The sequence below is a fragment of the Trachemys scripta genome, chromosome 2 (genome assembly GCF_013100865.1).
Source record: "Trachemys scripta elegans isolate TJP31775 chromosome 2, CAS_Tse_1.0, whole genome shotgun sequence".
Classification (NCBI taxonomy): Eukaryota; Metazoa; Chordata; order Testudines; family Emydidae; genus Trachemys; species Trachemys scripta.
The window spans coordinates 160,383,987-160,613,986 of record NC_048299.1 but is presented as its reverse complement, the minus strand read 5'-3'; the positions used below and the strand labels follow the sequence as shown (position 1 = coordinate 160,613,986).

General features: G+C 42.4%; 1 protein-coding gene across 1 annotated transcript; it reads right to left on the bottom strand.

The window, feature by feature from the left end:
* Positions 1-38,622: 38,622 nt before the first annotated feature.
* Positions 38,623-153,164, bottom strand: CDH6 (cadherin 6). The gene is made up of 12 exons (XM_034762063.1): positions 152,914-153,164; positions 99,105-99,458; positions 67,684-67,978; positions 64,939-65,058; positions 61,769-61,936; positions 60,168-60,355; positions 57,697-57,950; positions 51,451-51,587; positions 47,556-47,677; positions 46,560-46,677; positions 46,214-46,465; positions 38,623-42,092 (listed from the first exon to the last, which is right to left on the bottom strand). The coding sequence occupies exons 2-12, from the start codon at positions 99,333-99,335 to the stop codon at positions 41,602-41,604; spliced, it is 2,376 nt and encodes a 791-aa protein (XP_034617954.1). The 5' UTR covers positions 99,336-99,458; positions 152,914-153,164; the 3' UTR covers positions 38,623-41,601.
* Positions 153,165-230,000: the final 76,836 nt, after the last annotated feature.

Sequence of the window (230,000 nt, the reverse complement as noted above, 5' to 3'; positions counted from 1 at the left end):
TTGCCTCTCATTTCCATATTTGATCATGCCTGTTGTTTATGGATCGATGTTAAATATATTTCAAACCAGGAGAGAGAAAACGTTCTATAAGTCCCAAGAGTGATAAACCAATAAAGCTAAGAAATTGGCATATGAAGGAAAGTTGGTGACCTCTGTCATATGCTGCTGCATTTTGGCTTCTAAGAAGTGAAGGAAGGTCCTTAGCAACTTCAATGAGTAAACAAAATGCTAAAAAGTCTTTGAATAGGATCACACATAAAAAAAACAAACAAACTTCATATCCAGTGCTGGAATTAGACATGTACATGGTGAGTATTCCATATCTCCACTTACGGCTGCAGACTGAAACAAGGGCAGAAGGTGTTGATGGCTGAGTGGTTTATACCATTACTTTGTTTATTCCATTTCAAGAAGTGATCAGATCCATGCATTTAAAAAAATACTAAGCAGTGACTTCATCTAAAAGGGTTTTGGTGACTGCACAAGCCACTTGGGCTTCACTCATAGTTTGTGATGTCAGCAGAACTGCCCATGGAACTGTTGGCCCCTAATTCAAAATTGCATCTTATTTTCCATACACGGAGTGTATGGTGGTTAGCGACTGGGACAAGGGCAGTTATGTCTAGGGACACAAGAGTCAGTAGCCAGGTTAGAGCCAGAGTCAGGCACCAAGAATTGGAGCCCAGAGTCAGGGGCAGAGTCAAAGTCAGAACCAATGGTCAGCACCTGGTTGTCTTGTGTGAGGCAGACAGGGCTGGGAGCAAGCAGGCAAACAGAAGCTATCACAGCCTTGGGCAAATGCTTTGAGTAGCCAGTGCTGTGTTGTTGCTGCTGCTCTTAAAAGCCAATCAGGTGGCTCAAGTGGGGCCCAGCTGTGCTTGTTAGCGTGCTTGGGTGTAATGCTAACAGGCTGGCTGCAGGTCCTCATTCCTGACCATGGTACATATGACAGTAACACACACAGGAGTCATGGTTACTTTATTTCCTGGCCCCAATGACATGACACTGGGTCTGTTTCCACTGACTCCAGTAGCCACTGGGACAGTAATGTATGATGATATTTTCCGCTTCTATTATGTGTATCATCTGAGGATCCCAAAACACTTTATAAGCATTAGTTTAGTTGCATATTTAATGATATTTCTGTTAACCCTATCAAACAACTCTGATTTCACGGCAAATCTTAACACATACATTCCCATTAAAAATCATGAGCTTGACTCAGATCTGAAAGATTCCCATTTTTCCAGGGGTCCATCGACAGAGAGAGCCTGCCTGGCAAGGTCACTCACAATCCCTCCTCTGCCAGAGTTCCTGGAGCTGGCCTATCTGCCCCAGCAATTGGCACTGCTGCTTGCGAAGGTGCGGTTGCTAGCGTACATGAGGTTTGTTTGGATTCAGCATGCAGAGCCTTAGTAGCACTTTAAAGTTGCCACCAGCAAGTGGAACCCTTTAGGTAGGTCAGTGCAGGGCCGCCTGGGGGGGGGAGGGGGCAAGTGGGGCAATTTGCCCTGGGCCCCACAGGGGCCCCCACGAGAATGTCAGAGGCTCCCCCCCGCCTCTGCCTTCACCCATCCCCCGGCGCCTCAGTGTGCTGCGTCCAGGAGCGGCCCTGGACAGCGCTGCAGCGATGTGGCTCGGGTGGGGCTTGAGCTCCTCCCGCTCAGAGCCGCGTGGTAAGGGGGCGGGACTGCGAGCTGCGGCCAAGCGGTGGGAACTCAAGTCCCACTGGAGCCACGCCGCTGCAGTGCTGTCCAGGGCCGCTCCTGGACTCGGCGCACTGAGGCTTCAGAAGAGGGAGGAGGTGGGGGTAAGTGGCATGGTAAGGGGGCCGGGGATTTGGATAAGGGGCAGGGAGTCCCAGGGACAGTCAGGGGACAGGGAGCGGGCAGAGGTTCTGGGGGGTGGTGGTCAGGGGACAGGGAATGGGGGTTGGATCGTGGGCGTTCTGGGGGTCTGTCAGGACTCGGTGGGGCGGTGGATAGGGGTCAGGGCAGTCAGGGGACAGGATGCAGGGGGGGTTGTGGGGTGTGGGGTCCCGGGGTGATGGTTGTGGAGGTCTCGGGGAGGCCGTCAGGGGACAAGGAGCAGGATGGGTCCAGGATTCTGAGAGGGCAGTCAGGGGGTAGGAAGTGGGTGGGGGTCGGATAGGGGTCAGGGCCAGGCTGTTTGGGGAGGCACAGCCTTCCCTACCCTAAAGCTCATTTAGCAGTTTGAGGCTTGCAGACAGCTATTTAACACAAAGAGCCAAGCTGTTATCTTTTCCCTTAGGGGCTACCATCCCTTTCACTTCTCAAATGCCAAATTACAGTCTACATTTAATTTCAGTGCCATAGGGAGATTCATGTCAGGGGAGGGTAGCTTCATTTAAAATTAGCCATTTTAGATTAACAGTGATAGAGCCAAGAGAGCCATGGGGGAGGGATCAAATGAGAAGAGCAATATCCTACACCACCTACCTCCTTCCCATCCCTACCAAGGGAGACCCCCCTCCCCTGCATTCCCCGAGGCTCCAGAGGGGTTCTCAAACTTTTGTAATGGTGACCCCTTTTACATAGCAAACTGCTGAGTGCAACACCACCCCCCCTTATAAATTAAAAAAACTTTTTTATATATTTAACACTATTATTAATGCTGGAGGCAAAGCAGGGTTTGAGGTGGAGGCTGACAGCTCATGACCCCCAGTAATAACCTTGTGACCCCCTGAGGAGTCCCAACCCCAAGTTTGAGACCCCCTGGGTTAATTTAATTTTAGCACCCTGTGTCCATTCACATGCATGTGCTATTTTGAGCATTTCAGTTTTCACAACATAGGCTGATCCCAGATTCTGGAACAAGCTCAAATGCTCAGTTCGTGGAGTATGTACATAAGCTATACTAAAGACAAACCCACAGTAACAGTCTCCAGTTTGTGAGGGACCCCATGGAGCCAGTCTCTAGGAAACAGATAAATTCATGGAGGTTAAGTCCATTAATGGCTATTAGCCAGGATGGGTAAGGAATGGTGTCCCTGGTCTCTGTTTGTCAGAGGGTGGAAATGGATGGCAGGAGAGAGATCACTTGATCATTACCTGTTAGGTTCACTCCCTCTGGGGCACTTGGCATTGGCCACTGTCGGTAGACAGGATACTGGGCTGGATGGACCTCTGATCTGACCCAGTATGGCCGTTCTTATGTTCTAACCTAAATGAACCCAAAGTTATGGAGACAGATCTGAGTCAAGGAAGCCAGCAGAATATCAGAAACCTGGAAAAATCTCTGACTGGATGGGCTCAGGCATTTGGTCACAAGCTGAGGTGGTTAAAAAGTTTTGGATTTTTTTAAGCAGAATTTTTTTATTGTTTCTTTAAATAATCAAAACAGCAAGCAGCAAATATTTGGCCACACACTTCTGAAACCCCAAACCATGTTTAGGTTTTGGTAGACTAACTTCAGCTTTCAATTAAAAAAAATACAACAAATTTTGAAAGAAAGCAGACATTGTCCGTGATTTTTTCTGCTTTTTAAAACCCCCTAGTTTTCTATCCAAAAAAAAGTTTTGATGGAAAATATTTGTCCAACCCTTTTAATGAGCTTTAGTGCCTTTTAGCATCTTTTAGCACTAGCTGATGCTGAGAACCAGTGATACCTTGTAAAGGTGACTTGGAAAGAAGTTTTCTCAAAACTGGGTTTGTGCCGAGATGTGGAAGATTTTTAAATGTTTATTTTTCCCAGGGCCGCCCGGGGGGGTAGGGGGCAAGTGGGGCAATTTGCCCCGGGCCCCACAGGGGCCCCCACGAGAATATAGTATTCTATAGTATTGCAACTTTTTTTTATGGAAGGGGCCCCTGAAATTGCTTTGCCCCAGGCCCGCTGAATCCTCTGGGCGGCCCTGGGTCAGTGCTGCAAATGCTTCCTGCGCTTCCCTGGGCAAGAGTCTCCACACCCTCCACTAGGGCACAGTAACCTTTTTGGAAGGGGAGGGAGGGGAAGTTGCAAGTTGCACACCCCCTTGCTAGGAGGATTGAATGGAGTGACCCATTACACTGGTCTACAATTTTTGAGAAGTCGTCTGCTTCAGAGATAAAATGTGCTATTTATTATGTATTTTGATGTGCTGAATTCAAATATGACAATTAAAACAACTGATTGGCTACTGTTTCTAAGATATTTAAGTTTTGACATTTTATGTCTATGTATATTGTGTAGATAGTAGAGTTTTAATCAAAAATTGTAAACCTAGGTCTTTTCATGTGTTTATGGTTGCTTTACATGATAATATTTCACCTGTCCTGTTTATGTAACACTTCAAAAATCAGCAAAAGGGTTATATAAATAAAATTTATTATGAAACAAAAGGCAAAAAACTATTATGTACATAGTTTAGTCCTATTCAGTGTCTACTCGGCGCTTCTTGGCTTGTCTCTTGTATTCATTAAATGGAGCATCTCTTGTCACTGTCCAGCAATAGTCTGCAAGCATTGATGGGCTCCATTTGCCCTGATAGAGTTTCTCCATTGTTGCAATGTCCTGGTGAAATCGCTCGCCGTGCTCGTCGCTCACTGCTCCGCAGTTCGGTGGAAAAAAATCTAGATGAGAGTGCAAAAAATGTATCTTTAGTGACATGTTGCAACCAAGGATTTTGTATGCCTTGAGGAGGTTTTCCACCAACAACCTGTAGTTGTCTGCCTTGTTTCTGAGAAAATTTATTGCCACTAACTGGAAGACTTTCCATGCCGTCTTTTCCTTGCCACGCAGTGCATGGTCAAATGCATCATCTCGAAGAAGTTCACGAATCTGAGGACGAACAAAGACACCTTCCTTTATCTTAGCTTCACTTAACCTTGGAAATTTTCCACGGAGGTACTTGAAAGCTGCTTGTGTTTTGTCAATGGCCTTGACAAAGTTCTTCATCAGACCCAGCTTGATGTGTAAGGGTGGTAACAAAATCTTCCTTGATTCAACAAGTGGTGGATGCTGAACGCTTTTCCTCCCAGGCTCCAATGACTGTCGGAGTGGCCAATCTTTCTTGTTGTAGTGGGAATCTCTTGCACGACTATCCCATTCGCAGAGAAAACAGCAGTACTTTGTGTATCCAGTCTGCAGACCAAGCAAGAGAGCAACAACCTTCAAATCACCACAAAGCTGCCACTGATGTTGGTCATAGTTTATGCACCTCAAAAGTTGTTTCATGTTGTCATAGGTTTCCTTCATATGGACTGCATGACCAACTGGAATTGATAGCAAAACATTGCCATTATGCAGTAAAACAGCGTTAAGACTCCTCTTCGATGAATCAATGAACAGTCTCCACTCATCTGGATCGTGAACGATGTTGAGGGCTGCCATCACACCATCGATGTTATTGCAGGCTACAAGATCACCTTCCATGAAGAAGAATGGGACAAGATCCTTTTGACGGTCACGGAACATGGAAACCCTAACATCACCTGCCAGGAGATTCCACTGCTGTACTCTGGAGCCCAACTGCTCTGCCTTACTCTTGGGTAGTTCCAAATCCCTGACAAGGTCATTCAGTTCACCTTGTGTTATGAGGTGTGGTTCAGAGGAGGAGGATGGGAGAAAATGTGGGTCCTGTGACATTGATGGTTCAGGACCAGAAGTTCCAACCTCTTCGTCTTCCTCGTCTGACTCAAGTGAGAATGATTCTGGTGCATCAGGAACCGGCAGTCCTTCTCCGTGGGGTACTGGGCTTATAGCTGATGGAATCTTTGGATAATGCACAGTCCACTTTTTCTTCTTTGACACACCTTTCCCAACTGGAGGCACCATCCAGAAGTATCAATTGCTGGTATGATCTGTTGGCTCTCTCCAAATCATTGGCACTGCAAAAGGCATAGATTTCCTTTTCCTGTTCAACCACTGGCGAAGATTTGTTGCACAAGTGTTGCAACATATGTGTGGGGCCCATCTCTTGTCCTGATCTCCAATTTTGCAGCCAAAATAAAGTTGATAGGCTTTCTTAACCATAGTGGTTATACTGTGCTTTTGTGATGCAAAAGTCACTTCACCACAAACATAGCAGAAGTCATCTGCACTGTTCACACAAGTACGAGGCATCTCTGCTCACTTTGGCTAAACAGAAATGTGTCCCTTTGCAAAATCAAACACCGACAAATAAGAGAGCACGACACTGTATGATTTCTAGAGCTGATATAGGGCAATTTGTTCAGCAGAGTGATGTAAGCTTCGTTATGATTGCATCATCCATGACTTCTAGGAATAACATGATGCGATTCATATCAAGTATGACGCAATACCAGCTTCAGATTGCATTATTCTTTGTTTTGCCTAAAAAGCAAGTACTGTCCAAACCCAGTCATAGATTTATTCATAGATCCAGTCAAAGATGTATTTTAGACATTTCTGGTTTAAATTGAGATCCCGTCCCTTTATAACTCACTTATCCTCTGCCATTCCCAAGTCAAGGGTCGTATATACTGACCCAATAGCATATCTTGAAAACTAGAGCCAATCAACAATTTTAAGCATCATTTTCGTTCTCAGTGACCCAGAATTAGTAAAGTTTGACTACATTTATTTCAGAAGCATTTTGGCTGTAGAGCAGTGCTATCTGTGATATTGTGACCCACACTACCCCTAACTTTCATCTTGGTCGCTTCTCCTTGTTTGCCTGCCACCACTCAATGGTAACACGACTCTCTCAGAGTAGACGCCTTTTAAGCCCCTTGACTGAGAGCAGTATGTAGGTACCAGACTGTTTACCCTTATGACGAAGTGGGGTATTATTAACCTTATGTTGCATGTGAGTCTTACTGTCCTACACTAATACTGTGTGTACCTCAGTTTCCCAGTATATTGCACCAATGCCTAGGTGATGGGAATTCGGTGTGTGACTTTTGCTGAGGCCCTCAGGGCAGGTGAGGCTGCTCAGCTCTCTGGACATAGGTGATGGCTGATACCCTTCGTAACCTGAGAACCAGGAGGGGGATGAGACCAGGTGACACTTTGCCCAGGAAGCAGCACAAAGACCAGAGGAGGAGCTATGGCAGGTCAGAGGCGAGGCAGGGAGATCCAGGGCAGTCTGCTGTGTGGGATGGGAAGGGACAGAGACCAGGCCGTCTGGCCCAGGGTCCCCCCAAGATGGACTTTGCTGAAAGTCACTGACTTCTGTGCTAACAAGTTCTGTTCTATGCTGTGTACCTGTTGACCAATAAACCCTTCTGCTTTACAACGCTGACTGAGAGTCACATCTGACTGTGGAGTTGGGGTGCAGGGCCCTCTGGCTCCGCTACCAAGGGGAAGTGTGCAGTCTGAACAGGGATGCAGAATGCTCTGAGGTTGGACCAGGAAGGTCAAAGCCAAGGAGGTTTTTTGCCCTGGACAGCGTGCCCTGAGGGGAGTCACACTACCCCAGAGTCCTGGCTGGCTTCTTTACAGAGCAGTTCCAGAGCATTGGACCTGTGACATCGTCACAACCCTTCAGCACCTCTCCTTAGAACTTATGGGATTCTCTTCTGTTTGAGGAGGTCTGCCTGAAATTACCCACCCAACAGTAACCTGAGCAAAATCAAGATTTATTAAAAACAGACCACATGGAATGAAAAAAAAATTTGCTTCTCCCACCTGAATTTACAGTTCTCATAAGCTAAACTGCATAAGGTATTTTCAGCCTTAGTTACGGGGAAAAAAATGAATAGCTTTCATTCTTTGAAAACACTCCATTTCTCTCTCTCATTCACCCCCAGAACTCTGGGAAGCTGGTCAGTATTGTGCAGTCTAAATAGCAACTGTCCTGTCCCCATACCTGGTTGTTAACTGACCTGTCTGTCGGTTTACACATATAACATCCCACTTCTTGCTGTCTGTGTGTCTTTCAGCTATTAGCGTCCATTTAACCCATCAAGGTGAGATTTCATTAATATTTACACAAAAGACTCTTCAATCAGGAGTCCTGCTTTGGAGGAAGGCCACAGGACTGTTTCCTAATCACCTCTGGAAGTCCCCCAGCCCCAGAAATAGCTTGGAATACAAATATTTTTTTTAATTTGTTATTTTAAAATAACAAATTATTGACAGATCTTTGATCCTCTGTCACAAGTATACAATATACGTTTTAGAAAATAGATATGAGAAGTGGTTAGTTTGCATATTCAGCTCCAAAATATATTAAGAGATTAAGTTACAGGGAATATGAAACAGTAGTATCAAAGAACTCACTTATTGGGAAATATGTATATTTTCTTTGCATTGATGAAAAAACTCTGGGGACAGTGGAAAGAAATGCACAAGAAGGAAATATGTCTAAATCACAACTAAAGTGTATTTCTGTACACTAATTGTCCAAAGTCATGTTCTGATTGGCTGGGTGGGTCTTTCTGGTGCTGTCACATCAGTACACTCACATCCAACTGTGAAGGGCTCTAACCTTTTAAAATGATTATTATGTGATGTATAGAATTCCAGAAGTGGACACAGTGCTTTACAAAACACTTAAAAAGATAATATAATTGCTCTAAGATGCCTTAAATGTTGATATGCAGTGTTGTTGAAGCCGTGTCGATCCCAGGATATTAGAGGGGCAATATGGGTGAGGTAGTATCTTTTATTGGATCAACTTCTGTTGGTGAGGGAGAAAAGCCATTGTGCTACACAGAACTCTTCTTTAGCTCTGGAAAACATAAACTGAGTGTCACCGCTAAATATAATATGGAACAAATTGTTTAGCATAAGTAGTTAACACATATTTCAAGGGACCATTCAAAGTGAAGTGACCTGTTAACACTGTTAAATTCATAACTTTGCTCGACACTAAAAATCATGGATTGAATCGAGACCCTGGATTTATGACTTATTATGACGCTCTCTAACCCACTATCCACCCCACTATGCCTGCTCCCAGCTGCTTTTCCCTCTTCTTTTCCCCCCTATGACTAAAGGAGTGTTAATGGGCCACTTCATCTTGGATGGTCCCTTGAAATGTGTGTTCACCAACTGGAAGCCTCAATAGCTTACTAATAAACAATCTTTGGTTGAATCATGAAGGCGATCTGATGGCAAGGTGCTTTCACTGAAAGCTCCTCAATGATGGAATGACATTCTTGCATCAGTGTGACAATGCTTACATGTTCTGACCTTGAAATTATGGTGAAGGTCCATGTTTTCTAGTTCTCAGGGCAGGCTGGTGAATGAAGCGGGAGAGCTTTGGACTTGGGGCATCCAATGGGACCTACAAGGGCTCAGCCAATTAGATACTGATCCTAAATTGTGGACATTTCTCTTTTTTAATAAATGTCAATGTGTTAGACGATTTGATGGGCACATTTTTAAAAACTGAAATGAATAATGTCTTGTTGCTTTACTTGTTAGCCCTTAAATGGGATTTTTGTTGGAAGTTGCATACACTCATAATTTCTATTTGTTATGCCCAGCTTTAGCCTCATGAAATTTAAAACTCTGATAATATCATATAATGACAATACTGAGAATAACCTTAACTGTAGCACTGTTTGTTGTTGTTGTTATTACTATTAACACTCTGTAATAGAGATCTCAAGCATAGCTGTTAGGAAAGCTGTTGAGGCTACCAGTTACTAGAATTCATTCAGAAAGATCAAAAGGAGGGTCCTTACTCTCTTTCTTCCTAGATGAGGTAATATACTTAATGCTACAGACTGTGTTTAAACAGATGTATGTAGTTGGCTGTCGAGGTTTAGGGGTTGACTTTTAGAGGTGCTGATAAACTCCCATTGATTTTAACTGGGATTGTGTGGGTGGTTAGAATTTCTGAAAATCAGATCTTTAAAACATTTTCTACAGATTGTATAGTTGTACCCTGTAGTTCATGGTTTGACATTTTGCCTAAATAAGGAATACCTAGCCAAGGGTTTTGGTTTTTGTTCTGTTTCCTTAAGCACTGCTGAAGTCTTGGGTGTATTTAAAGATTTAGCATAGGCCTGAGAACACCATTGATATCCCACCTACACTACAAGAATGAAACATATTGTAACCAGGTTCTTCAACATAACTGAAATTTGATTGTAGGCAGGGTCATAGATCAGGAAATGGGGGGTTGTCCATGGCTGATTATCTATTTTCCTCAAGAAGAAGGTGGTCAGAGTGATCACAGGAATTGGAACACTAGGCTCTGTTAGCCGTGTTATTTCGTCCACTCGATTAGGCTGCTTTGCTGAACGTTTAGAAAGTAGCTGGCTCCAAAATGAGCTCACAATTTCTTGTTAGAATAAGAGAGAAAATTACCATAACAATATAGGCGGGTCAGGGAACCAGAACTCTCATCTGTCACTGACTCATCCCAGTATCCTTTATCCTTGCCGCTGAACTGCTCATTAAACCATCTATCATTGAAATCTAAAGCTAAAATAAAATTGAAATCTAAAATAAGTTCTCATATTTTGGGAATATAGGTTCCCTTTGATATTTAGATATCAAAACTCCCATTAAAGTTGCTAGGATTTGGTTGCATACATCAAGAGGTACATTGATCACTTTGAATTATATAGTGTGGTGGAGACTTGAAGTTTTTTGGGGTGGTTTTTAAGATCATTGTCCTGCCCTCTCTCCCTCATGTTCTTGTCTATTTTGTTTTTGAGATGGTGCATTACTTACATACTTTTCCATGTTTACTAAACTACCATGACTACCACAATAAAAGGCTATGTAAGATAATCAGTTACAGTGTCATAGCATTACTTTATCTGGTGTCTCTCGGGCACTCCCATTTGAAAACCCTGGTTCTCCATAGAAAGATGTGTGTTGATTCTCTGCATGCTCTCCTCATTCTGCCTTTCCTCTTCTTCCTTCTGATGGTCTCCTGCCTCCTTACTGTGCATTGTTCTTCCTCTCTAAGACTACTCTCAGGTGGGTACAAAGAGCCACTCTTCCTGGCCATATCTGCACCTTCTCTCATAGGCACCTGCTTGAACAGTGTAGTAAAATGCTAGCTTAAAACACTGGGAGTTTTGGGATAGAGTCATAAAATAATGCATCAGAGAGAGGCAGGCCCAGCAGCAGCAGTAACCCAGATCAACAGCACAGAGTACTGGGGAAGGTGCAGCAGAACAATTAGGTTGATCTACCTCCCAAGAAGCACCACAAGGGAGAAGGACTGAACAGCTTTAAAGGGAGGTTAAAACTAGGAAGTCCTTCTAAACCAGGGAACAGAGGTAAATATTGTCCTCGTGTTTTACTGTCTCATGCCTGGCTCCTCAGACTTACACTTCTCAAAGGCATTACCCTAGGTGTGGGGGTGAATGTTGAAAACCGTGGGTTGTTCCCTTAATGCAGACATTTCAAAAGTAATCAATTTGGAACAGGACTATCATAAAAAAGCAGGCCCCTAACCAGGCAACCTCATGAACTTCTATTCATTCCAGAAGCTCCAAACTCATAGTGAAAATGCTCAAAATTGATATGGCAGTGACAAGTGAGAAAAACAAAAGAGAAATCCTCATTTGAGGGGATTTTTAACCTGAAAGACATAGGGTGAAATCCTGGCTTGATGGATGTTGTTGACCCCAGGAAAACAGGAAGGCTGAAAGAATACTTCAAACAAGCTATGATGCCTCTCCCATTATTACATCTTACAACTTACTTTGCTAAACAGCTCTTACATTGTGACTTCCTTAAAAATTTTCTTTAATGCCGCCCACAATTATAATTCAACTGTCATAATTCAATTTCCAGAGGGATAGTTAAATTGGCAAACCAAAAACAGCCATCCTAAAAAACAGGAGCAGTTAAAAATGCTAATGTTATCCAATATCCAATTACAGAGTTCCCAGAAAAAAGCAATTAAAATTCTGGAGGATAAGAATGCATAATGACCTCATTGGACAGGTCAACCAAAATTACTTCATCAGCCTTCTGTTCCTGGGATGATAAGATTGTCAAATGTATCATGAAAACCTTTTAACTTTGTCATAATTATGAAAAATAAACTCAGTTTCATCTAAAGTACTATTTAAAACAACCACTGCTCTAGATTAAGACTTCAGAAACTTAAAACTTGAGGCTCCAAAAAACCAAGGCAAAGATCTGACATTCATTTTCCATTTGCAAAGGCCTGTCAAATTTTGGAACTAAGGTACTACTCCTGAAAATCAGTCAATGGACTACACAAATGCTTAAAGTCAAGCATGTGCTTACGTATTTTGCTGAATTGGGGCCTAAAATAACATCCAAAGGGACTGGGCTATCATCAAGTGGGTATGCATCCTGAAGCTTTTCTAAAGAGATGAATTTTTTGCTCTGTGATTGTTCTCCAAGACTATTTTTTGTTTTTGCTGTAATATTGTATTTTCTTTCATTAGGGCTTTAGCATTGCCATCTATGCTTTCAGAGTTTCCCTTTCTTTACTTAAAGTTAGCAGATTTAGAATTGGTTCTAATTCATAATGTGCAAACGCAGATAATTAATGTTAAGCACCTTGCAGTTGCAAGGCTCACTTCCAAATGAATGGGGCTGTACATTCAAAGGCATCTGACTTTTTTTTTTTTTTTTAAATGGGTGTTTTTTTTGTTGCCTGAATCCTTGTGGTGCAATTTCATGGATTCCCTGTGGGGTGCTTTATGAGATATTGTAAGGTCTTAATAGGACTTTGGACACTTTGCTAAGTGCTTTCTTCAGCCTGTGGTGTGAATTCCTGCAACTGGGTCAAGTTTATCATCTGTTTCAGCTGACAGTGCGTGTATATAACATACATAAAGGAAGGTGGGGAAGAACTATTACCTGAAACACTCAGAAAGAGGGGCTCCATCAACCCAGACCACCGAGGGATGGATTAATAGACTGCACAAAAGATATATATTAGCCACGTTCAAGTAAGTAATAAAAATACATTTTTTTCAGTCTAATATAAATATTATGATGTGCTGTTTGTTTGAGATAATTGACTAAAATATTAGGATTTGAATGGTTTGCAAAATCAGAAAATGAATCTAAAAAATAAGATACAGTGAAATAAATACTGGCTGTTACAAGTAAAAGTGAGGAAATATATTTTTTTAATGTCCCAAGGCACAAGAGAGGGAAATACTCTAGCAAAGGTATAATAGGTATCCGGAATGTAATTACTCTAGATTATTTGAATATTCCCTTGTCATAGGCATCCAAGAGAGGTTGTGGAATCCCCATCACTAGAGATTTTTAAGAGCAGGTTAGACAAACACCTGTCAGCGGGATGGTCTAGTTGACTTTGTCCTGCCTCAGTGCAGGGAACGGGACTTGATGACCTCTCGAGGTCTCTTCCAGCCTTACGTTTCTCCAATTTGCAGGCTCATTACAGCAACATCTGTTGTACCAAAGGAAAAATTCTGAGACATTTCTATTTTACCTGTGTTGATCACTTGTGGAATTGGCATTAGAATATTATTTAGTTGTATTACAATAGCTCCAGCTGAGTTTGGGCCTCATTTTGCTAGGCACTGTCACAAGGTGACAGACAATCTGATGACTGGTGTGCGTGTTTGTCTTTCAGCTTGCTGTTCCCTGTTCCTGTATTGTTTCCTGGTTCCTGTTCCCTGAACTCATTAGTCCTATTCCTGTTTCAGGCTGCGTGTGCGTGTGCATAGCGTTGGGTGTGTGCAACTACTCAGGGCCCACTCTTACTTATCTGCTTGTCAGACTGTCAAAACAGATGGAAGGGAAGGAGAAAGAGAAGCACATAAAGGGACGGTGACTTACCCAAAGTTGCAGAACAGGTCAGAGCTCAAACTGGGAACAGAACTGAGGTCTCTTCTGTCCCAACTAAGTATCTGAGTCATTACACCATGATGCTTCGTAACTAATCATTCATTCTTTTCAGCACAATTGTATCTATTTTAAATTTCACTGACTGTAGACTAGACTGTGGTTTTATACAATCCCTTCTATGTTGAATGCCTACCCAAAGGCAATTAAAAATGCAATGAGGGTATAAGCAAATGTAACCCACTGGTAGTGTGTGTGCCAGGTCCCGCTCTGTACCCAAGCTGGTACAGCCCCAATTAGAGAGCCTTGGCTTTTTAACACATATAGATGCTTGTGCTCTGGAGATTCTCTGGTTCAGTCCCAATTGTGATGACCAAAATGGTGGCTGTGAGACACACCCAGTAAAAATTCTTCTTATATATTAAAGTATTACAGCAGCACATGGAGGCCCCCATTGTGCTAGGTATTGTACATGCACATAAGAGACAGTCCGTGCCCTGAAGAGCTTACAGTCTGAGGCTCTGATCTGTGTCACACAGATTAGTCTCCTGAGGACTGAAATGCTTTAGTCTAACTGAAGTCTTTGAGCTTAATATAGCTGTAACTGGGTGAAAATTAATGGCCTGTGATAAACTGGTCAGACTTGATGATTTAAAGGGCACATCTGGCCAGGGCCGGCTCTAACTTTTTTGCTGCCCCAGGCAAAAAAGAAGAGCGCTGCCCCCCCCCCCCCCCCCCCCCCCTCCACGCCCCGCGCTAGCCCCCGCCCCCCCAGCACCGCGCCAAGCCCCCGCCCCCCTTTGAGCGCCGTGCCGCCCGAAGCCCCGCCGCACCGAGCGCCGCGCCATGGAAACAAAAAAAATCCCCTCCAGCACTGCCCCGACGAACCAATAAATAAATAAATAAATAAAAACCCGAGCACCGCCCTGCACCAAGCACATGGTTGGTGGGCTGGTGCCTGGAGCCGGCCCTGCTCAGGGCCGGCTCAAGGCACCAGGCACCCAAGCACATGCTTGGGGCGGCACCTGGTAAGGGGCAGCGGGGGGAGTGCGGCGCGGCATTCCATGGGGGGGGGGGCCCCGCGGGGGGCGGGGGGGGGGGGGTGGGGCAGGGGGCGGGGGGGGCTCGGGGGCGGCACTTTTTTTTTGCTGCTTGGGGCAGCAAAAAAGCTAGAGCCGGACCTGGCCCTGCTTCTGGCCTCTATGAAATACAGAGCCCCATTGAAGTAAATGTTGCTCTGTGCACATGCAGCAATCCTCCAGCACAGGTTACAATGCAGAGTTAGAGCCTAAATAACTATTTGCTTAATAAGCAACAGAGGGTCCTGTGGCACCTTTGAGACTAACAGAAGTATTGGGAGCATAAGCTTTCGTGGGTAAGAACCTCACTTCTTCATCTTTTTACAGATTCAGACTAACATGGCTACCCCTCTGATATTTGCTTAATGCTAGCTCACACACAGCCAAGGAATGTGCCTCAGTAAACTTGAGGGCAGGAAGTGTTGCCGAGGGCTCTGGAGCAATTTCTTCTTTGAAAAGGAGCTGGCTGGGAAATGTTTTCCTTCCTCCTGGGCAACCATCACTGATGGGCAGAAGGGGGTCTTATATTAACATAAAAAGAAGAACAGGAGTACTTGTGGCACCTTGGGCTTGGTCTACACTAAACCCCCAAATCGAACTAAGGTACGCAACTTCAGCTACGTGAATAACGTAGCTGAAGTCGACATACCTTAGTTCGAACTTACCTCCGTCCAGACCCGGCAGGCAGGCTCCCCCGTCGACTCCGCGTACTCCTCGCGGCGAGCAGGATTACCGGAGTCGACGGGGAGCACTTCTGAGTTCGATTTATCGCGTCCAGACTAGACGCGATAAATCGAACCCAGAAGTTCGATTGCCTGCCGCCGAACCAGCGCGGTAAGTATAGACAAGCCCTTAGAGACTAACAAATTTATTAGAGCATAAGCTTTCGTGGACTACAGCCCACTTCTTCGGATGCATAATGTGCACACTGACTTTTTAGCTGTAGGCAGCATGTGGTGGGAATGCACATGCTATTGTTACCGTATTTTATTTAGATTATGGTAGTGCCCAAAGGCCACAATCAGGATCAGGACCCTCATGGTTCCAAGCACTGTATAGTCCCTGTCCTTAAGAACATAAGAACCACCATACTGGGTCAGACCAATGGTCCATCTAGCCCAGTATCCTGTCTTCCGACAGTGTCCTCTGCCAGATGCTTTGAAGGGAATGAACAGAACTGGGCAGTTATTGAGTGCTCACAGTCTAAGGGCTCTGTCCTGTGAGGTGCTGCGCACCCTTTATTCCAGCGCCTGTCAGGATGAAAAATAGACAAAAGAGGGGTGGGGAACACAACCTACAAGCAAAAAGAACAGCTCAATGGCTGCCACACATCTTGTTGGTTCCATGTTGCTTTGTGATATATAACTTCATGCCTGACTGCCATGTTTTTCTTACCTGCCTGTTTTTGTTTGTATATGTTTGTTGGTGTGTATAGAAAGGTTTAGGAGGGATGGGAGCGAAAAGGCCCAGAGAGACATCTACATGAATTCTTCACCTCCTGGGCAGCTGTGCTGTTTGTGGCAGCAGAACTGGTTTGTTTGTTTCATTTAATGATAGTGACCTTTGTGTTGAATAGGTTGGCCTGTTGCAAGCTAGGATATATGGCCTTTTGGGTCTTTAGTTGCTGGGAAGGTTGAGGATATTTTTTGCAACACTGGGTCCTGAGAGAGAAGCTTTTGGTGACCCAACTGCCCTTATAACTCATTTGCCCTTTTTGATAGTCAAAAGGAAGACAAAATAGCTTTTAACTCAAACCTTAAGATTTAGGCTTTTGTTAGATATGGCTAAACTTAAAGAAAATGTTTGTAATAAATGGTTTCTTATTGCAAAGAATATTTTAAGATTTTAAAAAGCTCCACTTTTAAAAAATGTGTTAATTACTGTGCAAGCTTCGCTAAATTCTTGAGACTATTTGAGTATTTGATTAGTATTTAAAGTCTGCCTTTTGGAAATGAAACTATTCCTGTTTTCAGTAAATAAACAGTTTTTGAAAAATATTTGGATTTACTGGATATTTTTGTCTCCCATAGCTGAATTACCTCCCATAGCAAAATATCAAATGGAAAAAATGTACTCCCTTCTGCTTCTGTGAGAGAAATCAGTTTGCCTGCCTGAACTTACGACTCATTTTGCTAACATGTAAAGTGCCCAAAAATCTTGGTTTAAAAAAAAAACAAACAAGCTGTTCTGTATGGAGAAGTCCTTGAATCCACTCAGGCTTCCACACAGGCCCAGAGGCCTCCACTCTGGGATAATTTTACAGAGGATCTAGAACGAACTTTGTTTGGCTTTCAGATCCCAGATGATGGGCCTGTAAACACTCATTCACGTGCTTAACGTTAAGTATGTGAGCAGTCCCACAATGGCACTACTTTTACATGAAAAATTAGGCACATACTTAAGCATCTGCAAGATCAGGGCCATTGTCCGGAATTTAAAAGTCAAGCTGGCTTCTTTCTGGCTCAAACTTCATCTTCAGTAATAAATGCCACCCTCAATTACACCTGTGGAACCATGTTGTTTTCAATGGGTTGTGCAGGTGTAATTGAGGACATAATCTGAAGACACTGGGATTGAACAGGTGTCCCTGCAAATGGAACTTAGTTAACAGTTCTGTAAATGTGCAAGCCAGAAAAGTGTCCAATTAACTCTCCCACAGCTGTGTTGACTCTGCAGGGCTGGGAGAGTAGTAAAAAGTAGTAAAATCTTACATTTTCCCCTAAATTAAGAAGCTTCTGACTTCACACAGGGAGGGGATCTGCTGAGTAAAAAGGTGCTAATTTTACAGTCACTTTTCACAGCAGAGTTACACTTTAAGAGCCAAAACTGACGGGAACAAATCATTCGATGATTCTAAGAGCATAGCCAATATAATGAAAAATAGGTTACAATGATAAATGATGCAAGTAAGATAAAATTACTTTAGACCCAGAACTAGCTCAAACTTATGGGCCAGATCTTCAGGTGGTGTCAATTGGCATATCTCCATTGCCCTGAATGAAAGTGTTGAGTTACACCAGCTGAGGATCTGGCTCTAAAGCATTAAATATCACTGACAAGAGGTATACCCACATTTTAAAAAACAACAACAACATGGCATACATTTCATGTCTGACATCCTGGGTGACAGTATTTGGTGTTTTTTAACTCTAAGATGGTAAGGTCTTTTCGGTTGTGTGGTGTTGTTTTAAAAGCAATTGAGGAGAGATTTATATCTTAGTCTTTTAAAAACTTGTTTGCACTGACATTAAAATGTAAAAATATGCCTGTTAGATAAACCATCAGGAACTTTAGGGCTATATTGTACCCTCTGTTCCCCACTTATAGGTTTTAACAGACACAACTCAAGAAAGTCTGCTAAGTTTGCCTCAGTGTGTTCTCAGCAATTTCTCCCTGCAAGGAGGAGGTCGTCGTGGGCTCAGAGAAAATGGGGTTTGCAGAAACCAGCACAGCCCTCGATCTTTGCAATCTGGTGTCCTGGAGAGCTGAATTGTCATTGGCCACCTGGCTATACCTATGCTGTATTTTCCCCAACACTTGAGTAGAGAGGGAACATCCCAAAATTGGAAAGAATGCTGCTTGCTTTGCTGATGGCACGCCAGGAATCAGAATCTGCAGCAGAGCTCATCTACAGGCAGCCTTATCAGTGCAGCTGGCCGGCAGCAAGCTGCCTGATAGGCCACACCACCTGATAGGCTGGAGAGGCCAGTAAACTGGCTCCTAAGCCAGCAACATCCCCTTGCTGTTCAAAGCTCATGCCCACCATTGCGTCTGCTCCTGTGTTACCTTGTTCCTGCTGCTCCTGCCTTGTACCTAGTCTTGCCTCTGCCCTGCCCCACCCCTGCCTTGAATCCTTCCTTGCCTGATACCCTGCTTGCTCCAGTTCCTGCCATCCAGTTTAACCCCTAGTTCTGGCTTCTAACTACCAACTCCGGCTTGACTGGCTCCAATATCTGACTACTGACCAGCTCTGACCCTAGTCCTTGGTTCCCAATGTCTGCTCCAACCACCAGGTCTGACTCCTGCTCTGGCCGCTAGGCTAGACCGCTCTCATCCCGGCTGGCTGACATGGTACTTCTATCAGAATATGAAGGTGGCATGCTGTGCAGAGCACCTGCTGCTTGCTGGATGATTCGCTGACTTGGGGAGCTTCCAAAGGAGAGGCAGAGCTGGAAGGGAAGTGTGCTGCATTGGCTTCTGCTGCTTTAGGTAGATTTCAAGTCACATTTACTTATACTACCACACCTTCTCCCCAAGACATCACAGCGGAGGGAAGCCTGGGGACGGTGTGATAGCTTTCCAAAGACTAAATCTGAGCCTTGAAATTAGAGCACCCTGCATCTCTTTAAAAAGGCCTAATGAAGAACCAAGAAAACATATATTTAAAATGCCAAAATGTCAGGAGTTGGTCTGCAATACCAGACTCTCACTCCAGCCCATGCACGCGGGGCAAGTAATTGTCATATGTGACACACAGGCCAAAGACAGAGCTGCTCAAGGTAAGCCAGCTTTGCATTTCCTCATTTTTTATTTTACTTAATCTTTGCTATCTGGCATGAGGAATAGACACCTGAAGAGCTGAACTGACCCCTCTTCTCAAGATGTCTCAGTCAACTGCCTCGGGGTGGGGAGGTGGATATGAGGGGGGACAAGTTTTGTTAAATGAGACTATTTTCAAATATCAAAAGCTCCTTATTTAAAATGCAGTTTCAGCTTTTAACCATGTTAATCTACAGAAAATCAAAGTGAAAAAATGAGGCTTCTCTAGCTACTGATAACTTAGTGGGTGGGTCACAGGGAAGAGTACACAGAAGTTACATTGTAAGGCAAGGTCACTCACTGATCTGGGCTATTTTGGGGGTAGGCACAAGCCTGCCATCTGTCATTGACAAAATGTTAGCTAACCCAGTGATTTGGACGTTAACCAGAGAGGGGGAGACCCAGGTTCAATTCCTGCTCCTCCACACTGCTTCCTTTGTGAGTTTGGGAAACCTGCTTAGTCTCTTTGGCTCAGATCGTCAAAGGTTTTTAGGCATCTAACTCCCATTGATTTCAATGGAAGTTAGGAACATAAATACCTCTGAGGTAAAATGGGGATACTAGCACTTTCCTATCTCAGAGTGGTGTTGTAAGGATAAATACATGGCAGATTGCAAGGTGCTACAGGAGTACGGTGATGGGCACCACATAGGAACCTAAAACACAATAGAATAATGATTCATTTTGACTGGCATAATGCTGTCTGTATTAGCAATTCACTGCATTGCATATATGTGCAAAGATCCAAATTGCAGAATACACAATTCTATGGCCCAGATCCTCAGTGGTATTTAGGTGCCTAACTCCCAGGAGGACCTAGGCCTAAATTACTAAAACTTAAACAGAAATACAGGTCCTGATTCAAAGCCCATTAAAATCATCGGTAGTCTTTCTAGCAACTGGAATGGGCTTTGGATCAGGCCCACAGTCATCCTCTGAAATGAAACCGTTGGATTTGAATAAACAGCACTTTTATAAGTTGATTTACAGTTCAACAAAATATAATAGAAAATCTTCTTGATTAAAAAAAAAAATCTGATGACCAAATATATATTCTATGTATGAAACCATTCTAAATTTAATAAAACAGGGCCTTTTAAAATTAATACTCAAAGAAAAGAGCTGTTGAAAGAACAATCTTGTGTTGAATAAATGTTGTCCATTGAAGAGTTGTACAGTGACACTTGCACCTGAACAGCTGCAGGATTAGTAAATGCCAGAGCAGATTTTTCAGATGCGCAAAAGGGGCAGTTAGAACAGGTTTGAAATTCAAAGACCCTTGGGCAAATCTAACAGAAGAAGGAAGCAAGGATCAAGTGAGTCAAAGTGCTCAATGCAGAGGATATGGCCCTAAATAGAGACAAAACAACAATGTGATGAGCTGAGGAGATCATTTGACCAAACTGTAACTAGTGGGAGGTCATATAAGATAACAAAGAGGAAAAAAAGTATTAAAGTTGTTCATTATAGGAAGGAAAAATATGTTGCATGTAACAGAAATTGAAGACTATGCCGAACTGAAAGTGATGATCGGTATAGTGTGGAGCTAGATTGCAGAATAGGAGAGCCAGAGAAGTCTTTTTGATTCATTCAGTTTGATCACCTGAATTCCCCAGAACTCTTCACTCCATTGTGTTCCTCATTAACCTGTAGTCTTAAATATTTGAATTAATTGTGCCTCAATTGCCTTTGAATCTATTTCACAAGCCCATGGGCGGCTGGTGAAGCTTCCCCTGGGGGAAGCTAGCTCCCTGTCCTGCCTCTTCCACCTGTGGCCCCGCCCACACTCTACCCCTGATCCACCCCAGGTCCCTCCCCCGCTTGGTCCCCTTGCTGGTGCTCGCTCCGTCCCTTCTCCGTGAGACCCCTCTCCACCCACTGCCTCCCTCCTCTCCACCCCCTCCCCATGAGGCCCCCCTGCCACACCCTGTGTCCTTCCTCACCACCTCCTTCCCCCATGGTGATGGAGGAGAGGAGGGACGCAGTGAGCAGTAGGGACCTCTGAAGACAGGGGTGGAGTGGAGGAAAGGGAGGGACAGACTCACCAGGCAGCGGAGGGCAGTGGGGGCCTCAGGGAAGGGAAGGGGCTGAGCACAGGCAGGGCCACCATGGACCAGGGGTCTGGTGGCAGCACCAGGGGAGGCTTAGCCTCCCCTGGCCTATTATACCCACCATCCATGCACTAGCCTAATTACTCTTAGGCTAAACATGAACAAAAAGCTATTTTTTCCTTCCTTAGTTTCAAGCCATTGCTCCTTGTTTTGTCATCTTCTGAGTCTTGGAATAATTTCCTTCGTTCATGTATATTTTCACCTTGAAGGAAGTTATAGGCTATGATCATATCTCTCCTGAGTCATCTCTTTTCTAGATTAAATAGCTTTAGCTGTCCCAACCTCTTTTCCTGTGTCACTGTCTCAAGTTCATTTTCATATTTCTATCCCTTCTATATAATGTTCACTAGCTTTTCTATCACCGTCCAGACTTGCTCACTTTCCCATTTTTACATGTCATCCACTCACTTACACATTTCAGAATAATACTACATAGTGCTAGCCCCAAAATGGGAAAAATATTTTTATTAAAAAGTTACAGAAATAGGCCTTTTTTGTCACAATTTTGATATTGCTTGAAAACGTCCAATTAGCACTAATTTTGTTAATGCAATAGGGTTGTATTTCAAGCTCTTCTACTTTATTGACCTAAGGGTAGTCTTAGTTTTTCTGCTTTCCAGCAGCACTTTGTTTCCCACTCCCTAGTTTTCTGATTCTACATTAGTACTTCTCTTATGCTGCTTCCATGCTGCCCGCTTTTTTAATCTTGTCAAGTCTCTATGCAATTTGGTTCTCTATCCCTGTGTATTCACTCATCTTCTGATTGCAGTTTCATCTGAACAGGTAGACAGGGTTTACGTTAGCTAATGGGAATATGGACTCCAGTACTTAACCATGCAGTAACTCCACGTGAAGTTCTTGCCACATAACAAACTGTGGGCCAGATTCCAAAAGATATTTAGTTGCCTAAAAAATCAGATAGGCAGCAAGTGGGAATTTTAAAAGTGTCTAAGTAAGATAGGTGCCTAACTCCCATTAATTTAATCCTAAGGCACCTAAATACCTTTGAAATTCTGGCCCTAAGTATGCTCATTGTGGCAGGGACTGTCATTTGCCGTATGTCTGTGCACTGCCTAGCACAGTGGAGCTCTGACCTTGCTGGCTTCTAGGCACTACTGCTTGCTAATAGTCTTTTTATAGGCATCTCTCCTGTTTTGTATGGCTATGCGATAAGAATTACAGTCGTGTTAAAAAGAGCCATTTGATAAAACCAACAGGCCTCTTGGAAGTCACTTACACTAATGGTGAGAGAAAAAAGGACTGAGAGACAGAAACATCCTAGCTATTATCAGCGGTGCTGGAACAATCTGTATAGTTGGGGTGCTGAGATCCATTGAACCAAACTCTAAGCCCTGGGTGTAATGGAAACCACTTCAAGCCAGGAGGTGTGGCAGCACCTCTAATTCCAGCACCTATGGTTATAATTCAAGATGAGCTGATAATTCAGCTGCTTGATTCTGGACAATTTGCTTGAACTCCTTGTGCCTCAGTCAATTCTGCTGGGAAGATGGGAAAAAATAGACTCAGAGGGCAGGGGTGGGAAAGGGGGACAAGAAGCTCATGTGAACTGAGGTGACCAAAGAAAATAATATATATTTTAATTAACAGCTGTTAAACAGGTGAAGTATGAGAGTTTTCTGACTGGTCATCTCACCAGCATTACACTTCTCTGCCCTATAAATGGGCCTGATTTAAAAGACGTTAATTCTTAGTAGAGACAGTAATTTGATGCTATGTTTCTTCCCCAACTGACTGATGCAAAATATGTGTGAATGAGAACCATAAAATAACAACAACAACAACAAAAGTTGGGTGGAGTTTTGAAGATGTGTGAGTGTATCATTGTCCCTGCAATCTCTAGGTGCAGATTCAGCCACCAATAATAAATGTTTCCTAACATGAAACAACTGTAACTTACAATATCTCTTCATTGGTATTGGGGATGCAGGGGGATGATTCTGTAGCCAATGTGAACAGGATCAAATCCAAATGTGTAAAGTAACCTACAGACTATGGGAGGTAATGCTGCTGCTTCCTGGGGTGGTAATGACTTCAAACCATCACCTCATTGGCCCCCAGTGTTACTGGCTGTTACTGGCTGCTGTATTGTTTCAATGTTGAGACACCCTAGGCAACACGATACAATGAGAGTGAGTAAATGACAGCCCTGAGACGATGCAGCCACTTTTCTTGATCAGTGTGATTGTGAGAGCACTGTACTTAATTATATTGATTTGTCTTTGAGAGCTCTTTCTGCCACATAAATTTCATCACAAATCTTTAAAGACCCTGCCCCAGAAGATCACTGTTTTCTTTCTTAGTAAAGTGAAGCAGAGCCAGGAATTCATTTTTCAACATTTCAACTAGAATGGTCCATTTATGAGCCTGCTCTGAATGCATTTCTATTTTCACATTCAGGGCATTTCAAAACAGCAATGTGCTTTATGATTAACCTTCACATGCTAGTAGCATTACAAAGAGCTGTGTCCATCTCCTCTCCCTTTCTTTCTCTTTCTTTTCTTACTGCAGGAGGCTTGAATAAAGAAAATCACCTTTCTTTAACATGGGAAACTTTGAGAAGGTATTGTGTTTATTGTGTTTCAAGCATTCACTATAATGTGCACCACATTTTTGATATACTATTTGTGCCACTCTAGTTAAAAAGGTTTCAGAGTAGCAACCGTGTTAGACTGTATCTGCAAAAAGAACAGGAGTACTTGTGGCACCTTAGAGACTAACAAATTTATTTGAGCATAAGCTTTCGTGGGCTACAGCCCACTTCATCAGATGCATAGAATGGAACATATAGTAAGAAGATATATATACATACAGAGAACATGAAAAAGTGGAAGTAGCCATACCAACTGTAAGAGGATAATTAATTAAGATGAGCTATTATCAGCAGGAGAAAAAAAAACTTTTGTAGTGATAATCAAGATGGCCCATTTTAGACAGTTGACAAGAAGATATGAGGATACTTAACATGGGGAAATAGATTCAATATGTGGAATGACCCAGCCACTCCCAGTCTCTATTCAAACCCAAGTTAATGGTATCTAGTTTGCATATTAATTCAAGCTCAGCAGTTTCTCTTTGGAGTCTGTTTTTGAAGCTTTTCTGTTGCAAAATTGCCACCTTTAAGTCTGTTACTTAGTGACCATAGAGGTTGAAGTGTTCTCCTACTAGTTTTTTAATGTTATGATTCCTGATGTCAGATTTGTGTCCATTTATTCTTTTGCGTAGAGACTGTCCAATTTGGCCAATGTACATGGCAGAGGGACATTGCTGGCACATGATGGCATATATCACATTGGTAGTTAAAAAGTCTGTCAGTGTATCCACAGTGAATTATATTTTCAGGATAACTAAACTCTGTTTTTTTTTTTTTAATTTCTGAGATTAAATGAGGAGTCTGTGGCCTCAGCTAGAGAGAAGTATGAATAATATATATAATATTCATTATTAACTTACACAAATTCTCCATACAACTATAAACAAATCTTATTCATAAACTGTATTTGTTATTCTTCAGAGACCCATTTGTGTGTGGTTAACCTCTGACTATATTAATTATAAGGAAATGAGAAGTTTAATGTCTCTTACATCCAGGACATCATTTTTAGAAAACAGCTTGTGGAGATGATTACTCTATAACAGAAAATGGCCCTGATCATGCAGACAAATAAACATGTGAGTAACTTTACCCAGTATGAGAATGAGGAGTATTCACGTGCAGAAGTGTTTGCAGGATTGGGTCTTAAGTGTTTCAATAATACTAAATACTCGGACCTTTTTTTTTTAACTTTTTAAATAACCTTCTGGTTATTCCTGACTTTGTCCGGGTCTCCTCCCAGAAGCAGTAGTCTAGTTGCACATAATAAATGACAAGTCCTTCTTTCTACTATTTAAAAAAAAACAAATTAACATTGCAAACATGCAAAGCAAATATATCCCAAAGTATTATTACAGGGGTGGCCAACCTGTGGCTCTAGAGCCACATGTGGCTCTTCAGAAGTTAATATGTAGCTCCTCATATAGGCACCGACTCTGGGACTGGAGCTACAAGTGCCAACTTGCCAATGTGCTGGGGAGTGCTCACTGCTCAATCCCTGGCTCTGCCACAGGCCCTGCCCCCTCCCCTGAGCCGCTGTGCCCTCACTCCTCCTCCTCCCCCCAGAGCCTCCTGTGTGCCACAAAATAGCTGATCGGGAGGTGCAGGGAAGGAGGGCGAGGCGCTGATTGGTGCGGCTGCCGGTGGGTGGGAGGTGCTGGGCTCTTTGGTAATGTACATTGATAAATTCTGGCTCCTTCTCAGGCTCAGGTTGGCCTCCCCCGTGTTATTAGTACACATTTAATAATTGTGTAGCTCAATCTAATTCCAAAACAATTACAGCAATGTAATGAAACACACAAACAAACCTTGTCAACATAAGATAGAGGCAGGACAAACCCCATGTGGATGGACAACCACCGACATTATACAGCTGTGAAACGCCTAGCAATGAAGGAGAGCAAGCTTTGGTGCAAAAAAAAAAATCGTTCGTGCAGGGGTAGAGGAGAGAATATAGAGGATGGCCTCAAGCCTGCAATTCAGTGCAACTGAGCACACTGTTGCACCTGTGTAGAGCCACTTTGAAGATAACGGGTCTCCATGCAGGAGGAGCTACAGACACGGTGTTTCAGGACTGGGGCTTAACTGTGTAAAGATATCCACACACAGAACACATCTGCTTACTCGCTATTTTTTTCTGCAAAACTTTTAGATATTCAGAACAATGCACACTTTCTGATGTTGACATTAGTTACTTTGTGAAAATAGTTGAGGGGATTTTATAACAAATAGATGAGAAGCCTAAAACCATAAAGAACTGATCTTTCTGAGCATTCAAATATATATTCTGTATAATGTGTGTGTTTTGTCTGATTTTGATATACCTAACTCCAGCTCTGAGCCTAGTACGCTACTGTCCTATGTGGAAATTTATGAAGAGTGGCTCATATCAGAGGTTGGAGACTCAGAGATCAAAATCTTTATGCAGTTCCTGGATGTGGAAGTGGTTGCTTATTTATTTAGCAATATTAATGTACAAAGTGCTTTTCAAAATAAATAGTGGCAGAGTCCCTGCCCGGAACAGTTTACAAAATAAGGTGCTGATCCTGCAAACATTTTGGCATGTGCTTAATTGTGTGCACTAGAAGTAGTCCCGTTGTCTTCAATGGGCCTACCATAGGAATAAAGATAAGCATGTGCAAGACTGCCACCCAACCCTTCAAAATCAGGGGTTAGACCCCCTCAAAATCTTGATATTATCCCCCAAACTATAAGATTTTAAAAACAAATTAAATAATATTTTGGATCAGTCTTCAGATTTTTGAAACCCCCCTGTTCACCCCCAAAGGGTGTGTGATAATTAGTGTCATAACTGTATAGGTGAAATAGGATTTTGGCTACCATATGCCTACATCAATTCATTTTGTTACCCAGTTTCCATATCAAGTCTGCCTTCCTTCCTGCCCCTGCCCCGACTCCCCCACTCTTTGCTTGCCCAGAGCATCTCTGCTCCTCCTCCAGCTGTGGAAGTTCTTCACTCCCCTTCACGAAAAGCATCTTCAGGGGATTCTCTTCTCTCCCTTCCCAGGGCTGGTTTTCTAGGGATGGGGAGAGGGACAAGAAAATGATCCCCTCTTCACAAGAGGGGAGTGGGAAGGGAACAGAGCTGCTTTGAGCATATGATTTAACTACTTATGCTAAACAATCTGTTCCATCTTGCATTTAGCAGGGATACTGGAAGTTCCTCTCCCAGACCTGAAGAAGAGCTCTGTGTGGCTTGAAAACTTGTCTCTCTCACCAAGAGAAGTTGGTCCAATGAAAGATATTACCTCTCCCACCTTGTCTCTCTAAAAAAATGACTTACAATATTCAGAGAATCATAGAAACATAGGACTAGAAGGGATCTTGATAGGTCATTTAGTCCAATCCCCTGAACTGAGGCAGGACTATTACCTAGACCAGGGATCTGCAACCATTGGCACGCGGCTCACCAGGGTAAGCACCCGGGTGGGCCGGGCAGGTTCGGCTGATTGCAGCTTCCACTGGCCGCGGTTCACCGCTCCAGGCCAATGGGGGCTGCGGGAAGCTTACCCTGGCGGGCCGTGTGCCAAAGATTAGCAATCCCTCACCTAGACCAAACCCTAACAGGTGTTGTCTAACCTGCTCCTAAAAACCTCCAGTGATAGAGATTCCAAAATCTCTCTAGGTAATTTGTTCCAGTGCTTAAGTATCTTTACAGTTAGGAATTTCCCCCCCTCCCCCCAATTCTAACCTAAATCTCCCTGGCTGCAATTTAAGCCCATTACTTCTTGTCCTGTCCTCAGTGGCTAAGGAGAACAGTTTATCACTCTTCTCTTTATAACAACCTTTGATGAATTTGAAGACTGTTATCATGTGCCCACTCAGTCCTCTCATCTTCAGTCTAAACACATCCAATCTCTCCTCATAGGTCATAGGCTTTCTTGACCTTTAGTCATGTTTGTTGCTCTCCTCTGGACTTTCTCCAGTTTGTCCACATCTGTCCTAAAGTGTGGTGCCCAGAACTGGGCACAGTACTCCATCTGAGGTCTTATCAGTGCTGAGAAGAGTAGCAGAATTATTTCTCCTATCTTGTTTACAACACTCCTGCTAATACGTTCCAGAATGATGTTCACTTTTTTTGCAACGGTATTACATTGTTGACTCATATTTAGTTTGTGATAGACAATTACCCCCCCAGATCACATGCACAGTCAACCTGTGGGTCTCTTTGCCAGAGGATGTTGTGAAGGCCAAGATTATAACAGGGTTAAAAAAAAGAACTAGATAAATTAATGGAGGATAGGTCCATCAATGGCTATTAGCCAGGGTGGGCAGGGATGGCGTCTCTAGCCTCTGTTTGCCAGAAGCTGGGAATGGGCCACAGGGAATGGAACACTTGATGATTACCTGTTCTATTTCATTCCCTCAGGAACACCTGGCATTGGCCACTATCAGAAGACAGGATACTGGGCTAGAGGGACGTTTTCTCTGTCCCAGAATGGCCATTCTTATGTTCTTATCCTTTTCTCCAGTACTTCTTCCTAGGCAGTCATTTTCCATTTTGTTTTTGTTCAATTGATTATTCTGTTCTAAGTGGAGTACTTTGTATTTGTCCTCGTTGAATTTCATCCTATTTAGTTCAGACCATTTCTCCAGTTTGTCAAGATTATTTTGAATTCTGAGTAAGCTTTTCAAATCAGTTGTGCACCCACTTTGTAGCAGGTTTGTCTAGGCTATATTTCTCTAGTTTGTTTATGAGAAGGTCGTGTGAGACTGTATCAAAAGCCTTACTAAAGTCGAGATACTCCCCCCCCCATCCACAAGGGTTGTTACCCTAACAAAGAAGGGTATTAGGTTGGTTTGAGGTGATTTATTCTTGACAAATGCATGTTGACTGTTATTTATCACCTTATTTTCTTAAGGTTGCTTACAAATTGACTATGTGATTATTTGCTCCATTATCTTTCTGGGTACCGAAGTTAAGCTGACTGGTCTGTAATTCCCTGAGTTGTTCTTATTCCCCCTTTTATAGATAGATATGATACTTGTCCTTTTTCCAGTCTTCTGGGATCTCTCCCATCCTTAAGTTCTCAATGATAAATGCTAATGACTCAGCGATCTCTTCAGCCAGTTCTGTAAGTATTCTAGGCCAGGGGTTCTCAACCTTTTTCTTGCTGAGGCCCCCCTCAACAAGACTATATCTGTACCCTGATGTATTATTTTCCCAACAGACATCTGAGTAGTTGAAGTCCCCCATCACTACCAAGTCCTGTGCTTTGGATGATTTTGTTCGTTTTTAAAAAAGCTTCATCTAACTCTTCTTCCTGGTTAGGTGGTCTATAATAGATACCTGCCATGACATCATCATTTATGAAGATATTGAATACAACTGGACCCAGATCCCTGCGGTACCCCACTAAATATGCCTTCCCAGTATGACTATGACCCAATGATAAGTACTCTCTGAATACGGTTTTCCAACCAGTTGTGCACTTACCTTACAATAGGTTTATCTAGGCAGTATTTCCCTAGTTTGCTTATGATAAAGTCATTGTTTAATAAGTTATAAGAAATCTCATTTGCATTTACATATGGCAAATATTTTCTCTCTTAGGTGTTTTGTGTCACTTTCATTCTTTGAGAGATGTAACCCTATATACAATACATAGGTTTCTCAAAGTCCTAAAAAGACTAAGCTCTGGTCTGTACCCCAGCAGAGAGGTAAGCTGAGTACAGCAGCAGGGAAAGAAATATTATATCAGCACAGTGCTTTCCCCAAGCTTATTGCATACATTTTTACAGGCTTGGGTCTCGGCCATTAGACCCTGGCTACAAAATGGCTAGGGCTATTCTCAATAGTGAGCACACAGGGAATGTCAGCAAGATTGGCCCTGTGTTAAGATAAGAATAACAAAACATGTGTTAAGTATTGTGAGATTTAAAATTGGGCAGAGTTGAGCAAAACTGTAAAAATAGTTGGTCATTTAGATGAATAACAAGGGCATTATATGGGCAACAAGGGGGAATGCATGAAAGAAGACACAAGATGCTGGGGCTGAATGTGGAAGATAATTTTCAGAGCTGAATTCTGTTTACCTTGGGGTGGAGGGTGGGAGAGAGTGAGAAAGTATAGAGGGAATGGAGCACCAGATGATTAACTCCTAGACAAGGGATTTTGGTGGAGAGGAATGATGGGGAACTGGCAGAATTTAGTGAACAGGCTAATGTTTACTGATAACTTTTCTTTGTGAGATCATTATTAGTAAATATTGGTTTGCGATGAAATCCAGAAGCCTTAGAACAGTTCTTTTATGAGGTGTGTTCCTTTTCCTGAAGATTCTTGTTTGCACATAGTCCCCTTGGTTTACAAATGTTTTTTCTCAGTGTCCAGTGGCAGCCTTCCTCTGATGTATCCTGCAAATTCCTTTGCTTTCTGCCAAACTTCACTTCACTCATCAGAAATTCAATGATATCCATTGGCTTTTGGAAGTCCACTGCCACTCCCTTTGGAATCAATTCTCATTGATTTCAATGTGAAGAGGACTGAGCTCATGTGCTGAATATCCACATTGGTACCAAGACATTCAAACAGTTCTTTCTGAAATAAAAGGCTATATGCAATGTTAAAATATTAACAAAAATAACAAGCTGTCATCTCCAGGACATTCAGAAGCAACTTCATATCACAGCCAGATAGATGGCTGGTTTATTAAATGCTGAATTATTGGAAACATGCAACTCAAACTTTCATTTGGGCTTTTTTAAATTTAAAAACTAACCCTAAGACTATTTTAAAAACTGTTGACAATATCTGAAAGCCATAGAGTCACAAATACTATCGTAGCTATCACTTCTGATTCTCAACTTGGCAGGAGGGCCCACATAGGTTATAGGAATTCGGCAAGCGCTGTAATCAAGTAGGATATCATAACAATCTGGGCTAAATTCACTGCCTGGTTAACCCATATCATATCAGTATAAATGATGGAGGAAAGTTCAGAGGAGGGGCAGGTTGTGGACACAGCCTCTCTGGGTAGGGTAGGGTGTAGGTAAAGTGCCAGTGTCTTTGCAAAAGTTTGCTGTATTAGTTGAAATGGGGGACGTGGCCAAGCAGATTATAGCATCATGCCCCCTCCTGGCAGAATTTAAAGCTGCGCCCCATCCTAAAGGAAGCTGAAGAGAGGGCAGAAGTTGACTCTTAGTTTGCCCTCTGCTCAAGTCTGTAATAATGGGCATAGCTGGCACAGGAAAGATGTGACCGCTTTGATGTATTTGGCTGTATAACTGGAAACAGATGAGCAAGAACGAACAGGACCAGTTGAAGGTTGTGGATAGTGCAGTAAGGCAAGTGTGGCCCTCTCGCTTCTGGATTCCTCGTACCTTCTCTTTATGCTTCTACCTTTCATTAGAGACAGACCTGAATGATAAAGTTTGATGGGATTTTGTATGTGTGTGTCTCATTTTGTGCATTAGAAAGATGGGCCTAGGGTTGTTTCAGAACATGGGTTCCAAAGGAAGGACTCATCCCTTCAATTAATGTTTTCATAAAATACTAGTTAGGGAAGGTGTTTGTTTGTTTGTTTTTTAATATTTCTATTCAAGAAGGTTTGAGGGGTTGTTTGTTCTAACAAACTGTAGTCATAATTGGGAAATGGGTTAAGCTTGTTACCAATTAAGATAATTGACGTGGAAAAAAAAACTGATTGTGTCCTGAGAGAGAGAGGCTCCCTAGCTGAGCTGCAGACTAGAGCTGTTTTGTTGAAGGATAGAGGTAGAAACAGATGTTTAGAAAAACATGTAAAGGCAATCATGAGGGAATGTATTTATTTGTTTATTAATTAAGATGCATGCATGAGCAGAGAGCCAGGAAAATTCTGAGTTAAGAAAAGAAAAGCTTCAGCAGGGAATTCAGACAAAATTGTGCACAGGCTACTGTTGGTGTTTTTAATGAGAGATAAAGGAATAAGCCATCCCAAGCCCTTAGGAAGTTTCAGATTACTGTACCCTCTTGTGTACATCCTTCCTTATTCTGTCCCCATGTCAGCAGGTCTCTTTCCATTTGCTGATACATTGCAAGATGCATGGCAGGAACGTTGTGGGTTGAGAGTACATGCTAAACTAGTGGATATCTGCAAATATTTGTGTGTTCTGTGGTTCCCTTGGGTTAGAAGTGTATAATATATGCTGGAGCAAATCTGACATGGAGAATGAGGGATTTGAAGACTGCGGTCAAGACTGGCAGACCTGCGTAAAGCCCACCTTTGGTTTGGTGGGATATCTGAAAAAATGGGGAGCTGAAAGGTGGAGAGACAGCTGTTGAGCATCTAATTAGTTGGCTTGGATCAGGTTGTGGAATGTAAAGAAGAATAATGGGATGGAAGTGTGCTAGGCAGCTGATTGCAGTAGAAAGGAGGGAAAGAGGGGCTGGCCTGGTTAGAGTGAAACAATGTGAAACAGAAAGCGTCAGTTGATTCAGAGAGGGATCTATGATGATTGTTTTTAGGTCTGAACCAAATGTTTTGAAGTATATTGTGCCTACTGTTAGCATTAATGGCATCAAACAGCTGTAACTTTTCTTCACAGATTAGCAGCAGTGAGAACAAAGAAGTTTGTGACTAGAAGTGGAGGTGTTGGTGTTGAATGCAATGGTTGGTAAATAACTTGTAGCCTTTACATCATGATTTGAAGACTTCAGGAACTCAGCCGGAGGTTATGGGTCTATTACAAGAGGAGATGGTAAGGTTCTGTGGCCTACAATGTGCAGGAGATCAGGTTACGTGATCATGATGCTCCCTTTTGGCCTTAAGGTTTATGGGTCTATCTAGTGTTTTGGAAAATCTGCCAAAGAAAGGGAGATTATGGTGATTTTCATAGAGAACCCCCAAGAAGGTTTGGCTCTTGCTGAAAGAGCTGTATTTAATGTGCAAATATGGCTGCTCGATATTTGAGAGAGCATAAGGATGAGATGGAAAGAGAAGGTGTCATTGTCAATACAAAAGTGAGAGTAGGCAGTGTGTGGCCAATCTAGCTCCTGAAGAGTAAGGTCAAAAGTTGGCCACTTTCATTAGTGATCTGCACCATAGTTCTTAGATAGAGATTAAAAACATGTGGGAAACATATTGCTGTTTGAATGACTATATCTCTCCAGACAGATTGTAAGAATTAATGACTTGTCTAGTTAACGTCTAATTTATCCCTGTGATAACCTGGATGGAGAAAGGAGGTTTGTTTTGGTTTCTACACAGATAAAAATGGTGACTGAATGTCTGGGAACAGTGTATTTTACTGCTGGGATGCCTTTTGTTAGGGGTTGCCTTCATGATGGGGAACGCCCCCTGGTAAGCGAGGTGTAATGGCACAGGAGCCAAGTATGACGGGTTGTCGTCGCCTATAAAGGAAAAAGTTCTACCATCCCAATCTTAGACCTGCCATGTGGAGCTCCCAGTGAATGCTGAAGATGTTGAGGATTCTAGATTAACACCTACACAGGGGGGCAGCAGAAAGTACTGCTAGCTAGGGTTTCACTTCTGAGGCACAGAAACACTGGCCACTAGCCATGCCACAGTGCCCCTCCCCATGAGCCTGATCCTCCTCTTCCCTTCTCAGATGCACCAGCAGCCTTAGCTCCCTGGTCCATGAGCCCCTACACCCACCCCACTCCCACCAGGGGTCTCAGCTCTAGAGGGAGCCCACCTGCTGCTGGGAGAGGATTGGAGAGGGCTCCCTCAAGGGTTCTGGGAAATGGGACAGACCAGAAGCTTACCAGCAGGGAGGAGTAAGGAAAGGCAGGGGGAGCCCTGCCTCCCCCACCCTGCTCCTTACCCATCCTGCTGGTAAGCCTAATTTATCCTGCTTCATGGAGCCCTCAAGGGAGTCCGTCCTACGATCCCCTCCCAGGAGCCCCTACCTCCCCACCCTGTTCTTCATCCATCCATGCTAATAAGCCTCACCCTCAGGTGACAGGTTTGTCCTGCTTCCCGGCTGGTTCCCAGTGCAAGTGGAGCAACTGTGGTTTCGGCAGCCAGCTGGTGAGCGCTTGGCATGCAGAAAGGGACCTGGGTGCTGTCCAGGCTGTGGCACACTGCCAGCCATGACGTGTACAGCCTGTAGCTAAGATTGCTATGTGTATGGCAGCATGTGCACAGCAAAAAAGAAACTGGAATGGTACATCTTTTGACCAGCAACTAGCCAGGCTGGCCAAAAAATGGCCAAGTGGCAGTCCTACTGTGATGATTATGGTCTCTTTAATAAACAAACTCTCAAGCTGGCAAATTGTGACCACAGCCATTACACATAACTCTGTTCTCCTGTCACTGTTACCGTCCACTTCTCTCTGCTGGTTTGTTACGCCAACATGTTTCATCTTCACTTAATTAGATTGGAAGCTCTTTGGGGCAGAGACTGTCTCTTACTCTATTTGCACAGAGCCTAATACAATGGGGCCCGAATGTGATTGGAATCTCCCAGCGCTACGGAAAAAAATATATAGTTATCACACAGGTTAACTAAGATATGTATGTGTATATGTAATAGATAAAATCCAGTATGTACAGGGTTTACCACAGCTGAGCTCCAGCTGGGGCCTTGGTGTACGGTAATACAGATAATAAACTAATCTCCTTTATTTTTAGTTTGTATATAAACATTTGTATTAGTCTAAACCACAGTCCCAGTAATGAATACTAAAATACCACGTTTTGCTAAGATCACCATATAAAATTTTTACCCGTATTCTTGAGGTGCATCTAAGACAGCATTCCATATGGCTCAACCAGCCACTGGCCTATGTGAGTCACTCAATTTATTTTAATTCATAAACTACTTAGGGGAGTCAGTCATTCAGATCACTTACTTTGCCTGAGTAGGTCTAATGTATCCTTACCCATGTTTTTGACGAAGCACTGCTTTTCAGTGATATTTCCCCCCTTTCCTCACAAAAGTTGTTAAATAAGATGGGATGTTTTCCTTTATGAAGTGCTAAAATGAAGAATTTCCTCGGAGGGTAGCTCTGCTTGTATAAGAAGATATTTTAGTTGAGGTTTGTGCTCATCTTCAATATATGGTCAACCTAGCCCTATGCCTAAATTCTCTTTGAGACCCTCTTCTAATGAAAGAGAAATAACCAAGGAGTAATATGTATTAGTGTATTACATCTGACTTTTCTGCTATGATCTTCATATGCTTCAAGATGGAGGACATTCCACACCCAGTACTGAGGCAAAACTCCCATTGACTTCAATGAGAGCTTTTTCTAATCGAAGTCCCCCATGAACATAAGTAGCTGCTCTGAACCCTATGCTTTTGTCAATATAATGGTCATTCCTATCGCCTTCTACAAGTGAGGGTCTCTAAGGGGAAGTGACTCCTTGTCCAATTACATCATTCTTCCTTGAGGGCCCCACCAATCACAAGACTAGCCCAATTGCTTACACAGTGTGTTAGAAGCCAAGCATTTACCAATGAAATTTGATGGGCTGAGCCAACTGGCGGCAATGTCAGGATGGTGATGGATGCTGAATTACTTTAGAATATTTATACCATTATTTTATGTTAACTTTGTAAATATAGACTGTAAACTGAGAGAATAAAAAAAAGCAAGTTAGAAAAAAAAAACAATTTATTTAGTATCATATAAATAACTTGTTACAAAAATTGATTTGCAAAAAGGCAAATTCACTCTCTCTGTGTGAGAAATCTCTGTTAAAATTGGTTTCTCATAAAATCTTAACCAAAAAAAAAAAAAAAAGCCATTACAGTGAATAAGAAATATAAGGGGAAAGAATGCACATTTGCCAGCTGACTGTAACAAATGGCCCAGCCACGCTGAGATAAAAGTAATTGTTCCAGCATGGGGCTCTTTGTAATACAGAGAACCTTCCAGATGTAAACTTTTTAAATGATGAAAACCTTATCACCCACAAACGTTCCTCTGTGCTGAACAGTTACTACTTCCATCTGACTCCGCGCTCTCTCTGCAGAACAAGGGAATGACAACTGAGAGTAACTGCATGACTGGAGCACTCTAGCTAGTAAATCTTCCTGGGCAGTGGCATCAATTTCAATTTATGCTTGGAAGTATTTTTAATTAAAAAAAATCAATACCGAAAAACATTTATTTTAGGGGTTGAAAAAATCACAAATCACAATAGGGGTTTGCCAGATTGATTTAGCTCGGCAGCACAGTTAGGATGCACATAGCATTTATTATAAGGCCTATTTTTTTTTTTAATTTGCAAAGCAATGAAAGTAATCACAGAAATAAAATAGTACAGTGGTTTTGAAGAGGTTTTGTTTTTGTTTTTTGTCAAAAACCAGAGCAATGTCATGTTTGCTGTGTTGTTTCTTGTGTTCACCTGAATGTCTAATAATTCTATACATTTTTGTTTCTTTAATAAACACTAAACTAATAGATCAGAGAAAACTAAAAGCTTATAGAAAGTGTCTCCAGATGTATTTACATTAATAGTGCAGTCTTGTAGAAAGGCTAAGAGCCCACTGGTGTGGAAAGGATTTCCCTAAATGCTGGGCTCATGCCTTATTTGTCAAATTAAGAGACATTTAAGTTTGCTGTCCCCTTTTAAAAGAAATTCTTGCAAAAAAATTGCAGTTATTATAAAAGCTCATATGGAATCTAATAATACTATGTGTCATATGGTAGCTCTGCTGCTTTAAGTGTCACAGTGGTCCTGCTTAGCATATGACTGATTAGTTTTTCTCCCCCATTTTCTACTACCCTACCTGCAACTTCTCACCCTCCATCTCATTAAAAAAACAAAACAATCCCTAAATATGCACCATAACCACCTGCTGTCGAATTCCCTGAGCAGCCAGCCAATTTCTCCTTGACTTCAACACTGCCATCTTCCCCTTAAAGGAAAGTGTTGCATATGCACAGAATGCAGGACCAGGCCATAAGCATGCTATTACAAAATGGAGGGCAGGTTAAAGATTATTGTCTCAGCTGTGTCTAAATTAAACTGAGAAGGGAGGGACCATAAACCAATCTTTTTTTTTTTTTTAAAGATCCTTTGCTGTATTAATTTTTAACAAGTGAGACAGCTACTTTATTTCCCTCCTAATAGAGCAAACCATGGAGCCACAGACATTAAATATGGTTTTGTTCTACCTTTTTTTATAGAAAAATCCTTATAAAATGCCTTTTTCTAACTACTGAAGGGAAATGTAAAATTCTGCAGCTTTAACATTCAGGGGAGGGGAAGGAAGTGGCTGCGCCATAATTCTTGAAGGGCTGAAAGGAAAATTGCCTTTTCAAAATTTATGAAACAGTTTGCCCCAGTCAAGATAAACATAGCAACTGTTAATCTGTCAGGTCTCATAATTTGATAAAGAAATCCAGATTGCAGTGTTAATTTAAACACAATGGGCCATTGGGACTTTGGACCACCTGCTAGCATGGCAGCATCCAGATAAGAGATCATGAGATAGAGATGATGTATAAAATTAAAGCATAACAAAGAAAAGAAAGTGAAATGTTGTCTTACAGCAGTTTAAACTTTCTAGCTGTGGGGTCTTTTTTTGTTAGAGCTCTGCACCAAAATGGCACTGAGTTTTTTTGTCTGGGCAAGACAGCTAGGAGTCTGTTTTGCTCCTCACACATGCAAAACTCCTATTGGAATTCTGAAAGTGTAAGATCTGGCCCCAAGGAATTGACTAAGCATTCATTACTGTCCCCAATGAAGATGGAAATATCTAATTTACAAATGTGCCTTCTTTTAAAATGTTCATTATTTATTCCTTCTCACGCATAGAAACACACACACAGAATTCCAGACCTAATTCTACCTACTTGCCTATTAATATATTGCTTATTATTTGCTACAACCATGGGAGCTATAAACACCCAATTTAATTTTTTTCTGCATAATTCAGTATGACAGATAGATGCCAACTCTGTGCCTCGAGATGTAGCCTGTTACTTGAAAAATTAGAAGAGCTGAAAACTGCTTTTTAATTTTTTCATGTTTAACAAATATGAAATGTGTTTGTATATAATCAGGACAGCCCTGGCAGTGAACCAAAAAATAAATAGGAAAAGTCTGTTCACCTTTTAGGGCTTATTCTGAAAATGTTGCTATTGGCACTTCCTGATGTAGTGCCTTTTAATCTGAGGATTTCAAAGCACTTTCTAAAGGGGTGTGAGTGTTATTCCTCCTAGCTTATAGCAAAGGAAACAGAAATGACCAAGATCACATGAGTTTCCCATGGTCAGACAGCATATTAGGAAACATCTGGTCTGGGGACTGAACTCCCGTCCCGTGATGACACCAGTGAGGCTCTATTTGGGCAGTGGGATCCTTCCTGCACAGAGCTCATTGCAGGATCCAGCCTCAGATCTCCTTCTAGGGTTTGTCCACATGGGAAATTCCCTATATAGCTGTAGTGGAATAATTATTCTGCTATAGATATTCCTGTATAATTCCCCATGTGGACACTGGAATAAAAATGACTTTCTTCTGAAATAATTACGCCAATAATTTTTCTGCTATTGCTATGCCATGTCCCTCCTTCCCCTTCACACTCATCTCACTAGACTATTCAATACCCTTCAGTATCTTTCCTATTTCAGGTCATCTAGTTTGCCACTATCGAGACTGCAAGCTGATTGTGTAGCTCATCTTCACCTTGTTCAGTGGAATCTCCTAGCATCATTTCAGGGGGTCTTTCAACTTGAACAGATATCCTAGTGATTGAGGCAGCAGTCCACTTCCTTAACACAGCCCAGAAACCCACTTTTCAGGCTGTAATCTGACACTCCTTTGTCTATAATGGACAATTTTAACATCCCAGTCATTGAATAAAAATAATGTGGCGCAGTGGTTTCCATCCTTTGCCACTGCAGCACACAAGGTACAGTAAAAATATTACCGCAAATATTTTATTTACTGCAATATGGCAATTTAAATGGCACTGTTTTTTTTTAATTGCACTTTGTGGAGCTACAGAGGAAGAAGACACGACTGAATTGAACCCTTCTTGTTATGTGTGAATGATGGTAAATGAGTCTCATTTGTGGAAAAATCAGCACTTATAAGCTGGATGGATAAAAGAATAATTCAGACGTGAGTAATGATGCAATTGCCTCATGAGAATTTCTTACAGGAATTCACTTGCTATTCAGTTTGTCACCATAATTTTGGTGTTAGTAGATTGCATACTTTTATATATATTTACACAACAGGCTTGTGTGGCGCATTCTCTGTACACTCACTATGTCATGTTCCTGACCAGATAAAACCATTGGTCAATAAAATGCAAAATTCTAGCCTGAACTGCTACTAAGTATCATTAATTAAAAAAAAACAAAACATCTGAAATGATAAGAAAATAGGAAACACACTACACTAGAACAGACCAGTAAACATCTAACTTGCTCTTCTGCCTCAGACAATGGTTACTGCCAGACTACTGAAAGGAAGACATAAGGGGACAGATTTGTAAAGATGTTTGGTGCTTAAAGATGCACGTAGGCATTTAGTGGGATTTTTCTAAAGGGTCTAGTTGTCCAGCACTGCACAATTGGGAATTAAGCAACGGGGAGGAGATGCCTTCCTGATGCCAGTTTATGCCCTGAACACACAAAGATTGATAGCCCTTTACATTGAATCCTAGTTTTTCTAAGCACATATTATGCTTGTAAATGTCTAATCCTTTTTGGAATCTTACTAAACCTTTTGTCTTACTATCCTGTAGCAATGAGTTCCGCAGATGGTATAAAATATGGTAAAATATTTTTTTAATCCCTTTTAGTTTGCTGCCTTTTAATGTTTGTCTTATCCTTGTATTATTGGAAAGGGTAAATTGGAGCTACTGACTCGTGTTTAAACTAGTTTCTTTATGGTTTCAAGGAAAGAACACAAATACCTAGCAACTGCAACAGATCACATAAAATTATTCTATGTAAATTATTCTATTTATATTGAATGAATGAGAATGGTTGTATATGATGTATAAAGAGAAACTTCACTCTTTCCTGATAAGGTGTCATAAGGCTATGACCTTAGGGTTATAAAAGCTGCAATAATCTATTTATTTCAAATGGCTGGATCTGAAACGTAATCAGTGACATATTCCTCTTGTCATTCTGATACATTGCTGATCACTTTTGCCTCATGCATGTGAGTTGTAAAGAAGAGACACTGGCCCGTACTGAGTCCTATGGCACCACTGTTCTGGCTTGGGCAAAAATGGCAGGTTTGGCAAGGAAATTAAGGAAACAAACTGAAAGATTCATGTTTAAAACGCCACCTCTTGGTGTAATGGAAACCTATAACAATTCTGGTTGATGCATTTGTAAAGACAGTGTTCTAAAACCCTCCTGGTTCTAGTAACCAGAATGATGAACGTTTCTATTTACTTGTGCATTCAGGGCTCAAATCCTCACCAAAAAAAAATTAAAAAAAAAATTAGAAATGACTTACTAGGATAAGAGTTTAGCACTTTCCTCCTTCAAAGCAATTTTCAAACTCTTGCTACCCTTGCAACATCCCTGTGAAGTAGGCATTATTTTCCTATTTTACAGATGGCAAAACTGAGACAGAGTCAGAATGTGACCCATTTTATGCACCCCTGCAAGGGAGTAAAGGGTGCAAGGTACCCCCTTTCTCCTTTTCACTCGCTATCCATGTCACAAGGAAGATGGTAGCCTTCTTAAAGTTGCTACTCCCCTTCTGTGTGTGGATGGGCAGAAGCAGAGAAATGGGTGGAGCCTCACTCGGCCTCCCTACACACTGAGCTGGTGTGCCTGGAAGAAGTGATCTATACTAGACATAGGATACAGCACAACTACATTCTGCTCCTTGCTCAAGTCTTGTTTCAAAACCACAGTCTAATCCAAGGTGATTAGGTGATTTGCCCAATGTTACAAAGTGAGTCAGTATTAGAACTGGGATAGTACTTAGCAATTCTGTGCTCAGAGCTACAGACCACACACATCTCTCTGTGAATGTTGGGTAAGAGGGATACAGATATAGTGGTCCACAGGGAATTATATACATGGAGTTGGTATGATTTTATGCTTTGGGGGCCAATGGCAGGTTCAACAAAAAATATTTATAGTTAAATGGCAATTAGACATCTTTAAATTCAAGAATAAATTTACTCTCATGTTGTCTTATAGCCTTGTCAGCTGATTCTAATTTTATAATAAATTCCTCCCCCACTACTTTTTACTATAATATTTAGGTTAAACCATAATACCTCAGTACATTAGGATGTGCAATACAAAATGGACAGAGCAATCATCTGAGCTGAATAATCTGAATACAGTAAGAAGATTAAGTGAGCTGGAACAGTAATATACTCCAATTTACAATATAAGCAGAACAAGTACAAATATTGCTTCCCTCCATTCCTGTTTCCCTCCCCTACCACTGTGCCTGTAAGACTGGCTTGGTAAAGTGGATGCATTAAAAAAAAAAATTGCCTCTTGGAAGCTCATAAAATTATACTAGAAAAAAGTTTTCTGACATTTGATCCACACAGACTGCAGTCATTAGACAACTGGAATCGATAGAATAGAGAGCCCTATCACAGAGCCATGGATAAATAGAAAGAAATAGCTACTTCACATATCTCAATGCTGTTTCTGGAAATCAACAAAGGCAACATATTAAGAGTCTTTATCACTGTCCACGCTGCCGTACATATCCGCCAGCTTTTTAAATCGAGGACCCCAGTCACTGAGGTAATCGTAGTCCTGATCTCCATCCGTAGTCACCGACTCTAAGGAGCTGAGGGATTCTGCCACAGAGCCATTACCTTCATATGCGTAGGTCGCTAACGAGTCATATGGGGGCGCGGTAGGATCGGTATCATTTTCCTTTAACCTTTGGTTAATGAAATCTCTGACATCGGTGTTATCTCGTACCGCTGGAGTCCGGCGCGGCATAAAAAGTGCTTCTGGCACAATGTCTCTGCGTAATTTATTGTCTTCTATGGCTTCAGGATTTCTCAGTGTGCCAATATCAAAAGCCTGGGTGTCTTCCTCTCCACCACCTTCATCATTGTAACTGACAATGTTGTCTCTGATGTCCTCTTTGGAAATTATCAAAGGTTCTTTCTTCCGCTGCCGTTTCAGAGCTGCAAACAGCACCACTGTAACTGGAAACAAAAATAAAATGGAGAGACGGGGGTGCGGGTGGGAGAGTTAATTTGGCACCCAATTAAAGCCAGAAAGAAATATTGTGCTGCTTGAACTCTAACTTTCAGAAGTTGCACTGCAAAATTGCAAACCGGAATTTGGGGGTTTTCTGATTGTTGCCTGTGATCACTCTGGGAGTTGAGAGTGGGATAAATATTAGAAGAAAGGATTTCAAGCTAGCAGGAAGAGCCATATTTTGTCAGTGGTTGCATTTTCCCTTAGTCGTGTAGCAGCTTTGCTCCTTTGAAATTGCCAGTCTAGTCTCAAAGCAAACCCCTCCCCAAAAATATTGTAATAGAGAGTGCAAATTAGGCTGAACACCTAAAATGCTGCAAAACTTGCTTGAAGGAGAAGGCTTGTATCTATTGGGGTGTGATGAAAGGTGAGCAAAGCTGCATATCAAAACTATTTGTTTCAGTAGTTTTTTATTTTTTTTCTTTTCCTGGAAAGAAGTGCAGAACATGGGGAAGATCCTCAGCTAGTGTAAATAGCCATAGCTCTGTTGACTTCATGGAACGTTGACGATTTACATGAGCTGTGTCTCTGTACCCAGAGAACACGTATTTTTTTTATTATTATTTAATCACCAAAAAACCCCACATAATTTCTCAGACCCCTTTTCCACTTTTTAATGCTTAGGTGTATAATCTTTTTTTGGTTTGTGCCGAAGGCCTTGATACGGCAACAATCTCTGCGCACTGTCTCACTAGCATTATTGCAGTTCTGTGGCAGCACAGAGGTCCATTTGCACAGAACTCAGTGCGGCACTGGGGCCTAAGACAAACTTTCCTATTACCTTGTGAAGCCAAACTTTACTTACTTAGCTTGACTCTACTTTTCATTTTTTTAAAATGACATATGAATGTTTATCACTGAAAACCTATCAACGGCAACAATGTGGCACTGGTATTCTTCTTATTTGTATTCTAGGATGCTATCATGGACCAGGGCCCCATTGTGTTAGGTGCTGTACAAACATACTACAGAAAGATGGTTCTTGCTACAGTGCTCATAGTGATCTGTTCAAATAACAGATTTTTCAGGTTGTTGGTACTTCTGAAAAATTGGGAAATAATCGTTTGGGTTTGAACAGAACCATTTTTAATTTCAGCAAATCAAAAAATAAAAATAAATAGTTTTGGATCAAATGTTTCATTCAACGCCAAATTAAACTTTTTGATTTCAAGCTTTTTTTTTTTTTTTTTAAGGTGTTTAATTTTTTAAAAAACAGAATTAAAGGAAATTTGTAAATGGTCATTTTGAATTGAAAAAATGTTAGAACAAAATGTTAGTTTTTTAATTTATCTGTTAATAAATGAACAGTTCAGTGAAATCAACATGAATTTGTGAAATGTTTTGCTGTCACTGAAACAGTTGAAAAAAAATTCTGCTAAAAATTTTTGCCCAGCTCTATGAAATACTACTCCATACAGTCTTCTGGGCCTGGCCCTGAAAACATTTATTGACTCCCAATAGCGTATGCAAGCATTTCAGGGATTCAGTCCTTATTCTGTAGATCATCTCTCAGGCCAGCTGTATTCCAAGATTCTTTACATAGCTAAAGGACTTAGTACCAGTGTCTGCTTCTGCAGCCCCTGTGCTAAACTCCCACCAAAGTCAGTGTCAACTCTATCCACAGAACAGGTGCAAATTCCCATTTTTTAAAAATTGCTGTTATGTCTTTGCTGCTTGGGTAACAGAGGATAGCGTCAGCTATGATTTGAAAAGAAATGGGTTAGTTGATGAAGCTGGGAGAAGTGGTGGTGATGGACACTGGTCTAGATGGCAGGAATTGCAGGTTCTCACACATGATGATGATGACTTATTATTTATATTATAGTAGTCCGTGGAGATCCTAATCCACTTGGGGGGCCCCTCTGTATGTGCCATAGAAACACCGCCTGAAGGACAGCTCCTGTCCTATAGAATATATAATCTAAGAGACTATGTGGAAGGCTGATGTTTGATGAAAGAGGCAATGCAGGTCTGTGAGGTAGTCTAGAGAAAGCCATGAAGGATTTGAAAAACAAGGTCAGTTTTTTAATGGGATTCAGAAATTCCACTGGCTTTCATTTCAGAAGAGAGGGATAATGTGGTCTTGCTTCTTTGTATTTTATGCATGTAATTATTGTTGGGGCCTCCTGCTAACAACGTTACTCCACAAAGGGATAGCAGAATGATAAATTCATGAACAATAACTAATACTAGGTACTTGATACTCCAAGAATTTTCTTCTATGCTGAACTTTCAAATAAAAATCTCAGGACCAGTTAGATGCAAAAATCAAAGTACAGTCAAGCTATCCAAATCAATCCTATCCAAATCAATTTTCAACATTAATTGGGAGTTTCTAGGAAGTAATATGAGCTTTTGCAAGCTGCAAATAAAATCACCAATCTGGAGGCACCTTTAGTTACTATAAACATTGAAATTGTGGTTTGGATCTGCCCAGGTCATTGCATCACCTGGAGTAATGTTTCACCTACAAACCCTGCAGCTAGATGGAAAATAGAAAATGATATAGTCTAGTTAATTGAAAATCTGCTTATGCTGCATGGTGACATGCGCAATAATTGACATAAAGTGCTGCTGAGAGGAGGAAATCAATTATTTTCAATTGACATTAAACTGAAAATCGTTTAATGTCAGATTGATATTACTGAGCACAGTTATACTAAATGTATGCAAAATGGTTTGCAGCATAGGACAATTTTTTCCTGTTCCGTGAGCTGATATTAAGTGGGCTCCCACCCTTAAAAGTAATGACATAAAAAAACCCCTCTAATTGCAAATTAAGGGCAAGACTGCCATTTAACAATCTGCCCTGAGTAAGGGGCAGTGCATGTCTGGAGCTACCATGTGGTCTGTGGGTTTCCTCCCATCCTCTTGCTCCAGAAGGGAGTCATTTGCTACTGGTAAACATCATTAGCAGATTACTTCCTTAGCTAAGGTGATTCAGCTGTGCCGCCCAGCATATGTATATGTGTGTGGGGGGGGGTGGGTGGAGGAGGGGAGAGGGGGTGGTCCAGCACTGGTGCCACCTACTTCCCACCAGCCCCTGCCCATTTTCAGCCCACAGGCATGGGGGCAACACTGCAGAGGCTGCTCTATCCCCTTTTCTGTCCTGTCCCATGCTATTTCCAGGACATGGGTAGTTGGCTCATGCAAGTGAGGGGGTACTTCATGCCCCCTTTACTTCCCTGGGCAGGTACGTAGAGCATCTGACAATGTCTCCCCAAGAATCAACTTTTTCAAATCATACCAATTTTCAAAATTCCTCATATTCCCAAAGTGGGCACTGAGTGCAGCGAAAGGCTAAGGGCCAGACTGGGTTTGCATGGGCGTGTACAAGGAAAGGAAAGGGTATGAGGGAAGGTTTTTTTTTTCTCCCAGCTCTACTGTTTTGCTGGGGGCAGCCAGAATACCAGTCCTCATCTACCCAGAATGGAAGGGAGAGGGGCTGGAGCTTGCCCTGAGGGCTGCATACCCCAAAAGGGCCCCACGCCATTTGTATCTTCTGGTGCTGGAAGGAGAGCTGGAAGGAGAGACCTTTTAAAGGGTGTTGTAGTTGTCCCAACTCAATATGCTTCTCCAGCACCCCCACAGGTGTCTACTTCAGCTAGGGTGACCAGATGTCCTGATTTTATAGTGCCAGTCCTGATATTTGAGGCTTTGTGTTATATAGGCGCCTATAACCTCCCTCCCGCGCCCCACCCCCCGTCCCGATTTTTCACACTTGCTGTCTGGTCACCCTAACTTCAGCATGCCTCATAATCTGCAACGTAGCACTGTAAATGCAGCATGACACGTCTGGTGACTTTGGTTTGTATATATTGCCTTGCACCTTGTTTAGTCATTTGCATCTGCCCAAAGTGGGTGTAAAATGCTGCTGCCTATGTGAGTGGAGAATTGTGATCTGGGAGTGTCTTCCACACACTAGGGACTGATTTTATAGACTTCTCCTTTGTTACAGAATAATGCAGGAGAGATCTCTCCAATGTGTCTTTTATGTGTAATGCCCCCTCTTCCTTCCAGCAAGCCTGTCACTCCCCCAAGAAAGAAACTCATGTGGGTCTATTACCTAGCAATATAATGATGCAGAGAAGAATGGCAATCAAAGCCCCTGTGCTAAGGCCAGTTGGATGGATTAGGGCTTCTGCATTACAAGACTGCATCTTCCCCCGACGGTCACAGGCGCACACTCGGATTGTGACTGTTTCAGTACTGCTCTGGACTGGGTAGTCACTGTCCGATATCACCACAGGCAGGAGATAAGTACTCATTTCATGTCGGTTATATCTGTTTTTTCTGGTGAAGATCCCTGCTGTGTTGTCTGAAAACACAAAGCAAATGGTACAGGAGTTCTCAACTGAGTGCTGAAAAAAACAAAGAATAAATAACAAAATAAAGTCTTCCTAGGAATTCACCTCTGTTGTCCTGGATTGTAAAGTTTGAGCCACTGGTTGCTTCTGGAGCCAAGGAGAATGAAAACTGATGTCCACTGAAAGAATCATCTTTATCAACTGCACTTAGGGTCTGTATCAGCTGAAATGATAACAGCAAAATTACCCTTCGATGACTATGGGCTTGATTCTCATTTACATTGAGGCTGTCGGCTCTAGAACTGTTAAATTGTCTTAAAAAGGGGATAGATATAATTTTCTTCCGCTTTAAGGCCCTTGATGCTGCCAGAGGGGCCTTACCATGAATGAAAATTGGGCCTGTGAGTGTGTGTGTCACCAAGCTGTCATGCTGCAGCCCTTCACCCAATAACTTAATGACTTTGGGCAGTGGCTTGAGAATTCTGCGGAGTTCTGGGGACTGCATGGATTGGTGCCATCCCAAATAGGTGGGAAATCCCCAGGGGGAACAAGCTGCAGAAACGAAGGCTGAGATAACAAAGCTGACTAGGCTATTTAACCACACAAATCCTATTAATTTTAAACAGGAGTTGTGTGGCTGAATCCTCTGGGATATCTGCTGTTTTGAACTATCAAGCAACAGGTCTTGCAGAGCAATGTGAACTAGGAACCAGAGCAATGCGGCAGCCTGCAGCTAATTTACAAGGCAGGACTTTTGTTCAGACCTGTAACCGTTCTTCAAGAGAGATGATGGAAGCACCCGGACATACAGATGCAGAGTCCCATATTCAAGGGAAGAGAGACGGAACTGAATTGTAGCTAGCACGACACACTACAAGAAGCAACCACATTTAACTATGTAAAACACACTGTCACTTCGGATACAAGAATGCTAAATATAATCAGATATGACACAGTCACTGTTTAATTTAATTTTGCACGGTGACAGCTTGTGGCAACACAAAGCACACCTCCTGATGAGGTGACGCAAGAGTAATGCCTAAACAGAATTCATTTTTAATAGGTTTTTTTTTTATTATGGAGTGCAAACAATCAACACACCTGTTCTGCCTTTGCATTTTCACAGACGAAGGTCTCGTAAAACATAGCAAATTCTGGGGCATTGTCATTTACATCCAGAACCTTAATGAACACAGGGACCCGGCTGCTTTGTTTTGGGTTGTCTGTAATGATAAAAATAGAAAGAAAGGGAAAGCTGCGCATAGGACTCAGTGCTGGGGAAGAAAAGGATAGAATAGGGCCTGAATAAGTCAAGTCTTTATTTATACATGGAGATTTTATTCATGTTCATGCAATCTATTGATGTCAATGGGACTAATTGTGGGGCCACTCCTCATATCTTTATTAATATTTGCATATGTGTAAATGTTTGCAGGATCAGGTCCTATATGTGGATAAATTACTTGGACGAGAAGTGGGTGGTGGGAATGGGCCCAATGTTTATAAAGTGCTTTCATATAAAATGCTACATAAACACCAACTGTTGTAATGACAGATGCTTTCTGACCTTTTGTGGATTGATCTTTGTTTGCTGCTATTCCAGAGTTGACACTAAAACACATCAACTGAGGAATATAAGCCCTATGTAGTGCATTGCTTACTTCTCTCATAGGAGCTGTATAAAGCAGCAAGAGTGATGTACTCTTTTTAAAAAAAATTCTTGAGTTTAAAATTTTTATGGAAATACTGTTTACTTCATAAAAAAGAAGCAATTTGGAAAATTCTCATAAATCAAAATCAACTTCAATGATATAAAAATAAAAGCAAGCAATTAATTTGGCATTTTGAGTTAAAAAACAAACAAACAAAACCCCTTTGTTTTAGTGAGAGCATCATCACAACCAAAATAAAAATCTGCAAATACAGTTTGTCATTTATTTTATTGGGATTTCTCCATTTCCTGGATTGGTTTAAATTGCTCCAAAGAACCATACCCTCCATAATACTGATTCTACAGATTATTAATGAATCTTAAACAAGGGTCAAAGACAAAAATATTGTAATAAAACAGATGAATAAAATACAGCAATTCTGGAGCCTTTTATATATCTAAATGAATTCACTGGAGTGTTTTTGGTAGAATTTGGTTTTAATACTCACCTATTATTTTATTACTTTATATTCACAAAATTGGAACTGTCTGCTCTGTACTGTATTAAAGAACTTAGTGGTTTGGGCCAAATATTGTGTTTTAAACCTCTACAGTTGCATTGAAGTGAATATGATTGAATTGGATATAAAGCATTTTTTAATTTGGGCCATTGGTCTAAATTGATCCTATGTGTAAAATAATACTAAGAGTCTAAGAATAATATAGACCAAGCTGAAATCTACACTAAAAGGTAGATACAAATTTTGAATCTTTATAATGGGCAAAATCCCAGCTGCTAAGTTTAGTTTTCATGGCTATGAAGGTTTCACACCTATATGTATTTTCTAGGAATTCACTCAAATATGTGCGAGGGTTTTCCTATCAAGCTTAATTATACTTATTCTGCATGCTGCTTTGTACACCTTTTTATTTTTTCTAGCTGGCTCTGAGTCTAAAAAAATTTCAAAACAACAGTATAGTAACTAGGAGAACTTCCATGAAAAATATATAATTCCAAGTCTCTCTCTCTCACTTTTTTTCTTCAGAGAGATATAACAGGTATGTAGATCCAATGTACTTATACAATCTTCAAGCTTCACTGCTCTTTCTTTTCTCCTTCCAAACCCTTTTACATTAATGAATAAGAGATGCTTAACTTCTCCTTGTTCACAATCACTTAATTGTTATTAGACTGTCCAGCAAAAAGTGCTACTGTATGGATCTTGGTACATAATGTTAACACATCTCCTTAGTTTTGGATGTAGCTTCTGTCAATCCACAGACTGAAATCCTAAAATGTATCTGATTCTGGTTGTCGAGTGTCTTCTGCAGTGCAACATCTACTGTACCTTTCCCAATTTAAATGTAAAGATTTAAACCACCCTCAGAATTTCACTAGGGAGGCAGTATGGTCCAGTGACAGTGAATTGGAAGCATATGAAGCTCCGATTAACTTCACTTAGGCTACATCTACACTGCAGGGGGGGGTCGATTTAAGATACGCAAATTCAGCTACGCGAATAGTGTAGCTGAATTCGACGTATCACAGACGACTTACCCCGCTGTAGGGACAGCGGCAAAATCAACCTCTGCGGCTTCCCGTCGACGGTGCTTACTCCCACCTCTGCTGGTGGAGTAAGAGCTTCGATTCGGGGATCGATTGTCGCGTCCCAACGGGACGCGATAAATCGATCCCCGAGAGGTCGATTTCTACCCGCCGATTCAGGCGGGTAGTGTAGACCCAGCCTTAGAGTTGGAGGTGCTGTGCATCTGTAAACAAGAGGCCCAAAGGCCTAGATCCTCAGAAGTATATAGGTACCTAACTTCCATTGATTTAAATTGGAATTAGGTGCCTAAATACCTTTGAGGATCTGGGTCAAAGTGTTTCGAGGGGAACACCCAAAAACTGAGGCACCCAAACTTACTAGATATTTTAGAAAATGTTGGCCATAACCATTCTGTATCTCCATGGTTTCCCCCCTCTGTAAAATGAGGATAACTATACTCACCATTGAAAAGTGCTTCTCTTTATGAGTTTACAAATGTACTGGTAATTAATGTGAAGGGAGTACACTTCAGTGGGAATGTACTTGCTTACTCTTAATTTGTCTCAATATTTCTTTAGCTTCATTTAGCTTTATTTAGTTCAATGAAATGCATCTGCAATTTGATGGAATAGTCCACAACTAACTCCAATTGCCGAATGGCTTTAGTGGGGGCCGGGCTAAGAAACTATAAAGCTTGCCCATCTTTGAAAGAGCTAGTCCGGCCTTGTAGCCTGGCTTGCACATAGGTTATTTTCAGCTATATATCTGAATTGTACTTATGTACAATATATGAGAAAGTAGGGCCTATAGTTGCTTTAAACCAAGTTAAAAAATAAGTGTTCTGAAGCTTCCCAACAGCATCCAAACTTTTGTACATTTATACAGCCAGTGATCCATCCATTCCATCGTGCTTCAATCAAATCCAGCCCTAGCATAAGGGTATGCAACTCCACAGAAATAAATAGACTGTGAACCCACTGATGCCAGCATTTGCAGCATACCTCAGGACAGAAAGGAGACGTAATTAAAATATGAGTATCAAGGGGATGTTTTTATTGAGACTGCCTGTCTCACACAGATCCCGTCTACCTCTCTGGCTGTCTAGCTCGCAAAACAATTAACACACATGGTGTCATCACAGAGAGAGACTCCCTACATCTGGGCCTAAAATAATGGAATGGGTTAGTATCTATGGATGGGAATTTCAAAGGTGCCTAGGGGAGTTAGTTGCCTAATTTTCATTGCATGTTAATGGGATTTGGGGACCTTTTGGCTCACTTGAAAATTCCCAGGCTATGCTACAGAATTGATTTTGGCCGCACTGTGTGGACTATTTTCCTACTATCTTGTTTGCTGTATACAATTTTTCAGAAGCCGGCAAATCCTACTGTAATTAAAGAATGGCTATGAGCATTTTTCCAGGCAGGTTGATTCAGAAACACATAAGCATTAACTTTTCGCCTGTTCAGATACAGAAGTTGTCTCTTCATAAGCTCAAAAACAACAAAGAGTCTGGTGGCACCTTAAAGACTAACAGATTTATTTGGGCATAAGCTTTCGTGAGTAAAAACCTCACTTCTTCGGATGCATAGAGTGAAAGCTGTAATGCATAAGCTGTAATCCTAGGAAAAAGAAAAGGAAGTGCAGAGCATCTTTTTCAGCCTTTCCCTTGCTTGATTAGTATCGAGCGGGCCCATCCATACAGCCTGACATCTTCCCAGCCGTGGTTTACACACACTCAGCTAGAAGGCTAAATTCATTACATCAGGGACAGCGATGGTATTTAGGTTTGACTTACTGATCTCTGCTGCTATTACTGTAATGTTGTGCCATAGCAATGTTTCCCGGTCAAGGGGTTTTGAAGTAAATATTGAACCATTTCCGGAATTGATGTTGAATACTCTGTCCATATCAGTGTGCCGATCTACGGAATATCTGAAAATACAGAGACCATGGTTAGAAAAAATGCCTTTACTTTAATTTCTGTTTTGAAACTGTTTCCTAAGACTAGACATCAAATACCTAGTAAATGAGCTGCCTTTTTGTTTTCAGTGCAGACTTCGGCATCTTGATATATTCATACAAAGAGTCTGTTCTGAGCTGTTGGAGGGTTTGATTTAGAAGGTGGGGCATTGTCACTGAATAAATGAATTACTGTAGAATTTACATACTTCTGAGAAGCATCAAAGGTTTGCCTTTTAGTGAGAAATGTGGAGTCTGTATCTTGAAAGATATGACATTCATTTATTTTAAGGCTTAATTGGCTTTCCCATTATAAATCCCTCTTTTCATAGTTTGATATCTCAACTGTTTCAAATCACTTTTGATACAAAATTTGTCAGCTGGGGTGCAATTTTTGCCTTCACTCCCTCCCAAAATTGTATTGGTTAAAAAAAACAACAGAAAGATACAGAGATCAGTGTAGTTGATGATTCATTCCATGGTAAATGCCATGTAAATGTATGTTCTAGCACATTAAAGGATAATCCAACTTGTTTCCTTGGTAATATCTACAGATGGATCTGAACACCACTGAACTTTGGGGGCATTCAGAATCTGAATATGGATTTGAATTTCTTATCTAGCCTCTCTCCTTTTTCATACTGAGCTGAATTTAAGCCTTGGAGATGAATGTCCCTGATTCCTGTGAGGGAGTTCTGACATCCAGATCCAAATGTTGCTGCTCAGGTCCATCTCTTGTTAAAATGAAATTGCCACTGAACAAAGATGTGGTGAAAAAACTCCGCTCATATCACTATGGCAGAACTAGACTATTATTCTGCTCCTGCTCTGGGCTCAGTCATGAGCTGACCTATATGCCTGTGCAGGTGAGTGAAGAGGTCTAAAATGCTTCCTTACTCTCCTGTGTGGGCTACTTGCATCACAGGTCATTATAATCCAAGGAGAGCAGCCATCGTCGTATCTCCTGTGTGGCTGGGTGGGTAGAAGTGGGGAGTGGGCAGAGCCTAGTTGAGCCAGCATGTTGAGGGAAGTAAGTTATGGCTGGTGAAGTTTACTTCCCCCAGAGATTCAGAATTTCCATCCCTCAGAAAATGTTGACTCTTTCATGCTGATTTGGGATAAAAGAAATTTCAAAAGATTGGAATTTCACGCAGAATAGAAACTCCCTTTTCTTACCAGCTCTAGTAACATGGCGCTGGTTCAGCAAGATTCTTAAGCATGTGCCTAGCTTTAAGCAGTTTGTAGTGCATTTATTTCCTATCTCACCCCCCACAATTACTCATGCTTAAAGTTTGGCATGTTCTTAAATACCTTGCCCAATTGGGGCTTTAGTGTTGTGGGACACTGAGATTGTAGTCCTTACTCTAGCAAAACTCCCAGGATTTAGCCCTACATGTAATAACAGTGTCTGGGAACAATGGAGAAACCTTTTGTATCCAATTCTTGAGCTTTTCTGAGTTTATCACAGCCATACCATTGAGGCTTCCTTCAATATATTAATATTTATTATTTCAAAATATGAGCTGTCACAAGTCTCTATGCACATTAGGTCATTTGTACAGCAGGATGTTGAACTCAATAAAGCAATAATAGAGAACAGTGTCTTGATGAAATACTAATTTTATTTCTTCATATTCAAGCGAAAATACATACAAGATCAGTGCAGTTACAATTGTATTCTAATTATACCATTAACCCTGACCTAGAAGGATGCTTTTAATAAGCTAGACTGTCATTTCTGTCTCAGTTTATATAATCCTGGGTCTCTTTTGATCAAGGACTGCTAATTATGTGGAATTGGTGGTGATTCTAATTTATGGATCATAGCCTACTATGAATTAAGCAGACAACATCAAACTTGTTTTTACATTTCTTTAATGAAATTACTGGTGCGTATATGTCAGATTTCAGGACTTTATACCCTTCAAACCCTGGGTAATTGACAAGCTAGAAAGTTAATGAATATATGTATATTCCACTGTGCCCTTAAACATAACTATAAGGGGGGAAGGGGAAGGAGAGAGAAGCCAGTACATGCAAGTAAGTTGTCAGTAAAATACACAAACAAAATAAAGTCTTGCATTTATTTGCAGATTATTTTCATCTGGGATACTTTAGATAAATCAGCCACAGCAGGGAGGCAGTTCCAATAAATGATGAACTACAGTATGCCTCTGAGGAGTTACAATAGCAAAAAACTCAACTAGAGATTTAAAGAAGGATCTGATAATGCCAGAAGCAGCACAATTTATTTTTTTACATGGGAAGAATTCAGAGGTTCAGCATATTATCTGTTTACTCTGAATGTCAGCATTGTGCAAACAACACATTTTCACTAACTGGATGGTGGAGTGTTATTTAACACTCTAGTGATATTGGTTGTGTATCAGCATTTGTATATCCGTGCATACATTAATTGTACAATTTTGTCCTTTCTTAATGTTGTTCTGCAGCTAGGAGGCCTATTGGTCAGGTCTAGACTGATGAAATGTGGTTCCACGGATATTGTGTACATGGTGATCAGTTTATTTCTGGCTATGGCAAATATTTCTGCAAAGTTCACTTCTTAGTCTTCTTTTGCTTCATTGTCTTCTGATACTCAGCAGCTTGCTGTCTAATGCAAGCACAAGTCAAACAGATTTGTGGGTCAGGAAGGGATGTGTGTGTGAATTTTTCATAATGCATTTTCATAATGATATTATGAAGGATTCTGTAATGGAAGATGAAAGGGTCTTTCAGATAACTGAGTTAGGGCTCATTTTATTTAAAAAGGAAAAATCTGCACTTAAGTGGGAAAAAATAGAAGGTTTTCACTGTAACGTCAAGTGTCTTAAGATTTTATTTCTGACTGTCAAGGGCAATTGACAAGTAAGTGACAAATCATACACATACAGTCTAATTGCATCCTCCCCCAAGCTCAAAGTGGAAGTCAGATTTAGCATCTACACTTGTCATGGAAAAAAAAAATCACCCTGTCAAGAATATGGAACCTCATACTGTTCACCAACATCCTGGGAGATCCCACAAGATACCGGCACCATAAAAGCCCCATTAGGATCACAATTTATTGGCAGGCCCACATCTCATAGGCTAGTGGTTCCTTGGTTTCCTCTTTCCCCTTGCTCTTCTTCCTGTTCCCCTGTCACTTCCTTCCAGTGTCTCAATCTCTTCCTCGTTTCTCTCTTTTTCCTCCTTTGGTTTTCATTTTGGACAAATCAATAAGATGTTAATTGATTTTTATTACCCTGTTCTCAAATAAGGGGATTTCCCTCACCATGCAAATTAAATGCTGTTTCGTCTAAATAATAGCAACCACCTTGGACTGCCCTGTAAATATAAATATTTCCCTTTGATGTTTTCAATCCATTGTTATGTTTGCACGTAGTATTAGTGAGTCAGATCCTCTGCTGGTATGAGTAATCTGCATAAGGAGGTATCAGACACCTCCTTTCTTCCTTGTACAGCCATGCAAGCCAGGCCATGATTTGCCCCAGAAAGATCGGATGGGACAGAGCCCATACAAAGGGAATTGACTCATACCATGGTGTTACAAGAATGTGTTATAGATAGATACTTATAGATAAGGTAGATAGGGCTCAAAACTATACAGCATAGTTCCTGGTTTTTGAAGGGCAAAAAAAACTTGTTGGTGTGTGCTGCATGTGGCGTCTGGTGTACAGCTTTTAACATACAGGAAGCAGGATCCACAGAGGCACTACATTCCCTGCCCCTCCTGTGCCACTGGGTGGGAGATGATTGGAGGAGATGGGGACTGGGTGGGGCCTTCCACGAGCCAGCATGTCTGTGTGCTGACATGCTGGAGAACATACACTGGGCCAGGTACAGACACAGTGAAGTTTATTTTCTCACAGGGTTCCTCCAGGACCAGCACAAGCGCGTGCTGCCCCTTACAACAGGCAGATTAGATAGTTACACTCTAGTCTTCTGGAAACTTGTATACTGTAAGATTTTGTAAAAACAAAATAAAACCTTTATTTAAAAAAAAAATTGGATCTGCCAACATGGCACTAGAGGCCATGGCACAACATGGCGATAGAGGACAAACAGCCTATGCGGTACCATTCTTTCATCATGAGGTTGTGCTGATGAGAGATTTTTTTCTCTAGTAAACTTTTATTTTTTTCTTCTTTTACTTTGTCATTTTATTCTCCTTGGACAAAATTCAGGAAAAAAGAAAGATATATTAGAATTGTAAAAGGTACCGAGAAGGGTAACAAATATGATATGGGGTATGGAACAGCTTCCATATGAGGAGCGATTAAAAAACTGTGACTGTTCAGCTTGAAAAAGAGAGAACTAAGGTGGGATATGATAGTGATCTATAAAATCATGACTGGTGTGGAGAAAGTGAATAAGAGAATTGTTATTTACCCCCTCATGTAACACAAGAACCAGGGGGTCACCCAATTAAATTAATAGTAAGAGAGTTTAAAACAAACATAAGGAAGTACTTCTTCACACAATGCACAGTCAATCTGTGGAACTCATTGCCAAGGGATGTTGTGAAGGCCAAAAGTATAAGTTGGTTCAAAAAAGAATTAGATAGTTTCATGGAGGATAGGTCCATCAATGGCTATTAGCTAAGATGGCCAGGGATGTAATTCCATGTTCTGGGTGTCCCTAAGCCTCTGACTTCCAGATGCTGGGACTTGATGACAGGGGCTTGATCACTCGATAATTGCCCTGCTATGTTCACTCTCTCTGAAGCATCTGGCAGTGGCCACTGTCTTAAGACAGGATACTGGGCTAGATGGACCATTGGTCTGACCCAGTATGGCCATTCTTATATAAAATTTGTCATATGACAGAAAGATTGTTTGGGAGGCTAAAACAAAAGTGTAGGAATCAGGCTCAGACACAGGATTATTATTTTACTTATTATTATTTATTTGTATTGCAGTAGCACGTAGGGACTCCAACACAAAGCAGGATCCCCTTGTGCTAGGTGCTGTACAAACACAGAACCAAAAGATCTTACAATCTTTTTTGCCTTAGGTAAATATCTCCATTTTACTGATGAGGAAACTATCTCACAAGGTGGGTTGAAACTTATTAATGTTTTAACAGCACTTTGAGATGTGTCGATGGATGGTACTTTGTAGAAGTGCAGAGTATTACCCATAAACCTTAATTTTATGACCTCTGATTTTATCAAACTCCCTTTTCTCCTTTGTATTTCCCCCGCCCGCACCCCCTGCTTTAGGAAAGCTTTGAGTGCTCCCAACAATGACTGCTATAAAATCAAGATGCACCTGTATTTTAAATGCTGGTGGCAATGTACCTTGCTATTGCATGTAACTACACTGCATATTTTCCATGTCCCATTCTGACTGGTGACCTGTTATAATACATTAACAAGAGGGTGTCACATTGTAAGATTCTTCTCCTGTTCAGTGTAAAAGAAGAGTCTCATACATTTAAAAAAACAACAACACTTTTTGATCACTTTTCTTAGAAAGACCTTCATAGACTAAACTACACTGTAGTTGTGTTCTTGCTCATATCACTTGCTAGTTCATGAAAAACAGGGGCTCAACTTTAATGACTCTGAATTTCAAAATTTCCTCTAAAAATTAATTGCCTAGTGACTTACATAATTTACAATGTCTGTGGGGCTGATTGTAAACTTGCTTACACCAGTGAATAACTTCACTGAAGTGAATGGAATTGCACTAATATAAATGAGCTCACATTCTGTGACTGTGTGTGTGAATCTGAGTTTGTACCCATAGTGTACCGGAACTATTCAGTTTTGCCCTTCTGCAACTAGAAAATGTAACTGTGGTATCTTTAAGATTCTCTTCTTGTTAGTTAGTGTAGCTAATGCCTAAGGAGTAGTGAGTAGTTACAAAAGCAACTGAAATGCAAATCGAGTTATATGTAATGAGCATGCACACACACTCATGTATGTACAATGTGTACATGTGTATATGTTTATACCATATACAGTATATAACATACACTTCAATATTAAAAGGGAATTTTTTTTGCATGCAGATGTTCAAATAGAAACAAATATAAAGTAGAGTAGTAGAGGTGAGCTGAAATAGTCTATGCTTACTTGACAGGATTTTTTGCAACATCAGGGTCCTGTGCAGTTACAGTTCCTATAATACTGTTTATGGGCACATCTTCTTTCACTTCTAGTATGTATGCTGGTCTGCTGAACACCGGGGGCTCATCCACATCCTCCACCAGAATTCTGACTGTAGTGGAGTCCTTGAATGGCCCCAAGTAGAGGAATCGGGGATCCACATGAGTGTTGGTAGCCTCCACTTTCAGAGTATACAGCTTTTTCTTTTCAAAATCCAAAGCCTTGGAAAATAAATAAGAGTCATGTAACAAAACAAAACAAAAAATAATGAGAGGTTTCTGGGAGCCGACCATTTAAAGCCACTTCAGGCAGCATTGTGATGTACCAAATGAACTGATGATGTACTGAAGGGGGCTTGGAGAGCTAATGGACCCCCCTTCTTAATAATCTATTACTAGGAAATGGTATGGGGTTTTTACTCCCTGCTACTTCTGGAGTGAACTGCAAAAACCTCACGGGCCAGAGAGGCATACTATGCCTGAGACTCATACAAACTTATGCTGAGCCAATACAAAACACTGGCATCGTACTAGATTGAGCCAGCTGTCACAGGTATTTTCAAATCAATTCCAGGAGGATGCCCCAAGTCTCATGTCTGATTAATGGTCTCTCTCTGTCTCTCCTACGCACACCCCTTTTCAAATTAAGCTCTTTGCGGCAGTGACTGCGTCTTCCTGTATGTTTGTATAAGACCCAACAGAAGGGAGCCATAATCCTGACTGGGACCTCTGAGTGCTGCCACCAGAAAATAAGTTATAACATGATAATAATACTGCACTGCATATAGTTATACCTCAATATTTTTTTATTGTGGTAGCTCCCAAAAGTCCCAGTCAGGTTGTGGCACATTGTGTTAGAAGCTGGGAGTAGACACAGTCTTGCCCTGAAGCACGTACTATCTAAGATTCAGATTCTCAGCTGGAGAGACACAGTCTTGCCCTGGAGCTGGAGTACTATCTAAGATACACATTCTCAGGTGTAGTTCCATTGAAATCAACAGGAGTAATCAGTGGAAGCAGCAGAGTAATGCTGATTTACACTAGCTGAGAATCTAGCCCTTAATATTTGTCAGGAAGGGTGTACTTAACATACACCTTTTTGCCAAATGAATTTGCCTCCTTGGACCGTTCTCGTTATGAGACATAATTATTGGAAAACAAATTCCTCACTCTGGAACTGCCTCAACACATTTACTGTCTTTCCCCTCCTGTCCCTGCTCCCTAAGTACCACAGGCTCAGGGGAAAAGTCTTTGTGAGAGCCCTGTGCTAAACTATTGGCTGCCCATTACTGAAATGTAACATTGTGTCATGTGGTGTCAAAAGTGATTTAGGGTGACTCATCAAATAGAGTATCATGCTATGATAGGTTATGACTACATTATACAGTTCTAATATCCTCTTAAAAATACAGAAGAAACATTTGGGGGACTGTGCACATACACACATACTTATAGCAACATAGGCAGAGAGTAGTCACCCCATTTTTTTTTTTTCGTTTTGTTGAACAAGACTAACAGGAACAAAGTTGCTGTTAGAAGCAGACAGGAACATGAACAGAATTAGACTGATGTCAATGATCATACCCTACAAGGCGTTTCTTAAGGAACAAGTAATGACGGGTGTCGTACTGATATCAACAAGCAAAGTGTATGTTTTGAAAATCCACACAATGTCTGTTTCATGTTGACTAAACTTGAATTGATGGAAGTTGATATCTGTAACCTTATCACGCTTGCTTGATAACTCACTATTAACAAGATTATCCAAATCCTTTCCAACAGCCAAAGTGCAATCTATTAGATGATGCACATTCTGATCTAATAAGGCACAGTGATTTTTTTTTTTAAAGTGAATGTACACTAATGGGTTTATTAATTACATTATATGGAAAATGTACATCAATAAATTGTGTGCTTTGATTTACTAGAGCATATATAATTCCACACCTTCTGAGAGGTCAAAGGTAATTTAAATAGGCAAAATGGTACAGGGACACTGATTATTTCTGTTGACTAACCTAGCACTTTCCTAATAAGTAGAGCAAATCTTTTTTTTAAAATTTTTTTACTCACATTAGGGACAAAAAGCACAGCTGAAGGGCACTTCTCCAGCCTTTGCGATGAATCTTCTGAGGCAGTAGAACTTTCTCTCAGACCTGTCCCTCTTCATGGGCTAAATGCTGTTCCTTCCCATTCAAAGTCTGTGCAAGCAGGTTTTATGAAGTGGTTCTAAGAGGGAACAGGATTGGGGAGGATGGGAAGGGGAAGGAATCCTAACTGATTTGGTAAAAGGGCTTTGTACAGAGAATTTGGAGGAGATTCCTAATAAATAATGTGTAAATCACTGAACAATGTCAACTGTATGACAAATTAAATGCACATTATGTAAGGCTCTTAAAGGACTCTAAAAGTTGGAATTAAGTTTATAAAAATGTGTACCTTTTTGACTGTTATAATTCCTTCCTGTGTGTCCTTGTCAGTGATAACCCCAAACATGTCTGATCCATCTCCTTCAGTGATGCTGTATTCGATCTCGGCGTTTTCACCCACATCAGCATCATTTGCTTTTATCCTGCCAATCGGTGATTCAGGTGGAGCAGATTCAGGTGTTTTGAACTGGTATGTACCTACAGTAAATGAGAGAGCAGTTCTGGTCAGCCAGGACCATGGTATTTTGGAGTCTGGATATAAAAGCTGTATTTGCTTGCCAGACATAGATGCACCAATATTCTGATCAGTAGATTTAAGAAGTTGCTGATCTCCAGGTCTTTAGCAAGAAATAAACCTCACCCCATGTCTTAGTTTCATAACAACAGAAGTCAGTGATTCCCTGACAAGACCCTAATATGACCATGAACTTTCTTTTCTTTCTACCTGCAAGTGATGTCAGACAATATCTTGGGTCCCTTTTGGCCAGCTGAAGATGAAATAGGAAAAGAAAAAACAACCTCAGGATGTTAAAAGATGCCCAAAATATAGAGAACTGCCAGTAGCCTGTGTGATATAATGACATTAAAACCAAATCTAGGCCAGTCTTTAGCGCAAATGTGCTGCACTGCAAACTGATCCCAACACCCCTAAGAAAAGTTACTTGGGGAATGCTGGCATTGTGTTGATGCATCATTGATTCAGGCAATAAGAGATGTTCATGCGCAAAGGTGTATAATAGACTTTATGGGGCAGAGAGTTACATTTCAATTTAAGTCCACCAATTTAAATGGGAGCTGTTGGCCCACAGCCAAGGGCAGACTTTGGACCTAAATGACAAGTTGCTTTCAATAACATTTTTGGTGATTTAACAGTCAAAGCTTTCATATTTGTCTGATAGTATCTAGAATCTCAAACAGCTGCTACTGTTCTTGGCTCAAATGGCAAGGGTTAGATAAAGCAAAAAAATTGTGTGGGAGATTTTTAATCAGTTTACGCCCAGAATCAGTCAATAATGCAAAGGACTGTTGCTTCTAAGGGCTTGTCTACACAGATGGGTAATGCGCTTTATCATGGTGTAATTGCTAAAGCGCACTACCATCTTGCACATTAATTGGTTCGTGTAGACCCTGATGGTGCACGCTAAACATTTCCTAGTGCATTTTCACATAGTGCTATTTCAAACAGCACTATGTTGAAGCACATGTTGATTTCAATGGAATTACTCCAGGGACAGATCTGACTCATTTAAATGAGAATATTTCAAAACACAGACATTAGAACAAAGCAGAAATTGTTCTAAAAATAATTGCAGACACATGCTAACACAAAGAGTGTGATCGGAGGTCCCCAGCAGTACCATTTAATGAGAAGAAAAAATAAGGATGCTTTCTGTTTAGTAATGTTCATCTCAGACTAACTCTAGCAAAGCAGTGAAAACATTACAAAAAATGTTTTCCATCCACTGAAGTGAAGCACTAGTATCAAGCTACCGCTCACTCACTCTGTGGAAGCCTGATACGCATGACCGCAGAAATAACTGGGGAGAAAAAAATATTAATTTCTATCTAGACTTCCTTAAAGACTTTCAAAGAAACAAACATGTTCCGCACTCTGTGGGAATCGTGGTGGATTGTCATTGACGTCAGTCAGTGTGATGTTCACCGTGGTGGTTCCAGAGAGTCCACCCATCTGTCCACCCATGTCCTTGGCCTGGATGACCACTTGGTACTGCTCCCTGTTTTCTCGGTCCATGTTGAGCAAAGCAGTTTTGATAATACCTGGGAAGGTGAGAATTAAGGAGGGGAACATAGTTGGTAGTGTACTGACAGAAATGCTTATTTAAAAAAAAAAAAAAAAAAAGACAGTCTCTCTGTAATCAGTAAACTTTGCCCAGTATAAATATTTACTGTTATAAGATGGCATATTAAATTGCAGACTTGTCATATTGTATCTCAGGCTGCTGCCTGTGTGACAGACACAATATTAACGACATTCCCAGAAAAACTTTAAAGCGATTTGCATGCATTGTTATTTTATATGACTATTTATCCCCCTTTAACTCTGTGTGAAAGTCTCTTGTTGAACTGGAAGAAGGGTTGTGTCTCATTATAAGGTACTTTAGTTATTTTCCCCATCCCATCAACTTTTTATTTTGACAGACATGGCAAAAACAAGCAAACTTCAGCAAGGCATCATTAAGAGGCAGTACAACAACATTAAATGGCAGGGAAATTAATTAAGAAAGCAGCAAGCACCCAAGCATATGATATCTATTTCTATTTATACAGTGATTGAAATTCTCCTCCTAAATACTTTCTTATTCAAAGGCATAAATGTCAGTTAGGCACCTAACTCCCACTGAAATTCAATAATTTATATTTATAATAAAGCAAAATGTTTATATTTATTTGTATGCAGACACACCAACTCAAAGCAGTACCAGATCCTGCCAGAACAACAGATGGAAAACCTGCAGGCAGATCTCCACTGCTACAATGATCAATGCCCCACACAACACACCTTTCAAGATCCATGGATCCTACATATGCCTATCACAACATGTGGTGTACCTCATCCAGTGCACTAATAATGACTATGTAGGTGAGACCAGACAATCACTATGCTCTCGAATCAACTCACACAGGATAATGATGAAAGACAAAAACATCCTATCACCTGTGGGTGAACGCTTTTCACAAAGTGATCACTCTATATCTGACCTATCAGTTCTCATCCTCAAAGGAAACTTGCACAACATTTTCAAAAGATGAGCCTGGGAGCTTAAATTCATAACTCTGCTAGACACTGAAAATCATGGACAGAACAGAGACACTGGATTTATGAGTTATTACAAGAATCTGTAACCCACTAACTCCCTCTTTTTGTCCTATTACTGCAGATGTGTTAATGGGCCACTCTACCTTGAATGGCCCCTACAATATGTGCTAACTACTTATTCTAAACAATCTGTCCCACCTTGCATTTAGCTGGGACCAGGGGTCAGCAACGTGTCCACGGTAAAAATGTTGAGGTCTATGGTAATTTTTCAAAAAATTGAATGACTGAATGACATAACCCCCTGCCCTCCCCCCCCCCCCCGGTCTGTCACTAAGTATGGTAATTTTGTCAAGTGTCCATCGCGCAACATGGTGGTGCCAACCCCTGGCTGGGACACTGGGAGTTCCTTTCCCAGACCTGAAGGGGAGCTCTGTATGGCTTGAAAGTTTGTGCTCTCATCAACAGAAGTTGGTCCAATAAAAGATATTACCTCACCCACCTTGTGTCGCTATATTTATCTGGTCTCTTAAGTAGTCGGTAGGAATGAAATTCTGGTCCCACTGAAATCCCTAGTTTTGCTGCTGAGTTCAGTGGGACCAGGATCAAACCTTTGCTGTATCTATTTTTTTATCCCAAACACACTCTGCTAAGAAACCATTGCACTACCAGCTACAGCATATGATCCCTCATCCTTATTATCCCTTTGGATAGAAGAATGTAAGATATACTCTGCCAGACCAGAACCATTGGTCCATCAAGAGAAGAATCCTACCTTCTTCAGTAGCCAGTACCTTATGCTTCAGAGGAAGATGAACCCACATCCTCCTATAACAGAAGCTATTGGACATTTGATTATCCAAACCTCAACAACAACAAAATCAGCCATGTTACAGCTTTTTTAAAAATTTTTGTGTGTGGGTCTAGAGTTAAAAATAATAAACAAGCTGTTGGATATCACTTTGATGAGTAATTTTGTACCATGAGTAAACTCATCCACTTTTCATAAAGTGAGATTAAACGAGTTTTTGTTCCAAACTCGGTGTTTCCTTTATTTATTAATGCAATCCCTAAATCCTCCCTACCCCCCAGTCCTATGTGATTTACCCCCATGCACTATCTGACTTGATGCCCTTCTGAGGACAGAATTAGGGCTGGCCAGAAAACAAGAATTCCATTTTATGAACAGTTTTGAGGCTTCAAAATTTGTTTGTGTTACACATTGGAATGATACCAAAACCTTTCAGAAAAGAAGAAAGACCCTTGCTAGAATATCCAATAGACCAGTGGTTACAGCACTCACTTGGGTCTCCCATTAACCCCGGGCTACTCTGGGTGTGTGTGTTTGTGTCTCTCGCTCTGTCCTGAAATTCCATCTTGGACCTGAGAAACCTTCCTAAAAAAAAGTTTCATTGATACAGATACATTGCCACAAAAAGTTTCAGTTTTGAGAAATCAATATTTTCTGATGAAAATCTCCCCAACAGCCCTAGACAGAGCTCAAAAAGGTTGGATCCTGAGAGATGTTATATTGAGTGGGGCAGAGCCAAATGCACCTCTTCTATCATGATTCGAAATGAAGATTTCCCCCCAGAAGATTAACATAAAAATCTCTCTACATTGCAGATGTACAGAAAAATAATGTAATGAGTAATCTTTCCACCTGCCTTCCCATCTCCTTTCCTCACTGGAGCCAAACTACTGAACTGAGCAACACTTGGTTTAACTTAAGGCTCTGCAAAGGGTCCATGCCCACTGCTTGTTGAAAATGATTGAAAACTAGTTCACATCCAGTTCTAATTATATTTATTAGGCTTTGATGTTAAGCTTAAAATAATGTAGGTGTCATGTTTACAGATGTATCGCTCGATTGGGTTTGTCAGATTTTGCACTGAGTAAAATGTAATCTCTTTGAAGTTTTTGTTTAATATGTCCTAGCTTGGCTTAACATGTCATTTTAAATTACAGACACTGTCAGAGAATGACAGATATAAGGTCTCCTGACCTGACTCAGACTCCACTGAGAAATACGGTTGTCCCTGGAGAATGCTGTACACAACTTTAGCACTGTTTCCATAGGTAGGATCATCAGCATCGGTCGCAGTGACTTGCACAACAAATGTACCTGCAATGATAAATAAAAACCTGTACTCTTTTGTCAGTGGACAGAGCAATTTATAGTATAGTTGCCTGTGCATTTAACCAGCTGGATGTACTTTAATGTTCCTGCTCTTTTCGTAGTTAGATCGCTACTCTGACAGGGGCCAAAAATGCTTTTAAATGATTTCAACAAACAGCAGTTTGTATGGGTGAAAAATAGTCTTTCCCTGTACTTGCCGTTTGCTTGCTTATTTATAGAAAACATTTGGTTTGATTATAGTATGGTTACTGCAATTCACAAACAAGAACAGTACTGTGATATTGGCCTTTCAGAAATCCGTCTCCCTGCCCACGCGCGCGTTAACAGACAGTTAAAGGAATTTGTCTCTTCCATTAAGGAGATGGGGTACTGTGCATATAGATCTTGTCTTCCCAAGTTGGACTGGAATAATCAGCCACTTCTGTGGCTCCCCTATGTGTGAAGTGGACTTGGGAGTGGGTGCAGGAAGACCTCTGCTGCTAATTCAGCTTTATTCTGTATTATTATTATTATTTTTCTGTGCAAAGGAAATTCCCTTCACGGGAATCCCAGGAGTAGCTTGTAGCTGACCAATTCCTAGTGCTATCTTGCCAGGGAGCCATGAAGGGCCCTGATTTGGATGGGTTTGCACAAATGGCCCTGTGCCTCGTGGGAAACCTGTGAGATCTACAAAGCATAGGGACTGGAGTGCTGCTGACACATACTATGTCCTCAATGAAATAATTTTGGGAAACTGAATAAGGCCTTTTAAATACCCACTTGTGGGTATTTTAATTGGGAGCCAAAAGATCAAGCCCCACTGCATTTAATCTATTAATCATGAAGCACTGAACAGCTCCTTCTTTATTGACAACACATCTGCGATCCAGAATAAACTGTTTAATTTAGTCCTGGAGGAATCTCATCAAGTCCAGAGTTTGGATGTTTATTATAACTAGCTGGGTATCTTAGGTTTGGAAAACTGCTCTGGGAATTCAAGAACCAGCCTCTGTTTGTGACACTTTGGCAGTTCTCCTTTCAGTCCCAGTGGGAACCTGGGAGTGTGGCAATTTGGAAAGAAAAAAAAAAAAAAAAAAAAAGGAAAGACAAAAAGTAAATTTTTAAACACAGCTGAAGTTTTTTGGATTTAAAGAAAATGCAGTTCTGGTTAAATTCAAGTTTTGGGCAAAGCTTAAGCTACATTCTTATTTCATCTAAGCTGCTTTGCCCATTCCTCTATTTAAAGGACACCAGCCCAATACTGTAGGGAAAGACAAACTCCAGCTGCTGTTGGAGCAAAAAAAAAAGGTCAATAGTCTAGACTCTAGAGGAAAGTTAAATTCTGTTTCATATTTTCTATAAAATGTATAGTTGTACCAAAACCCAAGGATCTGAACACCCCCATGCTGGTGGGTATTTAAAATCTGAACCCAAGTGAAGAACTGAATTTTTCAGTATCTCACCTTTGTAATGGGTCAAATCAAAACCTTGGATCTGAACAAGCCTGGAATTTGAGGGCTGTATCCAAATTTGAAATCTTGAATCCATCTAAGAAAAATCAGGGCCACCCAGAGGATTCAGGGGACCTGGGGCAAAGCAATTTCAGGGGCCCCTTTCATATAAAAAGGTTGCAATACTATAGAATACTATATTCGCGTGGGGGCCTGGGGCAAATTGCCCCACTTGCCCTCCCCCGGGCAGCCCTGAGAAAAATAACCCCTGTTCAGTTCTGAATTAAGTGTTTGTTGTACCAAAAACAGTGTTGGTTTTGGGGCTGAGAAGAGATTTTTTTTTAACAAAGTATCCACTCCACAGATTAAATAACACCATGTCCTAATATAAAATGTTAGGGGGATGCTCTGATTTTGATGGGGGTAAGGTTTCATTCACATGACAAACCCCATGAATGAGCTGAGAGAAGATGCCTATTAGTCCTTTTTTGCATATTGCTTGAGGTTTATTTTAATCCTTTACTTGGTGCTGTTTAATTAATGCTTCTCTCACTGGACATTGTTTCAGATTACAAATGAGCTGTGTTGCTATTCAATCTCCCAGCTCTCCTTAAAAAGAAACAAGGGACAAAGAAATGTGAACCTGTGAAACCCTCTAAATTAGGAGCCCCCTAAATCTCCAAAGGTGAATTTTTAATTAATTCATTTGAAATCTGACTTTTATGTGCTTTTATTGATTCTGAGGGCCTTATCCAAAGCCCAGTGAAGTGAGTGGAAAGATATGGCTTCACTTCAATGGGCAATGGAGAACTCCCTTTGTCCTCAATGAGAAACAAAAGATTATGGAGGGACAAAGGAAATTTAACAACGTATCCCAAAATCAGGGAAGAGCTGAGAGGTACGCTGACTTTCCCTTGTGGGCAGTTCATGGTCCCTCCCCCACCTTTTTCCAGTTTGTTTCTGTCCTAAACCATAAACAAGCAGAGCTGAACAGTATTAGGACTTCTGTTCCAGGTCCAGCCCATATACTAGAGATCTGATTTTCAGAGATGCTGAATGCTCCACAACTCCAAATGAACTCAATGGCAGGTATCTGCCCCCCACCTCTGAATAATGAACGCTGATGCAAATCCCCCCAAAGAACCCAGATCAGACAGTGAATTACTGAGCTGACACCTACCGACATCCGACATTTCTGGAACACTGGCATTGTAAACATCCTTTGTAAACATTGGCTCATTGTCATTGATGTCATGGATCTTAATGATGAATTCAGACTCTGGTTCCACTGGTCGTCCAGTCCTCCTGTTTATAGCCTGGGCACGAAGTATATAAACAGGCTTCTCTTCCCTGTCTAGTCTCTTTGTAGCCTGTATGTCTCCAGTGTTTTCATTGATAATGAAGAGGTCTCCTGCTCCATCTCCAGAAAGGATGTACTTAAGTGAGCCATCTCCTCTGTCCTGGTCTGAATGCAGCTAGTAGTGAAATGGGAATAATAAAAAAAGAAAAATAAAATTGAGACACCATTCTAAAGTCTAGATCTGTCGTCATGATGCATGATTTATTGGTATTCATTCCAAGTCATAATGGTCTACCTGACTTTTGTATTGTATTATTCATTTGTATCCCCTCTAGTCCTTTCTCCATAAAGCAATAAGCAGTCTCTCTGATCAGCCAAATTTCAGTAGGGTGATCTTTATTTTGAAGAGAATTATCCTAAAAAGAAGGTGGCCAGTGCACCTTCCAAGGAAATGCATAACTGCTGAAAAGCAAGACAACCTCACAGAAACGTCACATGGAAACAAACTAGCTTCCCTTTAGCTGAAGGTGAGCGATACAAATTCAGGGAGTTTTCATTGTGCAGGTTACAGCATGACCAAGCAAGCTGCAGTAATGCACCATCAGTTCTTTACACGGTGCAAGGAGACTCCAGCTTCAGATGGGAATTAGGGAGCCAGATGCACTGCTGCTTTGAATTCAACTGGGTTGAATAGAATTTAACACAGCAGTGAATTTGGCCCAATTTCTTAACTATTGTTATCTGTATATAGTGACACCACTAAGCACCTGGGACCAAACTGTACTTTTCCTGAAGAAATACACATGGCAGGATGACAATTGGCCAAGGAAATCTCCTGTAGTTTGAAAAGATTCCTTCCAGCCTTCCCATCAAAGAATGTTGGAAGGCTGCGGAAGAGGCAAGAAATCCTCTGGGAAGGAAATTCCCCAACCTCTGACACTCAGCCCTGCTTTCCTACCCTCCCGCTCTCCCCTCCGCCCCACCCCCGATTTGGTACCAGGATATCTCTGCTGCTCCTGTGGTCCTTCTCTCAGAAGCCATGCTGCTATTGGCCCTCCAACCCATGCCATTGCAAGATCCTCTCTTTCTGAGGGATGTTCAGGTACAGAATCTAATTTAACAGTGTTTTTACTGTCTTAGCATTAACTGGGGATTTCCTATCCAGTGCTAGTGGAAAAAAAGAATACTCTGTGGTATTGCAGGAGCATCAGGGGACTAGGATGATGCAACAGTGGAAGAACCATCATACATTGCTGCCTACTTATTTCTCAGCATCTTCAGATTTGTACAGCCTACAGCACTATAGGAAACTTTCTGGGGAAGCCCCAGAACTTGAAGCCACAGCTCCATCACCAAAAGGCTTCAAAACAATGGCAAGCTAAGCACAGGTCAAACTGAATTGTGTCCTTTCTGGTAAGTGGACCTAGAGTCCAAACAAACAAACAAAAAACATTCACTGCACCATCTGTTTGAAGAGGAATACCTTAACGCAAACTAGGAACCTGTTAGTTCATGCCCACAGCATCCACACAGGGGTGTTATCACACAGCACCTTGGTGTGCACTGCTATTTGCATTCCCCTAGTCCAAAGTGCAGGGCATTGTAGACGAGCTCTAACACCATACATAATGCACATCAAAACAGTATGCTAAATTCAATGAGGAGAAGCAACAAATAACAAGAAATCAGCACACATGGCAGTCTGAGCACCAAGGCAGCTGGGGTCATTGGAGGATGCCAATACAAGAGGCCAGCAGTGGCAATTCCAACATCTTTACCTGAAGAGAAATAAGACCTCTAGACCCTCGGAGGATCATGGGGTGATGGCAGATGGTCAGTGCACATAGCATGAACTACTATTGTCTAAACCCTCCTCTTTTTTCCCTAGAGTCTCCTCCTACCTTTCCAGTCAGATGATGAACACCACAAACCTTCTCCCCTCCCCAGTGCTACCACCAGTTCAGCTGAATCGTTGATAGTGCTAAGAGGAGCCTTAAAGCAGACAAGGCTCCCTGAACCAGTCTCATTTTTATTACCATGTTAATTAAGCCTGGTTTCAGCTAATATCATGGTAAAAATAAGTCCAGTCATGGAAAACTTGTCTACACTTGGGCTCCCACCATTCCAGTGGGAATTTTTTCATAACATTCCCTAGTATGGATATAACCTATAATGACTGGAGAACTAGTGGATGTAGGATATTCCCAATAACTAAGAGAGTGAAAATTAGGAAGTAACAAGATTGATGGATTTTTTTATCACAGTTTAATTTTTTTATTTGTGTGTGGGATTTTTTGTTGTTAATACTTATAATAATATGCTCATTTTGAGTATGTTATTAACCTACTAGATATCTTTGTTTACTGTAAAGAGATCCAGATCAGATGCAGTCCCTACTGCACAAGAGAAGATAAAGCAATCTTATTTTTTGTTCTTGTCACTAGTTGTTTAGTTTTCTTAAATAAATGCCTCCTGTTTAAGATGGACTGTGATTCCATACATTGGAACAACACATATTTGACTTCAATAATTAATTAACATCTTTGCATATTTTAGTTTAAGATTCAGTACCTCCACCCCTTCAGCTGAAGGATTAAAGCTCAAAATGAACATGTTTAGAAACTGCCAACAGGTTGTCCAGCAAAGCTAGGGAAGTTAAGACTAGCTGTGACATTCCTGTTACTTCCAAGGTAACAAAACAAGCGTGAAAAAGAAAAATCTTTGATCATGTAAATAACATTCTATTCTATTCAGGCTTTGGTGCAGTAAGCAAACTGACCAACATATGTTAAAGATTAAATATTTCAAAAGTCTTTAAAAAAAAAAAAAAAAAAAACCACACATTTATAGCTAAACCAGATTTGTAATTGCATCCAGTCTTACAACTTTACCAAAGACCTGAGTGAATATATTAAGTGACACCAGTTTGTTGGAAAAGCAGTAAATAAATTATTTATTTATTTATTACATGACTGAGAAGTGCAGCAGATCACTGTCCATGCAACAACACATATTGCATAGACCCGAGACTAGCTGTTATCCTTATCTTGCATGCAACTACTGAAGATAGAGCTTGCTATTATGAGTAGTCTCCTTGAATCTGAATCATAAAAATTCTAAAAAGGTTCTATAGGAGTCTGTTTAATTCAGTACATTGGGATATTTCCCCAAAACCTTGACAATAGGAATTTGAGGGATGTGTCTGTAAAATAAAAGAACAGGAGTACTTGTGGCACCTTAGAGACTAACAAATTTATTAGAGCATAAGCTTTCATGGACTACAGCCCACTTCTTCGGATGCATACAGAGTGGGCTGTAGTCCACGAAAGCTTATGCTCTAATAAATTTGTTAGTCTCTAAGGTGCCACAAGTACTCCTGTTCTTTTATTTTACAGACACATCCCTCAAATTCCTATTGTCAAGGTTTTGGGGAAATATCCCAATGTACTGAATTAAACAGACTCCTATAGAACCTTTTTAGAATTTTTATGATTCAGATTCAAGGAGACTACTCATAATAGCAAGCTCTATCTTCAGTAGTTGCATGCAAGATAAGGATAACAGCTAGTCTCGGGTCTATGCAATATGTGTTGTTGCATGGACAGTGATCTGCTGCACTTCTCAGTCATGTAATAAATAAATAAATAATTTATTTACTGCTTTTCCAACAAACTGGTGTCACTTAATATATTCACTCAGGTCTTTGGTAAAGTTGTAAGANAAAAAGAACAGGAGTACTTGTGGCACCTTAGAGACTAACAAATTTATTAGAGCATAAGCTTTCGTGGACTACAGCCCACTCTGTATGCATCCGAAGAAGTGGGCTGTAGTCCATGAAAGCTTATGCTCTAATAAATTTGTTAGTCTCTAAGGTGCCACAAGTACTCCTGTTCTTTTTGCGGATACAGACTAACACAGCTGCTACTCTGAAATCTGTAAAATAAGTCTTGCATCAATTTTCTCACATCTGTCAGGCTCCTGGGTAAAGGAAGACAGGACTAGTGGCAGGATTTTGGGAGCCAGGAACTGAAGCCAGGGATCAGACCCAGTATCAGGGTCAGAGCCAAGCTGAGGATCAAGCCAGAATCAGAATCAGGTATCAAGCTGAGTGTTAGAGATGGAGATAGAGTCAGGAATCAGATTGAGGGTCAATTCCAGGTATCTGATTCGGTATTGAGATCCCAGGGGTTGATCAGGAGTTAGAATCCAAGTCAGAGCCAAAGTCAATACTGGGGGTTCAGAAACAGTGAAGCGGGACAGTCATGGCAGCTAGCTAAGGATCTACATTGTTGCCTGGGCACTTTGTACTATGCCCCATGAGCTTCTATAGGATCAAGGAGCTGATCAGGGATTGCTAAAACAACTGCCAATCAGATCACTCAAGAAGGGATATCTCGTGGCATGCATCCACTGTAGATTGTGGGTTGCACAGAGCAGCCAGGTTATGGCAGTGTGGGGCTGTCAATTGCCTGGTAGCCATGCAAACCTGGCTTCAAGATCTGACGATCCTTAGAGCATCAGAACAGAATCTTAGATATGTAGTTTTGAGTTTGTTCCTTTTTCTTTAATAACATACACTTGTATACATTAGAAAAAAAATCAGAAATTAACTATCTAAAAAGAAAACTATTTCTGCAGAGGATAAATTTGTAACATTCTCCTGTGAGGAGAATGTCTGAAAACCTGATCTGTTATTCTAGATTCTGTTATCTACATTTATCCTTGACTATTTTTTTGCCTGAATAAAACTTCTGTACCAAACAATCTGTTTCTTTTTTTTTCTTATGTGTCAAGATGTCCTAGCAGCGATATGCTGTTTATGTGACCTATATGAGGAGGGAAATTGCCACTGTAACCACATAGAAGAGTTGTAAAAATAAACCTTAAAGGAAAACCGAAGTATTAGTTCTGAAGATACAGTTAAAAATAAACAGATAGTGGTGTATTCTGGGCCCGCATGGCGCCTAGCACAATGGTTGGTATGTCGAATAAAATCAATAAATAGTAATAATAAAATATCCCTCTTAATGTGAAGTCATTTCCCCCATATAGAAGCCTCATTACAGGAGGAAGTTCACTATAACCAGATGTGCCCATTCATCATCATCAAACACGCATTGTACCAGCATCGTACCAGGCATCAGAGAGTGAAGTTCCCAGTTCTGGCTTAATCCTGAGAATCCATGAATCTCTGGGTGCTCCTACCGATGACACCAGATATGGTCAAAGCATGCACCACTTTGTGTGTTGATGGAGAGTTTGAGGCATGGCATGCTGGGGTGTTTTTGTCCATCCTGGCAACATGGCTAAAGCGAATGCAAAGCTGCTTTTGAATGTAGTGAGTGATTGGATGAAGGCCAGATCTCTGTGACGTTTTGCACAAAACTGAAACACTTTATGTTCAGAATTTGGCACCTATAGCGCATAGAGAGGTGCTGCTGGAGTGACCAATTGGGGTCCACAAAGGCCACATAAAAGGAAGCAGCAGTGGCAGAGCAGTCAGTTGCTGCGTGGAGCTTGAAGAAGAAGAAGTGGGTGCCTGGAAGAACAGCAGGACCATGGACAGGTCAGTGCAGGCAGGCTGAAACCAAGGGACTGAGCCCAGAACTTAGCCAGACTGGGTGAGGATAGCAGGATGGGCCCTGCTGGTCTGGTTGAAGACTGAGCCCAGGAAGGGCTGCTGAAAGGACACCAACTGAGGGTACCAAGATGGACCCCTGTTGGACTGTTAAAGAAGGCAGTATTTCTAGGAAGGAAACCTTAGTGCTACAGCCCCAAGCAGGGCTGTGAGAAAGAACTAGAGACTGTATATCCTGGAAGAGGGAACAGTGTGTGTCACTCGGCCGGGGGGTTGATTCGCTGAACACCTGAACAGAAAGGGGGCACCCACGGGAAGTAGGTGCTACCCCTATTCAAAACTCAGTGATTGCAGGCACACATCGGCCAAAAGGGGGACACTCATGAGAGGTGGGTGCTGACCCTGTCATACTGCCCTTTTAAGAATAGTTGATGCAGGCCAGTGCTCATTGGTTCCTAGGCACTCTTGAGCAGCTAAAGTGGAATATCCTCAGGACCAGTTCACATCCATTCCACAACTTTTGGATGTCTTTTTGTACTTCCACTAGTAACGGAAGATCAGTGTCCATCCCTGGGTCTGCAAAGTCATGTAGCTCTAGACCCTCATCAGCAGGTGCATGGTTCATTACACTTTCATAATGTGTTTTCTATCTGTTCAGGACCTCATCCATTGATGAGCAGGGAGAGAATGTTAGAAGGCAGGCACATGATCGTTCTGGAGGAAGGGCACAGATTGTTGCGCTTTAGGCTGTCATCTGCTTCATTGACCACAGAGTTGATGTAGATCACATGATCACATTTTGCCCTGGCCTGGGAAATGCCTTTCAACTGTTTGTTCTTGGACATATCCCTGCATCTGTCTTTTTTGCTAATATATCAAAGGGTCTTCAGAAAGCCGGTGTCTCTTGTGCGACCATCTGAAGCTGATTGTTTCAGTGGCCGTGTGTGATATAGCGTTATGTATACCACTCCATGCAATCTCTGTCATCAGAGTGGGTACCAAAGTTATATACGAGATCCTCAATAGCTTGTGTATATTTCAACAGGATCCACAGAAAGACACTGCACATTGTACTGCTGATGACCATCTGGTTTGTGAGGAGTTGGAAGATGCCGTGAGAACTGAGTGGCAACTAGTCTATGGTCTGAGTTTCCTGGAGCTACTGCGCCACCAAAGACCCAGTGAGATTTTTGATAAGAATGTGGTCAATTTTTTCATGGCACATCCATTATTTGAAATCCAGGTCCAGCGATGGCTATTGAGGCACCTGAACTAGAAGCCCATGACAGACAAACTGTCAGTGACACACAATATCAAAAGCTGAGTGGTGTCATTTGGGGAACCCAAACCAAAGGGGCCTATCCTGGTTTCATACCCAGTTCAATCAGAGCTGGTCACGGCATTGAAATCTCTGAGCACTAGCAACGTGGCATGTGGTGGAGTTTGCTGCTAGCTGGTGGTAGAACGAGCATTGCAGTGCACTATAGCATTCTCGCAAGAAGACAGATCCTCGGCTGGTGCAAATTGCCATAGCTCCATTCAATGTGATGACTTCAATGGAGCTGGGACAATTTATACCCACCGAGGATCTGCCCCGAGAAGAGAATGTGCATCAGCAGTTGTGCACGCTACAGTACACTAGAAGAATTTTGCTTCACTATGAATTGGACTGTGTGAAGTGCTGAGTGCCCCCGGGAGCTGCTGTTCAGCACGTTCAATGAAGTCAGTAGGAGTTGAGGTTGCTCAGCTCCTCCCAAAGCTGGGCTTAAAAATGCAATTTTACCATATCCAGGTTCATTTTAAGGGTTATGCTGTATTAGCTTACTCTAAAGTTTCCTAGGTAAGTGGAAAAGAACCCAGAATTTGTCATCACCTCACTGCACGGTTTAATACTGCATGGTTAATCCTTCTCATTCCCCTTAGTATTCTATCATCTCTTATGTCCACTGGTCCAGTTTCTAAGAGGACATGTATATCTATATAAGCCCAAACACAATGGAAAAACTTCTGTTGGTCCCATAAAAGATGCTACCTCACCCAGCTTGTCTCTCTAATATCCTGGGTCCAACATTATTTCAACAACATTGAATATTTCTGTTGTGTCAGACAGCCCTGCAAATAAGGCTGCTTGGGATGTTCTAGGGTCTGCATGGTTTATACTGACTGCTCTGTGGGATTCTATGCCTCCATGCATGTCGTGGTGGACTCTCTCTGGCACACTGGGGAGGGGAGGGTGTGAAAGTTAGGGGTGGGATGGCAAAGGAGTTGTGGAGTCATGCATTACATGAAGAGCTAAGTCACACGTTGGAAGAGTGTGTTCATTATTTCCCCCATACCCTTCTCAGCTATGCTGTTTCTCATTATTGTTTCTTTAGTGCACAGCCATTTCAGTCTAAGCCCTTTGTAACTCCTCTTCCTCTACAGGACGAATATACCTTTTTTACAGGAACTCAATGTTATTCAACAGTATTCACTTCTCAGGTCAAATGAACTGAATATGACAAAGGAAGCCAAGAGGGGAGAAGCTGAGTGCTGTTGCTATGGAAAGTGAATGCAGAAGCAATTATATCATACTCATATTACAGTAAATTAATTTGCTTAATATTAAAAATTTAATTGGAATTGTTTCTGCTAAATCATCAGTCACTGGAAAAGATTGAGGCTGAACAACAAATAAAAGATTTTAGGCATACTTTTACCTAATTTCACTTTACTATCATGGTTAAATTTAACCATCTGGTTCACTTTTAATGATTCACTGTCAAATAAAAACTATTCAGTTGTTCCTTTCATCTTCCCCAGAATTGTCCAGGGCCAAAAAGTTCAAATGTGAGTGCTTAAAGTGACGCTCTTAGATCCAGATTTAGCCACCCCAATTAGAGAATTCTATAGTTGGTTAAATATGGATTTAGGAGCCTAAGTTTAAGCACCTACATTTGACTTTTTTCCTTGTGAGATGAATAACTATTTAAAAAGTAGTACTGCTTCAAAACTGCCTGCAATCTGAGATAACTAATAGCTTCCTCCTTGGAAATGTCATTGGCAATATTGCCCTAAAGCAAAAAGTAATGACAGTGACATATGCACAGAGATACAAAGAATGCAAGAAAGAAAAAGACATAAGGAAAAGTTTTGGTCAAAGTATCTGTACTTTTTTTCAGGTGCATGAATATATTTACAGCTTGTCTATTTATCTTGAATAAATAATTTCACTTAACACAAAAATGCCAGCAAATTTTTACTGAGATTTTAAAAACAAAAAAATTAATCCATAGAACACAAATGGAAAATATTCCAGCAAAGTATGCAGAAAAAGTTTAAATGTGCCTTTCACATACTTTCGGGAGTAAGATAATACTATTCTAATATGTAAAACTGCTCTTCATGTGGCTCTGTGGAAGTTCATTTCAGTAGAGCCAACCCTAAACATTCAACACCCATGTGACAACCCCCCCAAAATCATGAGACTAGCCTGAGCTGCCAGGATCTCCCCACCTGTGAGAATGGGGTTGGCTGCTCCCTATTCCCCCATCTCCTGCTTAAAAACTCTTCTGTCTCTTGCAAGTAAGGGGGAAAACTCTGCCTGGCCCCTGCAGCAGCTCTGATTGGCTGCTCTTTCTGAGGAGGCAGGGGAGTGGGGAAGGAAGCCAATCAAAGGATGGTTACCCCCTTCATGAGACAGTTGTAGCATCTATCATCATCATGAAACTAGCTGCAGTCCTGTCTGAAATCACACGACTCACCAGGAAATTGTGAGAAATGGAAACACTGACACTTTCTTTAAAATGTCATTTTGATGGGCAATGGCAATAATTTTCAAGGGCAACCTCTCTAATTAGGAGAAAATTGTTCAGTGAAAGTGAGAACCCCATCTAGAACCCCAGTGAATTCAAGGAGAAGATTCTCACTTATTTCAATGGGAATTAGATCAGGCTCTACGTGTTTGGCATATATTTTATAGGACAATGTAATAAAGAGCACTTATTTGCAGTAGGGAGCTAGAGACTGTGGGCTTTACATAACATTTTGCTAAGTATTAGTATTTGTATTATTAGGGTAGCCCCTAGGAGCCCCAGACATGGACCCAGACACTATTGTGCTAGCTGCTGTATGAACACAAAACAAAAGGACGGTCCTTGCCCCAAAGAGCTTAAATCCCATGCTAATGGCATATTCAGACATGGAATAGCAAACAACTTTTGACACACTCTGTTCTGAACAGTGTAACTAAGCACATTTTTAAAATGGCTTTGGATTGCACGGCAGCTTCCTGTTTAGTTGTCACTATTGCCATAGACCTCTTTACATTGCCTGAGAACTTTATGGGCAATGTTGTTTCCCACCGTACAGTCTAAATTCCATTTCATATTACAAATAGAAAAGTCTATTCATTGAATTTCAGAGCAGTTACTGCACTTCTTGACAAGCCAAAATCAGTCTCTCTTGGATAACACCACCTTATAATAATCCAGAAATATATATTGCTGATTATGTCTTATTACTTACTAGTTATTACTGTAGTTCTGCTGTGATCTAATTTTTTGTCTCTCTACTAACTTGATAGTGAAGATATGCCCAACTGTTTGAAATATTAAATAGACAATAAGTAGGCAGATGGCAGATAGAATCATTGGTTCACTCCTGGCAGGACCTGGAGTCACTTGTGCACTTGCTAATACCATCATTTCAAACTGGATATTTACAGACCAACAGACTGCTGACTAGCTATGAATTGATTCAGTCCTGTGAGATGAGCAGGCTCCAGGCGGCGCTTACCTCAGGCGACTCTTGGGAAGCAGAGACATGTCCCTCTGGCTCCTAGGCAGAGGCGCGGCCAGGGGGCTCTGCGCACTGCCCCCGCCCACAGGCGTCGCCCCCACAGTTCCCATTGGCTGTGGTTCCCAGCCAATGGGTGCTGCGGAGCCAGCGCTTGGGGTGGGGGAAGCGTGCGGAGCCTAGGGACTGCAGGGATATGCCAGCTGCTTCCAGGAGCCATGTGGAGTCAGGGCAGGCAGGGAGCCTACTTTAGCTCCACTGCGCTGCCAACCAGACTTTTTACGGCCTGGTCAGCAGTGCTGATCAGAACTGCCAGGATCCTTTTCGACTGGTGTTCCAGTCAAAAAGTGGAGACTTGGCAATCCTATGCGATTGACAATTTATGGGGTAGGTCCACAGAGCACTGGATGGGCACCTATACGTCTGCTTAAAAATTTGAATCAATAAATAAATATCAGTACTGTGGTGTGTCACACCTTTATCAGACCCATCCTTCACAATCACAGCAGCAAATGGGCCTCAACCCTCTTCCTATCCATGGATATGCGAAATCAAACCCGTACATGCATTTCAGTGTGAATTTTGCCATTCATATTTCTAAAAATTATAAAACTTCAACTTACTGTGTCAAAGTCATCCCTAGTGTTACTGAGTTTAATGGAACTAGACCCAGAATGAATCTGACCAATTTTGTTTCCCTTGAGTTTACGCTTCCTTTTCTTTTCCATTTTCCCTTCCTTCTGCTGTATATGTTCGGAGATTGCTCCTGGCTTTTTCAGTGTGTTTTTCTTCAGTCAATAATCTTTTCAAGGTAAAATAACAATACTTAGCTCTTAAATAATGCTTTATATCTTCAGCCTCAAAGTGCAGTGCAAACATTAACTAATCCTCACATCTCCCACACAAAGGAGGCAGGTATTATTCAGACAAGTTTGTTTTCTCCTTAAGACCATTCTTCCTTCATGTTGCCTCTCTCTCTTCTCTTTTACGATTCTGTCCACCCCCAGCACAACCCCCAAGTTCCTTGTTTCCCACTATCTATCTTTCAATATTTTGTTTTTTCCTATTGGATATCACTTTCATTTTCTCCTCTTTAACACACTTCTTCCTTTGGCATTACATCTCACTCCCCTTGCACCATCTCCCTTTCCTTTTTTTGCTTTCCCTTTCTGTGCCACCCTAAATCTTTCCCTTTGTCACATCACATCCCTTTCCATTCGTGTCTCTACCTTCATCCTGTCTTCCTCCTCTCTCCCCTACTCATCTCTTTCTCTCTCCCCTACTATGTTTCCTTTCTTATCACCATGCAGCCTCCTTTGTTCACCCTATGACCCTGGAATGCTAGGTCCTGATAGGTATTAAATTGCGAAGCAGGATGGTCTGGTGGTTAGGGTTCAATTCCCTGCTCTGCCACAGACTTCATGTGTAACCTTGGGTAAGTCACGTAATCCCCTGTACCTGAGGTCCCTTACCTCACAGAGTATTGTTAGGATACATACATTAGGTGTACCAATACAATGCTAATGGGGGTGTGTGTGTTATCATAGAAGTACCTTAGATAGATTATTTTTCTCTTGGGGATACTGTTCTTGATTTGATGGGCAACTGTTGTTCTTTCAACCCCTCCACCCAATTAGTGGTAGTTGCAGGTGTTTTCATCCCTTCTCCCATGGAGGGTTGTGCGTAGGTGAGGAGGAGCTACCTGCCTCCCAACTCTTCCTGGTTATCTCCTATGCAGAGAATAGTTTGCGATCCACATGGTGCTGCATGCAATTCTTCTAAACTTAGACTCTGCAATGTATGTCATGATTCCTTAGGTTGCAGCAACCCATCCTATCTTTTCATCATTTACTATGCTCTTGAGCGTCCATCTCAGCCCAGAAAGTTCAACAGCTAATCCACTTTACTGGGATAGGGCAAGAAAGCAATTGGAAGGTGTCAGCACTCTCACTTCCTAGAGTCTGCTACCTTTTCTCTCCCTTGGACTCCGCAGCTGGTGTGGTTTATGCAGTGATAGTGGCCCAGGAGTTTCTGTTCTGCAGAGCACAGTGCTGGTCCTGTGCTCAGATGTAACCATGACTGATGTGACTATAAAGGTCTTATATTCTTATTGGCTTCCTCTATTGAGCTAGATCCTCACCTGTACACAAAGGATGTTTGGCACAGCTGAAGTCTGACACACAAAGGTTCCTTTGTGCTCTCCTGATCCTATGTCTGCGTTGTGCTGGTGCACTCCCATCACAGGCTATTGTAATCTGCTCCAGTTGCCAATGGCCCTGAGGAGCTATTGCAATGGCCAGGGATAAGTGGGTTATCCCAGCCATGCCCCATAGGCCCCGGCATTGAGTGGCCCTATCCCATCCAGGGTTTCAAATGTTGTAAGATCAGAAGGGATTGTGATCATCTAGTCTGACTGCTTGCATGCACAGACCATAGAATTTCACCTAGTAATACTTATATCACGACAAAAACTACTGACTGAGCTAACACATATTGTTTAGGAAGACATCCAATTTTCATTTAGAGACTGCAAGTGACAGTGAGTCCACCACATCTTTAGGTAAGTTGTTCCAATGGCTAATTATCATCACTTCAAAAAAATTGCACCTTATTTCTAGTCTGAATTTGTCTAGCTTCAGCTTTCCAGCCACTGGCTGTTGTTATGCCTTTGTTTGCTAGCTTAAACAGCCCTCTACTATTATAAACCTTCTTCTCTTGAAGATACCTATAGATCATGATGAAATCGCCTATTAATCTTCTCTTGGATAAACTGAATAGATTGAGCTTCTATAGTATTACTATAGCTTCCAGGAGACCTAGCCATGGACCAGAACTGCATTGTGCTAGGCACTGTACAAGTGAATGAGGGAGGCTGACATCATGGGCCAATCAACGGGTGCAGTTGACCCCTTGATACTGAATGAGGAATGCTAGGTAGGGTAGGGGTAAGTCATGAAGGGCCCTGAAAGTGAAGACAAGTAGCTTATGTTTGATGCAACAGAGGTGGTAGAGCGATGGAAAGAGAGGGTGGCCTGGTCGGAGCAATGGGCTAGGGAAATGATCTTTGCAGCAAAGGGTGCTCATATAATAGTCCTGGGTTCAATTGCCTTCTCTGCCACAGACTTCCTTTGCGACCTTGGACAAGTTACTTAATCCCTCTGTACCTCAGGTCTCTTATTTCACAGGGGTATGTGTGGGACAGGATTGCATTTGTCACAGCTGGAAAGAAGGATGTTGCAGTAACCGAGGCGTGGGATGATGACAGCCTTGATGAGATGTTTTGCTGTCTGAATGGATAGGAAAAGCTATATCATGGAGTTGTTATGTAGAAAGAATTGACAGGATTTAGATATAGCCTAGATGTGAGGACCTTGAAAGAGATCCAAGATGATGGGCAGGTTACTGAGCTGTGTGACAGGCAGGATAATGGTGTTGCCCATGATGATCAAGAAAGGAGCTAATGGGGAGGGGCTTTTGGGGGGCGGGGGAGATGTAGAGTTCTCTTTTAGCCATGTTGAGCTTGAGCTGATGGCTAGACATCCCACAAGGTGATGTCAAAGTGACAGACTGAGGTTGTAATTTGGACAGCAGGAAACAGATATGGACTAGAGAGGTAGATTTTCTGTTTGTGGATGATCTTACCCAGAGATAATATGTAGAGGGAGAAGAAAAAAGAACCTAGGACAGACCCCCATAGAACTGCCACAGAAAGTTGGAGGGCAGATGAGGAGTATCCTCTGAAGAATACATTGAACCCGAGATTGAGCAGTAGGAGAAGAACCAGGAGAGGACAGAGCCATGGAAGCCCAAGAGGACAAGATTTCAAAAAAAGCTTTGTTGATGATGTGGAAGGTGGCTGACAGGTCAAGAAGGGATGAGGATGGAGTATCGATTCTGTGCTTTGGCTAGAAAGAGATGCAATTCACGTTGTTCAAATGAGTTCAGTTTACCATGTGATCCTGATTGCTCTAGTGTGTAAAACTGACCTTTTATCATTATTTACTATTCCATCAATTTTTGTGTCATCTGCAAACCATAGCAGCAATGATTTTATATTTTCTTTTAGATTATTGATAAAGATTATTGAATAGCACTGGGAATAAGCATTGAGTGGGATTCAACTTGAAACAACCCCATAGCATGATGATTCCCTATTTACAGTCACTTTTGGAGATCTATCAATTAGCCAGTTTTTAATCTCCGGATTCAGGAGAGCTCCTCCAGGACATGGATCCACCAGGTTTAGCAATGCTTTGCACTGCTAATCAGAAAGAGTGTGGGCTAGGACCAGGGCTACTATATTTAAATGTCTGACATGTATTTCAACACTTTATGCTCTATGGCTGTTTATTTCATGTGACTTGGCATGTCACTGTAATTTTGACTGACATCCCTTTTTCATACTGTGTTTGTATAAATAGTACATATTATAGATGGGTTTTAGTAAAGGCATCTGTGTTCATTTGCTAAAAATGTATAAGAGCAGAACTATGATGTTATCCCTGAACTCGTGAAACAAAATTTGACTATTAAGTATTCTCTCAATTATAGATATATATGAGAGGGAAGAAAGGGAGAGATTAAAAATGATTTTATTACATAGTGTATACACTTCAGTGGTCAGGAATTAAAATCCAAGTCTCTGAAGATTTGAAAGCCACAAAAAAGCATACAAATCATTTGTTATAGGAGATTTTCCCCATCATGCAAATTTGGCATCACAATCCAACAGTCAGATAGTGCATTCAAGTATGATTCTTCAAGGCTAACTAGGAAAATTAGTTCGAAATATCACTGATTATTTGTCTGTTAACAACAAAACCACACATATGGAATGAAGCACATTTATGTGATGTCTCCGTGACAGAATACGAAGTATATAAGGGGAAGGATAAGCTTAGAGCTAAAATACAGGACTGGCAGCGTTTATTACTGGCTGGGGTGCTGGAACAATTTTTATAGTGAGGGTGCTGATGGTGGAAACCATATATTTGGTGTTTCTTATTACTACTTCAAGCCAGGGGGTGCAGCAGCACACCCAGCACCCCTAGTTCCAGCACCACTGCCTGCATGACCTTGGGCAAATCACTTGTCATAGTGCCTCTATTTCTGTATCTGTAAAATGAGGATAATTAGTAGTGCCGAACTCACAGAGGTGCTGTATTAATGTTTGTTAAGTTATGAAAGCCTTAGCTGGAAAGGGCACTGTTTGAGTTTGTGGAAAGAATACTTGCATGACCAGGTTGTAGGAAGAAGAACAGGAATACTTGTGGCACCTTAGAGACTAACAAATTTATTAGAGCATAAGCTTTCGTGGGCTACAGCCCACTTCTTCGGATGCATATAGAGTAGAACATATATTGAGGAGCTATATATACACACATACAGAGAGCATGAACAGTTGTCTTACCAACTCTGAGAGGCCAATTAAGTAAGAGAAAAAAACTTTTGAAGTGATAATCAAGATAGCCCAGTACAGACAGTTTGATAAGAAGTGTGAGAATACTTACAAGGGGAGATAGATTCAATGTTTGTAATGGCTCGGCCATTCCCAGTCCTTATTCAAGCCTAAGTTGATTGTATCTAGTTTGCATATCAATTCCAGCTCAGCAGTCTCTCATTGGAGTCTGTTTTTGAAGTTTTTCTGTTGTAAGATAGCCACCCGCAGGTCTGTCATTGAATGGTCAGGAATCATAATACTCAAAAACCAGTGGGAGAACACTTTAACCTGTCTGGCCATTCAATGACAGACCTGCGGGCTAGTGACTGCAGCTCCCGGTGCCTCCATTTTCCCTTCTGTAAAATGGGCATAATGATACTGATTTCTCATGTAAAGTGCTTTGAGATCTACAGATGAAAAGCATTATATAAGAGCTAAGTATTATTATTATTATTTAAATTTATTTTATTTTATTCCTCTTGGCATGTCAGCAAAGCTGTGCTAGCCAGCACATTGGAGTAGTGCCGTCAAGTCTCCACCCATTCCCCATCTGTGCAAGAGGGATATTAGAAGACCTGTGAAGACTGCTTCTTCCCTGTTCTACAGCCAGCGAGCCCAAAGCAGTAAGGAAGCACCTTGCAGCTACTCACTCACCTGTGGCAGAGCCACTAGATGAATATCACTCTGGCTTTGCATTACATAAACCTCCTGCATGCCATTTAGGAATGGAAGCTCCAATACTTAAATAATTTAAAACTAGCCTGAACAAATTAATGCAGGAAAATTTGCTACTCTGACAATCTGGAGGATGGATAAGATATGAGCTACTAGATTGTCCATGGCTCAATCCTAGAGTTTGTAATTTGGTCATTTTTGTATTTATTGGATTTTGAGAAACATGCGCAATATTCAGTGCTTCCGTCCTACAAAGAGATGTGCCGGAACACACTTCCATCCTGACAGAAGAGATTCCGGTAACTGACAGTACTAGAAGTACTCAGATGCCATTGCAGTTCCCCAACCAAGTGCCAGAATGGCATTCTGGAGTGTTCCAGCATGACTTGAGCTCTGATAATACGGATCATTACTAAATCAGACAAATGCCCTCAGGGAGATTTTTTTTTGACAACATGGTGACTGGCTAGGAGATTATCCCAAAGTCAGTGCTCAAGGCATAGGAGGCAAAATGTGTGCCCAGAGTTACAAAGAAAGAAATGAATACATGTGTGTATTTGGGGCCTGTTGTACACTAAGGGGAAGATTTTTTTCCAAGGCACAAGTGTCAGTTAATTGCCTAACTCCCAAAGACCTTTAATGGGAATTCAAAGGTGCCAAACCACCATTTCAGCCTTGGAAAATCTCTCCCTTAAATGCACAGGTACTGCTTCAATGGGCACTATGCATACAGCACAAGAATGCCTAGCTTTTATATTCCATTTTTCCAAATCAGAGCACAAATAGTCCATATATATTAACATCTTTGTATAACTCAAAGGCAAGCGTGCACAAGAAGAAATATCTAACTGGATGGTAATATTTATATTTAATATGCCTCTGCTGCATAAATATATTTATTAACCGCACTCCATTGTTCTCTCCATTAGATACCCCACTAGATAAAAGGCACAGGTAGCATATCCCTTCATTTTTAAAATCCCACAGAAGCAGAAACAAACTGACCAGGTTTAAATGTATACCAAAGCATCACTTCTACATTTTACAGCATAGTACTTTGTGGGTTTGATCCAAAGCTCACTGAATTAAATGGAATGTCTCCCACTGACCTCATTGGGTTTTATGTCTGGCCCTGTATTATCCAATCAAAAGGGGGCTTATTAACACAAGCTGTGGCATAAGCCAGGAAGTAGTAGTAAGAAATTGTTTCCTTAAGAAATGAGTGTCTTCCTTTAGCCGCCAATCCTGCAAATGATTATTCATACAACTAACTAATAAATGTATCCAGAGTCTGGCGCTCAACATTCTAATTAAATATAACCGGCAAAAGCAATTTCTGTAGTGTAGACCAGGCCATGGGCATACAGTACAGTTAGGTCGACGTAAGCTGCCTTACGTTGACCTAATTATGTCAGTGTCTATACTACAGCCTTGCTCCTGCCAATGTAAGTGCCCTAATACACCGACATAGTAACTCCACCTCCATGAGAGACGTAGGGCTTGTGTCGGTGTAGGTAGGGTGATGCAGTGTCTGTGTAGACACTGTGCTGCCCCCGGGCTCCCAGTTACCCGCTTTGAGCTGGGTTGCTGCCTAGGTTTCCTGCTGGGAGCCCAGCTGCCCCCAGGGCTCTCGGTTCCCCTCCAGGAGCCTGGCAGCTGCCTTGCAGGGAACTCCACACCCAGAGCCAGGGCTGCAGCCAGACTCCCAGCAGGGAACTCTGTGTCAAGCTGAGAGCCCGGGCTCTCAGCCCCTCACACTGCCCCTCTTAAGTCAGTGGAAGCGCTCCTGGAGACATCACTGACAGAAGGAGGGCGGTGCGGACATGAAAAACCACCGTAATTAATGTGGTGGCTGTAAGTTGACCTAAAATAGGTCAACTTAAGTTTGTAGTGTAGACATGTCCTTACGCTGGCTTATTTTTAGGAGCCAGGCTGTAGTGGAGACACTAACATAATTAGGACAACCTAAGACAACTTACGTCGACCTAACTCTGCAGTGTAGACCAGGCCTTTGACTGTTCTGCTGTCTCAACACACTTACCTGGGAAACTTTTCAGTGTTTATCAGGTGTCAAAATTGTTCTTCAAATCGTTCACTTTAAATAACTTTTGCTTGATTTATTTAATTCCAAAATAATATTAGTTTTGCTTGTGAATTCCCCATTCTCTGAAAAAGCCCCAACAATCAGTCAAACAATGGGGGAATATAGTGCCCTAGCTTTAAATACTATTGCATCAACTATGATCTTACTTCTCTATGGCTTCAGGGGGTTAGATGAAATATAGATTAACTGAGAACTGCTGTCCTCATGGGGAGACCCACTCATAAAGATGAACTATAAATAAAAAGCAATCCCTTGGTCTTATCCAGAAATGTTTTTACTGGGAGATGGTTGAATAAAACATTATGCTTCTTCAGCAGGTAACAGCCTCTTACTACTCCCTGATGGATGCTCTTGAAAGCAAACTCTCAGCCTTTGCTTATTGTCAAAGGTGACCCCTTGATAGTCTGAATGCTTGATGCTGACAATCATGTCCAGCTGTATGTGTGTGCACTTTATATAATATATAAACACAGAGATGGAGCCAAACAAGTGAGGATGTATGTTTAGATTCAAATCCAACCTTTCCCAGTGTTGGGAGGGGGGGAGGTGTTCAGATCCCCAATTCTGGTTCACTCTAATCTCTAATGTCTCTATTTACATAAACATACCTTGCACCAGATCTAAGGAAGGGGAAGTCTTGGGGAGGAAATTTCTGCAAGGGTTCACTTGTGAAAATTCCCCCATAACGTCATAGTCCACAATATTGTCCCCTAGCGGAAAAAAGCTGCAGGGCCCATCCCCAAACTGGACAGATCCCTAGGGCTCTACAGGGACCTACGGCTGTCCTCAAAGGAGGTCCTGTACTTCCACTTAAACTCTGGTCCCTGATGTTCCCCTGCCCAGGAAAGTGGCTCCATTGGGGCCATGTTAACAGGGATTCTCCTGGCCAACACTGCCCTTTGTTACATTCTCCCACCTACCAAATATTCCCAAATTACATTAGTCAGAGTGCAGGATAAGTGATATTTGGTCCTAGGCTACTGACAGTTTAGGATCCAATATTTCATGAACTAGGAATGAGGGTTTACTTCCACTGAAAACCCAGGAATCTTTCCCAACCTTCCTAGTGGGACAGCAGCATTTGTGTCTAGCCTTGCTGGGTTGTGCAGTATCCAGTACTGGGCTTCATTATATTATTCTGTATAATACATTTTTGGAGGTGCTTAATGTTTATGAGCTATACTTGTTCTCTGCCTTTGAAGTCTGCATGTTGGATCAATAGAAAACCAAGCACCCATAAACCACCCTAAATATTTTTTTAAGAAACTAACTAGTCTTCTGTAAAATATTTTCCAGAAGGAGAATAATACATGATGGCATGAGGCAACGAAAAGTTCTTATCCGAGCTCGTTTGGAATGATCTTCATAACTCACTAGGGGTTTCATTACCCAGGAGTAATGCAGCCAGGCACAAACTTATGCTAACAAAAAACTATAGCGCAGACAATACCATCTTGTATTTACCAGAGTTTCTCTGGACAGGGAGTTTGACCCCCACCATTATGCCTCTTGAGAGTTGCTGACTCCCACCTGCAAGAAGACAAATCTGATATGAAATTAGCAGGGGACCATGCTGTGGAAAGTAGCTATGACTGCTCCCCACTACAATCTCTCCTGTTCTAGGCCCTTTAGATCCATGGAATCCCAACTCTATAGGGCTCTGGTGGAGAGGTTTCCAAGGGGTCCCAGGTAGGAGGAAATATGGTATGGGCCACCGGTTCTAGCTATTTTGCCCTCCCCCATATACTGCTGGAAGAGGAGGGGAGAACTTAATCTTTTATTCAGTGGCGGATTTAGAGTTAGTGAGGCCTTGTGCGCAGCTTCATTCCCTCCCACCCCCACCCCCCCCCACGGGACCCAGCCAAGAAAAAGAACATTCTCTCTTATCTCCCTCCCCCGTTTTTCATTCTTTTTTCTTCATCCTCCTCTTATATTATAAGTAATGGGAAGTAAATGAAAATAAAGTGAGGTACCTTGATTGGGGCAGGAAGGGCTGCAGGGATTGGGATTTGGGAGGGAGTTTGGGTGCTGGGTGCAGGCTCTGGGCTGGAGCAGGGGGTTAGGGTGTGGGAGGGCATGAGGGCTGCAGGCTCTGGGAGGAAGTTTGGGTGCAGGGTGTGGGCTCCGGGCTGGGGCAGGAGGTTGGGATGCAGGAGGGGGGCAGAGGGGTGGTGCTTACCTTGGGCAACATGACTCCCAAAGCGACTGGCACACACACCCCTCCGGCAGCAGCTCCTAGGCGGGGGAAACCGGGGGTCTCCACACGCTGCTGCCCTCAGGCGCTGACTGGTGCTCCCTCCACCACTATCCGGCCAATGGGAACTGCAGAGTCGGCACTCGGGGCGGGGCCGCAGGGACATGACGGTGGCCACTTCCAGGAGTGGTGCGGTGTGGAAGAAGGGAGACAGAGTGGGCAGGGAGCCACCTTAGCGCTGCTCGCATGTCTCTGCGTGCCCCTTAGGGAAATGGGGGCAGCAGGTCTCTGTGTGCTGCAGTGCGCGGAGCCGCCTCCTCCCCAACAGAGGCGCACAGAGACCTGCCAGCACCCAGCTGCTTCCAGGAGTGCTGTGGGGCCAATGGCCACGGCATGCAGACAGCCTGCCTGCCTGAGCCCTGCTGCACCACTGGCAGGGACTCGGGGGCTGGTTGTCAGATGAGATTTGTCCTGCATTTTGTTTCATGGTAAATCCACTCCTGCTTTTATTACTAATACATCTGCTACATTCTATCTACACACACACAAAGGATATTACAAGTTACTTTGCTTGACTTCCTTTTGCCCTCCAGCATAAAGAGATAAAATGGGCCAGGCTGGAAGGACATCCCAAAAGAGACTCTGGGCAGATTATGTGAACATGAGTGAGTGCATGGCTAATGGCAGCAGTACATAGCCTCTTCCTTTCAACAGACATCTTCTGGTGAATGACAACACCTGCAGTTCAGTGAAGGGAGATGGTGGGGCTCACATCCTACAGGGCTGAGGACTCTAAAAGTATTAGATCGGTAGAGATCATTCTCATGTGCAGTAACCAATCTAGCAAGGCTCCTGTAGAGTATTCTGGGTCATACTCCTCAGAAAGACACCATGACAAACTTTGATCCCTGTGTTTCACAAGCAAGTCTGGGTGTGGAAGGGTTGAGGATATCTTTTGGATGGTGTTACTCAAGAATCAGGGCTGGCTCCAGGCACCAGCTGAGCAAGCTGGTGCTTGGGACGGCAGATTATTCGAGGCTAGGGCGGCATGGCCACTTTTTTTTTTTTTGTTCCGCTCCGGCCGCCCTGTAGGAGGCGGCGGCGCGGAGGACCAGAGCGCCCCAGGGCAGTCCTCTTCCTTCCCTCCCCGCCGACCGGAGCGGAGCCCTCACGGCAGGCGGCAGGAGGCGGCGCAGCGGGAGGGGCCGCGTGGCAGCGCCCCTGTTGTAGCCCTGGTCGCCCCCTTCTCTCCCTCTCCCATCCGATCCCTCACCCTCCCCCCCGCAGCCGGTCCCCCTGTACACGTGCTCCGGCCGCGCTGCAGGGTTTTTTTTTTCCCGCTTTGGCGTTCTGGCCGCCCTGTTTTTGTTTTTTTGTTTTTTTTTTGCTTGGGGCGGCCAAAAAGCCAGAGACGGCCCTGTCAAGAATGCACTTGTTCTATGAACAGTGAAACCAAAGCAGAGTGAGTGTTGGTTCCCGCAACCACTGTTCCCACTCCTCTGCAAATCTGACTTACATCTTTACCCCTTAGCCCCAACTAGCAATTTATTCCTTCACAACCTTTGTTGCTGTTGTTTTTCCATGAGATTAAAAAAAAACAGAGCGAGAGGACTGGGGCTCCCTCCACCACTATCCAGAGGGGGATTCTTCACTTTCCTTCATCGGCCATCTCAGATTCTCCCTAGAAATACAAGCTCCATTGAACACTGAAACACATGTAGTGCATGCTGAGGTTTCTGTTTCACCACACGAAAGCAAAAAGGAGTCGCTGGTCGGCAAGCTGCAGTCTGCATTAGTGCACTGAGATTGACAGCAGCTAGTCACATTACAGCACATTTTTCAAGTTTATGTTTTGAAATGTTATGCTGACTGGCCAGAGCTCTCAATCTACTGTTGCCCCCGTGTGAACCAAGGTCCCCAAAGGAGGAAAACAGGAACAACAAAAGTAAAGGATGTAACTGGAAATGCTGGGACTTCATTTTTAAAACAAAGTTTCCCTAAAACTCATGGTTCAATATTGCTTGACAATAAATTACAGCCACTAACAGTGGAATAACAGTTGAGCAATGGAGGGAACTTTGAGCCTGAAATGAGGGACTCTTTACAGGTTAGTAACCATGCTCTCTGCTTGTACTGCATTGATGACATTATGATCATTATTCATTTATTATTTGCATTGTGGTGGTGCCCAGGAGGCCTATCATGGAGCAAGATGTCCATGTGCTCGGTGCTGTACAAACACAGAACAAAAAGATGGCTCCTTCCCCAAAGAGATTACAAACTAAATAATCTAAGACTTTGATTTCACCTGCAGTCATGCAGTTTTTCCATGCACTGTATGATGCTGTGTACCAGGGAAAATATTAATGCATTTTTAGCTGTCTTTTAAGGCATTTTTGAGGCTGGAATTCTAGACGAGAGGCAGGCCTTACTAAATTCATGGCCATGAAAAACACATCACAGACCATAAAATCTGATCTCCCCCCATGAAATCTGGTCCTTTGTGTGCTTTTACCCTATACTATACAGATTTCACAGGGGGGACACCAGCATTTCTCAAATTGGGGGTTCTGACCAAAAAGGTAGTTGCAGGAGAGTCAAGGTTATTTTAGGGGGGGGGTTGTAGTATTGCCACCCTTATGTCTGCCCTGCCTTCAGAGCTGGGCAGCTGGAGAGCAGCGGCTGTTGGCCTGGCACCCATCTCTGAAGGCAGCGCCCCATTAGCAGCAGCGCAGAAGTAAGGGTGGCAATACCATAGTAGGCCATCTTTACTTCTGTGCTGCTGCCGGCTCTCAGAGTGGGGCTCCCAGCCAGCAGCCACCGCTTTCCAGTTACCCAGCTGTGAAGGCAGCACTGCTGCCATCAGCAGCACAGAAGTAAGGGTAGCAGTACCGCAACAACCCCTATAATAACCTTGTGACACCCCACCCCCCAACTCCTTTGTGGGTCAGGACTTCTACAATTACAACACTGTGGAATTTCAGATTTAAATAGCTGAAATCATGCAATTTACAATTTTTAAAATCCTATGATCATGAAATTGACCAAAATGGAACTGAATTTGGTAGGGTCCTAACCATATGATAAGCCAGCTCAATGCAAAACACCAGCAAGAGGGAGGCAGAATTGTAGTGGTTAGGGGATTTAGGAACCTCCAATATAATTCCCTGTTCTGCCACAAACCTCCTATGTGACCCTGGGCAAGTCACTCTAGGGTGAGCGGTGCTTAATGTGTGCCAGGGCTGAGCCCCGGCACCTCTAGGCTTGGCAATTCATAGCCCTGGCACCTCTGGGCTTGTTGCATCAGTTATGAATGTAAAACACTGCTTGAGCCCTGGCACCTCTTTCATTACAAATTAAGCACTGAGGGTGAGATTCACAAAGGTACTTAAGCATCCAACTCCTATTCAAAGTGATGGGAGTTAGATGCCTAAATACCATTGTGAATCCCAACCTAGTCTCTCTGTGCTTCCATTCCTATCTAACCAGGGTGTTGAGAGGATAAGAACATCAAAGAGTGTGAGGTGCTACAGTAATGGGGTCACCTAGGTACCTAAAAGATCTAGATAGAGATACTCTGCACACTACCAGTAGTCCATGAACAACAGTTTGAACATCTTTGCTATATATGATTCATGGCAATGCTAGAGCACTTTTGCAGGAAGCAGGGCCTAGAAGGAGATTTTTAGGAACCTCTTCTGATGACTAGGATGTGCCCCCAAATGTGAGTAATGGAATGGGTGTCTCATTAGCAAGGTACAGGTAGAAATAATTTAGTTCAAAGAAAAAAAGCAAGTAACTGAGTCAGTAATGACAGTAGGCCACATAGTTAACAGAGAGAAAATATTAAATCACTCTAAGATCTATTTGCCTAGGTTTTTCTAGGTTGGTAAGGCTGTTGAGGAGAATGGGGAGGTGGTGTTGGGAAATGCTGTTTGGAGTTGGAGGAGATATGGTTTGGTGAGTCCTCATAATGTATTGAATTTGCTTTTATACAATGCTGTAATGCACCTAGAATCTAGGATGGCTGACATAGATCAATAACAAGGAGGATCAGATATAGTGAAGGATCTTCATTTCCTGCCCTGTCATTTTCTGAACCATATTTCCACCCGCCCCACCCTTTTTCTCATTATTCACTTTCTTAGCACAACTGGGACAGTCTGAAATTTGCAAACTGTTTCTAGATTCTTTGCCTAGGCCTCCAACCTCTCAATTGTCCCTTATTTCAAAAGTTCTCTCTATTCCACAGGAGCCGACAATGCAGAGAGCTTCCATCGACACGAGTAAATCTTTCAAAGAGGAATATACGTCAAAGGTGCGTACGTGTGTATGTGTACGATTCAATGTGGGAATGAAGGGCAGTTGGGAAAGTCAAATGGAACATAAAATATGAATGATGGAGAGGAAGAATAAAGGAAGTGCAGAAGTGTTCATGGCATTTGTTCTACCTCTGCTCAGCCTGTTGAAGCAAAACACAGGCACGCTAGCCTGAATAAAAGCATCAGCCGCTAGGAACTCCTAACTTCTAATCCTGGTTCTGCTGCTCATTTGTACCATGGTTGTAGGCAAGTCAGTTAGCCTCTCTGTGAATCAGTTTCCCTTTTGGAAAAAGGCTGATGGTAATACTTACTTCACAAGGGCATCATACATATTACTGTAATTAACGAACATTTGTTCGCTGCTTTGAAAAGCACATAAAACCCTACGGGTGAGATTCTCACCAGGTAAAAAGGTTAGAGAGGCATAAAGAGGCCTGAAAACCCCTGTATCCAGACATGGGAGGATTCCCCCAGTGGAGGCACAGGAGTAGACAGTCATGAGGCTGCATTCCAAGGATCCCACCTCCATCCTCCCTTGCAAGGACTGGCATAGGTGGTGTTCAGGGGCTGATGGTGGAAGGGATGTGTCATAGGTGGAGCCACAGCACTATGGAGATTCCAGGCAGGTCTGTGGCCCGTAAGGTAGCCCCAGGGAGGCTACCATAACATAGGCAGGCTCCAAGTGCGGTCCAGGTTACATTGGGGGCCTTTCCCTCTCCCGGAACAGCTCCCTCTTCCTGGGTTGAGAGTTCTGTGCTTCACCTCTGAGAGCCTTTTGTGTGTGCTCACAGTAATCATTGTTTTCTTTTTAAATATGGCTTAAATGCTACTTGTAATGTGGTTTGGATACATCAGCTGTTGTAAACTTTGCCTCTCCTTCCAGTTCAGCAAATGAGTCTTGAGCTTTTGGAACTGGATCCTGATCCTTCTCCAATCAGAAGATTACGCTGGATGCTACAAAGTCCAGGAAAATGTTACACTTCCACCATTTTTGGAAACACACAGTTCGAGCAGCACATTTCTTTGGTGTGCGTAAGGATGAAATTCCCTGCTTTTGAAATTCTAACTGGCTTTCTGGGGATTATTGCAAAACATAATGGTCAGGTACAAGTCTTCAGGGAAACATGCTATTCCAATTGCCTCTGAAAGAGACACAACCAAAGGTAAACTCATTGTAGTATCTCTCCTTCTTTCCTAGAGGTCCTTCCTTTACAGCCAAGGAGGTACAAATTGACCTAAACAAAAAGATTCTTGTTTTGGCCAAAGTAATGCAATAGATTCTTTCTCCATTGTAAAACCACATAGTAGAGGAGAGACTTTGACTTTATTTTTCTAGAAAAATAGAGTTGTCAGCAGAAGAGGATTGTTTATGATGGGGGGTACAGGTAGTAACATCTAATAGCTTACAGGCAAACATGCTGCTTGAATTAGATGAACATCAATAAGACATAGTGATGATGAAAAGCAAGGCTAGAAGTTCTTTTGGGTGCCAGACTGCCAGAATGTGACAACACAGTTCTAGAATTGTCCTCCATGTTATCAAAAATACAACCAGTCCTGGAAGCTATTCTTTGGTGGACAAATAAGGTTTAAGATTTGTGCAGATATTTCTTCAGTCAAAAAGAAGAGGCACCCTATTACCTTATTGGACAACAACTTGCAAGTGCATGCTTTACCAAGCCTACTTATCCTGCCAATGAACGGACATATGTTGCAGATGTTATTTTTGGTGGTCATCATGTAGCCCATGACACTGTCTTGTTAAAGGCATAAACCATATACAAATTGTACACAGTATCCATATGTTATCTCCATGCTCATCCTCTACTTCAGTCTTAACAAAATGTATATTTCCATGACTGCACCCACACTCCAACTTCCCCCTGGAATTTAATGGAGCATTTCCCCTAACGCTACTAAGTCTCACTAAGGAGGTACCTTTTTAAACCAACTCAGATTTACGCTGATTTATGCTTTAGGTTGTAAAGTGGCACTGGGCACATCTGTATTTTATGCCACATACTACTCATATTTTATTTTGGGACTGAGTCCCTGCCAAGTGTCATAATTCTTGAACCAGAAGAAAAGACATCTTCAGGTTAAAGTGTCACCCTACCCATCAGTCACACTCCAGCATATAGCCACAGCTTGCAAGTTAGTCAGCAGCACAATGAATAATTCCAGCCCAGAACTTTTCTAAAAGTTCCTTCTGTGATTATGTCTAGGACTAATCTACAGTGGAGACTTTTGGTTTTTTAAGTCTTCATTTCTTGACTATACAGGAATGAAACACAGACGTGCAGTAACTGGATAATAAGAACTGTGGAGCTGAGCATACAGCCAACACCCACTGATGTCAATGGGAATTGGGTGTACTTAGCACTTGCAAAATTACACCCTGTGTGATATGAAAGCTTAGGAGGGCTCATTGTCAAGTGCTCAGCACACAAAACTGGGGCCCAACTTCAAAAAGAGCTCCGTGCTCTTTCAGGCACCTAAATACGGAACATATTTTCAAAAGTATTTAGATTGTAAGCTCTTTGGGGCAGGGACAGTATGTTTGTACAATGCCTAGCACAAGGAGGTCCTGGTATATGCCTAGGGCTCCACAATACAAACCATAATAATAACCAGCACTAGGCAGCTGAAATTGTGACACTAACAGCCAGATTTTCACAAGAGCTCAGCATCTACTATCGGGGCAGGTTTTTAAAAGTGCTTAACTCCCACCTCGTCACCAAAACCTACCCTGATGGTGGATGCTGAGCTCTTGTGAAAATCTGGACCCAAACTAGTCTATAATGTCCTTCCTGCTCCCCGAGCCCTACTGTCCCCCTCTCTCACACTTAGACCTTTATCTTAAAAGTGAATTTACTGCTCCTCAATGATGGCGCATTGACAGACCCAGAGAATGAGGGGGAATCCATTCCTGACTCACTGAATTCAGTGGGAAAATCCCTGGGCAGGATTTCATCCTACGTATTTGATTGATTCATGGAATAGGCAAAGCATGGTTAGAGGCAGTGCATACTTCCTCCTACCCATCTCATATGTCTTTACATGTTCTTGGAAGGACCACATCTGTGTTCCTTTCCAAAAGCAGCCATGGCCAGTTAGCAGCTAGAGATAAATTAAGGTCTTCCAGTTTCCCTTGACCTCTCCTCCACTGGACCCAGATGGGCCTACCCGGGATAGAGGGCTCAGTAACAGCAGCTGGGAGGAGGCTTCACAGCCTCCTGGTAAAATCAACTCTGAAATTTGGGGTCCGGATATATTTTCCCCATGTTTGTTGTGTTACCATTGGGGATTGGGTTTCCCTTCATCTTGCCCCTCTCCTACCACCTCCACCTTTAGCTACCCAGCCTCACTCTCAATATTCTTTCCCCTTTCTGACTCCTTCCTCTGTTTTTCTCTTTTACTTCAAGATTCCTTTCCCCTCTCCCACTTCAATCCTAAGTGATCCCTGCCCTTATGCCCACAAAACCACTCTCCTCCTATAATGATGATCTTGTAGCATATACAGATAAATGAAGGGGCAGAGGTGTGGAATCTTTAATGTAGACAGCTTTTCTCCTAGCTTTTTATTCAGGTGTTTGAGTTAAATAGAGGTTAAACAAAAAAGAGGTTTTCAAATAATCTGAGTAAAACCATTTTTTCCTCCCAGTTAAATCAGTTTTCATGTGTCTGATGTCTCTTATGTCAAAGTCCAACCAGTTCCCCAGCCATCTGTAGTTTCCCAGAAATACAGAGTAGACACAATAGAATTTCTAACATAAAATATGAGCCAAATTCTCCCCTATACACACACTGTGTGATTGTTGTCTTTATACAGCATAAAGAAGCAAAACATTTTACCCTATTTTTTTTTCACCTTTGCAGGTCACGAGTTAAGGCTCACACCCTTTGAGATAAAACATGCTAAATAAAAGTAAGTTTGTTAATCTTCATTTATCCACACCAGTCAAATTTAATTGTTCACTAAAACTGCCTGGTTACCTTGTCTGTAGCCATTCAGCTATTTCTATCCTTTACCCTTACTCAAACACACAACTATGTCTGATAACAAATGGCTGCTCTTTCATGCCTCTTGGCTAATTGTTCAACGACAAGGGTGTGAGCAGCTCTGGCACTCAAAGGATGTGTGAAAGGCCACTTCTGAACAGCCCAGGGACATGGAATCAATGACATTTATATATCATGTGTCATTTCCATGCTTTGCCACAGTAAGTATAGTAAATTGCCAGTTCCAGACAGAAGAGTAACTCTAAAAATAACATTCTGGCCCTCCACATTTATTCTCTCTCAGTGACTCCACATCAGACTCGCTTGGTTTATGGGTCTAAAGAGGCTTTTTTTGTGACTGCCACTCTGCAAACTCATCCTGCAGTCCTATTCTTTCCCCGTACAGGATGGAAGTCAATGACATTTATCTGAATTCTACACGGAGGAGAAGAGGGCTATTGGGATTTGTGTGGGCTTGATGTCAGAACTTACAGTTCAAAAGGCAGTATGTAGAACCTGCCCCTGCTCTATCCATATATACAATGTGCATTTATATAGATAGGTTTCTTCCACAACCTTATGACTCTATTAACAAAAAAGCTTAATGTTTCCCTTGGATTTTTCTTTTGTTCTTGTCCCCTTTCTCATCTTTAGTCTTTTCAGTTTTTATTCTGTCTATGGGTAACTTCTCTTTCCCAACTCTAAATTTTTGTACCGTTCATTTGCTCCCCCGTCTTCATCTCTAACTTCCTTCTCATTCTCTCTCCTCTTGATTCCTTCTTCCCCCAAGCTTCCTCCTTTCTTCCTAGCTCTCCTCTATCCTGGCTCCTTTATCCCCCCCGACCACTCACTCCATTTGGCTAACTCCTATATAGCCTAGTTGGGAGCACTTTTCATGAATGCTGATTATCCTAGTTGGAGCAATACTGCAGCAGGTGAATAGATCTTCCTTTACTAGAATTATGACTTTCAGCTAGTTGTGGGATGTCTTTTCCACCTCTGGCTGAACAGCTGATCAACAAGCATCAGGAGCAGGCACTTACTCTGATGGGAATGATCTAAGCTCTGAGGAGGGAGATCAAAATACAAGCCCCCATGGTCTGCTGACTTGTCCAGGATTCCTGAGAGGAAGCTAGACCAGGCACAGCCCCACCTTGGATCAGAAAATGAAACTGTTCTTTCTGCCTCGTTTATCATTAGCTTTTGCATTCAGGACTTAGCTGTCAATTTTATAGATTCTATATTGCTGTAGGCACCATCAATCGTGCTCTTCCATAACTGGGTTAGCTCTATAGTCTCAGTGAAGGGAGCAGATGTGACTCTACAGCACACGGGGAGCAGATATAGTCAGGAAGGAGGGGCTAACGATCACCATACTTTGATCACAGAAAACGTTTGAATTGTTTTGTTGCTTCCTCACGTGCTGAGCTTGTCATGTCAAATGATCTTCCAGCAGTGCCCTACATACCGCGTGTGCTACAGCAAGTCATTGAGATTTCAGTGGAGCTTCCCAACACTGTAAGAAAATGGCAGCAACAGAGAAGCTGAAGTAGGGAATGAGCAGTGAAAGAATTACTTTTTGACAAGTGGAAAGAACTCTTGTCAAAATAAGGGCACTTCAAGGGTACAGTGCTCTCTAGTTTGAGCCTCTTTATTTATAACCTTGACACAGGTGTTGGCTCACTTCACAGAGACTGCACATACATTCATTATACATATAGTTAAAATATCTTGGACCAGATACTCATTTGGTGTACATTGGTATAACTCCATTAAAGTCAATGGAGAGATGACAGATTACATCAGCTGAGAATCTGGCCCAGAATTTCCTAATACAAATGCTTTGCATTCCTTATTTTAAGGCAAAAAAACTCTAGAATAAACATATATGAATGGCTGTGGGCCTAATTTGTGAGATCGGAGCATTTTCATTTCTCGGTATTGTTTTTAGGGTAGCTCAACTTCACGTTGCAATCGTCTCACCTGAACTGCTCTAATAAATTTGTTAGTCTCTAAGGTGCCACAAGTACTCCTGTACTTTTTGCGGATACAGACTAACACGGCTGCTACTGTGAAACCCATCATAACAAAGTGATCAGAGAAGAAGCAGCACCTGGAAATGTACAGTGCATCATTCCTGCCCATTCACAACAACTGGCTTCCTAAAACTTTCAAAAATCAGAACATAATTTTGTATAAAAGACTCCTACCTTTCCAACATATTGATAATCAGAGCCTGTGTATTCCTCCAAGAGAAAGAACTGATTCCACATCCAGCTCCTTTTGGAACGAGTAAACTCCTTCCTGTTATTTCCAGACAGTTCCAAAACCTTTTCCTTTTCCGGAAAGCCCCTAGTCCTTTTGGATAATGGAGATGAAAAACTTTGGTGAGGCTGACCAACCCAGAACAGCAGCCAGAAGCAATGGTAAGTTATCATCATGACAGCACAAACAGGTCTACGCAGTGATTTCTTTCTTGGCCTCAAAGCAATCTACTTTACTGCACAGAATCCAGGTTCATTCCTTCTTCCTTCTTTAATGTTCTTTGCAGTCTCAAAGGATCTCTGGAAGGAAAAATGACAACATATCAAGCATTTGCAGAGGTACTTAACATTCAGAGCTAGAGCAAATAAGCCAAAAAGGTAGATCGGTAATTGTAATTGCTGAAAAGCTCTAAGCTGCTTTCAGTTCTAAAATGCTGCAAGTGGTCCTTCAAATAAACCAAATGTAATATCTGAGCTGAGTAGGAGGAAGCCGCTCTGCTACTTATTTTCTCTCTTTCTTCCATTACTTAAAAATACTAGTTTGGGGTTATTGTCTTGATGAGCTGATGTGGGTTACTTCACTGTCTCTTTCATGTCTGGATTTCAGGATTCAGCTGATTTTGGTGGTCTCGGTCAGATCACACAGCATGTGAGATGTACTGGTTACATCACAAAATATACTACTGGAAGGGGTACAGAAACCGTGGTGATGGATGTGTTTGAAGAACCTGATTAGGATAGAATTACTATATTAGAGGTGAAATCCCAGTCACATTAAAGTCAATGGGAGCCATTAACTTCAGTTGTGCCAGATTTCACCCCAGGGCACCAGACCAGGTGAAAAGGTTAATTGGATAAGTTGGCACAGTTGTCAATCTCTCCTGAGTACTAGACATGTGTGAAACTCAGTGATTTTGCTTTTCAGGGCATTTGCTGAATATTTTGATTTACCAGGTATTTAATTGCCCAAGTTTCATTTTGAGTTTTAGGTCCAAACTAGAGCTAGTTAAATAGTTAAATACCTATATCTATCTATGAATAAAAGCATGGAGATGGTTCACTATGATTTGTGGGGTCTTAATAGTCATTATTTGGTATTATCCTTGTTATTCCTTAGTTGGCCACCCACTGAGTAGTTGTGAAAATTATCACAAACCCTACAAAGTTCATGAATTTCAGCATGAATAAATACGTGTTCCCCAAAAATGTGTTCCACAAGTTTGTTATTTGCAATTTGCATTTTTTATTTTTTAAAAAGTTTCAGATATCCAATCCGGGAGCAGAAATGATATTGTGTGACATGAGTAACGAACAGGGAACATTTAGGAATACTGAACACAAATGAGAAAGACATTTCCTACAAAATGTTTTTTGTAGTGACTAATTTGCCTAGTTCGAGCCCAAACAAATCCTGAACAAAACGTGGATGAAATGGCTGAGTTTCACAAAGAAACTGCAATAATTTATTTTGTTCAGTCTCATTACAAAACCACAAATCATTCTGAGTTTGCTTAAAATTCAGTGTATCATCTCTCAAAATGTTTGCAAAGAAAGATTTTTATGATGATGGTTCAATATTGTATCAAAATCTAAAACAAGGAGAGAATAAGGTTTTGAGGTTTTGTTGTAAATATTTCACAAAGCTCTATTCAGGAAATGACATCTATTAAGGATCAGATGCTGCCCTGAATTGAAGTCTCTTTGCTTCCAAAGATGTAAGTCAGGCAGAATTTGGTCCTTGAGATGCAGTAACTGAGTTGGATGGGAAACCATGCACTATGTTTGGTGTTAGCCACTGTTTTCAGTCTGTCACTATTCTATAAACTTCACAAAATAACCCCAAACCTCTTACATTTCTTTTTGATTAAACCCTTTTATATATATATATATATATATATATACACACATACACATACACATACACACACACACACACCATTTAGCTATTTTAGAGGAATATCTGGTAATGGAGCAAGCCTGTTTAAAATAATGCCCTTTTACTGCTCTGCAAGGTAACATACAATAAATAGTTAACCTGTGAAAAGTCAGTGTTGTGCTAAGACATTTTTAACAGGAGGAATGAAAAGGGAATGTTTGATACTGAGATGCAGGGTCTAGTCCCCTCTTGATGCATAGGGGATTTTTGCATTTAACTCTTATTAACATTCATTAGACAAACAGGAACACTTCAGCCCTGCTGTCCATGGGAGTTGTCTACTTAGGCCTGGGCTGAATTTGCCCCATCAATCACAGATGTAGCAATCAGAAAATATACCCGCTGAACATATGTACCCTCTCTCCTATTGCAAAGAGAGATGTCCCACTGATTGGAGGAATAGACAGTGAGAAAGAGAAATAATCATGTGTCTTAAGTTCTGGACTGTAAGGCATTTGAATGTATAATAGTAAGTGCAATACTAATATAAATGCCGAAGCAGGAAGCTAGGCAGACAGAGAGAGACTGAAACTGGTATAACTTATACATTCTTCTACAATGTGTATGTTACACCACCTTAAATGCCCTCTAGACTCACTTTAGATATATCTATGCTGCAGCTGAAGGTGTAATTGCAGCTCAGGTACCTTTAATCTACCTAGAATGGCTAAAATAGCAGGGAAGACATGGGAGCACGGGTTTCAGTGCATACTAAGATTGCAAGTATGTTCTCAGCATTCTGGGTGGGCCTGCTTACGCCTTGGCCACCACAGTGTCACTCCTATTTTTAGATGCACTAGCTAGATTAAAGCTGGTGTTAGTATGCCTACCTGAGCTATAATCACCCCATTGACTGCAGTACAGATATACCCTAAGACTCCCCCCACTACTCACCACTGTTCCAATGTACACTCCTACTCATGCACGACCTCTGAGTTTGGTCCATTTCTCCGGTGTGGTATGAGATAGAATATTCCAGAGTAACAGCCGTGTTAGTCTGTATCCGCAAAAAGAAGAACAGGAGTACTTGTGGCACCTTAGAGACTAACAAATTTATTAGAGCATAAGCTTTCGTGGACTACAGCCCACTTCTTCGGATGCATATAGAATGGAACATATAATGAGGAGATATCTCATTATATGTTCCATTCTATATGCATCCGAAGAAGTGGGCTGAAGTCCACGAAGCTTATGCTCTAATAAATTTGTTAGTCTCTAAGGTGCCACAAGTACTCCTGTTCTTCTTTTTATAGAATATTCCATCTCCCACGGTGTTTGCAATTCTCATTTTCTGGTCAGGAGTCTTCCTGGCAGCAAGCTTTAGAGTGTGATTGCAAATTCCACAGGTGAGTTAATTAGTACCGTGGCTGTTTGCAGCTCTGGCAAGCTGCCATTTGACAGCATGCTTGTCATGATATTTGCTCCGAGTGCAGATGTAAAATGACTGATGATAAGTTAGATTTGGCTGTGTGCACATGGGTCCCCTTAGTGGGGAGGAAGGGTCTGAGATATGGAGCACAGCATATGAGTAAACCTATTATTTAGCCATTAGTGCAGTCTGGATGTGCCACTGGGGCACAGGATAGTGGAAATCATCATTTTGTCAGGCATCCCCATCATTCTTTTCATTACCCCTGTGGACAAATCCTGCAGAGGGGCATTATCTCCATGCTCCTGTACATAACACTTCCTCAGCAGTGCTGGCAAGGGCAGAACAACATGGACAGGGCTCACACCAGCCATTTAAAGGAACAGTCCTCTGTCAATTGCCAGGAAACAATTATTCCTGAGGGGGAGTTTTCTGCACTTGAAGCCAGTTATATTTCACAGCTGTGATGTCATGTGAGAGGTTTTATAGCAGCTCTTGGTGAAATATAGCTTGTGAGGATGATATCACAGCTGTGAAATACAGCTTTTTATTTTTCCCAGCTGAGATGTGCCAGAAATGCTGCAGTAAGGGTATGATCCTGAAAGGATCTATCTAGCTATCTATACTTTGTATATCTCAGCCCCTATTGACTTCTGTATTGGTGGCAAGTACTCAGCAGTACCTTTAGAATCAGGCCTCACATGTGGAATCTATTTAAGTAACTTAAATCCAGGGCCTTTTTGCCCTAGAGATGCTATAGTTTCAGATTTATCAGGTACTAGTGCTCTCTTACAGACCAGGTCATAGTGATGTAACTCGCTAAGTAACTGAAGTAAGATGTGATCATTCTCTGTTCTCTATGCTGCACGTTTAAATACAGATGAGTATCAATGCTGGTGTTTGTGAGGCAGCTGACATTTTGTCTTTCAGGTCCAATGCAGAATGTTCCAGTCACTGTATTCTGACTTTCTTTTCCTCATGAGATTTTATAGTTATACTTACTTTTGTTTATTGTTTCTTTAATCCAAAAATCAGTCATTCAGGCAGAAAAATATTTTGCTTTGTGGGTGTTGTAAGAAAATATAAGTCACATGATCCTTTCTCTGTTTTCCTTATTTTTTTTAAATAATACAAAAACAGACAACAAAACAATAAGCAAGACATTTAAAGTGACCCTTTCTCAACCTCCAGCTGATCAGGTGTTTGGGAACTCAGTGTATTAATTAGCTAAAATATCAGTGCAGAACTATCTGATATGACTATCTGAAACAACTGGATTTGCTCTGTGAGAACAAATGTATAGTAAGTGAAGCTGGGATTTTCATAGGTGCCTTAAAGGAGGTAGGTGCCTAAACCCTGAAAATCCAGAAATCTAAAAATTGGTGGGAGCACTCTCATGAATGCAGTGTCACTGCACATGGAGTACAGTCTTCAGAGAGACTACGCACACACTTAAAGTTAAGCACATGCGTAACATGCAGGATCGAAACCTTAGACAATTACTTAATTGCTAAAAATGCCAACTTAATTAAAAAAAAACAGGAGTACTTGTGGCACCTTAGAGGCTTAGTCTCTAAGGTGCCACAAGTACTCCTGTTCTTTTTGCGGATACAGACTAACACGGCTGCTACTCTGAAACTTAATTCAAAATTACCTCTCCCTAATGATATTCATAAACAATCTTTTAATTTACACGCATACCAATACATCAACTGTGAAACCTTACATATATAGATAATGTCTTTAAACTACCTATGCTATAGATCAGGGGTCAGCAACCTTTCAGAAGTGGTGTGCCGAGTCTTCATTTATTCATTCTAATTTAAGGTTTTGCGTGCCAGTAATACATTTTAATGTTTTTAGAAGGCCTCTCTGTCTAAGTCTATAATATATAACTAAACTATTGTTGTATGTAAAGTAAATAAGGTTTTTAAAATGTTTAAGAAGCTTCATTTAAAATTAAATTAAAATGCAGAGCCCCCCAGACTGGTGGCCAGGACCAGGCAGTGTGAGTGCCGCTGAAAATCAGCTCATGTGCCGCCTTCGGCACGCGTGCCATAGGTTGCCTACCCCTGCTATAGATATATGCACATATTTACATACTTCCTAGGAAGTATTTAATTAATGGAGCCATCACTTAATGAAAGAAAGTATATGCACCGGAGTCACTGGCATTCGTCATGGATAGCTGGCATGGGAATGGATTCCTCAGCTCAGACTTTCAGTGGCTGGTTCTGGAGATAACAAGGTCAGCTTGTTTCAGCAGGTTTCATCTCAGGTGGTATTTACAGCTGTGTTAAAGGAGATTGAAACATGGAGTGGAGTTCTCACCAGACCAGTCTGGTGCTCCTCCCATCTCCCCTTTGCTTTAACCACAGCTGACTGAGTGGTTGCCCTTAAACAGGACTTCGGAAGGAGTAGGCTTTATGAGTTCCTTATTGATTTGTTCCACACCATTCAGATGTCTGTAAAATCATGAATGGTCTGGAGAAAGTGAGTAAGGAAGTGTTATTTACCCCTTCACATAACACAAGAATCAGAGGTCACCTGATGAAATTAGTAGACAGTAGGTTTAAAACAACCATGAGGAAATACTTCTTTATACAATGCATAATCTGTGGAAATTGTTGCGAGGGGCCCAAAGTGTAATGATTCAATAAAGAAACTGGTAAATTCATGGAGGATAGAGGAATCAATGGCTATTAGGCAAGATTGTCAGGGATGCAAGCCCATGCTCTGGGTGTCCCTAAACCAGGGGTTCTCACAACAAATTTTTGGTGGCCTCAGAGTGCAGCCACCAACTCTTGCTAGTGACCACTCTGACAATTTTTCCTAAAATACCTAATTAAATTTGTTTTTCCTAAATAAGTAGCACATATATTGTTCAAATCATTGTAATTTCTTTATGTAGGATTGTGGGGGTTTTTGCAAACTTAAAAATAAAGTACAGTTGTCTCTATTCTTTACTGGACCAAAACAGAATAGAAACACAAATAAGGTGCTTTGCACGTTCTTGTCTTTTGTTTTTGCTTCTTTCACTTTTTGGTTGCTCTCTCTTTAGTAGATTTGCTAACTAGTAAGTCTGCTGCTGTGAAAAGTGATATTTGTATGTTTGTTAATATCTCTTTTCACAGAAGCAGACTTGCTAGCTAGCGGGGAGGCAATGAAAAGCTATATTAACAAACATACAAATATCACTTTTCACAGTAGATTTACTCAATCCCGGCAAGCTGAGGGACAAATTAAACCATAGATGGGGAGGTGGGTAGGGAGGCAGAAAGGGCCAGGGGCAATGGGGGTGGGCGGGTGGCGAGCCCTGGGCCAGAACCCGAAATCCAAAGCCCTGCAGCCAGGGACTGGAGCCTGCAACTGCATAGCCAAAGCCTGGGCCATAGGACACAGTGGGGGCCAAGGACAATGTGGGGTAGGGTGAGCCTGAAGTTGGAGCCCAAAGCCCCATGGCTGGAGCCTGATACCTGCTACCATGTGGCCAGAGCCTGCTGCCCATCACCCAGGGAAGAAGCTGGAAGCCTGAGCCCCCCTGTGCCCGGGAAGGTGGGAAACTCACACTGGATTGCCTGCTCCTCCAGCGTTTGTGGCTCCAGAGTTGGGACAGGGCCCAACCTCTGCTGGCGGCCCTGGGGAGGGGCTGCTTCCCCCCACTCCACATCACTGCCTAGTAGGCTGTGGCCGCAAGAAAAGCCCCTGGTGGCTGCATGTGGACACGGTGGCTGCATTTGAGAAATGCTGCCCTAAACCTACAACTGCTAGAAGCTGGGACTGGACAAAAGGGGATGGATCACTCGATAATTGTCCTGTTTTGTTCATTTCCTTTGAAGCATCTGGCACCAGTTACTGTCAGAAGACAGGATACTGGGCTAGATGGACCATCAGTCTGACTCAGTATGGCTATTCTTTTGAGCTATTCAGTGTTACCGCATCCCAGGTCCTTTTAGCTTGGCCATTAATCCTTCCATATCCCATGCTCCCTGATTCTCACTCTCTCTCTCTCAGATACTTTGGCTTGATGATGATTTGGCTTTGAAATTCAGGAAGCAATGCCCTGGTGTTTTGGACTTGCAAGTAATATTTTGGTGTTTGCTTCTCTGTTACTTCCCCCGATGGCATCTCCTTCATGGTCCCTTGACAAATTGACATTGGGCCCAGTTTGGAGACATTTGATACAGGCCAATAGGAATCTAGATATGGTCATTTTCCAGAAAAACACAGAATCTCCCAGATTAGCAGGACAGGTCAGCACTTCTAAGTGTGTCAGCAACCATCAGCATTCTAAAGCTTCTGGAGCCAGATGTGACCCCCCTGTTTAGACGCTTGCTGACCTCGCCATTCGTGACCACATATTCATATAGATTGTGCATGTGTGTGTGTGTATGTTCGTGTGCACGCAAACACACACATACACAACTGGTCACAAGTCTGGGTCCAACACAGCAAACATGTTCATTATGAGTCTGTACCTAAGCAATTTTAGTAGACACTCTTGCAGCAGTTTCACTTCCGCATTTCACATGACAGCTTATTCCCCTCTAACCGCTTCTTCACTGTCCCAAAACTGGGTCCAAGCCATATACATTAAATCTATGATACACATTCATTAATCCCTATTAATGATTAATGTTATTCATATTCCCAGCAATTGGTGAACCCCAATTGTTCTCACAGTAGAAAAGCAAATGGGTAGAACGCTTGGCATGCTGCCGTGGGGTGTAAGCTGGGGAGCAGTACACAGGGCATTGATATAAATGTGCTGTTGGAGTACTGTAGAGTGGGTTTGAATCCACCCTTGAATTAATAGTTTTTCTTTTTTAGATTTTGTTTTTTGTGTGAAACAAATGGAAACATATCCCCCTGTTATTTCAATCAGCAGGGCCATTGCTCAGCCTTTGTTAGGAAAAAAATGCTGGCATTCTGCTCTGGCTGTTTAATTCAAGAAGTAAATGCTCTGTATATGTGTCTGTGTGCAGGTCTGTCTGACCCCACCATCCCTGTTGCAAGAATGAGGCAAATCGCCCCCATGCATCAATGACAGCTGCATCACCTGGAGAAGACAGCAACCTGCCATCCACTGCCCTCCCGCTGGGTTCTACCAGGGCAACTTTAATTTATATCTGAGACCTCATAGGAGATGCACAGTGGGATACTGCACTGGGGATAACCTGAATTAGCAAATCTACTAGGTGCCCTGGCCATGCCCCTTTTCTAGCCAACACCAATTTGCAGAGCAGGGGTTCTGGGTATTTAGCAAAACTGGGTCATTTGGGTGAGGAAAATCCACCACATTCCTGGGTTACACTGGCAGAAGGTGGTGTAATCAAAGTTTGAATATAACCTATGCTATTTATATATCTTGATAAATCTTGTGGGGCACATCCTTAGCTGGCATAAACTGATGTAGGATGATTTATACCAGTTGAGGATTTGGTCCTATACTTGCTCAGATGTATAAGTCCAGTTCTTATAAGGCCATAAGAAAGGGACAGTGCCCTTCAGTGATCAGAGCCCTAACCAGTTCAGGATGCACAAATATATAGAAAACCACTTAGAAGTTGCACATGCACACAATTACCTATTTCTACTAAAACCAACTTCAGATACAAAGAAAAGGCCTCAACAGAACTACTCCTTTATGAGAGAGAAAGGGGTGAAGCAGCAATCACTGAAGCAAAAGGTAGGTATTGCAGCTCTTCTGAGAAAATGGAGGTCTCCAAATATGTGATTTTCATGTGTATTAAAGAATTCTTTGATAGGTAGTTTGGGTAATGGCTAAATTTCAGTTGTTCAGGTGCTCTTGCAGGCTTGTCCATAAAGGACTTGGACTTAAATGGCAGTGGTTGAGTTTTAGCCCACTTTAGAACTTATGAGCTGTTAGATCTGAAAGGCGCCACCTGATAATGTTCTTGTGTGAATTAGCTTTTACAGCTCTGAAACCCAAATGCCTTTTCCTTTCATTCTCTATCCTTTGTAAATAACAACCACAAATAAGGAAAGCATCATTTTCTTTTAGAGAACAGATATCTTGTTGAAAGTTTAATCTTTGCAATGTTCACCTATGTTATGAGACCTTGGTAATACAAATCCCTATGATGTAGTGTCAGGTTTATTCCAGATACACACTGAAATCATGACACAGGACAGGGCTAAGAGAGAATGAAAACCCAAAGGTGATAGGTGCATTGTCAAGACCTTGAACACACAATGTCATTGCAGCCATCAATGGTTGTCTTTCAAAGGAATTTTTTTACTCAGTTCACTCAGCAGGAGGAAGGTACAGAACTGCTATGAAAATAAATCAATGCATCAGAACAACAACAGCCCCACATCCTTCCTCAGGATCTGCTAGCCTGGCCTCCCTGACCTGAGGAGAAGTCCTGTTGACTTAACACTAGTGATCCTGAACACATGCTAGAGCTCCTCTAGGCCTAATGCGAAAACACACGTAAAAAAAAACAGTGAGAAAAAAAAAAAAGTTTCCTTGGTAATTGTTGGGGTGGGGGTGGTGGGGAGACAATCACATGACCAGGAAATCTTTGGATATGAGAACATGAAGTGGTTCATAAGTGGATCAAATGGTGATGGTGCTCTTAAAATATTTTCAACATTCCAATTGGCTTTTAAATAATGTTATTATTCATAATAATTATTTTATTTTGTTTCTAAAGATCCCATTGTGTGAGGCATGGTACATACACATCATGATACACAGTGTCTGCCCTGAGAAGCCTACAATCTAAGTAGACAAGATAGACAGAGGAAATGTTATTCCCATTGTACAGAAGGGAAACTGAGGCAGAGTCATTAAGTGACTTGCCCAAGGTCACACAAGAATGTCTGAGGCAGAAAAGGGACTTGAACCTGAGTCACCATCCACTACCTTAATCATAAAGCAATTGTTGTTCCTAAGAAACAGTGTGCCATCCAAGACATAATATTTGTGTTTAGTCAATGCAATTCTACTTGACTGCCTGTGCTAGGCACGATTCTGTCTGCATACTGGAGGGCAGCGTTGTAGGGTCCCCAAGAGGAGTTAATGAGATGCTTGGATATGCAGACCAGAGCAGTAGCTCCACCACCTTATGGGGAGTATAGTGTGCTATTCATTCTGTATACCGGTCAGTGAAGGCGGGGGAGGGCGCAGACTATGGCACTTCCCAACTATCACCGATCCCATCCTGCTTCCTGTCAGAGAGTTAGCTCTGCATAGCTCTAGCAGGAAGAAGGAGCTGGATTTACCAAAGGATTTTTGCCAAACCCTGTGCAGCAGAGCCAAACTCTTGTGCAATCCATGTCACACCATTGAGCCCTTGCACCAGGAACTACCAGAATCTGTCCTACTAATGTTAGCAGTGTTGTTTGATGCAATGTTTCCTAAATGCATTATAAACTAAAATAGAGACTGTTATGTGACTAATATGTAAAAAAGAGGAATCCTTTAAATAACATTAGTCTGTCCTTTGATAGAGAGTAGGCTAAAAGAGTATAGGAATCAACTATGTTGAATGGAAAAACAAATCAGTAGTACTTATAGAACTGGATATATCTAGTGCGTGTGTCTTTTATCTTCAATCAATACCGCTAGTCAGACACCAGTAGATGTGGGTGAAATAAGGTCTGACTTTCAATTTGCAAAAGGTTTGCAGCAGGATGAAAAAAAGAAATGATATGAATACTGCAGAAAAACAAACAAACCCATGCTGCATTTCATGAAAATTTGCAGCTTTGTCATCACTGTGTGAATAGTACACCCATTTTCAGACATGCAATAAACAACCACAGTACTTACATATCTCTTTTAGAGGGTTGACTTTTTCTCTCTCATTTCTTTGACAATATAGTGCAAAATCAGTGAGTTGGCTTTAAAGAAACAGGAGGTCCAGCCTGCCTCAGGACCTCTGGATACCCTGTGCTTCTATGTGATCTCTGGTGTCCTATGCCCCCACAGCAACAGGTCCTGGCTAAGATTTCCAAAAGTGACTAGTGATTTTGTGTGCCTCAATTTTTAGGTGATGGACTTAGCCACCATAAAGGGACTTGATATTTGGAGAATGCTCAGCTCCAATCTTCTGAAAATCAGGCCCTTTAAGGTCTTTCAAATTGGGGACCGAATAATTGAAACACCCCAAATCACGAGTCACTTTTGGAAATTTTGGCCAGGAGCCTTTTGCAGATTCCCTGATGAGCATTTCCAGCAGGACCAAGGAGACCTATAGGCAGCAGGTCTCCTCCATGTGCAAACTGGTCTTACAGTTGTTTCAACTGTTCCTTCTGAAGCAGCCTCAACATGTTAATGAAAACAAAGGCTAGAACATCAGGTACATGTCTGACCAATAGAACACCAGGACAGAAGACAAGGTTCTTATTTCCATAGGAAGAAGAGATTTTCCTATCAAAGCCTAACTACTTTGACTCCAGTAGATATCTGGTTCACCAACATACAGACAAAAAAGTAGTTAAAAGTAACTTCTTTGATAAGAATATAGCAGCTGTAGTCCTCAAATGGCCATTTTGTATTTATCATCTTATGTTTGCATCCTTCTCTTTGCCAACTGGTTGTGTTTTCCTTTTCTTATTGTTAAGGGGAAATGGTACATTCTCTTAGTGATGTTTATTGAGCACAATAGGCAGAGGGAGCATGAGTCATCAAATTGGTGAAGAACAAGGATAGTCCTTTATGTTGGCTCAGTGCCTGATATGGCTTTCACTTTGTGGAGTCACTTACATCAGTGAAAATGGATTTAGAATGCTATCAAGTCAGATTACACCACCTACACCAGGAGTAGCATTTTGCACACACGTTATTGAGGTGTAGGTGACCAAATAATAGCACACAAGGAAAAATTAGGAAGGCCTCTTGAAAATTTAGCTCCATTGCAAATATAGTATTAAAAATTATAAGATCTACATTAGCAGTACTTCATTTATTAGTTCAAACACTCTTTATGAGATCAGGGCCTTATTTCTCTGACACCAGCACTAACTGGCTGTACTAGAAGGCTGTGGTTTTTGAGAAAGTCTCCTTACATTGCTCTAACAATGATATAGCTCCATGGAATGACCCCTAATGTAGACCAGCTGCTTCTGTTTTATCTTTTTAACCACCATGTCCTGTAACCCAGCACAAGGTAGGGCTAGGTCCCAGGGGGGGGGTAAAAACACCTGTGGGTAATCTTCACTGGTGTGCCCACAATGGGGAGTGCAAATGAACCTGCAGCAGTGTTACAGATGGTGTGAAAGTTTCCTAAAAACCTCAGTGTAGGCAGCTCTAAATAGCAAATAGTAAGTGGGGATGAGCCAGGCACATTGACTACATACAATCCAATTCAACCAAGTGTGTTCTAGGGGTCTAAACACAGCAATTAAAGCCAGGAAGCATTAAGCTCTAGTGGAAGTTTACATTATAATTCTCTTGGAGACTTTGGTCAAGTTACTTAACCCTGCTGTGTCAGTTTCTAAATCAGTTGATAATGACTTACCTGCCTACTGGAAGTGTTGTGAAGAGTGATTGATTAATGTTTCTGAAGCTCTTTAAAGGTAAGTATGAAGTATTATTTAATGTAATACTTGTATATTTGCTTTCCAAAGTACTTATTACTTTACCTTTTTTAGGTATTTATTTCATATTTGTTAAAGTTTGGAAATCTACAGAAGAATAAGAACAACATTACTCCTTGGCAAATAACATTTTGAGGTAAAATAAGCAGCATTATTAAATGCTAGTACATTTAGAAATACTGAGAAAATCTAATACAGTGTGTGGTTTCTCTCTTTCTCTGGGTGGGTGGCTTTGTGTAGTTATACACATATAGACAAAAACATAAGAAAGGTTACTTGACCTAGATAACTAATTCTGTATGCTTGTATCTGTAATCAGATAGTGGTTCTCTACCAGGGGTGTGTGTACCCCTGGGTGTACACAGAGGTCTTTTGGGGGTACATCAACTCATCTAGAAACTTGCCTTGTTTTACAACAGGCTACATAAAAAGCACTAGCAAAGTCAGTACAAACTAAGATTTCATACAGGAAAACATGAGAAAGTCAGCAATGTTTCAGTAATAGCGTGCTGTGACACTTTTGTATTTTTATGTCTGATTTTTGTAAGCAAGTAGCTTTTAAGTGAGGTGAAACTTGGGCGGTACACAAGACAAATCCAACACGGGAAAGGGGTACAGTGGACAGGCTGAGAACCACTGACATTAGGCAGAGGATCATGCCCTTTGAAGCCCAATGGAAAGTTCTTATTTGCTTTGATGCAGGACCAGGCCCTTGTTAACAGTTTGATTCTTCTTGGGACCAGGGTGGACTATCAGCTCTCCGCTCCCCTAAGTTCCCTGGGTAGCAACCCCCAGCAAGCTATCAATTGCCAGGCAGTTCAGGTGTTCCTCCTCCCACTGCCATGTGCTGCTCCTGCCCTCTGTCTTGGAACTGCTCCTGGGAGCCTCCTACTTGCTGTGTAGGTGTGTGTGGGGGGAGAAGAGAGGTGCTGATATCAGGATGTCCCCCTCTCCCGCTCCTGTACCTCAGCTTCACAGAGCAAGGGGGGGCACAACAGGGTTCAGGACAGAGGGAGCTTGCTGGCAGCGCTGTTATCTCAACTTGCTGATCTACTTAAAAAGGCAGTGTACTTAGAGTGAGGTCAGCGTACTTAAAGGGGCAATGTGTGTCTCTCTTACACACACATACACACAAACACAGAGTGTGTGTCTCTGTCTCACACACATATGTACCCCCCGGCACTTTGGAAAGTGGAGGGAATGGTGAGCTCCACTGGGATAGCGTGGGTTCATCATCACATTCATTTTTGCAGGGAATATTTGCAGCAACTGCCATGCACCTATTGTGTCTCCTCCCTCCATTTGTGCTGCCTTGTAGAGTGTGCAACTACATTAACAATGTGTTAACCTTGAGGGCTCAGCTGAGTGCTAGTTCATCATTTAGCAGCAAGGCATTCCCTGGGAAATATCCTACTCTGTTCCACCCTCTAACTCCACCACCTCAACCAAGCTTCACAATTATCATTGCTGTGTACAGTATTAACTTGTTTGTTTAAAACTTATACAGTGTGTATGTATATATAAAATATAGTCTTTTGTCTAGCTAAAAAAACAACTCCTTGTTGTTTTTCTAATATTACAGACATTATGCTAGATTCTGATCTCAGTTTTACTAGGCTGTAATCAGAATATTATTTGTTTCGTTTTCAGTAGCATCTGCAATATGTTTGGTGTGTACGCTCATTTGCAAATTTGGGGGCAGAGCAAAGAGAGAATAACTTCAGTGGAATTACTATGGATTTTTTCCTTGTGTAATTGAGACCAGAATCCAGCCCTGCCTCTTTAAATCTAATACACCAGACTCCCTGCTGAATGTTCTTGATGGGGAAAAATTGAGTAATATGGCAACTTTCTTAATGCTAAATAACTATGTGCACATCACATGCAGCAAACTGGGGATTAGGCACTTCCAAGACAAGCTCTACTCTTATGTTTCAGACATCTGAAGAAGCTTATCGTAAGTCCTCAAAGTACGTGATGCAAGTGGTTGCTCTCTGCTCAGGACTTAGAGGCACATTAGTCCATGTAAACCACCAAAGACTGGGAAATTGGCCTTCTTAGCTCAAGGGAGGGATGTTTTTGATTCTGAATTAATTCAGTAAAATAGACAGGGTGGCCAAGCAAGATCAAAGAAATTGCTGAAGCAGTTTGGAGGCCCAGAATAAAAGAAATTCTATTCCTGCATAACTGCACTCCAGTAAACAGAGCTTTTTATTCTTAAAGAACAACGACATTAATCTGGATGAGGAGGACTTTCTTCTGGATTAAGAAACTCTTTAGTGTAAAGGGTGTTCTGCTATAATGCACCAGTTTATAAAGTTGTCACTTGCAAAGCAAATCCTTAATCAAAGGGGAAACTAACTCATAATGTCCTTTAATCCTACAAATAGTTTGCCATTAGAATCACAGGTGTAGCTAGCTCTCTAGAACAGTAACTCCATAAAAGCAATATAACTTGACCTACAAAGGTGTGTTTAATGGAATTCCATGCAGCTGCTCTTTTTCCCCCATAAAAGGGAAAACGCTGATCTGTCATTTTTTCCCCCATTGTGACAGACTAACCTGTCTATCTTTAAAAATTCAAAATCTCTTTAATTGCATGAGCCAAACTGAAATTTCTGAGTTTCTCTTGAATGCTATTCACTCACACTAGAGTTCGTGTGAGAAATCCTGGCCTCACTGAAATCAATAAGAGTTTTGTCATTGACTTTGATGGAGCACAGACTTCACCACTAGTATTTTTATCGGGTATTGTTGCTTCTAGTAGCTTCCATTCTTTCCCCAGCATCAGAACTTAATATTTTCCCCCCATAGTAATATTTTCCCTGTATTTGTAGAGGCAGACCAGTTAATAAAGAGATTTCCTAGAGAAAATGTGTAAGTCTTGTCAATTTGTTTCTAATCTCTTACTGCATATATTTGCAATAAATTGGAGTTTGGGGGGAGTCTTAAAGGGTAAGGTATAGCATGAAGCATAACAGAATTTGTTCTACTTTAAAGTTAGAGAATGTAACACAATGAAGAGATTTCCCTTTGTGCTCAATGAGCAATTTATCAGGGAAATCTTTTATTAAGACTGTTTGGTGAGTGGGATGAAAAGGAGACAGCTAACTGACATGTACTCTTGCTAAAATAGTGGGATTTTTTTGGGGGGGGGGGGCGGGGGAGAACTAGAACAATAAACAGACTGACAATTCAAGTTAAGAAATTTGGAAGATGTTCTTTGAGAGATTGTGACCAGATTAATTTCTGCCTCTTTCTATGCCAAGCTGTGAGTTCAATTCTGGGGTGTTTTTGTAGTACAAGGTAACTGCACTGCAGCAGCAAACCCTGAAGGACAGGTGATCAACATATATAAAATATTAAGTTCTGATGCTGGGGAAAGAATGGAAGCTACTAGAAGCAGCAATACCCGATAAAAATACTAGTGGTGAAGTCTGTGCTCCATCAAAGTCAATGACAAAACTCTTATTGACTTATATATATTTTTAATTGCCAAAATTTCAGTGAAATATTTTCATGGGGGGATAATTGTGCTTTCTCTCCACACAACACTGCCCAGTGGGAATTATGGCTGAGTCAGCAAGAATGTCTCGTCGAGCTAGCCGTGTGTGCATGTTGCAGAAGCAGCTCCATCACCGATTGTCCTGGGTGCAGCATAAACTCCTCAGACCTGACCAGCTTGCCAGCTGGGACACAGCCACATCCTGCTCCTCATCCCTTCCTAGTAGGTAGCCTTGGCAGCGGTACTAGTAAGGCGCAGAGCCTGAGTCCCAGTCTCTAACCAGCAGGGTGGTGAGACTCCTGGTGCCTCCTTTCTACCCCCTCATGCAGATGTACAGAGTCAGGCATAATTTGGACCATTGTGTGTGTTTTTTTTTTTTTTCTGGATGACTTAAAGCTGCACTTGAAGTCACTGTTTCACTCTGCCAGGGAAGAATAAATCTCATGGGGGTAGGATAAATATTTTCAGATTTATTTATTTTTAATAAAAAAGGTCTCTAACTGCTATCTATAAATCTTACGCTAGCCGTAAACCTTTTATTTATAGGATTGATCTCCCGTTCCCACCCACCCCCACCAAACTGCACTAAACCTTAATGAAAAAATCTTTTAGAAAAAGATTGTAACTAATAAATAGTTGCAGGCACATTACTCTTTGCTATTGTTTCCCTTTCTTTTGTTGGTGACTTTCTAGCGGACGATTGATTGGATCAAAGTTATCAGGCTTTATGGTCACTTAATTAGACATGGGCTATATGCAGATTTCTCTAATTCAACAATACAAGGTGGCATAAAAGAAACATTCAGATTCAATGACTGCTATAGATGTGCTCAGTAAAGGAAGAGATGTCACTACACAAATAACCTTTGCTAAGCTGCAGCATGCGGGCGAAATCCTGAAATGTTTGCTTCACTGCCACGGTTTTCATTCTCTCTGCTGGTTGTGAATGAACACAAACTAAGGAGAAGATCCTGCTTCAAGATAATAGACCTCTCCTGTACAAATATCTTAAAAGTAGTTAGCCTTAGGAATAAAGGACGGCTGCCTCTTTAAAAGTGTGTCTCTGTCTGATGAGAATCACAATAAAATGGTGTTGGAGTTCTTTTAAAGCCTCAGATCCTGGAGACAAGTGATTATGTGACAATCTCCGCTTTCATTCAAGAAATAAAAAAGCCACTTTCTAGCTCACTGATCGCAGGGGAAAGCTTGAAAGTGTGACCTGAGTACATTTGAAAGTCTCAAAAAACAGAAGTCAATTAAAGAATTCAAAATGTCTTAAAAAAAATCCTCATGACTTTTAAAGCAAGTCTCATGGTTTTTGGGGGTGGTCCACACTAAATTTATGTGCGGGACCTCAGAGGAATTGATAAAAATGGAAGGGCAGAAGGAAGGAGCTGTGTGATGGACCATAACACGGGTGAGAAAGTTAGGAAAATTCAGTTAACCTCTAGAAGAACAATAGAAAAGAATATTTGCTAACTACCTACCCAAAAGGAGCAAAGGCAATTAAAGGGGGACACATGACAGATAGAGAAGAGTTACTATCATTCCTTCTGAGTTGAGAAAATAGCTTCCTAGAGAGATTGGTTTGCTTAACACTAGGATTCAAGAGTCCACTTTATTGTCACTCTGAAACTGCTCAGATGAAAAGGTTAAAGTGAATTGCTGGCACTGCAGTTGTGGGGGGTTTTTTTGTTTTGTTTTTTAATTTATGACAACCTTCCCTTGCTCGTGTGCACACAAGCTCTCCGGTCTACCAGACACTTTCAGTCCAATGCTGGCTCCCTTATTTTTTCCTTTGCCCCTGTGATTACCATAGGTTTTGTTCCATCTGATCTTCTCCTTTCTGCTGCTCTACCCTCAGTCCTGTTCTCACTCACACAAACCGTCCTCAATCCCAGGCTGTCTTCTGGACCTCTACACCGACTCCTCTCACCATCTCCTCGACTCTGTGCTGTTTAAGGAGTCCCTCCTACTCCTTATTCTACACCCAAGGAACGTGGTTGTGGTTCAAATGCTTAGGAGCTGGGCAGAATTTGATGATCCATTCCAGACCTTTGCACCTGTTTATTTCTCTGAAAATGACAATTTTATGGAGGCCCTGCATGCCACAGAGCTCTGGCAAATGAGGTCACTGCAAAGAGTTTACATCCTTTAGATAAGTACTCTGGTGAAGTTTTGACATCCTTTGAAAAATCACCTTGGCAAGATCAGTTTTAAATTGCTGCAAAAAGAAATGGACTTTCCACTACAGGTTTTGAGCTTGTTTTAATGCGCCTTTAAAGTAACAGTATTTTGGCTCCATGCCAATCATACTGAGGACAAATGGAACAGAATCTCTCTTGCCATATTAAACATTACACACTGGATTAAGGATAATTAAACAATGTTTGTTTTTAAAGGGACATTTATGTCAAGAGCTTTTTCTACAGCTTTTGTGTTTGTCATACCATATAATTTCAGTAATAGTCTCTTAAAGGCAATGAAATATTTTGCAGTTTTGGCCCTGATCCTGCGGATACTGAAATCAAATGGATTTTTCACCATTGACTTTGTTAGGAGCATGATCGGGCTCTTGAACAATTTTCACTTAACAACTATTCATTTTCCCCTTTTATTTCTTATGGTGCACACACCACCTTGGCACTGGGTTGCAACAAATTCTCACCACTAGCTGAAATGGATGCAGCTTCATTTAAATCAATGGATTTGCATCTGCTGACACTATGTAGGTAAATCTAGCTCCTTTTTTCTCCCAAGCATAATTGATAATACAATTTGGCAGAGGTCTGGGAACAAGTTTTAGTAGTTAGTTTTCAACTCATCCTATCAAGAGCGAATACAGCAGGAAAAAAAAAGTTATTGCATTAACTTGGTTAATTTGCATGGTTACTGCATGTCTTAATATGTTGATGACTGAGGGTAATAATACCTAGCTCTTATATAGCACTTTTCATCAGTAGGAAGTCAGTACAATTTTCCCCATTTTACCAGTGGGAAAACTGAGGCACGTGGAAGGAAGTGACTGGCCCAAGGTGACCGAGGCTAGGAGCAGAGAAGAGAGGCGTAGAATTGAAAAGTGATGCTTAAAGACTTGTATCAGCAACAATTCTTGAGAGGGCAAATTCAGGGCCTGAATTTGCTGACTTTGAACCATTGCTGTCACAGGCCACACTGAACTCACCAAATAGCACTGACATCTACTACTGGAAGCTCCCTGAACGCTTTTACTCCACGCAAAGTGTGTGTGTGAGAAACTAACATTTTCTGCACCTCTGCTCCCTGTTTTGCTCTTCTGCATCTCTTCGGGTGTGTGTGTGCGGGAAGAACCTCTGGTTCCTAGACTATCTTGCTCCCTCCTGGAGAGGGGGGAGATGTTCCTCATCTTTCTCTGCTAGATTATACTTCCTCTCAGGGAACATCAGTGACTTGTCTATACTTACGCACTGGTTCGGCGGCAGGCAATCGAACTTCTGGGTTTGATTTATCGCGTCTTGTCTGGACGCGATAAATCAAACCCAGAAGTGCTCCCCCGTCGACTCTGGTAATCCTGCTCGGAGCGAGGAGTACGCAGAGTCGACGGGGGAGCCTGTCTGCTGCGTCTGGACCGCGGTAAGTTTGAACTAAGGTACGTCGACTTCAGCTACGTTATTCACATAGCTGAAGTTGCGTACCTTAGTTCAAATTGGGGGGTTAGTGTAGACCAGGTCTAAGACGTTCTCTTTTGTTCACTGTTGTCACTATTTATTATTTGTACTGCAGTAGCCCCAGTCATGGAATAGGACCCTGTTGTGCTCGGAGATATACAAATACATAACAAAAACCTAAGGGGCTTCATTGCATCTTGTGTTGCTAGGTATCAAGTTAACATTTTCATTTCTAATATATATTTCTTCTCTAATTGGCTCTGCTTATCCAGCAGATTAGTTCCGTTTAAGGCTACAGCTACATTGCATGCCTTTTGTAGTAGCATGTAGGGTATGTCTATCTACGTTCAGCAGTGCAAAGCAAAGTCTTTCCTGCTGCAGAGAGAGGCTCCTGCTGCAGGGTGCTGCCAGCCAGAAGAAGGGGGCTCCTGGAGTCCTTTTCCTGACATGGCTCCAGGCTGCTACTCCCACTCCTGTCTGCTTCCCCCCACCCCCGAAACAGTTGATGGAGTGTGAATGGAGTTTTGGTTCCTCCCCACTAGTGCACTAGCCAGCAAAACTGAACCAGCACAGAGGGGGAAGTAAGTTGTCCTAGGAAAAGAGCTGGTGTATCTTACATCCCTCATGCAGCATGCAGATCCAACTATCTGAGAATCTCTGTTCTTGTTCATGATTACCAGGTGTGGATTGTACAGTGCCAATCTAGCCCTTAATGTCTAATAATAAAATAAAAAGTCCAATTACTGCTAGATGATGGGTCCCATTAGAGGTTAATGGAGCAGTCTGATAAACAAGATGTGGCATTCTATATTCTCATTGACAATGACCACTTTATCAAACATGTACATTTCCCCAATTTCTTTGTATAATCTTTTATCTGTAGTGTGTTGATTTGAACATCTAATCTGCCATCTCTTTGAAGATAGCAAATCAGAAAGAATGAGCCCTGTTAGTTTAAAGAAAAGACCTCCTGTTGTCTTACAAACATGTCTCTTGCTTCAGTCACACAGAAACCAATGAAATAGGGACAGAGCTAATCACAATGCCAAAGATGTGTGGAGCCCAGGGGATTCCGCACCCTCTCAGTATATAACATGTACACTAGGGAGACTTGAAAATGAATGTGTTCGATGGCACAGCACTCTGTCTGCTCATCATTAAAATTTCATGGTTACCTTCTATGTGAATATATCCCCTTCTACCTGAGGAATTAAGAGCACTGAGTGAGGCCTTTCAGCTAGGTATTCTCCCCATTTTAAAGACTGGGAAACAGCAGTACAGAGGGTCAGATTTACAAGGTATAAAAGTGCCTAAAGATGCCTGGGAGCTAGGTGTTTCCTTAATTTACAAAAAAAGAAGCTTGTTAAATTGTGCCTTGTTTTTAATCTTTTGACCCTGCAAATCCTCCAAACGGATTGCCTGCAATCCATAGCTGTACACAGCAAGAGCAAGGGAACAAAATAGATGCAATAGGACTGAGTGATGCTGGCTTGTTATTTGCATGCACACTTTCTACCAGTATTTTCAGAGGTGTCTAAGGTGCTGATTTAACAAAGCACTTAAGCACCTACTTAATCTGAAATATATGAGTAGTCCCGCTGGCGTCAATGGGTATGCCTAAATTTAAGCACATGCTTGAGTGCATTGCTGAACTGAAGTCTCAGTTGGTACAAATCTCTCTTCTCTGAAGATCATAACAGAGGAGAATCTACTCCTCGTCCAATGAATGAATGAGGAGATGACATGACACTGGTGGAAAGAAGTTTGTTTGTTTGTTTTCCTCCCCTTCCCCCCTCCCGCCCCCCACACACATACAAGCAGTGGGATTGCAAGTGATTAGCAATCTTATCTCTCACTCCTTGAAATGAATGGCCACATTTTTAAAATGAGTTTATTTTATGTATGGCCAAATAGCCATTCTGCATTTTATTCAGATACTGAAGACTGTGAATGAGGATTGCTGTTTATCCTGAAAATTGCAGGATGGCCCTCATTTTTGGTTTAGGTGCCCCCAAATAAATCACCCCAGTAAATGATTTTACAGTACAAAATATCAATTGCTAAGATTTATCTCTGATCATCTACACTTGTGATGTTTGGGAGGGAATATGTAGGCAGCAAATCCTAGTCCCTCTTGAAAGAACCCTTTCCTCCCCTCCATAAATCCAATTGTCCTGCAATATGGCTTAAAAGAAGCAGCAGCTCCATCACAACTAGTGGTGTGAAACTTGGCTGGATTGAGTCCCAGGATTTTGTGGGAATTTTCCCTTACGTCATGTGGGTTTTGCCTTGACCTTCTGGTTTGAACCAAGTCAAAAACTTTGAAACGATGCAGTTTAAGCAAACTGTCTTTCAGACAACCAAAGTTATAATTGTTCATAAAGGTATGCAGATAAACTATTTCAGAACTGAGGACAGTGAACATACAGATTTGATAAGGTGTTATTTTTAACCAAAAAAGAAAAACAGAACAAGCTATGCTGTTTACAACACTGATTCCATACTCACTCCAGGTTTTTAGAAACCATCTGGAGCAAGGCAATGGCAGTAACAGAGGGCGGTGTTGCTAGACTGTAATGTGAGTTACATCAGGACCTCTTCCTAGATGCAGGTGTTGGGCAGCAAACCTGAAATTAAATCCCACTGTGATGTTCTTTTTCTTATTCCATGGAAACAAATGGAATGGCAGCTCGCAGCTGACTCCCTCTCCAAGTGTGGTCTATGACAGTAATCTTGGAAACAGGTCTGTGAGCAGAGCTCTCCTGTTCCTGTTCTGAAGGGCTCTAGCAGATTAAAAACAGTGGGCTGGAGAGTGAGCAGTTGCTGAGTATTTAATGGCCCTAGAACTGGGAGATTGCATGTTGTGATGAACATTGCCACCGTTCGTGACCTTGCCTGGCCCATGCAGTGCTGATTATACCAAAGAATCAAGCAGATGTGAAGGAAAATTGAGCTTCATCCCCTCCCAGCTATCACAACTCCTTTTTGGTAAGTGGAGGATTATGATACTTTAGGGGAATAATGTACATATCTGTGTGTGGCTGCAGTAATGATGGATTTTTTTTTTTTCCTTCAGCTGAAGAAACCATGATTGATGCAGCTGGCTGCAACCTCTAAAGAACACTGAGGTTAATTGGAGCCAAAGGCACAGCAGTCATTGAGTAGTATTATTTTGTGGTACACTCATGTTCTGTCATTAATTTTCCTATTTGTTTGACTTGCAAAAACATAAACCAGCTAGAAGAAAAAAAGCAAAGGGGTCAATTATGCCTCTTATGAGACAGAGCTGCACTGCAGATGGAGAGGAGCTGCACTGGCCAAGTGCTTGGGGGCAATATGCTTTTTAAAGGCAAGACTCCTCCAGGAGAACTAGGGGAAGCATGCTGTGCAGTGGCATTTGCTGCATGTCAGCTTGTTGCAGTGAGCTGTCCCTGCAATGCTTTCCTCTGTTCTCACTGGTGTGTGGGAGATTCAGCCCTAGTCCCCCCACTCAGGACATTATTGCTTATTTCTATTACAGCAGTGATCAGCCTGAGTCAGGGTTTGGGCCTCATTGTGCTGGGCATTGTATATAAATAACATGGAAATAGGTGAATCTGTGGTCCATCTAATCCTGTGTCCTGTCTGTGACAGTGGCTAGCATCAATGATTTAGAGCAGTGGCTCTCAACCTTATTTGATCAGGTGCTCCTTCTTTGTGTCTGTAGTTGTTTACAGCCCTTTCCCCTCACAAGTAACATATATTGCCACCCAGTTCTGAAGGCAGAGTGGAGAGCGGTGGCTGCTGGCCAGGCCCGAGCTCCGAAGACCACACCGCAGCAGCGCAGAATTCAGAAAGGCAATATGAAAAGTGATATTTGTCAATATCCTGGGCTGTGTCCCGGGGAGGGATTTGGGGATGGGTTTGGTGAACCTGGTTGGCAGGGCTCACATTGTCCCTTTTTCCCCTGCCTCCTGGGTGTGTACAGTCCTTGTGCATGAGCCCCAGTCACACAGGGCTGACAGCCAGAGCTCTTAAAATTTATTAAAAAAAAAAAAAAGAGAGAAGGCACACAGCTCATGCCTTCCTTACTACATTCCCAGTCCTCGAGGCCTGCCCCATAATGTGAGAACTGCTGATTTAGAAGAAGAGCCAAGAAACCCCTCTCCTCTATCCAGGGGCAGCTCCAGGCACCAGCGCACCAAGCGCGTGCCTGGGGCAGCAAGCAGCGGGGGGCAGCCTGCCGGTCAGCGTGAGGGCAGCAGTCAGGCCGCCTTTGGCGGCATGTTGCGGGAGGTCTGCCGGTCCCACTGTTTCGGTGGCAATTCGGTGGCAGGTATGCTGAAGGCGCGGGACCAGCGGACCTCCTGCAGACATGTCACTGAATCCGCATTACCAGCGGACTTCCCGCAGGCATGCTGCCGAAGGTTGCCTGACTGCCATGCTTGTGGCAGCAAAATACATAGAGCCGCCCCAGCCTCTATCTCCATGTAGGTTTCATCCTAACCATAACAGAAATGGGCTTGAAGCATGAGGTTTGATATCCCTTCCAATGTTTTTTTTCCTAATATTCCCTATTACATCTGATTATATTTGCTATCCATGTACATGTCCAATCCCTCTTTGAATTTTGCTAAGTTCATGGTCTCGGCGACATCCTGCAGCAATGGGTTCCATAGTCTAATTACAGGTTGTATGGAAAAACTACATCCTCTTTATCAGTTCTGATAAACCTTCAAAGCTGCATTATCCAGTTCTGTGTTGCGGGAGCAATGCAAAGCTGCCATAACACAGGGCTTTGTAGGTAGATCAACAACAATGAAATTGAATAAGGCTGAGTATTGACAGATCATATATATCTGGAGAGTGGTTTTGTATATGCTTTTTCATTCGGTTAAAAGGAATAACTGTTTTTTTTTTTATTCATTAGGTGTGGATAAGAAAGGCAGGTTTTCATGTAGCTGATGAATATCCAAGAACAAACTAAATTTGGATAACGAGGTGTTGGATGAGAGAGAGTTCGACTGTCTATTTATCCTGTCTTTACAGGATTATCATTTAACTTGTCCCATCTCCTTGTCTACCCATTTGATGATGGCAGGGGGTGGGGTGGAGCGAAGGAGAAATATTTTTCTCACTCATTAAAAATAATTATGCACACCAGGAGAAATGGCAAAAAAAAGTTACATGGCTGCATTATTGTGTGTGTACTGCACATCAGAGTTATTACATTAGCTTTCTTGAAGATTTCTCTAAACCTTTGTGATCATTTTATTCTGTACATAAAAAGATACATCAAGATCACTCTCAGGTGTTATGTCTGCCACAAACAGCCATCCGCACCTTTGATTTTTGTTTTTTGGCATATTTGTATTGAAATATGTATTTCACAGCACCAATAAGTCTTTCTTTCAGCTCAATCTACAGATAGAATCTATAAATATGTAGGAAAATGAGTGATTATTTAGACTTTTCCTGCAACTTTGAAAACAATGAATTGTGTATCTTTTTGGGTTCATTTTTTTTCAAAAGGGAAGGATCCAATCACTCATCCACTCAGAAAACTTGACACCCTGCCACCCAGCCCACTATCTGCATGGGAGATTAACAGGGTGATCAATAACTTGTCACTGTCATTCCAGATAAGTAGGAAAAGATGGAGGGGGAGGGTAAATAAAATTCTGAGTATTTCGGAATGTACTTCACATTCACAGTTTTACATATTCATTAAAAGACATTGCAGTGACTGACAGAAATGCAACATTTTCCCCATAGGCCTGGAAAGCCAATCAATGTATTAAATTACTGAATGGTGATTTAATGAAAGTGTAATAGAAGAATAGAAAAAACAGGGGCCCATTTTGAAACATCATGTTTTTTAGATCCTTATTTTTAGGCAATAAGAGATGCCATCTATCTGTCCATCATTTGGAGTAGTGGAGTCAATATACAACATAGTATATATCCCCTGGGGGGGGGGGGGGGGCGGAAGGGGGATCCATTCCGCTTATTTTAATTGTATAAAATTCCCAAGGATTTCAATGGCCATTTTCTTTTAACAAAGTAAGCATGCTGTCATGAAATAAACACTATGGATGCTGATGCATTCAGAGCAGTGGCTGAAGAGCAGGGGACACAGCCTGTGGAGGATGGACTGGGTGCAAAAGTGGCTGAGCCATTTTAATGGACCCCGGTTCATGGATCTGTCTCTCACAGCCAGATCAAAACTTAGAGTAGCCTCAAGGCAGCTGTGGTACATGAGGGTAAAAGGACACTTTTATACCATGCCTTCATCTCCCTGCATTGACTGCAGAGAAGGAGAGCGGTGTAAGAACTGCAATGATGGCTCTCTGCCACCTGACAATTTATGGACAGGTGGAAGTGCCTAAAGGCTGGGTACTGGCGGTAGAGGGCAGGGAGGGAAGGAAGAGGTACTGAAATGGTGCCATGCTAATCTAACAAGGGCAGGACTTGTCCCTGTAAGCAGAATAACAATAGCACAATTAGTGAAATAAGGCTGAAGTGTGATTAGATAACACGTATACGACTGGTGGTTTGGTACATGCTTTTTCACTTATTTAAAATGATCTGCTGCTTATTCCGGATCAATTATGGTTACTTAGCAATAAAATGATATGGCCCAAATGGTTTATTCTGTTGTGTTCCAAGCCAGTGAATGAAAAGGTGTAAAGTGAACTGCTTGGTAGGAAAAGATGGGCAAAATAGCAGCACTGTTACCTTGCCCGTGGGCATAATGTAGTGAGCACAGGGCCTCAGCTGCATTCTGGCCATGTGCAGCACTAAGAAAGCAGGAAGGGCCAGAGGAAAAGGTGTGGCTAGAGGAAAACTGGCTATGCTCTGTGCTTCAATGCATGTTTCAGAATAGAGTGCTCTGTAATGAGGCTAACAGAGCATTAACTGAAGCAGCCAGAGGCAACTTAAGAGAGAGCACCACTTTGTTGGATGTGTTTGAAAGAGGGATGCTGGAATGCTTGGAGCAAGAGTAGGTGCTATCAACATTTGCCCTTGTGACGCCTTGTGCTTGCTGCCTGCATGAAGCTTTCTGTTCACCAGAGAGTCCTTATATGCTGGTCTTTCTCTGTATCCTATACATGGTACTGACATTTGTGGCCTGTGGTCAGGGACCTTCATGCCCTCAGCCAGGGTGATAAGGCATCTGATACGTGTGTAGCTGGTTCTGTGTCACCACAGCTGCTGTTGTGTACTAACTTTAGGAGTGTTGATGATGAGTGTCCCGTGCCCTTGGGTGCTGTTGTGGTGTTTTCAGGTCCCTACCTCTACAGTGTGCTATCATTTTAGCACACCAGAATCTTCTCGTACACCCACAGGATATGGTAAGTCATGTAAATCACATGGGAGGACCCCACAGTCACCCATGGGATTTTTATGTTCTTTACTCCATGTTCTGTTTATGTTTCCTGGGCCATTCCTGGTTGGGAATGCCCTTCGCTTTGCCACCTACACGGCATTCATACTTCTCCCTCCCACGCTTTGCTCTGTAGGCTGGACGTGGCTACATATTGCTGAGAACCCAGGGGTCTGAATCTCAGTGCCTCCACAGGATGAGTAACACCAACTAAATAGCCTAGGGGAGTTGTTAATATCCTGTTGGGAGAAATTCAGGAGTGGGCATTCTTCCCTTCTCATGCTGGTTACTAGGTTGAACCATGTGGCAGTTTTCACTGTCTGGATTGACAACCCTACAGTCTTTAATACCTTGTGTATATACTACCTACCACGGATGCACTGGTAGAACCTGTATTTCTCTAATCTCCCCTCTTCTCTCTTGTACTTCTTCATTGAAATATACAGAGCATGCATGTTTGGGTGGGGGAGAATATATTAAATACAGAGGTAAACTAGCAAAGAAATCAATTTGGTTTTTATTAAAAAACAGTGAAGTAAAAGGAAAACCCACCACATTTTATAATGACAGCATCTCTTTAGTTTGTGTGTAAGTGCAAAAGGAGAACCTCTCTAAGTTTAATTTCCTTGTGCAAAGCTTTAGGCATGTTGCTAGAAGCATTTTCCCACTGAGTAAGAGGACAGATAGAGGCTTCCGTTCATTAAGGCACAATCACCAACATTTGTCCACTTGAGGGAGCTCGAGGCTTTCCAAACAGCTACGCTCAAAGGACAAGGCTTCTAGTCAGAGCCTGTTCATGGGCATTTCAAGAATCGGAGCTTTAGCGGGGCACACAGATACACAAATAATTTGATTATGGATGTGAAATGACTGTCAATCTTAAATAAAGAATTGGATCCCTCACTGAGATATAATATACACACTTAAATGTGACAGCACGTTTCATTTTTTTTAGTTATGTATTTAATTGTGAACAAAAAAGCTTTTTGAGCACTTCAAACAACTCAGCTGGAAGCACAGAAATTAGCATGAAGTGAAATATTTATGGGAGCTTAGTACTGCTTAAGACTCATTATTTTCCCTGCCGTAAGACACCCAGGCCAATTAACTATTTCCAATTAAGTAGCCTAAAACAAAAGTGAGCAGCCAGAAATAACTGATAAATGGTAATGAGTGGACTCTGAAAAGCAGAAAAATTGATCTTTGGTGACAAAGTCGATAATTTTAAGAGGCCAGAACACAAGTTACTATACGATGAAAAGGCAGCTATAGCAGAAGAGAATCAAGAGGATAAATTATATTTACAAAAAGTAACTTTAGCATGACATGAGGTACTTTTCTATTCCTGTTTGTCTAGTTACATATGTATCTTGTTTATTTCTGCTACACTTTTTCTTTCTTGTTTAATGCATATGAAATGCATACCTTCCTCTTTACATGGCATGTTCCAAAGGTCAACTATTTTTGAGTTATCTATCAGAGGAAAAAAGATGTCAGTAAGTTTAACACTGGGAAAAGAAATTTATTGCCTTTTAGTCTTGCATGATGCAAAAATCACATCTGCACCGGGGCTGTCAGATATTCAAGTTTTGCATTTCCTGACTTGTTTTTTAAATTACATTGTACAGCCGTAACACTGACTAACCTAGTACTCTGCATTTGTATTTTCATTGTTGTTCTTAAAGGTGACATGTGGTTACTATTGTGAGTATTTATCTGATCAGGATTAGGCTCAAAAGTTCACTTTCACTGTGACAAACAGTATGATAGAGGGATGGGAACAGGTTCCGTTTCACTAAAATGAATGAGGCATGGCGTGGACTAATTCATACAGTTGCTTATACTGTTGTTTGGCTGGATGCACTCCGTAAGGTTGGGTTAACAGCGTGACTACCATGATGACCGAAGTGCTGGAAACCTAGAGATATAGGACAGGGCCACAGCACCTCTTTGTATATGTGGTGACTGCACTTCAACAACTAAGAGAGAAACTTAAAATTGTTTTTACAAAATATTCCATAATAGAATGAAAACTACGGAAAGAGCATACAATCCAAAGAGCTGCATTTTTCTATGCTCATGATTTTTTTTTCTTTTCCTGATATAACCTCATGTAAACTGTCCCATCAGTAACAAATAAGGTAGTTATAATGGACAACAGAAGTTGCACTGTGATCTCACATAGAGAGTGGAGAGGGAGGGAAAGATAAGATATTGAGATCAGCTAAAAATCTTAGAGTGCCTACAAAGCAAGCCCAGAAGTGACTTCTCAGTTGCTTATAAATTTATTACTAACTAGCAAATTCTTCTCAGGTTTTTATTATGGACATACACCTCAATGTTTAACTGCAATGTTTCAAAGTTCAGCCATTCTTGAACTATCTGTAGGGAAAGAAAAGTGAGTTGGTTTTTTTTTTTTTTTGTTTGTTTAAGCCTTGCATAATTCAAAAATTACTGAACAGATTCTCCTCAAACCTTTTCATAGTAATTCACCTTTTAGACCCAAATCCTACAAATACTTATGCATATAAGTAGTTGCATTGGGACCATTCCTGCAGAAATATCCTTATATGCAAGTATTGCAAGATCAGGGCCAGTCATGGTTAAGACTTTTTTTGAAAGTTATTGGTCTAATGCATTTAATTGCTCATGTCTCTTCCAGGGAATGTTTGCTAGTGTCACTATTGATGTAAATACCAAGATGATGGGTGTCTTAGGGCTTAGAAACACTAGACACACAGAAAACAAGCCTATATGCTTCAAGCCAGTGGATGTTTGGTTATTAGTTTGAATAGGAGTCAGACCAGACCAGAAATGAGAAAGATGATTAGATCTCTAGTTTGTCATGAAATATGCAAAGCAAGGCAAAAATCTTTCACACCTCTAAATTTTGGAAATCATTTAAGATTGACTTATGGTTACAAACAATTTTAATAGCTGCAAAACAGTTATAATTGTTTGTTTGCTATCAAATGAATCTGACAACAACATATCTTTGTCCATGTTATAATGCAGTAATATGATGTGTTTGTTACTATAAGTCAATCTTAAATGATTTCCAAAATTTAGAGGTGTGAAAGATTTTTGCCTTGTTTTGCATATTTCATGGCAAACTAGAGATCTACTCATCTTTCTCATTTCTGGTCTGGTCTGACTCCTATTCAAACTAATAACCAAACATCCACTGGCTTGAAGCATATAGGCTTGTTTTCTGTGTGTCTAGTGTTTTCTAAGCCCTAAGACACCCATCATCTTGGTATTTACATCAATAGTGACACTAGCAAACATTCCCTGGAAGAGACATGAGCAATTAAATGTATTAGACCATTCAAAGGAAGCTGAAAGTAGAGGAAAAGTACAATTTTCTCTCATTATAATAAGTATTTTAACAGGTTACCTCTGTGTTAACAAGATGGCTTTAAACATCTTGCCTAAGTTGACATATTCTTTAATTATAATAGTCACACTGCTGAACGTAACTTTACACTGACAAATTCTTCACTGTTAAAGAACACATACATTCAATCTGCTTATTTCATGATGATCTTTCCATTCATAATTATTTTTGTTTGCTGCACACATTTCTTTTTAAATGTGGATTTTTTCCTCTCCATACTGTTGTTCCATTTGAAAACATTAGGATTAGCATACAGATATTTTTTTTATCACAGATTTTGTTTTTAAATCATCCCAATTTTGTTCAGCATATTTGTTTTCTTTTACCTTATCTTTGGGTTTTCTTTCTTGATAAATGTATTACCCTAGTCTCCTAGATGTAAACACTTCTGTTTACCATCGTTTTCTTAAGATTGTGTTTTAGAAAGTTAACTATTTATTTCATCCAGTTAGCATAATATAGACTTTATCTATCCACCTACGTATCTACATCTTGTGTGGTGTATATTTATATGATAGTTTCCATGGTTTTAGGACCATATCAAGCATAAAAACTTCAGTTTAAAAAGCTTATTGTTTCAGAAAGCTGTGAGTAAAAACAGGAGGCTAGCACAGCAGTAGTTTGCAGCCTAAACTGCACTATCCACTACTACACAGTATATACTGTGGTAAACGTCATCAAATATCACTTGTAAGTTATACCACTGACAGGACTCTGAATGTCAACATTAGAGCTGGTTGAAAATGTTCCAATTTCTCTCTGGTAGAAGAGGACAAAGAAAAGAACCCTCATCCCATTTTTCAATCTGTTCTAGTCAGCATTCCAGCTACATCATCACATAAAAGTCCAAACTTGTAAGGGTCTGAACACCCTTGATTCTTATGGATGCTTATGGGAGCAAAGGAGGCTCAGTGTCTTGCAGGACTGGGCCCTATGTAACTCAATGTCAAATGCCCTTTAAACACTGGCCAGCTGAATGGACAGTCAACTACATTGCCAACTTCAGAATCAGCAACATTTGTCTGGGTTGTCTGAATTATAAATACAGAAGAGGATCAGAAGCTCCTTCTCGTATGATTTTATTCATTTTGTTTTACTGCAAATTTGAACTGTAGCTTTGCTTTAACAAGAAATTGTGATTTTGGAGGGAGGGGGTTGTTCTATACTACTGAGTTGGGTTTCTACCGCTACCACTTCTTTAAAAATAATAATAACAACTTAATAATCAGCCACACTGGAAGTATACACTAGGGTAGGGGTGGCCAACCCGTGGCTCTGGAGCCACGTGCAGCTCTTCAGAAGTTAATATGTGGCTCCTTATATAGGCACCGACTCCCGGGCTGGAGCTATAGGCGCCAAATTTCCAACGTGCTGGGGGGTGCTCACTGCTCAACCCCTGGCTCTGCCACAGGCCCTGCCCCCACTCCACCCCTTCCCGTCCCCTCCCCTGAGCCTGCCATGCCCTCATTCCTCCCTCCCCCCCACCCCCCGAGCCTCCTGCATGTCACGAAACGGCTGATAGGGAGGGAGGGGGAGGCACCAGTGGGCGGGAGGTGCTGGAGCTGCTGACTTATTACTGTGGCTCTTTGGCAATGTACATTGGTAAATTCTGGCTCCTTCTCAGGCTAAGGTTGGCCACCCCTGCACTAGAGGGTGAGGGATCACTTGTTTGCAATCCTTATCATGAAAAATGTCAAGTTTAAGTTCACTCCAGCCAAATACATCTTATCATGTGGGAGGTGCAAGCACAAAAATGCTATAGATTTTAGCTCTTGGAGCTGGCCTATTCATCAGTGTTTCCGAAGTCTGTTTAATAACTAGGAACTCAGCGGCCAATTACCTTTTTCCCTTGTGGTCTGTGATGTCACACTTTGTTCCCACTTGTGGCCCTTTTTTACATAGGGGCTTGAGTGCCCTATACTGCTTTCTCCTTTAGAAGCTCTCTGTTCTGCCCTAGCTAAACCTGAAGAAAGGACAAGTCAGCCCAAATTGATCTACAGCAGTCAGGTCAAGTGAAGCTTCGAAAGGAGACACGGAGCTCATGCTCCCAACTCTTTCATCTGCATTAATGCATGCATCTACTAAGCACTGATTCCTCAGGACACACAGAGGGCAAAGGGATTGTGTAGCTGCATGCTGGATGCAGTGGTTAGTCACAGCCTCTTTGTTTCTAGTCCTCTACCCACTAGTGGGGGAGAGCGTTACAAAATGATAAAAACTTGAGCAGGTCTGCTATTCCAGCCGATAGATCACAAGATAAGTACCTCATACACTGTAATCTGAATTAAATACTACACCATTTTATTGTAGGATTTTAAAATGTTTATATTTTACCAAAGAAGTCTGCCACCACTTCATTTTAATCAGCTACATTTTTAAAAAATGGACACTGAAATGTGGATCATCACTGTAAAGTAAATCTAGAAATCCACTGCAAAGGAGTACTAGTTTTTCAAGTTGTTTTTTTTTTTTTCTTAAAAATCCTAGAACCCATAGAAAAAACTCCACAAATAATGAAGTTTTTAAGAAAAGATTTTTATTTTTATTTTTTCCATTTCAGGGAGAGCAGAAAATAGTCTCCTACCAGTAACTTGCAATCTGGCTCATTTTATGAAGCTGCTTCCCCTCCTCCCCCCTGCAATCCTAATGTTTATTAGTGTGTTTACCAATTAATTTTTGTGACATCACGTTCTTCAAGGAGAAAATACAAGATGACTCCACAAAGCAATCTGAGCAGAGCAGCAGAGATAGGAATTTTATCTTTGTATCCTGAAATGTGCAAGAGAAAATTCCACCACTGCCAGTCAACTTTCTTTAAACACAGGTCCATTTCACAGGGTTCTCTAGCTCCCACCCCTCCTTTGCTTATCAGCATGTAAAAGACTAAGGATACAATTTACTGTTGCCCTACAGACCTTCTTGCATCAGCTAAACTGGACAAGGGGGGCATAGAGTAGGTGCAAAGTCAGGGCCAAGGAGAACACTGGGGGTGGAGGAAGGGGAGGTCTGTGGGCCTGTATGTATATCCCTTCCAGAGGAGTCATGGATACAGGGAGCCTTTTGTGTCTAGCCAAGTTACTCCTGTTGGAATCCTGCAACTAAGTGTAGTGCAGGGGCGTATCACGGGCAGGAGGAGATGTGGTCAAGGTAGTCTTGTGCTCCAGTGATTCTGTGCCTCTGCAGCAGTCCACTGAAGTGAGGACACAACATTCCTCAACCAGAGCAGGGATGAATCTGGACTAAAGATGGCCATAGTGGTAGTGCTGTCATGTCTATAAGAGCTTGTCTACACAGTGGGTTAATGCATACTATCAGGGTCTGATTTCTGAAGCACATCAAGATGTTGCACTTTAATTAGTCCACGTAGACCCTGCTGGTGCATTCTAATCATTCCCTAATGCAATTTAACATGCACTAGGCAAAACTTGGTGCACACGAGCAGATTCTACATTGATCAACTGATGTGCAACATGTTACCACACATTACCCCACAGTGTAGACAAGTCTTTAGAGGAGAGGAGTCTTTCAAGCAACACCAAAAACCTCCTGAAACAGGCTGTATTATTTTGTGGTTCTACAGGGAGAAGAGCCTAAACAGTATATAATTGGAGTCAATATTTTACAAGGTGGTCTCAGATCTGATTTTTAACTCTCTACTTGTAGCTGTATCCTACAAATAAGAGGAATATGTTTAATAGAAATGGATGGGATTTCATGCCTTCCTATTAAAATGCAACATAATGAATTTATGAAACCCAATTTTACTTTTATGGACAAACTTTCTATACAAGATAAACTTTTTTCTCCATGGGAATTCCACATTACATCTATTGTTACAGGGTTCAAAGAACAGATACAGGGCCAAATTCCCTTCATTTGCACCTTGGCATTTCCAAAGACTTTATTTTTCTTCCAAAAGAGTGGATTTAGGTTTATTTATTTGTGAAATGTGCAATTTCTTTCAAATATGAACATGTCATCATTCTAGTAATTATTTTTTTAAATAAACAAGTCCCTAATAACTTCTCTATAAGAGATCAACACTTATCACTGTTACAGTACATTAAAAATGTCTCTAGTCACCTTTAACATTCTTTCCTCCTAATTAACCATCATCCTTTAGACATTGAACATATCATTATTTTTACATATCATAATTAGCTACTGTTTGAAAAGCACTTGGACTGCGCAGAGCGATGTAAGTACTAAGTGTTATTGTTATTAGCATTCATCTTTCTTTACTGCACTTTCCTCCTTGTTAACTACTTGTGACCATGAAATCCAGATGTCTGGAACACGAGTGTAAATTTACATGCACAAGACTGTGAGGCAATCAAAATGGAGACTGCAAGGTTACAAATTCTTGTATGTAACTAGTCAGTTCAAAGGAAACCTTGCTGTTATACTAAATATGACATAGTCAGGAATTCATCAATGATCAAAACAAATTAATAGGATTGCCAACTGATGTGCTAAAAAATCAGGAGTTAGGCCCTAAAAGATCCCAAATCAAAAGGAACAACAACAACAACAACAAAAAGAATATTTGTTTTTAATTAATAAAGGTTGGGTTCTTTTTTATTTGCTAGCTTGTAAGGTTCACATTTTCAAGCTTTTCTTCAATCATGAGGGCTAGAAACTTCTTTTATTTTAAATGAAAGATAAATCACATCACTCCAGGAGCTGGGGCTCTAAGAAAAACAAATGTTGTGAGACTTGAAATAAAATTGTGAGAGCTGGTAATACTGAATGAAATATGTGTAATGGACTGTAAATGAATAAGAAAAATGAAATCAATGCTTTTGGAAAGTAAAAAAAATCTAAGTAAAAATCCCCTCCCATCGGTGTTGTTAATAAGCAATACCTACCTCATACACAGTTGATCTTAAAGCACTTATAAAGGAGATTACTATCACTATCCCCATTTTACTGAAGTCAATGGGTGAAATCCTGGCCTGGTTGAAGTCGTGGGTATTTTGCCATTGACTTCACTTTTGGCCATGATTTTACTCAATGGAGTTACAACAGTGTAAAACTAGTGTTGAGATCAGAATCCAGGCCCAGTGACTTCACCAGAAACTATACATCCGTGACTAGGGGTCAGATCATAGCTTTATCGTCTCCATTTGCTCTTTGCTGTTACACCAGATGACGTGGCCCTAAGGGTGGAATTTAGCTCAATGTAAGGATGCTAGGGTATCTCAGTTAGAGGACAGTGGAAGAAAGCTAAGAAAAGTGTGTGACACCGAGAAAGAGAATTTAGAAATTAGATTCCATTCTATTTAATAGTGTATGCATGCAATGCGATTTTTTTTTTCTCTCCACGGCAATGCCCCTATAAAATCCCCCACTCCTAGATCTTAAGATAACTGTATTTGCAAACATTAAGATTTGAGCCCACAAAGCTTTCCTCATATGAATAGTTCCTGCTGGCTTCAGTGGAAAAGGAAGCTCCTGCTGCTTCATGTAATTCAACAACTTTTTATGACATTTGAGGGTTTAAAGTGAAAAAAATGTCTTTTGTTAGAACAGAACTTGAGTAAGAATTATTCAGAAGAGTAAGGACCTACATGATTGAACGCTACATTATTAGCTCGCACTTTCAAAATTGGCCTCTAAGTCTGTGCTTACAAAATCATGACCTGCTGTACCTCCCACCATGAAATCTCACAAGCACATGTTTAAAGGGCACACTTGAAAATGTGCTCCAGTATCCTTGGGTATACTTAGTGCAGGTCTTTCACCTGCATGGCTGGAGAATAGGAAAAGTAAACTTGCTCCCGTGATAGTCTCCTCTTCTGAGATGTAATGAATAAATGGCCCCTTTAAATAACTCCCTGTTCTGACCAGAACCCCAGATATTCAGGAATCTCTCCCTCTCCTGTATCCTTGTAAATCAGAATCTGGTCTGGCATCAGCATCCCCCCCCCCCCCCCGCCCATACTGATGTAATGATTGTGCAGTGTAGCAGACTGACAGCCCTGGGGATTGAAGACCTCTATTTATGTTTCCTCACATTAGCTTGCCTAGGTGCCACAACCCTGTTCTACAGAAGTGTGTCTGGGGCAAGATGGTAGCTCTGTACCCCACGCCTTTCAGTTTTTATACTCTCTGAGACTACCCCCAAAAGATGCTAATTAAAGGCATTTGTGATGGACACCTTTGCATTAAGAAACCGATTGAAACCACTAATTGCTTTCACATAATCCCCTGAACAGCCATCAGCTGGTAGTGGCTTTTGGTCATCTGCATCTGAACTGGACTGCATGTGAGCAGGGGACTTGTTGGTAAAATGCCTTATGTAGACTCTTCCTACTCCCCATGTTGATATCAGTATATTAAATAATGCAAAATGCCAGCCAGCAAGTCAGGTGCTGCCATGTCACCACTGAGGCTGGCAGAATACAGCCTATTAAAAGAAAAGATTGGCAGGTGAGAGCAGGCTGTGGGGTAAGGATGAGAAACTGCTCCTGAAATGGTTTTTAAACAATGTGGCTGTAAATTTTAACAATGTCATTTAAGAGCCTTTTAAAGTGGGAGGTCCTCCGCTTCCCCCCCATCCCACTCTCCCAGAGGCATCTGCCAATTGACAGCACTATGGGGAAGGGGGAACTGCTCTCTAAAAGACTGTTAAAAAGAAATATAATCACGTTCCTTATAAACCTGTTTAAACAGCAGTTTACTCCTTAGTCCACCCCTACACGCATTCCCCTGATAGTCTCTTGTATTTTTCCTTCTGTGCTGGCAGACTGAATGGTGACACAGTGGTATGAGACAGGTTGGTGTCATACGCTACTCGCACTGTACAGAAGTCAGGTCGAAGAGCCCAGCTCCCGTCTCCAGTAGAGCTGGTGATCCTTTTAAACTCTTTTAGCTTTTTCAAAGGCAAAAACGCAAGTATCCAAAGGTTACACTTCCAGTGTGAGGTTTTCATCCCCCCTCTACCCTACCCCCTGCATTTAGTTATGATACTCAGCTATATATTTAGATAGACTGAGGACCACAGTGGCTAGCCACACTTTTGACTCTGGGGAGCGGGACGGGGAAACTGAGCAAAGTTTAACACTTGCACCTTTAAGTACTTGGATTGCACCCCATTTGGGTAGTGCAGTGGGCTCTGAATTCCAGATGTAAACTTTGTTAATCCAAACTGAGCCCAAAAAACGTAGTCTGCCACTCTGAAAAATGTATTCTAGAACTTTCTGAGCGTTTTTAGTCAGGAAGAAACGGGGCGAGAGGAAGGAGGGCAAATTTTCCAAAGCATCTTCTAACTTTACAATTGTAGGGCCAGATCCTCACTGTGGATTCTTCCAGTGATGTCAATAAAGCTATACACTGAGTTACACCAGCTAAGGATCTGGCCCATAATTTTTTTCATGTAATTATCTGCACACTCATAATGTGCACAGGTCAACCACTTTTGTAATGGGCAATGGCTGTTTGACTGTGCTAATTTGTGCTAAACTGCAGGCATAAATTTTAAAGATGGATTGAGACAAATTTTCAGTTTGAGACTTTCTTCTTGTATTTTGATTTCAATTCTCCCTCCCCTCCTGAAAAGTCTGGGATTGTTTGGATCTACGGTTTCCTTTCTGCCCATTATAAAGATCTGATGGGGCTATCTGCATACTTTAGGCCCAGGTTCAGATTTTGGTATTTGAAGTTAGGGTTTGATTCAAGCCCATCTGTAGCTGAGATTCAACTGGAAATCAGGCACATAGTATCCCATGTACTCCTTTGAAAATGTGGCCCATATTGGACATTTAAGTGCACTGGTGAATGGTAGAAATAAGTTCATGGCCAGTATCCAAAGCTTGGGCTTGGGTCTGTGGAAAGCCAGTGTTCCCAGAATTTTTTATCCAGTAGTTGTTCTGTTGGGAGGGAAGGGGTTGTCTGTGACTGCAAAGTGACATGTTATCAGAGTCTGCTGTAGAATGAAGTCAAAATTTGCCACAGGATTCAGTTCTCCTTGATGTAGAAATCAACCAGAGAAAGCGATAAAATACCTAGGGAGGTGGGCTTGAGAAGCCTATTGTCTGATGGGAATGCGTATCAGTAAAACAGGAATGCAGCCTGGTTTCGAACACTCTGGAGTTTGAGGATTAACAAAATGTGGGACATTTTCTAACCTCCATTCTACCCATGAAGACAATAGAGTGTGTAACTGAGGGCAGAATTTAGCCTGAAGAGCTCTACAGGCACATTTCTTGACCTTCGCACTGTTTCCCAAGGCTCTTTTTATGCGCTTCTTGCTTCTCTCTCATTTTATAGTATACTTCTTGCAATTTTGTGTTCTGCTTTTATCCTGTTTCAGCATGATTTCCTTACACTGGGGTTGATCCTGCAGCCCTCCGCATCAGGAATTCTCATACACTGCTACAAGCATGTTATGTACTTTGGGTCATGCCTTATTAAAGGGAACCTACAATCCCCCTGTGTGTGAAAATCCCATTGACTTCCGTTGGGAGTTTCACAGTGCAGAGATGTTCTAAAACAGGCCCATTAAGAAGGAATTAACTGAAGTACATAATGTATTTGTAAAAATAAATGCATTTCAAATTGACCAAGGCATGTACAACATATGTTGCTTACAAGCTACAATTAAACAAGTTAGTTTATCCAGTCTTTTTCTAATAACATTTTCTGGTCAGCTAATAATCTGTGAACCAAACTCTGTTTCTGTGAACGTATTTGCCACCTCTTTGGGCCAGAGACTATTTTCCTAGTCCACTGCCATACACAATTATGTGGGCACTAATGTAATATAAATAATAATTATCTTCAGAATAGTTGGGATGAATAATTCATCCTCCAGGTTGATCATAAACTGTTGTCCGAGGCTGTTTGTTCATGTTGTGTGATTGGTCAATGAAGTCCACATGATATTGCTTCTGCTCAACTACTGAGAATTTTTAAACTGGAGAAGGCAGATCAAAAATAAACCATGTGACTAACTTTTTCAAAAAGGACACAACACTTAACACACTAACAGCAACTAAAATGAATATGCTATGAAATGGTATTGTGAATGGAAGGCAAGCTTCTCCCCAGAATCATGAATGGGAGCCATCACAAATGGGAGGGAAGCTGCCTATGAGACGATCTCTATTAAGATCTGGTCCACATTATGAAAATGATTGGGAACTTCAACAGTATATAACTTCTATATACATATTTCCTATTGCTGATTTACTTTATGGGCCAGATTCTGAGCTGGTGTAAATCAGCATAGCTCTCTTGAGGTCAGTTGAACTATGTTGATTTACACCAGCTGAGGCTCTAACTCTATAATTTGATAAAAAATTATTCACACGAACAAGATGAACAAACTCTTGAGCTTTGGTAAATTCTGAATCTAAAGGACTTACTCCTCACAGATATGCTTAAAGTTCCTGATTGCAAAGTACTTGTTTAAGTCCCAGTGAAGTCAGTGGGACGTAACAGCATTTAAGCTTAAATGCATTCCAACGACGAGAATATTCTGATTGCAATGCATGGAGATCATCACATGACAACTATGAAAGGAGAATACAGACCAAAGAAGACAACAAAAATAGAAGCAGTTAATTGATCACTTTCTGGACAGCCAGAAATAATATGAGAAATGTCCCTTATAATGTGGTTAATATTCATTTCTTCTTTGAAGAAGAACTAGCCACTTTCAGACCATGGATATAGTGTTTAGAACTTAAAGCCCTTGAGCTCAAGACAAAACTAAGCTGCTGATTAAAAGAGAAGCTGCAGAGTCAACGCTAAGAGTTCAATCAGGGCCATGGAAAGCATCAGTGATGCTTAAATAACTGCATCTCCTTTGAATCTTTTTGTATTTCACTGACTAGTGAGACTCAAGCGAACAAAATATTTTTCTCACTGCAAGCCAATTGAGCTACCAACCTCTAGTGAACACTCTTTTCCCTTAGCACTGCAGGGTATGGCCACTATGTCTAACCCCTAAAATAAACATGAGCATTAAGTCCATTGAAGAACAGACGAGAAGTGGAAATAAATCTTTCTGTGAGGACCTGAATTTGAGGGGGTCTGGGACATGGGGACATTAAGGTCATTTTAAAATAAAGATCTGCAGAACTGGAAATGTAGCATTTTTCTATTTCTATTTGTAGAAATCAATATATAAAAATAGCCTTGAAGTAAATGGGCCAGATTCTGCTATTACACAGCTGCAAATGAGGAGACCTCCTTTACAACGTACATGGAATTACTTTGGTTTTCTACTGGTGCAAATGAGCACAATTTTGCCTAGTATCTGTTCTGGGATTTATTCCTACTCCCTTTTCAACTCCACCCAGCAGCTGCAGGTCCAGCTTAGTTCCTCCCACCTCCTTCTTCGTAGTGGCAGCAGTGTTCCCCCAAGCGGAGTCTGCCTGGTACCAGGCCAGTCACTGACACAGATCAACTAGTTGTACAGTGTAAATTATGAATCAAAGAAGAAGAGAATTGCTCTCTGGGATTGTCTGCCAAGTAAATTTTAGTCATGTCTGTCTAGATTCCACTCTCTAGAATAACATTTGCTGGATGCAGTCAGTTCTTAGGCATGCAAAACTGGGGCCCAATCCTGGTAGGTGCTGTGCACTTTCAATTCATATTAACTTCAGCAGGGGTGACGTGCTTGGCACCTAGCAGGAGGCAATTCTCATTTTGCAGCATGTGGCTCATCACACGATGGCAGAGGCCAATTCTTCTCCAACCCAAGTCCATAGAAGAACTCTCATTTACTTCAAAATGGGACTGGAATCAGATCCTGAAAGTGCGGTAAAACAATCTGCCTGAAATGCGCAGATGAGTATTTGTTTCGGATGCAGCAGAAAATAAATAATAAATGAAACTGTAAACCTGCATAAGTTCTATGTTTTTCCTAGATGCAAATTAAGATTTAAATATCAAAATGATAGGCTTCTGCTAATCCTTCTTAGGCAGTCATAAATTCTTAATCAGACTCTAGGCAGTGTTGTTTAATACCAACTTTAATAAAATAGCTGCCTGCAGCAGAAAGACAGTTGGGATTCTGACTCTAAAAGTTTGGTAGCCTCTTCCACATTTTTATAGCCTGAGGCTCTCAGACTAACATTGATACCAACCTCTTTGAAATATGCTCATTTTTTAGGCTTCTAAATTATTAAACACCTTATTAGTGGAAAGATTAGATGGGGGGAGGGGGGAGAATCATTTCTGTATAAAGGAAAATGGATTAGAAAAGGAAGAAAAAGTTGAGGGAATATTTACATTAAAAATCCAGCTCTGTTGTTGATATACAGAGGTAATTTATAATTCATTGAAGAAATGAACCCATCAAATTATATCACAATGCATGACAAATTGCTATTGTCGAGCTATCCTGTAATACAGTACATAGAATCATTCCTGTCATAGTGAAACTTCTTTGTGACTTAACCTTGTAGTGACATTGCTTTTTTTATTATTATCCCCCTATTTTCCAGAGGGCTTGCCTCTCATGGAAAAATATCTTTCCCTAATATATACTAATGGGGTGGGAAAAGTTTCACCATGTGACATAATCATGATGCCTATCAAAAAGAAGCTGTTCTGAATATTTAAAAAATGTCTTCCCTTTATTTACTTGTAAGTCAGGTGAACAGATTTTTGCATTTAAAAACAAAAATTCCCTAAGTACAATGCATCTTTGCTCTATGTCCAGAGCTGCTTGTTAGCATGCTAATTGTTTGGTTTAATATGCAACACAAAGCACACTCATTGCTTTGAAGTGCTTATTCATGATGTCACAGATATTAGAGTGTATTTCTTAATTACAAAACAGGACAATTTCCCTCCCCCCCCCCACACACACACATTCTGTGGCTCTGACTGGTTTCCGTAACCAGAAGCATAATCATTTTGCCACACAGAAGCAGATAAGAAAAAAAATGTAAACAATTTAAAAAGCCATTTTAATTTAATAACAAATTGGGAGCTGTACTTTGTGCTAAATTAGCACTGTGAGCCTCATATCCATGCATGGCAAGGCTCCTTGTTCATTACTGCTTAATTAATCAGTCATGTTTCCATCTAAATGAAAGTTTTCTATCTCTCCCGATCATCTCTAATATCTCATTGCTGACAGCACATCAAGTTAATCTTGCTTGCATTAGAAAGTTACTTCTGATGGCCCGACTTTGTTATTTACAATAACTCATTTTAGAGCCCTGGGCGGATACAAAATTTGTATCGGCCTCCAATCTACGATCTGCAAAAATGGTCCCCGGACATCCATGGATTTGCAGGGCTCTACTCATCTTATCCCAGCTTGTGGCTGAATCCTGTTTGTTCTGCTCGTGTGAGTCACCCTACTCGAGTCAATGAGCCAGGAGCATGAGAAAGGCAAGCAGTATATGGCCCTTGATGCTCCATGTAAGGACAAGCAGTCTAGTTCTCAACAAGCAGGTGTCTAATGAATTTTCAGAGTTGTGACACAGCTCTCCGCTGCAGTGTGTTATCCTTATGGCTTTTTGGGGGCTTGACTGCATCACCAAATACAGGACTTGTTAGGGGGTCATTTAAAATAAAATATCAAACAATAGATAAGCACATAGAGATTGAGGGGAAGAATAGCAACCAGTAAGTAAATGAGAAAAGATGTAGGGAGACAGTGACTGAAAACATGCACCCTAAATGCACTTCATTCCTTCTTAAATCTTTTTTCCCAAAGAAATATTGTGTTCCCTTCAGAGAAGTCAGAGATGGAAAAGACCTGTTAGGTCATCTAGTCTTTTTGGACCATACTGACCTGGCTCCAGTCAAACATAGTGTTATGCTACCCTTTGTGAACCTGCGGTCTCTGACAGCAATCTACAGTACGTGCTGTACATTCACGGACTCAAACTCTAGGGAGTGGTTTGTGCTGCTGAGAGCCCTGAATGCATTCTGAAGCCTGTTCCTGAAGTCTCCCTCCTAGATGGCACCACAGATTAAGGATCCCTCTTGTGTTCTGAACATCAGGGACTGTCCCAGGCCTTTGTAAGATAGCAGACAGACAGTGGGGGGTGAGGGCAGGACACAAATCTACAGCTGAAATGCTGATCTCAGATGGAAACATATTTTTAATGTCTGTCTTGTTAAATTTGAATACATCAGTAAATTCACACAATATACTTGCCTCTTTAACATTAAAGGAGCAGTCATAACCAGCTATAAGCAACTCGTGAGAAATCCTGCTGTGTAAATTTGCTCTGTTAGGGTTCAGTGTAATATTTCCCCTGAAAATGAGGATGCGTGCTATATTTTAACCTCCTAGATTTGTGACAATCAGCTTCTGACCTCCCAGTTACCAGCCTGGTTGAAATTACAACCTGTTGCTAAGGAAAATTATTATACCTTAAAGTGAATGAGATATCTGGCAGCTTGAAGCATATCTGACAAATGGATTACAGTAAATTAATGAGGCACCATTTTAGAAATCCTGCAAAAGACATGCTAAAAGTGTTAAAATATGATAATAAAATTTCATTTCACAGCAGAATAAATTATGTGTAGACAAGTAGAAGCCTGGATTATTTATTTATTTATTTATGCCCTTTCTAGAAATCAAAGGGCACCCTTTTATTTCTGACAGGGAACCATTGCCTTAAAAGCAGTACACATTTTCAAATAAACCTGAGATTACAGGTGTCTGTGAAATAATGCCATTGCTTGTAAATATTAATAAATAAGATACACTGGGCCCAATTTTGCCCTTGGATGTGTTACTCTTGGAGGAATTCTGCACCACTATGCAATGCAGAATTTTGCAGAAATTAATGCATGCGGAGAACTTCCTTTCCCCTACAGAAATGGGCTGCAGTGCTGCTGGTCACCACTAGGGGCTACTGGACCTGGTAGAGCCCAACTCACACATAGAAGACACTGCCGGGGGCAGGGGGAGGAGGAGGGAGGGAGCTAGAGAGTTCCTGGCAGCTGCAGTTCCCAGCATGCCCTGAGGGAAGGAGATGGCAGCACACAGGAAACTCCTTGAAAACCTGGGACCAAGCATTAGGCTGTTTCTCCCTCTGGATCCATGGGCACTAAGGGGGGAGGGGGGGCATGGCTGGGCTCTGGAGGAGGGGAACGGATGACTGAGGAAAGGCCCTGTGGCTGGGCTCTGGGGGGAGGGGTTGTAGGTATCTGCCCCCTCCCCCCCCCCCCGCTGGGCTTTGTGTGTAGGTGGGGATGGAAGAGACACAGGAACTGGGTTGTCATAGGAGTTTCTTTAACTCTCTACTCCTGGGGGAATTTTTGTGTGTGTCTATGTTGTTACAGACATACTTGCTGACAGGCATTTTGAAATCAATTATCAAAATAATTGAAACTGGTGTGATTATGTGGTGTTATTTTGACAAATAAAATTTGCAGAATTTTAAAATATTGTGTGCAGAATTTTAATTTTTTTGGCACAGAATGACCCAAGGAGTAATGTGTGCACAGAGCTTCCATTAAACTCTAGATGCAGACATGGGCATCTGAAGACCAAATCTGGCCCACTTTGAAGGTTTCATACATATGTCCAAACCTCTAGCTCTTGAATATGGCTATATTCTAGAATGGAACCCCTGCTACAGTCAGGCAAATCCTTATAGTATATTGCTCTACCCCCACCCAAATATTCTGTATGTCTTCTATATTTCACTTTCCTGCCCCATCACTGCTCATTAACAAGGGCCACCTCTTCCTTGCAGATTTGTGGCGAGGAATCCAACCCTGTGCCGTGCAAGTTGTTCTATGGGTTCATTGTGGGTATCAGATTTAGCAAGGTTTTCAATGAGTGGTGGTGACTGAGCCTCACCCCCATCCCCCATTATTTGTTCTCATTTCTAATTAATTTCCTCCTCCTTCCTGAGTTATTATTTAGTGATACCACGCCTAGTGTTTTGGAGGTCACAATATGGTCACCGTACAATCAATTGTGGTGGTGTCACACATTGCATTGCAAACTCCTGAGAACCCTCCAGTAAAACAGTGAAGCAAATGAGTAGCCCTGTCAACTTCAGTAGGACTACTGATGTGCTTAAAGTTAAGCATGCGCTTAGTGTTGTTCCAGATCTGGGCCTGGCTGAAAGAAGCCAGAAAGTCCAGCAGCATTAGGAAAAGCTTCCTATGTTTACAAAGAAAAAGCTTAATAACCAGCAATGATGGGGAAAGGAAAAAAAGTAACGGTTACTTATACTTAAAAGGAATTTTGACAAAATATACAATTTTGAAAAATTATTTGGTACAGCTTTGATTGTCTAAAAGAGCAAGGTTGGTGGACTCAAACCTTTCTTCTGCATCTTTTCCCTTGCAGCAGTGACAGTTAAAGTGAGCTCTCATTTCACAAAAGGGAATTGTCATTTCATGAAAGGGATTCTAAATGTGTGTATTCCTCCTCTGTGATCTCGCCGAATGCTATCAGTAACGGTGAAAAGGGGGAAGTGGGCTTTCTCTAGCTCTTATTACTGCAGATCTGTTTGTCTAGTAGGTTGAGCGCACAGTTGAGACGGGTGCTTTTTGGGACTAATCCAGCTCTACCACTATCCCATTTAATCTGTCTGCATTTACACTACCTTCAGTGCCACAGTACCTGCATGCTAATGACACACTGGTTCTGGACAAGTAACCTCCCTGTGACTGAGTTTCCCTGCCTGTGCAATGGAAATAATGCATGTGTGTTGTTGTAGCCATGTCAGTCCCAGGATATTAGACAGACAAGGTGGATGGAGCAACTTGTGTCAGACCTCTGGTGAGACCTTTGGGGATGATGTTTTGTTTCTTGCATTTGTTCAAGAAGTAGATGTCACTGTCAAGTTTTTTGCTTCCTGTTTTCTTCATGTTGTGGCATTTCCATTTCAGACGGCTAAATTTTATATCCTTCACTGTTGGCTACAACTTCACTGCACACATGTTGGTCCCAAGATATTAGAGACACAAAGTGGATGAGGTAATAGCTTTCATTAGACCAACTTCTGAACAACTACCTCCCCACCTTGTTTCTCCCACAGAACTAATAACACAGACCTACGTTACAGGGACGTTAAAGTGTGATTGTCTTGATGTGCAGGGGAGAAAGGGTCATAATGTGACTCCTTGGTCTTCTGCACAGGGTGCCCATAATGTAGCATGGGGGGAAAGAGCAGCCTCTATAGGGCTAATACTTCCTCACCCCACACCACACACACATAGGCAGGAAGTGGGCAAAGGCTTGGCTCCACAACCCAACCTGCTGGCCAGTGCAGCTGAGCCAGTGCAGATGGAGACGTAACCAGTGCCATGTATACGACTGGCTCAGATCTCTACCCCCAAAATGCAAAGAGGGAGTAGATTGTGACTCAGTCGAGTTCCTGGTCCGCTCTAAAGCTGGTCAAAAAACAGGGAACACTTTCTTGGATACATCTTTCACAAAGCTTTCATACATTTCAGCTAGTATTAGAGCTAGTCCAAAAAAAGGCAAGGTGTTTGTTTTTTGTGGGGAAAAAAAAGTTAGTCAACCCCCCACTTTTTAAAAAAAAAATTAATTTTGAAATGTTTTGACCAGCTCCACTTTGCTCCCGGAGCAGCATAAATGAGCAGAAAAGAGAAGATGATCAATTGGTTAGTGTGCTAGCATGGGATTCAAACCCAAGCTCTGCTCCAGACTTCCTCTATGATCTTGGGCAAGCCCTTAGCTTTTCTATGCCTAAGCATTGCCCATTTCACAGGGATGTTATGAGGATAAACACATTGAAAGATTGTGGGGTGATCAGAGACTATCGTAATGAAGGCAATCTTGAGATAGAACTATGTATTGTCGCAGGACAAAGCCAAAGCTGACTCCTTGGTATCCATACAGCACTGTGAAAATAGAAAGCAAACTATTTGCTAGAGGATAGTACTAATTCTCTTTTCTTATATTTATAAAGAAATTACTCATTTTTAATCATTAATACCAGCAAGATGGTACTTATCAGAAACCCCACAATAACAAACCACTGTGCACACAGAAAGAAAAACATCAGTGACGAAACAGATTTCACTTGCAAGCTTCTGGAGGAAATTAAAGGCAGCAATGTGCTTTTTTTAAATATGATGGAAAAATATCTTGATCCCTTTCAAGATGTAAGTAAGAACATTCCCCCTTAGGCTATAACTTCTGTGTTTGTAGCTGGGCTCAACCTAGTTTAGTCTTACAATCCTGATTCAAATCCTCTTGATCACAGCAAAGTATAGGCAGCCTAACCCACTTTAATGCAGAACAGATTTTTGTTCCCATCTTCTTATGGAATACAAAGTGGAGGCTCCTTCATAGACCGATATTTGCATCCCAATTTTATTTTTCTTCATGTTAGGTCTTACCCTTCACACTAAAGCCAAGCTCCATGCTAATGATCATGTTGATTGAACAGCATTTGTCGTTTCAGTAGCTATTAACTGCTGGTTGAAGTGCAGCATTTGTGGATTGGAGTCTCTATCTTCCACTCAAATAAGCACACACCTGCAATACCTGTGGAAGCTCGACCAGTGTTTAAGTTCTGTGCTAATTTTCAATCTCCACTGACCCTTCTCCTAGGTCCTCCTGCTCTGGGTCCATCATTAGGTGCAAAAGTGGAAATGCTGGAAAGACACACTACCTATTATCTCTCAAGCAGCTGCAAAACTATGTTGTGGTGTGTCACTAGGGAAGGGTTGGGAGGAGATGGTGGATATTTATATTGCAGTTAAATCTAAATCACATGGCTACAATTAAACACTTTCTGTGTGTATATATAACCTAGCAAGACAACCTCATTAATTCATAAAATATCTGCCCATGCCAAAGCAAAGCCATTATCACACAGCCTACTTAAAACACAGCAAGGTGAGCACAGTTCCTACATGGGGAGCAGATGGAAATGTATATGCTATGCATGTCTGGTAGAAGGGGGGTGTCTGGCATGTGTCTTTCAGGGCTGGGTGTGGGGCAAGGGAATGCAGTATCTGTGTAATCCTGGATTGCTCACCACAGTGCTGTCAAGTGTTCTGGCCCCATCACACTTAAGGCATCAATTCTTTGCTAAAACACCTTTTTGGGGGATGCTTTTTGGGAGAGCAGTGGCCTTGCAATAACTCAGAAAAGAGACCTAGGTTCAGACTCTCCATGCTGAGAGGGCTACCCCTGCCAGCTAGAAGACCCATGAGAAGGAAAGACTACTTCAGATCTCTCAGCATTACCCCTTACAGCTTAAATCAGAGAGGTTGTGGGTTTCTAAAAGGTAGACCTGCCTGCTCACTCCTCTGACGCAAGAGACTGCTAAAATGTAGGCTCCTGAGGGGGAAAAAATGATTGGTGGTGTGGGAAGATCCTTGTGGTTGTAAGAGGCCTCCAGTAAAATGCATTAGGTTTTGGATAGTTTTAATGAACAATCTGTATAATCTGAGACATTCTCATCATGGGACACCCTCTGCAACAAAGTCATATTTCTGTTTATAAACAGCCTTCAACACCCAGTGCTGGACAAGATTTACAAAGGAACCAGTGCTATACCAATCGGCTAAAAAAAAGACAATACTGACAATTAGCAGCAACCAGTGTAGAGACAATGGCTCAATTCTGCTGTTAATTAATCCAGTGTAAATTTAAATTAATGGAGCAATGCCGATAAAGGCGTGATCAGTATTACGCTGAATACTAGGCTAACAGGAGAAGGACAACCAGGAGGAATGTCAATGCACTAGAGGAGCTTGTTCTTACGCCCACTGAAGAGAATGGGAGTGCTGCCACTTACTCTAACAGATGTAGGATGGGCCCTAGGAAAGGAGAAGAGACAAGTTTTTAAAATAAGATTTATAATGAAAGTAAAACAGGATGGGGGGGGAACCCCAAAACACAACTTTTTGTATTGTTTTCAGGCAGTGGTTTCTAATTAAGTTCTAATGCAATGTCGCAAACAATACAATTGACAGATAACTATTTCTTCTGCAGTTCCCTTGTTAGCATAATGCTCCTGATGCTTTGCATTTATTATGCATTATTCAATGGGGATTTTTTATTTAACTGAAATAGGGACTGATAATCTGCTTTTGTGCCTTTTTTGTTAGGCAAATAAGGCAGACAGCAGCTGAGTTGAAACACTATTAAAAAAGAAAATCCTACATTTCAGACTGAGTCACTTCTCTAGCCGTATAAACCAGGAATCCTGATTTCTCCAGAGCCTCAGAATGGGCTTCCATGACTAAGCAAACCAGCTTCTGCCAGATTTTATCTTGCCCGGAACACATTTCAAATTTCTGAACCAATATTTAAACTGCAAGTCGAATCCTGCACAGAGGCAGCAGAAGAGATGGATTCACCAGCATGCAGAGCTGTTCATCTATTCAAATTCATGGTTTCAGGGATTTATCCTAAAGATGGTAAGTTATACAGCAAAGGAACAATGCATGGCACTGCACAGCAGGGCAGATTAATCCCAGCTGAAGCTAACTGGTTAGTTTTTGAGAGTTGTGTGGCTAAGTGATTACAAAAACTAAAAGCCCTTGAGCAAAGCCACACAGCTACACTAGCTATCCTAGTCTTCAGGGGGTTAATTTAAAAAATCTGTCAAGGACAATAGCTTCAGTGGTGTAGTCCCGCCATGCTCCCTCTCACGCATAGTAATGGTAATCAAAAGCCACCTTAAACCATTTCTGCTTTATTGTTTGCATCATTGCAGCAGACTCATTGAAGGAATTACCATCATTATGCAACATGCTGTGTACCATCTCAGCAGGCTGCTTGCTCCCAAAGTATTTTACCAACTTTGTTTTTATAGATTTTCGTTGCTTTTCACCTTAGTAATTAGTCATCATTTCTGGTGAGCTTCATAAGCAATTTTCTGAGCATCTTGAGCCTTGGCAGTGGGAAATTGCAAAAGAAACCAAATGTTGTCAATGCAAACAGCACACCAATAAGTCAGGCAAGAGCTGGGCAACACTGTCATTTAAACATGAATAGAATACCAATGCTCTCCTACGCATGGATTATTAAAGCAACCCTGCTACTATCGTGGAGGCAGGCATGGATTAAGTGACCCAACAGAGATCACATCCAAATCTAACCATTCCTCAAGTCTACAACTAGGAGAAAATCAACATGTTGACATCTTCACTCGCAAGATGAAAATAAATTTAATGAACTGAGCGGAAGGAGGATGGGGGAGGCTCAGCACTTGAGGGATACATCATATCCTTGAGTTGCATATTAACTTCATCATTTGTAGGGGCTGCAGTCTATGTACGTTCTGCTAACCATTCAGAAGTTCTATAAATTGAAACACTTGCAGCAGAGAAAAACATTTTTCTTTAATGTGGGTGTTTGCTTTCAATTTCAAAAGGGAAGTCTCTCAATTAAATGAACAGCAGAGTGCAAAATGCAAACTTTACTTTTCAAAAGGTAAGACTATCTTTAGCACCAGGTTACTACTTCCACAGGGGAGCTGTGCAGGTGGGGGAGGCAGAAGTTAGATGCATATTTCTAACAGTGAACAACCTGGTAAAAAATGATGACTGTGCCTATAACTAACCTTTAGAGTGCTAGCACTGAACTATATGAGAGCCTGAACTGGTGTGAAAGCTAAAATACCTAGAGCAGCATTTCTCAACGACCACTCTGTGCACCAGCCCTGGTCCCTGAGCTCTCCCTGACGTAGTTTAGGAAGGCAGAAAGCCATTCCCTGGTATCAAAAAGGTTGAGAAACACTAAACTTGAGAGACTAATAAATCCCCTACAGGGACCCCAGGTTGCCAGATCCTGAAATGACTGCAAAAATAATTGCAAGGAATTATAGCTAGACTAATCAGGGCACGTCTTCACTACCCGCCAGATCGGCGGGTAGCAATCGATCTATTGGGGATCAACTTATTGCATCTAGTGAAAATCGATCCCCGATGGCTCTGCCATCGACTCCGGAAATCCACCGCAGCAAGAGGCAGAAGCGGAGTCGACGGCAGCGCGGCAGCGGTTGACTCACCGCCGTCCTCGCAGCCAGGTAAGTCGACCTAAAATACGCAACTTCAGCTACGCTATTCACGTAGCTGAAGTTGTGTATCTTAGGTCAACCTCCCCCACCCCCCATAGTGTAGACCTAGCCTTAGTGCCATTTTCCTTGAAAATGTATTGCTGCTTCTGATTATGTTTGCTTTCCCCCATCTCCAAAGTCAAGCACAAGCCAGTAGAAATATGTCCAGAAAGATTGTAATGCAGTGTAAAGTCACAAGCATATGAGATTATATTTTTACAGTTGCCCTGGCAGATAACATTGGAGAGGAGAGGGGGGAGGGATTCCCTGAAATATTTATTAGCACATTTGGGCTGTTTAAGGAAACTATCCAATTAGATCTCTGCTGCCAGACCTATTACAAAAAAATGTGTTTATATCAGTGAAGAAGGAATCTACTTGATTTAGATCTCCAGCCCTCCACTCTCTTCACACATGCAAACTTATTGACTCAATTGCCTTTAAAAGGCTTTTTTTTAAATAGCGATACACTATTATCCATAGCATTATACTGCTCGTGAGCAGCTGTTAATCAAATTTATGGATTACTTAAAATAATAGGAAAGCACATGCACATGGAACTTACTACACACCAGATATTTCACTCTAGAAAATGCATGAAATAAGCCTTTATCTTGATGGGGAGAGTTATGTTTATTTTGATTAAAACTAGGGACTCCTACCCAAACTCCATCCTGAATTATGATATTTCTAAGGTGCTATTAAATATGGTCCCATGAAAGGATGAACAGAAACAATGCTATATATGTATTTGTACAGATGCACAGTACATGGGTGTGTGTATGTGTGTGGTCATTAACTATTCCTGAACTGGCATCCTTTCCCTTCCAGTTTTGTTTCAATAACTGTAAATTAAACAAAGGGCTGACTTTACACTCAGTAAGCAATTTGGCTACCTGATCCTCCTTTAGAGTGATAGCAAAACCTTAAATCCTAGGTGTCAATAAAAAAGGTGCCTCGTCGTCTCTTTTTGGATAAAAGTAGCAGATCTGGCATCAGGCTGGGCATAATTTTGGTCATTAAACTTCTTGATCTTTGAATGTCAGCAGGAGTCACTTGGGTGACCATCCACTTGCACTTCCAAAGTACTGCATTTAACTCTCCATAAAATATGGATTTTATTGCAGCAGTGACAGGACTTCTTTCCATAGTCCCTGACCGCTACAGGGACTGCTTAGTTCTTGCTGCAACTCTTTGCACAAGACGCATATATCAGTGTGAGATTTATTTATATATAAAATATTTCACTATATAACACATAGAGATAGGGTGACACCAATTCCTTAGACTCATTTACTACTAGGTATGAATTCCATGTCTTTCTGTAACCACACACCCCCTGTACCTTCCCCACCCCATCATCCCATAAAGAAGTTCACGAGTGTCAGTTTCTAGACGGCTCCAGCACGACCCCCATCCCCCGGCCCGACTTATCCTTCTAGGACGCCCCTAATTTCAACCGCGCTCCACGCTCAGTTCTGCTGCGTCTCAGCTCTGCCTGGCGACCTACAGAGCGTTCTTGCCCCGCGTTCATTGCAATCGCTCACAACCTGCTCTTGGCTCCCGTAGCCTAGGTAGCATTTCAGGTACTTTCTCACCAAGCTGCTGCTGCTGCTGCTCCCCCCCGACCCCCTCCCTTCCTTTGGCCAAAGTGTTTTGCTAGGGCCATGAATTTGCAGCAAGACGCCGCGTCTCTTTGCCCTACTTAAAATGACACCAAATGCACGCCCCGCTAAACACGTTCATTGCCAGCGCTCAGCGGCTGCAGCGCCCGTCCAAACTGTGCCTACCTCCAGCGCGCACACCCAGCGGCCGGGGCGCGCAGTGCCCCGCTCCGGCACCGAGCTGGCAACTTTGCCAAAGAAGTGGCTTTCAGGAGCATTCACACCCGAGCAAACAAAAGGGAAGGCAGCTGCTTGCCGGCTGCTCCTCCGTTAAACTTGCCCTGAACCAGTCCAAAGCCTGATCTCCTTACCGGTAAGAAGAGAAGGGAAGAGGACAAGTGCTCAGCCTCAGGCAGTAATACAGTGACCAGCGTGGAAACAGTGCTCTGCTCTGCCTGCTGTCCTCCACGCTGCCTGCTACCTCCACTGCTGGATCTACTCGCATCTAAGTGGGGCTCGCTCTCTCCCAGCATCACTTTTAACTCTGGCATGCAGGGAGCCGAAGCCGAGGGGGCTCTCTATCTGATTGGTTTCCATTCAGTGCTCCTGATTAATAAAAAAAAAAAAAAAAAAAAAAAAAGGAAACATCCCTCCCTCACACACACACACATACAGTGCTCTGCTGCCGCTTCTGCAGCAGCACTCAGTATGGGAGGGTTAAGGGCTGGGGGAAAGCAGGCACTTCCAGACACACAGTGATTTGCAAGTGAATGCGGTGGGAGGGTACAGGGGGGAGGGCTTTGTTAAAGACCCCCCCCCCCCCCATAGACTGACTCTGTTTGAAGCCTAAAGCAATCAGCTCTGTCTAATCTGCTGGTAGTGATAGTAAAAGCAGAAAATAGAAAAGAGGTTAAGACATGCTCATAACTTATATTTGGGTGCGTCTGTTTGAGGGGTGGGAGGGAAAGGGATATTTAAGCCTGAAATGAAATTTCTGCCTTTTTTTTTTCATCAAAAATGACTGCATTTTTTTCCCTGCTATCCTGACTTCCTGGACCTTCAAATCATGAATTCCCAGTGAAATACTACTTTGCATAACAGTACATAGAGGTGGTGGCGTGTGAATACATACCTGCAGCTTCTGCCTAGGTTATGTGGACAGCTCATAGAATCATAAAAACGGTCTGCCCTGTGGGGCACAAGGCAGGGGTGTTTGTACCGCACCTAGCACAGTGTAGCTCTGAAAGGAGGCTTTGGGTAATAAATATAAATATGATGACAGAAATTAATTGTTAGCTACATTTTGCCTGTCAGGAGCCTAGTGCATCCCCCTTACACATATATCATTGTTCCCTATAATAGTGTTTTTCTCGTGCTTTGAACAGTTTCATTGTTAATGTTGCAAGCTGTGCAGCTTCTAACACTTGCTTTGGAGAGGATTCTATAGCCCAGTGCAGGATTATTATTAATCTTTTCCCTGATTATTCAGCCTATAATTTTGCCTTTCTCAATTTCTCTTTGTTACTCCCAGTTACACCCCGCAGTACAAACCCAAGTTATTTTTTCCCCCATCCTAGTGGAAAATGGTGTGCTGAGTTTCTTGGAGGTGGTCCTCACAGCCCAGGGGAGGTGGGGTTGAAGTGGCCTGAGTTTCAGCAGTCTCTTCAGGCCTGCCATATAGGTCACACCACAGCCTGGAATCTCTACAGTGCTGGGGCCCTGCCCCCAACATGCCCCTCCTGCCTCCAGTCCCAACCCTCCTATGCCAGGCGTTGTGAAGGGATCCTTGAAGACAGCCTTAAGGTGTCTTCCCTCAGTCAGACATGGCTTTTAGGGCCCTTTTAGCTTGGTAAAAAGATGAGAACAGCATAAAGTGGCCAGAGTGAGGTTGAGAATGTCACCCTTAGTCTACCTTTCAAATATTTGCTGACCATATTTATGCAAAGGAGCGGTAGCAGTCACCGCTTAGCCAAGCTGCACCTGTTTAAGCATTTTAAATTTCCTCATAGATCATTCCTCTCGGTACGTGGATCCTTTTGGTCATTCTTCTTTGAACTTCCTCCAGTTTCCCAATATCTTTTTGTTAATGAAAAGCCCAGGACTAAATGCAATATTCCAGGTTCAGAACTTTCTATGGAGACAATTCTCCCTCCCTGCTTTTTGACAGAATGGATATGCAGCCTCTGTCTTTTGCTGCCATGTCACATTGTAAATGTCTTACAGTGACTCTGAGATCTCTTTTTGGTATTAGTCTTTCCCTCATGCTGAATGGATGTAATCACGTTGTTTTTCCCAGTTTCCTTAGACCGCTTTTCATTTTTCCAAGATGGATTTCTGCACTGTGGTGAAAAGTAAGCAATTTCTCCTTTATGTACTCAGTGTGTACTCAAAAGAATCTGCATATAGATATGGAATAGCAACTAACAATTGCACTTACATGGATATGTGAAGAGGTTTTTTTCTTTTTGTTTTCAAGGTGACCTTGTCAAGGTCGTGTTCTACCTCCTCGTCATTCATCATTTAAATACCATAATGATATTAGAATTCCCATACTGGATCAGGTCATTAGTCCATGAAGTGTCCTGTACCTGACACCTGAGCTGAGTGAAATGTTCAGCTAGCCTTATAAAAATTACTCCGAAGTCAGCATTGTCTGAAATTGACAGCACTGTTGCAGAGGCCAAGAATTTAGCAAGATTCAAAGAAGGATTGGATGTTTATGTGGCTAACAAGAGTAGCCAGAGTTGTTACAGTTAATGCTCACTAAAAGAGTAGTGGATGGGAGATAAAAAGCTTATTTTTCACATTTTAAACCAATCTCCAGTTATTAAGGATTACGATGAGACCTTCAGGAGAGGGCAGGTTCTGCCATATCTGCCTACTGCCGGGTTCTTACATCTTCCTCTAAAGCATCTTGTGTGGGCCACTGTCAGAGACAGGATACTGGAATAGATGGACCAGCATGGTAGTTCTTATGTTCCTATGGCTTGAATTTGAATTGTCTATGAATCTGTCATTATCTCCCAAATTTGTTAATCATGGGTTAGCTGTCCTGTGAACTTTCCTCCGCCCAGCTTCTTCCATAGTCAGTGTGCCTGCCAAGCCCCAAGAAATCCTGGCATCCCAATCCAAAAGGAATCTAAGATAAAAAGGTGGGATCTAATGCTGATTTGGGGTGAAGGAGTGTCTCGGGGTAGGCAGAGGCCAGCTATGGTTCTCTGTATGTTCCTGACCTGGTAAACCAATTTACAGATCTTCATTTGCAAATCCTTATTTGAACTGAATGCTGCAGAATTCTCATTGTTCTACCTGATGAGCAGTTTAATATATCTAATACGGGGGGTTCTCAAACTGTGGGTCGGGACCCCAAAATGGGGCCCAGGCTGGTGTTGGCCCTGGGCCCTAGCAAGTCTGAAGCCCAAGCCCCACTGCCTGGGGCTGAAGCCCAAGCCCAAGCTCCACTGCCCAGGGCTAAGGTTACATGCCCCCCATCCAGGGCAGAAGCTCTTGGGCTTTAGCTTTGTGCCCCCCACCCCTACCCCCAGCAGCAGGGCTTGGTCGGGCTTGGTCTTTGGTCCCCCCTCCTGGGGTTGTGTAGTAACTTTTGTTGTCAGAAAGGGGTCATGGTGCAAGGAAGTTTGAGAACCGCTGATCTAATACATCCACTATCCTATGGCTGCATCGTGCATTTTTAAGGGGATGGTCTGGATGATTTAATATGCCTTTCCCATCACTATTTTCTGTGATCCTCCAGAGGAAGTCAGAAACCTTCCATAATGCACAGCTCCAGTTTCCTTCAGTGCTGCACAAGAAGGGAAAGAGATTTCTGGCTTAACACTGCAAGCAATCAGCTGATGCCAGGAATTATGAGGCTAGAATAATATTATCTTTGCATTCCATAACTACCAATGTTATTGATGGTCACAAAATTATCTATATCTTTAAAAATCCAGACACGCTGTGTTTGACCCATTGACCTTCTGGTGTAATGAGTTCCACAGGTGGGCTACCCACTGCATAAATATTTCCTTTTGGTTTGCTTACATTTATCACCCCTTACTTTCAAAGAGTGTCTCCTTATTCTTGTGTCGTGGGAGCAAGTGAAAGGAAGCACCTGGCCAGTTTTCACAATATTTTTCATCATCCTAGGTATCTTAATCAAGTTTGTAATTTTTTCTCCTTCCCAAACTAATTAACCCCAGTCTTTCAAAACTTTAAACCCAATTCTGTAAACAATTATTCATGTGCATATAGCTATTCTCATTTGAAGTCCCGTTGGACTGTATATGGGAATAACAACTTGCACAACTGAACCAAGTATTTTGCATGTGAAACCCACTCAGCATTTTTATTACTCTTTTCTGGACATTTCCCCTTTCTGTTACCTTTCTTGAACAGATGCAACCAAAGTTGGGCACCAAAATTAGTCCAATGAATTATAATGCATCATTCTGTTTTGATATCTTTGGCATTGTCATCCTTTTAGAAGAGAAATATTTAATGTAACACTAAGGATATGTCTATACTACGAAATTAGGTCGATTTTATAGAAGTCGATTTTTAGAAACCAATTTTATACATGTCCACACTAAGCGCATTAAGTCGGTGGAGTGCATCCTCACTACCGTGGTTAGCATCTACTTAACAGAGTGGGGCACTGTGGGTAGCTATCCCACAGTTCCTGCAGTTTCGACTGCAGGATTCTGGGTTAAGCTCCCAATGCATGATGGGGCAAAAACATTATTGCAGGTGGTTTTGGGTACATGTCATCAGGCCCCTCTCCCTCCGTCCCTTCGTGACAGCAATGGCATACAATCGTTTCACGCCTTTTTTCCTGGGTTACCTGTGCAGACGCCATACCACGGCAAGCATGGAGCCTGCTCAGCTCACCGTCACTGTACGTCTCCTGGGTGCTGCTGGCAGACGCGGTACTGCATTGCTACACAGCAGCAGCTCCTTGCCTTCGTGGCAGACAGTGCAGTAGGACTGATTGCCATTGTATGTCTCCTGGGTGCTCCTGGAAGACCTCGGTGAGGTCGATCGGGGCACCTGGACAGACATGGCTATCCTCCTCTTAGAGCACCAAATGGGAGCCAGAGACTCCAGGTCATTCTCTTCTTTAAGTTTCATCTCATGGAGATTCAGTCCTGCCTGGAATATCATGCGAGCTGGAGGCTTCTGCCTCAGGCTGTTCTCCCAGCCGGCAGCACCGCACGGTTGCACCTACCCCAGCCTACCCCTTGCTCCCATAGCTCATGAAGCCTGGACAGTAGTAAGGAGCAGTTCGACTATAGGCTGAGCAAGTGCAGAATGGTGATAGACTGTGCCTTTGGACGTTTAAAAGCTTGCTGGTGCTGTTTGCTGACTAGGTCAGACCTCAGACAACCAACATTCCCATTGTTATTGCTGCTTGCTGTGTGCTCCATAATATCCGTGAGAGTAAGGGGGATGGCAGAGTGGGAGGTTGAGGCAAATCACCTGGTGTCCAATTTTGAGCAACCAGACACTAGGGCGATTAAAAGAGCACAGCAAGGCTCGCTGCGCATCAGAGAAGCTTTGGTGTGACAGTTGTGTGTGTTTCTCTTTGATGCAAACCCACCCCATTTGTTGATTTTAATTCCCTGTAAGCCAACCACCCTCCCCTCTTCGAAATAAAGTAAATATTGTTTTGAAACCATGCATTCTTTCTTTATTAATTAAAAAAAGAGATAATGGACAAGGTAGCCCAGGTGGGGTGGGGGAGGAGGGAAGGACAAGGCCACATTGCTTATTGTAGCCACACTAAAAATCAAACTGTTTGAATGACAGCTTTCTGTTGCTTTGGCCATCCTCTGGAGTGGAATGGCTGGGTGTGCCCAGACCCTCCCCCCACGTTCTTGGACATCTGGGTGAGGAGGCTATGGAACATGGGGAGGAGGGTAGGCGGTTATGCAGTGGATGCAGCGGGGGTCTGTGCTCTTGTTGGATTTCCTGCTCCAACAGACGCTTCATCATGTCTGTTTGCTCCCCCATTAGCCTCAGCTTTGCGTCCTGCCTTTGCTTTTCGTGCTCACTTAATTCTTTCCTGGCCTCTGCCACTGAATGCTTCCATGCATTAAGCTGTGCCCTATCAGTGCAGGTGGACTGCATGAGCTTGTAAAACATGCGTTTTTCTCGCCTTCTAATCTGCGATAACCTCAGGGACGGAGATGATTGTGGGGGGGGGAGCGTAGAAACATTCTACGCTCTACGATTCTGGGGGGACTGCATGGTCACCTGTGCTGCTGAGTTCATCACACTGACCAAACAGGAAATGAAATTCAAAAGTTCCCGAGGCTTTTCCTGTGTAACTGGCTAGTGCATCAGAGTTCAAAGTGCTGTCCAGAGCGGTCACAATGGAGCACTCTGGGATAGCTCATGGAGGCCAATACCGTGGATTTGCGTCCGCACTATCCCAAATTCGACCCAGCAAGGTCGATTTTAGCGCTACTCCCCTCACTGGGGAGGAGTACAGAAGTCGATTTTAAGAGCCCTTTAAGTCGACAGAACGGGGTTGGTTGTGTGGACGCATTCATTTTAAAATCGACCTAATGCAGCTAAATTCGACCTAGCCCCGTAGTGTAGACCAGAGTTAAATTGTAGCTTACCTACCATGCATCCAACCAAAGCTTCACAAGCCCTTTCTAGTGGTTTCTACACCATTCCGAATGTAGGTATGACTATGTGGTAGACTGGTCAGAAATTTGCCGATGGAACAGTTTTATATTGGAAACTTGACGGAGTTGAAATGTTCTACAAGATCATATTAATTCCATCAAAACTTCTGATGGAAACCTGCCTGGATCTTCACCCTCCTCAGGTCCCTGAGTCCCCAAGTTCCATGGCTCCCTAGGTTTCCAGGTTCTCCATCTGCATGGTGACTGGCAAGTTTCCAGGCAGCCAGATCCCCAAGGAATCAGGCAGCCTTGAAGCAAGTCAAAAAATTCAATTTTGGTTCTCCCAAAATGAATTTAGCTCCTGCAAATTTCAAATTTTTGGCTTTTCATCCTGATTTCAGATGAAATCAAAATTTTTCATGAAGCGAAATTCTGTTTTGTCTGGTTATCTCCAGCACTGATGAGAGTGTGAGTTAGGAGGACAATTGTACCAGAGCCCCAAGCTCAGGAGAATCCCCAAAACATCTGTAATGGCTGTGTGTTAATAAAGTGAAATGAGAGGTAGTGGAGCGCCAGCGAACATGATGATGTATCAGAGCCACAAGTTTTACTTGATGGGCCTCGTCACCTCTGTTATGACTCCCACTGTAGATATTTCTGTGCTGTTTTGTGTACATCTGAAGTGTGCCAAGACATCATGAAATGTATTTATTTATTCATTCATTTATTACATGATTATCATTTAAAAATTGAACAATCCTCATCTGAACATCCCTCCCCCCCACCTCAAATTCTTCCTCTGCCTTCTCATGATGACATTTGTGTAGGGATGGGAAAACCAACCCCAGCCTTTTCATGAAACTCAGATTGACTTGGGTATTTTCCAAAAAAATGTCACACACCTCTGAATTTCCTGTTTATCCCAATTCCAATAGTAGTGAAATATCACAAGAAAAGTTGTTTTTGTAGTGTTTATCATTCCACTACTACACGACATCTCATGAGAGTACTAGCTAAAGAGAGTCTGCTAAGCTTTACATAAACACACACATTTTGGGTTGTTTATCTGAACTAGCATTTGAGGTTCATCCCTGACCAATTTTAAATTTATGTTTATAAGATTTACCTCCATATTCTTACATCTGATTCATTGATCCCAACAGACCCAGGAGAGTGTGGACATCACAAACACAATGGAGCGAAGACATTGGGTGTTTTAGTGCCAAGGCAGGTCAATGAAGTTATAATGGCTCTCATCAGCATTCCAACAGCCTGTTGGCATTTCCACTTTCAGTAGAATGGCTCTTAGAATGCAAAACAATTTTCTTGCCTTTTAAAACACCATGAAATCAAATAAATCCTTTCAAGTTTGATGTTTAAAACCAAAAGCACCAACTGATCAGGATAAGCAAGGGGCAGATACATCTGCACTAATGGGGTAGTAGCTGGTTGAAGGTCAGATTAAATTCTTCTAGCTAAATAATGATTACAAGTCACAATCAGTTTATGACCAAATTCCACCATAAATCCTTAGAATCTTGGTGGTTTCCCTGTCACTGGTAACATGTTTATCAGTGATCCTCTCATTCTGATGTTATAGTAGCTATTAGTCATGGGCATAAGGACTGAGAGGATGAGCTGGAGATGTCATCCCTTCCTCAGGTAAAACTTTGTTTTCTCCTTGCTAACTTATTTCAATGATGTTAAAGTACAGTGAAATATTGCTAGCTTTGTCAGATGTTGAGAGTTTGGGAACATTTTATGAAATTTTCATTTATTTTCATGAAATGCTTAATTTTCCAGAATGGTCATTTATTGTAAAATACTCAAAATAATACTGCAGAGCTGTTTTGTTGGCTAGGGGGGAGGAAGTGACCCTCTTATTCCCTGAATCCCTGAAGCTAGCAAAAAGCCAAAACATAACTGCTTTGCTTTTGCAGTGCATTTTATTGTGATCATTATTTATTTGTGTTACAATAGTGTCTAAAGGTCTCAACTGAGACCAGAGCCCCATTATGCTAGTCACTCTACAAACATATTGACGGAGAGAGAGTCACTTCCCCAAAAAGCTAGCGGTCTAAATAGACAAGACAGAAAGCGGTTGGGAGGGGAACCAGAGAAGTGAAGTGACTTACCCAAGCTCACACATCAGATGACTGACGGCAGTGTGTATCCAGCAGAGCTCATTGCCTCCCTGCTTTAGTCCTTCCCAAAGTTCTGGGGTTTGTTTGTGTTTGTGTTTTGACAAAGTCTTCCACCTCTCAAATGATATAGCTGAAAAATCAGAATCCCTCATGGACCCCTCCCCCACCAATTAGATCCTTCCATCTCAAGACTATTACATACTCCAAACTTGTATGGAAAATACTACTAAACTGTGTGTGTACATGAGAAAAAGAGGAGATTAGTGTGTATAGACAAGATATTTTAGATCCTTTTGAGTGTTTTCTAATATGTATTTCTTCCATGAGAGATGGACTTTGGGTTATGAATCCGAATCCAAGAAGGAAAAAAAAAATGTGTAACTCCACTGAATTCTGTTGAATTTATCCCATGACAACTAAGAAAACCTGCCTGTGCTGATGGAGAGATATGTAAAATAGTACCAATACAAATTTTAGAAAGTCTCTTAATATATTTCTGAAAGATTTTTTCTGTAAAATATGTAGCTATATACAGATCACATGAAGGTGAGGTAGATTTTTATTTGCACTCACTTGAGACGATCTGCAAAATTCACCCATGCTTGGGCCACTTGTGAGGAATAGACATTGAAAATGTATGCCAACATAATCTTTATACCACATCATCAGATATTCTGTATATGCAGGTGTGTGTGTGATTTGATTTATTTTTAGTTATGCTGCATACATATTATAATATAAATATATCTGGATTTGTATGCTCCTTCTTTGTGTAACGTTATGAGGAAAAATTGACTTTTTTTGTGAAGGAGAAGAGGCAGACAGATTGTGTTGTAATAAAACTAGTGACTACACGAAGCTGCTCAGAGATTTGCAGTGTTGAAATGGTCAAAGTTGCATGGTAAAGGCAACATATAACCTGGTTCTACAATTTGTCACCTGGATATCTCCAGCACCTATGCGGTATGTTTATATGCAGAGTCCGTCATAGATGGACATACCTGGTGCATGCATTTTGAATGTGTATCTATTTATGAATTTAATGCATTGTGGAAAATCCAAAGTAGTTCATGGGTTGATTTGGAATACATTACAAAAAATGAAAATGGAAGACTTGATCATATGACACGACATATATTGGACATGCTGTTTGATTATTTTTTTGTTGGCATTAGGCTCCAGCACAAGGACTGGACAATTCTCTTTTAACATAAAGATGAGAGTTTGTTTGAGGCATTTTATTTATTCCACAGTTACCTTTCCTCCTTCCTCACCAAGTGACTTTTCTTCTTGGATCCCTTTCACGACCTTATCGATCGCATCATCCACCAGCAGCACTTAGATCGCAATTAGCTTTGCCTAAAATTCAGGGCTGGCTTAAAACATAGTCACTATGGGCCTGTGGATGTGGCCCCAGGACCAGGAGTCACATGATGAGATCAGAATCTCAGTTTTCCTTTAATTAAAAAAAAAAAATCTTAGCCTTCATGATTGCAAAGGCCAAATTTCAATGAGAAAGATGTGCTGATTTAAACTGGTTTAGCTAAAAGGGTGCAAAACATTGAGTGGACACTCTTATTTAGCTTTAAGAATATCTTATTATTGACTTAAGCTAAATCAAAATAGGGCAAATTCAATCAATATAAGGCACTCTTAAAATGAAGTATGTGTCTATCCAAGGAGGTTGTACCCATTTAACTGGTTTCTAAGCTAGGTCTACACTACGGGGTGTGTCGACCTAAGATACGCAACTTCAGCTACGTGAATAGCATAGCTGAAATGGCGTATTTTAGGTCGACTTACCTGGCTGTGAGGACGGCGGTGAGTTGACCGCTGCCGCGCCGCCGTCAACTCCGCTTCCGCCTCTTGCTGCGGTGGATTTCCGGAGTCGACGGAAGAGCCATCAGGGATCGATTTTATCGCGTCTTCACTAACCGCGATAAATCGATCCCCAATAGATCGATTGCTACCCGCCGATTCGGCGGGTAGTGAAGACATGCCCTAAGATGACTTAGTTAATAGGTATAGCTTTCTTCTGTATTCAAGGCCAAAAGAAAAAGCCTGAAAATGTGAGAGTGTACTTGACGCTAGTCTGAGTCTGTAGGCTGCTGAAACAGCAGCCCCAAGAGGTATGCACTAGGGCTGGCCAGAAAACAAGAATTCTTTTTTGCAAAAAACTGAGGATTCAGCATTTGTTTTTGTTCCACATCAGAGTGAAACCAAGACCTTTTGAATTTTTGTGTGAAAAGAGAGAGACGCCCCCTTCCTCAAAAGGGCGCTTCCTTGGGATGTGGGGAAAAAAACAAAAAAACCCCCAACCCCCACATTTACTTTGCATTCAATGAGAAGGGCCTATGATAGAAAACATGTTGTCAGGACCCCATTTATTTACTTTCACAATTAGTAGCAAACTGTGATCGTTTTCTTGAAAATTACTAACACTCTGTTTTCTGCCATTTCACTGTCTCCTCTCCCTATACTTATTTTAAGAACTGCAACTTTGTGAAATCTACCTAGTTCCCATTAGAAGATGCTGTCTTGATACTGAAGCACAAAAACATTCTCAGCCCCCCCTTATTCAGGGAGCATACTTTGTAGAATAAGCCATATTGTGAGTAGAGTGGTAGACTCAGGCCTTACAAGAAAAAGACCATCTTGAATTTGGCTGGCAATATCCAAAATGGCAAAGTACCCATCAAAAAGAAACACCAGACTGAAGCTAAAACAGTGAGCTTTTGGGCTTATTGCAAGGGTCAGTTGTTCACAGTTGTTCTCGACAGTGAGGCTTCAAGTTCCTGTAGGCATAGGTGCCAACTCTGTGTGCTCCGGAACTACAGCACCCATGGAAAAAAATAGTTGATGCTTAGCACCCACCAGCCACAGCTATTCGGCAGTGCTGTTTGCTGGCGCCACAGATCAGCTAATTGGGAACATGGCCAAACAGCTGATTGGGGATGCTGCCAAATAGCTGATAGGCAGCTCGGGCAGGGGCTTGGGGGAGGGCGGAGACAGCAAACGTCAGGTAGGTGGGGGCCTTGGGAGGGGGCGGAGTGGGGGCAGGAGGAGGCGGAGCAAAGGGGGGGTCTTGGGGGAAGGGGCGGAGTTGGGGTAGGGCTTCAGGGCAGTGCAGGGGTGGAGCACCCCCGGGGAAAAGTAAAAATCAACACCATGCCCCATGGGTAATATAAGCTTAAGGTCAAGATTTTTAAACATGGGTGCCTCAGTGCAGACTCCTACACTGCTATTTAGAGACCTACATAAGTGGTGTGATTTTTTTTTTCAAAAGTGCTGAACACTCATCAGCTCCCACTGAAATCTTGGCCAAAGTGCTTAAGCCACAATTCAGCAAGTTACTTAAGCACATGCAGGACTCTAAGCAGATGAGGAGGTCTGAGTGAAGTCAATGGGACTGCTCACGTGCTTAAAATTAGCTATGGGCTCTATATACCTTGCTGAATCAGGGCTTTAGATTTTATGGTAATGGGTGCTATAATAAATCCCAAGATAGGTAAAGAGTTAGACATTCATTTGCAAGTTCTTCCTTTAAGTAGGTGAAGAAATCATTTCTGGATTTGTATTATATTTGCAATATTAATTGTCTTGTTTGAATAGTACTATTTTTTTCATATCACAACTCTTTTAAAGAAACTATTAATTCCTGCTATTAATTGAAAGATGCAGGGGATCCAGTCTGGATATAGTTTGCTATAGATTTTTAGGTTTCTTCTTGAATCATCTATATATTTTATTTACATAAAGGCATACAGGTACAATTGTTGGAGAAAAACACAGTTCTCACTCTCTTTTTGGGTGCAGCAAATAATTTATTACTTAGTAATGCAAATCAAATATTCCCTATGCCCTAGATCTTCAGCTGCTGTAAATCACCGAAGTGCCATTGTGTCCAGCTGAGCCTCTGACCCTCTATATTTATAGATACAAAAGAAGTTTGGTGGTATGCCTTTGGTTCTTTGTTACCGTAAACATTCCCCTTTCTGTGTATTCTGCCGCTAGTTCTGTCTTTGATAACATACCAGAGAAAATAATCCACGAACTATTTAGAGACAGCACACTGCAAAACTGAATTTCATTCCAAGGTGGGGGCTGTGGAGAGAGCAGAAGCTTCTCCCTTCCCATATTTTATAATTGACCACTCTTTATGATGCAAGAAAGAGAGATTCTGAGTTCAAAGAGGACTTCAAAATGTGAACCTGTCAGAACTGCTGCATTATATTTGCTTTGGATGGTGCATTAGCATCTCTAACACAGCATATGTTATTTTGAGTGATAGAGGTCCTATTGTGTAGGACTGGGGAAGAAAAAAACTAAAGTTTTGTATTAGTAAGCATGTGACTCAAAAAAGCAATTATCTCATTCTTTAAGGGCTGCAAAGTATAGTTGTAGCTTCTGACGAGAGTAAACTAGATGTGCACAGCTTAAAGGCAAACTGAGAACTTACAGATGAAAAGTTCAAACCTCTCTTCATTCCCCCTCCCTTCTTCACCACCCTTATGATCTCCCAGCAATAGTTTGAGAAAAAATCTGGGGCACTTGTTTCTCTTATTTCTTCTGGGTTGCTGTTTTATCTTCATTTTTGGTAGAGCAGTAATGATATCCAGTGGCTGCTTAGATGAATCACTGATGGATATTCCTTAGGGATATCCCAGAAAAATGCATCCCAGCCAAGACTTATTTCCTCAGTTCACAGTGTGAATTTGAAACATATATGCTGCCAACAGTGATCAACTCCTGCTACTGGTCAAGTTTCTATTATTGTTTCCTTCTGCTCCACTTCTTCAACCCTTCTATTTCCTTCATCCCCACTAGCAATTAATCATTGCAATGAATCTTTACTTGCTCTTGGGGGGAAAAATACACAAGAATTCTTTTCCACCTTTGCATTTTATGTGCAGAATGTTCCAATTCCTTTACTTCTTATATGGTTGCTGGCTTATGATGTGTTGATTTTTTTTTTTTTTTTTTTAGCATTTATAGGATTTTTTTTTCTTTCTTGGGTACTTTTCAAGAGAAAAAGAGGCCACACATTTCACTCTTGAAAATCTGAGAGTAATGGAGGCATAAACCAATGAAAAATAGAGTTTCAGATGCTCCCTGGGTTACGCAAGACCCAACTTACACAAATTCGCACTTGGAAAAAGTTCCATAAGCCAGAAATAGGATTTTTGAGTTATGGAATTTTTTGCGTGACGTACGGGTATACGTTTCCGACTTACGCAAAATTTGAGTTATGCAAGGCTTTCCGGAATGGAACAATTGCGTAAGTCCGGGGGCGTCTGTACAAGGAAGATTTGTAGGGGAGGAACATGGTGAGGGGAGGGAAAGGAGGAACATGGTGAGGGGATCCATGATCCCTCTTTATGGATTCCAAAATCTTCACATTGAATAGGGTGGGTGCTGTTGTATCTGTTTTTTTCCCTTTAAAATGTGCCAAGTAATGTCTCCAATTATTGCAAGTAGAGAGTGAGCTATTCACTCTTTTCACTTCTAGGGTAGTGTTTTAAATCTGGTTCATCCTGATCATGGCCAAAACTTGTCTCCATCTGTGATCTAGTGGTGATAGAAAAAACTCCAAAGAAGTTCTTCCCCAAAAAGCATCTTTTTGTAATCCCTACTACTTCTCCCTACTGCAGAATTGTCCTCTTATACAAAGTTCTTTTTTTCCCCCAGCAGGCCTTTCTCAGGCTGTCCATTTAACACTGTCAGAGCAAAGCAGCTATATCCCAAAGGAAGGCATCGCTGGCATTGCATCTTTGTGTCTTCTAGCAGATAAGTACATAGAATGTTTTCCCTCTCTTATTGTAGAGATGGCACATTCTCACTCTACATGGTAACCATTCAGCAGCCTTTTAGAAAGTAGTTGCCAGTCTCAGTTAATCATATTGTGGACAACTGAATGTATAACCAAAACAGCACTACAGCTGGCTCAAAAGGAATTTCCCAGTATGGCACAACCACCCATATAGCCCCACCAGTGTATTAGTGTGCAGGTTACTAGTGTTTCAAGTACCATGTCCTCAAGAACTGCCCCAAGCAGGGCTAGATTATACAGTAGTTAAAATGCTATTGAACAAGGCCCACTGAAGCCATCTCTGTATTTACACTAGTGCTTCTCACTGTTATTAGCAGTCTCAGTAAAGAGGGAGAGGACCAAGTAGTCATGTAGATGGAAACAACATCTCAGTTCTCAGACTACAGACAATCCCTTCAGGTTCAGAGCTGACGAGTACTGGTGAGGAAGCTTATAATGCTGCTACCTATGCTGCACTTGTGCTGTAGATAAACTGAGAACTTTATTCTTCAGGGGTACTAATCTAGCCCTTCTCACCTGTACAAAATTCACTTTGAAATAAAAAAAGAAAAAAAAATCTTGTCTTTGGGTATTTAATTGGTGATTCAAATTCATTTTGTAAAAAGAAATCATGCCTCACCAATCTATTAGAATTCTTTGAGGGGGATCAATAAGCACGTGGACAAGAGTGATCCAGTGTATATAGTATACTTGGACTTTCAGAAAGCCTTTGACAAGGTCCCTCACCCAAGACTCTTAAGCAAAGTAAGCTGTCATGGGATAAGAGAGAAAGTTGTCTCATAGATCAGTAATTTGCTAAAAGATGGGAAACAAAAGGAAGGAATAAATGGACAATACTCAAAGTGGAGATAGGTATATAGCAGGGTCCCCCAAGGATCTGTATGGGACCTGTGCTGCTGAGCATATTCATAAATGATCTGGAAAGGGGGGTAAATTGTGAAGCAGTAAAGTTTGCAGATGATACAAAATTAATCAAGATAGTTAAGTCTAAACTTGACTGTGAAGAGTTACAAAGGGATCTCATAAAACTGGATGACTGGACAAGAAAGTGGCAGATGTCATTCAGGGTTGATAAATGCAAATTAATGCACACTGGAAAACATAATCCCAACTATAAATACAAAATGATAGGTTCTAAATGAACTGTTACCACTCAAGAAAGAGATCTTGCAGTCATCGTGTGTTGTTCTCTGAAAACATCCACTCAACATGCAGTGGCAGTCAAAAAAAGCTAACAGAATGATAGGAATCATTAGGAAAGGGATAGATAATAAGACAGAAGATATCATAATGCCACTATATAAATCCATAGTACGCCCACACCTTGAATACTGGGTACAGTTCTGGTCACAGTGTCTCAAAAAGATATATGAAAATTGGAAAAGGCACCGAGAAGGGCAACAAAAATTATTAGGAGTCTGGAACAGCTTCCATATGAGGAGAGATTGAAAAGACTGGGACTGTTCTTCTTAGAAAGAGACGATTAAGGGGGGGATTATGACAGAGATCTATAAAATGTTTAATGATATGGAGCAAATGAATAAGGAAGTTATGACAGAGTCCCCTCTCACACTGTGATGCTGTGTCAAGTCACAAACCTCTGGCAGGTACTGCACTTACACAGACATCCACAGGCAGGGACACACCCAACTGACTTACATGAATGATCTTACAGCCATGCATGAACCATCAATAGGAATGTTCCAGTCAATCCCCTTCCCCTCCGCACCAGCTCCCCAGCCATGCACCCCAAGAATTGTTCCATCTTGCACAGGTCAGAAGCCTGGCCAATGTAAGTTCGTTACCCAGTCTGCACTTCCCTCGATGTGGAGAGGACACCACACTAGCCTTTGTAAACTGAGCTGAGATTTCCCAAGCACTTCAACCAAAACATACTGTTTTGGTAAAATATAAAACAGATTTACTAATTACAGAAAGATAGATTTTAAGTGGTGATAAGTAGCAAGCGTAGAGATCAAAATTGGTTACTTTAAAAATAAATTCACAGTCTGAGTTCTACAAACTAAACAGGATTTGAATCAAGTAGTGTCTCACCCTGACCGATGGTACAAACAGTTCACAGATCCTCAATACACAGGCTGGGACTCTTTTCCAGCCTGGGACTACTCTCCTCAAGTTCAAAGTCTTTGTCCTCCAGATGTGTTTCCATGTGTTGAGTTGTGGTGGAAATGAGGCCAAGTGATGATATCACTTCCTCTTTTATAGTTTCTTCCAGCTTGCTGGAAAGATCTTTTGCTATGATGGGGAAACAGGCAGTTTCCATTGGCCAAACAGTCTCCATTGTATATGTACTCCCTCTGAGAAGTCTCCACTCTATACAATTTCTGGGATAGTGGATTCTTTCCTTGATGGGTGCTGATGAGTCATTAACCACTTTCAGGCTACTTCATTGTTGTACCTGAAAGGCTGGTTGTGGGTGTTACCAACCTCACAACATATTTCAGTAACACACACATAGTAAAGCTTCATAACTTCACATACAATTGTGATAGCACATACAATTCAACAGGATATTAACGTTCAACACTCAAGACTTTTAAAATGATACCTCACAAGGTATACTTTGTACAAAATGCATCATAATTATATGACAGTGGTGAATATGGGGGTTCCAGGGTGCCACTCTGAGGTATAGAGTATCACAGAAGTGTTATTTACCCCTTCACATAACAGACGAATAAGGGGTCACCCAGTGAAATCAATAGGCAGCAGGTTTAAAACCAACATAAGGAAGCACTTCTTCACACAATGCACAGTTAACCTATGGAACTCATTGCCAGCGGTTGTTGTGAAGGCCAAAAGTGTAATTGGGCTCAAAAAAGAAATAGATAAGTTCATGGATGAGAGGTCCATCGATGGCTATTAGCCAATATGGATATCAGGGATGCAATCCTATGCTCTGGGTGTCCCCAAACCTCTGACTACCAGAAACTAAAACTGGATGAAAGGAGATGAATCACTCGATAATTGCTTTGTTCTGTTCACTCCCTCTGAAGCATCTGCCCCTGTTGGAAGACAGGATACTGGATGATTTGTCTGACCCAATATGGTTATTCTTATGTCTTTATGGGACTTTGTCTGTTTGCCTGTAATAAATAAAAATGCTAAGTAGATGTAAATTAATATAAACATTTAGATCAAGTTGGACAGATGGGTGCAATGGCAGGTGGATGCCTAACTGCTCTCTGTGCTTTAAAAAACTCTTTCTTGATTCAGTGTTTGTATTTTGAGAAGTGCATAGTTTTTATAGTGGAGGGATACAGCAAATATTTTGCTCTTCTACTGCAAACAGTATCATGGACCAACCTAATGGAATATGAAAATCCTAATGTGTTTGACAGTCCCATAGCAATACACACATGTGCAAAAAGGTTAGCAGACCCCAACTAAGGGTATGTCTACACTACGGGATTAATCCGAATTTACAGAATTTGATTTTTGGCAACCGATTGTATAAAGTCAAGTGTAGGCGGACACACTAAGCACATTAATTCGGCTGTGTGCGTGCATGTACCGAGGCTAGCGTCGACTTCCAGAGCATTGCACTGTAAGTAGCTATCCCATAGTTCCCGCAGTCTCCTCCACCCATTGGAATTCTGGTATTGAGATCCCAATACCTGATGGGGACAAAAACATTGTCGCAGGTGGTTCTGGGTACATCCTCCCCCCCCCGGGAAAGCAATGGCAGACAACCGTTTTGTGTCTTTTTTCCTGGGTGAACAGCGCAGTCGCCATACCATGGCAAGCATGGAGCCCGCTCAGCTCAAGGCAGCAGTCATGAACATTGTAAACACCTCATACGTTATCATGAGTTTATGCTGAACCAGAACCTGCAAAACCAGGTGAGGAAGAGTCGGCTACGGCAGCACGGTGACAAGAGTGATGAAGTCATGGACACAGAATTCTATCAAACCGCAGGCCCTGGCACTTTGGAGATCATACTGTTAATGGGGCAGGTTATAGCCATGGAACACCGATTCTGGGCCCGGGAAACAAGCGCAGACTGGTGGGACCACATAGTGTTGCAGGTATGGGACGATTCCCAGTGGCTGCGAAACTTTCGCGTGCGTAAGGGCACTTTCATGGAACTTTGTGACTTGCTTTCCCCTGCCCTGAAGCACTAGAAAACCAAGATGAGAGCAGCCCTCACAGTTGAGAAGCGAGTGGCGATAGCACTGTGGAAGCTTGCAACGCCAGACAGCTACCGGTCAGTCAGGAATCAATTTGGAGTGGGCAAATCTACTGTGGGGGCTGCTGTGATGCAAGTAGCCAAAGCAATCACTGAGCTGCTGCTACCAAAGATAGTGACTCTGGGAAACATGCAGGTCATAGTGAATGGCTTTGCTGCAATGGGATTCCCTAACTGTGGTGGGGCGATAGATGTAACCCATATCCCTATCTTGGCACCGGAGCACCCGGGCAGCCAGTACATAAACCGCAAGGGGTACTTTTCAATGGTGCTGCAAGCATTGGTGGATCACAAGGGACGTTTCACCAACATCAACGTGGGATGGCCGGGAAGGGTTCACGACGCTCGCGTCTTCAGGAACACTACTCTGTTTAAATGGCTGCAGCAAGGGATTTACTTCCCACACCAGAAAATAACCGTTGGGGATGTTCAAATGCCTATAGTTATCCTTGGGGACCCAGCCTACCCCTTAATGCCATGGCTCATGAAGCCGTACACAGGCAGCCTGGACAGTAGTCAGGAGCTGTTTAACTACAGGCTGAGCAAGTGCAGAATGGTGGTAGAATGTGCATTTGGACGTTTAAAGGGTTGTTGATGCACGTTACTGACTCGCTCAGACCTCAGCCAAACCAATATTTCCATTGTTATTGCTGCTTGCTGTGTGCTCCACAATCTCTGTGAGAGTAAGGGGGAGGCCTTTATGGCAAGGTGGGAGGCTGAGGCAAATCGCTTGGCCGCTGATTACGCGCAGCCAGACACCAGGGCGATTAGAAGAGCACACCAGGAAGCGCGGCACATCAGAGAAGTTTTGAAAACCAGTTTCATGACTGGCCAGGCTATGGTGTGAAATTTCTGTTTGTTGAAAACCCGCCCCCTTGATTGACTCATTCCCTGTAAGCAAACCACCCTCCCCCCTTCGATCACAGCTTGCTTTTAAAGGAAATAAACTCACTATTGTTTAAAAATCATGTATTCTTTATTAATTGATTATAAACAATAGGGAGAGAACTGACAAGGTAGCCTGGGTGGGGTTTGGAAGAAGGATAGGAGGGAAGGAAAAGGCCACTAAAAAAGTTCAAAATAATGACAGCCTTTTGCTTGGGCTGTCCACTAGGGAGGAGTGGGCGGGTGCATGGACCATCCCCCCCCCCACGTTCTTACACGTCTGGGTGAGGAGGCTATGGAACATGGGGGGGGGGGGAGGGCGGTTATACCGGGGCTGCAGCGGTACTCTGTGATCCTGCTGCCATTCCTGAAGCTCCACCAGACACTGGAGCATGTCCATTTGATCACGCAGCAGCCCCAGCTTTGCAGCCTGCCACCTCTCATCTCGAGCGTCCCTCATAGCCTCACGTTCACTGGCATCTTTCCTGTACTTTGATACCGTGTCCTTCCACTCATTCAGATGAGCTCTTTCATTGCAGGTCAATTCCATGATTTCGGAGAACATTTAGTCTCACTTTCTTTTTTTCCTCCACCTTATCTGAGATAGCCTTCAGGACGTAGGAGGGAGGCTTGAAAAATTTGCAGCTGCGGGAGGGAGGGAAAAATGTAAAAAGATACGTTTTACAGAATAATGCTTATAATCTTTCACGGTGAACAACACTATTCACGTTACATACCCACATGTGATTTCGATACAAGGTCGCATTTTGCATCTTAATATTGAGTGCCCGCAGCTTTGGTGTTAGAGATCACAGATGCAGGTCCGGGCAACAGAATTTGGCTTGCATGCGGCATGGTAAGCCATTGTCTTTTGGCTTCTGCAGCCTTCCTAAAAGCAGCGCCCTCCTTTCCCACATACCAAGCAGAGCCCGTTGAGTGCTGCAGTTTTCCTGTTAACGTGCAGCAGCAGAAACCAAACTAACCCCACCCCCATCCAATTCTCTGGGATGATCGCTTTATCCCTCCCCCCACCGCATGGCTGGTATCAGGGAAGATCCCTGCTAGCCAAATGCGAAAAGCTCAGCCTCAATGATCCCCTGACCCCTCCCACTCCCGCTTGGCTAACTGCAGGGAAGAATTTCTTTTCAGCCACAGGCAAACAGCCCAGTAGGAACGGCCACCTCTGTCCACTTAATTAAATTCCCATATTTCAACTAGGTTACCATGAACGATATCACTCTGAGGATAACACAGCGAGATAAAGAACGGATGTTGCTTGAATGCCAGCAAACACCGGGACCATACGCTACCAGGCTTTGTCATACAATGATACCAGATTACTTGCTACTAGCGTGGCATGGTCAAGTGTCCTACCATGGAGGCTGCACTGGAAAGGCTTTTGGAGTACCTCCAGGAGAGCTTCATGGAGATGTCCCTGGAGGATTTCCGCTCCATCCCCAGACATGTTATCAGACTTTTCCAGTAACTGATCTGGCCGTGAATGCATCCCAAGTCCTCAGGGCAAATTAATCATTAAAAAACGCTTGCTTTTAAACCATGTTTTATATTTACAAAGGTACACTCACCAGACGTCCCTTTTATGGCCTCATTTTCTAGGATAACACCTTGGGAGGGTTGGGAGGGTACTTCAGTCAGGCTGAGAAAAAGATCCTGGCTGTTGGGGAGAACGGAGTGCTGTGTGCTTTCTGCAAGCTCATCGTCCTCCTCCTCCTCTTCCTCATCTTCCCTGTCCGCAGAATCCTCAGGCATGGCTGAGATTACCCCTCCTCGGAATCCACGGTCAGAGGTGGGGTTGTGGTGGTGGCCCCCCCCTGGAATTGCATGCAGCTCAGAGTAGAAGCGGCATGTCTGCGGCTCTGACCCGGACCTTCCATTTGCTTCTTTGGTTTTCTGGTACGCTTGTCTGAGCTCCTTAACTTTCGCACGGCACTGTAGCGAGTCCCTATTGTGGCCTCTCTCCATCATGCCCTTGGAGATTTTTTCAAATGTTTTGGCATTTCGTCTTTTGGAATGTAGTTCTGCTAGCACAGAATCCTCTCCCTGTGTAGCGATCAGATCTAGTACCTCCCATACGGTCCATGCTGGTGCTCTTTTTCGATTCTTGGACTGCACAGTTACCTATGCTGATGAGCTCCGCGTGGTCACCTGTGCTCTTCAAGCTGGGCAAACAGGAAATGAAATTCAAAAATTTGCGGGGCTTTTCCTGTCTACCTGGCCAGTGCATCCAAGTTCAGATTGCTGTCCAGAGCGGTCACAATGGTCCACTGTGGGATAGCTCCCGGAGGCCAATACCGTCGAATTGCAGCCACACTAACCTTAATTCAAAATGGCAATGTTGATTTCGGCGCTACTCCCCTCATTGGGGAGGAGTACAGAAATCGATTTTAAGAGCCCTTTATTTCGAAGTAAATGGCTTCGTTGTGTGGACGGGTGCAGGGTTAATTCGATTTACCGCTGCTAAATTCAACCAAAACTTGTAGTGTAGACCAGGCCTAAGTAGTTGGCATTGCAGGGGGCTGTGTCATGATCAGAAACTTCCATCTTCCCTATGTAAGAGCAACAATGAGGATCATGTTACGCTCGCCCTGCACAATGCGGATTTACTCTCTTATGTCTCCTGCTTGAGGCTAAAATGATTGTGAAATGGGAATTTTGTCCCAAGGAATGAGCCAAAATGTAAGAATACAGTACAGTGATTTTTGCTTATTTTAATCAACTCTGGACCACTTTAGTTGCTCACCCTTTGAACAAGAGAATTGCTTATCCCATTTTTCCTACCAGAGCTCAAATTAGTATCAACCAGAAAAGAAATAGAAATTGACTAAAATAATAAACAAGTTCATATTTGCTAATATATTTGAAATTTCATTACATCAATTACTATTTAGTAGAAGTTCACCTAATGGGTGAAAAATTATTTTTCTTCGTCTCATTTTGGTGTTGTCATTTAAAAACCATCCATCATCAGAATCACTTTGACTCTGTCCAGCCTTATGCAGCTGATGCGCAGAAAGACAAAGGAAAAAGGCTTGTTCCTCCTTTTCTGTATTCACCAGCAGTGGATGACATGGTCACAACAAACACGCTGCTATCCTTGTCTGTTCTCTCTTCTGATCCCATACAGAGGTCCTTCTGAATGTTAGCAAGAGTCTCAAACTACTCATGACATATGTCCAGAGAGTGCTCTGTTTCCTTCTTTTCCCTCCTCAGTATCTTCCTTAATATTGTCAGATTATGTTGTAATCTTAAAACCGGCATGGTGGCAGGAGCTCTGAACATTTAAGTTTTTGCATGCAGCTTATGAAGTCAGGTCCTTGTCCTTTATTATTTTAATAATCACATGTCAGCACACCATCTTTTTGTGTTTTGCCTTCAGATACTGAATTAGCTAAGAGGCTGAATCAGAGATGCGGTGTTGGCAGGCACAAACTGAAAAATACAACTGTGATGATTCCTAATGGGCTATCCGGCTAGAAGGTCAAGAATGCAAGGAACTTTTCTGTTTTTCCCCTCAATGGCTTGTCCCTGGCTTCCACTCAGGTTATAAGCAGTCATCCATGCTGTTGACTTCATGCTTGTGGTCAACCTGAAGGTGTTCCTAGCCCCTAAACGCGATGGTGTGACTGGTTTTCTAATCACAGGAAGAGCTCAACCTGTCAGTCGCTGCCATGTTTGCAGAGAGAAGCACTAGAGTCCATATTTTATTTCTTGTGACTATAAATTACTCTGAAGCAAAATATGCCATGTGAGTCTTTTCTAAAAAAAAAAACAAAATCAGCTCGAGCTCATTGCTATTGTGTAAAGGTCCAAAAAGCAAAATTATGCCATGGAAGAATCAATGTCAACTTTGTCAACATGGTTACCTTATCCTTGCCCGTGTGCACCATGTATGTGTTGTGATTTGAAAGATTACAACCAGTTTTAGACACTAAACCAGAATAGCCCAATTTCTCAGAAATTTTGTGATCCTTTCCTTTGAGAATCTCACGGGAAATTACCCCCCTGGCACTGCTACACATGGAGAGACAGTATCTTACATCAGCATCATTTCCTAATGTTTGTGGTTTGCATTTGTTACTCTGCTAGAGTAGCCCTGAAGAATCATGTTTCTGTTCTTTCACAAGACACTAACAATAGGCTGGTCTAATTTGTAGTGTGCTGCCAATTTGCACTGTACTAAAGATCTTACAGAATAGTGAGTGAAAAAGAACCAAAGCCATATAAATAGGAAGAAAGCAAAGAAAGAAGAAGTGGGACCGCTGAAGACTATAGCCGGAGAGGAGATTAAAGATAATCTAGGCATGGCGCAATATCTCAATGAATATTTTGCATCGGTGTTTAATGAGGCCAATGAAGGTATTAGGGATACTAGCACCGTTACAGAGGGGCATACGGGATGGGGGATTACTGCATCCGAGGTAGAAACAAAACTAGAACGCCTTAATGGGACTAAGTCGGGTGGACCGGACGATCTTCTTCCGAGAATATTGAAGGAATTGGCGCGGGAAATAGCAGGCCCATTAGCGACTATATTTAATGAATCTGTAAACTCGGGGGTAGTCCCGTTAGACTGGAGAATAGCCAATGTGGTTCCTATTTTCAAGAAAGGGAAAAAAAGTGACCCGGGTAACTATAGGCCTGTTAGTTTAACATCAGTAGTGTGCAAGGTGCTGGAGAAGATTCTGAAAGAGAAACTAGTTGAGGACCTTGAAGTTAATGGCAAATGCGATAAATTACAGCATGGTTTTACGAAGGGCAGATCGTGCCAAACGAATCTGATCTCCTTCTTTGAGAAAGTAACGGACTTATTAGATAAGGGAAATGCGGTGGACCTAATTTACCTGGATTTCAGTAAAGCGTTTGATACAGTACCCCATGAGGAACTATTGGTTAAAATGAAAAACATGGGGATCGATATGAAAATCCAGAGGTGGATAGGGAATTGGTTAATGGGGAGAATGCAGCGGGTCGTATTAAAGGGTGAATTGTCGGGTTGGAGGGAGGTTACTAGTGGAGTGCCTCAAGGTTCGGTTTTGGGACCCATCTTATTTAATCTATTTATAACTGACCTCGGGACAGATTGCAAGAGTGGTCTGATAAAGTTTGCGGATGATACGAAGGTGGGAGGAGTTGCAAACTCGGAGGAGGATAGGGATACTCTGCAGGGAGACTTGAATGAGCTTGTGAATTGGAGTATTAGAAATAGGATGAAATTTAATAGTAAAAAGTGTAAGGTTATGCACTTGGGGACGAATAATAACAATTTTAGTTACAAGATGGGGACGCATTGGTTAGAAGTAACGGAAGAGGAGAAGGACCTAGGGGTCCTTGTGGACCGCAGGATGACTATGAGTCGGCAATGTGACGTGGCGGTGAAAAAAGCCAATGCGGTCTTGGGATGTATTAGGCGAGGTATATCTAGTAGAGATAGGGAGGTCCTGCTTCTGTTGTATAAGGCGCTGGTGAGACCTCATTTGGAGTACTGTGTGCAGTTCTGGTCTCCAATGTTTAAAAAAGATGAACTCAAACTGGAACGGGTGCAGAGAAGGGCGACTAAGATGATCAGAGGAATGGAAAACCTGTCGTATGAAAAGAGATTAGAGGAGCTTGGGTTGTTTAGTCTGACAAAGCGAAGGCTGAGGGGGGATATGATTGCTATCTTTAAATATATCAGAGGGGTTAATACAAGGGAGGGAGAGGAATTATTCCAGTTTAGTACTAATGTGGACACGAGAACGAATGGATACAAACTGGCCGGGGGAAAGTTTAGGCTAGAAATTAGACGAAGGTTTCTGACCATCAGAGGGGTGAAATATTGGAACGGCCTTCCGAGGGAAACGGTAGGGGCAACGGACCTGTCTGGTTTTAAGATTAAGTTGGATAAGTTTATGGAGGAAATGGTTTAATGATAAAACATAGTAGCCAAGGAAAACCAAGCAATGGTACATGAACAACATAATGGCCAACAAGGGTCAGGCTAGAGACTCTTGCCTATATGCTCGGGGTATTACTGATCGCCATATTTGGGGTCGGGAAGGAATTTTCCTCCAGGGTAGATTGGCCGAGCCTCTGGAGGTTTTTCGCCTTCCTCCGCAGCATGGGGCAGGGATCACTAGCAGGAGGGTCTCAGCCGATTGAAATCACTAAAACACAGGACTGGGGACTTCAACGGTAGAGTACAGGGAAGGGTCTTGCGGCCTGCAGCATGCAGGGGGTCAGACCAGATGATCATAATGGTCCCTTCTGACCTTAATGTCTATGAGTCTATGAGAATACTTTTGTCTTCTCTTTCAATGGCAACCTTTTGTTTCACGTCTCGGTCAACATTTTATGCATGAAACAGACCCAGGACATGCCTACAGTGTGATTCTGCTTTAGTTCTTAATGAATCTTTGGATTTCCTGGCTGAATAGTCCTGTATACACACACACTTTTTCCATTTAATGTATTGTTTTAAAAAATAAAGCAGAATATACATATGTTCTGTGTTATTTTTTTAAAACAATACATTACATAGAAAAATATGTGACGATACTGAATCCCTAAAAGTGATTTAGTTCGAAAGCTGTTGAGTGAAATAAAAAGAGTGAGTTTAGCAGTGATCAGATTAAGGGAATGTGACCACAGTACGCAAAAAAGAAAAGAAAAGTCTTATCTATCCACTGAATTACTTATATGGCCCACATCACTGGAGTATCTGAGCACCTTATATGTTTTGGGCTTTTTCTATTCATAACAGCTTTCTAAGCGGGGGAAGAAATGTGCTGTGTGCTGCAGAGGGAGCAATATCTAGCACACTGGGGAGGGGCGGTCAGTTGTGCTCCCATTGAAATCTATGCAAATTTTGCCATCTATGGGAGTTGGCTGTTGCCCCAGAATTTTGAATTTAACTAACCTGCAGTCAGATTTTTTGTGAGGGAGGAAGAGAGGTTGGGGTGTGGTTGGTTAACAGGAAAAAAAAAATCCCCTAACATCAATAATATTTTAAATTTTCTTTCACAACATGCAAGCTTGCCTCTGTTGGATCTATTCCTGTCATTCCACCCCATTACACAAATCTGAATAGCTCTCAGATCACAATGCTGTTCACTGGGAGGTGTTTTTTTGGGTTCAGAAAAGTATCAACACTAAATATAGCCGCATCTCAGGAAGCATGAGCAACATCATGCTACTATAGTTAATTGTTGGTTGATGTTTTAGTGTTCGGGGAGCATAGATTGTATTCATTGCCCTTTCCCCCCACTCCCCACTTCATTATGCCTGTAACTAGAATGAACTCTGCTCTGAACTAAAAAAGCCTATGGCAGTGGTAAGGAGGAAACATAGAGTAAAGCACAGAATGCAGAAAAAATACTATTGAGAAAAACTGCCTAGACAAGGATGTGTTTGTGAATTTGGCAACATGAAGAGATTTTTCACCTGATGATCATGGTGGCATGCAAGCTGCTGGTAGCTGGCATGCAAGTTTCATAGTGATTCATATTTCGACCTTCAGCTGAGATAAGGCCTCCTTCCAATAGAAAGCTTATTGATCCCTTGGGGAGCAGAGATAAGGGAGATATTAAACATTAGGTACAAGAATGCTATGCAAACCAGTAACTCACCATTTTCCCCCTTCTTTCCCTCACTAATTACATGAAGTTTCTTTGATTTATCCGGGCCTTTGAGGTTTGTAAAATTGGTCTGGAAATGTCTGTCTATCTGTCTTGTGAGATTTCTGATATTTTCTCTTCCAGCCGAGCATAAGAATGGCTTCTCTCTTTGTATTTTGGCATCTCCACTTCCAGTTCCAGCTTGGCATCTCCACTTTCAGTCCCAGCTGGAACTAGGAAATCGGCTAGCAAATGAAAATGAACAATAATTAGGACAAGGAAGATTTTTTTTTTTTTAAAGTAAGCAGACTTGGAGAAGGTTCATGAGTTGTGTTGTCTGTGTCTTCTTTTTCTGAGCTGGGTCCTGATCTTGCCAACAACACCCCTGTGAGTAATTCCACTGAGGTCAGAGTTACTCACATGCATAGGTGACCGCAGGGTCTAGGCGATAGTTTGCAGCTCCTGTTTAAAAGGAGATACAATAATGAATTTACCTTGTTCTGAATGCGGCTGGATTGGGGAAGGTGAGTAGGTAAGGTGGATACCTCAACTCTTTTATTGTGAAATGAACAAGTGATCTGCAAGCCTTGTGATTTTTAGACACTATTTTATTGGGGTAGGTTTTTAATCAGACTGGTGAGTTTGGAACTGCTTGTTCTCTAGGAATTTGAGTCCCCCTGAGGAAAAGCTCAGAGCAGCTTTAAATCATTCAAATGTTTAAGTGGTATTATTCATGGCATAATACACTACTCTGGTGTGTGCTTCATAGCTCCGCCACTGTATCTTCTGTCAAACAACTTCCAAAAGTCCTGCATCCGCAAATTTATATTCAAGGAAACCACTGTAACATAGTGAAATTAAGTAATAATTGAAGTAGATACTAGCAGTTTCAGCACAAAGGGTCTTATTTGGATATATTTTTAGCAGTTGGTATACCACATTGATACAATAATACTAAATTACTGAAGGGGGCGGGGGGAGGCAGTGTTGCAGAGGATGTGAGAAGGGAGAAGAACAAAGGGGACTTTTCTCCAATCAAATGCAAATGAAAATGACCCTAAAGATTCTGGGCACACACAGTCTTTCTCCTGACAATGAACATTTTCATGCAGTGAAATCCATTTTTTGAGACTCATTAGCAAGTGCTGTGATCTTGCTTATTTTCTATAGCAGGGTCTGGTTATTTCAAATTGATTAGGAAGTCTCTGATGTATGAGAGCGAATCACTGAGTTTCTCTAGGTATTTCTGTAATTGGTTACCATGCTTAATTACAAATGTTTCAGCACAACAAATACATTCTGAACTAGATTTTCACTGCCTTTCAATTGTTGCTCTTAGTATATGGTGGTGTAAAAAAAAAAAGTGAAGAAAAATTAAATTTCTAGAATGGGTGCTTTTGTTCTAAAAGAGGTGAAGATATACCAATTGATGGATTAATTTAAAATGTAATATCAATAATGATTTTAAAACAGAAGAACTAGACTATCGATCACCTATTTCAAGATAATTGACTACCAATGTTACCAGTCCATTCTGGGTGTAATTAAGTCCCCTTCCACACAGCACCTTTTTATTGTTCCACTAATTGGTTAGGGATATGCTTAGCTTAACAAACAAGGCCTGATTCTCTTCTCATTTAGACTGATATGCCATTTCTGCCCTGGTGTGCATGTCAAACAGTGTAATCCAGACACTAGATGTTGGCAGCAATCTGCAACGTCAGTGATCTCCATGATGGAAAATGGCCACTGTGACTTGTGAGGCAGGGGATTGTGTGGTTTGAGTAGGAAACACCATAATCTTCAGTGGAAGAGGAGGCACTTTAAAGCATGGTGTTGGTATGGGCAACCGCTTCTGCTGAGGGGCTATGGGACAACTTCTGGGAGGCACTGCTAAAAATATAATTAGGCAAGGAGCTATGACACAGTTATGGATGCAAACTGACCTGTCTAACTTGTTTAAACTGATTGTGCCCTTCACTGATTACAAAAATCACACTTCGAGCTGCAGTGTGGATGGGGGCCTACCTAGAATAGGGAGCTAATTGTTCCAAGTTCTCATCTTTATCACCTTACTCCCAGGCTGGCAGACCTTGGTATACTGAAACAGCTCTTCTTTGGGCTCACCAAACATGATCAGGAGAAGAAAATACAATGTGTTTTGTATAAGGTGCTTTTCATACTTAAGATATTGGAAAGCACTTTGAGATATATTGGAAAACATTGTAGTGAGGAGGCAAATTGAGCTTAATAATAATATATGGAGATATACCTATCTCATGGAACTGGAAGGGACCTTGAAAGGTCATTGAGTCCAGTTCCCTGCCTTCACTAGCAGGACCAAGTACTGTCCCTCATAGTGTTTTTTGTTTGTTTATTTTGGCCCCAGATCCCTAAATGGCCCCCCTCATGGATTGAGCTTATAACCCTGGGTTTAGCAGGCCAATGCTCAAACCACTGAGCTATCCCTCCCCCTCTTTCCATTACATGCTCAGCTTAGTTATACTCATTCATAGTTTTGGACATTAACATCTGTTTAATTGAGGAGGTAAGGTTTTACCATGAGATTTTTTTGTTTGATTTTTACCTCCATAGCTACAACTGGTAGGCAGAATACCTCAGCCAAGTGACAAAAGTTAAAGTGAATTTGGCCCAGTATACCTCTCGGACACTACCACCCCTCTGGAGACTCATATGCTTGGATGTCTTTTCATTAGCTAAGCAATCTGACAAGAGCTGTGTGAAGCCTGCAGGGTGTGGTTTGCTACTGGTTTCACAAAATGAGCTCTGCCAGTTTGTTCTTCCATTGGAAAAGAACCAACTCCTGCAGATTCACTTGGCAGTTGGACTTCAGTGACCTCCAAATTCTAAAAAAGTGTGGGGGGGGGGCTGAGGAGGGGAACATCACCTCCCACTGCAAAGTCCCTCTTTTATTTCCTCCCAACAAGCTCCAGGACCTTATAGTAGATATCTTGTTCTGGGAGGGTGTGCAAAGGACAATGGCTTTGTCCTATCCTTGACCTTCCTCTAGGATCTATCATCACCATCTCTCAGTCTTTGGGCTGGGAGAGTCACATGAGGTATGTTAACTTTTAGCAAAGGGTGATCATCCTCTCTCTTGCCTGGTGACTTGTCAAACCTTTAACTTAGGCTAAGTCAGAGTGGCTAGTAACTGTTTCCCCACAGTTCTACATTTGATAGATGATAATATGTAGTTAAGGATATTGGACCCATTTATTAAATACTCTTGTATTGGCCCATGCAGATATCTTTCTTTTGTCATGAATGTGAAGAAGAGAGAAGAAGCCATTATATGTTGCCTTTGATATCAATTGTAAATTGTGGTCATACCAGTGATACTAGCTCACAGACTAGAAAGAACCATAAACCTTAAAAAAAATTCAAAACTTTAAATCAGAGGCTTATGAAAACTTTCATGCAGGCTTTTAAAGAATAAAAACAAGCCCAGAAAGATTCTCTCTAGCAGTAATTTCAGTTCTTGTTGTCCAAAGCATTCCCAGCAGCACTTCAATTAAGCCTCTTTGTGTCTACGCTAACATTTTCTTCAGATAGCCTGCCATTGCACCAGCACCGATTCCACTCCCCTTATGGCAGCAATGGTGAAAGGACTAATATAGACCAGCTGCAAGCATTTTAACCACCATATCACCTAACCTTGGTGATGTCACGGAGAGCATTCCACTGGCGACCAATCTATGCTCATGCTACCATTGGTAGAGCTGCACCATTAAAGTAGTAAATTTTCAGGAAAATGCTAAAGGACTCAAGGCTTGTCAATCATATAATCATTTGGCAGATAAAATTAGCTACAAAAAGCACATGTGCCTGTGCAAGGAAACATGCCGACCTTGGAGAGATGCTCTATAGGTGAGCAGCCCTCAGTGGTGAAAAAACAGGTTAAGAACTACAACTCTACCCGATAGAACGCGACCCGATATAACACAAATTCGGATATAACACGGTAAAGCACTACAGAAGGGATGTGGACAAATTGGAGAGAATCCAGCGGAGGGCAACAAAAATTATTAGGTGGCTGGAGCACATGACTTATAAGGTCTGAGAGAACTGGGGTTATTTAGTCTACAGAAGAGAAGAGTGAGGGGAGATTTGATAGCAGCCTTCCACTACTTGAAAGGGGGTTCCAAAGAGGATGAAGCTAGGCTGTTCTTAGAGGTGGCAGATGACAGAACAAGAAACAAGGGTCTCAAGTTGCAGTGGGGGTGGTCTAGGTTGGATATCAGGAAAAACTATTCACTAGGAGGATGGTGAAGCACTGGAATGGGTTACCTGGAGAGGTAGTGGAATCTCCATCCTTAGAGCATTTTAAGGCCCGGCTTGATAAAGCCCTGGCTGGGATGATTTATGGGTATTGGTCCTGCTTTGAGCAGGGGAATGGACTAAATGACCTCCTGAGGTCTTCCAACCCTAATAATCTATGATTCTGTGAGTCAATGGAGTGGTACCCACTTACTCCAGTAAAGGTTTTGTCCCACAGTTCTTAGTTACACTCATAAACTCATGAATTCTTAGAGTTGCAAATGAGTGTACACTGAGAGAATCTGGCCCTTTAGATGTACTGGAGAATAAAGAAATTATTTGTAACCCTTCTCATTCAAGAAGCATAGCTTCCATGGAGGAAGAACTTGATCTAAAACTTTCATATTGGATAGTGGTGCTTCAGAGATCACTTCTGAAGTCTAAAGCAGTGCTTCTCAAAGTCGGGCTGCTGCTTGTTCAGGGAAAGCCCCTGGCGGTCCGGGTCGGTTTGTTTACCTGCCGCATCTGCAGGTTCGGCCAATCGCGGCTCCCACTGGCCGCAGTTTGCTGCTCGAAGCCAATGGGGGCTACGGGAAGTGGCGCGGGCCGAGAGATGTGCTGGACGCCCTTCCTGCAGCCCCCATTGGCTTGGAGTAGGGAATCGGGGCCAGTGGGAGCCACGATCCGCCGAACCTGCAGATGCGGCAGATAAACAAACCGGCCCGGACCGCCAGGGGCTTTCCCTGAACAAGCGGCGGACCGACTTTGAGAAGCACTGGTCTAAAGCACACAATATGACACGGATAGATTTGCTGGATTCTGTTCTTCTCTCTCTAAATGTACATACAACTCAAATGTTAAGGCGAGCTATTCCCATGTAAGAAGAGGACAGACCCCAACATATGACTCCCATTCATGTTAATGGGAGGGGAGGATAGACTCCCGAAGGGTCAGCCTTAGGTTTGGCAGGGGACCTGTACAAATAAACTGAGAATGGTCCCAGAAAGACTTTGGTAACCCACATAGCAAACTTGAGGTTGAGAAAGGTGACTGAGGTCAGTAACTGGGTGTGTAGGAATCAACTGTGATTATGGGAATGCAGTAAGGTTTCAGCAGCTGGGGTGTAATATGAAAGTGTTGGATAAGGGCATTGGTTACAGAGTAGCTGATGGAGAGGAAGTGGCACCACAGCTCATAGAGTGACAGTTCCTATGATTCAGGGAACCTGAAGGACTGGGTTCCTACATTCATCTTTCAGATTGTGTATATTCCTGGTGGGGAGGTCATTGGCTTGTGTAGATGCCCGCTAAGAAGGATGGTGACAGAGTGAATCTGCTTCAAGCACAGGACCCTGTGCAGCCTCACACTTTGCACATGTCTAAGGCTAGCCCTACACGCCAGCATGCTCAGCTTGCTGGAAGTTAATAGGAGTCAATGTTTGGATCAAGGGGGAGAAAAGATCCCTTTGTTTTTGAGTGGAAAGCACTCCAGCACTGGATTTGCAGGCTATACACTACTAAAGACAAGCATGATTCTTGTTAAGAGGGAATATTGTCTAGTGGCTAAAGCCTGGGACTGCGAGTCAGGAGACCTAGACTATATTCCCAGCTGTGCAAATGACCTGCTCCGTGACCTTGGGCAAGTTGCATTATTGAATACTTTCAAAAGGAGCCACATATTTTGTGTTCCTCAGTTTTCAGCAGCCCTGCTTACGGTAACTTTGGGCTTGATTTTCTGGGGTGCTGAGCACTCGCAGCTCCCAGTAACTTCAACTGGAGTTGAGTGCTAAGCACTCCTGAAAATTAGGCCCCCGGTATTTCATGTTAGATACCCAGGAATGTAGTCACCCCAAATCAGAGGCCTCACCTTTTGGTATCTTTGTTCCCACTATAAAATAGGATAATACCTATCTAACTGGGGTATCCTGACACTAAGATAATTTACATGAGATCCTGGAATGGAAGGTGCCATATAAGCAGGGCCCTACCAAATTCGCGGTCCATTTTGGTCAATTTCATGGTCATGATTTCAGCTACTTAAATCTGGAAATTCATGGTGTTGTAACTGTAGGGGTCCTAACCCAAAAAGTAGTTGTGAGGGGGTGTGATGGTGTTGGGACTCACCACCGTAGCATCTCCCGCTGGCATATCTAGGAATTAGCTCTGTCCTCTGCAGGGTGCCCTCTGCCGGTGGCATCCCATCCACCATCTGATCCCTGGTTAGTGGGCTGGTCCACACTAACTCCCCAGTTCGAACTAAGATACGCAACTTCAGCTATGTGAATAACGTAGCTGAAGTTGAAGTATCTTAGTTCGAACTACAAGGTACTTACCACAGGTCCACACATGGCAGGCAGGCTCCCCCGTCAACTCCACGTACTTCTCTTGTGGAGCAGGAGTACCGGTGTCGACGGCGAGCACTTCCAGGATCGATTTATCGCGTCTAGACAAGACGCGATAAATCAATCCCAGACGATCGATTGCTTACCGCCAAACCCGGAGCTAAGTATAGATGTACCTGGTGTCCAGACCCGCATTGCTCCCCGCTCGGCAGGCGTCCACTTCAAGACGCTGCCCTCCGGCAGTGCCCACTGCTCTGGTCTCACCCCATTCCGGGGGTCTGGTGTTATCAGCAGTCCTCCGTCTGCACCTGTTCTAGTGGCCAGCTGCAGCCTCAAAGTCTAGCCCCTTTGTCACAGGGCCAGCCACAGCCTGTATCAGGCCACGCTCCTCTTCAGCCAGGTGTAGTACAAGGCGGACGGGGGGGACCCAGGCCCACCTGCTACTCTGGGTCCCGACCCAGGGACTCTCTAGCAGCAGCCTCCCTGCCCTCCTTCTCTCCCCTTGTCAGATTTTGTCCCTGGGCCGCTTCCCCTTCGACCCTATGCACCCGCTCGGCCCTCTGTAGCAAGGCTTGCAGCCTGGGGTTTTCCTTGGCTGGAGCTCCCCAGCTCCTTCTGTCCTTCCCCTGCACTGCCCAAGGTGCTACGTTTCAGCCCAGGAGCCAGTCCTCCTCCCTTGGCAGTCAGGGAGAGACTCCCTTTCCTCCTGCTAGGCAGCCTGTATATAGGGCCTAACCCGGCCCTGATTGGCTGCCTCTGCCCTGCCCTGATTGGCTCCTAACAGGCCTCTGTTGATTGGCTGCCGGCCTGCACAGTCTCAAAGGCCTGTTCCAGACTTTTTCTCAGGGGGTCACAAGGTTATTGTAGAGGGGGTTATGGTACTGCTACCCTTACTTTTGTGCTGCTGCTGGTGGCGGCACTACCTTCAGAGTTGGGTAGCTGGAGAGTGGTGGCTGCTGGCCAGGAGTCCAGCTCTGAAGGCAGAGCAACCACCAGCAGGAGTGCAGAAGTAAGAATGGTATGGTATGGTATTGCCACCCTTACTTCTGTGCTGCTGCCTGCAGAACTGGGCCCTCAGTCAGCAGCTGCCATTCTCCAGCCACTCAGTTTTGAAAGCAGCAGCGCAGAAGTAAGAATGGCATGGTATGGTATTACCACTCTTACTTCTGCGGTTCTGCTGGCGGGGTGCCACCTTCAGAGCTGGGTGTCCGGCCAACAGCCGCCACTCTCTGGCCACTCAGCTCTGAAGGCAGTGCAGAAGTAAGGATGGCAATACTAACACTCCCCTGAAATAAGCTTGTGACCCCCCATTTGAGAAACGCTGGTCTCCCCCTGTGAAATCTGTATAGTATAGGGTAAAAGCACACAAAAGACCAGATTTCATGGAGGGAGACCAGATTTCACAGTCCATGATGCATTTTTCATGGCCGTGAATTTGGAGGGCCTTACATATAAGTTCAAATTATTATATATTTTACAATGTTTGTTTGATTTATTTAATTTCATTAGACATATAACCTACACAAATAAAATTGCTTTTGCAGATGTATCCTGACAATGACCTGTTGGTGATATTAATAAGACCGCAAATGGCAGCAAGAGAGAAAATATTGGAAGCCAAATGTCATTAATAATAACTGCAGTATTCTTAGTGTTAACAAATTATCATCTGCATACATTTTTAATTAATAGGAGTATGAACAGCAATTTGGCTGTCAATGGGCATCAGTATTGATGTGTGCGAGTGAAATACTGCAAGACAGAGGAGATCAAAGGGGGGAGAATAACTGAAAAGCAACAAGCAGCTGTGGATGAGGAGTCATCATTTACTAACCAAACTTCTGAGAGCATCATGTCTTTGTATCTAGACTGCTGAAATGAGAAGTATGAATCCAGGTGAAGTTAAGAGAACCTTTTATATAGCAGGGAAATAAACTTTGTATTGGATAGTGGGGGGGTTTCTGATGCTGGAATTTCGCTGATCATCAATTGCCCCAGTAGAAAAGATATAAGAGAAACACTCACGAGTAAGGGGATAGGAGAGGAAAAGAACAGTAGATAAACTGATAAATTTATCAATAAATTTTAGTAGATAAATTGGGTATCTCAGAACAGAGAAAGCTGGTGGATTTACTTACTGAGCCCAGAAGGAGGAATTGTCATAAAGCAGCCCCACTTGGAGTGCCCCTTTTGCTGCAGGTTCCCTCCTTCAGAGTCACCAGAAACAGTCCACACCATCTTTCTTAGTGTAAATGGCCTTTGTGGTATGTTAGCAAAGAGTGAAGCTGAACGCAGGTTTGAGTTGTCTAAGTGGAACTTTATTAAACCCTTTGCACGGCTCTGCTCCTGTGACTATGTTGCTTCCAACGCAACTCCTCTGATTTTATTTTTTCTAGTGTCCCCTCAGTATCAGTCCCTCCAGGGAACATGGGGCCCTCTGACTCCATTTCCACTGATCCTGATATATCTTCCCTGTTTCACAAATATTTTTAATATGAACATTAAATGGATGATGATTTAGTTGGGATCGGATGATTTAGTTGGGGATTGGTCCTGCTTTGAGCAGGGGGTTGGACTAGATGACATCCTGAAGTCCCTTCCAACCCTGATATTCTACGAGTCTATGATTCTATGATTAAAAACAAATAATTGATGCCCAGACCCCATGTCAACTTCAGTGAGAGGTTGCTAGCACATAGCTAAGTTGGAGTCGTCTTGTCACGCTGTTTGAAGTGGTTCATGACCATAAGTGGCAACCTCAGGGCACACTATCAAGAAGCAGAGCTGAGACCCCAAACTGATTGAATGTTTTATAATTAGATTTCAGCAACCCAGTAATAAGTGTGAACTCCTAAAGCACTCTAACAATCTTACCATGGAGTCACAGACAGTCCTCATGGGCATTCCCACCCAGGCAAGCTGAACTTAGAAACAATTGGTTGCTATACACCAAAGTTCACAAAAGATTCAGGTTGCTTCCAGTCCAAAGAGACCAATCACTTACCCCAGGTCAATTTGCAACTTAAATCTCACACCAAAGACAACAGTTGTAGCCAATCCTATAGTAAACTAACTAAGGGTTTATTAACTAAGGAAAGAAATGAGAGAGTTATTGCAAGGTGAAAGCAAGCAAACTTATATACACAAATGAGTAATAGTTTATGGTTTTAAAAGTGACAGAGTTGTAGTAATCTGTCAGCTCTGAATGTCTTTTAGGGCTAACCCAGGTGGACTCTGGGGATCTCTGCTTCTGTTTAATAGCTCCGGTCCTGTCCAGGTCCAGACAGCAAAAGAGATGAAAAATGTTCTTTTCCACTATCTTTATGTTCTTCTTCCAGAATTCAAGCTAATGGGACAAGTCCTTTTGCATGTAGCCTCTTCATGGGTGTTCAGAGGCAATTAGCAAAGTTTTTGTATTGCAGTGTTCCACATTGGCCATTTAGGTTTGATAGACCTTCCTTATGGGAAAGAGATAATACCTTTCACAGGGATTTAGTATTTTGCACAAGGAAATTTTTTTTTCTTGTTTGGTGAGTTAGATATTTCAGAACAAACATTTTACAGCTATATAGCAAACACTTAAGTAGTACCATATAGCATGGGATACAGACATTATAAGTAGGATTAATACATGTAGCAAGTTACAAACATTTCATAAAGTCTAAACACTAAACACATTGTTATAAGTCCAATACCCATCGTAACCGTACTAACACAAAAGTGAAACAGGCTGGTTTCCAACAATGAATTTGTCAGTGCTCTGCTGAGGCTTAAAGCCTTGGCAAGAACTGGCACCTAGTCTGCCAGCATCACACTTGTCTTTACCACAGACTCAGCTGGTTACATTGTCTTTGAAATAATTTGGTCTCCTCAACAGGCCTATCTCTGTTTCCCTGGGTATGTTTATGTTGGAATAAAAAATGCATGAAACAAAGTCCCAGATCGCATGTCAGCTGACTCAGGTGCATAGGGCTAGGACTGTGGGACTATAAAATGGTAGTGTAGATTTTTGGGCTTGGGCAGGAGCCCAGGCTTTGAGACCACACAAAAGGAGAGGGTTTCAGACTCCAGGTTCAAACCTGACTCTGAATGTCTATACTGTAATTTTATAGCTCCACAATCTGAGCCCTATGAGCTGGAGTCAGCTGACCCTGGTCAGCTGTGAGCCATGCCATGAGCCTTTTATTGCAGTTAAGACCTACTCTGTTACCTGTCTCCAAGTCTAGCAAACTATCTCTCTGTGGAATCTCCTTCCTCTGTGTGGAGTTGGCCTCCAGATGGTTTTCCGTCTCTCCATTCTGTGATGATCTAGGTGTTGTGTCTGCTTGTAATTCCTTCTTGTTTCCTTGGATCACTTGTCCTTCTTGGGTAATTCCCTTGTATGACCTGGGTGCCACTGCACCCCTCATAACTACCTTATTCTGCTCCTTCTGGTGTCTCTCTAACAGCTGGATCCTCGCAGAAGTGCCTGGATCCAGGACTGGTAGGTCATTGGCTGACCTCTTGTACTGTAGTGCCTGCTTTTTCTGATTGTTGGCCTTCTCCTCTTGGTGGTGTCTCCATCTTTCTGGCTAGCAGAAGGGTTTTGGTCCTTCACAGTGCCTGCACCAGACACTTTTGTCATCCTGTGATGGGGTATTCCTGTGTACCAAAAATGCTAACAAGGGGTCTGAACCACAAGAAATAGCCTTGTGTAACAGTCTCTTAGCTGTTTCACAGCTGATTCCACTGTACCGTGCTCTGAGGGTATGTTGGGGAGGAGGTATGATGACCAAACTCCCATTTGCATACAAATTCCTTGAATGCTTTCAAGGCAAATTGGGATCCCTTGTGGGTGAATGCAGGGTTTGGAATGCCATTTCTTGCAAAGTGGTCTTTCAGTTTGCTAATCACTGACTTGCTTCTTGTATCAGGCAGGGCATCAATCTCCCAACAATTTTAATAGTAGTCCGCTAATCTAGTACTGCTTTTCCTTGGAGGTAAATAAGTCCACTCCCACCCTTTTTCCATGTTGGGGGGCGGGGGCATAGCTCATGTGGTAAGAGTCTCTGCTGGCAATTTTATCATACAATTGGCAGGTCTCGCATCCTTCTATCAAAAAGCACAGTTGTGAACTCATTCCCTGGCCAATAAACACACTCTTCAGCTCGTTTAAGACACCTGCAATGTTCAGTTGTGAGGCATGTATTTTTCGCATGACATGCTTATGTAATGAGGCAGGGACGATAGCCCTCTGTCCTTGAAATCTGATTCCAGTCTGCATATCCAATTCATCTTTAATTTGAATATATTGTTCTGCTCCTATCTGTACCTGGATTTTGTCTTCTGGTAACCCTGTAAGTATCACTTTCTTGACTGTTTATAGTTGGATGTCCTTTTCCATCGCCTCTTTGATGTACACCAGCTTCACTCTTGAAACTGGGAGATAGTGCACATGTTAATGAGTTCAGTGTTCTGATCCCCTTCCTCCAGCTTGCTGATGCTGAGTATATGTGCCCTGTCAGCGTGTCAGCTAACACCAGTGGATGATATCTGATCTCCACATGGACTTGCTGGAGTCGTATCAACATGCACTGCAGTCTCTTTGGAGAACTAAGAAGGGATTTTGCCATGATTATCTCTCAGGAGTTGTGGTCTGACTGCACTATTATTGGGGCCACAGGTATACTGATGGAATTGCTCCACTTCAAATACTACAGACAGAAGCTCCTTTTCTAGTTGGGTGTGCCCCTGTTCAGTCTCTGACAAGGTTCTGCTGACATAAGTGACCAGCTGCTCCTGCAAAAGAGCTACACCCAGTCCTTCCTCAAGTTCATCACACTAGCATGTCAGTAGCTCTCCTGGCTGGTAGTACTTCAGGAGCACGCAGCCATTATCATTTGTTTCAGTATGTCAGATGCTTGCTGTTGGGAACCTACCCAGTCCCACTCAACATCCTGGCATCTGAGCTGACATATGCATTCTGCTATAGCCACCAAGTGTGGACAGAACTTGGACAGAGAATGTATCATTCCTATGAAATGCTATACCCCTTTCACATCCAATGTAGCTAGCTGGTATGTCTCTGACTGCCATGCTCTTGTTTGAATTTGCTTTCAGTCCCTCTACTGTGAGCAGCTGTCCAATATATGATACTTCAGACTGTTTGAGTTGCTTTTTTTCTGGGTTAAAATTTATGTTCTTGTTCCTGCATTGATGTAGAGAAGCTTGTAGTTTGTTATCATGGTCTTGTTCAGCTTCTGTATCATAACTCTCTTCTCGAACAATGAGGATATCATCTGCAATTATTTTTATCTCAGACAGTTCATACAGCACTTGGGTGAGTCTCCTCCGGAACACTTCCGGTGCTGGCCTTGTGCCCATTAGCATATACAGCCATCTGTTGCAACCAAATGGTTTGCAAAGTGTGTTGGACTTTTTAACCAGGCTTATGTGCCAAAACCCATTCATTGTATCAAAGACTGTAAAGATTCTGGTTCTGGAGAGTTCTGGCAAGATGTCATGAACTGTGGGCAGTGCATAGTGGCATCTTTTCAAAGGCTTTTCAGTAGGTTTTGGTCTATGCAGATGTATAATTTGCCTGGTGGCTTCTTTATCATCACCATGTTGCTCTCCCAGACTGTACTGACCCCTATGATTCTATGATACTCCGCCTCCCCTGCAGATTTTCACTATCCTTACACATTGGAATGTGTAGTGCCACTGAATTTTCCTTCATGGTAAGCACACAGATTCCACTGTTGTGTCTACGTCCAATCCCAGCTTTCCTTCAAGGCACCCATCACCTTTGAAAACATCCTTTTATGCTTTTAAAATTGTTTCCTGTGTCCATGGGACTCCACATTTTGCTTCTTGCCCTACAACTATAAAATTCTGATGCTGTGCCATGATCAGATCCAGGGCTCGTATGGCTGTGCTCCCTAAGAGGGGTCTGTGGTGCTTACCATCCAGCACCACAAACTTCAGCTGGTACGTTTATTTTTTCAAGTTAGTTACTATGAGATCACATTTTCCCACAGGCTACATTATGCTCTTATTGTACTTTATTAGATTGCAACTGCTTTTTGTAATGGGCGTGTTTGACTCCTACTCACTCCGAAGAATCACATTGCAGGAGAGTTTCCTGCTGAAATTGCATGTTGTGTTTCCCTATTAACATTTTTACATATTGCCCCTTGTTGCTTTCCTGTCCCAACCGCCTGAACCTGATATGCTCACAGACTCACGTTCAGAGTCATGATCATCACCTCGCTCTGATGTGCCATCCCCTTCTTGTGCAAGACTGATTGGAACTTTCTCAGAGCTTCTTCTGCTCTTGCACACATGGCTAAAATCAATCAGTTTGCTACATTCTTTGCACTGCTGTTCTAGTATGGGGCCCATCCTATCTCCCATAGAAAATGCATCTCACTATGGGTAGGGAACCCTGGCCACCTGCACTCCTTTGCTGTTGTCTCACTGCATGTTTGTGCCTCTGAGGGCTTTCATCCTTTCTCTTGAGGCTTCCTCTGCACACCTCATGTTTAAGCATCTGTCTAATGTGATATCTTGATCTCAAGTGCCACAGACTATCCTGTACCATACCAGGGAATATGTCAAGTCCCCAAAATTGCATGTCGCAGCCAGTGTGCATAAGGAAGTATAAGGTCTATGCCCTTACCTTCAAATTGGTCTTTTGTGAAAAACATGTGTCACTCCACAATTTCATTCTGCTTTTGTGAGCAATAGGTTCCCAGGGTTCTAGGATTGCTGTGAGGCTTGAGGCAATGGGGAGCTTCAGAGGGGTGCAGATTTCTCTACCTTGTACCCAAATAAGGTAAAATAACAGTTTTATTCTCCTGCTGTTGTCGTCATCATCCTCTGCACGGCCAGATCTGTGTACAGCTCAAACTTCTCTTTCCACCAGGTCTATTGCTGGACTATGTTTGTGTCTTGAGAATGCAGGGACCTGGGGGTCTTCAGACCAAGCTCTACGGCTCATGCTGCCAGCTGCTGCACTGCACAGAACTCACAACTCCATTGCTGCCATCATGTTTCATTCACAAAGAGAGATGCTGAATGCAGGTTATGTTAACCATATGGAACTTTATTAAACCCCGTCCACTGCTCTGCCATGTGGTTGAGTTGCTTCCAACTCCTCATGTTGCATCTTTTCCTTGTGTCACATCAATAACAATCCCCAGAGAACATGGGCCTTCTGACTTTAGTTCCACTGATCATGATATAATGGGGTTAATTTATTACAGAAGAAAACCCAGTGCACATAACAAATTCTAACACTATAATGCAGGCAATACATCAAGAGCAGCCCTAGCATCCTATACTGTGCCCCAGCTCTCCGGTGCAACCACACCTTGTGGTGCCCTGGCTCTCTGGCTCTGAGAGTCAGCAAGCATACCCTTCTGCTACTCTTAGCCTTCATCCCTGTCCATCCTTCTCTGGCCTAGGCTGTCAGGCTCAGGAAGGTCAGCTGGATAGCACCTCCACTGACTTTCTAGCCACAGTGGCTAAAAAGCAGAGTAACAGAGGTAGTTAGACACAAAAGGGGATCCTTTAAAATTTGAAGGCAAATCCAGCTGAGGAACATAGAAAGCAACATAGACTCTGGTAAGTCAAATTCTGGTAAAAGCATAATTAGGCAGGCCAGAAGAGAATTTGAAAAGTAACTTGCAAAAGACACACACAAAAATTGCTGTTGTATGTCAGAAGCAGGAAGCCTGCCAAATACTCAGTGGGGCAACTAGATTAGGGGTTCTCAAACTGGGGGTTGGGACCCCTCAGGGGGTCGTGAGGTCATTACACGGGGGGTCGCGAGCTGTCAACCTCCACCCCAAATCCCGCTTTGCCTCCAGCATTTATAATGATGTTAAATATATAAAAAAGTGTTTTAATTTTTAAGGAGGGGGCGCACTCAGAGGCTTGTGATGTGAAAGGGGTCGCCAGTAAAAAAGTTTGAGACCCACTGCACTAGATGAACAAGGTGCTAAAGAGCACTCAGGGAAGACAAAGCTGTTGCCGAGAAGCTAGATGAATTTTTTGCATCAGTCTTCACTGTAAAGGATGTGAGGGAGAGTCCCACATCTGAGCCTTTTTTTTTTAAGCTGACAAATCTGAGCAACTGTCCCATATTGAGGTGTCAGGAGAGGAGGTTTTGGAATAAATTGATAAATTGAACAGAAATAACTCGCCAGGACCAGATGGTATTTCCCCAAGAGTTCTGAAGGAACTCAAATCTGAAATTGAAGAACTATTAACTGTGATTTGTAATCTATTGCTTAAATCAGTCTCTGAATGGAGGATAACTATGGCTGATTTTTTAAACAAGTCTCCAGAGGCAATGATGGCAATTACAGGCTGGCAAGAGTAACTTCCATACCAGGCAAACTGGTTTAAACTATAGTAAAGAACAGAATTATCAGACACATCGATGTATGTGATATGTTGGGGAGGAGCCAACATGGCTTTGAAAAGGGAAATCATACCTCACCAACCTATTAGAATTATTTGAAGGGGTCAAGAAGCACGTGGACAAGGGAGATCCAGTGGATATATGTACTTGGACTTTCAAAAACCTTTTAACAAGGTCCCTCACCAAAGACTGTTAAACAAAGTAAGCAGTCGTGGGCTAAGAGGGAAATTCCTCTAATAGATCAGTAACTGGCTAAAAGATAGGAAACAAAGAGTAGGAATAAATGGTTTTCATAATGGAAAGAGGTCAATATAATCTGTACTGGGACCTGTGCTGTTCAACAAATTCATAAATGATCTGAAAATGGGAGTAATCAGAGAGGTGGCAAAGTTAGCAGACAATACAAAATTACTCAAATTAGTTAAGTCCAAAGCTGACTGCAAAGAGTTACAAAGAGATCTCACAAAATTGGGTGGCTGGTCAAGAAAATGGCAGATGAAATTCAGTGCTGATAAGTGCAAAGTAATGTGCATTGGAAAACATAATCCCAACTATACATACAAAATATGGGATCTAATTAGCTGTTACCACTTAAGAAAGAGATTTTGGAGTCATTGTGGATAGTTGTCTGACAATACCTGCTCAGTGTGCAGTGGCAGTCAAAAAGCTAACAGAATGTCAGGAACCATTAGGAAAGGGATAGATAATACGATAGAAAATATCATATTGCCACTATATAAATCCATGGTACTCCCAAACCTTGAACACCATGTGAAGTTCTGCTCGCCCCATCTCAAAAAAAGATAGATTAAAATCGGAAAAGGCACAGAGAAGGACAACAACAATGATTAGGGGTATGGAACAGCTTCCGTATGAGGAGAGATTAAAAAGACTGGGACTCTTCATCCTAGAAAAGAGACAGCTACAGTGGGATATGATGGGGTCTATAAAATCATGATTGGTGTGGTGAAAGTGAATAAGGAAGTGTTACTTACCCCTTCATATAACACAAGAACGAGAGGTCATCTGATGAAATTAATAGGCAGCATGTTTAAAACAAATATAAGGAAGTATTTCTTTACACAATGCACAGTCAATCTATGGACTGCATTGCCAGGGTTTGTTGTGAAGGTCAAAGTATAGCTGGGTTAAAAAATAATTAGATAAATTCCTGGAGGATAGATCCAGCAATGGCTAGGGATGCAAGCCCATGCTCTGGGTGTTCCTAAAACTCTGACTTTCCAAAACTGGGACTGGATGATGGGGATAAATTGCTCAATAAATTGCCCTATTCTGTTCACTTGTGCTAAAGCTTCTGGTACTGGTTGCTGTCAGAAGACAGGATACTGGGCTAGATGGACCATAGTCTGATCCACTATGGCCATTCTTATGTTCTTATAATTGACCAAACTGGCACAGGAGAGATGTACCTACTTCATTTACTGGGGCCCAAACACCCTGTGATAGGAATAGTTTAGAATTTGACTGTCATTTCTAGACAGTACATACTTGCACCAATGTCTGGTGGCTTAGACAAGGGCACTATACTGGCTTGTACTGGCTTGTAGCCAGTGAGCATACAGAGGGGTGCTGCCTCAATTACACCACCTTGGGGCAGTCTATTTGTGACAGCAGGTGGAGTAAGGATTGTAATGCATGGTTAGTAATGCTTGCTATTGCCACACGAGTTAAGGAGCTGGTATTAAAATAACCTCCAGTTTTTACAAGTTTCTAATGAGCTATTAACAAACAAACAAACAAACAAAAAAAAACCCTCTCTTGTTTAAAGCTTGGCACAGGGCTTCAGTGCCAAAAAGAAAACTAATTTTACATTTAGTTTAAATGGGGTCAGGGTATTTTTAAATGACAAAAGTTCCAATAACAACTACAAAAAAAGAGAACGGGCATTTTCAAAGTTTATTTTGTGCTTCTATAACTTTCAAAGTGGCTTTGATTTAAAAACTTAGAACTGTTATCCTAGTTTTGGTGTTCAGTACTTTTTTGACTTTTTTATGTCATTACTGCACAGCAACAATTTTTGCCTTTAGGAATCTTGTCATGAGAAGGGGACGTATTTTGAAGAGCAGAGTGTTACAAATCAGTGAGGGTTACATATCACATGGACTGGAGAAAACTTTTTCCGTAATTATAGTTAGCATGGAAACCTGGGAATCTGTTTTCCTTCCAGTGTGTATGCATGTCTCCTGTTAATGGTAATACACATGGAAAAACTAGTCCACTTGCTGTGTAAGCAGAGTAAAATGCACCAGTTGTAGATTCTAAACCAACGAAACAATATCTACAGTAGTGCCCACTGGCATGGGAAATTGTAATAGTGTCTCTATTATAGCATTAATAATCTAAAAGATTAAGAATTTTATTTTTGTATTTATATAGCATCTTTCATCTGAGGAGATCAAAATGCTTTATGAACATTAGCTAATTCTCCTGCTACCCTTGTGATGTAGGTAAACGTTATGATAATCCTTTCACAGATGAATAAACTGAGTCACAGAGAGACTATAAGTGACTTGTTCAAGGTCACAGATGTAATCAGTGGCAGAGGTGGAATTAGAACCTTGGCGTCTTGGTTCCTACCTTCCCCATTCTAACCTCCAGGAAATACTGGGGTTTTTTTTTGTACTAATCATAAATGGTGAAATAACCATTATCATCTATTATGTTTATTATAGTAATAATGATTTTATTTATTTAGTGCCTCCCTGGCAAAGCAATCAGAGTGCTCCAAAGACAATTAAAATGCAATTACTATAATAAATAAACAACAATAATTAAAAAAATCATAAAAAACAACAACAAAAATACTAAAAAGGCCAAGAAAAATGGTGTTATCAATAATAGATCTAAGTGAATAATATGAAACTAATAATTTATCTAATGAGTTTTTGCTTGTGAAAGTATTTGAAATTGTTAGATACTTTTTTGCAGCAATTTTAAATCTAGAATTTGATCAAGAATGCTTCTCTCTGAATATTTGATATTTTATTTGCTGTTTCAGCTGAGTAATCTAGTTCTGATTGGTCAGTTAAATCACATGGTGCTGTTTCTTTTTCCTGCTTGGTTGAATTGTGCATAAATACCTATATCTACACTTTTAAAATCTTGTGCATGCCCTTTTCAAATTCACATCCATCAAACAATCAAGCCAATAAGTTTAATCACACAAATGTCCATGGAAAATTAACCCCAGTATTATAGTAGCCTACATGGGAGACCTTGTCTCTAAACTTCCTTATGGTCAAATCCAGTGGATCAGATTCTAATCTCATTTACACAGCTGACCTCAGTAAAGCAAAGCACAATGAGGCCACTTACATTATTATTTTTAAAGGGATCCTTCACATTTCACTCCCCCTTTTTTCCCCCTCAACCAGCCCTCAGAAGGGCCTTATACAAAGCCCATTTAAATCAAGATGAGTTTTTTTCCTATTGACTTCAACAGGCTTTGGTTCACACCCCAAGACTCATATTACACCACCTTTGGTGAGTGTGTGTTATAGATGGTAGCACCTCCTATTATTATGATTGCTTGACATTTCCAATTATAACATTCTGTTCTCACTTGCTTATAAATTTTGCCAAATTTTAACACTTAGGCTAAAATTCTATACGCCAGGTGTCCAGGAGCGCCACCAGTTTTTTTGCCGCCCTAGGCAATGGAAGGTCCCGCCCCCAAAATGCCGCCCCCGACAGAGGCGGTGGAAGGTCCTGCCCCCAAAATATCGACGACGACCGGGGCAGCCGAAGATCTGGCCACCGCGGTCGCCGTCCCCCAAGTGTTAGCGCCCTAAGCGACCGCCTAGGTTGCCTAATGGGTTGCGCCGGCCCTGCAGGTGTCTGACTAAGGCTGAATATTTTTGGAAACATTCAGTCAAAATGGGTCAGCCATTTCCAGAATAAGGCTAGGGAAAAATACATTGATTTACCATGTTAATAAAATTTGTGCAACCTTTTCTTTGTAGTCCCTCCAGGTTTTGGAGCAGGGACTTAAAGTTTGGCAGGGGGTGGCGTTGTGCCTTTTTCCTGATAAAATCCACCCAAATTTGGCCAAGTGATAAGCCTTGGAAAAATTAGTTTGCATGTGCTCAGTAGAAGTGCCTTAAATTTTAGCAGCTAAATTCCTCACAAAATTTGTCTATATTGAGCAAGGCTGAGCTGGACTTTCTCTGCAATTGCAGCTCTGTGCTACTGCAGGATATTCTGTATGCAGGTACAGGCACTTGAAATGAGAGCAGGGAGATGGGCTGTTCTGTACTCTCCATGACTCCTCTGCTGGGCCCATGCAACATGGAGGAGGAAGTTGCCAGAACTGAATGAAGAGGAGGGGATAGAATAGAAGCCAGATCTGAGGGACAGAGGAGGGATAGATTCAGACAGGGAGGCTTAGGATGGTGGTGGAGAAATTAGGACTGAAGGCTGCTGGCAGGAGAGAGGGAAACTGTAACCAGGAGTTTGGGTGGGGAGGGGAGAGTGTGATTGACTGGGCAAGAACAGTGAGACTATGAGCCAAGGGAAAGGGGAGAAGAGGACTGGGAACCAGTAGATTGGGGTGTGTGTGTGTGTGTGTGTGTGTGTGTGTGTGTGTGTGTGTGTGTGTGTGTGTGTGTGTGTGTGTGACTAAAATCAAATAAGGAGTTGGGCAGGGGGGATACTAGGATTGATAATGAATGGGGTTGGAAGATGAGAGACAGATCGGATCAGGAGCTAGGGTGCAAGGGGCGAACTGGTACTGGCTATCCAAAAAGACTAAGGGCTTGTCTACACTGGCAAGTTTTGTCACCAAAAACTGCCCTTTGGTGACAAAGCAGCAGGCGCGTACACACTACAATGGGACTTTTGTCGTGAAAAATGCCCAGTTTTGATGACAAAGACTTCCACCCCGCAAGAGACTTTTGTCTTTAACCCTCCCTTTATTGTCGACAAAGAGCCAATGTAGATATTGCTGATTGTTTTGTCCACAGAACTGGCTTCTGCCAGTATCCCACAATGCCTGTCCTGATTGCTTTGCTCAGTGTTTTGATCTCTGCTGCCCTGCAGGCAGGCGCCTGTTCCCTTTCAAAGCTCCTGGAAGTATCTGTGTGCTTCTCCATTTGGGGAACAACAAAGAGCAAATCATTGGAATGCCTGTTCTGCCCGGCACTAGGAACACAGCAGCAGGCAGACTGCAGTAGCAGGAGGAGGGGGACAGACTGCTGTGCTGCTTTGCCATTCCTCAGCAGGGAGAGCTCACAAGCTACTCATGATGCTGCTCTTAGCAGCTGAGGGGGCTGTGGGAGAACTCAGAGAGAATCCCAAGATGCACAGCAATCAGCTCTTCCTTCCCACAACACTGCACTGTGGCATACATACCCACAGTGCATTGCTCACCCTGTTGATGATGGTGTCCCCAATGTGGACATGATCTGTTGACAGAGGGAGCAAATGTGAACACCCTTTGGCGATTTTTGTTTTGTCGACATTTGGGTGTCGACATAAGTTCTGTCAACAAAACTTGGTAGTGTAAACAATCCCTAAAACAAGGAGCTGGGGGACGATAGAGTGGGGAGGGGAGCACTGAGATTGAATGAGGATTCTGGAAATGGAGATAAGGATTGGGAGCCATTGGGGATGGGGAACATGGACACAGGGCTGAGGAGAAAACTAGAGGCTAGGGTGGGGAAGAGAGAGAGATCCGCTGATGAGTTGGGGAGGGTAGATCTAGGACTGATTGGGCAAAGGAGACAGGGGGAAAGGATCTGGGGGAACAGGGAATGGCTGTGTTAAGAGACTAGGGTTGGGAGTGGAGGGGATACTAGGACAGAGAGTCCAGAAGGGGTGAGGCTAGGACTTGCTGGGCAAGGAGACTGAGACTGTGATGAGAATCCTGAGGAATGGAGACTGGGACTGAGTAGGAGTGGAGAATGGGACTGGGATGCGCAGCAAGAGGTGGGGAAGAGACAGGACTGGGGCAAGGACAGGTTGGAGAGGACAGGGTGGATGAAGTCATACTTGGGGTACGGGGCAGAGTCTGTGGTCTTGATCTAAAAGTTCCAATCAAGTTGATGACCCATGTGGGGGTAAATGTGAGACCATGGGATGAAATTGCCATATTTTCAGTTTGCTTTTTTAAAAACCTAGGAAATACACATACACAAAACTATGATAAAAGAACATGATTAAGACTGTAACTTCAAACATTCACAAGTTAGGAACTATCAGCCCTGCCTACAGTACATGCAAAGCGAAAGTGACTTCCCCAAGGTCACCCGGGAAGTAAGTGGCAGAACAGAGAAATGAATCCAGATTTCCTGATCCCTCATCCTATTCACTAACCAAAGTGGGGCTAAAACAGTTCTTTGAAAGCAGAGGCAGACTGTTAAGGTGCTATGCTAAAAGATTAGATTCAGACCCCTATCTCTTCCATCCTATCCTCCAATGGGCTTTATCTCTGTGACATACAGCCTCTAGTTTTTGCTTGGTAGGGCACTGTAAAAGATTGTACTGAGGCAGGTGAAAGTAAAGGCCATTTACCAGACAAGATGCTTTCAAGGAAGCATCCCAAGAATCTTAAACCCATTTGCCATTTCTCCCGGCCCACCCATGAACTTATTCAGTAGTCCCGAGGAAATCACTGGAGCAAACCAGGAGAGATGTGTAAAGCTGAGCACTGTGCCTTTGTATTGTGTATTAGGAGGTGAGTGATCCGAACTCTGAATCCCCATGTATCGGTACCAGGTTCTTCTTGAGTGTTCCCTTAATCTAACTTACTTTTGTATTTAATCGAAATGTAAGGGTCTCGGATTTTTTTTATTTCCTTTCAAGAAGCAACAGAGAAAAACTCTTCTATTTGATCCTGCTGATGTTCACTTTCCGACACCTGCCACCAGCACTGCTTGGACACATCCCTTTTATTTCTTATTCCCTTTTAAGTGCCTAGGTGGCTTTGATATATTTCTGTCTCTGTCTGTAATGGCGACAGGGTAGGTGGTGTTCTCAAACCGGGCTTGGTAGGATGTGCCTTTTATTTCATTAAAATCATGTTGCTCTGCAAACACCAGCCTGAATCAGGGTCATCTTACTTGGACCAGGTATGTTTTAGTCATGGTAATGATATAAAGGACGAGCAGCTATAGACACAACTTTAATTGCATGCAAAATTCATATATAATCAACCAAACAGAGGGTAGGGAGGGGAAGATTGAACACTGGATGGTTTACTGCCCATCTGTAACATTTCAATCTAAGGAATTTAAGCAATGGAATTCCATCACATGTATTTCATAAAGGGATTTTTCTTGTGTAAATATATATCTATTTAAACTCCTAATTCAACAGCATTACATATCTCTTTCTGGAGGCAGCAGTGAAATGTGCTGATAATTTGAGCCCTGGGAAGTAGCCTGCTCCCTAGTGAATATCACCACAGTCACACTACTTTGCTATTGTATTAACTATCTGCTACAGTACAAGGAAAGCAGCTCTCTTTAGATTCTATTATCATTTCTCTAGGAGCACATCTTACTCTCAGACACCCCCCAGAAAAATGGCTAGAAAGCAGGGGTGACTCATGTGGGGCACACAAACCAGATCCTGCAGTGTCTGTTTGCAGAGACTGACTCTGGACAACTCCTGAAAGCTTACTTGGAGAGTGCAAATCACTCCTTAATCCCCCTACCCGCCGCCATCATAATTAATCCTCCCCAACCCAAAAAACTAGGATTGTTCCAATTTATTGTAGGAGTCTATGGAGTTTGAAACTGACCCTACTTCTGTGCTAGCAGTGGTTGCCTCCACAGAAATCATCAACCCCCACTAAAGCTGCAGACTGAGCGGCGCTGCAACCCCACGACACCACTCTCTGAAATTTGGCCTGAGTGCCCTTCTGTCATCATGGATGCAATGCCTGGAGTGGGTAGCTGGGCCCACTCCCGTGGGACAGGAGCTGCTGCAGGGTGTGTCCAGGGCAGGCTCACTCTACACCCTCTCTCCCACCCGCCCAGGGCTTGTCCTCCACACTGGGCCGGGTGCTGGGGCAGAGGGTGCTACTCTGGGTGGTCGTGACCCCCTTGACCACAACAAGAAGAGTTTAGTCAAGTGCATCCATTGCATTGGGTAGCTACATCCATCCCTAAAGAATGTGCTGGGGCCTCTGGCTAACAGCACCCTCTTTAGACCCAAGAGGTGGTAGAGGGGGCCACCAGAGTCAGAAGGCCAGCATAAGGGCATAGGGGCGGACAGCATTGTTTCTCCCTTATCAAGACCAGAGATGGACTCAAATCAAACCCTGTAGCCAGAGACCTCGTAACACTGGGAAGGTTAAGATCTGCATCCAGATTCAAATTTTGCACCTCAGACCCATCTGCTCTAATAATCTCTTTGGCAATGGTGAGGGGAATCCCACAGCCTGCTGTCTGTACAACCCTACTCATCACCCTCCTCACAGGCATCCTCCCATTAGCCAGACCCCCACTGCTGTCCCACCAATGGGAAGTGAACTGGTAAAATAATATTTGTGACTGATTTGTTTGATGGATTTGTTTTCCCCACCACATGATAAATTATCCAAAAATATGTTGTTCATTGTTCACACAGCTCTAGTGAGGAATGAATAATGCCAGTTTATTCTTGATATTTTTCACTCTCATTCAATTAAATTATTCTCCATTTTTTGCCCAACATCATTCTGTCACTTTTATTTGGGAACCTTTTCTATAAATGTGATCTGAGGGTTGCTTAAGTAATCGAACCTTTGGAAGGAGTCGAGTTGGTGTGTCCCCATTCAATTCAGACATTCATTGACATTCAACTATAGCCCCAACTTGATTCCAGGTGGTTATGGGTTCTGTGGAAACCCTAACAAAGACCCCTTATTTCTTGGAGTGTTCTTACCTGTGTAATCCTCTCTCTCACTCATTACACAGACACACTGCATGTTGATTCCTCCCTTCCCCCACCTAACGCTGACACATACCATGCAGTGATTTCCCTTTCATCTTTACTTTTTTTTACCCATAGTGGTTAAGAACTAAGTGGTGACTGTATGGCTTTACTCCAGCTGGGGAAAGATGTAGCATATGGTCAGCTCACGAAGCTCTGGAAACATCTCCTTGGCATGCAGTCACTGCGATCTGTGAAAATGGCTCCCTCTGCTCCGGAGATTAAGGACCAGATGCTGCTTCGGGAATAAAAGTAAATAAGTAATGATTTAACTGAAAGCACTGGCTGATCTGTGCTGCTGTAAGTGCAGTAGAGCTTGTAGCCTTCTCTGCCTTTTGACTAATGTACAACTCAATGTGGCGATTATACTGAGGTGAGGCAGAGGACTGTGAAGAAGTTGTATGCAGAGCTGCTTTGCCTATGTTCAAATAATATTTGGGGCTGCATTTACAGGTCTCTCTCTCATGGCCTTGGTATTATTTAAAACACAGAACTTGTCTCTTGGTAATTGTCTTACCTAGCATTGCACTGAGAAAGGCTGACATTTTCAAACTTGGATGCCTACGCTTAGCAACTTAATCCATTTTGAGGGTAAGGACTCCTAAGTATGTGGCCTGAGTTTTCAACCCTCAGATTCCTGGCTGTGAGGAGAAGTGGCTTGTAGGCCTATCGTATGCACCCTTTCCGTGCCTCACTTTCTCCGTCCATACACTAGGGAGAGTTGTCCGTCCCCTCTCTCACAGGGCACCTTGGATGGAAGGTGGTATAGATGTGTCATGCATTATCATTAATACATTACTACCAGAGGAGACAGGCTGGATCAAAAGCTTGTTCATTTCACTTTCCAGCATCCTTGAAAAATGTCACTCAAGGAGCTACATAGAACTTGGCAGCTGTGCCAAAGGATAACCTGAAAGATTGTTCCACAATGAGGTATCCTAGACAGTGCTCGCTACACGTCACACAGCGAAAATATGGGCCAAGCATATGTAATGGGCACAGTGTTGTGTGCCTGAAGCAATAAAAGGCTTTTAAAGACTAAGGCTACATCTTCACTACGGGGGGGGGGGAGGCGATTTAAGATATGCAAATTCAGCTACGCGAATAGCCGACGTATCGCAGCCGACTTACCCCGCTGTAGGGACGGCGGCAAAATTGACCTCTGCGGCTTCCTGTCAACAGCGCTTACTCCCACCTCCGCTGGTGGAGTAAGAGCATCAATTCGGGGATCGATTGTCGCGTCCCGACGGGACGTGATAAATCAATCCCCGAGAGGTCGATTTCTACCTGCCGATTCAGGCGGGTAGTGTAAACCTAGCCTTAGAGAGAGATACTACCTCTGTGCCTCCTGTATACTGCAGCAGGACCTTATAAAGGGCTGGAACAGCCCCAGAACCAGCTATGGAAGAATTCCTATAGACTGCTTATAACTTCTCCCCTCTCACGACAAGCCCTAGCGTAGGGGTTGGAAGGAGTAGGCCTGTGGCAATAATATTATAGGCAGGGCCAATGGTACTAATGCCCTTAGGGCTGCCACCCCCATATCAAGTTACCAAAATTATTCTGGGGGGGCCATGGTTGCTACTGGAGAAATCTGGAATCAGGAGGGAGCAAAGGGAGGTTACAATCACCTTTCCCTTATTATCCCTGGGCTGGGAGTTCTGAGCTGCAGCTTCCAGAAGCAGCACACAGAATCTCCGCCTTTGCCCACACAGCAGCCTTGCGCCCCATTCTTTTTTCTGCATCAGATTATTGGGACATCTCCAAACACTGAATTATATATATCCCAGCAATACAATATGCCTGACCTTTTGCAGTGCAGTGCTATGCAGTAGTGGTTACGGCTCTCTGCTGCAAGCTGCAGCATGTCAATGAAGCGAGAGGAATTATCACAGACCTGCTTTTCAGCTATGGTAAGTCATTTACCATACGATGACACTGCTGACATAGCTGTGAAGTGCCCCATAGGAAACACAGAGGGTGGAGCTCAGTAGGTATGATTGTGCCAACCAATGCATGATTCCTATGTGGAAAAGGGTGTGTAAATTGGTACCAGTGGTTCAGTGCACTTCATCACCCAAGCAAAACACTTTGGAATATGCATGTGTAAAATCAACTGATTCTGTGTCCCAGCAACTCCCAGCACACATTAAAATTTTCTCCTTGTTACTGTGCCCTGGAGGCAACACACACACGCACTGTGCTCGTGTATCCAGATTTAGCTATCTATTGCATTGCTGTTTTGTATGACTGTTTTAGGGCAAGCATTCCCTCCCATAATACCTGGCCGTTGGTGCAGCAGGCACATTGAGGGAATAGGGATTTGTTAATTGGATGAGATGCTGCTGCAGTGTCCAACTATGTCCACCGGGGGGTTTCCCCAGAGTGAGCTCAGAGCTGCACAGTACCTATTACTCCAACTTCTCGACTGGACTTTCCTGTTTGGCACCTCTTACTCTGGGGCAGATCCTCAGCTGATGTCAATTTGCACCAGCTGCGGATCTGCTGCATTCATAGATTCATAGATTCTAGGACTGCATTGTGCACATCAACTGCTGGATAGTAGTGAACAGGGAAGAAGGAGGCCAGGATAGGGACATGCTAACTCTTGGTCCAAGATCAAACTTTTGTGCCTTGCTTTGCAGCTGAGAACAAATCCTCCTCCTTAGGGGATGCAAAGGTGTCTGCATCACTGCATGGAGTAAAGTGTGCTTACTGTAAAACATCTTGATGTAAAAACATGCCCATCAGTGTGAGCAACATAGAGTTTCTTCAGAAGGCCCATAGCACTTCCTGCCACTGCTGTATAGGACCATTGTCTTTAGGGCTTGATCCAAAGCCCATAGAAGTCAATGGAAAGAACCCATCATCTTTACTGTACTTTGAATTAGCATCTTAATGCATGTGGTCATGTTGGCTTTTTATTTACTTTTGTTGTATTTGATACCATTTGAATGGCTGGTAAATGACACATTTCTAAACTGAAAAATACAAGTTATTTAACGTTTAATTGCCACTAAGCTCTCAAGTCTATTACTTGCTACTGGGACCGCGAGCTGGTTTCAAAAACCGCTGTTAATCTCAAAGCCATGAATTATTTTGTTCTAAATTCCATTTTTTCTAAAGAGCAAAAACAATTGCTCCTTCACTCACACAAGCTTATGTTAAACTTCAGAACCAAGAGGCTATTATAGATCTTGATTGCTTTTTAGAACTAAATAAATGTGTAAAATGTAGCTTTATTTTTCTTCCCCCGATCCTAATTAATTATGCAAATAATGAAAACAAAAGGTGTGTGTGTGTGTGTGTAAATGCTGCATCTTGCTGTGTTTTCTCTTCCTGATTTCAGAACAGTCTCGAGTTAGTCCGTGGATATTTCTTATCTTTCCAGCATCATTTTTTTGTGTTTAGTTCCTTTAAAATTAACTTTCTCCTGCATTATTGTGATGTATTAAAATTAGAAGCTTTATATTTCTCTCTGAGTGTCTAGGAGTGGATCATTGTGGGGGAAGGGGAATGTGTATGTGTGTTATGTAAGTGGAAGGGTAACATTTTATCCTTTTGTAAGATTAGTGCCTGCTTCTACTTTTGTTTTATTTGTGGGGGCGTAACGGGATGTTGATACTGCACAGGAGTGCAAGTTAGAACAAATGTGTTTGTAAAATAGGTTTTGAAATACTGTAGTTGAGAGACAAGTTTCAATTTTAGGATTAGCTGCAGTAGCAACCCTATAAATGGAAGGTCTCTTTCAGGAAAACAGCGAAGGTTTGCATTCAATCACCCACATTTTAAAGAATTTAATGGAATGTAATTAATAGCCTGGTAGGAAATATGTCTTGTGTTGTAAACTGTTTCATCAAAAAGTGAGAACAGACCTGGTTCCCTTTAATCCATCTATCTCCTCCTAGTCCTAACTGTAATACTCATCAAAGCAAGCACAAGGGGAAATGATAGTGCATCTCAGTGCTAACTCTTCCCACTGCAAACCTAGGCACATTTATAACAAAGCTATTTCTTAAATTATAACATTATATGTTTTTTTCAAAGTTTATTACTGTCTTTGAATCTGTGTTTTGTAGCCTCAGGGCTATGTGCCTTTGTTTGCATGACACATTCCCTGTGTGTTTATTAACATACTGTTAAGCTATATTCCCAGCATGAGCAGGCATCCTTTCAATCCATTGACTACAGGATCAGGTCTGAGCATGCTCATTCACCAGAGATAATCACTAGAACCAAAGTGACTTCTCACAGAGAATGTGGCTCTTCTCACAGCAAGACAGCAAATAGGAAATGACTTGGGGCGAGTCTTACTAAGCTGGAAAAATGAATTAGACACACTCCTAACAGAATCTGAAAACATTACATTCAGTGAAGAAGGAGAAAAGGTTAGAGCAAGAGGTTGCTTAGCGTTCCCACTTGGGAATTGAAACATATTGATGGTGGTATTATACCTTCTTATGATTTGTCTTTCAGTTGTGTCATCCTGAAAGAAAACTATCCATTGAACAAATATTTCCATTTCTTTTATATATATATAAATTCAAGTTATGAAAAAAGCAGGTCGTGATTGAGGCAAATCTCCACATCTTTCTGCGAAACAAAGGTTTTTCACTTAAAACAAATTTGAAAGTAAAATTGTGTAAATTGCTCTGGCCTTTGAGATGAAAAAATCCTTTACAATATGCAGCTGAAAAATTGGGCAACTCAGGCTTATATCATATTTACAAGAACATAAATTGCCACAATTGAGCTACAAGTTTTATGGTCTTAAATCGCATCATTATTTTTCTGGATATTGGTAGGGAAGCTAGAAAAAAGCAGATTGCATCCATCTCAGGAAATAATAACAGTCTTACTGATTACCTTCAGTATTTCACTACACTGTATTGGGTCATTTTTAACCCTCTCATTTGATGGAAAATGTCATATTTGCTACTCGGTAAATCACAGCATGGAGTATTTATTTGCCTGATGAGCCAAACTTACTATGTTCATTTATTTTTTGTATGTTAACTGACTGAGGGACAGGTCTCTGTTATAAACGGGTGAAATCAATAGACTTGTGTTGATTTATACCAGGTGTGGAACTGTCCCAAAAAGTTCAGTGTTCAGCAAGTCTTTGGGAAAATTGTGAGGTTTAAATAAGGCAAACAGCCATAGGAAGACAGACAAAGATGTGGGAAAACAAAGGAAATAAGCCCTTCAAGGGATAAGGACATTCCTATAAAAACAGTCTACTCATCTTAAAACAATTACAAGGTTAAAAATTAAAAAATAAAAACCAGTTGCACATGCAGGAGCATCCCCCTCCAAGACATGATTCAAAGTCATGATATTACAGATGGAAATTTGGATTTGTGAAAGTAGGAGAAATAAGCTTAATTGTGGGCAAATGTATTTTTCTTTAGATTATATTTTCTAGATACCTAGAGAATCAAATAAATGCATCCCTCTAGAAATTTTTCCAATGCAGAGGCCTAGTCTGAGGCCTAAACCCCACTGAAATCAGGGTTTACATGGGCTTTAAGTGGTGCATGCTGGACCTTTTGCACAGGAATGAATTTCACTGCAGAACTCAAAATTCCCACTGATATGAGTGAGTGTTTTGGGAGCACAAAGAATGCAAAAGATTCCCCCTGATACTTGCATACACAAGGAATGCAGATTTGGATCCAAACTTAGGGCCCAGTGCTGCCAACCCTATTGATGTTGAGTACTCCCTTACTCCCTAACATGCCCTCATTAATTTACAGATGAAAGTCCTAGGGTGAGGGAAGCTCAAGACCCAGGTGAATAATAGGTCATAATAAAGTTAACACATGATAATGCAAAATATATAGAGAAGGGGAAAATATATTCCCCGGAGGAGGAGTTATGGAAGGATCTAAAGGTAAGGGGCTACATCTTAAATTCTTATAAAACAGCTTTATGCTACTCTGGCAGGGCAGAGCAGCCTAAAACCCATCTTAAATCACCAGTGGAGGAGTCCCTTTGTGGACGTAAATCCTTTTATGCCAAAGGACCAATGTAGGGATTGTGACAAGGAAAAAAGAAGCATGGCCAAGGGGACCCCATTTGCTGGTGAACCCAGAAAGTGGTTTCAAGTTACCTTTGCCCACCTTCCTCTTGAGCTGTAGCAACCAAAGCTTGGATACAAACAAGGATAGGGACCAAGGTTTGGGTTTTGTCTGTGTGTGTGTGTGTGTGTGTGTCTGTGTGTGTCTGTGTGTGTGACATTCACTTAGTTTCTCCTCCATAAATAAATGCCTGAATACACTAGTCATTTACTTTTATAAGACAAAAATAAAAAAAGCCATGCTACAAAGAAGGCTGATTGCTGATATGAATTCTGATTGTTACAAATATTTTTAAAACAGCCAAATGTAAATAATTTCTGAAGTTGTCATGACTATTAACGAAGATGTACAGTATCTTAAACAGCTAGTCAAAGTATGCCTGAGTCAGCTTGTATCCAAGAACAGCTAGAATTTTGTACCAGGTAAAGTCTTTAAGGGACAAAATTCCCCCCCGTACAGAGTGCTAGTAGCTACAGTATTTATATGCCCCTCACACTCAATGTAGTATCTAAGCAGCTCACAATCTGTAATGTGTTTACTCCCACAACATCCCTGTGAGGTAGAGAAGTGTTGTTATCCCTGTTTTACACATGGGAACTTAGGCACAGGGAGCCTAAAGTCTAGACCCGGAAACAGGACTTAGGTTCAGCATTGCAATCCTTAACTTTAGGCACCATGTCACACAGTGGAATTCACAAGGCATACATTTTTAATAGTGAGAGTAATGAACCATTGGAACAATTTACCAAGGGTTGCAGTGGATTCTCCATGTCTTTCTAAAAGATCAGCTCTAGCAATTATTTTGGGGAAGTTCTATGGCAGTAGTGGGCAACCTGCTGCTCATGGCCCACACGCGGCCCAACAGGGTAATCCGCTGGCAGACCACCAGACAGTGTGTTTACATTTGCATGGCCGCCCACAACTCCCAGTGGCCATGGTTCGCCATTCTCGGCCAATGGGCACTGAGGGAAGCAGTCCCCATTGGCTGGGAACGGCGAACCGCGGTCACTGGGAGCTGTGGGCAGATGTGTAAATGTAAACACACTGTCTGGCACCCTGCCAGCGGATTACCCTGTTGGGCTGTGTGCAGCAGGTTGTCCACCACTGTTCTATGGTCTGTGTTGTACAGGAGGTCAGACTAGATGATCACCATCACCATCTCTGGGCCTTGGAATCCATGAACCCAAGTCTGCCGCTGCCCAGCTGAGTGCCCTAACCATGGAGCTATATAGTAGCTGGGGGTGTCTCTCTCTTATTGAAATGATTTTACATTATATAAAATACTTAAATGGTCATTTGGCCAGACAGAGTGAGAATTTCTCTGTAGTCTAGTGGTTAGGGAATTCACCTGGGAGATGGGAGACTCGGGTGCCAGTCTCCCTACTCTAGTGAATGAACGGGGACTCTAAATGCATCTGCAAGCTTGGGTCCTGCAGATGAACTCGGTGCAGAAATGTCTATTTGTTGTATCCTGCTAGGGTTTTGGAATTAAGCTCAATGATTTAGGTAGTGGGGGTGCACACAAACAGAGGCACTTAGGGGACTTTTTCAGCAGAATTGGACGCATCTACAGAGGTGGCAGATTGGTATCCTAACCACTTCGTCTCCACACACCCAGCATACAACTGTATATGCTAAGCAGCCCTGTGATGTCCTTCTGCCTACATTGAATAAACGTTGGTTCCTTAAAACACAGCAGGTCTGAATTCCTATTATAACTTTCAACCACAGAACAAGTTTCTACACACCAATAAAAGCCTCCCAAACAAAGGTATATAGATTCTTGAAGATTAAACTGATGGTAGTATCAAAATGGGCCCTTCAAGATTGTGAAAAGACAGAACTAAAGGCTATACGCTTCAGTTATCTTTCCCATTAGATGTCTTTAAAAAATAGATCAAGTTGGATTAACAATATATTTGTCATCTACCTTTGTCCAGCAACTAAAGTTTAACAAGTAGACACACATTACTAAATTACATGTTGCCTTAAAGAACTTTGAGAACAGGAACAAACTAGAATATCTTCAAGCTTGAATATGCTATTTCTTTGTATGTCTCATTCTTATTAACAGTAGTCATCCTGGCTCAAAAGTTACACAATATAATAATACTCCTGGAAGTTATCTTTCTATAGAGTGGATAAGTTTGAGGGGAAAAAATGTCAAGTAATATTTTAAAACATTATTTACTTTCTGTTGTTTCCATGCTAGCAGAAATGCTACAAATTATAATAATAAGGAAGAAAAATACTTTTCATTTCTGTTTTTTTTTTTCATTTGCAAATACTGGTGGTTTTTTTCTCTGTTTTGAAATGAACAATGCTCGGTGCACTTGTTTAACAATAGCCATATCTTCAGTTTATTTTCTTGTCTTTTTCCTGTCCATTGTACTGTGCTAACAGATTCTGCAGAGCTGGCACAAAACTTTGATTTATTTTGGGAATCATTTATTTGGTTTTGTTTGTTTAGTTTCCCTGTGATTGAAGTGCTGCTTCACTCTTAAAAAGTAACTGTAGACACTCATCATGAGGTTCTATATTTGTTGTTTCACAATAATTTACACATCAAATATTCTTACTGTTCGAGCAAAAATGATGCTGTGTTTTGCCAGCCCTGTAAATTTATCCTGTGATCTGAGAGTCAAGCTGGTTTTTTTCTTCTTAGGCATCAGCAGCACTAATAAAGACTCTGCATTCTATGCCATCAGAGACACCTGTGCAAACCAGTTATCTGCAGGTGTAACTGACTGACTGAAATTTAGCACACAAGTTCTGTTGATACACAGGATTAAATATAATCCATCTCACTCTTACTTAGCTATGTTGGCTCTGCAGAGCTAATGGGAGTAAAAAATAGTGACATTTATTTAGATTCTGCAGATATGATTCAGAATCCACCTTCCATTGTAAGTATAAGGTGCATTTTTTTGACCTTGCCTTCTCTAACACACTCCCTCACTCACACACAATGCTGTCTGTGTGTATATGTATATAATATAAAATTCCCAAACTGCACATGCTTCTCCCTGTAGGGAGAGTATGAGAGAAAAAGCATATGATATATATTAGTAACATTGCTTAATCCACTACTGGAAGAGGCTCACATACTATGGTGATGAGCATGTTCTAAGAACCTATGTAGAATAAAATGGAATCTACACCGAGAGCAGAACTGTTCAGTAGAAAATAATGTTTACATAGTCCTTGTTGATAGTAAAACTAGTTAAATAAAACTACATATTTGTTTCCAAATTCAGTGGTGATATTTAAGGATGTAACTCATTCTAACTTGTATTCACTTTGAAAAATACTCTAACATGCCTATGTAACTAAGGGACTAAGTCCCATTTACAAGAGAGAGCTAGGTCCAGGTTTTAAAAGATATTTAGGTGCCTAAAGATGCAGATAGGTGCCCCATGGGACTTTCAAAATGGCCTGGGCTCTAACTTCCATTGATTCAATGGGAGTTTGGAAATCTCATAAGATACCTATCAACATCCTTAAGTGTCTAAATACTCTTTAAAAAAATCTACAAAAACAACAAGGAGTCTGGTGGCACCTTAAAGACTAACAGATTTATTTGGGCATAAACTTTCGTGGGTAAAAACCTCACTTCTTCGGATGCAACCCACAAAAGCTTATGCCCAAATAAATCTGCTAGTCTTTAAGGTACCACCAGACTCCTTGTTGTTTTTGTAGATACAGACTAACACGGCTACCCCCTGATATTTAAAAAATCTGACCATTAGAGGCAACCCCATTGAAAATCTGTGGCACATAAGCCATTTTTGAAAACATGACTTAGAAGCCTAAGCATTTTTGAACATTTCATCAGTTAGTCTCTTTACAGCTTAGTTGAATTCCAAGGCTCACTTTGATTCACCTGTGAACTTGGCCTCTGTATAAACAACATTTGCTCCACCCAGTTATTATGACTTTAGTTAGGTCAAATTTTGGCCTACACTAATGTCTCTTTGGTATGATCTCAAGATTATTTATAAATGTTTAGAATTTATTTAATATTATGCTGTGATGAGCTTTGGTTTCTATCTGAACATCTAGTCACACAGTGCAATTTGGTTGATCTGCTAAAAGATAGAAAATAACTGAGGCTTTTGCTGTCACCAAATAAACTCTTATTTTAAGTGATTAAGGTTAGTTGGGAATAAGGTTGTCTTCCCAGATCCCTCTTTAGCTATTGAATAACATGATTCAGCAATAGTCATCAGTGTTTTCCCCAGGAATTGAAATTAGAGGGGGGAATTTACAGGAGGAGTTGGAAAACAGCTAAATTGGCAACACTGCAACTAGTTGACCAGTGGGAGAAGGAGGGGAATGTGGGGGTGGGGGATGACTCATCTAAGACTCGTCTCTCACCTTTTTTATATTACTAATCATAATTTAGATCAAATAAAACAGCTTCCATCAGTTAAGGGAAAATGTCTACAAAAAGTTATTTAGAGTCTAACACTGATAAAAGGCTGCATACAAAAATCAGAAATGAAGAATCAATTCATTTTGGAGAGAATATTTTAATAAATCACTAAAAGAATCAACAGTGAAGAATAGGAATACCAAACTGAAACAATGTTAAATTATACATGATTGGAACACAGTTATCTAACTTCATAAAATGAGTTTCCCAAACTCACAATTTCTCTCTTGAGAATTTGAAGCCTTGGTGTCAAACTCAAAATTGAATCTGCCAATTACTTCCTGGGAGGAATGACTGAGTCTTAAAGTAGTCAAATCTTTATTTCACTCACCAGATGAGCCTGGGACTTTGCTTCTACTTAACTAAAAGGATTTACTCAGACTTCCCAACTTTTTTCCAAACATCACCCATACTCCAGAAAATCTTACAGAATCTGCCTTTTATGCATTCCCTGTTTAACTGGCATGGGCCTTGCAAACTATGCTATGTCATCTGCCCTTTACACTATTTATATGCCAAGTTTCTATTTTGACACAGAATACATTATTTTTTGTCTGGTTACTTTGCTATTACTTTTAAAACAGTGGAAAGCTCTATGGGAAAACATATATGTTCATATATAGCTGAATGGTTATATATTTTACAAGTGCAATACAAAAAGTAAAGTGTGACATGGATATGAATTGGATTATGACCTATATACATATATATTATGAGCTATATATATATATATATATATATATATATATATATTATTATTGTGGCACATAGACGCCCTAGTTATGGACCAGGATCCCATTGTGTTAGGCACTGTACAAACACAGAACAAAAAGATGGCCCCTGCTCCTACAATCTAAGTATAAGACAAGAGACAACAGATGGATACAGACCGATGGTGGAATACAAGAAAACAATGATATGATATTGGTCAGAATGAGATGCAGTGACCTCTGCACACAAATGGCCTAACCATTGACAAGCCTGTTGCATCACAGCAAATATGAGGCAAATTTTGCTTACCTTGCTCAAGACTCCCATTGATTTAAGTAAGGAATGCAGATTTGGTGCGCTATGTCAGTGTTTGCTGGATCAGGGGGCATGAGCAAAGAAGCTGTGGAGATGGGGTTCATTAACTCTGGATGTGCTGGTGCGGAGGAGTTGTGCTGAAGTCTCCCTCTGGGCTGGAGGCAGGGATTCAATTTTCTCACCTCCATAAGGGCCCTAATCCTGTGAGGTGCTGAGCAACTGCTGGCAGCTACTGAGCACTCTCAACTGGCAATGAAGTCCCAGTGACTGAGGGCACTCAGAAAGCTCTGCTGGCTTGTAGGATCAGGCACTTAGTTCCCCATAAAATGCTCACCTATTTAAACTATGAGCAAGAGGTAGGTAGATTGTGAGTTTCACTTATAGTGAAATTCCATTATAGTAAAGTAGAATGGAAATCCCTTATTGTTTAAAGAGATGAGAATTTGCAAACTGCAATTCTGGCTTTGTGAACTTATTCATTGTGCTTTATTCTGTGAACTGGTATTTGGCCTTCAAGAGCCCATTTCTGTAGTCCCCTCGCAGGCAAAACTCCCATATAAAAATCTGAGCTCATGAAAAAATGCCTCTGCTGTATCTGTGAATGCACATTTGTTTTCATGTAACCGTGTCTTTCCACTTAAATCTGAAAATGTCTGAAACCTGAGAATGACTTTCATGATTGAAAGACAAAGACGTCGGGAAACACCATGTCAGCAGATCTAATGCCTCTAAACCAAAATAATTGCAAGGTGTTTCTCTGCCCTGGAACTCCTCTGATAGCTCAGCTCTTCTATTTTATTTTGGAACTGAAATAAAAATATAATCTCTCGGAACCTGATTGCAAAGACTTACTGCCAGCAAAGGAAGAAAGAGATCAGACAAACAAATGGTTTTTCTTTAAAACCATTGTCCTTCTCTCCCTTCTGCAATATTATAACAATCTTATCCCTCCTCTTCTCTTCAACTGAATTGCAGCTGATGCGTTAATAATGCAACAGAGTATGATGGGCACCAGCTACCTCTAATCACCATAGAAATGAGCTGGCCCAAGCAAAATTCCACCAGAGGCATTTATTCAAGCAAATGTACCCCTACTGACAGATGCAGAGTGTTAGGAGGACAGCGGTATCTTAATGTAATGAATCGCTGCCACAAGTTATTTTTCGGAGGGTGAATCAAAGGAATTTTCAGTTTGGAAATTAGCATAGCACATATTGAATTATTTGTCTTCCCATGGTGCTTTTAAGAAATAGGAAAGGACACTTTGGCTTCCTTCACAGAAGTAAGCCAAGAAAGGTTCTTCCCCAACTATTATTGGAAGGGTTTCCTCACCAATCCCTATTTTTTAAAAAAATGCATATAATATAGATATATACTAAAGTAAGGTACAAATGTCTATTCACACTTTCACTGTTTCAAAGGTAGCTATAGCCTTTGTCATTTTATTTTGAAAATATCTGTGACATGGTTTTCCTGACTGTCATCTTATCCCAGCTGCTAGATGGTGCCTGAGTATATTAGGCAGCAGAGACTCTTAGAGAGTGTGATCCCACTTCCCCCTCATGGCTAGAGAGCCCTGGTGTGGAGGGTTAAGGCAGAGAATGAGGCCACACCTTGGCATCCATTTTAGGAGAAACATAAAGAAACATCGGGTCCTTGATTTGAAAAGGGCAAAAAAAAATCAGGGAATAAATCAGGGAAGTGGACTGGACAGAAGAACTCAAAGATCTGAATTAGGATTGCCAACTTTCTATTCACACAAAACACCCTTGCCTCGCCCCTGCCCCGCCTCTCCTCTGATGCCCCACCCCCACTCACTCCACCCCCCCTCCCTCTGTTGCTCACTCTCTCCACTGTCACTCACTCGCTCATTTTCATTGGGCTGGCTCAGGGGGTGGGGTGTGGGACAGGGTGAGGACTCAGGCAGAAGGTTGAGATGCAGGGGTGAGAGCTATGGGGTGGGGCCGGGAATGAGGGGTTCATGGTGCAGGAGGGGGCTCAGGGTGGGGCAGAGGGTTCGGGTGCTGGGGGCTGAGGGCTCCGGCTGGGGGTGCAGTCTCTGGGGTGGGGCCAGAAATGGGGATTTCAGGGTGTGGGAGGGGGCTCCGGGCTGGGGCAGGAGGGATGGGGTACGGGGGGGGGGGAGGACTCTGGCTGGGGGAGCAGACTCTGGGTTGGGGCTGAGGATGAGGGGTTTGGGATGTAGGAGGGTGCTTTGGGTTGGGACTGAGGGGTTCAGAGGGTGGGGGGGATCAGGGCTGGGGCATGGGGTTGGGGCGCAGGGGAGTGTCAGGGGTGCAGGCTGTGGGCAGCACTTACCTCAAGCAGCTCCTGGAAGCAGCGGCATGTCCCCCCTCCGGCTCCTACACAGATGCGTGGCCAGGTGGCTCTGCGTGCTGCCCCATCTGCAGGTGCCACCTCGCAGCTCCCATTGGCCGCAGTTCCGGCCAATGGGAGCTTCAGAGCTGGCGCTTGGGGCAGAGACAGTATGTGGAGCCCCCTGGCTGCCCTACGCATAGGAGCCAGAGGGGGAGCATGCTGCTGTTTCTGGGAGCCACGCAGAGCCATGGCAGGCAGGGAGGGCAGTACGTCCCTCGGCCTGCGCCACTTCCCGCAGCTCCCATTGCCTGGAGCAGCAAACCGCAGCCAGTGGGAGCAGCGATCGGCCGGACCTGTGGACGAGGCCGGTAAACAAACCGGCCCGGCTGCCAGGGGCTTTCCCTACACAAGCGGCGTCCCAAGTTTAGGAAACACAGATCTAAATGAATACTAGACCTCATTTTTTAATAAGGATAATGATGAGGTTGGGAGCAGTGGCAGGATGGCTAATGGGAACAAGGATATGGAAGTAGCAATTACCATATCTCAGATGGAAGCCAAATTCAAACAGTTTAATAGGACCAAATCAGGGGGCCCAGATGATCTAACTCCAAGAATGTTAAAGCAAGTGATGTATGAAATTGCAAACCCAATAGTGGGGATTTTTAACGAATCTGTAAACTCAGGGGTCATACCCCGTGTCTGGAGAATTGCTAATACAATACCTATATTTAAGAAAGGAAAAAAAGTGATCTGTGAAACTATAGGCCCATTATTTTGCCCTTAATTGTATGCAAGGTCTTAGAACAAATTTTGAAAGAGAAAGTAGTTAAGAACATAGAGGTAAATGGTAAATGAGATAAAATACAACACGATTTTACAAAAGGTAGATTGTGCCAGATCAACTTGCTCTCTTTCTTTGAGAAGATAACTGATTTTCTAGACAAAGGAAATGCAGTAGTTCTAGTCTATGTGAATTTCAGTAAGACAAGGTGTGGGAGGGAATATCATTTATTGGACTGGAGGCAAGCTTTCAGTCTACACAGAGCTCTTCCTCAGGTCTGGTAAGGTTTTCAGGGGATATGTCTAGACACCTTGCTGTGTCCTAGAGCCCGGGCTCCAGTCCAAGCTGTGAAGTCTGCACAGCAATGAAATAGCCCCAAAGACCAAGCCCCATGAGCCCAAGTCGGCTGGCACAGGACAGCTTCAGGTATCTGATTGCTGCGTAGACATACCCAGAGTGTCACAGCTAAATATAAGTTTGAACAGATTGTTTAACATAAGTAGTTAGCACATATTCTAAGGGACAATTTAAGGTGAAGTGGCCTGTTGATACCTCTCTATTCATAGGATAAAAAGGGATGTTAGTGGGTAACAGATTGTTGTAATAAGCCATAAATCCAGTGTCTTTATTAAGATAATGGTTTTTAGTGTCTAGAAGAGTTATGAATTTCAGTGCCCAGGCTCGTCTTTTGAAAGTGCTGTGCAGATTTCCTTTGAGAATGAGGACCAATAGGTCAGATATAGAGTGATAGCTTTGTGAAAAGTGTTCACCTACAGGTGATACCATTTTTTTGCCTTTTATCCTGTGTTCATTCGAGAACAGTGATTGTTTGGTTTCACTCACATAGTTGCAAAGAGTCCTGTGGCATCTAAGGCCTTGTCTACACTACGAGAGTAGTTCGATTTTACTTAAATCGAATATTTGGAATCGATATTGCAAAGTCGAACGTGTGTGTCCACACTAAGGACAGTAATTCGACTTTGTGAGTCCACACTAACGGGGAAAGCGTCGACATTGGAAGCGGTGCACTGAGGGCAGCTATCCCACAGTTCCCGGAGTCCCCGCCGCCCATTGGAATTCTGGGTGGAGCCGCAAATGCCTTCTGGGTAAAAAAAAAAGGGGCCAGGGTGCTTTTGGGTAACTGTTGTCATCCGTCCATCACTCCCGCCCTCCCTCCCTCCCTGAAAGCGCCGGCGGGAAATCATTTCGCGCACTTTTCCAGTCATTGACAGCGCGGACGCCACAGCACTGTGAGCATGGAGCCCGCTGCAACCATCGCTGCAGTTGTGGCCGCTCTCAACGCCTCGCAGCTTATCATACAGGTTGCCCTGAGGCAGATGCAGAAAAGTCAGGCGAGGAGGCTACGTCAACGCGGTGATGGCCTGAAGTCTGAGAGTAGCACAGACCTCTCAGAAAGCAGGGGACCCAGCGCCGAGGACATCACGGTGGCAATGGGTCATGTTGATGCTGTGAAACGGCGATTCTGGGCACGGGAAACAAGCACTGAGTGGTGGGACCGCATAGTGCTGCAGGTCTGGGATGAATCACAGTGGCTGCGAAACTTCCGCATGCGGAAGGGAACTTTCCTTGAACTTTGTGAGTTGCTGTCCCCTGCCCTGAAGCGCAATGACACCCGGATGCGAGCAGCCCTGACTGTCCAGAAGCGAGTGGCCATAGCCCTCTGGAAGCTTGCAACGCCTGACAGCTACCGGTCAGTCGCGAGCCAGTTTGGGGTGGGCAAATCTACCGTGGGGGTTGTTGTGATGCAAGTAGCCAAGGCAATCGTTGATGTACTGCTGCCAAAGGTAGTGACCCTGGGAAACTTGGAGGCGATCATAGATGGCTTCGCAGCGATGGGATTCCCAAACTGCGGTGGGGCCATAGATGGAACTCACATCCCTATCCTGGCACCGGACCACCAGGCCAGCCAGTACATTAACAGAAAGGGCTACTTTTCCATGGTGCTGCAAGCACTGGTGGACCACAGGGGACGTTTTACCAACATCAATGTCGGATGGCCGGGCAAGGTTCATGACGCTCGTGTTTTCAGGAACTCTGGTCTGTTTAGACGGCTGCAGCAAGGTATTTACTTCCCGGACCACAAAATAACTGTTGGGGATGTGGAGATGCCTATAGTGATCCTCGGGGACCCAGCCTACCCGCTAATGCCCTGGCTCATGAAGCCCTATACAGGTGCCCTGGACACTGAAAAAGAACTCTTCAACTACCGGCTGAGCAAGTGCAGAATGGTGGTGGAGTGTGCTTTTGGACGTCTCAAGGGGAGATGGAGAAGCTTGCTGACTCGCTGTGATCTCAGCGAAACCAATATCCCCATTGTTATAGCAGCTTGCTGTGTGCTCCACAATCTCTGTGAGAGCAAGGGGGAGACCTTTATGGCGGGGTGGGAGGTTGAGGAAATTAGCCTGGCTGCTGATTAGTCACAGCCAGACAGCCGGGCGATTAGAAGAGACCAGCGGGAAGCGCTGTGCATCCGGGAGGCTTTGAAAGCAAAGTTCCTGAGTGAGCAGGGTAACCTGTGACTTTCTAATTTTGTGTACAGAGAAGCCTTCACCCCACTTCCAACACACGTTTCAAAATAAAAATAGTTCTACTTTGTTAAAGCACACCGTTTTCTTTAATACTGTTTTCGCGGGAATTTTTTAAAACTGGGACGCAGACTGTGGTGCGGAGCGGGTGTAGTGTAGTCGCGCGAATGCAGCTTCTAAACTCAAGGACTGACAGGCTCCGCTGCGGTGGGATGGTTCTTTCAACGGAGCCTGTCACCCCTCCTGATACGGACTGTGTGTATGGGGGGTCTATGTGAGTTTGTGGCAGGGGGGGGACGGTTACAGATCCCCTGCTGTGTGGCTCTGTGATCCTGCCTAAGGACCGCCGCTTAAGATCTCTAACTGCCCTCCCCTGACACAAAGTCACAGAGCAACCCACCCCCCACCACATAACATGAAAAGAACCTCCCAGACTAACCAGGGTAAGTAGTCACTGCATCACTGCACTATGTATGTGCCCTGCTGCTGTGCCTGCCCCCGACTATGTACCCTGCCAAAGGTGACTGTCCTGTCCAATTACCAACCCCCTTTCCTCCCCCCCTCCAAAAGAACATGATGGAAACAGTAGTTAACAGAAACATATTTTTTATTATCAACTACACATGGGACTGGGAAGTGAAACTTGGACGGGGGCTTGTGTCAGGCGGGAAGGAAAGAACTTGTCAAACTTTGGGGAATGAGAGCCTTCTGCTGCTCGAGCTCTCTGCAGGGGTGGAGTGAGAGTTAGCAGGGACTCTGCCGCCTCTCCTTCTGTGCACTTTGGGTGAAGGGAGTATGGGACTTGGTGGCGGGGGAGGGCGGTTAGAGATGGACTGCAGCAGGGCTCTGTCCTCCTGCCTCCGTTCCTGCAGAACATCCACAAGGCGCCGGAGCGTGTCCGTTTGCTCCCTCAGTAGTCCAAGCAGGGTTTGAGTCGCCTGCTGGTCTTCCTGACGCCACCTCTCCTCCCGATCCATGTTGGCTTGGTGCATTTGGGACAAGTTCTCCCGCCACTGGGTCTGCTGTGCTGCCTGGGCTCGGGAGCAGGCTATAAGCTCTGAGAACATGTCCTCCCGTGTCCTCTTCTTCTTATGCCTAATCCTCCCTAGCCTCTGGGAGTGTGATGACAGGCTAGGTTGTGAGACAGTCGCAGATGGGGCTGTGGGAATGGGAAAAAGGGAGTGAATTCCTCAGAAAGATAAATGTAGTTGTGAACAAAAAACATAGTCTTTCTCTGTGAACAGGACCATGCACAGCACCTATCACATGCGCACTCAGCACAAGGTCGAATTCTCGGCCTTCGCATTCAGTGTCTGGGGTTTTGCAGAGCACTTTTGAGAACCCTGTCAGGACAACGGAATTGCTCTTGCACGCAGACATGGTAAGCCGTAGATTCGTGGCAGCTTAAAACTTTAATATTAGCAATGGCCTCATTTCACATTGAAATCAATGTCGGTCCCTGCTGCCAGCAATCCGGCAAGATAGGAAGTCTGCTCCTGTCCCACACCCTCGCGGCTGTCCCCGGGAACGATCCCTTTCGGCTGACCCTCTCCCGCCTCCACCGCGTGGCTGCAAACCAGCGGTTACAGTTCTGTAAAGGAACGGTAAAGCAGTCCCAACACTAACATTCCCCTACCTCATTCAAAGCAGGTCATCATGAGCGACATCACCCTCATGAGGATCTCTGAGAGCGACAGACAGAGAATGCTCCGGGAAAGCCTTCAAAGACCAGGGCCGTATGCCGCCATGCTGTGCCAAGCAATGATTCCGGAGTACTTGCTAGTCTCGTGGCGCGGCAACGTGTCCTACTACGGAGGACCCAATAAGGCCGCTCTCCCCAAGAACCTAATGCAGCGGATTTCAAATTACCTGCAGGAGAGCTTCCTTGAGATGTCCCAGGAGGATTTCTGCTCCATCCCCGGACATATAGACCGCATCTTACTGTAGCTGCAGTAGCAGGGACTAAACAGTAGAGCGGCTTGGGCAGGACAATCATGCAAAACCGGACATTGCTAGATTTTTTTCAAATAGTTGCACTGCCCATGACTGAACCGTTAAGTTAATCAAACTAATCATGAGAAACCCATTTTTTAAATTGTTAATAATCATGTTCTGTTACAAATAAATGTTTAGATGTTTACAACACTTACTGGATGATCCTTCACCAGATTCTGTGTCCGGGGTAACGGCTGGGGAGGGTTGGTAGGGGATCTCTGTAAGGGTGATGAAGAGATCCTGGCTGTCGGGGAAATCAGCGTTGTGAGCGCTGTCGACTGCCTCGTCCTCCTCATCTCCTTCCTCATCTCCCCCGTCCGCTAACATGTCCGAGGATCCGGCCGTGGACACTATCCCATCCTCAGAGTCCACAGTCAGTGGTGGGGTAGTGGTGGCGGCCGCACCGAGGATGGAATGCAGTGCCTCGTAGAAACGGGATGTCTGGGGATGGGATCCGGAGCGTCCGTTTGCCTCTTTGGTCTTCTGGTAGCCTTGCCTCAGCTCCTTGATTTTCACGCGGCACTGCGTTACATCCCGGCTGTATCCTCTCTCTGCCATGTCTTTAGAGATCTTCTCATAGATCTTTGCATTCCGTCTTTTGGATCGCAGCTCGGAAAGCACGGACTCATCGCCCCACACAGCGATGAGATCCAAGACTTCCCGATCAGTCCATGCTGGGGCCCTCTTTCTATTCTGAGATTGCACTGCCATCAGTGCTGGAGAGCTCTGCATCGTTGCCAGTGCTGCTGAGCTCGCCACGATGTCCAGACAGGAAATGAGATTCAAACTGGCCAGACAGGAAAAGGAATTCCAATTCAAATTTTCCCGGGGCTTTTCCTGTGTGGCAGTTCAGAACATCCGAGCTCTTACTGCTGTCCAGAGCGTCAACAGAGTGGTGCACTGTGGGATAGCTCCTGGAGCTATTAGCGTCGATTTCCATCCACACCTAGCCTAATTCGACATGGCCATGTCGAATTTAGCGCTACTCCCCTCGTCGGGGAGGAGTACAGAAGTCGAATTAAAGAGACCTCTATGTCGAACTAAATACCTTCGCGGTGTGGACGGGTGCAGGGTTAATTCGATGTAACGGCGCTAACTTCGACATAAACGCCTAGTGTAGACCAGGCCTTATAGACTAACAGACGTATTGGAGCATGAGCTTTCGTGGTTGAATATCCACTTTGTCGGATGCAACAGGCGATGCAACTCACATAGTTGTTATTGGGGCATTCAGTGCACTGGATGAGGTAGACCACATGTTGTGATAGGTATGTGTAGAACCAATGGATATTGAAAGGTGTGTTGTGGGGGCTGTTGATCATTGCAGCAGTGGAGATATGTCTTCAGGTTTTGCATGTGTTGTTCTTGCAGGGTCTGGTGGTGCTTTGAGTTTGTGTGTCCTGGTCTGTGGTCCTACTATATCCCGTCTCAGGAAGTAGCATTAGAGGTGGATCATCCAGGCCTGCCTGATATGCTGCCACAGAAGTAGCCAATCAGAGACTAACAGGTTCAGTTCAAAGGAGCTGCAGGACCTGAGCAGGTCAACTCATGGCTGGGACCAAAGGCGCAAGGAAGGATGCTCTTTGCTGGTCACAGGAGAGAGAGAGAACCAGAAGATGAGTTCTGATGGCATGTACATTCAGTGAGGAGGAAGAGGATCTGAGAACTTCAGCCATGAGGTAAGGGTGAAGAGAAAGAGGCTGTGTGGGGAAAAAGGACCAGGGAACAGAAGCAGTGAACTGGAGGCAATTGTAGATGGCTGGTATTTACAGGCTGTCTGGGTTGGGACACGGAGTGGTGGGCAGGTCTGGGTTCCTTCACTCTCCACCGGAGAAATGGCCTAGGCCCCCAGAAGGGGACAAGGCTCTATTGGGAAGCCTGAGTGAAGGGCAGGATTTAAAGGATCCAGAGATGGGGCTGAAGACCCTGGTGAGGGCTGACAGCTTGTTGAACTGTTTTCTACCCCAGAAAGGGTTCATCCATTTGTCTGTGTGACTTGGCTGGAGACCTGCCTCTGAAGACCTGCCTAGCAAGGTTGGCAACATAGAGGGAATGCCAGGAACAGGAAAAAGATTGCAGCACCACGCCCAGCCGATAGGAGACACTCAAGAAGTGAGTGCCCTGTCACAGTGGGTAAGAAACTGGTTAAAGAGGAGACTACAGTGGGTCATGCTGAAAGGTGAACTCTCAAGCTGGAAGGAGGGTACTAGTGGAGTTCCTCAAGGTTTGGTCTTGGGAGTAGTCTTCTTAAATATGTTCATTCATGATCTTGGCAGAAAAATGTAGGGATGTGTTAATAATATTTGTGGATGACTTAAAATTGGGAGATATTGTCAATATGGATGAGGACCAGAATATCATACAAGAAGATTTGGACGACCTTGAAAACCGGAGTAATAGAAATGGGATGAAATTGAATATTTCAAAGTGCAAGGTTAAACACTTAAGGGACTAACAACAAGAATTCTTGCTGTAAACTGGCGATGTATCAGCTGGAAGTCAAAAAGGAGGGGAAAGACCTGAGTGTATTGGTCGATCCCAGGATGACTATTAGCAACCAATCTGATATGCTGCCCCTCCCCCAAAGGCTAATGTTATCCTAGGATGCATCAGGCAAAGTGTTTCCAGTAGAGATAGGGAAGTATTGTTACCATTATACAAGGCACTGGTGAGACCCCATCTGGAATACTGGGTGCAGTTCTGGTCTCCCATGTTTAAGAAAGATGAATTGCAACGTATAATGGTAACAATAAGGTCCATTAGGAAGATCAGAGGAATGGAGAACTTGCCTTATGAGTGAAGACTTAAGGAGCTTAGCTTGTTTAGCTTAACAAAATGAAGGCTGAGGGGCAGTATGATTGCTCTCTATAAATAGAGATAATCAGAGTGATAAACACCAGGGAGGGAGAGGAGTTATTTAAGTTAAGGGCCAATGCCATTACAAGAACAAATGGGTATAAACTGGCCATCAATACGTTTAGGCTTGACATCAGACAAAGATTTCTAACCATCAGAGTAAACCCTGGAACTACCTTCCAAGGGGAGAAATGGGGGCAAAACACATAACTTGTTTTAAGGCTCAGTTTGATAGGATTATGGAGGGGGTGGTAGGATGACACTGCCAACAATGGCATATTGCACAGCCACAACCTATTGGCAAATATCTCCAAAGGCTGGAGATGGGACACTAGGTGGCAAGGGCTCTGAGTTACTACAGAGAATTCTTTCTCATGTGTCTGATTGGTAGGTCTCACCCACATGTTCAGGGTTTAACTGATCACCATATTTGTGGTAAGGAAGGAATTTCCCCCCAGGTCAGATTGGCAGAGACAAAAGAGTGGACTATTTGTCTTCCTCTGCAGCATAGGGCATGGATTCCTTGCTGTTTTGATCTAGAGTAAATGGTGGATTCTCTGTAACTTGAAGTATTTAAATGAATATTTGAGGGCCTCAGTAACTCAGCCAGAAGTTATAGGTCTATTACAGGAATTGATCGGTGATGTTCCATAGCCTGCAATGTGCAAGAGATCAGACTAGATGATCACAATGGTCCTTTCTGGCCTTAAAGTCTATGAGTTTGTAGGATACTGAGAATGGGGAAACTGGGTAGAGTGCTTGCACCAGCATGACTATCCCTCATCCCTGCTTGGCTATTGATGCCTCCCAGATGTTGGCTGTCTAGCCAAGAGAGGTGGGTCATTAGTAGGACTGGCCAGGAAACAAAAGTTCATTTTTTCATGAAAATTTTCAAGGTTTTCACATTGTGTGTGTGTGTGTGTGTGTGTGTGTGAGAGAGAGAGAGAGAGAGAGAGGGAGAGAGAGTAAGTATATTTACACTGCAATTAGACACCTGCAGTTGGCCCATGCCAGCTGACTTGGGCGTGGGGCTGTTTAATTGTGGTGTAGATGTTTGGGCTTGGGCTGTAGCCCAAGCTCTCTGACCCTCCCACCTCACAGGGTCATAGAGCTAGGGCTCCAGCCCAAACTGGAATGTCTATACCACAATTAAACAGCCCCACCCCTGTGAGTCTTAGTCTGCTGTCATGGGCCTAATGGCAACATAATCATACCCAGAGAGAAAGAGAGATCCCAGTTCCCTCTGATGTCTAGTAGAGAGTGCCATATACCACAATCGTGGAGGCATGTACTGTAGTTGGTCTAAGCACTGGGTTACATAGGTTCTAGCCCTTGGTGGGTCCCCACAAATAATCATATACTATTGCAATGCAGGATTATTTTATTAGGGCTTCCAGAAATAAAGGCTGTAAATCCCCTAGGCACAATAAAGTTAATAAATCCTACTCCTTGGGTTGTCTGCTACCCAGCCTTCCCTCCAAAGCCAACTTCCAGGCTGTTGCTTCTGCTCCCGTGCAGATTCTGGCTCCCTCCTGAGCCTCCTGCCCTCTGACTTCAAGTTATTATATACTTTTCCTGTTCACTGGTCATTATGGGGCCACATACAGGCGAGATGTTGAAATGTGTGTAACGGTGTGCTCCACTAGCTAAGTCTTTTCCCTCCAGTTTAACCAGGGTGGATTGAAAGTACCCAGTAATGAGCCAACAGGTTACACTAGGTTGCATATTTCTTGATAGGTATTTCTAAATGGCTCATCACCGTAACCGCTGATGTTTAGTGATTGTTGGGGCTGATGAAGAGACCCCTTGTTTGGGGCTGTTAGTTCAGGCAGAGTACTATACAATGATGTGGGAGCTGAATGGCTATGGTGTTCTCAGAAAGCGAGTTAAGATGAGAGTTTCACTGCTGACGTGTGTTTTAATCTCTGGGTAAGGGAAGTGCCAGAGCTGCCGTGTAAATCGGCAGATGAGTGCACTAGAAACACCTCATGGATGACTGAACTGGGATGACTGAAAGGGGGAGGGAGGAAACTGAATAACAGTGAAGAGACCATGTAAGGGTGAAAAAAAAAGTGAGCTAAAAGGATGACTAGAATAATAAGGCCCATTGCTCCATAAATTCTAGTTATTGAATGTAACAGGCTAACAGGAAATATTGTACAATGCAGGACAGTGCATGAGGGACCTGTGAAGTAAAGTGGAACATTTTCAGCAGCAAACCTGATGTTCTGTTTCATGAATAGTCATTGTTCTAGTTCTCGATGTAAGTCTGAGCCAAGGGCACAACTGGAAGTCTGTGCAATTTCTTACAGATACAGGGCACTTTGCTTAATCAGGATATAGTTAATGGGGAAATGTTACTTAACTGGGTCACTTCCCAAGGAGCCAAATAATGTTCAGTGCTCTAAAATGGTAAAGTATGGTGTTTAATCAAAGCTCTATGGTAGTTCAATTTTATTATGTCTCCAGCTAAAGAGTTTTTAGGCACTCTGGTGAATTAATAATTTTTAAATTAAAAATTAACTGAAATTTGAACATATGGGGTGAAATCCTGGCCACATTGAAGTCAATGGCAAAACATCTATTAAAAAGAACAGGAGTACTTGTGGCACCTTAGAGACTAACAAATTTATTAGAGCATAAGCTTTCGTGGGCTACTGCCCACTTCTTCGGATGCATACAGAGTAGAACATATATTGAGGAGATATATATACACACATACAGAGAGCATGAACAGGTGGGAGTTGTCTTACCAACTCTGAGAGGCCAATTAAGTAAGAGAAAAATTTTTTTTTTGAAGTGATAATCAAGCTAGCCCAGTACAGACAGTTTGATAAGAAGTGTGAGAATACTTACAAGGGGAGATAGATTCAATGTTTGTAATGGCTCAGCCATTCCCAGTCCTTATTCACTCCTGAGTTGATTGTATCTAGTTTGCATATCAATTCCAGCTCAGCAGTCTCTCCTTGGAGTCTGTTTTTGAAGTTTTTCTGTTGTAAGATAGCCACCCGCAGGTCTGTCATTGAATGGCCAGACAGGTTAAAGTGTTCTCCCACTGGTTTTTGAGTATTATGATTCCTGATGTCAGATTTGTGTCCATTAATTCTTTTGCGTAGAGACTGTCCGGTTTGGCCA

Bases quoted from the DNA above. Each gene is read 5' to 3' on its own strand.
- CDH6 (XM_034762063.1), bottom strand. From the start codon at position 99,335: ATGATGATAACTTACCATTGCTTCTGGCTGCTGTTCTGGGTTGGTCAG. The intron at 57,951-60,167 runs GTACACATTTTT...TTATTTTCCAAG, and splicing joins GAATTATAACAGTCAAAAAG to GCTTTGGATTTTGAAAAGAA. The intron at 42,093-46,213 runs GTAATAGACCCA...TTTTGTTTCCAG, and splicing joins CTGCATCATTATATTGCTAG to TTACAGTGGTGCTGTTTGCA.